Raw genomic sequence first — 239,478 nt, 5'->3', positions numbered from 1 at the left:
GTTGAGATTACAGTTTGTCTCTTTCTTCCAGAGTCAGAGAGAATTCTTCCCATCCTTCTGGCCTCAAAAACAAACTACAGTTAGGTTCATCTTCTTCCCTAACGGTGCTCCCCACCCCAAGGAGACATCAGCATGCAGTGGAAAGAACTTGAGGCAAAGGTCTGAGATGGCTCTTGGCTCTGCCACATAATAGTTTGAGTGTCTAGAGGGAAAGGGGGAAACCACTTCCCCTCTTCGTCCCTCAGTTTCTTTATCTGCAAAATGGATGATAATTCCTACTGCTTAGGATGCTTGGGACATAGTAATGTAAGTGCTTGCTGTGGGTATTATTATCATCTGTAAAATGTGTTGTTTTATCTTCGTTTTACAGCTGTGGGTCTTGTGAAGAGCAGATAAAAGTTTCAGGGAGTATCCCTGGCTTCCTAGCTAGTCCCTCTGGTTAAGTTGTCCTGGCTGGTGGGAGGCCCAGAAGGCACTGGAAAGCTAACTTCTCTTCCTGAGACAGCTATGGAGAGAGGTGATGGAGACCAGCACACCAGGGTGAGAGGCGGCAGGCAGCCTTGCCACCTGTCACCCAATCTCTTCATTCACCCCAGGGAAGGAGAAGAAATTCTTCCACTTAAGGAGCTGCTGACACCAGCTCTTAAGTGTCCAAACTGTCCTCAGTCTGAGGGAGGGAAGAAGTTCCAGTATGGACACAGGCCTGCCTCTGGATGATCTTGAGCAAGTCACAGCCTCTCTCTGGGCCCCAGCCTTGGTCTCTGTTAAGTAAGGCGTTTGGGGACTCCTAACTTGCCACAGCCTTCAGGGTCAAATGGGTGCTATAGAAGGGCTCTGTTGTATGATATAATTATTTTACATTTTATTTGAAAGCCATAAGTCAATACACACCCTCTCCAGCTCATTGCAGTCTCTTTCCAGCTGGCTTCACAAATATATGTCACCTGCCTCATGCTCTCTGGTCATTTGAGTTTGAGATCTCTAGTTCCTTCTGACTCTCCCATTATGAGGCTTTTAAAGGCACAGTCTTTCAACCTACTGAGCAATTATTATTTATATTGCTTGCTTTATGTGATTTGAAAAAGGGAGCTTGAAATTTAAGGCAGAAATTTTCTGTTTCATGGCTAAAGAACAATGAAATCTTAGAGAAGGGTGACTTTCCCAGGGCTTTCAAGATGCAGATCTCTTCTGGCCCATAGAATTCATGACTATTCCTGAGCATGACGGTAAGTTATCTCTGGGCTCATGTGTAAGTCCCCAGTCCTCCTTTCCTCTAAGGCAGGAAACAGGCTCATTTATTAAGCACATCTCTGTGCCTGAGGTGTTGTGTATGTTATTTTGTTTAACTCTTACTCAACCCTGGTTCAGTGTGGGTGCTATTCCGCCTGTCTTATTGATGAGGACGTTGGGCTTGGCGAAGCTGGACCACGTGCCTGAGAGTCCAGCAGCAGAGCCTGGATTTAAACTGGGGCCATGGGGTCAGGCTTCTGATCCTCATGCTGCTTCCAAAGCGCCGCTGCTGCTTGTTGTGCGAGGCAAACACACTCTCCCTGGCAACGCTAAGGAGAGGGGCAGATGAAGATCCATGGAAAGAAGAGGGAAGCTCCTTAAGGAAACTCCAGGGACACCAAACTCCCTCACCCAGCTTCCAGCTTAGAAGGGCTCCCCACCCATGTAACAGCAGCCCCAAAGGCTAGGATGGAGGAGTTAGCAGGGAGGCCAAGACACCTTGCCTCAGCAAGAGGCTGAGGTTTGGCAGAAAGGGAGCAATCTCTATTCTGGTCCTGGCCTGCAGGGAGCTGTCCAGGGTGCTGGCGCTGGCTTTCCAATTCGCCAACCAGCCTCCCACAATGGCCCCAGCCCTCCAATTTCCTGCACCTGTGACTGCTTCTTCACTAGAACTCTTAGTAAATTCCTTCCCAGAGACTCCTCTATCTGAGCATGATTTGCAGTCGAAAGGGAACTTCCCATCCAGTTCTGTAGGAGAAAATGGAAGCGTTTTTTCCCCCTCTTTTTTTCTCAACCAGATATAGTAACTGTTGCTACAGAGTACATATCTGGTACTTGATATATAAATGGAATGAATAAAGGAAGAAACTTACTTATAAGATACATAAATGTGTTTATATAGTGCTAGGCACTGTTTCAAGCACTTTACAAACATTAATTCATTTAATCTTTTTTAGTCAACCTTCATAATAACTTTTTACAGGTAGGGACACCAAGGTATAGAAATTCATTCACAGCCAGAAAGCTCAGAAGTTGTGAAGATAGAATTCAAATGCAGGCTGGTGCCAGCATCCAGCTCTCAGCAACCATGCTGTCCTGCTCCAGGATGAATGAAGATTATGAGATGGCCTAGCTCAATGCGTGACACTTAGTGAGAGCTTAATTATTGTTGCTTTGTATGGATTGGTGCCTTCTTACTGACGATCTTTCTTCTCATTTTATCCATTGTTTATAGTTGTGACCTCATTCTGCTAGGAAAAAGAGTCCTTTCCACTCTGTACTAGAGCCATAGTGGAGCTTGTTAGGGACTTGGGGGGTCCTGGAATATGGCAGCTTGGGGAGGAAGTGAAAGGAAAGCCATAATGCACCTGTGCCCCAGGTGATGTCTGGGGTGTGTGTGTGTGTGTGTGTGTGTGTGTGTGTGTGTGTTTGGGGCAGGGGAGTCCTGAGGGAATGATGTGTGGAGGGTGTTGCTTTGGAGGCAGGCATCAGTCCATCCTGGACTCTTTTCTGAGAAGGTCATGGACCAAGTCACTTCCAGGGCCTTGCCATTTGTTGCTTCATGGAGACATCTGTTCCCAGAGATGTGAAACGGCCATGTTTCTGTGGAGAAGCAGGTTGATGGTGGTGGCAGCGTGTGGGCGGGGCACCTGCTCCTGATTTATTATTTCTTTGTCTCCCAGAAAGCACTTAAGGCTTAGTTCCAGTGATGCTCATGAGCTCTCTGGATTCCAGTACTGGGAGTGGGGGTGTAGTTTACCCTGCCCTCACTATCCGCTCCCTTGTGTGCTTCCTCAGGAGGGCCTCAGGGCCTCAGCATCACTTAATTAATTTAGGCTTCCCTAGCCACATATTTTCAGATTCAAAGGAACAGAGCGGCCCTGTCAGCCTTTCCCGGAAGCCTGTGAGTCTGGTGGCTGGAAGCCAGAAGGACTACGTGCCCGCCTGCCCTTGGCCAGCCCGTCCTTAGGGGCCAGACCTGCCTGTGCACAGCATAGCTAGGCTCCAATGGGAAAAGAAAGGGCTTGTAGCTCCTGCGCTGCATGTGGGACTCGTAACTCCTCTGTTCAGCTCCCAGAGAGGGGGCTGCCCCGGCCTGCTTTCCTGTAAATCACTGAGTGGAAGCAGAGCCTCAAAATCCCCTTTGTCTCTGCCCCTTCCACTCACTTCTCACCCCAATCTGATGAGTTTCTCAGGTTCATCTCCCTCCTCCATCAAGACCACCCCTTCTCCTGGCCCAGACACCATATCTTCTCCTGCACTGGGGAAGGAGTGCAGGGGCAGCCAGCTATCCTCTAACCTGTCCCTTCCCTCCTAACCCGGCCTACTCACTCCTGCTTGGATGCCAACTTCTTTTCTCTGTAAAGTTTCTGGCATATTCTCAGGGACCAACAGACCTTGCAGGGGCCCCTGCTGCCCAGGACTACAGTCCAGCTTCTTCTCCCAGCCTCGTGACTTTCCACCACGTTCCCCCAAGCCCCTATTCTTCCTGTCTTTCCTGATGGCCACAGGAGCTCCCACCTCTGCACTTCGAACTGGACGTTCTCTTGGTCCATGCCCAGCTTTGCCTCTCGTTCGTTTTTATACTTCCTTGATTCCTGAATTAATGTGAATAACCTCTTTTTCCTCTCACCTTGAATTCTGTTGTGTCTTCTACTCCTCTTCATGAATTTATCACACATAGTGTTGGACTTCTTCCCCAACACCCAGCTGGGAGCTTCTTGAAGGCAAGATCTGAGTCTGGGTATCTAATAACACGATTTTGCTTTGTACACATTCAGCAGAGTGCTGGTCATAGGACTTTGCATAGGAACTGACGTGTCAGTGGTTTATTAATCCATCTCTACATTTATTAAAATGAAAATTAATCACATAAATAGTACATAAATAGAAATTGCTTGTAGAGATGGCTCATAGAAATTAGGGCATTATAAATGTTTCTTTCTGGCCCCCAACCCTGGTTTGTTCTATTACCTCACAGATACTACCACTGTTACTGTTTTTAATATGTATTTTCCAAGCCCTTTCTAAACCCTTTCTATACATATCCATGAACTCATATAAAATGTAATATAAACAGCCTCTATATTTAAATAAACATATTTTTACATAAATGCTGTTATATATGTATCATTCTGCAGTTCTCTCCTTTTCCACTCAACAATGTATCCACTTTAGTCTACACAGAAATAGCATGAGTTTCTTAGCTGCTGCACAGTATACACCAGTGTTTATAGCTCTTTCCTTAGGTGGACATTTGGGTTATGTTTAATTTTTACATGTGACAATGTTGTACTGAACCTCCTTGGGTTTCTATTGGAGGTGCTTTTCCCAGAGGTAAACCAACTTGGTAGATATGAGCAATCTGTGTGCTTTTTAGATTTGAAAAGAAATTTCCAAATTGCCCCTCAAAATGACTGTAGAAGTGTAGACCCTCACGAAGCAGAGGACACAGCCCTCGACACCCTCGCTAACAGTCGCTCTTTTCTTTCTCCATTCTGTCAGTCTCATGGGAGATAAAAATGGTGTTCGTTATTGTTTTAATTATATAGTTGTTTTAATCGACATGTTTTCATGTGCTTATTGAGCATTTGTATTTTCTTTTTTGTGGTAAATTTCCTGTTAGTTTTCTTCCCCATCTATTAGAGTCCTCGTCTTTTTTTCTTCCTGAGCTGTACTAGTTCTGATTAAATAGAACATCATCATTCAATAGAATAGCCTCATTAAGTAATATCTCTTTATTCTGGACAGGTCCATTGTGGCTGTAACTGATACTACTTCTTCACTACTAGAAATGATCAGTTGTAGTTATTGGGCAGGATAAATCAGAGTGGGTGTGGCAAAGTGCCACACCAATTAAAACCCTTCATAGCATCTTCATCTTAATGAGAAAGAGTCCAAATTGTTTAGCTTGACATAAAAGGTCCTCTATAATTCATCTGCCTCTGTGGTCTCAATATGATGCCTAGGTTTGATCCCTTATTCCATCACCTATCCAACCTTAAGTAAATTTACTTAAATGCTCTGGATCTAGTTTCCATCATTTAAAAAACTGTACAGAGTTGTCTGTCCTCTGCAAGTTCCTGACTCTTTAACCTTGTGCAAATTGTGTAACCTCTCCAAACCTTACTTACACCATCTGTAAAATGGGTGCATTGACAATGCCTCACAGGGTTTTGTATTCTTGGAATGAGATTCCGTGTGAAGTGAGTTGATGCTGTTGTTGTTTATACCTCTCCCTAGCTTCCTAGATGACTTCTACTCATCTTTTATGATCAAAATCAAGCCACTTTGTCCCACCTTCCAAATAAAGCTGATTTCTTCTTCCCTTGGGCCAGTATTAGGTTTCTATCACTGTATCTGTCATATTGTGTCATGAGGATGTGCTCACGCATCTGTTTCCTCTACCAGGGTGTGGGTCCCTGTCGGATGGGTCTGAGGTGTCTGGGCTGTGCTCAGCACCTGGAACACAACACCCTCTGTAGATGACTATGCAGTGGAAGAATAAAACTGTTTATCGCTTTTGAAAAAGGATAGACTTTCTCATTGTGCCAAAATTCTGTTGAGCCTGGAATGCATAGAGGGACACTTAGAGAAAAGCTTAAGTGTTCCTGAAAAATACTCCAGACATACCCTGGGGAAAGCCAGGAAACGGATTTGCTTTAAGGCATATGGACAATGCAGCCTCACTGAAAATCTCCCCTGATTGAACAGTCAGGTAGGCAAAAGATATTTAAGGGAAACTCTGTATTTTATATTCTGAGTTGGCTCTGTTGAGAAAACCAAGAAGATCAATGAAGACTGCCAGCCATCTCTCTTGGTTTTGGAGGCTTGTCTTGATCCAAAAAGGGAGCATTGATCAGTTCATTGTCAGACGTGAGACGTGTAGGTTTAAGGCAGAGAAATCTTGGCAATCAGCATGGAGGGAAGGTGGAGGATTGCCCTGGAAGGATGTTCCTTGCAGGTGTGTGCTGCACAGGGGCACAGCCTGCTTGAGTGCACCCAGCACCCAGCACACTTTCTGCCCACAGAAAATCTCAGTGAAAACCCAAAGGCGATGCCTGCTTTGGAGCAAATTGTTCTGAATGGGTATGCAGTGACCACCTTTACAGAGAACCAGAGAAATCCCCTGGGCTCAGGTAATGTGGCCACACTTTCAAGATCATCTGTCTTAAAGCCTTTGAAAATGGATTCCCCTCTTGGAGACCTCTGGTGTGGATGGTGGGGCCCTCCTCAGGTGAGAGAGCCAGCCACACAAGGCTTGCATACTACATACCCTGAGTCTCCAAGTCACTGGGGAGGGATGGGCCTGAGTTGTGAACGGGGGGCTGGAGAGGGCAGCAGTATTGTAAAATCAGCCCGGTTTTCCTGACTTGTGAGTGGCGAGAAGTTGGTCCTTTCTCAGGCTGCCTGCCAGCACCTTCTCCGGGCGTATCTGTGATGTAAGAGAGGTCAGCAAGGAGTCCTAGTGTGATCCCTGGCCCTGTGCCAGACACAGTAGAAGGCTTTTACCGTTATTAGCTTTCAATATCATAACACCCTTGTGAGCTAAGTGTTCTTCTAGGCCAGCCCCATTTTATAAATTGGCAATGCAGGGGCTTGAGTAATGTGCCAAGGTCACAAGGCCGTCTGACTCATGCCCGTGGGTTTATCCATCTGACCATGTGACTTCCGTGCTTTTTGGGGGGTGCGGAAATTTTTCTGTGACCTCCAAAGCCCTGCTCATTGCCCTTGACATATGTGCAGAGTCATGGCCACCATCCTTCCCTGGGCGCCGGGGACCAGCCAGCCAGATACAGAGGCTGCACCTGTCTCCTCCTTCTCCGGACATTCTGACCTCTGGCCTTATTATCTCGTGCTAGGGCTGGTGCAGTAGCCTCATAGCAGAGCCCTCTCTCTCCAGTATTGCCAGCGGCTCCCGAGCCCCCAGACTGCTCTCACAGTCAACTTTTTACAACATGAATCTTCCCTATAGTAGGCACTCAACAGATATTTGTTAAATGGGTCATCCTGCTTTAAATGCCTATTTCCTAAGGCCAAGTTCAAAAGGTAACCTTGACTTTCAAGGCCCTCAGTATATGACTTCATCTCCTCTTCTTGCTGTTTCTCTTGGCACTGTTTGCCACACATGCACAGCTGCCTGTCCAGGACACCGGGGTCCTGACATGCCACGATACCTGCCACCCATGTTTTCTTTCCCAACAGAAAACTGAGAAATAGGCTGAGAAATAGGGTACTCACCACAGGGAATATCTTGGTCCATGTACACATACCTTGAACCTAGCACTTGCGAGATGGGTTCCAGGCTTTGGTTGCATGTCTTCCCTCAGCTTGGCCTGTATTTAATCCATCTAACGTCTCCCAAGCCCACAATGTTGCCTCATAGGCAGAAAAACATCTGGGGATGGTCGGTGCCACATACACATGCTGTGTGTACCAATGCCTCCAAAGCGAGGCATACTCTTGTTTCCACCCTATGTTAAATTCTGGTCATAATCCACTAACCTGGTTTTATAACTGGAAAAATAATGGTCAGTGACTTGCAGCTTGAAAACTTGACACTGGCTCACTTATTCAGCCAATGTATCTCATGCATGGGTGTGACTCTCTCAGATCTGTCCCCACCGGGTCCCCAGCACCTGGCACCATGACTGTGGAACAGAGAGTGGCTTTCTGGGGGAGACATTTGTGGGAGGAAAGTGAGAGTAGTTCAGCCCTTTCTTGTTGAAGCACAAAGACCTTAAAATATAACTGAAGAGCTTAGGGAGCCTGTACTGCAGACTGGTGATAAGATGGGTCCCTGAAGGGGAGAAAGCCTAGGCCACTAAGTTGGGGATTCCAAACCCCAAACTCCTGGTGATGTCTTGGGAGGTTTTCCAGAAAAAGCTTCTATCTTGGTGGAAAGAGCTGCCCCCTTGGGGCACAGACGGGTGGCCCAAAACACCTCTGACTGACAGTAACTCCAGCCATACTGATCACTCGGGTCAAGTCCCATAGCGAGTCCTGACTCAGGGTGGTCTGAGTAGGGGAGGGGAATCCCCTGCATAGCCCTGTAACTGTGGATGGTCACACTGGCAGGGACAAAGAGACTTCATAGCCAGAGACATAAATGCAGTTGTGTGGGGACCTCTCCCTATGTGGATGTGGGTACCCGGAGGCTGTGGGGAATATCATCTGACTCAGTTAAAAGCATGATCAGCTTTGAGCATCAAGAAACTAACCAGAGCATTGTTTTCCCAGGTAATGAAGATGCTATTAATTAAACTCCCATTTTAAAGCCAGTTTCAAACTAATTCTTTATGACACATGTGCACACCCCTCATAAGGATTGTCCTTATCTCCTCTGGGCTGTAATGGCTCAGCTGGGGGCCAAGCCATTGGCTGGCACAGAGTGGACTGTCCATGGGTTTGTAAATGAATAAATGACAGGTGGACCAATGCCATTTCCTCACTTGAACATCTCAGATGCCATCTGGTAGCAGACGGTGTGACCTGGAACGTTCTTCTTGTCTGATCCCAGAGATTGAGCAAATTCCAGCCTCCCTTGTGGAGGTTTAGTCTGCATAGTTGAAGGGCTCACAAAGCCTCTGTCCTTCTAGTGATGGAAAAAGGGGGTGGGGCAGGCACGCCCCAACCCGTGCAGTGGGGGGAGGAGACCAAGGTGATACTCTAAGGCAGATGTTCCAGATGGGAGTCCAGGCAAGGGGACTGGCGGAGGGAGTGGGGTGCTGGAGTGCCGAGGCCTGGGTCTTCAGCAGAGGGCAGTGTCCCAGGGCTCCAGGGAGCCAATTGGCTTTTCATGGCTAATTGAAGGGAGCAATATAAGGATCCCTGTGTTTGGGATTTCTCTTAAGGATACCGTCGCAGATGTGAAATGACTGGTTCAAATGGTAAGATCATTTTTATGTGCCTTAATTTGTATAACCAAATGACTTTCTAAAAGCAAGATGTGGATTCCATTCCCACTGTGAGGGTGCTTCTTTCCACACTGACAGCACCCAGGGTTATTACCTTAAAAAACGAGCAAGCTACCTGGGAACTATGCCATCTTGTTTAATTAATGTCCTTGATGATTAGATGTGAGCATCCTGCCCTCTGGTCTAGACCCCATCCTCGCCAAAGCTGGCCTGTCCTCTGAGTGCCTGCTTCACCTGCCTCAGGTCCTTTGCACCTGCTCTCCTCTCTGCCTGGAAAGTAGTCCATCTGCATGTTTATTCCCTCATCTTCTTCCCATCTGCACTTAATGATGAAGCCTTCCCAGACCACCTTGCTTAAAATCGCACCCGAGTGCTTCTCATCCCTCCCTGGTTACTTTATTTTTTTCAATGTGCCTGTCACCATAGGCACACTTTATAGGTTATGTTGGCTGTCTGTCTCCCTTCCCTAGGATGGGTGTTCCAGGAAGACACATGGAAGGGAAAGAAGGAGAGGGTGCAGAGCTGAATGTAAGCTAGAAAGAGAGATGTCTCCCTTCCCTAGGATGGATGTTCCAGGAAGACACATGGAAAGGGAAAGAAGGAGAGGGTGCAGAGCTGAATGTAAGCTAGAAAGAGAGATGTCTCCCTTCCCTAGGATGGATGTTCCAGGAAGACACATGGAAAGGGAAAGAAGGAGAGGGTGCAGAGCTGAATGTAAGCTAGAAAGAGAGATGTCTCCCTTCCATAGGACGGATGTTCCAGGAAGACACATGGAAAGGGAAAGAAGGAGAGGGTGCAGAGCTAAATGTAAGCTAGAAAGAGAGATGTCTCCCTTCCCTAGGACGGATGTTCCAGGAAGACACATGGAAAGGGAAAGAAGGAGAGGGTGCGGAGCTGAATGTAAGCTAGAAAGAGAGATGTCTCCCTTCCCTAGGATGGATGTTCCAGGAAGAAACATGGAAAGGGAAAGAAGGAGAGGGTGCAGAGCTGAATGTAAGCTAGAAAGAGAGATGTCTCCCTTCCCTAGGATGGATGTTCCAGGAAGACACATGGAAAGGGAAAGAAGGAGAGGGTGCAGAGCTGAATGTAAGCTAGAAAGAGAGAAGTCATGCCCTCCCCCACCAGAACCTACCCCTGGCCCCCCAGACCCTGGGACCCAGCAACGACTGTTCAGCTGGAGTGGAGGGAGGAGCTGAGGGTGGTGAAGAATGGGGTGCCTCTTGGGGCCTGACCTCTCTTCTGCTCTTCGGGGGGTCTGGGAGCATCTCACTCACCCCGTCCCCCAGCAGAGTGTTAATGCAAGGGAGACCTCCGGGACATTCTCTGCCTCAGCTGCAGTTTGAGTGACAATGCTTGGGGCTGAGTACACAGCCCTGACAGGGATGTGTCAGCGGTGAAGTGGCCTGGGTGGGGCACTGGAGGTGACAGGCACTGGTGCCTTGAGGGGCTATTGAATTAATCCAAGGGAAGGGTGGGAAGGAGATTGTCCCAGGAGAAAGCCAGGCTTCAGGAAAGCCCAGAGGTGGAGGGGGTATTTAAGGGAAGCATAATGGAGGATTCATCCACAGAACCAGGTAGTGAAGGAAGGGCTATGCTGAGCCAATTACTTGTGACTTTGAGAAGCGAAGCAGGAGGGGAGAGGGTTAATGACATCCACCTGCTCCTGGGATTATGAACGTGCCAAGACACAGCCCAAGCGTCCTGAGCTGTGACCTTAACTAACTTCTGTCCCCACACTTGCTGGTGGTCCAGACTGCCCTTCAGCCTATCCAGGGACAAGCCATCACTGAGATTGTCACCTGGCCCTTCTGCCTGGGGGATATGCATCCTTCTGTCTCAGAGCCTCTGGCTTTCAGGCCTTGATTCCTGAGTTCCTCCTCCCCTGCTCAAGACAACTGGGCTGGAAGGCTGCATCAGCAGAGAGCTGGCCACAGCTCTTTAGAAGAGAGTAGGTCAAAACCAGGCCTGAGCAGAAATGAAAGCTGCCAGGGTGAAGCCTGGGTAGGCTCTGTCTTAGTGAAAATCAGAGCTCACACCTCGTGAGTGGAGACACTCCCTTAGCAGTTGGCCCCAGGCTGGGAGACGTGCATCCCAGTTTCACTCACTGGGAAGGCAAGGCCGTGTCCTCCAGCAGCCAGACCTGAGTGAAGGAGCCCAGACAGTCTCTGAATGGCTCATTCCAGAGGCCTGGAAACCCCAGGAGACCCGAGGAGCTGCCGAGAAGCCTCTAGCCTCCCAGTGTTCTGAGTAACCCAGGCATCAAGCTCCATGGAACTGGACAAGCAGATTCTGCTCTTGACTGATGGAAAGACAGGTGACACCGTGAATTCTTTGGGAGGTCCTCCCTTTTAATTGGTTCTTCAGCATCAGAGGTGGGATGTGGCAATCTTTGGGAGGCAAAAGCAGGGAGAAAGCTGCCTAGCAGAGCTGGTTTGGCCTTGCTCTGAATTTGGAAGGCCTGACTGAGGGCTTGAGGTGAATGAAGGATGGGCTCTGGGGGCATATTTATGGACAGGAGGGCCATAACTGGTCTATCCTGGGATGGGGGCTCACCCTGTGAATAGCTGCAGAACTGGCAAGGCCAGAGGGGACATTGAGGCTGGGGAGAGGACAAGGAGCCAAAGGTGCCCTAAGAAAGTAGGTGAAACCAGGGGAAGGGGAGTGGAGGGTGGTGCAGGAGGAGGAGGGTGCCACCAACATGCAGCCACAATCCTGATGGCTCCCTCACCCAGCACTTGCCACATGCTCTACCCAGAGCAACTTCCCATAGCTGCAACATTTACTCCCCAGCCACTCTGTGATCCACAAATCCTTGTCTGAACCCTGAGGCCTTAGGGGTTTTGGAATTGAAAATCTTTATTATTTTAGCAAAAAAAGATAATGCATATACTGCATGTTTTCTAAGTTTCCAGGCCCTCCACCCCGGAAAAGCCCCCTATAATCTAATGCATCAGTATTTTCTGCAGGGAAATGTGTGAACAGCCAACATTTTGGAGCATCAATAGAGACCATAAGAAACAGAAAAAAGGCTCATGTCAGTTCAGACAGCTTTTGCCACCCAATGAGTTAGCAATGGCACCCCACTCCAGTACTCTTGCATGGGAAATCCCATGGACGGAGGAGCCTGGTAGGCTACAGTCCATGGGGTCGTGAAGAGTCAGACATGACTGAGCGACTTCACTTTCACTTTTCACTTTCATGCACTGGAGAAGGAAATGGCAACCCACTCCAGTGTTCTTGCCTGGAGAATCCCAGGGACGGGGGAGCCTGGTGGGCTGCCGTCTATGGGGTCACATAGAATCGGACATGACTGACGTGACTTAGCAGCAGAGTTAGGTCAAGACAGATTTTGCAGCCACGTGAGTTTCAAGCCATCTCTTGGCATTTAGTTCTTCTTAGATTTTGAAATGGCAGATTAGAGATTGTGGGTCTACTCATCCCCAAACTGAGGTTCTGAGAGGTACAGTGATGGCAGAACTAGGAAGTGGCAGATCTGGGATTCGGGGGCAGGCTCTCTAATTCCAGTAACAGTCTCTGAACCTGCGCAGCACTGGAGGGGCACCTACTATTGTTCTTAACAGCATGTCTGCGAGGCCACTGAGGAGGTGATGCTAAGAAACTGACTCCTAAAATCCCACATGGCCAGACACTTGGCTGTTTGGAATCCTGAGCAAGAACGGGACATCCTGGTAGACACAGGAGGACCCAGGTCAGAGGGTGGCTATGACTCAGAATCAGTCCCATCTCCAACCCAAGTTGGAGCCCCAAGAGAGGGATTATCAGACACAGCATCCCACAGGATCTTACCTTTATGATTTCTAAGAAAATGGGACCCCAGGTTCCACCTCTCAGAGAGGAGCCCGCTGCACAAGCCTTTCTGTGCCTTGGTTGTGTCAAACACTGCTTTGTCTACATGTGCTGCTATGCTCTTCCTTCCCCTAAACCCCCAGGAGCCCTGCTACTCCCCTGGTAGGATACCCATGGTTCCCTACCCATGGCGGGCAGTCTGCCTCGTTAACCATCCTAATTTTATTGGGCTATGGTTGTGCATCCCTAGTGGTCTTTATCCCATGGGCTTTGTTATCACTGATTAACAGAAAAGTCTCAAAGCCCTTTCCCACATGCAGTTTTACTCAACCCCCATTACAGACTGGTGAATTCGGTGTTATTACCTGCCCCCATTTTACAGATGAAGAAGAGGAGGCTTGTGTTGGGGTACAAGCTTGTGTTGTACCCCAACACCCCAACCTCTTGTACACAAGAGGAGGCTTGTGTTGGGGTACATGGGGGGGTACAAGATCTCATGGTCAGAAAGTGCTGGAGCCAAGATGCAAAGTCGTGTCTGCTGTCTGGGAACCATGCTCTTCCCTCCTCTGTGTTCCAGGGGGAAGGCCTCCGAGGTTGATGGCTTTAGCGTGTCACTCACAGCTGCGAGTGTCTCAGCACGTGGAGCCCTTCTGTACCCTCAGGAGGTAGGTCAAACTGGGTTTTTCTCGAAAAATAAGAAACTGACCACTCAGGGCCCTCTTTTTCTCCCTGCAGCAGCCCACTTAGCCAAGCAGCAGCATCCCCATATAGACAGGCCATGCGGTCCCCAGCCTCTCACAGGCCCCATCTGGCTACTGCACTAACTTCTGTTAGTCCGCTGCATACCGTGAGCACTTGAGCTTGTCATCTCTGCTCCTGACAAATGTCTCTGGCAAAATGGGCAGCGATCTTCGTTTACATACTTCTTGGCACAGAAAGCTCATTGCTTCCTAAGGGAAGGGAAGACATGCAGAGAGCCATGTGGGTACTATACATCATGCTAGAGATTGCTTGATAGTGCAGTAAGCCTGTGAGAAATGCAATTTTAGCTCCTCCATTTCACAGATGTAGAAACTGAGGCTTGGCAAGACTTGGTGATTTGTGCAGATCCTGCAGAATGTGGGGTCACCAAGACTAGACTGTTCCAGCCTGTCTTCTTCTGGAGCCCCTGCTCTTTCAGCTGCTGCGCCCAGAGCTCGTTCCAAGGCTCTGTGGACAGTATCATCTCCATCTCATCACCTCCCTCCACTCACTGCTGGTGTGATATCCCTGTGGGGTGTGACTGTGAGTGCTGCCTGGGCTTTCACAAGAAAACCAGGGCTGACCCTGGGTCAAATCAGGATGTTCCCTCTAATTTACTAACTGGGAGACTATAGAAAGAGAGAGGTGCAAGCTGTATAAGGTCTGACTGCCAGCACCCGGGTGCGGAGGGGCCAGGACCCAGGAATGCAGATCCTCCTTCCTGGGGTTGATCACAGGGTACTTTTCCAAGAGGAGAACCAAGATTCAGGGAAGTTGCTATCTGCGGGTCATCAATGTGAGAAGCATTGAGGTGAGAGAAGGAGGTTAAGCTGCAGACAGGACAGTCACAGTTCCCAGGCTGGGAGGACAAGGGGATGAAGGTGGCCAGCCTGGGAGCTGTTCCTATAGATACAGGGCTGTGACCTGCCCATCCCTGTGTCAAAGCTGGAGACAGCGTTTAAAGTGGCAGGCTTCCAGGTCTGACATAGAGTCAGTCGCTTTTTATTTCGTTTAAAAATAAACAGTTTTAAAAGTCTTAATCTATCTACATAAAAAATTGTAATATATAGTGGAACTATATGTAAGTTTGTTCTCTGTTTTCCAGGTCTCCTGTAAATGTGTTATCATATCTTTGTAATTTAAAAAAATTTAAAAAGAAGTAAAAAAAAAAAATATCCACTAGGAAGGAAGAACCATGAAGGCAGATAATGAAAAACGTATGTAACGTTTCTAAATGATTCTATGTAACTGAATCACTGCTATATACTTGAAACTAACACATTGTAAGTCAACTGTGCTTCAATAAAAAATTTTTTTAAAGGAAAAAAAAGCAGTTTATTGGCTAGGCAGAAGCTGTTTGGTGAAATAAAGAAACATGAAATCAACTCCTATAATAGTACCTGCTAATTTCAGAGAAAACTGAGCTGGGCTTGGATGCAGGGTGTACCAGAATCCCCTGGAAAGCTTGATAAAGTGCAGAGTCCTGGGCCCTTCCACCAGCAGTTTCTGATTCACTGGGTTTGGGATTTGTATTTCTAACAAGGTCTTAGCCGGGCTTTGCTCTGTTCCCTAAACAGGCGTCTGGTCCAGAGACCACACTGGCCTGGATGATTCCATTACTGGCCTTTGGTGCCACTGTCTGGCTGCTCTTGAGAATGACATGTTCTCCCTCTCATGGTATCAACATTCTTGGACAACTGTTTCAACAAAAGCTGGGAATGTGCTGACCTCTATCACCGTCTCCCGGGCAGCACAGTCTACAGCGACAGTAATGAAGCATCGCCTTAGTCCTCTTTGGAGCATAAGCACAGCACGCACAGCGCACGTTTGGGGCAGAAAGAGACAAAGATTTCCCCCAATGTACCTACTAAGGCCTATAGCAAGAGAGTAGGCAAGCAGGATTTCTAAACTGACTTATGCATGCTTTACCATATATAATTCATTCAAAGTAGTCCATAAATAAAACAAGCAGAATTTTTAAAGAAAGATGATTTCATTATATGTGGCATATAAAAAAACATGATACAAACGAAACTTATTTATAAAACAGAAATAGACCTACAGACATAGGAAACAAATTTATGGTGACCAAAGGAGAAAGAGGAGGATATAATTTAGGAGTTTGGGATTAACATATGCACACTACTATACGGGGAAATAGATGGGGAAACAGTAGAAACAGTGTCAGAATTTATTTTTCTGGGCTCCAAAATCACTGCAGATGGTGACTGCAGCCATGAAATTAAAAGATGCTTACTCCTTGGAAGGAAAGTTATGACCAACCTAGATAGCATATTCAAAAGGAGAGACATTACTTTGCCAACAAAGGTCCGTCTAGTCAAGGCTATGGTTTTTCCAGTGGTCATGTATGGATGTGAGAGTTGGACTGTGAAGAAGGCTGAGCGCTGAAGAATTGATGCTTTTGAACTGCGGTGTTGGAGAAGACTCTTGAGAGTCCCTTGGCCTGCAAGGAGATCCAACCAGTCCATTCTGAAGGAGATCAGTCCTGGGTGTTCTTTGGAAGGAATGATGCTAAAGCTGAAACTCCAGTATTTTGGCCACCTCATGCGAAGAGTTGACTCATTGGAAAAGACCCTGATGCTGGGAGGGATTGGAGGCAGGAGGAGGAGGGGACGGCAGAGGATGGGATGGCTGGATGGCATCACCGAGTGAGTGAACTCCGGGGTTGGTGATGGACAGGGAGGCCTGGCATGCTGCAATTCATGGGGTCGCAAAGAGTCGGACACGACTGAGTGACTGAACTAAACTGAACTGATATATAAAATAGATAACCAATAAGGACTTACTATACAGCACAGGGAAAGTGAAAGTGAAAGTGTTAGTCACTCAGTTGTGTCCAGCTGTTTGCAACCCCGTGAACTGTAGCCCACCAGGCTCCTCTCTGTCCATGGGATTTTCCAGGCAGGAATACTGGAGTGGGTTGCCATTCCCTTCTCCAGGGGATCTTCCCAACCCAGGAATAGAACCCGGGTCGCCTACATTTTAGACAGATTCGTTACTGTCTGAGCCACCAGGGATGCCCCAAATCAACTCTAATTTTTTTTTAAAAAAGTGGCTTTCAAACATCTACTTGAGACAGAAAATAGATGTCTACCTTTCTCAAAGCAGATCCCTGGACCACTTTTCTTTTGGAAGGCACATGGAGGTCTGGCATGCGTTGCTGAAGAACAAGTGGACAGTCCATCTGTCCCTAGGAGAGGAAAATTAAGTTCCCAGCTGTGTTCAGCACTATGAGAAATATATAAGGTATTTACATATAAGGCATTTCCCTGGGATCTCTTATAGCAAGGCTTCCCTGGTGGCTCAGACGGTAAAGTGTCTGTCTACAATGTGGGAGACCCGGGTTCGATCCCTGGGTTGGGAAGATCCCCTGGAGAAGGCAATGGCAATCCAATCCAGGACTATTGCCTGGAGAATCCCATGGACAGAGGAGCCTGGTAGGCTACAGTCCATGGGATCGCAAAGAGTTAGACACGACTGAGTGACTTCACTTCACTTCTTATAGCAAGGAGCATCATTATTTTATTTGCATTGGGGAAATGCTGACATCCAATGTCAGGCTATTCAGTAATTGAAATTTGACCTTGTTTTGCCTAATTTCTAATTCCTCCAAGCTTTTTGATTTCTGGTAGTGGCACATCATTTTCTGCAGGTATTTCAGATTGGGGATGAAGGGCAAGGTCCTGAACTACATTAAACAACAGTTTAAAGTAGAACAGTTTTGGTTTGGGGGTTGGTTGTTGTTACTACTGTGTTTTATTTTACTGCAGAACTTTTTGGAAACGTTCATGAGCTTATCCAGTGATTTCCAAACTATATGCATAAGTGTAAAAGACTTATTTCATAGCCTGGAGTATCCTGGTGAATGTTCCATGTGTACTTGAGAAAAATGAGACCTTTTCCATGGAGCCTTCTACAGGTGTCAAACAGGTCAAGTTGGTTGAGAATGTTCATATCTGCCATATTGCTATTTTCTGTGTACTTGTTTTATCAATTATGGAGAGAGGAGTATTGAAATTTCTGAGTATAATGTAGATTTGTCTGTTTTTCATCATAGTTCTATCAGTTTTACTTTGTATATTTTTAAGTTCCCTTATTAAGGGTCATAAACGCTTGAGTGTTATGTCCTCCTGATAGGTTGACCCTTTATCTTTATGAAATGACGTTCTTCATCCCTGATAGTATTTTTGGCTCTGAAATCTTCTTTGTCTGATGTTGATATAGCCACTGCAGCTTTTTTTTTTGACTAGTGTTAGCATAGCGTATGCTTTTTTCCACCCTAATGTTTAGTCTATTTCTGTATTTATATTTAAAGTGCATTTCTTTCAGGCAGCATGTAGTTTTGGTATTGCTTTTTTAATCCAGTCTGGCAATCTCTGACTTTAATTGGGTGTTTAAACCATGTACATTTAATATGATTTTTGATGTGATTCAGTTAAAACCCATCATCCTGTTTGTTTTCTATGTATCCTATCTGTTCTTTGTTCCCTTTTAACTTTTTTCATGCTTTCTTTGGGTTGGATATTTTCTAATATTCAATTTTATCTTCTCTGTTGGCCTATTAACTCTTTGTTTTGTTATTTTAGCAGTTGCTCTAGGGTTTATAGTATATATGTTTAACTTAGTCTACTTTCAAGTCATATTAGACTTTTTCGTATACAGAGGTGGGTTTCTACTGGGGACAATTTTGTCCTTCAGAAGACAGCATGATCTAGAGACTAGGGCCCTCTAATGGACAGAAGACATGGATGCTTCCCAAAATCCTGCAATGCATGGAATAGTCCCTCACAATGAAAAACTATGCATCCAAAATACTAAGCATGCTGGAGAAACGCTAGCATACAGTATAAGAACCTTATAAGAGTGTATTCTCTCCAGTCTGTATTCTGTTGTTGCCACTTTTTACCTTTACATATGTTATAAATTTTATACGTATTGTCTTCATTTTTGTTTAAACTATTATCTTTTAAAATTTTTATTTTTATTTATTTCTATTGGAATATAGTTGTTTCACAAAGTTGTGTTAGTTTCTGCTGTACAACAAAGTGAATCAGCTACATGTATAGGATTGATGCTTTTGAAATGCGGTGTTGGAGAAGACTCTTGAGAGTCCCTTGGACTGCAAGGATATCCAACCAGTCCATCCTAAAGGAGACCAGTCCTGGGTGTTCATTGGAAGGACTGATGCTGAAGCTGAAACTCCAGTACTTTGGCCACCTCATGCGAAGAGTTGACTCATTGGAAAAGACTCTGATGCTGGGAGGGATTGGGGGCAGGAGGAGAAGGGGACGACAGAGGATGAGATGGCTGGATGGCATCACTGACTCGATGAACATGAGTTTGGGTGAATTCTGGGAGTTGGTGATGGACAGGGAGGCCTGGCATGCTGTGATTCATGGGGTCGCAAAGAGTCGGACACGACTGAGCGACTGAACTGAACTGATACATATGTCCCCTCCCTCTTGAGCCTCCTCCCATCCTCCCGTCCCACCCCTCTAGGTCATCACAGAGCACCGAGCGGAGCTCCCTGTGCTGGACAGCAGCTTCCCCAAAGCCATCCATTCTACACATGGTCATGCATATGTGCAATGCAACTCCCTCTGTTTGTCTCCAGCTCCTTAACCCCTGTGTGTGCAAGTCCGTTCTCCTAGTCAGCTTAAATAATTAAGAAATGTCTTACACACTTACCCATATAGTTACCATTTTTGGTATTCTTTGTATAGACTCAGATTTCTATCTGGTGTTATTTTACTTCTGTATGAAGGATTTCCTTTAGCATTTCTTGTATTGCTGACCTGCTCATGATAAATCCTTTCAGCTTTCATGTCAGAAAAAGTCTTTATTTCACTTTTATTTTTGAAAGGTGTTTTTCATGGGGAATAGACATCTAGATAGGTGTTTCCCCTGCCTTTACTTTAAACCTGTGACTCCGCTGTGCTCCTGGCCGCACTGTCTGCAAAGAGAAATCGACAGGCGTCCTCATCTTTGTTTCTCTGGATAAAACTTGTCCCTTTCCTCTGACTGCTTTTAAGATCTGCTCTTAATCACTGGTTTTGAGCAGTTTGATTATGATATGCTGATTTCTTCATGTTTCTTGTGCTTTGGGTTTGCTAAACTTCATAGACATATGGGTTCATAGTTTTCATCAAGGTTAGAAAATTTTCAGCCATTATTTCTCAAATATTTCCTGTTCCTCCTTCAATTATACATGTATTAGACTGCTTCATATTGTCATATAATTCACTGATGCTGTTTTCATTTTCAAAAAATTCATTTTTCTCAGTGTTTAATTTTGTACAATTTATTGCAATGTTTACAAATTCATTCATCTTTTTTTAAAATTAATTAATTTATTTTTTGGAGGCTAATTACTTTACAATATTGTATTGGTTTTGCCATACATTGACATTGATCCACCACAGGTGTACATGTGTTCCCAATCCTGAACCCCCCCTCCCACCTCCCTCCCCACCTCATCCCGCTGGGTCATCCCAGTGCACCAGCCCCGAGCACCCTGTATCATGCATCGAACCTGGACTGGCGATCCATTTCACATATGATAATATACATATTTCAATGCCATTCTCCCAAATCATCCCACCTTCGCCTTCTCCCACAGAGTCCCAAAGACTGTTCTATACATCTGTGTCTCTTTTTCGGTCTCGCATACAGGGTTATTGTTACCATCTTTCTAAATCCCATATATATGCATTAGTATACTGTATTGGTGTTTTTCTTTCTGGCTTACTTCACTCTGTATAATAGGCTCCAGTTTCATCCACCTCATTAGAACTGATTCAAATGTATTCTTTTTAATGGCTGAGTAATACTCCATTGTGTATATGTACCACTGCTTTCTTATCCATTCATCTGCTGATGGACATCTAGGTCGCTTCCATGTCCTGGCTATTATAAACAGTGCTGTGATGAACATTGGGGTACACGTGTCTCTTTCCCTTCTGGTTTCCTCAGTGTGTATGCCCAGCAGTGGGATTGCTGGATCATAAGGCAGTACTATTTCCAGTTTTTTAAGGAACCTCCACACTGTTCTCCATAGTGGCTGTACTAGTTTGCATTCCCACCAACAGTGTAAGAGAGTTCCCTTTTCTCCACACCCTCTCCAGTATTTATTATTTGTAGACTTTTGGATTGCAGCCATTCTGACTGGTGTGAAATGATACCTCATCATGGTTTTGCTTTGCATTTCTCTGATAATGAGTGATGTTGAGCATCTTTTCATGCGTTTGTTGGCCATCTGCACGTCTTCTTTGGAGAAATGTAAAAATATGAAACGCTTCACGAATTTGCGTGTCATCCTTGTGCAGGGGCCATGCTAACCTTTTCTGTATCGTTCCAGTTTTAATATATGTGCTGCCAAAGCAAGCACAGATTCATTAATCTTTTATACCATGTCTATACCATGTCTATTCCTCCATTAATCCCATCCAGGGTATATTTCAATTTATATATTATGGTTTTCACCTCAGGAATTTAACTTGGGTCTTTTTTTAAAATAACTTTCTTTTCTTATTTTTTTAATTAATTAATTGTTGGTTTCACTGGGTCTTTGTTGCTGCGCTTGGGTTTTCTCCAGTTGTGGCTCCTCTCTGGTTGCTGTGCGGCAGCTTCTCATCATGGTGGCTTCTCTTGTTGTGAGCCCAGGCTCCAGAGCGTGTGGGCTTCATGAATTGTGATGCATGGGCTTAGTTGCTCCATAGCTTGTGGAATCCTCTTTGACCAGGGGTTGAACCTGTGTCCCCTGCATGGTAGGCAGATTCTTATCCACTGGACCATCAGGGGAGTCCTAAAAATAACTTTTTATCCTCATCAGGGATCATGTTCTCCTGCCTCTTTGTGTAATGCGTGATCAGCCACGTCTGACTCTTACAGCCGTATGGACTGTAGCCCGCCAAGCTCCTCTGCCCAGAGAAGTTTCCAGGCAAGAATACTGGCGTGGGATGCCATTTCCTACTGCAGGGGATCTTCCCAACCCAGGGATAGAACCCATATCTTTTGTGTCTCCTGCATTCGTGGGCAGACTCTACACTAGCACCACCTGGGAAGCCCCTGCCTCTTTGCTGCTGCTGCTGCTGCTGCTAAGTCGCTTCAGTCGTGTCCAACTCTGTGTGACTCCATAGATGGCAGCCCACCAGGCTCCCCCGTCCCTGGGATTCTCCAGGCAAGAACACTGGAGTGGGTCCTGGCTCTTTGAATGCCTGATAATCTTTGACCGGATGTCACACTTGTTAGGTGCTGAATAATTTTTTTATTATAAATCTTCTTGAGCTTTGTTCTAGGATGAAGTTAATTTACTTGGAGACAGTTTTATCCTTTAAGTTTTGATTTATTATTTGTTTGGTGAGTCTGGAGCAGTGCCCAGTCTTGGGTTAATTATTCTGCTTTATTGAGGCAAGATTTTCCTAAGTATTTCTATTGTGAATTATGAGGTATTCCAGTCAGCCTGGCGGGAGCAGGCATTATTCCAAGCATTGTGTGAGCCCTGGGTATGGTTCCCCCTAATAGTCTTGGATGGCTCCTTTCCCAGACTTGGGCAGTTTCCTTATACAAAGGTGCTGGTCAATACTCTGCTAAATACTCAAGAGGGACTCACTGTAAGTCACTGTAGTTCTCTTTTGTCTGGTACTCTGTCCTTAGAACTCTGTCTTGGTTGCCCCCAGACTCTCAGCTCCATGTTCTCAAATCAGAAAGTCTTCTGGTTCTGTTTGGGTTCTCTGTGTACTGTGGGCTGAAAAACTCCAGGTGGCAAGCCAAGGCAATAATAGGGCTTATCTCAATTTCTCAGGAATCCCTGTATTTCCTTGTCTGCTGTCCAATATGTTGAAATCCATTGTTTCATATATTTTAATTAGATTTTTTATTATTCCATGTGGAAGGGTAAATATGGGTCTTAGTATCCCCTCTCAAAATCTTGTTTTGTTTTATTCTGAGATTCTCATTATTTCTGACCTCTTAGCGCATCAAGCATAGAATCTGGAAAAGAGTGAGTGATCAACAAATGCTTATTGGATGGGCAGGTGGGTGGGGTATTTTATATGGGCTCATGAATAATTAGATGACTAAGAACAGGATCCAGGTGAGCTGCCAGGATCAGTTATCATCAAAGAGAATACAAACAACAACTGCTAGCGACGACGGGAAGAGTGGAGCTCTCGCACATGGTTAGCGCAGCCGCTGTGAAAAACAGTATGGAGATTTCTCAGAAAACTAAAAGTACAATTACTGTATGAGCCAGCAATTCCACTCTTTGGGTATATATTTTTAAAAACTTACTATTTGAAAATGCACATGCATCCCAATGTTCAAAGTAGTGTTATTTACAATGGCCAAGATATGGAAGCAACTTGAGTGCCTATCAACAGGTAGGGAAGCTGTGGTACATATATACAGTGGAATACTGCTCAGTCATAAAAAAAAAGGAGACTTTACCGTTTGCAGTGACATGGATGGACTTAGAGGACATCATGCTGAGTGAAATGTCAGACGGAAAGACAAATACTCTGTGGTATCACTTAAATGTAGAACCTAAAACAGTAGATCAAAATAGTAATATAACAAAAAAGAAGCATATTTGCAGATATAGACTACAAATTAGCAGTTACCAGGGGGGACAGGGATGAGGGGAGGGACAAGATGGGTAAAGGAATAAGAGATTCAGACTATTAGGCAGAACATAAGCTGTAAGTATATCTCAAACAACATGGGAAATACAGCCAATATTTTATAATAACTATAAATGATGTATGACCTTTAAAAACTGCGAATCACTGTATTGCACACCTGTAACTTATACCCATCCCATTGGGGATGGGAGTCTCCTTCACTGGCTTCTTGTGCTTGAGTGTTAAAGATCATAGGGCACAGAGCTCGGTCCATCTTTTCTATTTACTTATTGCCTCACGGTGCTCTCATCCGACCTCCTGACTTCAGGTTCCATCCAGGCACTGAATGAAGACCCCCAAACTTACGTTTCCACCTGGACCTCTCTCTTCAACTCTAGGCCTTATCTCCAACTGCATACTTTGAATTTCCACTCACATATATGATAGGTCTCTCAAACATAACCTGGCCAAAACATTCTCCCTGCTTCCTCCCCTCATGCATATGTCTGCTGCTCTTCCAGACTTCCACATCTCAGCAAGTGGTGCCACAGCCAACCAGTGGCTCCAGCAAAAGCTCCTAGACTCCTCCCAAATGTCCTCAACCCTCGTATCCAATCTGCTGGCAAGATAGGTTGGGTTTTCTCCTGAGGCATATTCCAAATTTGTCCCTGTTATACTCCACTATTTCCATCCCAATCTTTCTTGGGCAATAATAGTCACCCACTTCTATTCCACCCACTCCCAATCCCCGCCCCCCAACACCACCATCTACTCATCACACGCAAACAGACAACAAAGTTCTGAAAACTGAAATCTGTTATCCTTCTCTTGGGGAAAATCAGCCAGTGGGTTTCTGTTACAATAAGAATTAAAGTTAAACAGAGGATCCTGTAGCTCACAAGACCCTACGTGATCCAGCCCCACCCTTGTCTTGGAACTTGTCACCCTGCTTCCCTCCACTCTTTCTGCTCGCTGCCCTTCTGCTCCTTGAATAAGTGGAATTTATTCTGACCTCAGCAACCTTTCCTCCACTGGGTCATCAGACGTCATCTCAGAGCTCATCTCCTCAGAGTGGCCCTCCCTGACCGTACTATCCAAGTCCCCGCTCACCTGTCTAGCCACAGCCCCTCTGTCATGTGGACCTTCTGTGTGGCGTGTACCACTGACTGATGTTACTGCATTTAGTTATTTGGTTACTCATTTATTGTTCTCCTGTCTTTCACTAACATGTCGGCTCCAGGAGAGTAGAGATTGGATCTCTTCTATTTGCTGCTGTATCCTCAGTGCCTGGAACAGTGCAGGCACATAGCAGGCACTGAATGAGTGATAGATGAGGAAACGAAGGCTCCAAGCTGTTAACTCACTGGCCGGGATGCACGTCAGCGACTGAGCCAGGACCCCAGGGAAGTCAGTCATGTTGCCACGTGGCTGCAAAGCATGTGTCCTTTGGGGCACTCAGTGGATGTCATGAGCAAGAGTCCCAGAAACCTCTCCTCCAGTTGCCTGCATAGACAGAAAATGTGCCCATGACTTAGGAAAGAGGGCCAGATCTGATGTCCTTGCTGCAGACTTTTAGAATCAGCCACTTGGAGAAGGTGTGTGGCTGTGTATCCTGGATGCTGGATGCTGCAGCTGAGTCTTGTGTAACAAGCCAGGCAGCAGGGCTGGCGGTGGCTGCCAGGGGCTGGGGTGGGCCAGGTGCCAGCACTGGTGTGCCATGCTGGCTGTCTCTACAGGGAGAAAGCTGCTCCCGCAGAACCTGGCTGTGGGCAGTGGAGGGGCCTGGCCCTCCATTCAGGAAGCTCTAACCACAGAGAAACTCTCTAGGGCCCTTGGGGCATGCTGTCTACCATCTAAATGAAATCAGTCAACAGAAGGAAAATGGGGTTCAGCTTTTGAGGTGCTTAAAGAAATCTCTCAAAGCTAGGGTCAAGAAGTCGTGGTCTGGGTTGCCAGGTGACCATGATTCCATGAGGAAGAGGTCTGGCATTTTGACAGCTAAGTGTATGGGGACATCTGAGACACCGAATAAAACATGCCGCCTTCTAAAAGGGAGTATGACTTGTGAGGACAGCACCATGGTCCTCAGCCTTTCCTTGGATAGAGTCTGGGGATAATCGGGGGTGGAAGGAGATGGACATGAAGAGACTGTCAGGCTCAAAGGAAGTAAAGGCTGTGCATGAGCAAGTGCAGATGCACAGCAAAAAGAGGGGCTGGGTCCAGGTGGGGACTGCCAGCAGGAGCTGGTGACAAGGGGGGTGGACGCTGGACTGCCAGCAGGAGCTGGTGACAAGTGGGGTGGGACGTTGGCAGCAGAGGTGGACACGAGGCCGCTGCAAACCCTCTGCTGCAGGCCTGGAAACTTCTGTAGGTGCTGCCCCAGGGGCGTCTTGTCCCACCCATTCTCTGTGTCCCTCTCTTACCAGTCTCTCAGAAGTGTTTGCTACACTCCAGGAAATCCTGGTGAGTGGTTTGGATGGGAATGCAGCCTCCCTGGGAGCTCCATTTGACCAGAAGGCTGGGGCTTCCTGTGGGGAGAAGGTACATGAGCCCCCAAACCTTCATTTTTCTTCAGCCCAGCACTCCATCCCACATCTCCACAGAAGCAGTCCCATGGTAGGTCAATAAAACTTCAAGGCAGGAGCTTCCCTGGTAGTCCAGAACATGCCTGCCAATGCAGGTGACATGGGATCGATTCCCGGTCTGGGGAGATTCCACACGCCACAGAGCAACGAAGCCCATGTGCCACAAATATTGAGCCTGCAAGCCTCAGCTGTTGAGCCCACGTGCTGCAACTGCCGAAGCCTCAAGGCCCCAGAGCCTGTGTTCTGCAGCAGAGAAGCTACGGCAGTGAGAAGCCCGTGCCCTGCAGCTAAAGCGTAGCGCCCCCCATCCCTGCTGCCCCCAGGTTTCCTACAACTAGAGGAAGCCATGGCACAGCAGCCAAGACCTGACACAGCCAATAAATACGTAACAATTGTAAGAAAAACTTTCTCAAGGCAGTCAGTTTTCTATCACTTCCTCTCTGCCGGGTCCAACATGCTGAAGAGCTGCCCACCCGTGCACCTCACAGCCCTGTCTGGTTTCTTATGAGAAAGTACATATCTGACAGGCCACAGCCTTGTGTTTTCAAGCTTTATGATGTCAAAGATGACTCATTAGGTCGATGCTAGCTTCACTGATTAATCTCACTTATGCACATGTCTTATTTCTCCCTGAAGGCTTGCGGGCAGAATTTATTTCTGCTACACTAGGAACAAAATAGTAGGCAGGTCTCCCGAGCATTGCATAATGCAGACTCCATCTCTTTGGCCTTCCACATTAATTTCCCTCAAATGACACCAAGGGGCCAATATGTTGAGAGCACACATCTTTGCTCTGATGAAATTTTCGCTTTTATTTCTAATTGTTTGTGCAAAAAGCTCTGGTTTGGGTTTGTTTAGGCCTTTCGGGCAGGGAATTGATCTCCAAACCATTTTCAAATTGCTTCCACTTTGGCATCTTGCTGAACCTGACATTTTCCCTCCTAGACCAAAGGCCTCAGTTGTTTTCAGTCAGAAAACAATACACACCACGCTGGCTATGGTACACAGTCCTCATCTCCAATATGGATTTTTAAAACTTTAGAGCTGTGATCCCAAGCCATTGATTGTTTGAAAGGGTTTTGCAGACTGTTCTTGAATGTTGTTTTGTTAAATTAGGATTTTTCCTGGGACCTCTGCTAATTTTTGTTTGTTCCTCCGTCCCTACCTGTATCAGTTTTGTGATACAGGCTCAAGCTAGGACAGCCAACTACAAATAAAGTAACACAATTCTTTTTTAAAAAAATATTTTATTGGAAGCATAGTTGATTTACAATGTAGTGTTAATTTCTGCTGCACATGAATTTCTGACTCAGTTACACATACATATATATTCTTTTTAATATTCTTTTCTGTTACATTTTATCTCAGGATATTGATCGAGTTCCCTGTGCTACACAGTAGGGTCTTGTTGTTTATCCATCCTATATATAATAATTTGCATCTGCTGACTCCAAACTCTCAGTCCGTCCCTCCCCCACCCACCCTCCTCTTTGGCAACCACAAGTCTGCTCCCTGTGTTTGTTTCTGTTTTATAGATAAGTTCATTTGTGTCATAGTTTAGATTCCACATATAAGTGATATCATGCATTTGTCATTCTCTTTCTGACTTATTTTGCTTACCCCGATAATCTCTAGGCCCGTCCATGTGGCTGTAAAAAGGCATTGCTTCACTCTTCCTTATGGCTGAGTGGTATTCCCTTGTATGTATGTGCCATATCTTCTTTGTCTATGCACTTGTCAATGGACATTTAGTTTGTTTCCATGTCCTGGCTGTTGTGCATAGCACTGCTATGAACAGGGGTGCATGAGATACCGCATTTCTTGAGCGGGAAATATAAATCTGTGTAACTTTGCAGAAAACATTACCACCAGACTCCACAATAGTTATACTGGTGTGCAAAATAGGCCAAGCTGACAGAGGGAGACAACAGGAGGTGGAGGGAAATGTAAGGAAAGGAATTGCTGGCTAAATCCCAGGGTGGGGGGAGGTGCCTGAGGATGACGACCAAGGAAGAGAAGAGGTTCCCTGAATCTTGAGGGGAAAGGAGTCAAAAGGGCCTCCCCTGGTCCAGAAGTACCAGGCGCCTCTTCTCATCATGTGTGGGGTCTCATGGAGCTGAAGATAGTCCTGTTCCCAGCCCACTCCTGGGAATTCCAGCTCTGTGGGCCGGGGGAGGCCTGGGAACCTGTTTTTAATAAGCACATGATGCGGAGGTAGGTATGCATCGGTCCCCACTTGGAGAAACATTGTTCCAAGCTAAGAAGAAGGTGTTAGACCCAGGAGCAGAAGGAAACTCTCCTGTAGACCATTCCAGAACCTCACGTGTCAACCTCCCATCCATTTCATAAATACCAAATAGAATCCTGTGTGAGGCATCATTTATGTAATAGATATTTCTTACCACTCCCTGCACATATGCACACAGTTGTTTGAATTCAGCCCCAGCTGCATAAAATAAAAGGGAAGCAATTCATAATAAAGGCAGATTCGTCTGCACATGTTTATGCTTGGGCAGGCCTCCACTCAGGGACGATATGAATCATCAGATGCCTGCATCTGTGCACAGAATCACCTCTAAGGAGACCAGCTACAGTGCAGGCAGATGCAGCTCTCATACCAGAGAGGTGGATATTGGGAGGAGGGCTGTTTCTCCTGTCTGCATGGTCATTGCATACCTGGAAAATGCCTTAGTAAAACCGTGCAAGAAGGACTTTATGATTAAATGGAGTCCAGGTCTAAGCCCAAACAACCACGAGTAGGTTTTTACTTACATGAATGGCTGGGAAAGCATTTGAAAGGCAAGTGGAATGGACTTCCCAGGTGGTTCAGGGGTTGGGACTTCACCTTCCAATGCAGGGGGTGCAGGTTCAACTCTGGTCAGGAAGCTAAGATCCCACATGTCTCTTGGCCAAAAAAAATCAAAACGCAAAACAGAAGCGATATTGCAACAAATTCAATACAGATTTTTTTTAAAAAAGAGAAAAGCAAGCAGGATGTGGGACACTTCTCGCTTTTATTTCCTCCGCGTTGAGAAAGTCAGAATTCCAGACCTCTGCCCACTAACTGCCCACAGTACGGCCCCATCTTTGTGTCTACTGCTCCCTTTCTGGAGGATCAGAACATTAAAGCACGCCACAGTTACACAAAGAACGGACATCTCATGTGCTACTGTTTTCTTTCTGTTTTGGGTGGTGTGGGGCAGGGGGGAAGAGCCAGAAAACTGGAACAGTTCCTATGGAATTAGTTAATAGGTTACACCAAAATGGGGATTCCACCTCCTTGCAAATTACACCCCGGTGGAGGAGCTCTCTATGGCCTCCTTTCTGCTGGCCCTTCACTTCTGCTAAACCATATATCACTTGCCGTGTGACATTTTCATTATTTACTGCTCTGAGGCTCAGAGAGCAAAGCGGCCAGGCCGGTCTCCACTCACTCGTTCATTAGTTTTAATTAAACCCTCTAATTTTATTTATGCTGCCACAAACTGATTAACAATTTACCAGCAAAGAACAGGAAGTCTTAAAAAGCATCTTGAGGAATTCGTGGGTCTCTAAGCACAGCCCTTGCAGAAATGAGGTGGGTTGTGGGTAGAGGCTCATGCCAGGCTGGAGGAGGCAAGTTTTTAAAGCTTCAGCGCTTGGTACAACCTTGGTACAATAACTGACGGCTCTGAGATCAGCGGGTCCCCAAGGGGCTGATGCATTGAGAGGCAGTGGCTGGACCTCCTTATCTGAAGTGCTTGATAGTCCTTGTAGCTCTGGGAATGGGGACAGGGCTGGGAGTGGCATTTGGTGCCCCTGGAGGGGAAGGGTGAGCTGGTGGGGGCAGCAGAAAGCCCAGTTCTTCATCAGTGGGGGAAATGGACACTGGCCCAGCCAGCTACAGAACAGTCTGCTGAAGAGTGTGCTGGACTCAGAGCAAGGAAGCGCAGCCTGAAGGTGATGGGGAAGCTTTATGAAAGGACTGGAATTTGAAGTAAATAATAAGGACTTATAGAATATCACTGTACTGACAGCCCAGAGAGAAGCACATGAACAAAGGCTCAGACATTTACTTCTCCACTTTCCAAGGGTCAGACATATTGCTAGCTCCAAATATGGGGGGGAGAAAAATGAATAAGGATGTAATAGGCTGAAATGGGAGTTTAATCTTGCAACGTGCATATACACCCCATCCCCCTCAAAATCACCACCATTAACATTGCTTTTTAGATCCTTCTTCTGTTCCCGAATGTGGGAGGAAAGAAAACTGGCTTTCTTTCTAGACAATATTAACTCAGACCACATCTGATAACTTTAGCCAATGTTTTTTGAGAAATGTTTATTCAAGTACTTTGCTTGTTTTAACTGGTTTTTCTTTCCTTTTTGTTGTTGATTCAGAAGAGTTCATTATTCTGAAAACTAGGCCCTTATCAAATAAAAGACTTGCAAATAAATATTTCCTCCAATTCTGTGGGTTGTCTTTTCCTTTCTAGAGAGTGTCCTTTGACACACAAAAATCTCTAATTTGGTAAGTACAATTGATTTATTTTTCTTTTATTGCTGTGCTTTTGGTGTCATAGTTAAGAATGCATTGCCAAGGTCATGAAGATTTACCTCTTGAGTCTTCATCTAAGAGCTTTAGTTTTAGCTTCCAACTTTATTCTGTTATATGTGAAAATCCAGTTTCCCAGTACCATTTGTTGAAGACATAACCATTGAATGGTCTTGGCACTAGTGTTGAAAATCAATTGACCATAGATATGTGGGTGTATTTCTGGACTCAGAATTTTATTTCGTTGACCTATGACTGTGCTGTGTGCTAAGTCACTTCAGGCGGGTCCGACTCTTTGCAACCCTATGGACTGTAGTCCATCAGGCTCCTCTGTCCCTGGGATTCTCTAGGCAAGAATACTAGAGTGGTTGCCATGCCCTCCTCCAGGGGATCTTCTCAACCCAGGGATCAAACCTGCATCTCTTACATCTCCTGCATTGGGAGGTGGGTTCTTTACCACTAGCCCCTCACCTGTGACTACCCATATACAAAAATATTTTAAAATAAAATCTTATCATGTAACTTCCTTAAACTTGTAGTGGATTTGATTTGCACTTGGAATAACATCTAACTCTAGGCCTGGCTGACAGAGCCCTAGGCATCCAGCCCCGCCTTCCATGGCTTTAGCCGCGGTGCCCAATTTTCTAGTGTGTAGATTTGCCAAGTTTGTGTTTCCCTGCTGCTGGGCTGCAGCCCACAGGCCTACAAGGATTGTGCTTGACCAGCTTTAAGACCAAAGAAAGAGCTGAGTCAGTGACAAGGACATCAGTGGTTTGATGGATAGGGGGAGTGTACATGTCTGAAGCAGCGTCCTGGAATGGTACCCCACTGTATGGGTCATGGTGGCAGTCTCTGCTCCGGCAAGGGGAAATTGTCAGTTACAGGGGGAACTGACATCTGTGGTGTGACATCATTGGTTACCAGAGAAACTAGCAGGCTCCTCACTGCCCTTTTGATAAGAACAGTCACTGGTTGGGCTTGGGGCAAGTATGTAGGAAGGTCAGGCATGTGAATAGGGTGTAGGTGAAACAGGCGCTGGTCACGCAGCGGATGCACAGAGAAGAGGCGTCTTGAGTGGTCCAGCCGTGCACGTGCCCTTGTCTACTTCTTGTCAAGGATCCTCTCCTGCCTAATCCCATACGGTGACTTTCCTCCTATCATTCAGATTGCAGCTGTAATGTCTCCTATCGAATACTACTCCACACTGGCTAGGAGGGCATCCCAATCACTCTCTTAAGATATTATCCTATTTCATGTTCCTTAATAGCATTTATTATTTCATATTTTTGCTTAAAGCATTTGTGGTTTTCTCCCTCTGATTTTATGTAAGTCTCATGAGAGCAGAGATTCTGCCCTGTTCACCTCTGGGTCCCCCACATTCATTCCTCTCTCCCCTCCCTGCCAGCTGTCTAGATCCAAAATAAAGCAAACTTTCCTTTCCACCAACCTTGCCTATTTTTATTGGCTTTTGAACAGGGAGCACCCTGACTTCCACTTTTGGTTACTATTGTAGCAACTCAAGCAAATGTATCTGTTGAAATCAACCCAGAGTTGATGCTCTGCTCCCTCTAGTGGCCATTGGTGTAATAGCGTTCTCTGAGAGTTGGCTGCTCAGAGGGAGCTATTCTGATAAAGAACAAATACGTGAAATTGCTCCACAATGGCACCCCACTCCAGTACTCTTGCCTGGAAAATCCCATGGATGGAGGAGCCTGGTAGGCTGTAGTCCATGTGGTCGCTAAGAGTCGGACACAACTGAGCGACTTCCCTTTCACTTTTATGCATTGGAGAAGGAAATGGCAACCCACCCCAGTCTTATTGCCTGGAGAATCCCAAGGACGGGGGAGCCTGGTGGGCTTCCGACTACGGGGTCGCACAGAGTCGGACACGACTGAAGCGACTCAGCAGCAGCAGCAGCAGTGCAGCACACGATCTATGTCAGTCTACTCTCTCTCCACGAATTTCAGCTGGAGTCTTATATCCTGTGAACACGTCCATGTCCTCAGGTTATTCTTACAGTTGCTAAATTCATGTTCACACTCTTAATCAGTCACCAGTTTCCATTGATACGAAGACTAGATCAATGATAACTTTTCTTCTCATGTGTTCAGAATCACCACGAGTTCCTTAGACATCTCCTTAATGTACAGCTGCAGAGAACAGTCACAATGCTGGTTACTGACGAGAAAAAAATCACACTGAAATTGTGGAGCCTGCTAAAATCAGGGCACACTGGTACGTCCTTCTGAGGTTTAGGTAAAAGAGCTGCTTACACATACTGGCTCTCTTCTTCCTATATCAGCTTTGGAGAGCAAGGTGTTTGCCGAAGATTACCAAAAGGACCCTAATGTTTCGGAAAAAAGCAAGCAATGCCCAAAACTAATCAGGGAGGGATTTGTGAAAAATCAGGAAAATAACACAGCTGGACAGAATATATGAAACAGTGAGATTAAGAGACACAGAGGCTCTATCAATGAGAGAGACGGTGGTGGAGGTGTGACCAAAAGTAAGGAGACCATCTGTCATGCTCCCCCACTGCACACACTGCACACATACATATAGACATACATACATTTTCAATGGAAGTATATGGTTTTATATGGCCTTTGTTCTTAAATTTATTAGCTCATTTATTCCACATACACTTAACATTATTTTCCAGTGGCTGCCAAGATAATTCTAAACAATACGCTTTTACTTCTGTTTTTGGATTTATCAAATTTGCCCATATTCAATGCACTTCCAGTACATTTTTTTTTTTCTGCCATGGTTATGGGGAATGGAGAACCAAACTGATGCATCGTCACTACCCTGAAATTTTTAACAGAGAGAGTCGACTTAGCTCTTCTGCTTTGTAAGGGCAGGGGGAAAGTTTCTTACACTGATAACTAAATAGAAAGTAAAGGCAGGAGGGGGACTCTGGTCATATTTAAATGAGTTAATATTTGTAAAGCACTCAGGACAAAACCTGGCCCCCAGTCAGGGCTGTACAAGTGCTTGTTAAGTCAAATGCATTAAAATCCAGAACAATAATGCAGAACCAATAGGGACTGAGTGAATATGGAGGAAAGAAGAGGTCTTGATTGACATCTAGATATCTCAGTCTGTAAATGAGTATTATGAATAAGTTACTAAAAATCCCACAATTACATTCTGTGTCCATGTAGGCTGCTAACAAAACATCATAGACTGGGTGGCTTACAAACAACAGAAATTTCTCACAGTTTTAGAAGCTGGGAAGTTCAAGATCACAATATCAACAGGCTGCGCGTGTCTGGTGGGAGCCCACTTCTGGGACCAGCACCTTTCGTGGCGCCCTCGCATGGCGGGAGGGCCGAGGAAGTCCCCTTTACAGTGCGCTAATCTCATTTTCAGGGCCTGGACAGAAAGAAGGGCCCTGTGTGTTCAGGTGGGCACAGGAGTCAACAAAATCTGCTTCTAATAGGACTTTATTACTACTCTCTGTCTAGAGAAGTCAGGGGAAACATGACTGAAAGTATATACAGATCCTTTAGTTAACTAAATACAAATTCATGTAAAAAAGCTTTACTGAATTAAGAGTGACTCTGAATCATCATGTATTTTCTAAATTAAAAGGATATTAAAAGGATAATTATAATTGCATGGGATATGTTGCATATTTGTTTGACGTTCCAGATTCATTGTGCATCTCTCTCTACCCTGCCCTGTGCTCTAAGAGACTGGTCCATACGATGGGCATCAACAGGCTCCCTTGCCCTCTGGCTCTCAGTGTTTTTTGTTTTGCTTGTGGCGGTGCCACTCAGCATGTGGTATCAGTTCCCCACAAGGATCGAACCCATGCCCCCAAGAGTAGAAGCGAGGCATCCTTACCACTGAACTGCCAGGGAATTTCCTCTCAGTGGTTTTGAGAGGGGAGGCTCCAGCAGGTGAAATAATGGAGGAGAGTGAGGCCAGGGTATTTACCTCCCTGGTTCCCCCTTGCTGAGTGACCACAGGTTGTTGTATTTCTCTGGTCAAGCGGTCTTCTCCACTCAGCTACTATCTTCTGAACCCATGTCCTCCCATGATCCCTTCAGAACCAGGGATGATGTATCTATTAGTTCGTTAGGGCTGCCATACAAAGTACCACAAACTAGGTGACTTAAATTAACTTTTGTACAGTTCTGGAGGCCAGAAGTATGAGATCAAGGTGTTGGCAGGGTTGTTTTCTTCAGAGTCCTCTCTCCTTGGCCTGTAGATGGTCATCTTCTCCCCGTGTCTTCACATGGCCTTTGTTCTGTCTCTCTGTCCTAACCTCCTCTTCTTATAAGGACATCAGTTACATTGGACTAGGGCCCACCCTAATGACTTCAGTTTAACTTAACAGTTTTTAGGGTTTTTAAAGACCCTATCTCCAAATACAGTTCTGTATTTGGAGGTCCTGGGGGTTAGAATTTCAAATGAATTGAGGGATGCAATCTAGCCCAAAACAGATGGCAACAGAGGCTCCTGGTCTCTCACTAGCCCCAGGGTTACTATCCCATCCTGAGTTGTTTTCCTAAATCCTGCCCACACCTCTGTAAACACTGTTATTAACTCTCCTCAACTACCTAGTCTACCATTTGCTGCCTGTCCAAATTCTGCATGATTTACAGGGGCTCACCCAAACAGTACACATTAGAAAGGGGACCTCATTCTCAAAGTGGTAACCACTATATACCTGGGAAAAACTGCTCTCCCATTCAAGCATTCAAACTAATATCTTACTAATGCATTACTATTTTCAATATTTTATTCAAGACATGACTAGAATTCTTTATTCCTTTTGAGAAAAGGAAACAAGTTATTTTGGTGTGGGACGGCTCTGGGCATATGTAGATTGGCAACGCCAACAGGACAGATACAGTGCTATTACTGAGTGTTTCAAGTACACTTGCCACTCCCTTTTCCTGCTCAGACCCGGAAGATTCTTCCCACAGTCACTTACTCCCAGAAGGCTCTCTGGCGCTGATCCCTGGAAAATCCACCCTTTCCCAGAGCAGGAATCTCTGGGCAAAGAAGCTGCTGCTGTTGGAGACAGCTGCCACCCAAAGGGGGCAACTCCTTCCTCAGGTGAAGCTCAATTTTCTCCCTTTGTTCTGAACCTGTGTGTGACCGTTTTGTTTCTTCAAACGTTCCCAGCTGAATTGTCACCCGGCTCAAAAATCCTCCTTTTTGATCTGAGGACAAATATTAAGTGACTAACGCAATCAAGACACTGACGTAGGCCCACTATGTACACACACCACTCGGGGTGCGTGTGTGTGTGTGTGTAAGAGGGGGAACAAAGATAAATAAGCCCTCTCCCTATTCCTCAGGTACTAACAGCCGTGCCAGGTACTGAAGCGTGTGGCGCTCAAGACAGCCCCCTTCCCCAGGCTTCCTTTCTCCTTGGGGTTCATGGGTAATTGTCCGCACAGTCGCTCGCACTCTGCGTATCCCTCTCTACCTTTTCTGGAAAAATTCTTATTCCTTCTTTTAATTCTTATAATCGCCTTTACTAAAGATGTATTTTTCACCACGCGTGAAGCGCTAGCCACAATCCAGAGATCAGCAACCAGGACCACTTCCGCACTCGGCTCGCAGGTAGAAAAGCACGGCTGTATCACGAGCTCAAACCACGTGGCCTCACCCGGGTTCAAAATAACGCCTAGAGCCGGCGCATGCGCCCGAGCCCCGCCCCACGCACGGCTGCGGGTCATTGTTGGGGGCGGTGCTTGCGGCGGCAGGAGACGTAGAAGACGCACGCGCCGCGCCCGGTCCTAGTCCAAGTTCTACGGCGGCTGACTGCGGCTGCTGCGTGTACGTTTCCGTACGGGTGGCCGCGCGGCCCTGGGGTGAGTGTTCTGGCGGCCTGGTTGAATGTCAGGCGGGACATGTCCGGGGCCCGCTCCGACTCTCCAGGCGGCCGCAGCCCCGCCTGGACCCCTGGCAGCCGGGATGGAGCCCTTTCGCGCGGGCGGCCAGGAGCGGGCCCTCGGGCTGGGCGCGCGGGGGTCGCGCCAGCCCACCTGCGGCCGGAAGTGCTGCTTGGGAGCGCTCACCTGGGAGGACCGGTGGGGGTGGGGGGCTCCGCCGAGGGCAAGGTGGGCCGGCGACTACGCATCAGCTTTCCGGCTCTGTGTCCTGCCCCCCTCCCCCGCCCCCCGCAATTAGGGTCAGCCTGGCCCTGTTTGATCTCGGTTAAAACTGGAGTTGTTATTTGAACGAGACATTCGGGGTAAAAATAAGTCAGGCAGTTGATATAGTCAAGTGGGAGTATGTGAAGGAGGATTGAGCAGTCCGCATATAAATGCTGTAGCTAAAGATTTCCCACATAGCATCTTATCTTCACTGCTATCACCAGTTCCAAGCTCCTGTCACTTGTCACCCGTACAGGCCCCAGCATGTCCATGTTGCGCTGTTTCCTCCAATCCATTATCCGTGCTGTAGTCCAGCTGGTCTTTACAAACATAAATTGGGTCATGGCATTATCACCCTGATTGAAACTGTTAAGAGTTACTCCATTATACTTGGAGAAAAATCCAAGTTCATGTTTCCCTAGGCTCCCTGTGATCTGGTCCTTGCCTATGGCTCCATCTTCAAGTACACCCCTTCCCCTTCCCAGTTCTGCATATATACGACTAAACCTCCAAACCAGTATCCAGCGCCTCCCACAGACGCCCCAGTGCTGAAAGGAGGACAATGAAGATACTGTTTTTCCAGATGGTTAAGTCTTGCAGAATGTTAGAAGACGTTCTGTAAATGAGTCATTATCAGTTTCTTTAACTCTGTAATTCATGTACAATAAAGATTTGTCAGAATGCTCCAGCCTTCTTCCAGTTTTTCAATAGCACCAACTCTTACCAGCCTTAGAAATCACACATGCTGTTTGTTTGCAAAATATTCACTTTTGGCCTGTTGTTTCATCCTTCAGATGCTGGTTCACATATCAGTTTATCAAAGAGGTCTCCCTGACCTCACATCTACTTCTATAATACCAGTTAGGCTCCTGTGTTATTTTGTTATAAAGAAGTCTGTACTTTTCTATAGCAGTTACCACAGTTATATTTGTGTGTGTTTAATTTATGTATAAATACTTATTTATGTTGGAGAAGGAAATGGGAATCTACTCCAGTATTCTTGCCTGGGAAATTCAATGGACAGAGGGGGCTGGCCGGCTACAGTCCATGGGGGAGCAAAGAGTCAGACATGACTGAACAACTAAGCGCGCATATATTTATGTATGTAAATACGTATGTATAATTCTTAAAATATGTGTCATCCGCAAGAGCTCCTAAGTTCTATGCAGACAGAAACTCTTTGGCAGAGTACATTGTCTGGTGTAATTGACTCAGTAAATATCTATTGAATGTCAGCTGATTTATTTCGCTTCTGAAATTCTGCCTTCTAACTGGAACTTCCTGGTTTTCACCTCTTATTCCCAGGAGACTTGCCCTTTAGTGTATTCTCCAAGTGGCTTCTTGATCCCTTTCTTCCTTCTTTTCTCCTTTTCACCTGCCTTTTCCTTCCTCGCTCTTCAGTGCCTCCTGGCTTGTTTTGTTTTTTTTCCCCTAATCTGCCCAGCTTGGACCCCAAGGTCAGTTACTTGAAATACTCAGCATCTTTTAAAAAAAATTTATTTTTAATTGGAGAGTAATTGTTTTTACCACATTGTATTGACTTCTGGCACATCTTCTCAGCATCTTTACCCCCAAGCGACATCTGCCTTTCTACCCTGAAGACGCCCAACATTGGCATTTCCCCTGGGACTGCTAATTACTGAAGGAGGAAGTTGGGGTTGTTGGCAGTTCCTGGTTGGGGAGCCAGCCTCTGGTAGGCCTTCCGCACCTGTCACCAGTGTTCGTTCCCCGTCACCTTTTCTCTTCTACAGGTTACTTAGTTCCGATTCTTACTCTCCCCCACCTCCCATCCCAGCTGTGTCCCGTGACTCAGGTAATGCCCAAATTTCCTGCCTTATAGAGTATTTTCTCTGTGGTCCACCTAAGCTTCTCTCCGCACCTGTACGTTCAGGTCCATCAGGAGTCATCCTTCTGCCAGAGTCAGAGAAAGGTGTGCTGTGCCCTCTTCACTTCTGTACTTGCTGCTGTCTCATATACTGCTTTCTTTGCAGATTATCTCCCTAGTCCCCACTCGCTGTTCATCCTATAGTTTTTCTTGACCAAATTTTCCTTCCCCATCCTTTAATTCCTTTATTATTCCAGTGATCTCTCTCTGCCATAGCCTATCCTTAGGCCTCTATTTCCTTATCTACTCATTTCTTATCCCACTACGGTCTGATTTTTTTTTTTCCCCTTTGCTTTGCTAAGATTTCTTTTACTAAGATAACCACTGATCAGCTTTCCAAATCCACTGGAACCTTTGGAGTTTCCTTAGAACTTGCCCTGTTATTTCCCACATTGGACCATTCCTTCCTAACTCCTTATTAGACGTTTTCTCCAAACATCGTTATTTTAACCTTGTCTTTGCACTACAGAGTTATTACTTAATATTTTGATTGATTAGTATATGTTTTAAGAACTGAAAAGGAAATCCTTGTATACATACAAATAAGAACAATGAAAAAATTCCAGCTAGTATGAAGGCTCGGAGCCAGAATCTTCTCTGTTGAAAGTAATAGAGTGCCAGTCTGATCCTTTCTTCTGGAAATAATCAGAAGGGCCCCAGGTAGAGGAATTTTCTTTCTCTGCTGTTCACTTTTAACCTTTTCAGCCTTAGCCTCTTTCTTATCCTCTAAAAGAATCTCTGGTCCCTGTCAAGTGCCCTGGGATCCCTCGGGCTGTTTACTCTGCTGATATTTCCAGATTTTCTCTAGAGCCCAGATTCATATTTCTGCCTGCCTTCTGGCCGGACAGCTTTGGCTGCTTACCATCTGCTTCCTTTCTGATTCAAATTTCGTGACTGAATTCACCAGTGACTCAGTTGTCCAGACCAGACTTGTTATTTTAGATTCCTCTCTGAGCCTTCCTTTCCACACGTATGAACACCTTATGTGTGTCAGATCGTGGGTCACATGTGCAGAACTCAGTTTGTCTGTGTTTTTTGAACTCCAGATCCAGTGCACTGTCCCTTCTTTTGTGTCCACCTGGCCTCTTGTCTGTGCCTCGTTTATCGACCTGCCCCACTGGCATGCTTCTCCAGTGGAGAGTGAGCCCCTCGGGGCAGGGTGACACTAAGCTCCTGGCACCTTTGTATCCTCGTGCTTGGCCACTGGCATCACTTTATTTAATGAGGAATGAGTGGAGCTTGTTGGGGAACTTGTGAACATTTCATAGAAATAAAGAGTTTATTCACGGTTAAGTAAAAAGATAAGCTGTCACTTTAAAAAAATCTATTTAAAAGTATTTATTAGATGGAGTTATACAGGCAGTATAGCAAACATATTTTCATTTTCATTCGAGGAGTTCCTCATTTCTTGTTGTAAAATGTGAAAGTTCCCCTTTATTCCTACCTTCTCCTTCTGTCTGCCCGCTTCCAACGCTGAAGGTTTAGTATGTATCTTCACATCATTTTGAATGCATTCCATGCACAGATGTGGGTATACATTTTTTTCCAATACAAATGCCTTCATACGACATGGCTTTTCATTTTATTTGGCTTTTATACTGTTACTGTTGAGAGTATTTAATGCCGGTTTAAGACCATTGAACACGCCACAATAAGTAGCCTACGTCTGTGTGAATATTTCTCTGGAATAAGTGCCTAGTAATGTGCATTTTAAATCTTGGTAGATATGGCTAAACTGCCTTCCAAAAGAAGTTTACTAATTTATATTCTCACCAGCATTATGTGAAGGTGGCTCTTTCTTACCTGTAGTGGATATTATCAGTCATCTTGTTTTTGCCAGCTTGTTGGTGAGAAATATCATGCATTGAAATGGAGTTATTTTTAAGACTTTTAATTAACTGAGGTTCTGATTTGAGTGGTGTTATTTATTATCTCTTTTCAGAGGTTTCTACTTATTGGAATAAGTAGTCAGCCTAAAAGTTTCAAGTGTTAGATTTGTAGAGAATCTCTCTACAAGTCTGTCTTCTTAAGTCGCAGTTGGTCATGCAGCTCTAATGCAGGTCGTTTGTGCCATAATGCGGTGGAGAGGCTCACCTGGAGAGCAGCCGTGAAACGACTCCCATGATTTGGAGAAGACGCTGCGGGTACCACTTGGGATACTGGTTGCCAGCTTTCTCAGCTGGGTACCCCAGGGTTCTTGTTGATGATACTGCATTTCTTTTTCTGTTGTTGGGAATTTTTCTTAATTATTATCAGAACTCAAGAAGATCTATAGTGTTTGCTCTTTTAAGAGAAATAATACTTGGAAACTTGAATTTATGTAATTGGAGGATTATTGCTTGGTCTTTTGAGAAATCAGTCTGCTTTAATTATGAAATATTTACTAAACTTTATAAATACAATTCTATATAACTGATGGGCTTGCTGAAAAATTTTTTCCTTTTAGATAGTCTGAAGAGGATGCCAAATGAAAGAATCCCCTACTCAAGTCAAACTCAGGAGCCAGACTGTTCACGGAGCCAGGATGTCAGTGGCAGTGAAGAGGGGACAATTAAGCAGGAGGAGGATGGCGACATGGATCTGGGGCAGAGCCTCCCCTCTTGTTCCTCTGCTAATGGACCCTCCACTTCCACCGAAGGGTGTCTCTTGGAACTTCCCAGGAGAGGGCCAGCCCTGCTGCACATCGACAGACATCAGATCCAGGCGGTGGAGCCCAGTGCACAGGCCCTGGAGCTGCAGGGGTTGGGTGTAGATGTCTACGACCAGGATGTGTTGGAGCAAGGGGTGCTTCAGCAGGTGGACAGCGCCATCCATGAGGCCAACTGTGTGGCCCAGCTCGCCGAGGCGGAGAAGGAGTATCGGTCAGTCCTGGACGACCTCACGTGAGTGTGGACCACCTTCTCTCTGATTTTACTTACGACTGAAAAATGTAGACAATACCTGTGGTAGTCCAGAAATTGAGGGGATTTATAGAACCTTTAATCAGAAAATGGAGTCAGTAAGTCCTTGACCTGTGTTTAAACCCCAGCCCTCAGGAGCATTGTAAACAGTAGTTACTCAGTTCAGTTCTTGGCAGCTTGTTTACACATGATGTCCTGGAGAGAAGTGCTGTTCTGAGTGGCCCAGATCTCGCAAGCTTGTGCACAGATGGTTCTCAGGAGAGGTGTTTGTGAAGATCTGATGTGTCCACTCCAGATAGCAGGAACGTCCCCTGGCCCTCTCCCCCATCCTATAGTTTCTTTCTAGTTTCCTGTTCCTGAACCGAGGACCAGTCTTTTGGTACCTTTTCAGATTTGCATTTCTGGAAACAGTGAGAAATCCCTCCCTGCTTTTCCTTTCTTCCATTGTACTTTTGACTTTCTAAGGAAAGGTGAAATTCCATGGAGGCTCACTTAGGCTTTAGAGGAGAAACGGACCTGTGCTGAGCAGAATGCGTTGGTTGTGGAGAGGCCTGGACCTGGGCTGAAAGAGGGGGCAGAGGATTGAGGTGAGCTCACGCTCCATTGCCAGTCTGCCCCCCATAGCCAGTGTGCTCAGCAGAGTGTGCTGCAAGCAGGGTGAGAAGGGGAGGCCAGGTGGAGGGGTGGGGCAGCGTCAGGTGGAGCAGTGGGAGGAGGAGGGGAGAGTATGGAGCTGCTGGCCCCCTGTGGAGGACGCTGTGGCACTCTTGGCACCCAAAGGGCCTGTTTTCTGCTCACAGTTTTCTGGTGTGTTCTTTGAGCCTCTTGAGCAGCAGGTGTTCTCCAATAGTTGTAGTCTGACCTTCAGGTGTGAGGACCTTGGGAATGTGTCCACTGCTTGCAGAGGTGACAGAGCAGGGTGCTGCAGAGTCATGAGCCTGCCCAGTGCTAGACAGAGGGTGACACGTGGTGCCAGGACCCCCAGTGAGGTGCGTTGATAACATCTTTTCTGCTGAAATCCACAAAGGATACAGACAGCAAATTACACAAGTGTCAATATTGAATTTGTCTTTTGAAAGTTGGGAGTTGCAATTCTATGTCTTATTTTAGGAGCAGTCTATTATAAATTGGCTTTTTCTGTTTGTACTACAAAGTGTAATAATATAGCAGTAAGTCTTCTAGTCATGCAAAAGAAAAATACTATCACAAATGTCTGATTTATATAAGAAAATGTTTAAATATGTTTAGTACTTTTCCAGACTTTGGGACACTCCCATAATAGGCTTTAAAAACCCATGTTTGGGTTGCTTCTAATGGGGTAGTCTGTGCGTATTTGGGGCAAGGAGTACATGGGAAATCACTGCCTTCTCCTCAATTTTTCTGTGTACCTAAAACTGCTCAAAAAAATCGTCTTAAAGTGTATGCATTTTTTCATATAAAAGGACAACATTGCCCATCATTTTTGCATAGTCTCTTGAATAGACACTTAAAATGCTTATAGGCTGAATGAATCAGTTTGCAAATGGGAATAAGCAGATTAAAATTAGCCAGATTAAAGAAAAGCATGAGCGGTCGTCTTATATTTATAACAATTCTTCAGGTTCTGTTAGTGGCCAGAAAGAGTATGTTAGTCTGGTTTGGTTTCTCTTGTGTCTAGTTAATGAGAAGTAAAAGGGACATGTTGTTAGCATTCCTCTTTTCATATTCTTCTGTAAAAAATGTTACCAGAGTGGAAAATACACATTTTCTCTTACTTTTCAGGTCATGTACGACATCCTTAAGACAGATTGATAAAATTATTGAACAACTTGGCCCTCAAGCTGCCACCAACAAAGATATCAACAGGAAACTAGATTCTGTAAAACGACAGAAGTATAACAAGGTGACTGTAGAAAACACTTAAATCTTGGATTTTTGAAAAAAGTCATTATTTAAGCTCATGTAATATTTAGGAAATAAGTATTTCTGAGAAGTACTTGTAAGGTGTGAAGCAGATTTACAATAGAGAATTAAATTTTATGCATTTAATTTTTTGGCTGTTTCCCTTGAACATCCTCGGTTTAAAGAGTGTTTCTAAAAATACATACACACATGTGCAGGCACCTTGGCAACTGAGAGGAAGTTCCCTGTTGTGACTTTTCGCCTCCACTCACGTGCTTTCACGGGCTCCCTTGCGTCGCCGCTTTCTCTCCCCCAGCTGAGGTCCCTCTCTGGCCGCCAGCCTCTCGCGCCGTCTCGTCTCGTCTCGTCTCGCGTGGACTTGCGCCCTTTCCCTGCCCGGCTCCTGCCTGTGCTGACTGTTTCCCGCCAGCACGGCCCTGCCCGCCCCCAGCCCCACCCCACACTCGCGCGCTCTTCTAAGAGGCTGGCCTTAGGCATTCAGTTGCCACCCAGCCACACTGACTGGGCTGCACTTAGGGTTGTTGGACTTATGGGTAGGGAAATGCCTATTACTTTTGACATTGTTTTTATAAAGTCTGAGCATTTTTTAGAACTTACGTACACTCCATGACAACATGTGGCAGGAGGTAGAAATGACTTGTTTTAATCACCTTACTGCTGCCGTCCAGGGTGGCTAACACATGGCCTTGTGCTTGCAGTCGATCCCCGGCAGCGAGTAGGGTCCTCATGACGCCTTTTCGGGCTTTACCTTTGGGGGTCTCGTTAGCCTTGGCTCCTCCTTCTGCCTTCCACTGACTGGTTCGTGGTCTTCACCACACTGACTCCTCACTTAACTCCATAGCAGCAGCTCATTCATTGCTTACAGTGGAGTGAGGCATCCGGGGTCTCCCCAGAGCAGATGGGACCATCTGGCCTCTGTGGGAGCGTGTGAATACTGGGCTTCTGGTGGGTTGGAGTTTCAAAGAGCAGCGAGGACCACTTAGGTACTAGTTTAACATGGTTGTCTACTCCTGTCTTTCTTTAGCTCTTCTCTGATGTTTAGAGAGAGACTGTTCAGAAATAGGCTGTTTTAAATGAGAATTTGCTGAGAAAAAGCCTGCAAGATAAAACAAATTACAAGTCGTTACAACATGGTGTCCATAATCAGGATGTCCCCTCGCCCCATGCTCCTGTCTGCTGTTTAAACATTCTTGACCTTGGAAAGAAGAACCACCTACCACAGGCCTAGTTAACTGGGGAGTCCCTAGGAATGGCCACATCGTGAGCTCTGGTGATGTAGGAGGAAGACAAAACAAAGGGGGGCCCAGGGAGGACAGAGTAAGAGGGTCTGTCAAAATAGATTTTATTTTAGAATGTTGTGATTGAGTAGTGTACTTTAAAGGACAGTCATAAATGTGGTAGAGGATCAGGGGGGTTGACTGTTTCCACTGTTTAAACACTGATGTGTTTCTTTGCCATAAAGCCTATTGACCTCATAGCCCTTTGGCTGTTACGGTCAGAAACAAATGTAGTGATTTACCCAGTGTGTGATGGGGACACCAAGAAGAGCAGCGCCACCTCCCAAGTCAACAGAGTCAGTGCATGTGGGGCTTAGGTGCTCAGCAAGTAGTGGACTGTGCCACCCAGTCAGGGGGACGGGGACGGGGTGCCGCCTGGGGGAACATGCTACTTCCTGCGAGAAAAGTAGCAGTTACTCAGATAAGTTTCTCTGTAGTACTAGTAACATATGGCCATTGTGTTTTGTTTTTATTTTGGCCTTGATTAAAGTGTTTAACATTTCATGACGCTGCCTTTTGTGTTTAATCATTTCACTGCTGGTTTTTGTATTCAACATTTACCATTTAAGGAACAACAGCTGAAGAAGATCACGGCAAAACAGAAGCGACTCCAGGCCATCCTTGGAGGAGCAGAGGTGAAAGTGGAACTAGGTCACGGCAGTCTGGAGGAGGAGGATGCAGGTGAGGATCCTGGGGATGGTGTCTCTGTTCGCGAGCTTCTGCCTGATGCCTCAGCTCAGTGGAGGGTGTCTCTTCAGTCCCAGCCTGGGTGTTTGGACAAATATATTTATTTGCTTAGTGTCAAAACAAACGCAGGACATTGTATTCTCTACACCTATAGAACCTAGCCTAACCCTAACTCTAACCCTAACCTGGGTCTACCAGTCTGACTTGTTTGTCTTTTCCTATCTTTCTTTAGCAGCTCTTTGATGTTTAGATAGAGACTGTTCAGAGAGAAACTGTGAGATGAAACAAATTATAAGTCTTTGGGGGCTTCAGAGAATGAAAGTAAATTTTTAACTCAGCCTAATAGAGGCTCCTGGTGCCCATTTAGTATTACGTTTAATAAATTAGAAATCTTAACATTTTGTATAATTAACTTCATAAAGACACCTAACATCTTGATTGAATTATGTTTTGTTGACCCAGTATCATCAGTCAGCATTCATAGAATTGCTTTTACAAATCTTTTTGGGACCTATTTGACAGGCTTTCTAACCATCAATTCTGTTGTTAAGGCATCAGGTTATTTAGTTCATGGCCATGATTTTGCTTATATCACTGCCCTGGATGGGTGTCTTTTGGAAAACCTTTTGGGAAGATACATAAGCTCTGAAACGAAATGCCTTGAGTGTCAGTGTGTGTGTGTGTGTGTGTGTGTGTGTGTGTGTGTGTATATAGAAATCGTTGGTAGCTGTTCAGTTATTTACTAGTTGAAATAGAGACTTAAGCCCTTCAAACAAACATTTAGTGCTGCTCCATTCCGTAAGACTCAGCTGAGGTGGCGGGAAAACACTAGCCGTGCTACCAGAGTTGTCTTACGGGGTCCACTGGGCCTGTGGCCAGCGCTTCCTGCTGCTGAAATGCTGTTATTTCTCATTGGTAAAAAACTGTTTCTTGATCTGGCTGCCTAGAACTTGCTGTTATCTTTTGCTTCCTATTGTTTGGTAAAAGTTGGCCCAGGGGTAATTGTTGCTTCCCCCAATCCAAGAGCTCCGCTTGGCCTGTCTATAGCAGCTGCTACTTCCCTGCCTCTCAGGAGCCATGTCTCTCTGCTGGTTTTTCTTTCAGCCTTCTGGCCATTTCTATTTAGTTGTTTTTGACCGGGTTTTCTAGGCTTATCTTAAATGGTAATTACTCTCAGAATTTTGTGCTGAGCCCTCTTTTTATAATACTGCGTCTCCCCAAATAATCTTACCCCTTCCCTACGACTTCTCTAGCCAGCTGTACACTTACAGCCTCTCCGTTTTTCTGAACTCCTGTTTCTTATTATCTCTTTACACTGGGCCTCTAGCCAGCACTTAGGCTCCTGGTCTCTCTTATCACCCTTCCTCGTCCATCCTTTCTGGGCTCCCTCCCTTCTCCCTGGTGCTCTGTGCCCTGTTTGGGGAGGCGGGAGAGCAGAGCGTCCGGGCTTTATGCGCCCCCAGCTCTTTATTGCCCAGGTCCCTTCTCCCTGGCGCTCTGTGCCCTGTCTGGGGAGGCAGGAGAGCAGAGCGTCTGGGCTTTATGCGCCCCAGCTCTTTATCGCCCAGGTGTAGACCTTGGCTACATTCTTTAACCTTCCAAGTCTGTCTTGAGATGGGCATAAGCATAGTAGACCTTCCTTTCTTTGCTCCCATGCTTTCCTGAGATTTCCTTTCCCCTGCTCTCCACATAAAGATCCACTTCTTAATTGTTGTGAGGATTATCTGATTAAAGAATCCTTCCCTGGAATTCGGTGGGATAAACTTCGCAACAGTTGGCTTTGCTCGTCTGATCTGGGATGATATGAGGTGCTTGCTATCACCTTTCCTGTTACATTGCACTGTAGTGTAGTAATGTAAGAAAAGAAAGAAAACCATCACTATTTACGGAATGTGTGATTGGTCATCATATCGAAAGTCTGAAAGAATCAGTGGGCGTTCTATTGGAATTACTATGTGAATTTAGCAGTGTCATTGAACACAAGGTCCGTATAGAAAAATCAGTCATATTTCTGCATATGAGCAGAAGTAAAAAATAAAAATTTAGTAAAGATGGCAATTATAATCAAAATACCTAGCAATAACTCTTAGTTTAAAAAAAGTAGTTTTCTTTGGTGCTCTCTACATTAAAAACAACAAAACGTCATTGAAAAATTAAGAGAAGACAAATGAGGGAGATACACCATGGTTATAGATGGAAGGTACAATATTGTAATGATGTCAGCTCTATCCTTCTGCAGCTTTGTTCCACCCCAGTATAAACCTCAGGGAGTCTTCTGAGGGAGAGGGTGTAGGGTAGGAAGAGTAGGCTGAGGTGAGTGACGCTAGTGAGCTATATGGTAAAATTTATATGCAAAGGCATTGGGTCAGGAGTAGCCACAGCGATTTTGAAGAAGAGTAAACTATGCAGACCCATTATTAAGCTACGGTAAGTGAGACAGCAGCACAGTCATGGCGCAAGGGCAGACCAGCACGGCAGTGGGCAGAGCAGAGGGCCGGCAAGCAGACCCGCCCACACGTGGCCACTTGCGTTCATGATACGTGTCTCAGTGCAGTGCCGTGGAGAAGGATCATCCTTCCAGTAAGTGTGCCGGGTTAATCCACATGAAGATGAAGTGAAGACTGGCCCATCGTATAGCGCACTAAAGTAAATTCCAGATGGATTCTTCCAATGTGAAGGATAAAAAAAGCTTTTATAGTATAACAGAGTAAACATTTCCATGATCTCGGGGCAAAGATTTAACAAGACACAAAAATGCTCACTGTAAAGGAAAAGATTTGACAAATGAACGATATTACAACTAAGGTCTTGTGTTTGCTGAAAGATCGCATTTAAGGGAGTGAAAAGGCAAGCTGCTGCAGAATGGGAAAAAATGTTTGCAGTGTCTGTGTTAATCCAGGGACTTGAGTCTAGAATGTATGAAGAATTCCTAGAGATCTTTTTTTTTTCTTTTTAAAGACCACCTGTGAGAAAAATTGGCGAAAGATTTGGACATTTCCTTACAAGAGGCTCCCCAAAAGATCAGCAAATCTGTGTAGACGTTCACTTAGGGAAATATAAATCACAGCCATGGAATGGCACTACCACACACCTACCAGAGTGGCTAACGTGGAAGGGCAAGAGTATGGATTCGCTGAAACTCTGAAACACTCTTGGTAGAACTTAAAATTGGCAGAACCACTTTGGAAATGTTTGGTGTTGTCTACCAAAGCTTAATATACCCAAAGAATTATACACATAGTGTTACCAAAAGACATGTACTGGAATACTCGTAGCAGCGTTATTCTCAGTTGTCCAAACCTGGAAACTACCCACATGTCCATTAACAGTAGAATGGAGACATTGTGGTGGAGTTATGTAATAGAATACTGCACTAACAGCAATGGGCACCCACGCACTGCAGCCAAATTCAACAGCAGGCATGACTCAGGCACAATTTTGAACATAAGAAGCCAGACACAAGCACAGACATTTCCAAGTTCAGTGCCAGGTCCAGCTTATCTGCAGTGTTAACAGGTCAGTATCTAGTGGACTAGAAGCTGGGAGACACCATCAAAGGCAATTTATGCTTCCTGATCTGGATGCTAGTGTCTAGGTATGTGGTGGGTTAAGTCGCTCAGTTGTGTCCTACTCTTGCACCCTGCAGACTGTAGCCCACCAGGCTCTTCTGTCCATGGGATTCTCCAGGTAAGAATACTGGAGTGGGTTGCTATTTCCTTCTTCAGGTGTGTATGGGTATATTTTTCTGAAAATTTACTGGGCTGTACACTTAGGATTTCTGCACTTTCTGAGGTATGTTTTTCTTTAGTGTACATTTAAGGAAAAACTGCGCTGGCGTTATTGGCCTGCAAGAGATAATAGGTTTTAGAATATGGTTTCCTTCCCATTAAGCCTTACTTCCTTTGATATTTTGGCTATGGATAAAGTAATTTGGCTGCGGGTTCATCTCAGCCGGTGAAAGGCGAGTGGTTTCTGGGTGGCTCCCTGTTATCACAGCACAGCTTCCAACCTCAGTTCGTCCCTTCCGTCAGTTTGCGTACCTGACGTGGCGCCGCCCAGAGGACATGGCTGCCATAGTGGAAATGCTGTCTGTGTTGGCCGTCATGGTAGCCTTCAGCCACGTGTGGCTATTGAGCTCTTGAAATGTGGCAAGTACAGCTGAAAGAATGAATTCTCAGTGTAAATTTAAATGGCCACGTGGCGGCGTCCTGCTGCATGGAGCGGAGCCGCCAGTTATGTCTAGCCTATTTAGGTGCGTGCTGATTCTTCAGAGTTCTGTTTTCAGTCCTGCTGCCTCTTGAATTTGAGTCCCTCTCAGAGCTGGTGTTAGCAGTGATGTGCAAACTTGGGAGATTGCTTCTTCAAGGACTACTCTTTACTTGATAAGGAAACATGGCAAAATTTCCCTCTCTGTATGTTATGTATGACTGGGTCTGTCTTTGGATGCCCAGAGAGCATATTTATAATGCAGTATTTTGGAAAAAGTTACTGAGAAGTTACCTTTTTGAATAGGAGTATGTCAATTTCACTCTGTTCTTCATACATAGTATAGTACATCAGTGATTTTTTTTTTTTTTTTTTTGTATCTACGTGTTGAGTAGCACACATGTCTGTTGTTCTCCTGCAGTTTTATGTTGGCACCCAATGCATTGTCATCCCTTTTTCAGAAGCAGCGCCGTCCTGCCTTGGCAGCATGCTCATGCCCGCTCAGGAGACCGCTTGGGAAGAGCTCGTCCGCACTGGTCAGATGACACCTTTTGGTACCAAGATCCCTCAGAAGCAGGAGAAAAAGCCCAGAAAACTAATGCTCAATGAAGCATCAGGCTTTGAAAAGTATTTGGCAGATCAAGCGAAACTGTCCTTTGAAAGAAAGAAGCAAGCTTGTAATAAAAGAACAGCTAAAAAAGCTTCGGCCTCGGCCACTTCTGAACTGAGCTCAGCACTCAATGAAAACAAACCAGGCGAGAGAGGCAAAGTTGTATCGAAAACAGATAAACGCCTGAAAAAACAAATCAAGAAACTCCAGAAGAGGGCTCTTCAGCTCCAGGGGCAGGTCGGATTGCTAAAGGGAAAGAAACCCTGGGATTGTGATGTGAGACCAAAGGCACAGGGGGACTCTGAGGGTGAAGAGTCTGAGTACTTGCCCACGGAGGACGAGCTGGAAGAGACGGTGGGTGCTGACCTGCCCGGGGAAGGTGCTGACTGCGAGCAGAGGCTGGCGCTCAATTGCCGGAAACGGCAGAAGAAAGTCACTGTGCAGGAGGTCGATGATGACTTTTTTCCAAGTTCTGGGGAAGAAGCTGAAGCCACGGGAGGAGGCCGGAAAGTAGTGAGATGCCGAGACGATGGAGATGAAGATTATTATAAGCAGCGATTAAGGTCAGTCCACAGGGGCCGTGTTTTATTATGCTGCTATTGCTGCTAAGTGGCTTCAGTCGTGTCCGACTCTGTGCGACCCCATAGACGGCAGCCCACCAGGTTCCGCCGTCCTTGGGATTCTCCAGGCAAGAACACTGGAGTGGGTTGCCATTTCCTTCTCCAATGCATGTATTGTAGGTGGCAGGTTTATTAATAAATAAGAGTTCTGGCCTAGCTTAGTGTGTTAGACCCCTATTCATCCAAAGATTGGACTTCCTGCAGTCTTAGCCCAATAGAACATCAGTTCAATTCAGTCACTTAGTCGTGTCTGACTGTTTGCAACCCCATGGACCGCAGCGCTCCAGGCTTCCCTGTCCATCACCGACTCCCAGAGTTGACCCAAACTCATGTCCATTGAGTCGGTGATAGAACCATCAGAGCCCCTGAATCCTCAGTGGAGCTGACCCAAGATGTCTCTACTTCTGGGTCATCATTCAGATTTGGGGGCAAGTCTAAGAAGAAAAGCTTAAGGGGAAGGCTGGGTCAAGAGGCATGCAAAGGACTAAAACATGAGCTGTGCGCCTGCCTTTGGAGAGTGGGTACCTTGCCATGAGGCTGGGGAGGAGGAGGAGGTTGGCTTGTGTGGTGTATGCTGGGTGGAAGTAATTTCAGTCACTTCAGTCGTGTCTGACTCTGTGCAACCCTGTGGACTGTAGCCCACCAGGCTCCTCTGTGCATGGGATTTTCCAGGCAAGAATACTGGAGTGGGTTGCCATGCCCTCCTCCAGGGGATCTTCCCAACCCAGGGATCGAATCTGTGTTTCTTATGTCTCCTGGACTTGCAGGTGGGTTCTTTATCACTAGTGCCCCCAGGAAGCCCAGAGAGCTGAAGTTTAAGTTTTAGTGTATGAAAGAATAAGATTGCTTTCCTCAATCCCTCCTTCCTTGTCTTAAAAAAGTAGTTGTTTAAGAATTTAAACCTTCCAGTGCCTGAAATGGGCTTTGAATATCCAGATACTCTTCCCACTGCCTTTTTTGTGTGTGTGCTAGAGACGAACTTTGGCTTCTTATTTCCCTGATTTTGTCAGTATCTGGTGTAAGTAAGATAAAAGGAAGGTGGACACGTTCGTCTGTGGAGTTGGTGTTGCCTGTTGCCACACATTTTTTGTGAACCAAGAAGACCAGTGTGCACGCTGCAGTGTCCACTGTGTCTCAGGGAGCACTGCGCTGTGTGACTCAGGGCTCAGCACTTAGCTTGCCAAGAGCACTGAGAAACTCAAGGGGGTGTGAGAATCTGCTTAACAGATAACTTTTTTTTTTTTTTTTCAGATTACTTTTTAAATATTTGCTCCCAGGATATTTTTTTCCCAATCCTCAACAGTTTTTTCTTTTTCCTCAGTGTAGGGAGACCTAGTTTATTGTAATTTTGTAGCTTCCCACTAACTAAAGGAGATCAGTCCTGGGTGTTCATTGGAAGGACTGATGCTGAAGCTGAAACTCCAATACTTTGGCCACCTCATGCGAAGAGTTGACTCATTGGAAAAGACCCTGATGCTGGGAGGGATTGAGGGCAGGAGGAGAAGGGGATGACAGAGGATGAAATGGCTGGATGGCATCACCAACTCCATGGACGTGAGTGTGGGTGGACTCCGGGAGTTGGTGGTGGACAGGGAGGCCTGGTGTGCTGCAATTCATGGGGTCGCAAAGAGTTGGGCACGACTGAGTGACTGAACTGAACTGAACTGAACCTTGGAGAATGAAGATTAACCTGATATTCTTTTCTTCTTGTTTAGAACTGCTGACGTTCTCCATTCATATTGCCACATATGGATATGCCACGTATCCATATTCCCTACCTAACCTTTTAGAAGTAGATGGAGCATAGTTCTTTTCATAAATGATTTGAGTACCTGCAACCTAGATCCAGGTCTTTAAGAGAGCCCTTACACTCAACACTGCAGTAATACCTTACGTGGCAAGACAGGGTTGAGGAGTGGCTTAATATTTTGTCATTTCTTATTGCAACTTTAAAGTTACTTTGCATGTTCCATATTTGTAAAGTTGTTTGAGGTGTATTGCTCAATACTTTTGAACAGTGTGTGGCATAGTTTTTCCTTGACTACTGTAGAGAACTAATAAAAGTGTTAATCTCACCATATTGATTGTAAGTGGAATGAATATTCTTGCCATTAAATTGAGTCAATATTAAATGTATTTTAAGTATATCAGTATTTTGATCAAGAGCAGTTTGTTTTGATTGAATTTTAAATATGAGTTTAAATTCATGGCAATAAGTTTTTCTTAATACTGTTAAGATTGTAAAACTGTTATATCCAAAGCCATATCAGAAAGTCAGTTTTTGCTCAAGTTACAGTAGAATCTCAAATGAGTTTCAGAAATATCAATAACTCTAATTACCACCAAAATACTATAGCTCTTAAAATTTTATAGCTATAGTTATTAAGGCAGATAATTGTTAAACTGTAGATATCTACATTAAAATGTTTATATTGCATCTCCCTTGGTATTCTTGGGCCTGGGGGATGTTAAAAGAAACTAAAATGCTCAGGATTGAGAAGCATATTAAGGATATTTTAAAACTGCCAGTCAATCTACATTTTGTTATTTCTTGTTGTTGATCTTTGTAGACATATTGAAATTGTAATGGTAACCCCTTGAGTGAAGAAAAAGATTAGGATTTCTTATCTTATTAACAGCATGGTTTGATGATTGATGATCAGAATAAAGCCCCGTATAGTTTACAAGGGGCTTCCCTGGTGTCTCAATGGTAAAGGAACCGCAGGAAATGCAGGTTCCATCCTTGGGTTGGGAAGATCCCTGGAGAGGAAAATGGCAACCCACTCCAGAATTCTTGCCAGAAGAACCCCATGGACAGAGAATCCTACAGTCTGTGGGGACTGCAAAGAGTAGGACTTAGCAACTGAGCAACAACAACACCCAGTTTACAACATAGAAAGTGAGTTTTTCCTGATGGTTAGAATTTAGAAGTATATGTCCAGGGCAGGTACCTTTTGAACTTAAGTATGTGTTGAATTATATATATTTATGTAACAGGGCTTAAATTATAACCATGCTAATTGTTTTGAACTCTTGGAAGTAAAAGTGGATGATTCCTAGACATCTCACCTGCTTAGTTCTCTAGCTTGAGAGTCTTATGTCTTCATTAGCCCTAGGTTAGCTCTAACTAGGTATCTTTGGTTTTAGTTGATGTTCAGCAGGAATACCCTGTCAGACCTCTTAACATTTTCTGGATCTGGGTAATAGCACTTACAATCCTACTTCTCTGACTTAGCCCAAGATTTCAGGTTAGGTTAGGAAGTTTTAACCATCTTTTGTACTGTCTGAACTTCACCTTTTCCACATTTTTATCCTGTTTTCTTCTCTCCTGTTGCATTTGCAGGCTGTCCCCTCAGTGGTGTTCCCTGATTTTCATAGGTCTGGTTATGTACCGGGATGAATAGGCCACTTCTTAGAAGCAGTTATTCTGTTGGTTCTTACTCATGTCAGTGCTAACAGATCTTACAAAGCATCCATAATTTTTTATTTTAATTTTGTGGTACTCAAGTTTCCATTAGGGTATGGCTCTCAGTTGTCAAGTCTTCCATAAAATCCATTGCTTTAGGATCTAGGATCTCCTGGGGCCAAGCACGTAATAGAAATAAGAAGCGTTCGGTGTTGGGTGATGTGTGTCCCAGGTTGAGTCCAGAGTGGCCTGGAAGACCACGTTTCATACACGCACCTTTCCCTGCTGGATGATCGGTCCTGGTTCCCCCAGTGTAGACGGTTCATTTCCCAGTCGAGATATGAGGTCAGCTCCATTGCTTCATCTTTATTCTCACTGCATGAGTGCCTGACGCCATTCCTGCAAGGAATCTGCAGTCTTTTAGGGAACAAGGGCACAGATGGGACCTAGAGGGTGAAAAGTGTAATGACATCAGCCGGAGGGGCTTTAGGGGAGATTTTGTGGAGGAGGTTGGTCCCAGCACTGGGCCTGGTCTGTGGCATGGTGCAGATATGTTGATATGGACTGAGGATGCAGGTTAAAACACTTGCCACATTTACCCTCAAACTTGAGTGCATCATTATTTCTGCAGGGGAAGTCCCTCATTCCAGTCTTTGATGCTATGCGTATATATCTGTCACGTTTTATAATTATAGCAGGGTGTACACTTTATCTTGGCCTTTTCAAGTTTATCAACTTGCCCATGATCTCACTGGTTAAGAGCTGGGGTTTGAAGCCAGGACTTGGAGTTGGGTGAAATGGGCAATGTCTGTATACGGCCACACGGTGGTGCCAAGAAGCAGGACATGGCCACCCCTGCCTCCCTGGACTGAAACCAAACCCCAAACCCAGGTCAGTCGGATGAAGGTTTGGGGAGGTTGCTGGGGTATCTAGAAAGCTTGACAGGTCTGATGTGGATGGGGAAAGAATTTTCCTCATGGTGTGGTGTAACCCGAATCTGTAGTCATGGTGCCCATTGATAAAACTGGTTTCTGATACATTTTTAATCTTAAAGGTTTTTCTTTTATCACATTTTAAACTTTATTTTAGTGTGAACAGCTTGGAGTTAAAAAGTCAGATGACTCCATTCATCGTGTAAATCTTACAGAATATCTGAAGTCTCCCCACGGCTAAATTGTCTGGGAAAATGGTGTCTTCATCACCCCTCCCGTGAGCACTGTGGCTTCTGTGGCAGGGGTCAGTTGGACCCTGGTTTGCAGGGTTTGGCTGTATACATGCCTAGTTCTAGAAGGGGAGGGCTGTTGTTATTTTCAGATGCCAAGAGGAGTCAAGTCCAGGAGGATAAATGCTGAAAAAAGTCTCTTGGATTTGAAATTTGGAGGCCTGAGCAAGGGGTCATCCAGGAGGAAGGGGAGGAGGTTGTATGAGAACTAAGGTAACTGACATTAGTGAATGCTTACCGCTCGGCTGTGCTGCGGTCTCTGTGGGTCCAGTGCTTTAGTCCTCACGGCCCCAGGAGATAGGATCCTGAGCCGAGAAAGCTGAGGTCTTTTGCTGGGGTAGCAGCAAGTGAGAAGTCTGGGTTTGGGCTGGAGCTGCGGGTGTTTTGGGTCAGGAGGGAGTGGCCTGTCAGCGTGGACTGGTGCCGTGGCCTCAGTGATCAGTTTCTCCCATGGCTTGATGAGGACACTTCACCCTCCTGCAGGTCCCAGCCCTGGCTTGAAATGGTGCTAAAGGCTGTGGCTCCCACATCCCCAGCTGCTCTGTCTCCATTTTATTGTCTTCACAGAGCCTCTCCCTCTTTTCTGGAGCCAGTCCCTTTGCATTGTGATTGTCCCCTGTTTATCCTTCAGTTAGATTTTTGTTCGCACCGCACTTAGATTCAGGTCACAGCCAGGCAAAGGCCAGATTACATTGTAGACCTGATTTGCTTGTGCCTTAAAAACAAAGCAAGCAAGCAAACAAAAAAACCCCAAATCATTTGATCTCTAAAAATCTGAATTTGGTTAAAATTTAATCTAGATTTGACCCAGAGACTATAAGTATTTATTGATAGTTCTTGTCATCAGTTTCTGGGAGTTAATTGCTTTCTTAAGAAATAAACTTTTATTCTTTTTTTTTTTTCTTTTTCTTTTCTTGTAGTAATCTATATTTTAAAGAGAAGAAAAAGTTAACTCCCTTAAGGAGGTTTCATAGAGAGCATCTTGGCTTCTTTTAAATGACGAAGCTAAGACACAAATGAAGACTAATTCTGCTTCATGCTCCGCACACACCTCTCATCCTCAGCTCCAGTGCATAATTGTCTGCATCAGTCTTAATTTACTCTGTGAGATCTGGACTCCTAACTGAGGGTATTTCATCTGCTCAGATGTGCCAATTAAGTCCACCCAGATAGACCATAAAAAGGCAGATAAGAAAAGTAAAACACCGCGTGTCTCAATTTAGCAAATTAGACTAATCTGTGAGGGATTCTCAGCTGTCTGAAATAGAAAACCTATTGCACCACAGAAATGCAAACTATATTAAACACCCAGCTTGGTGCCTTGAATATATTTTTAAAAATCAAATTGTACTCACTGTGCTTCTGTTGTAGAATTTCTTCCATGGATATTGCAGTAAGTGGAGAATGATCCTGATATTGAAATTTCACCCTATATTAGGAATGATTTAACTGCATGGTGTGTGACTTTCCCCTCACAGTCACTACAGATCTTAGTGGCCCTTGCACCTTAAAACTGAAAACAGAGCAATAAGGTCAGTTGTAAATTTCAAGCAGCAAAATATGTGACTTGCTTGGAAATTTTGGAGCGGGCATATTCATTTTATTAATTTATGATCTCAGCCTCCTAGTGTTTGACAGTTCCCATAAGAGGTATAGTTTGCTTTTTCTGTAGGTTAGTATAGGCATTTCAGTATGGGCAATACAGATTGAAGATAGACTTGCCTTAAGACAAGGCAAGTCTGCCATTGCCATTTTTCCAGTAGCATTTGCTCACTTCATATCTTTGTGTCACATTTATAATTCTCACAGTATATCAGACTTTCATTATTGTGTTTGTTATGGTGATCTATGATGAGTGATCTTTGCTGTTACTGTTGGAAACAGGTTGACTCTCTAAAGGCTCAGATGATGGGTAACAGTTTTTTAACTAACCATTTTTTAATTAGGGTATGTACATTACTTTTTTAGACATAATGCTATTGCACGCTTACTGGACTACAGTATAATGTAAACGTAACTTTTATATGTACTGGGAAACCACAGAATTCATGTGTCTTGCTTTATTGCAGTATTTGCTTTGTTGTGGCGGTCTGGAACCGAACCTGTGATATCTCCAAGGTGTGCCTGTGTATTGGTGTGTCTGGTATTACGTTATGTGTTTTTTCTTGAAGAGATCTCTAGTCTTTCCCATTCTGTTGTTTTCCTCTATTTCTTTGCATTGATCACTGAGGAAGGCTTTCTTATCTCTCCTTGCCATTCTTTTAAACTCTGCATTCAAATATGTATATCTTTCCTTATCCCCTTTGCCTTTAGCGTCTCTTTTTTTCTCAGCTATTTGTAAGACCTCAGACAACCATTTTGCCTTTCTTTTTCTTGGGGATAGTCTTGTTCACTGCCTCCTGTACAGTGTCACGAACCTCCATCCATAGTTCTTCAGGCATGGACTAGAGATCTATTCAAGAAAATTAGAGATACCAAGGGAACATTTCATGCAAAGTTGGGCACAGTGAAGGACAGAAATGGTATGGACGTAGCAGAAGCAGAAGATATTAAGAAGAGGTGACAAGAATACACAGAAGAACTATACAAAAAAAGACCTTCATGACCCAGATAACCACAATGGTGTGATCACTCACCTAGAGCCAGACATCCTGGAATGCGAAGTCAAGTGGGCCTTAGGAAGCAACACTATGAACAAAGCTAGTGGACGTGATGGAATTCCAGTTGAGCTATTTCAGATCCTAAAAGATGATGTTGTAAAAGTGCTGCATTCAATATGCCAGCAAATTTGGAAAACTCAGCAGTGGCCACAGGACTGGAAAAAGTCAGTTTTCATTCTGATCCCAAGGAAAGGCAATGCCAAAGAATGTTCAAACTGTATGCAGGTCAAGAAGCAACAGTTAGAACTGGACATGGAACAACAGACTGGTTCCAAATTGGGAAAGGAATATGTCAAGGCTGTATATTATCACCCTGCTTATTTAACTTATATTCAGAGTACATCATGCAAAATGCCAGGCTGGATGAAGCACAAGCTGGAATCAAGATTGCCAGGAGAAACATCACTAACCTCAGATACGCAGATGACACCACCCTTATGACAGAAAGTGAAGAAGAACTGAAGAGCCTCTTGATGAAAGAGGAGAGTGAAGATGGCTTAAAACTTAACATTCAGAAAACTAAGATCATGGCATCCAGCCCCATCACTTCATGGCAAATAGATGGGGAAATAATGGAAACAGGGAGAGACTTTATTTTTTTGGGCTCCAAAATCACTGCAAATGGTGACTGCAGCCATGAAATTAAAAGATGCTTGCTCTTTGGAAGAAAAGCTATGACCAACCTAGGCAGCGTATTAGAAAGCAGAGACATTACTTTGCCAACAAAGGTCCATCTAGTCAAGGCTAGTAGTCATGTATGGATGTGAGAGTTGGATGATAAAGAAAGCTGAGCACCGAGGAACTGATGCATTTGAACTGTGGTGTTGGAGAAGACTCTTGAGAGTCCCTTGGACTGCAAGGAGATCCAACCAGTCCATCCTAAAGGAAATCAGTCCTGAATATTCATTGGAAGGACTGATGCTAAAGCAGAAACTCCAGTACTTTGGCCACCTGATGTGAAGAACTGACTCATTTGAAAAGATCCTGATGCTGGGAAAAATTGAAGGGAGGAGGAGAAGGGGAGGACAGAGGATGAGATGGTTGGATGGCATCACCAATTCGATGGACATGAATTTGAGTAGGCTCCGGGAGTTGATGATGGACAGGGGATCCTGGCATGCTGCGGTCCAGGGGATCACAAAGAGTTGGACACGACTGAGTGACTTAACTGAACTGATGTGTTTTTTCAGCCCAGATTATCTGTAATCAGAACTGTTAATTGATTTCACTGTTACTTGGGTAAGTTAGCAGGTGTCCCGTGAAGAGTGGGTTTTGACCCACCCTGCACAGCAGCAAGGTGTGGACGGAATCATGTTATTGTGCACAAACAATGGCCATCTTTCCTCGCTCTAGACTTTCACACCGATGTTTCTTGAGACAAATTTGAATTGACGTTTTAGAATTTAGTTTGCTCTTGTAGAAGTGTTTTCATTGTATAGCATTTAGAGAGGTGATTATTGACCTTTTTGGCTGGTGCTGTGAGAAAAAGGGTGATTTTTTTTGCAAGTTTGAAAATGTTTTTGAAACTCAAGATTATGTAACAGGAGCACAGACTCCAGGTTGAGACCTTCACATTGGTGATCTTGAGCAGGCTGCTTTACCTGTCCCTGCCTACCTTTCTTTAATTAAGAAAAAGAGATTAAGAATAGTATTTGTCTCATAGAGTTGTAAGGATTAAATTGTTTAATACATGTAAACACTTAGAGCAGCACCCCGCACGCTTAATCAGTTACTCTTAGTTGTTGTTATTAGGGTGTTTTCTGCCTCTAAATTTAGAAAATATATTATGTATTAAAACATAGTATGTATGTATATATAATTTCAAAACATAGCTTGTCCACAGCTGAGGGGGCATTTTGGTGGTTGTTCAGTCGCTAAGTTGTGTCCAACTCTCTGTGACCCAGTGGACTGCAGCACACCAGGCTTCCCTGTCCTTCACTGTCTCCCAGAGTTTGCTCAAACTCATGTCCTTTGAATTGGTGATGTCATCCAACCATCTAATCCTCTGTCGCCCCCTTCTCCTCCTGCCCTCAATCTTTTCCAGCATCAGAGTCTTTTCCAGGGTTGTCTCTTCACATTATGTGGCCAAAGTATTGGGGCTTCAGCTTCGGCCCTTCCAGTGAATGTTCAAGGTTGGATTTCTTTTAGGATATATGGCATAGTGGGTGCAAATCACAGGCCATGGAGTCAGAATGCCCAAGTCTTACCGAGTAGCTATGAGGTCCTGTGTATCTCCACATCTATAAATGACAGTACCTTCTTCAAGGGTGACGATAGGATTACAAAAGGTAATATATCTGAGACATTGGCAGCTATCAGACACTCAACAAAAATTAGCTAGTCCTGTTATGTGTATGTCCATTAGATAAAACATTTTCTAGTAAGATTTCATCAAGCCAGTAAGAGGGTCTATGAGAATCATGAGGAAGAGCTTATATAAATATCGATATGTATGAAAAGAAAACGTTTTCCAGGGTAAAAAGTGCTATTAACAATTATATTTAATATGCATTGCCAACTCATATGGCATATGCTGTTATAAACTTAGTTTTGTTTAATGTTAGGCTTTTCTTAACTTTCATATATTTCTTATTAATATGATTATGTCCACTTAGTGATAAAATATCTATATAAGTACATTATTAACAGTTGGGGAGAAATAAAAAATTATTTCTCCTTTGAACACACTAGGGGGCACTGGACATCTGCCCAGGGGGCATTCTTCTAACCAATAGCCTACTCGTTGGCTCTGAGTGTGGGTGGGTCAAGATTACACTGGTTCTTTGTAGTTTTCTCTGTTTAGAGGTCAGTGTTCCAGATCCTTCTCTTGTGCCTTGTAAGGCTTGGTTTTCTACATCTTCGCTTCACTCAGCGAGTAGGACATTGTGCTCAGAGTGACCATGATAATCTTCATCTTGGCTGATAGTACAGGCACGGTAGCGTGATGGTCTTCTAGACTTGGTACGCTTAACTCCTGCCCACCCTAGATTGCAGTTCCACAGTGTCCTGACATTTGTTACTATCCACATTTAACCTACAATTAATTCAGATTTCTCAGTTTTGCTTTTTTGTGTAATCTGCCAATAATTGTGATACAGTGTCTGACATGTATGCAGTATTAAAAATAGTTTCCAAAGCATATAGTAAACATTGCTTCACTTAGTCCTATAAGAACCTGTTATTTGGCTCCTTTGGTGGTCGAGGAGACAGATGCAGCGTTGTCAGATGATGTTTCTGAAGTTCAAGGCCTCCCCTTGCTAATGACAGACCTGTAGCGTCGCTGTCTGCCTACATCCAGTTTCCCCTTCTCAGTGGGTAGCTTGCATCTGTGTTTTTGCTGGTTCTGCTCTGGTAGCTACCACTGGAGTCTGAGGGACTAGAGGAATTAGAAAACCTGCCAGTCAGTAACACACTCACCTCATTTTGTTGGGCTGCAGCTGTGACTGTTATATGTATGGATTAAAGAAAAGATGAAAGTGGCAACACTAGAAACATTATTTCCTTTCCGTTAATGTAAATATAGATTAGGGCTATGTAAACTTCTTTTTTCCTCTGCCAAGAGATGAATCCTCTCATAAAAAGTTGAATCTGTTGCCCAGCCTTTCCCACCTGGTCCTTGGGAGCCTTGGACCCAAACTCAGGACTCCTTATTTCTTCCCATCAGCTGGTGTGCAAAGACCAGTCCTGTTGCAAGGTGAATCCCCTGGGAAGCCCAGAAAAACAGAAACGGGGAATTGGAAACACCTTACAAAATTTTTGTCGTTCAATGTAATGAGCTTCCTCTCTCTTTTTTTTTTTTCCTCCTTGTAAAATTCTAAATTAAACATCTCTGACTTTGCAGTCGCTCTTGGCCAAGCCTCATTCTTTGCAGTGGACCCAGCCATGTTTATGCAGGGGCTACAGCCCAGAGTTATGCATATAGAAGGGGCAGGAAGTGCTGCAGGAGGCAGGCCCAAGGGAGCTAGAACAGGACGTTTCTGGAACCATTGCTGAGGGACCTATTTTATGACCATTTTCAAGCCATGGTTCTCTGCCCCTGGGTCTTCCTCACCCAATTCTGAACCCTGTTGATTCATTTCTTTAGCATTTATCGAGCCTCTGGTGAGGTGGGCATTATGCTAGTCTTTAAAGATATGAAAATGACTGAGACCGTCTCTGACCTCAGGTGGCTCCCAGTCTAACAGGGGAGACAGGTACAGGTGTCAAAAGATGCTCACGCTCTGGTAGTGGAGACATCAGGTGTGCCCAAGGCGCGTGGTATTAGGAAGGCCCCTGGGGGACTGGACACCTCACTGACAGGTTGCGCAAGACTTCTTCCAGGGGTGCTGCTCGGGCTGAGGTCTGAAGGGTCCCCAGGCACGTGAATGAATGTGTGTGTTGCGGGAGGGAGCTTGGGGACAGTGCAGGGCATGCAGATGCTCAGCGATGAGTGGGCTCAAGGTTTGGCATGGTGGCAGCTGGCTGTGTTCTGCTCTGGCATTTTGAACATCCTTGAAATGCTGGAAATTCTCCTTTGAAAAGAAGTTAACTTCTCAGGTGTATCCTCCGGGTTCCATCGACAGGGCATGCCAGTAGGTTACAACTGAAGGACATACTGTTCTGTGCAGTTCAGCTGGTTGTGCAGCCTTGCTGTCTGTCGGGCCTGGGTCCGAGCCGCTGCTGACAGATGGTTGCTGCAGCGTCAGCCCCAGGGCCCACAGCCTGGGCCAGGCTCTCACTCGTGCGCGGATGTGGCGAAGCCAAGCAGCGTTTGCCCTGCCTGCATCTGATTAGAATTATAAGTTTATGTTTATTACTGGGTTCTCTTCTAAGTAGCTGCCAGCAGCCTCAGCAGCGGGCTGACTACGGCAGCCGTGTGGGGACTTGGAAGCCCTGCCAGAGAACACCAGGCCCGCTTGGTTTTATGTGGCTGCAGCTGTGACTCTTACGTGTGTGACTCTTAAAACGAGGGAATAGAAAACGTGACAACGATTACTTTTTCAAAAATGTAAATATTGGACTATTTACTGCCCTGTTCTACTTTTAAAATCCGTCATCTAGCTTATTTATTGAGATAATTGAATTTAGACATTTCTGAGGCCACTTTTAAGATTTCACACCTCTGGGTCCAGATCTTAATTTTGACTCACTCCCAACCATTTTTAGGTTATTCTGTAGTTGTTAACTATCATATAAAAAGGTGGCCACGCTTCATGACAATTAACTATTTACAAATCTGTTATGGCACTTTTAAATCGACATTTTCCTGCAGATACCTTCTGATGGCTAAGAGTCTTTACTCATGGTGCTCATGCTCCTCACAGTCATTTACTGAGCACCCATTTGACAGACTGTCATGGTTTTTGAGCAGAGGTGCCTGCTGCAGAGTCCTCTCGCATGTTCTTGCAGATTGTGTTGAACTGTACATGCCTCTGTTTATTCCTCTGTAAGTGAACACTGGCAGTTCACTCAGGGTTGTATGAGGTTTCGGTAAGTACATATGGTTATATATAATACATTAATTCATTGAGCACCTATTATGCCCTTGTCTTATGATACGTGCTTTATATGTGGCACCTCATTTAATCCCCCCCAAATCCAGTGACTCAGATGCCCCTCTTCCCGCATCTCAGAGATGAGGAAATGTAGATGCTAGAGAGGTTAAGTTGCTTGCTGAGGGCTGAGGTGGTAAGGCATGGGAGTGGGATTGGGTTCTGGACCGTCTGAGCCTGAGGGTTTGAGCCTGTGCTCATTGGGCACATGTCAGACCCGCTTTATTCACAGCACAGAAGTCCCTTTTATACCTGCAGACTGTGCAGGCCGCTCAGCCTGCCAGACTGTAGGACCACGAGTTAAGCACCCTGAAGAGAGCAGTTTTAGACCCTGTTGGCACCTGGGATGGGGAGACATGTGTTTCTCCTGGAGCTGAGGTGGGTCTGGCTCCTCTCCACCCACTAGCACGCCGCGTGGTGGTGCTTGCTGCCCAGCGCTCGGTGCTGCCCCGGTTGGTGGCGCGGGTGGGGCGGTTGGGCGGTCAGGCCTCCTGGTGGTTTGCCGCGTGAGGAATGGCCGCTCTGTGTACCGGGAGAGTCTCTTAGCTGGACCACACGTGCGTGTGGTTTTATAACGCTGGGAGTTTCTGTCTTTAATATGTGCGTACGATTCTACTGGGGCAATTTGTCTTCACAATGATACAAATACTTGTAGGCAATAATGATTTTCTTCCTCACCACCTTTAGTCATCTGTTAGCCAAACTGGATGAATGTTTGTCTCTTTTCATCTTTCTTTATGAAGCGGAAGGCACTGGAATGCAATCATTCTGTGGTGGCTTATGTGGTTTCCTAGGTGCTGTGTGTTCTGTGGCAACATGATGCCCATATATTTCAGAGAAGAAAGAGTGAGAGGGAGGAAGCTGAAACTGTTGAAGCAGCGTGATGTGGTGGGAAATTTAATAGCCACAAAGATTAACTGGCTAAGTCTGAGGAAATAGCTATCATTTGTGAAGTTTAAGGTGTGAAACTCTTGTATGCAAAATATTCAATGACCTTGCTGTGCCTGACTTATAAAGCTGGCATCATCTGGTGCTTACTTTTTCTTCCTGTAACATTATTTTTGAGTAGATGCAAAATGAAGTATTTTTAAGTGGCTGTGATTTTTTAAGTTTTTGTGATTTTTTTTTCCCTCAAAATTTATATTATCCACAAATTTGCTAAAAAGAAATATCTTTTATTATGCAGATGTTTGGTTCTGAGCTCTGATAGTAAGAATTTGGCTACTGAGGGCTATCTCATTATCTGAAATCGCTTGATTGCTAAATTTCAGATACGTATGAAAGTGAAAGTGAAGTCGCTCAGTCGTGCCCGACTCTTTGCGACCCCATGGACGGTAGCCTACCAGGCTCCGCGATCCATGGGATTTTCCAGGCAAGAATACTGGAGTGGGCTGCCATTTAACCCAGGGATCGAACCCGGGTCTCCTGCATTGCAGACAGACGCTTTACCGTCTGAGCCACATATATATCAGGAAAATGGATAGACATCATTTTAGTTTCTAAGTTCTAATTGTAAGGGATACTTTTATATCAGACTTTGTCAGCCTGGCACTGTTGACATTTGAGACCGGATAATATTTTGTTGTAGAGGACTGTCTTGGACATTGTAGGATGTTTAGCAGCATCCTGGCCTCTACCCGCTGAATACTACTAGTATGTCTCCCCTCCCTCCAGCACTGTAGCAACCAGATTGTCCCCAGGCATTGTCGAGTTACTCTGGGGTGGGGTGGGGGTCGCCCTCAGAGGTGCCCAGGTGCCCCCGTGTTGAGAACCAGTGCTGTGTGCCACTGCGCTTACCTAAATTTGTAGATAATGTGCAACTCAGAAGAGGAGCTAAGACTGTTAGAGCCACTTAGAGGTACTTCCTGAATTGCATGGTGATGACTTTTAAGAAAGAAAAATACTAATTGAAGAGAGGAAGAGATTGCCTGCAGAGGTTAAGCACAAAAAGGCCATTAAAAATCTCCCATAAAAGCACTGTCCCGTATTAACTTGATGGCTATGTGGGCTGTTTTCTTAGGCTTGGCCATGCGCTGCCTCTTCCGCTGTCTGCTCTCTGAAAATCAGCAGCGGTGCTTGCTTATAGGCGCTGTGAAGTAGTTTCAGGTCACCAACTGGTTCTTCCTTGCTGATCACAGGTGAGCCTCAGCTAGCCCCTTTCCCTTACTCTGAAGCGCTGAAATTGTCACCAGGCTGGAATCAGTCAGAGGCCATGCTTTAAGGTCTTCCAGCATCTACGCTCAGGGTTGCCTGTCGCCCCCGTGTTTGGCCTCCGTGCTGGTTTGGTGATTGGTATCGGGAAGCACGTTCTTCCACCTGGGCCGCGTGTGCAGTGTTATCCTCTCGTGTTTTCCTCTACCTTCCCTCACACTTTGTTAGTCCTGCATAGTCAGAGCAGGTTAATGACTTCCTAAATGCGTTGCTGTTCTCATCCCCTTCCTGTGAGCTTTCTACTTGGAAGGCATTTATCTCTGTTACTGCTCTATTTCATTTCCACCATTTTGTGAGATTCAAAGTGTCAGTTGCATGCATACTAAAAAAGCTATCCTGTTATTTTGGAAGCAACTAGAATGTGAGGCTGTTGAGTTTTTTTCCTCCCCTATGACACCAGTGTCCATTTTAGTTATACGGGTGCAAAATCCGTCTGACTAAACGGCTGCACCTCTCCAGTAGCCTTGCTGTATCACTGATACCCTCAGATCTTCAGACGTTTCTTCTGTTATACATACATGGAGTCACCCTTCTGAAATATAAATGTTCATCCTATTTCGTATCTGAAAAGCATCATATAACTAAATTTATAACTTAGATTTTACTTAGCGAACACTTTTTCTTCCTCAGTCGTATCATTATCCATACTTTTATATTGTTGATGCCTCTCCCTAATTAAGTAATCAACATGTGAATCTGATACACAGTAATTTTGACCAAAAACTTGCTTTATGTTCCAAGATGTTGTGCTGTTTTATCCTATGACCATCATATCTTTAGCACAGAAATAGTAATTATAAATAAAATTTATTTTTTCTTACATTGTCATTTTGGAGCTATGACATTTAGTATCTATAAATTTAGTTATATTGAAATTTCCACTGAATCTTTTCTAGAATTAAGTTCATATATCTTAGGAACTAGCAGAGAAATTTTCCCTTAGGGTATGCCGGGAGAGGAGCAAGTAGTTTTGATAATGAAATGAGACCTTACAGGAATATTTCTAGAGCAGCTATAATAATTCAAATGAGAATTGAATTGAAGAGGAGGGAAAGGATAATCTTTTTTTTCCCTTGAACATCAGTGTTTTGGGTAACGATGGCAGCAGAAAGCTAAAGGACTGCTCTATTTTGTCTGTTTTTTTTTTTTTTTTTTCTTTGTATTACTTTGAACTGTCTATTTTAATCTGATTTGGAACCAAAGTAATGAAAATATGATTTTTGTTTTCATGGTAGGAGATGGAATAAACGGAGACTGAAGGACAAAGAGAAGAGTTTGAGACTTGAAGATGATTCTGAGGAAAGCGATGCTGAATTTGACGAAGGTTTTAAAATGCCGGGTTTTCTGTTCAAAAAGCTTTTTAAGTATGTGCTACGTGTTCCTCTCTTTACGTCTGTCGTCGCGCCATTGTTACAAATTAATATTTTAGGAACTGCATATAGTTACATGTGGGCCCTCAAGGTACTAGCAGCAATTTATTTTGAATATGGTTACTGTCAAATGAAATTTTAGCCACATGCTGTTCATTAAAATTAGATGATAATAAATTGACTAAAGTGTGCATTCAGTGTGTTTATAAACTTATAAGTCTATGTGGACCTGTATCAGCAGACTAAAAACAACGCTTTAAAAGCTATTTATATCAAGTTATTTTGTTGTTTTTAGCATTTTTAAGGGACCAAATCTCTAATTTCTTAAATCAGATTAATTAAGAAGAATTGCTTATTAAAATCAATATTGCAGAGGTCTTACACTTCTGTGTTGAAATAAAAACTTTGTAGAGATTTTTTTTTTGAGTGTCTTGTACTGTACCTAAGGGTATAATACTTTTGAGCTGACCAAATGTGTATCTAAGTATTTCCTGTAGATGTTATTCTTATATCAAAAGGCAAGATGTAGGCAAACAGCTTCAGGACTGAGTTTCTACCTGAAACTGTGTCTTACATGTGAAGTGGCCCAGGGTTGCAGATACATGGATGCCCTGTGGTAGGTGCGTGTCCGTAGCCCACGAGGTCCGGTACGGTCTCCGTGTCCGGTACGATCTCCGTGATGAACGTAAATCCTGAGCCAGGTGTGCAGTCTCATCCCTCCTGGGATTTACTTAACAAGGTACTTTAGGAAAGCTTCCTTGACGCACACAGGAAGTTAAAGCGTTAAGTAGCTGCTTTCTGTCTCTTGTATCATCACTTGGTGGTCAGGTGCAGGATGTAAACGTCTTTCTTTGAGACACTTGGGTTTAATCTCCTTCATAGATTGAGCTGATAGCCATGCCTGAAACTTGTGCAAGAGGTCTACTTAAAAAGAGCCTGCTTTTTATATTTCCTCTCAAAGAGCTTTTATTATAATTTTAACTTTTCTCTTGAGGGTGGAGGGGACAGAGGGAGTAGTTATTTTATCCCAATAAACATATAAGAAAGCTGAATCCTAAAGATGTGAAGTATCTTGGTGGGGTTGCTATACTGGACAGAACTATAAAGAACTGTAGGGAATCTCTAGTAATTTTTGGAGATGTTTTATAGCCTGTAGAAGTGGCTACTTTGGCTGTTGCTTTTCCCAAATGAAAATTAACTATGGAAAGATAAATAGAGATAATATTTATTGGCAACTCTTTTCATCTTCTCTAAAGTGATTTCTTACTAAGAAACAGGCCAAATAGTATCTGTGTTGTACTAGCGGAAGGAATACCCAGGTTACAGATTAATTTAATGAAGACAGGATACTTCTACATGAGTATTAAGTGATTTGGCAAATACCCTCAAGAATGAAGTCGAATGTGCATTTTTGTCTAAATGTGGGAGCTGTAGATATATTTTTACCATATTTACCACACTATGTGGAATGAAATTAATAGGATATATTTGTACACAAAGGAGTCAGCAGATACTGTTATCTATTTAAGTGCTATTTTCTGCACCATCCTGGTTAACTTTTAAAACTCTATTTTGAAAATTTGCGCAGAAAATACATTTGACTCTGTGATTTAGCAATCAAGTGACAAAAGTCAATCTTTAGCATGCAGTCTTAGCTTAGTGTGGCAGTGATCTGTGGGTCTCCTGTGGTGCTTCAGTCTTGTGGGGGAAGCAGAGTATAGTAATTCTGTTCCTCTTTTACAGCAGTTTGTAAAAATCTTTAACTTTTCCTGAAGAGTAACTTTTTACGTTTTCAAAACAGTTCTGAAAACGGAATTCCATAGCCTGCTTTCCTTTAAAGTATGTACTTGTTTTACAGCGTTTTATTATTAAGGAAATTAAGGCAGCACAGCCTGAGTCAGTCAGTGACGCTGCTGGCATCGGAACCCAGGCCCGGAAGTGCTCGTCCAGTGGCGCGTGCCTGCCGTCCAGCGCGCTGGGGCAGCCCAGGGCCTTCATAGGAAGGGGTCTGTTCTCTGCCACCTTTGCACAGTGTCCCCAGGTGTGGTTGGGGATTCCCATGTGGTGACGTGACTTACAAGGCTGCCTAGTCGCTGTTTTTCCTTAAGTCATTCTTTAGATGCTGTTTGAACGCCCCTGGAAATTACATCTGTAGATGAGGAGACGTCGTGCACACTGTCCCTGCCTCTCGTGGGTCACCTAGAATCCGGACGACCTGACTCCCTCTGGATACCGCGCTGGTCACCCTTACTCCTTTCCTTGTTTCTCGGTTGCCCTCTCTAGGTTCTTTCAGTTGATTGGAGCCGTGTGGGGTGGAGACGGTTTCGTGTAGTGGGAAAGCACTGGAACGACCACCGGGACGTTTTGGCCCCTGTTCTTCCCGGAGGAGTCGGCCCCCTAGTTTTGTGCCTCCGTAAGAGGAGGCTGGTTGACTGGAATTCAGTGGATTGTGAACGTACATCAGTTTTTTGGGGAACTTTTTGGACTAGATTTTTTTCCACAGCTGATTTTCAAAATACTGGGGAAAGTTAATGATGACATACTTACTGAGAGAAGAGTAAATAAAACTAGTTTCACAGGGACTGAAATCCGTGAGATCTTAGGGAGAGATACCATGCAGCAGAGACTAAACATTTGGGCAGTAAAACAGCAAAACTGCCTTCTTTTAGGGTAGCCGTCTCACTAGCCTTGGTATTTTCTTTGTGGGGGGGGGATCTTTAGCTGTCATTGTCTTTTAAGTGCTTTTTCCTTTAGATTTTTAAACTTGGCAGATAATCTTCATGCGTGTTAAATCTTTCTTTCATTCTCAGAAATGTGTTTTGCTTTGTTCCTTTTTAAACTTCACTTTTAGATGATTGAATTAAACATACCATTGATGGGAAAGGGCAAATACCAACTCTCTTTTCTTTTTAGAGGGGAGTGTATTATTTCTATTTGAAATTTTATTTAAAATTTAAATTTAAAATATTATTTAAAATCAAGCTTAAAATTTATTTATTTAAAATTTTAATAGCGCTGACCTTTGTATCTATGATAAAGTCACTGAATCAAGTTCTACTTTAGAATATTAAAAGACCTTTTGTGTTTTTGAGCCTTTAAACTGTTTTTGTTTTTTTCTTGCTTCTGCTAGTAATATGACAGACTCATCTGTTATGTACTAATTTTGTGATTAGCCCTATTCTTCAGACTAGTTTATGGCCTTAAAATTTAATTTTTCCTATAAAAAGATAATATGATTACCAAGTGACTTTTCAACAGTATATACTGTAAATTGTAGTCTTCTCTGTCTTGCTTTTTTATGCTGTTCAGATTGGAAAAGTAAATGTTAATGCATCTTTTCATAGAAAAATTATTAGAACTTTATATAACTAAAAACATTTGAGTTTTTTTTCAGGAGGATATTGAATAAAAGATAATAAGTTTATGCTTGTTTACCAGGCTATTTCTAATGTTGAAAAAGAAATGAAATAGTCCCTAATTACCCTATCTATCAGTTTAATTAGAAATGTGTTAATGTTCTGTAAAGAAAAATGTGTGATTTTATGCTTTAGGTAATCAAAAATGTATGACCTTATGAATATAATACTCATGTAGAACACACATCCGGCGTGTTTCTCTGACTGGTGCTAGAACCTCGCTGAATGATTAATTCATGAGTACTTTCTGTTACGGTCTGTGTCGCCCACCATGCTCATTCTCTTTCCTTGTGGTGTGTGTTGCTGTAGGTACCAGCAGACAGGTGTTAGGTGGCTGTGGGAATTGCACTGCCAGCAGGCAGGAGGAATTCTGGGAGACGAAATGGGATTGGGCAAGACCATCCAGATAATTGCCTTCTTGGCAGGTCTGAGCTACAGCAAGATCAGGACTCGTGGTTCAAATTACAGGCAAGTGCTCCTCTGCAGACTGTCAGTCTGTGGAGCTCAATTAATATTTCATCAGATGTATTGCTGTGGAGGAGGGTCTTGTGAATTATTGATGACATTTCAATTACAATATTCCTTTAATTCTTTTAGTGGGGGACATCAAAGGAAAATTTTTACGAGACAATGGAGCTGTAGGGCAGGAGAAATTAAACATGTAACACTTCTAATGAATTCCAGGCATTGATGCTTCATTTTGCAGATGAGCCCCACTAGATATTTTGGGTCAATACAGTGTCTAAGGTTAGCTTCTGCAAATGGATTGTTTACAAACTCAATTATGTTAATATCAATAGTTTACACAATATGGAATTTTAAATTAGACATAATACCTTTAGTTCCATTTATTAAATTTTACATTAAAATATTTGTTCTGGCAGGAGACCAGGTGAGCATTACAGTAAGTACAAAGTCTATTCATGGGGAAAGTTGAATCTTTGGAGGATTTCTTTTATAATCATTATGCGTGATAGCATTTGTAGATGGTGCTTTTTTTTTTTCAAATGACATTACATACTTGTCTGCTCACTATGCTTTTTCCCTACTCTCCCAGTCTTTAAGAATTTTATATAAATTTGAAAGTCAAAGTCTAAATAATAGAAATATAAAATGATAGAAAACTATTTTTTGGTTGTAATCTTTATTTTCTTTAGGAATTCAAATAAACTATTAACCTTTAATCTTCTGACAGAATAAACATTTAAACTATGCTTGTTCTTTGTGGTAGGAGTGAAGTAGTTTATCTTGAAATCCAGTGAGCATTTCCATATTTAAGCTGTAAGTTGACTTTTTCTGTAAATCAGTAATGGTAGATGAATTATGTAAATCAATTAATGCTAGATGAATTATGTAGAGTATTTAATTTTAAACCCAGATAATCCAACAGCTCCTTGGATTCTAATAGGCTTTACCTAATGAGTAACAGCAAGATATTTACCAGACACTTAGGTCATAGAAACCCCAGGCAGTCACAGGATGTGATTTGACGACCCCTTTACAAGAGTGTTAGTGTGCCTGAAGGCGGCCACGGCAGAAAGTGACTGTCTGCACTCTGGTTCATCACCAGAGAAGTGTTTTCTGAAATGTCCTGTGTGCTGTGGATTAAGTTGCTTCGGTCGTGTCTGATTCTTTGCGATCCTATGGACTGTAGCCCGCCAGGCTCCTCTGTCCACGGGATTCTCCAGGCAAGAATATTGGAGTGGGTCAAATACAAACCATAAACTGTTAAGTAAAGAACTTTTTATTTTAATCTTCAGAGTTTTTTGCTTTGTTTTTATTCCTTACTCTTCTCATTAATTTAGCAGATCAACACATCCCATGAGCAGTACTTAAAGTTTTAGGATATTTTAGAAATACTTACACAGTTGTAGGAAGGGGAAAATATATTGGGGGATTTTTAAATATTAAATGTTCTGTTGTTACTACAATAAAGTGTTGAAGCAGAGTTTGTTTCTTCCGATACTGAAATTCTGCTACATTTCATGTGAAAACATTCCGTCCGAATAGAAAAGTCAAAGTTGAAAATGGGCATTTAGTGTTTTCTTGCCTAGGCATATCATTAATTCACCGTTTGTAAAATGCTTTCTCTAAACAAGCCGTTTGCTCGGCTCGCCTCTGCATTTCTCGTTAGCTTTGGTTGGGTTTTGACGAGAATGCCCTAAGCTGCTCCAGATAGTTTCTAAGACTATCTTCCTTTCCTTAAATGGTTTCTGGGATTTTCTTATTTCCCATCTCTTTTCTTCCCTTCCTTTCCTGTTACCATGAAACTTGCGTGGGGTCTAATACGCCGGGCCTGGGAAACCTAAAATCATCCCTGCCGTGTAGTTTTGATTGAAAAATTAAAACATGTTCTCTGGAGTGGTGACAGTCCAGCTAGGAGTGAGCTGTGGGCTAATAATGAGCAGCAGCTGTAATCACTTAACTGTCAATGTGCGTCTCCTTTCTCCATAATGGAATAGTGTGGCACGTTGGGTTATAGCCCAGATCATCTTTATTAAGATAGTATTGGTAGACGTGGCTTCCCAGAATGCAGTTATATATCAGCCAAACAACTGGTCTCTGTGAGTAGAGGTGTTCAGAGGAGCTTGGTCCCTTCTCTGTGCATGTGCCAGGGCAAATTGTATAACGTTTTTTCTCACAGTTGTATAGTCTGTCCTCCTTTGAAATTAGATGAACTTGGAGTCTTCTCTAGGTTTATGTCCTAAAGAGAAGTGGTCGGATGTGTAGTCCAAGTTCTGCATGAGCCAGCCTTGCTTCATGGGCTGTGTAAATTTCCTCTGAACTCGTGCAAGCTGTAGATTTTGGGGCTTTTATTTGAATGGTCTTAGTATTGTAATTTTAAGGTCAGTGATCCTGGAACCATGGATGTCTCTGGGATACCAAGAAGGAACTTAATGGTAAAAAGAAGTTTTTAATTTTTGTTTCTTTAATGTGTTTTATATGTAATGTCCTTTAAAAAGAGGGAAAAGCATACTTACTGGGGTTAATAAAAATCTATACTGCTTGTTTTCCCGGTTCATAATGTATACGCTATATACTTTTCTCTTTGCCATTCATATTATAGTGATAGGCCCCTGAACTTGATGATGGAGAAGAAATAAATGGTTAACCTTGCAAACTTCAGTTAATACTCTGAAGTCTTGGATATCATTTAGGAAATTCCTAATTACAAATAAATGTGAAAGGACTGAAAAAGTTAATAAACTTTCAAAGGTAAATATTTTTACTTTGTAATTCCTGATAAGTTCAAGGCTATTGAGGGGCAGATTTCTATCCTGCAGGTAGAAATATTTGACCACGGAGGTATTGACTTGTAAACCTACTAGGTAATCAGTGATAATCAAAGATGAAAGAAACTGTAGCCAGTTTGGTAATTGGTACTAATCGCTCTAGTACATTTAGCCCTTTCTTTTTTTTTTTTTTTATTTTTTTAAAATTTTATTTTATTTTTAAACTTTACATAATTGTATTAGTTTTGCCAAATATCAAAATGAATCTGCCACAGGTATACATGTGCTCCCCATCCTGAACCCTCCTCCCTCCTCCCTCCCCGTTCCATCCCTCTGGGTCGTCCCAGTGCACCAGCCCCAAGCATCCAGTATCGTGCATCGAACCTGGACTGGCGACTCGTTTCATACATGATATTTTACATGTTTCAATGCCATTCTCCCAAATCTTCCCACCCTCTCCCTCTCTCACAGAGTCCATAAGACTGTTCTATACATCAGTGTCTCTTTTGCTGTCTCGTACACAGGGTTATTGTTACCAATCAATCAATCAAAAAATGGGCCAAAGAACTAAATAGACATTTCTCCAAAGAAGACATACAGATGGCTAACAAACACATGAAAAGATGCTCAACATCACTCATTATCAGAGAAAAGCAAATCAAAACCACTATGAGGTACCATTTCACACCAGTCAGAATGGCTGCGATCCAAAAGTCTACAAGTAATAAATGCTGGAGAGGGTGTGGAGAAAAGGGAACTCTCTTACACTGTTGGTGGGAATGCAAACTAGTACAGCCACTATGGAGAACAGTGTGGAGCTTCCTTAAAAAACTGGAAATAGAACTGCCTTATCATCCAGCAATCCCACTGCTGGGCATACACACTGAGGAAACCAGAAGGGAAAGAGACACGTGTACCCCAATGTTCATCGCAGCACTGTTTATAATAGCCAGGACATGGAAGCAAGCTAGATGTCCATCAGCAGAGGAATGGATAAGAAAGCAGTGGTACATATACACAATGGAGTATTACTCAGCCATTAAAAAGAATACATTTGAATCAGTTCTAATGAGGTGGATGAAACTGGAGCCTATTATACAGAGTGAAGTAAGCCAGAAAGAAAAACACCAATACAGTATACTAACGCATATATATGGAATTTAGCCCTTTCTTAAGATCATCTCAGTGGTATTGAGGACTGGAGAAGGGTGGGACAGTTGATGTGATTGTTAATGGATGTGGTTGCCCCTTTTGAGGTTCTGGAGCAGTCTAGGTCTGCTCCTGGATTCCCACTCTGTGTGAAAACCTCCATAGTTTCCTAGGAGAATGGCAGAGATCAAAGGGCATAATAATGCCAGATAGATGTTCAGTTCAGTTCAGTTCAGTTGCTCAGTCGCGTCCGACTCTTTGCGACCCATAAGCCAGAATAAAATGTTGGCCTTACATAATATTGTAGCATCGGCAGCGACCATGTTATAAAAGGCGTGTGATGCTGTGGGACCTGCAAAGGCATGTGTGCGTACTTCTGCTTATTTGAAAGTGAGTTTGTTTTTAAATATTTTAGATAGTAAGTGAATAGTGATAGCTCTCTAGTTGCTCTTGGAGGATATAAGAAGTTGCTGCATTTAATCCTTTTAGGGAATATTGTCACAGAAGGGGCCAGGGCAGAGCTGTACTCTCCCCGAGGAGTTTGAGGGGACCTGCCCTGGGGGAGGCTGAGACACTGCTGGGAATGCCTGAGCAGCTGTCAGCTCCTGCTGCTTGTGATCTGAGCCCATTCTCGGGGGCAGAGGGGCAGGGGCAGGAACTAGCTGAAGGTTGAGAGGATTTAGAAATGGGTGGAGGTATTTTGTTACATTGGAGTAAAAGGTCAGCCTTATTTAGGTTGTGGCTTGTTTTTCTACAGAATTACAGAGTATTTTTCAGTTGTGCAGATGAATATTTCCAGTGCTGTGTGGTTTAGTTTACAAAAAAAATGTAAAGTTTGAGAATCATTTATTGAACTGTAGCAAAAAAAAGTCAACCATGATCTCCAACTCAAAAATAATCTCTTTTAATGTTTCAATATAATTTTCTTTCAACCTTTTAAAAGAAGTTTTCATTAAAAAAGCCAATATTCTTTCATTGCCTTCTGTGATTTAGACATTGAGATCATTTAAAGAAGAAGCTATCCCTGTACTGTGAAGGAGCTTAGAAAGGATGTCCTGCACATAAATGCACGTGCGTGCACACACACACACACACACAGGGTGATATATATTATGACAGGGTTAATGTGGAGTCCTAACTAGTGTGGCTTCACCAAGGAAGGGTCCTTAACCTGCCTGGAGAGAAAGGGACGGGAAGGGAGGAAGTTGAGGGCTGAAGGACAGGTGGAGTGTGGCTGGAATAAAAGGGAAGGAAGGGACAAGGTGAAGGCTGAGAGGTCAGAGGAGTGTACGCTTTGTAAGAACTGAAAGAGTGCTAGTAGGGGAGTGCTGACCTGTGAGGGGCCGGTCAGGATGAGGGCTCTGGAGAGAGGTGATGCTGAAGAGGCAGCCCGAGGTCCAGTCCTACTGGTCTCAGACAGCAGGGTGAGGTGTTTGGACTGTCTCAAGAGTGAGGGACAAACACGAAAAGGGTCTTAAGCAAAGGGATGAGGCATTCTGATTGTGCTTTCTTGAAAAGATGGTGCTAGAAAGTGCAATATCCTGGGTAAGAGATGATAGTGGCCAGAAGGGAGTGTTAGCAGTGGAGAGACAGAGTGACTCAGAGAGGAAGTATGTGTGACATGAACTCTGTGTCGGTTGGGTGTGGTGAAGAACAGGAGTGGGCACAGGCCTGGATTTCCACTGAGGGTGCCTGGAGCATGGGTGACAGCTCTTTCCATTGGATTAGGAAGTCTGGGAGGAGGGACAGTTCAGGGGAGGGTGACGTGTGGTGCTGTGGGGACATCTGCGTGGAGGGACCAGCCGGCAGTTGGACGTCTAGGCAAGTGGTACTTTGGAGTTCAGAAGAGAGACTGGGGCTGGAGACCTAGATTCACGTTACCAGTGTAAAGAGAGCGAGTGAAACTGTGAGGGTTAGTGAGATGGCAGCGTGGGGAAGGTGTGTGCAGTGGGTAGCTTCAGATACTCCACACCCTTGTGGGCGGAAATAGGCAGGGGACAGAGAATGAGAGCTTCAAGTCGCCGGTGACTCTGCTGCAGAGTGAGAGGCAGGCCGTGAAGGCTCCAGTGTCTGTCAGTCTCAGCTCCTGGTTGCCGCTGGTGGCTGAGTGTGAGTCTCGTATTGAAGATTCCCATCGCTAGTTTGACTTTGGCTTGGGTTTCATGTTCTGCACCGACTGACACCCGTCTCTCAGCAGGACTGAAGATGAAGCTGGACTGAAGGTGAAGTGGTAGAAGCACTGATGGAGTGGGGGTCTGGGCTCAGACAAGCATGTAGTGGGGGTCTGGGCTCAGACAAGAAAAGGGCATTGGTTCCATGTTGACTGGTAGGAAGCAGGGCGGAAGGGGAGATCAGGATATTTTGACTGCCAGTAAAAAGAATCCTGGCTTCAGTGTGGGTTAAATGTTTACATAACGTGTGCTACATCCAGGAACCTACCAAGCAGGCAGATTCTAGACACAGCGTCATCAGAAGCAGCCCAGGTTCTCCTGAGGCCAGTTCTTCTTGTGGTCATAAGATCTCTTTGCACAGGAACTCAACTGCCAGTGGCTGCTGGGCTCTTGTTTCCTCGTTCACATGCAGCAGGAGAGACCAAGAGATGACGCGACCCCTGACCTAGCACCTAAGTGCTTCCTCACCATGAGCCAGCCAGTCTTCCCAGGCCCCTCAGTGGACTGGCGAGCCTCTCTAGGGGAATGCTGTGTGCTAACAGGCCGCAGATGAACTGTGTTTCCAGCTTCTTCCCTCTTTGCCATAACCAGACAGTGGTCAGAATCCCATCAAGTACATGTCTGGGAAGGAAGAGGGGGCACCTGCACAAAGTTTTTCTGTTCAGAAGGAAAAGGGGGAGAGATGAATGTTGACATGGTGGCGATGACCAGTTTTCTGACTCCCTATGTGTAAATGAATTGGGATGATTCCATAAATTATGTGGTCTTTAGAAAGACCTTGAAACATTTTCCAAGTTTTAAATATTCTTCAAAGATGATTTTAATGGTTATACGGTATATTCTATCTTAACAAATTCTAATAGTATTTAGTATATACTATTCTAAGCACTTTATAGTTACTGATTTAAACTTTGTGTAACTGGCTGCTGTTCCTATTTTAAGATGAGAAACTGAAGTTCCAGAGCTGTGCAGAGCTGGGGTTCAGACCTAGGCAGTGCATCTAGCTACTTGCCCGTGCAGTAGTAAAGAAAGAGGATGGTTTATTTAGCCTGTCTCTTATTTACAGGTGTTCAGGTAGCGCCCACTTTTTCTGCAGTGCAAAGAATGCTACAGTGTGTATCTTGGTACACAAATGTTTGTCTTGGGATTGTTTGGTCAACATGCGACCCTTGTTAAGGCTCTTGCTCTGTAGCGCTCAGCTGCTTTCCACAAAAACTGTGACGCTTGAACTCAGTTGACTGGGGCTTTCTGGGAGAAGTGGTCACTGCCGCTCACCCACTGGTTCTGTATCACACGGAGAAGCGAACAGCGTGCTGTGCTGCAAAAGCGGGCTGCGGCCGTCAGAAGACTGACTTGAGGCATCGCTCCGTGTCCTGGTAACCGTGGCGCCTTGGGCACACCAGTCTTCAGCCTGAACACTGCAGGGTTCTCATCCTGCTGGCTTCCTGGGGCTGTGAGACTGAGTGAAATCCTGTGGGTGAAAACTCTTGATAAACTGTAAAGCTTCAAACTGATAGAACATATTCTGTGTTCACTTAGGTTGATATATACTGTTTATGCCTTCGCTAATCTGGAATAGAAGAAGAGAGAAAAGTTTCCTTGTTAGGTAGTTTTTGTTTGATTTATTTTACTGTAGATGATATTTTTAACACATTAGCTGGTGGTTCCTCTTGATACATGCGTCCATTCATTGATGAATGGGGCCGTAGGGATTTCACTAGGTGGGCTTATCCTCAGTAGGATTTTCCTTTTTGAGCTGTAGAGTTTTGTTTGTTTCTTTTTTCGTGTTTTGGCAGTTAATCATCCGTATATGTCATTCACGGCTGTCTTTTCCTCTTGGACATTCTGGGTGCAGGTTCGAGGGGTTGGGTCCGACCATAATTGTCTGTCCGACGACGGTGATGCATCAGTGGGTGAAGGAATTTCACACGTGGTGGCCTCCATTCAGAGTGGCAGTTCTGCACGAAACCGGGTCCTTTACCCACAAAAAGGTAACATTACAATACTTCAGTACCTTTTTGCTTGTTTTTGTTTTAAAACCTTCCATTTTACCTGATTGTCTTTGCTTTGATCCATTTATTTCTCAGATGTATGTTCTGATATTTCTTTCATGCATTGATTGTTCTTGATTCATTTTAGAACTCTGTATTTTCAGAACAGTTGTGAATGTAGGCTTTATCAATCCAACAGCCCATGGTGATGACAAGACATGCTCTTGTCCCGTGAAACACAAGCCTGATGCCCTGAGTGGGACCAGAAATCAAGGGCCTTATGCAGTAGTTAACTGGCTGGATTTGAGGCATTACTGGCTTTAACAGTTTTAGGAAAGTAGGTACAAAATGCAATTAGTATTTTAATCAGTAAAGGCATTTGTTAACATGCTTTTAAAATGTGTTTTTAATGAGCAAAAGAACAGCCTGCCATTTTGACATTTTCGTTATTTGTATTATTGCCTTTTAGTTAATTAAGTTGCTGTTTGTTTTCTGAATCCTCGATTGCCACTTAAGTATAATCACTGTTCTTTGAAGGTGGCATTTCTTCACTTAGTTGTTGTTTTAGCCACATCATCCAAAAGGAAGTTTATCATCTGTTCTTCTGTGGGTAGCATAGATAGCTTGTATTATGCTTTTTTAATTCTCATTTCTGTCTGTCATCTAGACTGTAAACTCTACAGAGTGGAGACTATGTCTTCATCATTTTTGTACCCCAAGTGCCCCTATAGCTGAAGAGATGATAATTGCACATTTTCACTGGGGTTTGCAGGTTTCTCTGTAGATGAGCAGTGCCAGTTTGCTATGAGTTCTTCTCTGCTGATTGTCATAGCTCGTGAGTGAGGTCTTCATGCCCCCCGTGAGAGCAGTGCCAGCTGACAGGGCTAGTGAATGTTTGCCCTGCTGAGTTAAGTACATGTGAGCCACTAAGCTCCAATGTCTTTGTAATTCTGCCAAGACCCCCTTTCCTCCAAATTCCTATTTGTTCATGATCATGAGTAAGCAGAGCTTTTGATAGAAGTGAAAACAGGAGTATCTATAATTTGGTAGCTCAAGTTTGGTGAGGTGGAATCTTGCTTTTACTAGCTGTTGTTGAAACCAGCTGACTTTGCCCTGAATTTTAAACGATAAATGGAAAACAAGTGAGTTGAAATAATTAATGAAGTGAGGTAAACGCTGCAGTTTTTAAAAAGTGTTTTTTTTAGTAGCATGAGAATAAGTTTCAATCATTTTTCTAGTCAAGCTAAATTGTTGTAACTATCTTGTTATCACCCCTGTAAAATACTTTTGATTGCTTTTTTCACTTCTTTGTCTTTTGACATTTCTTAATGTTTTGTATTGCAGAATCCTGTACTAGAATTCTTTAGTTGATGGCGTATCTTTAAAAAGCACATTTTTCACATGTTCCTCTTTATCCTTTTATTTTCTTCTGTGCTTTTTCTGTTACACCTTCACCATATCATGGCCCACTTGTATTTCCTCTGTTAGCCTGAAAAGCAGTGTTCATGCAAACGAAATTCATTGACTAATGAATGGAAATAGAATTCACATTGGTCAGTGCCTCTGTTGATGAGTCTTGCTTCCTTAACTTGCTTGGAGGGCAAACAAAACCTTAAAGAACAGATTATTCACTTTTTTTTTTTTACAGTGATCTGTACCTTCTGAGATGTCTGGTTATGCACAGATACGTGCATACATATAATTGTTCATAGTTTTTCAAGTACTTAATGGTTTACCGAGGACTTTAATTTGAAAGTTTCTTACTTAAGTTTTGAGGAAAAGTAAGGAGGCTTGTGTTTTTACTCTGACCCTTAACTCTTTGTATAGTTCCTTTTCCATTATAAAGTGTCTCATATCCCTAAAGATGTAAGCTGTTATGCAAAAGATTGAAAAGATGTTCTTCTGTATCTTTCAAACCATACTATCCACTTAGAAGCACAGTTTATTATTAATATTAGCATCAGTTTATTGTTTGTGATGAAAGCATATTGAAAATGTGTCAATTCCTCCACACAGGCCTTGTTTCCATTTCTGGAAACAAAATTCCTTGTTTCTGAACATCTCTGAGATCAGAGCTCTGGCTTCTGGGTGCAGCACTGAGCAGCGTCTGGCCCCGCTGCGTCTTCCGTTTGCATTTGTTCTGTTGTGTGCAGATCGTAGTCACCACCATGCACGCTTGTTGGCTTACAGGGGTGTGTTAATTGCAACAGAGTTTACATTTCTTAATCACACTTCAAATCCTGCAAGTGCTGTTCTGTCCTCTAAGCCAGCATTTGATGTCTACCTTTCCATCCTGTAGGCTGAAATTCCTCTTTTCCATGGGGAAACACTTGTGCCGCTGGCTGTCCTGTCTAAATAAAATGGCAGCGCTCTGGTATAGGGACATTCAGTGCTGGAGAAAATACGGAAGGGAAGAGAATTTCTCTTTGGGAAGCTTAACAGTGTAATAATGCCAGAATTATTATTCTTATTCAGTAGATTATTATTATTTTTCTAAAGTTTTGTTGTAACTTGCAGATGTTAAACTTTGAAATTTTTTAAAGTTTTTCATTTGGAGAATAGATATCAAATGATCAAGCAATTTCTGATGGAGCTTATCTATCATTTTTCTTCCCTAAATTGCCTTTTAGCTTCCCACCTCTCTCACCATGTGATTCTGTATTATCTTTGTTAATATTCATTTTGGTTGACAGCATAATTTTGAATTATCAAATGAATACTCAGCAACCATGCAAAAAAAATGGCCAGTATTTTCAATCAAATGATCAAATCAGATAAGAACATTTTTAGGCTCTGAATCTCCGTAATGGTCAGTTGAAATCTCATTTACTAGGAATCTAGGATTTTCCTTTTCTCATTATCTTTTATGATCCCTTTTTCTAATGGAGAGAAACTTGATACATAAGTTGATTAATCTTTATTTGTTGAATAACTAAATACAATATTGTAGGTATGTGATGCTATTTGAGTTGCAAAAAATGGATATGATGTTTCTAACTGGCTTGGAAAACTAACCATTTTCTTGGGGAAAGAAAATACATGAAAAGATAAAAGAAGACAGTTTTATAATACTTATCTAACTCACGGCAGGTGGTGGCATCTTTAGCACGGTGCTGTAAAGTTTGTTTAATTATTAAGTACCCTTTTTTCAAGTTGCTGGAAGATGTCTCGTGAGAGATGTTCGCTTATGTTCTGAAACAGTTGCCACTTTAAAGCTCTCACCTTTCCCTGCTTTGTAGGACATGGTAATACTGTGGAATAGTTTTGATATTAATAATTCAAGGAGATTTATCATTTTGATTCATTCATGATATTTAGAGCCATAGGATTAGGAAAAGCAGCAGTGGCATAAAGATCTAAAGGCATAGATTTTATAATTACCAGGCCAGGGCTTGAATCTTGGATCTGCCATTTTATAGCTTTGTGACCTGGCAAGCTTCTCTGAGCCTTGTTTGAACTCCTGAAAATGGGTATTTTTTTTTTAGTAATCTTTTGAGAATTTGTTGGGTTCGTACGGGTGCACAATAAACTTAGTGTGCTCCCCAGCATGCAGTGTTCACCCAGGTGATTCCTGGTATTGAAAAAGAGTATGGCAGGCCTCTTCATCTCAGTGCTTGAGAAAAGACATCCTGATGCTTCTGACTGATTCAGGATGATTATGCTTGAGATAGTTCACACTGGCTTTATCAAAGGTATTCACAATCCTTTACCTTTTTCACCCTGTGTCTAGGTACATTGGCTCCAAGTGGATACAGTGAAAGAGAACGTTAAAATTCTGTTTTGGGAAAGGCAGGGTGTGACCAGGGAAGAGTCCACGCAAGGACGGGCCATCGGCCACCACTGCCGTCGCATGTTCCTTAAAAAGGCCCGTTTCCTGAAACGCTAGCATGAAAAGACTTGGCTTTTTAAAAAGCTGGGAGTCGAGAGAAAACATAACAAAGGTAGAAAAGGACCACGTGGTCCCTCAAGCATCCTAAATATTTCAGATCCGCTCCAAGTACACAAATTATAACACAAAGTGATGTTAGTTCCTGTTAACTTTCGAGACGGCGTGTACACCTGATACGAGAGATGATCGATGCTGCGCTTGTTCTGTAAGGGATATTGTAAAATTATCTTGCCGGGGCCCTTTTTTCTTCATTGTCAGCACAAATCCTTGTTTATTAAAGATTTGGCTTGAAGGAAATTTTAATTAATTACAGGTGCAGTAAACTCTTCCTGGGCAGCGCCGGGCCGTTTGCTGTGAATGGCCTTCACGTGCCTGTGCTCTTCCCGGCTCCCCTGCTGCCTGACAGTGTGATTTATGGCTGCTGCTTCCCCCCAGCCCACTGTTTGCCCTCTAGGAGGGATTGGTCTCCTGAGCCTGCATAATAACAGCAGCACTTTCACAGACATCTTTTCATGACAGCAGCGCTGCATTCAGTAAGCCAGGCTAATTGCAGATGTACCCTATTAACTGCAAAAACTAGGAGAGGTTACATATTTTACAAGCTTTTAATTTGGAAACCGCCCGAGATGATTTGTCTTAAGTGTTTGGATAGAGACCTCCATAATATTCAACAATTCACCATTATTGAAACTCGGGTCTAGGCAGTTACAGAATTCTGAGATTGAATCAGGTGAAAACAAATAGTCTTAGATGTGTTTTTACCCAGTGGCTGTTAAGTGGAGATTATATTTTCAGTGCAGACGTTCAGCAAATTTCTTACTCTTTTTTATAAAAGCATCTTTGATTCTTACTCATCATCATACATCTTTCTGAATGTGGTAGAAAATTTGTATTTCTATAGCTATAGCTTAAATCACAGAATTTTCCAAATAAATTTCAACTCTTAGACATGCCCATGAAGCTAAGCATCGCCCTGGTGGTGCGTAGCTGGGAGGCGTGGCGTCCCATTTGTTTAACTGTGGTACAGGGACGTCCAGAATCCAGTTCAGGGTGGTGTTCCTTGGAGTGTAGTGGAATGACAGTGCTGAGTTGGTGAATTCAGCAGCGAGGGGTTCCAAAGTCATGAACAAGTGGACCCACATGGGCAGGCTTTGGCTGTGATGCAGCGGACACTTTATAAACATGAGTGGTAATTTCACTCCTGCCGTATTTCAGGCCCCAACAGTCGTCGCTCTCCTCTCCCGTTTCTCTGCACACAGCTCCGTGCCTGGGGCTTGGCACGGGACGTGGCTGTGCGCCCATTCGCTGCTGTCCCTCGCCCTGCCTGCTTCGTGGTTTCTAGCAGCCACTGCTCTCCCAGGAGGGGGGATGGGGTAGGGTTGCGATGGCTGCCTGCTCAGAATTCGAGTGGAAAAGGAAGATGCAGAGGAGCTGTTGCGGTCACCTCTGGCTTCTGACTCAGCCAGAGGTGGGGCCTCAGCGCTGGTGGGATGAGTGCAAGGTGCAGCAGTGTATCTCTGGACACCTTGCATGTCTTCGCTGGACACTCGCTGCCATGGTGGGGCCCGAGGCCATGGATAGCACTGTGGTCAGGGAGAAGTGGGTGGAGGTGGGGCAGTGTGTTCATCATCAGGTACCAAAAAGATAGTCAGGAAATGGTTAACTCGGTGTGGCCTCTGTGCAGTTTTGTGCAGGGACTGCAAGCCATGAATGGGGAGCAGGTACAGCCGAGTCATGTCAGTGATGCAGCTCTCACTTGCCGAACCTGCACTAGCGCCAGGTGTTACGGCTCTTACCTCTGAAGTTCTAGGTGAGCCCTGAGGTGTGTCTGATAGAAGACAGTGTCTCTCTTCCTCTTTCAAAATTGTCTTGGTTAGTGTTACACCCTTTATATTCTATTGAATTAAAAAATATTCTAATTCTTTGTTTATTAAGGTAATATTTTTGAAGATGTTGAGTTTATAAAATTTATATGATTATGATTATATGAATAATTGTATTGGTTTTCCTAATATTTAGCAATTCTACTCCTGTGATGCCTTATTCACTTAATATAGTGCTAAATTTTTATTTATAAAGCAATGAATCTCTATTGAGGGGTACATGTGAGTATGTTGCTTCTGTCAGTTTTGAAAACAGCATTTTGCTAGTCTTCTTGTTCTGTATTTTGGGGCCATTTAAATCACAGAGTTGATACCTACTTCACTTATAAAACCCCTGGGTCTAGTAGACTTCTGGTGGGAAAAGTTTAGCATTGTTTTCAAGTCTAAGTATGGTCTGATTGGTCTGTCTCGTTTCTCTTGGGTCCATTTCGGTAACTTATTTATTTTTAGTGGCATCCTCTCAGGTTTCGGGTGGCGTCAGATCGCACACTGCATGGCTGCTGTTCTGTGTGCTGCCTCTGTGTTCAGGTTTCGGGCGGCGTCGGATCGCACACTGCATGGCTGCTGTTCTCTGTGCTGCCTCTGTGTGACTGACGTTCCCCACGTTGCCAGGTCAGTCTGTTCTGCAGGCTGACTTTACAGAGGTCTCTCTCTTTTGGGGTCTTTTCAAAGAGCTGTTTACATGTGTTCTCTATCAGTTCTGCGAGTTTTGTCTTTAAGCGTCCCTGATTTTTGTTTTTATCTCACTGCCTCACTCTCCCTTTTTCACCTCGTGCTGTGGCTGCTTGGTTTGATTTCCGCCCCAGTGGGGTGTGAGGAATGAGGGCCTGTATGTGGGCGGAGGCTCTGCTAAGAGTCGTCAAAAGGAGCTGACTGACGGTGAGCCCCGGCTCCTTCGTACCCAACTTTTGCACTTTCAGTTGCCTTTAGTCTTCCTCTCTCTCCTGAGGTGGAATTCTGAGAAGCAGTGGCGTGTCCCGCAGGTTTCTGTTTGCATTTCCTTGGTATGTCTTTCATCGTCGCGTGTACTCGATTCTCAGCGCCAGTCTGGGCTTTGGCCATGCTCTCCTAGTGGAAGATGTCGCTGCTGCCAGCCCGCTGTCACATGGCAACCCCAAAATAAATGTCAGGTCTGAAGTTTAGTTTTTTAAGTTTAGTCGCTCAGTCGTGTCTGACTCTTCGCGACCCCATGGACTGTAGGCCACCAGGGTCCTCCGTCGACGGGATTTCTCCAGGCAAGAGCCCTGGAGTTGGGTGCCATCGCCTTCTCCAGTTAGGTCTGAAACCACCTGTCTGTTGCCTGTTCCTTTCTTTGCCTGACAGTGGTTTGATAGTCCTACAGTTTGTTTCTTTTCTGATATTTATGCCGAAGACACATGACTAAACCACCATTATTAGGGCTTCCCAGTGTTAAAGCATCTGTGTGCCAAGTAGGAGACCCGAGTTCTATCCCTGGGTTGGGAAGATTTCCTGGAAAAGGAAACGGCAAGCCACTCCAATACTCTTGCTTGGGAAATCCCATGGACAGAGGAGCCCGATGGGCTGCAGCCCATGGGGTCACAAAGAGTTGGACATGACTTAGTGACTGAACGGCAGCAGCAGCTATTAATCAGCAAATGGGCTTGCGTTTTTTGCAAATGTACTTTAGCCTGTTTTCTGTCACGGTAAAGAATTGAACAGTATTCATTACCTGTGTACACCCCATTCTACCCTTGGAGAAGGGATTTTTTTTTTTTTTAGTACACTCTTATTTTTCTCCTGTTCTCACTCTTGGTTGTTATACTGGACTTGCAGTAATGCAAAAATACATCCTTTATATATATATTTTATACATATATATATATAGGATCTGTATTTTAGATCCTTAGCTGTTTCATTAGTATTTAAAATAATATTTTAACATTTAATTATTTAACTATTTTAATGTTTAATTATTGCTGTAATAATTTAAGATTGGTAAGTATATTACATGTAATCGTCCCTTAAAAATATTTTCTTTCATAGTTAGGAGGCAGTGTTGCCTGCTGCTGCTAAGTCGCTTCAGTTGTGTCCGACTCTGTGTGACCCCATAGACGGCAGCCCACCAGGCTTCCCCGTCCCTGGGATTCTCCAGGCAAGAACACTAGAGTGGGTTGCCATCTCCTTCTCCAATGCATGAAAGTGAAAAGTGAAAGTGAAGCTGCTCAGTCGTGCCGACTCTTCGCGACCCCATGGACTGCAGCCCACCTGGCTCCTCCGTCCATGGGCTTTTCCAGGCAAGAGCACTGGAGTGGGGTGCCATTGCCTTCTCTGCAGTGTTGCCTAATGCTTAGTGAATACTAGCTCTGGAGTTGGCTTCTTTTTTTTACTCTCAAATCCCGCTCCACTTCTTCCCAGCTCTGTGGCCTGATAATATTTACTCTCTCTAAGCCACAGTTCTGTCATCGGTAAGTTGGGGTAAGGACCTCCTTCCTTTCTCAGAGGTGCTATGAGCTCCCCGTGTGTGCTGAGCCTCGGGTGGGGAGCTCTGCTGTCCACTGTGGTGCAGAGTGTGGAGTCCTCAGCCCCTCCTCCCACCAGGCAAAGGGACCACGTTCTCACAGAGGTGGCGCCCGCACCAGCTGGATGCAGCATGCCACTGCAAGGCCATCTCCTGCTCGTTTATTTTTTGTCCTTGACTGTCTGAAGGTGGAATTTACTTTTTTTCTGGCATGCATGACTGCTAGTTTGGATCAGTGCAGAATTCCAGAATCTTTGCTTTCTCCTTAGAATTATGGAAAGATTTTCCCTTTGCTCTCTGACATTTTTAGTGTTGCAGAAAAGATATTCAACACAGGTAGAGTCCTTTTCTTCTGAAGGGAATCTTTTAAAAAAATCTGTTTTGTTCTAATTAGAAGCTGCAGCATTTCTCTTGTTTGGTTTCATTTTTGGAATTCAGACATCTAGTCGGGATATATGTAGGTGTATGGCTTTTTCAGTGTGTCTGCCTGGCACTCAGGAGTGTTTTGCTCCGTGGACTCTAGTCTCTTCTCAGAATTTTTTGGTATCATTTTAAACAATCACTTCTTTTCACCCCTTGTACTCTGTCCTCCTTGAATTCATGTTACACATCATTAGAGCTGGATTTGTCCTTCTTGTTGCCTTGACTTTTCCTTCATTTTCTTGCTTTCATTTTAAAATCATAAATCATTTTTCATCTACCTTGTTGTTTTAAGTTTAATATGAAAGTGAAAAGTGAAAGTGAAGTAGCTCAGTCGTGTCCGACTCTTTGTGACCCCATGGATGGAGGAGCCTTCCAGCCTCCTCCATCCATGGGATTTTCCAAGCAAGAATACTGGAGTGGTTTGCCATTTCCTTTTCCAGGGGATCTTCCCAACCCAGGGATTGAACCCAGGTCTCCTGTACTATGGGCAGACTCTTTACTGTCTGAGACACCAGGGAAGCCCAGTTTAATATGGAAGGAAGTTTAATATGGAGTAACACAAAGGATGTTTTGGAAAAATGAAATTTGGGCAAGTGTTTACATGTTACATCTTTTTCTGGTTTTCTTTGACTCTCTTCCCCCATAATAGTGAATATATTATCAGCATTTACAACTTACAGATTAATGAAACATAAAGTAGATTTCTGGTATGATAATACGTAACTAGGTTGTATGTATTATGTTTATGTACATGTTTATAAAGTGCCTTAGACTGTATCATGGTTGAAAGGTAGATTTTAAGAGTCATGCTTGGGATAGGAAGGGGAGGGAGGCTTAAGAAGGAGGGGATGTGTGTGTGTGTGTGTATGTGTATACATATATATATATATAATTATGGCTGATTCACATTGTATGGCACAAACCAACACAATGCCAGTCCAGGTTCGATGCACGATACTGGATGCTTGGGGCTGGTGCACTGGGACGACCCAGAGGGATGGAATGGGGAGGGAGGAGGGAGGAGGGTTCAGGATGGGGAACACATGTGTACCTGTGGCGGATTCATTTTGATATTTGGCAAATCTAATACAGTTATGTTAAGTTTAAAAATAAAATAAAATTAAAAAAAAAAAAATAGAATTGAAAAAAACAGTCACGTTCATTTAACTTGTTTAAAACTGGCTTTGCCGTTTTGTCATCGTTTTAGGAGAAACTAGTTCGAGACATTGCTCATTGTCACGGGATTTTGATCACTTCTTACTCCTACATTCGACTGATGCAAGATGACATTAGCAGGCATGACTGGCACTATGTGATCTTGGACGAGGGACACAAAATTCGAAATCCAAATGCTGCCATCACCCTTGCTTGCAAACAGGTGTGACCTCTTATAACAAGGGGGGTATCCAGGTGGATAATATTTCATTGAGAATAAACTCTCTGCTTTTAATAACACCCTTAGGGAATCTTTCCTTGTGCTTTTGCATAAGGAGTTTGAAATACACGTTTTGCCTTAATGCTGAACACTTTTTGTTCTTACCCTTAATCATGTTTCCTCAGATTCTAATTGTTGATATTACTGAATGTCTCTTGTATAGATCAGTTGTTAGAGTGTAACCACATCCAACTCTAGTCCATAGTCTTCAACTTGAACAGTAAGAAAAATTCTTCCATATATATACATTATCTATGTATATATATATTTTATCTATGGGTAATTGAAGAATTGAAGTTGCGTAAAATGTCTACATTTTAGAGGAGACCAAAATGATATGTAGTTGTGTTAAATGACAGGATTGCATGGGAGTGTTTTGGGGTAGGGTTGGTGATCATGTGTTAAAAGATGAATTTAATAGAAAAGTCCTTTCTTTCCTGTAATAGTTCCGCACGCCTCATCGCATCATCCTGTCTGGCTCACCGATGCAGAATAACCTCCGAGAGCTGTGGTCTCTCTTTGACTTCATCTTCCCGGGAAAGCTGGGTACATTGCCTGTATTTATGGAGCAGTTCTCAGTCCCCATCACCATGGGGGGGTATTCAAACGCTTCCCCGGTACAGGTAATGTATTGGGCAGGTAACATTTCTGTCATTTTAATACTTAAAACAGTCCTACTAAATACTATACTTTGTAGCCAAGTCTTTCAGAATGTAAGGCGAATGGCCCAGCTTATAAAAATCACAAAGTTATTTTTGCTCAAAAGCACATAATTTTCCAGATGAGCTTTTAAAAAATCATGTAAAATATTCAAGAGCAGTCAGATTTATGAGACGAGTGAATTCGTTCTGGACAGCATATAATTGTGCAAACTGGGATAGTGCATCTTATAAAGTAGTGTAAATGCTTAGAAAAGGGGAAACCAGGAAAGATTTAAGAAGACATATATCCTTTAACCTGATGCTGGGAAAGCAGGCTGGAAAGAGTGGGGCATTCTAGGTTAGAGCCGCTGTCTGCATGCAGCTACTCTGTGTGGCCCCAGGCAGTGGAGAGGCGTGCTCGCCGCAACTGGAAGTGCTTGGGGAGTTGCAGGAAGGCTGTGGACGCTGGCAGTGGGGTCGTGAAGGGAGGCAGAAATGCTTAGGCAGGGAAAAGCCACTGAAGGCATCTGAGCAGGGGGCTGGGAACAGCTGTGCACGGAGGGTTGCTCAGGCTGCCCGTAGTGGTGGGAGAGAGGCTGGCTTTGAGGGACCTGCTAGAGTTGTTGGGAGTGAGGGTGAAGAGAGCCTGGACCTGGCTGTGGGTGGCGGTCCTGAGAAAAGAAGGTGGAGAGCAACAGTCCCAGGTGGCCTTTTCTAGACAGAATAGACAAGACATGGAGGCGGATAAGGAACCTGGTAAAGGAGATTGGGTGGGGGAGACCCGACGAGCTCTGCTGCAGCTGACCCCTGAGCTTTCAGGCCGGGCTGACTGATAGAGTGGAAATGCCACTCACAGACACATCGGCCAACTGGAGGGCAGTTCGTGGCATTTGGGGGCAGAGTCTCTGCACAGCCTTAGGCAGGGCCTGTGCCTGCCAGGTTATGACAGAAATAAAGCCTGCCACCAAAAGAGGTGGTCACAGATTTTGAAATATTAAAACTAGAAAAAGGATATTAGATCTTTAAAATTGGAGGACTATCGAAAACCATTTTAATACCTTTAAAATTTTGAGATTAAATGAGTTTTGATCTTCAGTTAACTTTTATAAGAGTTCTCTTCCTCCATTGAGCCCCCATTATCCTTTAGGTATCCTGATTTTTGTTTTTTTTCCTAACTTTTTATTTTGGGATAATTTCAAACTTAAGAGAAAGTTGCAAGAATTGTAAAAAGAACACCTATACACTCTTCACCCAGATTCCCTGGTTTTTAGCATTTTGCTGACATTTTGCCATATTTGCTTTATTTCTCCTTCCCACCCTCTCCCCTACCTCTCACACATGCACACAGAGTTTATCTTTCTTATTCTGAATCATGTGAGTAAGTTGCAGACACTGTACCCCTTTCCTCTATATCCTTCAGTTGTATTTACTAAGAACAGAGATGTGATAACCATCTTGTAAACAGGAGTGTAAATCAGGAGACGGTTTGTAGTAGTGGTGTGATTCTGTTATTTAATCTGTATGTCATTCACATTGTGTCAGTTGTTCCAGTAATTCCCGTGTCTCTTCAGTTTCCTTTCATCTGACATAGTTCCTCTAATCTTTCTTTTGCCTGCATGACTTGACATTTTTGAAGACTACAGGCTTGTTATTTTGTGGAATGTCCCTTACCTTGGGTTTGTCTTTCCGTTCTTCATGATTGGAATCAGGTTACACATTATTGGCAAGAATATCCCGGAAATGACGTTTCTTAGTGTTCCATTCCTATCTGGAGGCACGTGCTGTGGGTTTATCCCTTCGTTGGTGGTGGTCTGATTACTTGGGTAGGGTGATGAGCGTGCCACATTTCTAAACACTTTGCAGTTACCTCCTCTTCTGTATAGTTGATAAGTCATGGGGGGACACCTGGGGATGATGTAAATAGTCTCGTTTCTTTCTTGAAGTCTTTGTTTCAGAAGTCTGTGCACTTGTCTTTTTTCCTTTTTTAGATTGTAAAGTCCTTGGGAGCAAGGGTGTTGCTATTATTTGCTCCTTTTTGTTTAAGATCATCAGTTCAGTTCAGTCACTCAGTCATGTCCGACTCTTTGTGACCCCACGGACTGCAACACGCCAGGCTTCCCTGTCCATCACCAACTCCTGGAGCTTGCTCAAACTCAGGTCCATCGAGTCGGTAATGCCATAGTTGCCATTCTTGGGTAGCTCAGACGGTAAGCAACTCACCTACCAGTGCAGGAGACATAAGAGAAACGGGTTCGGTCCCTGGGTCGGGAAGATCCTCTGGAGGAGGGTATGGTAACCCACTCCAGTATTCTTGCCTGGAGAATCCCATGGACAGAGGAGCCTGCGGGCTACAATCCGTAGCGATTCTAAGAATTGGACATGACTGAATTGATTTAGCACACATACAGACTTGAGTGAGGTGTTCTTAGGATGTTTTGAAGTGTTTTCTACCATGTTAATTTTTTAATATGAATTTTTCTGTATTAATATATTATGGTCAAGCTCTTTTTATTATTCATTTTGCCAGTAACTTGTTTAAGCTTTGGTTGGAGATTTTCTTGTTCCATTAACTAGTATATAGTAGATTGTTAAGCCTATGTAGATTTTTTTAAGTATCAATAATTTATTGAAGTCTTTGTTTGCCTTTAAGTAAATGGCAGGGGTGTGGTTTCCTGTGCTGTGGGTCTTTGTTTTTCTCTGGGTGGTTAATGCCCATCTCCTGTGGCCAAGCTCCATTACAGAGCCATCTGCTGCATTTTAGGCTGCAGTGACCTTTCATTTCTGGGATCATAGGGCTTTCCTTGAATTTACGCTCTGAATCTCCTGTGGGCAGTAATCTCTGCTTATTATCTGCTGTTTCCTTTGCTGCGGCGTTTCCCTAGAGTTAGCGTTTGATCTTCAGTTTTGTGAAGTAGCAGCCCCTTTGTGGCCATTGGAGAATATAAGATTATAAACTGAGATTTGTTTGAAAGCAGTTTTTTCCCTGCAGGGGGGTGGGGTCAAGCACTGAATAAATCTCTACTTTAGGGTTTAAGTATATAACAGTAATTAAATAGAGGTGGAAGAGGGCACAAAATTACCTGGTTGCTCTTTTGTACATATTTGGTTAATGAAAAGTTTTTTTTGTTTATTTGTTTTTGCTGATCATCTTATGAAAGCTATTGCATCCTGGAGTGTATGGAACTTAAATTTTTCCAAACCATTTTCCAATAGTTTTGTACAACCATTGATCATTCTTTTTTTAAAAAGAATTTAAACTTTGGAATCAGTTGTGAGGTGAGAGCAAATACATTCCTTAGACAGAGTAATTGTTTTCCCTTTTCTCTTACTAAAGGTTAAAACTGCTTATAAGTGTGCGTGTGTCTTACGAGATACCATAAATCCATACCTACTGCGGAGAATGAAGTCGGATGTCAAAATGAGCCTTTCTTTGCCAGATAAAAACGAACAGGTCTGTAAAACCAGGCATTATCAAAACATTGCTAAAGCACGAGGTGCCTGTCATTCTTTCTGCTTTTCGCAGTAGAATTGGTGAGGCTAACGGGTGTGGTTGCTGGTGCTGCAGAGCAGGTGGGCCTGCTGTAGCCCCTGCCTGTGACGTGCGAACCTTCTGGGCTCAGGAGGGACTGGAAGGCGAGAAGAGGTGGCCACTGTGCACATTCTTTCAGGGAGTTTTTCCCCTTGGACTTTGGAGCATCTAAGGCATGGAGCACTGACCTGATGAGGATGAGTAGGTTTTTGGATCTAGTGCAAAGATAGAAGGGTTCTTGCCTGGAGAATCCCAGGGACGGGGGAGCCGGGTGGGCTGCCGTCTATGGGGTCTCACAGAGTCGGACACGACTGAAGCGACTTAGCAGCAGCAGCAGCAGCAGCAAAGATGGAAGGATTGTCCTGGACCTCACGTAGGGACCTGTTGGTCTGAAAATAAAGGAAAATAACCACATGTGGCAGATGAAGAAGTACTGATAGATTATTTTTGAGACTGATGATTAGGAAATCAGGCATGATAGCTTCAGTTTCTATTTTTATTGTTTTTGTTGGATTAAAAAAAATTCTTTTATTTATTTTAATTGGAGGATGATTACTTTACAATATTATGATGGTTTTTGCCATACATCAACATGAATCAGACGTTGAGACAGGCAGTGGCGTGGAGTAGTAGGGGCAGTTGGCTGGAAGGGTAGGTGGTGGTGTCAAGAGAGCAGTCTGGTAATCTTGTGTGTGGCTTAGAACTAAGGAAAAAGGGTGCCAAGCAACGTTTTGGAGCCTGGTCGGGCTTGCTGAAGTGGAGTCTGGGTGAGGGGCTTGCGAGCTGAGAGGGTGTGAGCCCTTGGAGGCTGGCATGGAGGAAGGGCTGTGGACCTGGTCCTAAGCTTCCTTGGGAGCAGGAAGCCAGGCTTCAGAGACTCAGAGACAGTGGGGTGGGGACCATGGGGCCTGGGGATCACAGGTGGAAAGATGACGGAAATGGAGGGGCTGTGAAGGAGGGACCTGTTCATTGTTCAGCTCTAAGATGTATTTTTGTTTTGTTTTGTTCTTATTAAGAGCACATTGTAAAAATTATATACATCATGCTTGTTTTGATTAGTTGATTTTGTTATTTTAGTTATTTTGTACCGTTAAATTTTTTTAAGTCTTTTTTTAAATTCTCCCCCTAGGTCTTATTTTGCCGTCTTACAGATGAACAACATAAAGTCTACCAAAATTTCATTGATTCCAAAGAAGTTTACAGGATTCTCAATGGAGAGATGCAGGTCAGCCAAATAGTATTAATAGAAGCTGGAGAGAAAGAACTGTGGACCAAGGGACATGGGGGAGGAAAGGAGACTAGTACTACTCAGAGATTCACTGTTGTTGCTGTCTTGAAAGCGTTCGAGTGTGAACCTTTACTTCTTTGAAGCCCTTCCAGAAGTCAGATACACACAGTGTGAGAAGCTGCCTTTTTATCTGTACTGCAGCACTGTTACATTTGAACCCAGCACCGTGTGGTCTAGTGGGAAAATGCGCTAGACCACAGGGTCTGTAACGGGGGGTCCTACAGCAACTGCTGGTCCTATGAAGACTGTCGGGAGCAGCCCGGGGCTGCTGGGCGCACGGAGGAAGAATTATCATTATGCATTTTTGTATAAGTAACAGCGCTTTAGTTATTGGCCATACTCAGCAATATATGTGGGTGAATGTCTCTTTATTAAACCTACATAGTAATTTTATCATCAGCTTTAGTCAGAAGCTCCATGTAAACTCTTCAGCTTCTTTGTGCTTCAGTATCTTAAAGTGTGAACTGTATTTTATGTATTTATTTATTTGACATGTAAAATTCCTTAGTCTTTGGTTCGTCCTCGTTGGAGGCACAGCTGAGGAGCAGAGGACGCTCTGAAATTCACTGTCCTGCCCCTACTTGGAGGCAAATGGAGATGAATATGGGTGACAAGACTGCCTGTGTCCCATAATATCTACATTTTTTTTTTTTTCTTTCCAGATCAAGTCATTTTTTTCTTTTAACCATCTCTTAACAGTTTATTTCATCTATCATTGGCATCTGTAGGGGTTTTTAAGCCATTCACATTTATTCCTCTCTCCTGTATCTCCCCTGACTTACCTTCACGTGCCTCCGAGTTGTGAAGCCTTAGGTGGGTAGGATCAGCACTGTCCAGTGGAGAGAGAATGCAAGCCATGTGTGTGATTTTAAATTTTCTAATGGTCACATTAAAAAAGGTGAGAAGCAAACAGGTGCAATCAGCTTTAGTAATATATTTTATTTAACCTGACCTATCTAAAATGTCATTTTAGTATGTAATCAAATTTTAAATTACTGAGATATTTTACTCTTCTTTTTTTGTACTGAGTCTTCAGAATTGGGTATTTTACATTGGTAGCATATCTTAGTTTGAACTTGCCACACTTCATGTGCTCAGTGGCCACATGTGGCTCGTGCCTGCTGTGTTGGACAGCAGAGATCTCAAGGAAGAAAGATCAGTGCTGACGGTGTTTCTGCTTTGTTCAGATCATGTGTTATTTATTGAACTGTTTACTAGTTAGAATAACCATACTCTTTGATTATTGCTCAATTTGTGGTTTATCGTTTTCATTTGAACTTTTATACTGTGAGTGTGACCTGAGTCGTGGGCTGAAAGCTGTAGAAGGTGCCTGCTTGCTTGCGGGTGGCCAGGTGGGCGCTCTCACTCTGGGGCTCCGAAGCCCTCTTGTGAGCCACACATTGTTTCCATCTGTGTATTTTCCATGTGGCATGTTTTCTGATGGACTTCAACCTCTGACTCACATAGTAAACTAATGAACTTCTAGTGAGGTTCTTAGGAGTATAATACTTAAATGCATTTGCTAAATTACATGGCAGATTTCCCTAAATTTTAGTCACTCAGTTCAGTTCAGTCGCGCAGTCATGTCTGACTCTCTCTGACCCCATGGACTGCAGCACACCAGGCCTCCCTGTCCATCACCAACTTCTGGAGTCTACCCAAACTCACGTCCATCGAGTAGGTGATGCCATCCAACCACCTCATCCTCTGTCGTCCCCTTCTCCTCCTGCCTTCAATCTTTCCCAGCATCAGGGACTTTTCATATGAGTCAGCTCTTTGCATCAGATGGCCAAAGTATTGGAGTTTCAGCTTCAACATCAGTCCTTCCAATGAACACCCAGGACTGATCTCCTTTAGGATGGACTGGTTGGATCTCCTTGCAGTCCAAGGACTCTCAAGAGTCTTCTCCAACAACCATAGTTCAAAAGTGTCAATTCTTCAGTGCTTATCTTTCTTTATAGTCCAACTCTCACATCCATACATGACCATTAGAAAAATCATAGCCTTGACTAGACGGACCTTTGCTGGCAAAGTAATGTCTCTACTTTTGAATATGCTGTCTAGGTTGGTCATACCTTTCCTTCCAAGGAGTAGGCGTCTTTTAACTTCATGGCTACAGTCACCATCTGCAGTGATTTTGGAGCCCAAAAAAATAAGAGTCTGACACTGTGTCCGCTGTTTCCCCATCAATTTCCCATGAAGTGATGGGACCAGATGCCATGGTCTTCGTTTTCTGAATGTTGAGCTTATTTAAGCCAACTTTTTCACTCTCCTCTTTCACTTTTCATCGAGAGGCTCTTTAGTTCTTCACTTTCTGCCATAAGGGTGGTGTCATCTGCATATCTGAGGTTATTGACATTTCTCCCAACAGTCTTGATTCCAGCTTGTGCTTCAACCAGCCCAGTGTTTCTCATGATGTACTCTGCATATAAGTTAAATAAGCAAGGTGACAATATACAGCCTTGATGTACTCCTTTTCCTATTTGGAACCTCTCAGTCATATCCAGCTCCTTGAGACCCCATGGACTGTAATCTGCCAGGCTCCTCTGTCCATGAAATTCTCCAGGCAAGAATACTGGAGTGAGTTACTATTCCCTTCTCCAGGGGATCTTGCTATAGCCCAGGGATTGAACCCAGGTCTCCTGCATTGCAGGCAGATTCTTTACTATCTGAGCCACTAGGGAAGCCCAGATTTCTGTTGAGAATGGGTATGATATTTCTTATTTATGTTTAAAATATGAACCAATTTTTTATATACTGTGAATATATACGCATACCTTTTTTTTTTTTTTTTAGAGGGAGAATCATCAGCAATTGAATATGGCCCCAGTAGATATGTTTGGTCCAACAGGACTTTTTGTTTTTAGAGAACTTTGTCAGGAAAAGATGTGTAAAAGTTCTTCCCATTTCTAATATGCTGTGATTGGGGAGAAAACAAAAAAGCTGATGAAAGATTACTTCTTAATCTGTGTTATGTATTGAACAGCCTCCTTCCTTTCCTTCTCAAGTGAATATTATTTTCCATGGGGTGATCTGAGTGGACATAATTCTTTTGTACCATAGATTTTCTCTGGACTTGTAGCCCTAAGAAAAATCTGCAACCATCCTGATCTCTTTTCCGGAGGCCCCAAGAATCTTAAAGGCATTCCAGATGAGGAACTAGAAGAAGATCAGTTTGGATACTGGAAACGTTCTGGGAAAATGATAGTCGTTGAGTCCTTGCTGAAAATATGGCACAAGCAGGGCCAACGAGTGTTGCTGTTTTCTCAGTCCAGACAGGTGCGTGTACAAGCCTCATACAAGAAGCGAGTCGGTTCTTTATGACTTATGATCAATAATTAAAAAAAATGGGATATGGTTTAAAATGATTCCAAAGGCACATCCACCCACTGATACTGAAGTGGCAAGCTGCAAAGCTCTTCAGGAGATGGATCTTTCTCTAGAGTTGGTGCCCAGACGTTGGCTTTTTTAAAAAGAGACTTATTACCATGTGATTTTGGGGTGTGGTTGAGTTTTGTCTGAACTCAGATGTCCTGCTTTTTACAAAATTTGTAAGAAAAGGATGGAAATACCAAAAATACCATTGTAGTAGTTTTCTTTATCCACCCCTTGTAATTTAAGCCTGTTGGGGAAGCTGTGGTGCTGTTTGCATGAGTGTCGCATACTCATGGAGGCGTACCTTTGATTTTTAAACTCTTACATCCTCCACCACTTCTCCCAAACAGATGCTGGACATCCTTGAAGTATTCCTCAGAGCCCAAAAGTATTCTTATCTCAAGATGGATGGCACCACGGCGATAGCTTCCAGACAACCACTGATTACAAGATACAATGAGGTAACAAGTGAGCAGAACCATGAAGTCCCTGGTGCCGCTGTGCGGAGGGGACGGAAGCAGAGGTCTGCACCCGTGGTGCCTATGTCTGGGATTGGGCAGCTGTTAACTAGATGCGTTTCTGGGTTACTGGGATGTGTGTATGTGCTTAAACAAAGAATGTGTATTCCTTTTTAAAAATGTTTTCAGACATTGCTAATGTAATTGCTATGAAAAGCAGAGGCTGTGAGTTGCCATCTTGACTGACCAAAGGTCTCTACGGCATAGCCCCTTGCTTGCACTGCAGCCAGGCTTCCGTGTGTAGAACGTGTGAGGGCTGAGGTGAACAGCTGTAGCTGACTGTGTGTGCCTACTGAGTGTCATATGTCTCACCTCCAGGACACATCCATATTTGTGTTTCTTCTGACCACTCGGGTGGGTGGCCTAGGAGTCAACCTGACGGGGGCAAACCGCGTCATCATCTATGACCCCGACTGGAACCCAAGCACAGACACGCAGGTCTGTTTATTTTCGTAAAGGAATGTGTTGCTGACATGCTGTCTGATGGCTTACCCTCAGGAGCAGCCCTCCATGCCACGTTAGCCTCAGCGTAGAGCTCACGTCCTGGCTATGTCTTGTCTTCCGCTTGGAGGGAGGGTCTTCTCAGTGTATCCGCAGCATCCACACGAGACCTGTGTGAAGAAAGGACGTGGGAGGGAACTGACACCACTGTTTCTCAGGCAGAGCTGGCTTGGTCTGTTTTGTCGCCTGCCTGTTTGTGTTCCTTAGCAGGCCTTGGGTGTATTTAGCCTCATTAGCCAAAGTTCTAATTTGGGGAGTGGAAGGAAGTGACGGGCTCTGAGTCAACGCTTGTTGCTGAGAAGGGCCCTTGTTGAGTCGCATTTCTCTGCTGTGTCCCGGAGAAGGGAATGGCAGCCCACTCCAGTATTCTTGCCTGAAAAATCCCATGGGCAGAGGAGCCTGTTAAGCTACAGTCCATGGGGTTGCGAAGAGTCGGACACGACTGAGCGACTTCCCTTTCTTTGGTGGTTTTCTCTGCTGTAGGCCCGGGAGCGAGCGTGGAGGATTGGCCAGAAGAAGCAGGTGACGGTGTACAGGCTTCTGACCGCAGGCACCATTGAAGAAAAGATCTACCACCGGTCAGTGCACACAGCTGCGCCCCTCGACCAAAGCTGCTGTCCCGGCTGTGGGTGTCTGAGCGGGAGAGACATGCTGCCAGGGTTTGGAGCAGGGGATTTTTAAGAAGTATTACTTCAAGAAATCTTGTAGTAGTTGCTGTAACTTTAGAGATGTATGTTTTTTTTTTAATAATTTCTTGTTTTTTTTTTCTTTCTCATTAAAATAAGCTTAGATGGCTTATTGTGTGTGCTTTTTTTTTTTAATGTCTTTGAGTCTGTTTTTAACCTTATTAATAAACAGTTGCTGTAAGTTTAGAATCCTGAGGTGCAGCCAAACATTGTTTCATACCAGCTTAATTTTTATCTTTTTAGACAAATCTTCAAGCAGTTTTTGACAAATAGAGTGCTAAAAGATCCAAAGCAAAGACGATTTTTCAAGTCCAATGATCTTTATGAGCTGTTTACTCTGAGTAGTCCTGATACATCCCAGAGCACTGAAACAAGTGCTATTTTTGCAGGTATTCCATGAAATTATTTAACTTAAAGTAATGAAATAGTAAGGATTATGCAGTATGACATTAGCTTGTTTTTCTCTTTCATAGGAACTGGTTCAGATGTGCAGACACCCAAACGCCATTTAAAAAGAAGACTTCAACAGGCCTGTGGAACAGACCAGAATGTCCCAGTGGACAAACAGTTCCCTGATTGTAAGACGTCCGCAAATGCTGCCATGTCATCTGAAGAGGTATCTGCAGCATTGGTCAATGACGTGAATGCAGTAACTTCTGACCAAGGCATTCCTCTGAATGATGCCATTCAGACACCTCATAGTCTAACCAGCAGTGAGAGGCTTGGAGAAGAGGCAGACACAGTCTCCAGACCACGGGAGTCCTCAGTGATTCATGAAAATGGGGACAGTTCAGATTCCCCAAGAATCAGCAGAATGTGCGGGATGTCTGGTGAGGAAAGCATCAATGAAAAGGAGAGTCTTTCTGATAAAAGAGAAAGCTGCCAGGTTCAGAGAGAAGCTCTTTGGGAGAATGAGCAAATGGAAAATAATTTTTATAAGCACAAGTCGAAAATGAAACATCACGTGGCAGAAGAGCCCATGGAGAAACACCTGAGGCCGAATCAGAAGCCGAAGAGCTCTAAGCACCGCAGAGACGCCAAGTTTGAGGGAACTCGAATTCCACACCTGGTGAAGAAGAGGCAGTACCGGAGGCGAGACCCTGAAACTGAGAGCGAGGCCAAGGAGCGCAGCCACGACGACTACGTCCTGGAGAAGCTTTTCAGAAAGTCAGGTACTTCCTTTTGCCGAACTTGCCATGGGTATGCTAGGAATAGAACTGAGGGGCTGCTTCTGTGGGAGCAGGCATCCATGACAGAGCGGAATGCGCACTCAACTGGAAGGATTTTTCCTTCTAGAAGTCAGATCTGAAGTGTTCTGACACTTCAGAAATAATTGTGTTTGTTCATTCGTGTTTGGCTGTGCTGGGCCTTCCTTGCTGTGCGGGCTTCTCTCTAGTTGTGGCGTGCAGGCTGCTCACTGCAGCGGCCTCTCTTGTTGAGGAACACCGGCTCTAGGGCACACGGGCTTCCGTAGCTGCGGCACGTGGGCACAGTAGCTGCTGCTCGAGGGCTGTAGAGCACAGGTTCAGAAGTTACGGCGTATGGGCTTTGTTACTCCAAGGCATGTGGGATATTCCCGGATCAGGGATCGAACCTGTGTCTCTTGGTTAGCAGGCAGACTCTGTACCACTGAGCCACCAGGGGAGCCCTGTGCTGACATTTAAAAAAATCATTTTCACCTCTCTTTCCTAGGAGAATTTGAACCTTGGGTGAACAGTGGGACCTGACTTCTAACCACATGCAGGAGGGGTGCAGTGCTTGAGATAGCTTTGTACCACCTGAACATTCATAGAGTATTTCTCTGCATGCTCTATATATCTGATTTTCCAGCCACAGGAGAGTCAAGTGACAGATCATGGGGAGAGGAAGGGGCATGGCCAGAGGCAGGCACTCTGGAAGGAGGAAAGCTGATAGCTCATATCAAGGGAGAAAAATTAGGAAAGCAGATTTAACAATTGCTCAGGACCCTGTAGGACAGGCCAGCCTGCACAGCTGAATCATCCCTGGGACTGTCTTGCTCAGATCTCACAGGTCATTGTGTTCCCAGGGTGATGGTCTTGAGTTACCAAAGGTCTCCGAATGGGTCTCTATTCAGGAAAGCAGGCTTACGTACAATGTCTCAGAAGGAAAGCCTCTGGGCTTGGTGCTTTCTTGTAAGGTAGTTCATTGGTAACTTTCTCTGTTTTTTCCTACAGTTCCTGACCTGCTTTCTTAAGAAATTATCTATGTCATTTAATTTTCAAGTTTATTTGCATGGAGGCATAGAAAATACTCTTGTAATAATTTTTTTAAATTGACTATTTCAAGATAATTTCCCTCTTGTCATTTCCAATTTTTATCTGTTTCTCTCCTTGTTCCTTGATCAGGTTAAACCAGTAGATTGTTTCTTGATTTTTTTTCAATAAACCAGTTTAATTAATTAATTAGATCCATGGTTGTTCTCTGCCTCCGTAATTTTTGGTTTTATCTTCAGTACTTTCTTCCTTTTTGTTTTTGTTGTTGTTTTAATGTTTTTGGTCCTAATTTCTATAAAACTGGCTTGGAATTCAGTTCACTTATTTTTGTTCTTTCATTTTTATTAATATAAATATTTAGGTCTATGAATTTTCCACCTATGAGTATTGAATTCTTCTGGTGTGTACTGTTTCTGTGATCATTACTGTTTAGAAATTGTGTAATTTTTGTTTATACTTTTATATTTTCCCCCTTCAATAAAGGATAGATTAGTAGAAGGTTTTAAAATTTTCCAGATAGCAGGGAAGAACTTGTGGAAGTGTGGTAATTAAAGCATTATGCTTTGGTGATACAATGCAGTGATAGTTGACAGTCCATCCCTCATTGGGTAGAGGTGCAGGTGAAGATCCGCAACGTTTGTAAAAGTTTGTGGGTCCTGGTGGTCGTGGGTGAGTAGCAGCCAAAAATGTTCCTGTTTTTTTCTCCACACACAACACACGAGCCTGGACAGGGGAAAGCGTGTGATCGTGTGTGCGCTGAGATAGCTTGCTCACGGTGTGCTTTGCTCCTGCCAGTGGGTGTGCACAGCGTCATGAAGCACGACGCCATCATGGACGGAGCCAGTCCAGACCACGTCCTGGTGGAGGCGGAGGCCAACCGCGTGGCTCAGGACGCCCTCAGAGCTCTGAGACTGTCTCGGCAGCAGTGTCTGGGAGCAGCGTCTGGTGTCCCCACGTGGACTGGCCACAGAGGGCTTGCTGGTGCACCAGCAGGAAAAAAGTAAGAGGTCGCCACCCTGACATGCTTGTGAGGAGACCAGACTGGTTGGGCTGGGAATAAAATTGGGACAGGTGGAGACACTCCTGCCGTTTATCTGGAGGAGGAGAAAATCCCTCAGGGAGGGATCGGCCCAGCCAGACGTGCATAACTTAAGAGAAATACACCTGCCGTCTTACCTTCTTGGCGTTCATTCCTTCCTTTCCAGAGCTAGTTTTCTGGGGAAAGGAGAAACCTCTTTTGAGGTGATTTAAGAGGTGATGTTATAAAATAGAGTTGTAGAATAACAATTAAACTTTAATAAGATGATTAGCTGTGTTTCAGCAATCAGTAATTACTCTGCTCTTTTAGAGGAGTTTTCCTACCTAGAATTCGAGGGTGGTTTCCACTGTGACTTGAGCAAGGGTATTGAGTGGTTCTTACCTTGGGATGCAGTAGTAATTTCCCAGAAGAGTAAAGTATAGGAATCTAGGTGGGTAGAGCAGACGCATCACAGCTCTGAGAGAATAACCACGCAGAAGAAAATTCCTCCAAGAAGAGTTCAAGTGTCAGAAGGGCATTCTCATCTCTAACTCACAAAGTAACATTTTATCAACTATGACTCTCTTTCCTTAGGAGCAGATTCGGTCAGAAGAGGAACTCCAGTTTCTCTGTTCAGCGTCCCTCTTCAACATCTCCAAAGGAGAAATGCCAGGTAATCTGATAGCCTTTCTGCTTTCACTCACAAGATTTACTGGATTGAACTGCCATGGAAATCTTACTCAATTCCACATGTAAGGTGCATAATGACATCTACTATTTGTATTTCATTCACTTTCATGCATTTATGAAGCACTTTTGTGTGAATTTAAAAGGGCCAGCTAACTTCCTAGAAAAGACAAAGCCTTTGACCCAAGATCCGTAGCAGAATCTCTGTTTTGTCCTCCAGAAGTTCACACAGGGTAGGTGACAGGTGTTGCTGCCCATACTGCCTGCCCCTCTCAGAGGTGAAGTGCAAGCTCAAGGGACCACTGCTGTCTAGAATAAAGGTCTAGAAAATCGCCTGAGTGTTGTTTGTAATTTACAAGCTGAGCATCACATCCGTCTGTCCCTGCCCTGCAACCCCTAAATGCCTGGAGTGCTTCTCTCAGAGTAAATAATAGGCCATGTTCTTATCGTTTAATACTTTCTTTTTTTTTTTTTTTCTCTGTTTAAGGGTTGTGTTATTTATGAAATTTGAAAACTCCGAGGTTCAGATTCCTACTTTTAGATTAATTTGAACACATCTAGAAGTAGAGAAACTTTTTTTGACTTCCCATGTTACGTTCTTTTAGCAGTAGGAATATGAAGAAAAGCTAGATTTCTGTTGCTGTTCTGAGGAAACTCACATGAGGCGTACAGGTGTAAAAGATCTAAAAGTGAAGGAAAAGAAGTACAGCTCTGATACTGTTTCTTATCCCATGGTGCCCAGATCAGGGAAACTTTAGGAGGAAGAACAGGAAAAGCCCGCAGAGCCCGTACCTCCCAGAGACAGTTTTCCTAGACATCTTCTCTGGAATCCTGGCCCTCCCTCTGTGCTCATCACTCAAGATAGTGATGAAATAAATAGTGTAGTTTGGGGTTTTTTTAGGAAATGTTCTCTAAGAGCAGGTGAATTTAGACACTTAATTCTCCTCCTTTCCCTTTACGTCAGACAGTGTCTCGTTCTTCCCCCATCAGCCGCAGCACCCTGGGCACATGTGTTATCTTATGGCCCCTCAGAGCCTTTGGAGAAATAAGTGGGAGCATAAACAGGAGATTAAATATATCCATGCACTGGTCTTCTTTCTCCAGGACAGCACTGTGAAGAAGGAGGGAAAAGATCATGTTTCGGAGCATTTTAGTGGAAAAGCTGAAGACACAGAGTCTTCATCCGGGGCTCTCACTTCGTCCTCACTGTTGGCGAAAATGAGAGCTAGAAACCACCTGATTTTGCCAGAGCGCTTAGAAAGTGAAAGTGGGCGCCTCCCAGAAGCCACTGCTCCGCTGCCCTGCAGCACAGAACACGATGACCTGCTGGTGGAAATGAGAAACTTCATTGCCTTTCAGGCCCAAGCCGATGGCCAGGCCAGCACCCGGGAGATTCTGCAGGAGTTTGAGTCCAAGTTATCAGCATCACAGTCTTGTGTCTTTAGAGAACTCTTGAGAAGTCTGTGCACTTTTCATAGAACTTCTGCTGGCGAAGGCATTTGGAAACTCAAGCCAGAATACTGCTGAGCAGCATTACTTTCTGGACTTCTAATTGACTTTTTCCGGTGAAAACGTTAATTATTTAATCATCATGTTTGTCAGTGGAAGCTGGCTGTATTTGACGTTTACTTTGAATGATAGCTACCTCATAAACAAAACTTTAGAGAAGAAATTCTTCTCTAAAACTTGTTTTAAAAATACCTGGGTTGACTTTTTTTTTCCTCCCAAAATAAATTATGTTATAAAATCAGGGACCTAACCATTAATCCTTGGAACACATTTGTTCCTTTACCCAGAAGATGCTATCAGGGAACACATTACTTACTACTCATTGGAAGTTTATAGACCAGAACTTGCAAGCATTCTTGTTATTGGTGCTAAAAACATGTCTTACATTCAGTTAGACCTGTTCAGATAATCAGTTCATCAGTAGCTATTAACAGTATCATTTGGGTACCTCGATACCGATGCTTAAACCGATCATTGGCCACTCAAAAAAGAGATCAAATTTGTTACCTTTTGAATCCTATCGATTGCCTTTAAACAATCTTCCATTAAGGTACTGTTAAATTGGCAAGTTTTTTATTGGTAAAACATGGAATAGTTTGATAATAAATGATGAGGTGTGTATTTGCAGAAGGTTATAGTTTTCTCAGTTTAAAGTTGCTTTATTTTAAGCAAAGGACACCTTTTTCCTCCTACACTGACTCTTGGTTTTAGGAAAATGAAATGTGTTATCTTTAAAAAAAAACAAACAGAAAGCCCAAGGTTAACCAAAAGTTAGTACAGATAAAACCACCAAGACGTGCCCATGTGCAGGAATGTGACTCCGGACACACGCAGAGAGACCCCCGTCACCACATGGCGACCGCCACTCCAGCCCTTTCTCCGCTGACGTGCTGGGAGGGAACCTTGAACACTGTTTCCGTGACTCGTGGTCTTCCTTTCTGAGGATGCTGGTAGCGTTCTATCAGGCTTCGCTGTTCTCCTTCTTCTGTCTAGGCCTTTTCGTCTCTGTGACTCATGGTCTTCCTTTCCGAGGATGCTGGTAGCGTTCTATCAGGCTTTGCTGTTGTCCTTCTGTCTAGGCCTTTTCGTCTCTGTTCTCCTTCTTCTGTCTAGGCCTTTTCGTCTCTCTTTCCCCTTTGCATTCACCATGACTCTACTGTTGTAGAGGTCTGCTTTTCATCTGCAGCTGTTTCTGGCTGTTGCTTACGTGTTTGGAGTTCTGTTACGCTGTCGTTTCGATCCTTGGTTTGTTTTCTTACCCTTGTTTTTCTTTCCTTCTCACTGTTCCTTTTATCATCTCAGCTCTGAAGTCTTGTTTTCTAAACTGACCAGATTTCCTGTGTCCTCTAGAGCTGTTGTGGTCCAGTTTGTTTGTTCCTTAGAGTCGTTTTCTCCGGCTTGCTGTTTGCACACTTTCTGATTTCTCTGCATTGCGTCTGCCTTCCCCCCGTCTAGCTCATACTGAAGGTGAGCAGCGGGGCCCGGCTCTCTCTTGTGCTCTTCTCTGCCACTCAGGGAGGAGGGCTGTGGGTTTCAGAGTCAGGTGAGGCTCTACTGGGCAGCGTGAAGCTTTTGACTGAAGACTTGGGTTTTAGTTCTGTTCTCTGAGATTTTGTTAACTTTGCTCCATGGACTCCCTCCCTTTAGACAGGAAATGCCATAGTCAGAGTCCTAATTCCCAGCAGGATTTTCTGCTGCTTTTTCTGGATTCTGGCTTGTTCATTTCATTCAATTTTTAGAGTGGTTTATTATTAGAGGAAGAGGATCCTATCATCTTCATTCTGCCATCATTGTCTGAAAATAATAGACTTTTAAACGGGTCGGTACATCCTAGACTTGACTTCTTGGCTCAGAAGGGAGTCAAAACTCATGAATTTTGTTTCTGGAAAGTTCTTTTTTTGTTGTTGTTGTTATCTTTAACCTATAAGAAAATTGCATCCCTCTTGTTCTTAGATTAAAGTACTGATGCTGTTCACTAGTATGAAGTGCTTGGGCATCATGCCTCTGTTGACTGAAATCTAAAGCCTACTGAGCAAGGGAACTTGTAGCCTTCTCTTCAAGTAGAACATGCTGGCAAAAGTTATGATGCAGTCACAGGGCGATGGTCTTCACTCGCAGCCTGTCTCAGCCCTACCAGCAGCGGAGACCCTGGCTGGTCACTGCCTTGCCTGTGTCTCAGTGTGGACACTGGTAAGCTTTGTCATCATGCCTCTGGGTGGAGATACGTAGGTGAAAATGCTCCAAGTATCATAATTTTAACAACTATGGTTGTATTGGTATTAAGCTACAATAAAGGATTGTAAAATCTTTGTGAAATGTGGAAAATTCCTTAGTTAAAACATGAGCACTGTTTAAAACATTTCAGGCAATACTCTGCCTCCGCTCCTCTTGCTCCTGCTCCGGAGATAAGTACTGTATTTGGTGTGTATTCTCGCAAGCTGTTTTCCATGCCTTTGCAGATACATGTGGCAGCAGCTGCTGCTACAATGTCCGTTTTCCTTCTCCTTTCCTACTAAGACGCCTGCTTTTAACCTGGACACCAAGGCTGCTCACTTAACACTCTGCTGAATGGGTAAATGTGGCCACGTGACAGGCAGTGGGATGTGAAGAGAATGTCCAGACTGCGCCCTGAAATAAGGAATTGGGTATCCACTTCACTCAACATTCCCCTCTCGTGCTGGCCAACATGCCTGTGGGAGCTTAAGCAGTGACACAAGAGGGTCAGCGTTGTGTGCTGAGGATGGGGAGTCGGGCCTGCCAGTCTCAAACTGCTTCCTTTTCACCTGTTACTTAAGAGCAAAATAAACTCCTGACTTGTTTAAACCACTGTCTTTTGGAGTCTCTTTGTTACAGCAGCTTGTTTTGTTTTACATGTGATTTATAAAAATGCAGTTATTATCAGCCTCATTATTTAAGAACTAACTTTTCATTTAACACATGCTAGAGACCTTTTCATTTCTCTAAGTGTAATTCTACCTTCATGGAATCGCTGGACTTCAAATTAGGTGGATTTTTAAATGTAATGGATGTTGTGGAACTACCTCCTTCAGTTCACACCCCATCAAAGGACTGCTCCTCCACACTCTGCACACAGTAGCCCATGTCAGTCTCCGGAGTTTGTTTTCCTAGCCAGTGTTGTGGTTGAAAACACCTTGTTTTAACTTCAGTTTTTCTGATTCCTTATAAAACAAACATTTCCATTTGTAGATCCTCCTTTATGAGTCACCCGTTCGTGTTACGTTTACCTAGTTTTACTATAGCTTCTTTTCTGTCTTAGACGTCCTCTAAGGCAGAAAGGCCATTGTTCCTACTATTATTGAATAGTCCAGTCGTTTCTCCGAGCATTTGAAAAGTGCCAGATTTATCATACGTTCCCCTGTCTGTTTCTGGACAGTGGGTCTAGACTCTGCTCCCTCGGCCGCAGGCTTCACTGTCTGACTGGCACAGCGCTGCGCTGTCTGTAGGCCGGCTTCCTTTCCTTCTCACCGCCGTTGTCTTATTCTTACGCATTTTCTGTTTCAGGTGAAGCTTAGAATCAGTTTGTTAAGTTCCACTAAAATTGTGTTGCTCTTTTGATTGAGATTGTATTAGTTTATACATTAATTTGAGGATAATAGACTTAATATAGTTTTTGCCGTTAGTGTGGCTCAGACGGTAAAACGTCTGCCTACAATGTGGGAGACCTAGGTTCGATCCCTGGGTCGGGAAGATCTGGAGAAGGAAATGGCAACCCACTCAAGTATTCTTGCTTGGAAAATCCCATGGACGGAGGAGCCTGGTAGGCTACAGTGCATGGGGTCACAGAGTTGGACATGACTGAGCGACTTCATCTTCATCTTCTTCATCTTCTTGCCGTTAGTATCATGATAGGCTTCATTTTTTTAGAGTAATTTTAATAACTTCCTTCACGAAGGTCTTGCACAGTTCATATAATGTTGATTCCTATTCCTATTCCTAAAATAGCTATTTCTATAGCTATTTTATAGATGTTCCTAGCTAATTGGAGAAGGAAATGGCAACCCACTCCAGTGTTCTGGACGGGGGAGCCTGGTGGGCTGCCGTCTCTGGGGTCGCACAGAGTCGGACATGACTGAAGCGACTTAGCAGCAGTAGCAGCAGCTATTTAATAGGTGTTTTGTTAGGGATTTTTTTACTTCTACATAAAGATAATGGAGAATTAGAACAGAATTTTTGATATTATACAGAAGCTTTTAAATATAGTCAAACTCAGTTTAATTTTGTTTCCTTGCGAACCCTTCTCCTAACTAAAGCCGTGATGACATTCTCATAAATTCTCACGCAAACTCCATGTGGATAGTTACTTTTTCTAGCACCTTTAAAAACATATTTCATCCTTTCCCTCCTGATTCATAAGCCTTCATCTATCATTATATCTTATTTTCATGTAATTATGGGAGTATTTCTGGTCTCTGTACTCATGTTAAATTGGTCTACTAACTTAATTTTGCCAATAACCCACTGTTCTAATCATTGTAGCTTTATAATTGGCAATCATAATATAATAGAATGATTCTCTTCATCTTCTAAGAAATTTCTTATTTCTTGGACCTTTGTTCCTAAGTTTTGGAATCAGCTTGTTACATTTGGATCTTGTTTTTGAAATTGTAATAACTGTACAGGTTGCTTGTGGAGGATTGTTTAGGATACTGAGTTTCTCGACTATGAATAGAACACGTCACTCTATTTATGATACATATTGTAAAGACATAATTCCATTGTGTCTTTCACTTACATCTTATAAGGTCATGCACATCTTACATTTATTCCTAATTCTACAGTTTTGGTTGCTATCGTGACATTTTAAATATTCCATTTTTTAGTTTATAAACTGGAGTATTGTTGGATTTTACATATTGGTCTTGTATTTAGCAACCTTGCTGAACTCTTTTTATTAAATCCAGTAACTATAAATTGTCCTGTATGTGACAATCTTGTCAGCTACAAGTAATGACAATTGTATTTCTTTCATTTCAATACTTAGATTACGTATTTCCAATATTATAATGAATATATTTGATAATGATCGGCATCCTTGCCTTATTCCTGACACTGAAGATTAAATTTCCAAAGTTTTACCATTAAACGTGGTTGCTTTTATTTCCTGGCAAATTATTATTATCAGTTAAAGAAACGCTCTTTCCAGTTCTGAATCCAGTGCTGAATTTTATTAAATGCTTTTTCTGCGTCTATTGATTTAGTTGTGTTGTTTTTCCCCTTTAAATCTCTTAGTGTTGTGAAGTTCACAGTAATTTTCCAACATTAAAACATCTTTTAGACTCCTAGAATGGCAGTGTGAAGGGCTGTGCAGAAGTGCAATCCAGAAAAGAACTGTAACCGGATGAAATTCCAGAAGACAAACACCTCTCCCCTCCCTGGAAAATGTAATGTTTCTGGAAATAATCCTGAGGGTATATTGTAAATAAGAGACAGTCAAGAAATCTGCTAAATATTGGTAAGAACAGCTAAAGTCTGTGAGTTCTGACACAGACTATTTCCTTCCCTGCTTCTTCCCCGTCTCAGTGTGATGAAAGATTCTATAATCCAGGTAATCTGTAATCCTAGAAAATGGGGTTCCCTCTTTCAGCTTCCAGTCAAGGAATATAGTATCTCATGGGAGAAGGGCATGCATTAAAAGCATGCACTGGCTTGGGTCTGCTCAGGCAGAAAACCATGACTTGCTCATTTGGTTTGTCTTATGGGGAACTGGTCCGTATTAAATTTACTTATCTCGACACAGCTTACTTCTAAGTCTCTGATTCTTTATATGTAAGATAGGAATAAATACAGCACCTACTTTATGGGGTTACTCTGAAGACTGGTTTCAGATAATGCAAAATATCAAGTGTCTGGCATGTAGAATGTTCCCAATAAATGCTAACCACTGGGGGAAAAAGCACTCAGCTAATAAGACCCAGAGTTTGGACCCAGGCTGTAAGGCTGCGGGGCCATCCTGTTTGATTGCTGTTCGGATCCTGGCATCTCCAGGTGTCTGTCTGGATCTGGAAGAAGGCCTCGGCCAGCAGCTTTCTGTTCTTTGTGGTCCTGACCGCAAACAAAGTGGACATGCTGCAGAAGGACAGCTACGGCAAAGCCCGCTTGGAGTGGACAGGAAAGACAACAGGGGCCCCTTGCGTGTCATCTACACCAACGGGGGCAAGCAGCCCCCAGGGGACCACCCAGCCCTGCCCGACGATGAGGATGGCTTCACACTCTGAGAGAGCGAGCGCTCTGTTGACAGTGCCCTGAGTGTCACGGCCCCTCTGACAGGCAGGGGGAACATTAGAGATGAAAGCTGTCAGGAACTAGCCCTTTGCACACTGAGAATTTAGTCAAAACCCTGAATGAGCAGGACCAAAGCATGGGTATGCTGGCCACTGGCCCAGATGGAGTAGAAGCTGCATTCAGAGTCTTTACCCAGCTCTCGCTGGACTCTGACCCTCCCCTCTCTCCTGATCACTTTCCCTGCAGGGTCCTGCCTGGCTGGCCAGCATGAAGCTGCTCAGGCTCCACTCCTGCCACAATGACCTGAGCCCAGTGACCCAGGTTCCAGTCCTGGCTGTTTTTCCATCAGTCCATCGTGATGGAGTTGAGGTTGGGGTGGGGTGGGGGGGGGGACTGTCACCGCCTCGTGCCCCAGCTCAGTCCCTCCACGGCTCTGAGGTTTTATCCTCCTCTCTCACCTTTTGTGGGGCTGGAACCTGCAGAGCCACTTGGCAGTCAGAGACCCTGGTTCATGAGCCCCCCAGCTCCCAAACATCAATATCCCCATCACAGACAGAAGCTTATCATTGTGCAGTAAAACCCAACTGCATAGGCACATGTCTTTGGGAACACTGGCTGTCTGGAGATCCAAATGGGAAAGAATTCTTTAAGTCTGCAGAGCCTTCTGCTGTTTTGCTATGGATGTGCCCTGACATCCCTGGGCGTGCAGGACACCTCTGGGTATGTCTGAGCCCTTCTAGCCTGGCAACAGCTTGTGGACTGAATAGATGAAAGCCCACCCATGCCCACTTTCTTCAAATAATCCCCTGTCTGTAGTTGGTGGTGGGCAGACAAGCCTCTCTCATGCCTCTGTTCCCCTCCATGCTTTTGTGTGACCAGGACCAGGGTCAGGCTGAGCCAGGAAACCCCACGCAAGGGGGAGGAGGGGGGTACCTGCGCCTTCCTCCCAGGGCTGCAGCTCTTGAAATGGTCGGGGCAGTTTGTGAGTGAGCAGTTGTGGCTCTGCAGAGCAGAGTGTCACCTGAGGGAGGCCTCAGCTGTTTCCAAGGCCCATCCGCTTTCTCTGCAGCTGACACTGCCTCCCCGAATCCTCCATCAGATGCTCCTTTGAGGGGGCAGCAGATGCTGAAAGCAGTCCCCACTCATCCCGCTCCTGGACGGACCCTGACTTTAGAAGATGAACACGACAAGTAAGGCAAGCTGTCACGCAGGGAGCCTTCAGGCTCCTCTGTGTGGTTTTTCTGGAGAGTTCCTTTCCCCTGAATTCTCTCAGTGCTGCTCCAGGGCTGTCTTTTCCTTCTCCTGTTCCCTCCTAAGCAGAAACAAACATATGATGGATCCAGGAGCCTAAATGTAACACTAGAATAGAGGGAGTGTCTAGGAAACAGGGAAGCGGGTGTGCAGGGCGGAGGGAAAGTGATGTAGGTGATGGTGAGAATGGGGTCCTCCTGGGGTAGGGAGGAGGGGTGTCCCTTCCTGGGTAGCCAGAGAAGCAATGCCTTGAGGAGGAACGAGGGTTCTGCGTCCCCTGGCTCATCGCAAGGGCAGTGAGGGGACAGCCTTGCTTCACTGAGGTGAAAGCCCAGAGCAGGTGGGATTGTCCTGTGTAGACAGACAGCCACTGCCATACAATAAGCTAAGAATATATACAACAAGATGACAGGCAGAAGGGGAGAATCTTACTGCATTTACAGCTCTTACAAATCATCAGTCCTCCAGTAGGAATCATGAGCCTTCCAATAGGAAAGTAAGCATGGAATACTCAGAGCCCCCCTAAAAAACCCCAAAGAAACACATTACAGTAGAAGCAGTATAGGCTTTCCTGGGGGCTCAGCAGTGGAATAAGCTTGCAATGCAGGAGATGCTGGTTCAGTCCCTGGAGAGGGAAATGACAACCCACTCTAGTATTCTTGCCTGGAGAATCCCAGGGACAGCAGAGCCCTGAGGACTGCAGTCCATAGGATCGCAAAAAGTGGGGCATAACTTAGCCACCAAGCAACAAATAGAATATATGTACAAGAGACTGTTTAACCACCCAAGAATGGAAAAAAAAAAAAGAAAATGATGCCATTTTTGTTTGAGGCTTATCTGAGAATATCTGAGACTGTCAGAAATTATTTAAAAAGTTGTCTGCTGCCTCTATGAGTATGGGGAGCAAGCCAGGCACCTGGCCTGTGGGAGCTTCCCTTGTCCCCGTGGTCCCTGGGTTGCGACTGCTCTCCATCAGGCAGAGAGGCAGCCATGCGACAGCAGATGAAACTTCAGGTAAGGCTCTCACCCACCAACACCTCCGCACTGGCCTCTCCTAAATGATCTCCTTTTGTGCACCCTCGCCGTAGTCTCACTATGGCTCATTAAACAGCGATAATTAAAACAAAATAGATTTGTGCATCCTGGACTTTGTGAGGGAATGAAGTCTGCAATGGTGCTGGTGCAGAGCTAGGACTGCAGGACCTAAAATCAGTTCAGTTCAGTTCAATTGCTCAGTCGTGTCCGACTCTTCGCGACCCCATGAATCGCAGCACGCCAGGCCTCTCTGTCCATCACCAACTCCCGGAGTTCACTCAGACTCACGTCCATCGAGTCAGTGATGCCATCCAGCCATCTCATCCTCTGTTATTCCCTTCTCCTCCTGCCGCCAATCCCTCCCAACATCAGAGTCTTTTCCAATGAGTCAACTCTTCGCATGAGGTGGCCAAAGTACTGGAGTTTCAGCTTTAGCGTCATTCCTTATTTCTCCACTGATCTCCAGTAGCATACTGGGCACCTACTGACCTGAGGAGTTTCTCTTTCAGTATCCTATCATTTTGCATTTTCATACTGTTCATGGGGTTCTCAAGGCAAGAATACTGAAGTGGTTTGCCATTCCCTTCTCCAGTGGACCGCATTCTGTCAGATCTCTCCACCATGACCCACCCGTCTTGGGTGGCCCCACAGGCATGGCTTAGTTTCATTGAGTTAGACAAGGCTGTGGTCCTAGTGTGATTAGATTGACTAGTTTTCTGTGAGTATGGTTTCAGTGTGTCTGCCCTCTGATGCACTCTCGCAACACCTACCGTCTTACAAGTAAGTAAGACTTAAAATCGGCAGAGTAGTTAAGGGGAAGTTGCTTATTGTTGTGCAAAAGTGCACTTCTTAGGGGTAATGAGCTCTCCCTGGGGGTGGGAGTCCTGGCTGGGGTGGGGGAGGGGATCAGGGGCTGCTGGCAGCTGGTCCAGCCAGGGTAAGAGCTGGAGTCTGCTCGGTTAGCAGAATGCTGTCTGCTACGTGCAGTTCCAGACACTGAGATGCTCCACTGAGCTTGCATGCTAGCAGGGAAGTGGGCCCAAAAACACAGCAGAGTGTTGATGGCTAAGAAGGCAATTAAAGCAGGAGAAGAGCTGAGAGTTGGGGATGTGGGGAGAGTTGGGTGGTGGCCCTGGGAGTCTTCTCTTGAAGAGATGACTTTGAGCTGGGAATGAATAATGGGAAGGCCGGAGCTTTGAAGGTGGGAAGACGGCTGGCCAGGCTGGGGTGGGGACTGGGTACAGGAGGGGTTTCTCTGATTGCCCTGGGTGAGATCATTAGGACACTCCCAGTGATCTCTTTCTCTTCAACCTCCCACCCCCTTCACCCTCCTCCCCATAAGCAGGTAAACCACCAATTTGTATAATAAAGACCCTTTGCCCAGTCTGTGGGCCCAGAAGGAGCCAGAGGCAGAAGCATCCGGAAAGGCCCGTTCTTGAGCTAGAGCTACCTGTGAGGCCCAGGGTGGATCCCAGCTTCATCTGTAGTGCCCACCTGGAGGAGAAGACATGCCCAGCTTTTGCAGGGGTATCAGCTCTATCCACGCATCCATCCGTCCATCTGTCCGTCTGTCCTGCAACCAGAAGACATTCACACATTCTGAGCCCCTACTCTGTGCCAGGGCTTTGATGGGAGCAGGCAGCACCCGGATGAATCAGCGGGGGCTCCAGTCTTCCTTGGAAAGCTGTCTGTACAGGACTTCCTGCTGGAGAGGAAGGGGCGAGTGTCTTTGCAGTTTGGTGCCACCTAGTGGCAAGCTGTTGGCTCTGGCTCAATAGGGGCGACTCTGGGTTGGGGCAGCGCCACAGGACGTCAGGGTAACGGCAGCATTCTCAGAAGCTCAGCCAGTGGGTAACACTTCCTCGCCAGCCCAATCTGAGGAAACTGGGCTGAGCCACCTGGGGACAGAGAGAGCCCTCCCCCTTCCCCTTTTCTGGTCCCCAAGATGGGGTTGCTCAAGGTTCTCCTTCCTGCCTTCCTCCCACTTCCCCTCTTCTCCTTTTAAGCTGAGCTCACATTTTCATCAACTCACTAGTGCTGACCTGTGACCCAGGATGTACGGCCATTCTGTCGGTGTGTGAACAGAGGCCCCATCTGCTGGTGGCAGCCCTGGTGGTGGAGGAGCCGAGGAGATTTGGGGAGTCCTGAGGACCACTGTTTATGCCCCTGCTCTAGGGAGAAATTAGCCAGCAGGCTAGAGTGCTAGAGTCCTGAGCCCCCTGGCACTTGACCTGTGACTATCTTCCTCCTTAGCCTGGGAAAGAAAGCCCTGACCTCATGCCTCTCCCAGAACCTGCCTACACCACCTTCCAGCTCCCACCCCAGAGTCCCCTGGCTTTGGGTTTCCTGACTGAGTCCGCAACCAGCTTCCCAGGGGTCTGTTTAGGGGATCAGGGTCTTCATCCAGATTGTCCCCTGGCCTGAGTGTCTTTACATCTGACTCTCTGGGCTGTGATGAGACCCTGTCTGGTTTGCGTGTTGCCACCCAAGACTAGAGAGGGCTGATGCAGGCTTGTGGGATTTGTGTTACAGTTCTCAGTTTGGGGTGGTGGTCACTGATGTCTACCACTCATGTGGGCTGGTCTCCTTGGTAAAGGATGAGGGTTGAAGAGGGCTCGAGGTAGTGAAAGTGAAAGGCGCTCAGTTCAGTTCAGTTCAGTCGCTCAGTCGTGCCCGACTCTTTGCGACCCCATGGACTATATAGTTCATGGAATCCTCCAGGCCAGAATACTGGAGTGGGTAGCCTTTCCCTTCCCCAGGGGATCTTCCCAACCCAGGGATCGAAGCCAGTTTTCCTGCATTGCAGGTGGATTCTTTACCAGCTGAGCCACAAGGGAAGCCTGCTCAAGGTAGAAGGGAAGACAAAAAGAAAAATATTTAAGCGGGCATAGGCTTTCACAGAATTGGGAGCAAGTACAAAAGACTTGGGCTTTCCAGGTGGCTCAGTGGTAAAAGAATCCTCCTGCCACTGCAGGAGATGTGGGTTTGATCCCTGAGTCGGGGAGATGCCCTGGAGAAGGAAATGGCAGCCCACTCCAGCATCCTTGCCTGGCAAATCCTATGGGCAGAGGGATCTGGTGGGCTACAGACCATGGGATCACAAAGAGTTGGACAGAGCTTAGTGACTGAATACGCACGAGTGACTCTCAGGAATCTTCAGTATGTTTATTGCTTGTTCAAGCAGTTTGTCTACTGGAAAATTTATCTTAGGAGAAAAACAGTGGCTGTACGAATGTTCCACAACAGTCCCTCACTGAAACAGCACTGTGGCGGATACTGACAGCGGTCCCCCAGTGCTCACTCTCCTTTCTCCCAGGATAACAGACCCTGTGATGCTCATCTGGGCACATGGACGTCTCCCTGCCAGCTGGGTGGAGACATGCTCCTGACCATGGGGATACAAGCAGAAGTAGCATGTGTACCTTCCAGACGCTGGAAGGGCCGTGCCCTCCCGTGAAGGGTGTGCCACCAACCCTCCTTCTCTACCCTCTCTGCTGGCTGTGAGGCACATGTGGAGGGGCTCCTCCTGGGCCACGTGGACAAGGGCCACACCTGAGGGATGGTGGAGAAAGCAGATTAAAGGGAGCCTTGCCACTTCAGAGAGGAGAGCCATCAAAGCAGAGTGGACATCCACACAAGAGGGAAATGCACTGTCTTGTTTAAGCCACTGTTAAAGGTCTCTAGCCCAACAACTGAACACATATCCTGACTGTTTGTAGAACCACTAAGAATATTGTGGAAGAACATTTAATGACACAGAAAGACATTCACAATATATTGTGAAGTGAGTAAGAACCGGGTAATGTTATGGTCCCACTTTTGTTCTTTAAAAAGTATACATAAAACAAATTCATATAAAACATGTGTAAGGTCGACAATAAAATGTTAATAATGGTTCTCTTAGGTTGTAAGATTGTGGATGTTTTAAATTGCGTTGTCTTATGTGCTTTTTAAAAATTATCTTCACATTCAATTCATTGATTTTTTCCTTTAAACACTTTTTCTGAGGAGCAGAATAAAAGGAACCTATCACTTCAAAAAAATCTATTCACTTAAAAAAACTTATAATCTATTATAAGTTCAGATGCCCTCAGATGTCAGGTAGAAATGATCTTTGTGTAAAGGGACCAGTGTTACAAAGAGGCAGGGTGTGGACCTTGGTCAGTGGTGTTCCATACGATCGTTTTCACATTTCAAACATAATAAAGCCAATATCGATTCTGGTTGAACAACAACAAAACTTTCTCCACAATAGCCAAGTGGACACCCCTTCAGAAATTAAAAATTGAGGATCCTTTCCCCTTCCCCCATTTCTTCACTGGTACCTCCCCCATCCAAACTCTATTTCTTGGTTAAAGGGGCAAAGGTGGTGAGAGGTCAGAGCCCACACAGACAATCTTGGGATAGCAAAGGCAGACAGGGCATCCCTTAGATAGGACAGAATTTAGCACAGGCTTTGCCAGTTAGGGGCTGGACCAGACAGGACATTGAGGGAGAGGGAGGGAGGGAGGGAACAGGGAGAGAGACAGGGAAGATGCAAAAGCAGAGAGGCTATTACCCATTCCCCAAGCCCGCGCCTCTGTAGTGCCGGGGCCTCACACATGCTAAGCTCCACCACCACATCTATGGAGCCTTTTACCACATCATAAGGCACTTCTTCTGAGATGGGAATCATTTATCTGCTGCAGATGAGGAGATGATGTTCAGGAGCTGGAAAGCAGCACAGGGGATTTCAGATGCGAGGCACCATGTACATTCTAGTACTGCGGTTGTGAAGTGGGGAGAGCAAAAGCCCTCAAATGATTTGAGTCAAGTTGGGCAAAACAGCCTAGAAGAGCTTTCCTCCTGTAAGACCGCACGGTGTGGCCACATTGCTTGTGATTGTCTCAGAAGCGACTGCCTGTGACTATTCAAAAGCCCTCTGCAGCAATTAGTAAGAGATACAGGAGTGAGGAGACAATTGGTTGGCCCTTGATTCAGGTACTTCTCTGTGCCCCGGCTTATCCTAGGGAACACCGAAGGACACAGCCCAGCACTGGAGGGAGAGGCACTGGTCGCCAAATGCTCTGCTGATGTCCTTGTCCTCCTGAACCTGAGCCCGTAGAGCTTGTCTCATTCCTATGTGTTCTGCATTGCGTGTCTAGGAGAAGGTGCTAGGCACTGGGCTAAGGGCAGAGAATGTCATGATGGACCCACGCGGACCTGTTCTCTACCTTCAAGGCTTTTAGTCTACTTGGGGAGATAATATTAGAAAAAAAAAATCACACAAATAAACAAAATTAAGCAATTTTAAGCATAGTGAAAGAATAGCCATCTCTTGCACACATGGCTCTCCGTGAGCAACTGTTGGAGGAGTGAGAGGGAAGAAGAGGAAAGCTGGAGCTTCAGCATGGCATCAGGGAAGCTTCGCAGGAGCCCCCCACTTCCCTGGCAAAGCTGAGCCTGTCCATCACTGCTTCAGCTGCCCTCCTGCAGCAGCTGGGCTCAGCCTCTCTGGCCGGGACTCTGGACCATGCGGCTGGGGGTCTGGGAGGGGGCAGCCTTAGGGAGCAGGGGTCTGTCCTTCCAGGGTACAGCCTCTCACTGGAACCTGGACTTTGGTGAGCTCTGCTACAGTGGTTATGAGAGGCTTTCCTGACACAGCAACCTCCTCAGTCCCTGGGGGTTTTGTGTACAAATGCATCCCCTGAAGGCACCTGGCACAGACTGGGACTCCACAGCTATGTTGTGGAATGAATGAAGAAACGGATGGATGGACAGGTAAATACATGAGGATGTCCCCAGTGTGTATCAGTATGCCAAGCTGAGGCTTGCCACTCGCCAGGCTGGCCTGTGGGGCACTGTGGGCTGATCGGTGATAGGGCAGAGTGGTGGGAACTGCCTGCACCAGCCTTGCTCAGACATCAGTCAGTTTCATTCAGTGAATATTTATGCTGAAATCTGAATGGGCTCTTAGAGGCTCCCTCCGAGTGAGGCAGGCAGGAGGGAAGGAAGGCAAAGTGGGCCCTCCTCTTGGAGTGTGCTGAGAAGCTCTGCTCCATACACCCAGGGCATGTCCATGCTGGGCAGGATCGTGGTGAGCTGAGTCACAAAGGCAGAACCAGAGAGTGTGAGGGGAGCTGTGAATTGGCTGTGGGGGCAGGGCCAGTAGCTTGGAAGAGGCGGGGTCTGACCACAGACAGCAGTGGGCTGGTCAGAAAAGAAGGGGGGCTACCTCTAAATCCAGGTTTGCAAGGATGTCACAGAGAAGTCACAGTTCCGAAGCACCTACTGGGTGTGTGTGTGTGTGTGTGTGTGTGAGTGTGTGTGTGTGTGAGAGAGAGACAGAAACAGCGAGAGAGAATAAGGTACTGATGTTCTGATGTACTGATGGCCAGCCAGATACTGAAAGGCAGGCATTGTCAATCTTGCTTTATAGACAAGAAAGGGGTTTAAGAAGCCAAAGTTAACCCCAAGTCTGTGTGATTACAAACCTACTCCCTTTGCACCGTAGATGTTTACATAATTCGAGTCTATTAGAAATTAGAAAGCTTTTATTGTGCTTACTAATATTCATGTTGCAAACATTTCATTTCTTTAATAGTCATTTCAATTAAATTCTACACATTTATTGAACACTTAGCATGGACAATTGACTGTATTTTGTTTCAGGAGAAACATGTCTTGTTAAAGAGGGCCAGTCAAGAGCGCAAGGCTTGTGGCTGGGAGACGGACTCCAGTCCTGCTTCTGTTGTCAACCAGTCCATCCAGGTGCCACCTCCCCACTTCCCCTTAACGTTCAGCAACTCTGTTATTTTATTCTTATGGGGAGAACTGTTTTACACTGAAGGGTTGACCTTGAAAGCTATTTGTCCTAGAGGTTTATTGGTGAGATCATTTAGATTTGGAGACAGATCTTTCTTCTATTTTAGGCTGGATCCTATTTAAGATTTCCTTGGATTGATTTCATTTTATTTTCAGCAACTTATTATGATGTCTTTAATAATAGCCAGCTACAATTAACAACTAAATGTTGCTAAAATGATGTTGCTCCAAGTCAGTGACTTCAGTAGATCCACAGAGTAGTCCTGGATGTCGGGATCTTAGAAATTGATTCCTGTAGGTTCAGCTTTAGGACATATCCCAGACTATGGTCCAGCTCCCTAAGACTTTCCCTGCAGCAGGAATTGGGAAGCAAGAGGCTGAGGGCTGATACTGAGCCTTGTCAAGACCCTTGGGCTCTGGTGTGATGGCCAGGATACTGAGGAGCAAGGGGAGACTCGGTTGTACGCTCTGGGCAGAGAGGGTGCTTCTCCATCTGAATCTGCAAAAGGATGCAGGAGCATCCTGGGAGCCCCTCCCCCAGCAGGAGGTGGGCTATATCATGAAAGCTGCCCTTCTAGAGAGCTCTCTAGGGCAGAGGAGAGAAGACCAGTGAATCCAGTGCCTTTCAGAGCAGTACCAGATGGTGCCAGTTTCCCTTCTCCCTGCTCCCTCCCATTTCCTTTCCTATCCAAAACCTCTAGAGTTTGGCTCCTGTGGCCAGAGATCAGGTCTGTGTCTCCTGTGCCTAGCACGAGGGGTTGCTAGATAAATGTTTACAGAAGTGGACTGAACTAGACTCTGAAACTCCAGGGACTGTGGACTCTGTCTTCCTCAATATACCCCTTTCCTATCCTAATATTTGATAAGAATGCATTAACAGTCTGGAAATTATGCTAGACTCACAGAATTTATGTCAGAGGTAGGAAAGTCAAATGTCTGCAGGAACCTGGTGGGTCACACAAATATGAGCGGCGACCTGGAGGAAAGTAGGGTGGAACAGTGAGGGCTGTAGGCAGGTAGAGTCCACACGCCCAGGCTAAAGGCACTCAATTTGAATTTCTAAAAGATTTCTCGTGGCCAGGTAAAACGCCTCTGATACAGCTTAAAGGGCCTTGGTTTAGGTTTTCTAGCCCAATAGGTGTGTGCTGAGTAATACTCAGCAAACCAAGCAAAGAAGCATGAAGGGAAAACTGTAAGGAAACAAGCTTGGTCGACTGGCAGACGGGGCAGGAGAAGGTGCCAGAGAGGGACTCTCCCCGTGGTGCTGCTTCAGCCCAAGGTGGACTCATCTTGGAGACAGCCAGAAGAGGCATGTGCCATCTCTAAGGATCCAGAGCAGCTCAGAGGAGCATCTCTCCAGGCATGTGGCCCCCTAGTGGATCACAGTAGTGGCAAGACAACAATAACAATCATGATTGTGTAACAGTTGTAGCAAATGTGTGGTTGTTACCTGCTGGGCATTGTTTTCAGTATTTCTCCCCTCCCCTTAATTGAACAAGATAGCCTTTGTTTTTTTAGAGCAATTTTCTATGCATAGCCTCCCCATTATCAGCACCCGCATCAGATGTTACAGTCAGTGAACCAACCCTGACTTATCATAATCACCCAGAGCTCGGAGTTCATATTAGGGTTCATTCTTGGTGTTGTAGTCTTTGGGTTGTAACAAAAGTATAGTGACCTGTATCCATCACTGTGATATACAGAATATTTTCACTGCCCTAAGCCCTTTAGCACTGTTTTTAATCTTCCCACCAGAACTTGATGTAGGCGTTTTTATCCCCTCTTTGTGTAGAAAGTCATGGGGGTCTTGAAAGGGCGTGTGACCGGCTCAAGCTCACCTTGCTCCTGAGGACTGGAGCCACACAGACTCTTCAGGCAGCGGGCCTGCCTCGGGCACAATGCTTTCTCACCTTGTGAGGATCAGGCAGACTGGAGCCAGGTAGGAGAGCCCCCAAGAACCATATGGGACACGCTCTGTCCTGCGGCCACTGCAGGTGGGGTTACTGGACGCCGGCTTGTGTTTAAGTAGCTGCTCTTACTTTCACATGACAGTGAAACTAACGAATGATGGGAAATTTCCAAGATGATAAAATGCCTATCTTTTCCTTGTTGTGTGTGTGTGTGTGTGTGTATGTGTATATGGGGGTGTGTGTGTGTGTATGGGGGTGTGTGTGTGTATATGGGTGTGTGTGTGTATATATGTGTGTGTGTGTGTATGTGTGTGTGTGTAAGTATGGGTGTGTGTATATGGGTGTGTGTGTGTATGGGTGTGTGTGTGTGTATGGGTGTGTGTGTATGGGTGTGTGTGTGTGTGTGTATGGGTGTGTGTGTGTATATGGGTGTGTGTGTATGTGTGTGTGTGTATATGGGTGTGTGTGTGTATGGGTGTGTGTGTGTATGTGTGTGTATGGGTGTGTGTGTGTATATGGGTGTGTGTGTGTATGGGTGTGTGTGTGTATATGGGTGTGTGTGTGTATGGGTGTGTGTGTATGGGTACGTGTGTGTGTGTATGGGTGTGTGTGTGTGTATGGGTGTGTGTGTATATATGGGTGTGTGTGTGTATGGGTGTGTGTGTGTATATGTGTGTGTGTGTATGGGTGTGTGTGTGTATGGGTGTGTGTATATGGGTGTGTATGTGTATGTGTGTGTGTGTATGTATGGGTGTGTGTGTATGGGTGTGTGTGTGTATGGGTGTGTGTGTATAGGGGTGTGTGTGTATATATGGGTGTGTGTGTATGGGTGTGTGTGTGTATATGTGTGTGTATGGGTGTGTGTGTGTATGGGTGTGTGTATATGGGTGTGTGTGTGTATGGGTGTGTGTGTGTATATGGGTGTGTGTGTGTATATGGGTGTGTGTGTGTATGGGTGTGTGTGTGTATATGGGTGTGTGTGTGTATATGGGTGTGTGTGTGTATATGGGTGTGTGTGTGTATGGGTGTGTGTGTGTGTGTATGGGTGTGTGTGTATGGGGGTGTGTGTGTGTATATGGGTGTGTGTGTATATGGGTGTGTGTGTGTATGGGTGTGTGTGTGTATGTATGGGTGTGTGTGTATGGGTGTGTGTGTGTGTGTGTATGGGTGTGTGTGTATATGGGTGTGTGTGTATGGGTGTGTGTGTGTATATGGGTGTGTGTGTGTATATGGGTGTGTGTGTGTATGGGTGTGTGTGTGTGTATATGGGTGTGTGTGTATGGGGGGGTGTGTGTGTGTATATGGGTGTGTGTGTATGGGGGTGTGTGTGTGTGTATGGGTATGTGTGTGTGTATATGGGTGTGTGTGGGTATGGGTGTGTGTATGGGTGTGTGTGTGTGTGTATGGGTGTGTGTGTATATGGGTGTGTGTGTATATATGGGTGTGTGTGTGTGTGTATGGGTGTGTGTGTGTATGTGTGTGTGTATGGGTGTGTGTGTATATGGGTGTGTGTGTGTATGGGTGTGTGTATATGGGTGTGTGTGTGTGTATGGGTGTGTGTGTGTATGGGTGTGTGTGTGTGTATATGTGTGTGTGTGTATGGGTGTGTGTGTATATGGGTGTGTGTGGGTATGGGTGTGTGTGTGTGTGTATGGGTGTGTGTGTGTGTATGGGTGTGTGTGTATATGGGTGTGTGTGTATATATGGGTGTGTGTGTGTATGGGTGTGTGTGTGTGTATGTGTGTGTGTGTATGGGTGTGTGTGTGTATATGGGTGTGTGTGTGTATGGGTGTGGGTGTGTGTGTATGGGTGTGTGTGTGTATATGGGTGTGTGTGTGTGTGTTTATCCTATTCATAGTACCCCATTCATCTGGAATTTCAATTAGCTGCTATTTCCCCTACATATTCCATCATGTTTGGTAAACCAAACTTCCTTGGCTGGCCATTTCCAAAACTGCAAATGACAATAGATTTGCAGAGGATGTATGGGGTCCCTACTGAGCATGCATGTCCTGCACTTTCTGTCTTGGGAAAGCTGTGTGGCCACAGGGAACTACACCTGAGAGGCTTTAAAAGATTTAAACAGTGAAACAATATTACAGATCATCTGGACACTTTGGAAACTCGTAAACAGGAATTCAGTGTGTTCTTTTTTCCTCCCTGAAAATTGAAGTATTTTTATCTGCTTGACCCCATTGTTATGGTTTTAAACTGCGTTGACTGAAATTTTTTCTGCTAAAGAAAGTTTTGAAAGGGAGGTTGGAAAAAATCTCTTCTGAGTACAGCTGAAGCGTCAAATCCAACACAATGCATCCGGACTCAGACGATGTTGACAGTGGTGTCTCCAAATGTTTTTCCATTTTCCTAAAACAGAGCAAATGGTAAGAAATAAATACCATGTGTGATGTTGGAGACACTGACCTGGAGTTTCAACCCCCTACATTTTTTAAGGATTTGGAATTTTTTTCAGGAATCAATTAAAAATAACTCATAATTCAACAGAAGGACAATTTAGGGCTTCCAGGTATAGATGTTCCAATTTCCAGCATTTTATTGCTGCTCTTGGTATTTTTGTGATGGCAGTTCTCTCTTCATAAAGAACAAGCTTAAAATTAGAAAAATCAAACACCCATTAGAGAAAGCAGATTTACTCTCCTATTAATTGATACGGAGATGGAAAGCTACCATCACCCAGCCGGGAGCCCAGCGCGTCCCCTGCAGACATTCTCAGGGGCCAGAGCCTGGGTCAGCAACTGCCCACTTGGCCCAAGCCGAAGTTGTCTGTCTTTTAAGAGTGGAGGCTTGAATTTTCAGTGGTAGGCATGCGCTGTGCTGGGGGCACCGTTCTGTAACAGGTGCACACAAATCTTGGGGTGTGTGGTACTGTTTTCCCACTTTATTTTATTTTTTTTAAGTGAACAACCTTGAAAGTTGAACTCACTACTCTGTTCCAGCTTCTCTTTGCTCTGCTGGACAGGAGGTAAGGTAGCATGCCTGTTTAGTAACTAGAAAATGATTCTTAGAATGAAGACTGCGGCTGCTATGTATTAAATACAGAGAAGGAGCCTTTGAGGACCAACCACACAATTGCATCCTTCTAGAGACGGAAGCAACCCAGGTGGGAGTGGGGAAGGCCCGTGCTGATATAGAATCTGTTGAAATATGACCCGTGGTTTTAACTTTAAATAAGCATTCCCGTCCTAATAGAAGCCCCCTCTAATGTCTCCTGCAGCTTTGATTTTGGAACACGTCACATTCCTCATTAAAGCAATCACTGTTAAAACATAAAGCAACACAGGATTTATTTCTTCATTAAACTGATGATCCGTATATGAAGCCAATTAACATTATGAGTCTGGTGAACATCAAGTGTAAAGAGGTTAGAGAAAATTAAAAGCAGTCACCTTGGTCTTTAGATAAAGAAAGTACACTTTTAGGTTGTAAATTATCAGAGTGTCCAAGCGGGACAGATCGGTGAATTTGGTTAATTGGAAAATACATTTTACCGCACAAGAATTAAGAAAAATAACCTTTTCGTTACCGAAGATCTTTTTTAGAGGGGAGGGAAATGGTAGCAATACGTGTTAGTCACCTCTTTCCGGTCCCGGCCCGGAGGGTCGGAAACAATCCGAGGAAAAAAAGAGCCGTCATCAAAGTTTGCTGTAGCCTTTACTTTCCGTGATTGCTTGGTTGGTTGTTTATTCGCTGTTTTGCCAACAGGAACAAGCCCGGCCTCGAGTCTGGGGGAGAGGAACTTTGGGGAAACGAGACCGAGGGTCCCGCTGGCTCTGAGCCCCGCTCTGGGTGAGTGTTTTGCGGGAGCCCGGCTAAGCGTCCCAGCGGGGAGACAGCCAGGCTCGGGTGCGGGACGCTGGGAAGGCCGGGACTAGACGGAGAGCGGCAGTGGGACGCTTCCCAGCTGGCGGCGCGGGGCAGAAGCTGGGCGTTGGGCTGCGGAACGGAGAGCTCGGCCCCTGCTGCGAGCACTGAGCGAGCGTCCCAAGTAACTTTCTCGTTTGGGACAAGAAGAGGATGGGGATCGGCTCCCAACACCCAGAATCTGGCGGGGTGCGTCCCGCCGCCGCGGAGCACAGGGCCGCAGAGGGGACCCTGTGACTGGTCGCTTCCCTTAGCCTCCCGGTGGAAACAGGTGCCGCTGTCCAGGGTTCTGACCGACAGGGAGGCTCGGGGAGCGCCCTGCCTGCAGACCCAGGACAAGCCTGTCCAGTGCCTAGGACATCTCTGGGCCTTGACAGGAAACTGCTTCGGCCGATGTCAGGAATGGGGACCTGAGATGGGCTTGGACCTAGTTGGTTTTGGGGGCCAACGCGGCGCTGGGCGCCTGGTTCCTAGGGTTCCTACACAGATACTCAGGTGCTCCTTGGAGCATCTTGTGGAGCCAGCCCAGATGTTTTCCTCACCTCGCTTCACAGGCACTCGGCTCCGAAGCGCGCAGGGTGCTTGCAGGAGGCCGCCTAGGGTAAGTAGGTGTTTGAGGGAGCTTTTGGCAGACCCTGGCACTCAAGGGGGAGACTCCGACTCTTGAAAAGAACTCCAGAGAGCACGGGTGCTCTGAGGGAGACAGAGAGCACGCGCTGAGCTTCCTGGCCTGGGCTGAAATAGGGTCGGTTCTCAGGGCTCTAGCCCTTTCCGGATGGAGTGGAAATGGCTCTCTCACTACCCCGCCAGCCCAGCTTGCAATTGCGCCCGCCGCCCAGACCTGCAGGCATGCTCCCCGCTGGCGGGTCGACTGGACTCCTGGAGTCGGTGGCCCTGGCGAAGCTGGCGCCGCGGGCTCTCTCCACTCAGAATCCAGCCAGCGTTTCCAGTGGTTTCTTCCTTGAGATGAGGTCGGCTTTCTGCGCCTGGGTGGGCTGAGCTCAGGAGGGGCCTCTGAAGTGTAGCGGCCCTGATTTGTCTCTGAGGAAGCGGTCCTGGTTCTTCTTCCTGGCGGTTTTCAGAGGCCATCCACGGGTGGTCCAGGGCCCTGGCAGTCAATCTGCCCTCCAGTTCGATGCACCTTCTTTGGGGGTGGGTGTCCACGTGTGGGCCCCCAGGCCTTTTGTTTCCCACTCACTGTGTCTTTAAGATCAAGGCTGGATCCCAGGCGATGCAGGGACCCGACCTACTGCCTCGCCAGGGATCCTGAACACAGCATTAGAATGTTTATAAAATATTCAATTTATTCAGTCTGTCCAAGAAGCCATCGTCCCAAAATAAAATCAGCAGTCTAGACGGAACACAGACACCAGAACTTATCAACAGTTGTCTGACTTGCATCTTCTGATGCATCTTGAGTGGGTCATAATACCAACTTTATTTTCAGTGGTGCATAAATTAATTACACGCATTTAATAACCAAAATATCATTATATTCCCCCTTTAATATCATAAAGGCTTTCCGCCAGGGAAGCACTTAATAGTGCAGGGGGCCGTAACGGGCTATTATCCTAGTGTAATGCTATTACAGAACCAATTATGCGCCATTAGACTTGCTTTTTTTGCAGTTTATGTGATTTGATCCAATCCCGCGCCCCTGACTTGAAAATTTCAGCCCGGTACTTTAGAGTTTAATTTTCACCCAGGCAGAGGGAAGGGCGGTCTCTCTCCGCTGAGTGTCTGCCTCGGATGCATTTTAAAAGTAATTGCGAAGGGTCCCACCGCATATCATTTGCATGGAGAAGCGAACATAAATTCAGGGACCCCTTGCTGAGAACAAAATCAAACTTTCCTTTTGTACCGTCGCTTGGAAAGGGAAGCCGTGTGCAAAGAGTCCCCCCAAAACCCATCCGGTGGCGACAATTAGCAGCTCTTTGTCAATTCGCAGCCCGGGAGTCACCAGGCCTCTGACAAGGGGAGCCTAAAGTCAAGCTCCTGCGGAGAAAAAAGGTTTGAGGCAGAGGGAACTCGGGGTGGGGGTGGGGTGGAGTGGTCGAGAATAATGCCTTTTGGGGGTGGTGGTAGTGGTGATTGTTTCAACCTTCTAAAAGAAAAGAGGAAAGACATTCCTGATGTTTGCTAAGAAATGACGGATTTTTTTTTTTTTTTTACACCACGTGGGCCATTTGTAAGGCCCAGTAGACCTATCCAAGTTACTCGCTGTAGACAGCGCTGGAAATAATCAGATTAAGGCCAATTATGCGTGAGATTATAAAGGCGAGTGCTGAGCGGCGGCGCGCGCTGTAGACAGACAGCAAGACATCTGGCCACTTCCCGAGTCACTTTTCTGGTCCTGCGGGCGCCAGCCGCGCGGAGCCCCGCCCGCTGCCAGTCGAGCCGGCGAACGGACCAGAGGCGGTCGCGCTCCGGCCTTCCTCTCCCGCCGCCCGCCGAGGTACGCGCGGCTCCCCACCCACACACCGAGCCCGGTGCGGCCGGCCTGGGGCTGCCTTTGGCGCTGATGCCCTGGCGCGCTCGCCGACTCGGCTGAGGTGGCTTTGGGAGCAGGGATTGCGGTGGGGACCCCTGAGAACCGGGAACCAGACTGCGTAGGCTTGGTATTGGGGCCGAGGCTGGGGGACGTCTGTCCGGGTGGTGGACTCGAACGGAAGGGCTGCCCACAGGGTCCCCGGCTTGCGACGGCACTCCACCTCCCCTCCAGTCCCCATAGTGGGCTGAAGGCGTTGGGAGGGGGTTTTCCAGGAAGAGAGCGCCCAGTGCGCTCCTGGGCCGGGTGGAGGCTAAGGCAGAGGGAGACTTAGACTCTATCGCTGTTTGCTCTGCAGCCGGGCCAGATCGACGCGTACGCGTGCCTTGGCGGTCCTGCGGTCACCCTCCCGAGTCCTGGCCGTGCAGTCGATCGGGCCGTCGGCGATGTTTTATTTCCACTGTCCACCACAGCTAGAGGGTGAGTAAGCGCCAAGCTGAAGCTGCTCCAAAAGGCCGGTGCCCGCCAGAAAGGGCCCAAGCGGCAGCTGGGGCTGGTTAGGTTAGGTCCCCGCTTGGAGAGAGGCGCAGCCACCCGCAGTTGGGTAGAGGCCCCCTAGACCCCTCCCCACATCCCGCTCCAGCCTTCCGCCCCCGTGGCCACCTGCCTCCTACCTCCCCCATCCCTGCCTGGGCTGGTCGGCCCCAGGCAATGTGCCCTGCCAGGACGGGCAGATCCTCCTAGCACAGATGCTGGTGTTACGCCTCTAATTGAGACTCCCCTGCCCAGGGGGCTGCATCAATCTTTCACGGTGGACTAGGTGGCCTGCATGGCCCAACCACCCTCTGCCAGGCTGCTCTCATTCCCTGCCCAAGGCAGTCTTGCTCAGGGTCCTCAAGGTCTGCTCCAGGACAACATGGCCCTCAGGAGTCCGGTGGCCTTGCCCACCAAGTGCCCTGGCATGGCTCCTCCTCTGTGACTCACTGGTTTTCTGACACCCAATGCTAACCAGTTCCCACTCCCATGGGCATCCCATGGCCAGGGTTTGGGTCTTTGAGGGTCTCCAGTTCTTAGAATCAATTTCCCTTCAGGAACCTTGGTATGGCCCCTGCCGTAGGTTGTTAGGTGGGGATAAGTTGGTGAGAAGGGGAGAGCTTGGATGGCTGGTCTTGAGGACTCCTCAGGGGTGGACCCTCCACAAACTGAGGAGATTACTAATGCCTCAGGCAAATGCAGAGCCACACACTCTGGCCCTTTAACAGTGCCTTCCTCAGACCAGTAGTCTCAGGACATATAACTGGGAGCAATACCAAGACTTGGTTTTGGCAACCTACTCCTCTGATTTATTTGGGGGTGGGGGAGGTGAGTGAGTTTTGGAGGTAAAGAAATCAAAGGCATGGGGCAGGGCGAAAGGTAGCGAGACGGTGGAGGACCTGAAATATCAGAGCATGCTCCTTCACCTTGCGCTGGTTACCTGCAGCAGTAGCCGGCTTCAGCTGGGCCATACGCAAGGGATTTCAGAAAGTTTGTTTTGTTTTTTCCATAGAAGCTTTTAAGAGTTCAGTAAGATTTTCTAAAGCAGGCTAAGGAAGACCAGTGTTCAAGCCCTGCCAGCTTGATCAGCATTCCTAAGAAGGGAAGGACAGACACGTGACTGCATTTTACCTCCTTTTACTCCCAAGGACCCATGCTGATGGGCTTTATAAAGGTCTGAGAGATTCATCCCCTGACCTAGGACTGCAGGGAGAGCCTCTACTTTTGCAGTAGACACACCTTTTCTGCATATCTGAATCTCGGGTTTGGACTGATTGGTATTCGGCAGCTCACCTCTCCAGTTAAAGTGGGATGGTTGAGATTTGGGCATTTAGCGCATGGTGGGCTGCCAGGGTGACTGAAGGGGAAAGTCCAGCCTGCAGAGTGGGTTGCAGAAGTCACTTGGGGAGAGCCTTGGCCAGCCTGTCGTGGCCCCAGAGCACTGAGCTGCTGCTAACCTCGGCTCAGCCCAACTTTCTTTTCTGCATCTGGGCACATCCCACCTCAATGGTGATTCTGATTTCTGTGACCAGAAGAAAAGGAAATGGGATTTTAATAACTTTTTTATTCCTTGGCTGATGTGTTTCAAAGCCAGCTTTACAGAAAGGGGTGTTTTATTTTAGTTTAGTCTTGCTGGGGAGGAGATGACTGCTGCAGATGGAAAGGCTGAGGACAGATCTTTGAAATCTGACATCTTGTTATTGCCTATTGGCTTTTTAATTTTTATTAATCTAGAAAGTCATACAGGTGAGAGCAAACATGGCTCATAGTCTCACTTCTTGGTTAATTTTGCTGAAGTTAAATTAAAAAGGACTACATCTACCTGTTCAGAAAATTCGAATAGAACAGAAACTTGGACACAGAAAAGTGAGATCCTCCTTCTCTATCTCTGTTTCTAAAGATACTCCCTATTGTTGGTTTCTTGTGATTTATTCAAGAAAAATATGTTTTTACCTGCATTTACCCTCATGTATGTATTTTTGCCTGTATAGGTTGTGCCTTCTTTGTACTGAGATCATACTGCCACATCACTCAGTGCTTGGTTTTTCCTCTTCTTAATACAGGTTTTGGTGATTTTTCTGTGTTAACATATGCAGATCTACCGGCTTATTTTAAACGGCTATGTAGTATTCCGTTATATGTCGCACAGAAAATGTCTACGGTTGGGCACTTTGGTTGTTTCCATTTTTTCCTGTTATCATGTTACCAGGAACAATATTCTCTCTCTATTTTGGCACACTTTTTAAGTATATTTATAGACTAAATACCCGTATATACACTTAAAATTTTGGGCAGATATTGTCAAATTATCCTCTAATAAGTCTTCACCTATTTGTGCCCCTACGAATGGTGAAGAGTGTGTAAAATGCATTAGGCTTTTATCTGTACTGGTTATAATTGTGCAGCTTATTTTTTTTTTGCAAAAATGTTTTGTTTAATTATTTAAAGCTCTAAATTTTCATAATATTATCAACCATTCTATTTATTTTCAAGTAAAAAACATGTTCTCATATTTTCCTCTTTTCTATTAGGTTGTCAATCTTTGCTCTTATTAATCTGATCAATTGTCACCCTTTTTTAGGATCCAGTATGGCATAAAGGGTTTCATTTAAAGATATTATATGTACACTTTGTGATACAATTTGGGACAAGCAAGCAGAAATTTGTGAGGCTGATTGTGACTGGAGAGTCTTAAAGGTTACCCTTCATCCTCACCAGTCAGGTGCTTTGTTTTAAAAGGAGACAATTTGGTTTCCCACAAAATAATGGGAATAAGACTGTTTAGAGTCTGTCTCTTTGAAGTTTCCAATGAGCTAGAGAAAAATATTTTGAGCATTTCAAAGAAGAAAGCAATTTGGATGAGACAATGGAGGGAGAAGTCTGCACCAGAGAGTGGAGGTCTTGTGGCATAGGATGAGGGGAGTAGCGTAATGAGTAGGAGGGACTCCTTTTAGTACACAGAATTTTAAAAAGCCCAAAGGACTTTGCTACTTTGGGCCTGAGGTCCTTCAGAGGGATAATGCCTGGGCAGTGTGACTTGTCAGCTCCTAATGCCGAGCATGCAGTGGTTCTGAGACCGGAGCCCATGGCAGGTACAGCATTCATTGGCTAATGGGAACTTGCTCATTTGTTTTATTAAGAAGTCTTTGTGGACTGTCAAGTAAATGATGCACATTTGGAAAATGATCTGAATGCACATTTGGGGCCAAACTCTGTTCCGGCTTAATACGGGCTTTGGAGGCTGCCAGGGAGGACTGTGGAAAGAATGCCTTTCTTTTCAGAGAATCAGGAGCAGTGGGTCTTTTATGAGCCTGGCCAGAGGCTGGGATGCCCTTTGAGAATGGTTCTGTTGAAGTCTGATTGGAATTCAGGACAGTCACTATTAGAGAAGATTTCTTATTAATTGACATCTATATAACAGATCCACTATGGCGCCGATGAGCTGTGACCAATGGTATTAATATTCATTTATAAACTTCTTTCTTGCTCATGCCTTGAAGTTCTAGGAGAGGAGCGCTGGGGAAATCTCTTGGAGATTTCTGTCTTCTCCCTTTCCCAGCCTTTAATCCTTATTGTTTATAGAAACAAGGAAAAGTAAAGTAACAGGTGAGCAAAAGGGAAACTTCGAGGTTTCTATTAAAGGATCAGAAGTAGAAGGGATGAGCTGAAGGTGCAGAGATGCAGCTGGAGCCAGAAAGCTGATGAAGGCTCCATCTCAAGTCAGTGACCCTTCCTGACTCAGAGGGTCCCGAATTTCACAAGTGGACTTGGCTGTCTAGGGGAGTAAGGTTGCCATCACCCTATGAAATAGGCGTAGTTGAGCTTAAAGTCAGAGATTACTGGGACAGAGAGAGACAGCGCATGAGAGAGTGGAAAAGAGGAGCAGAGAAAAACACTTTTAGCCAGACGAGGTTCCGTCTGGAGGGGACAGGCCACGGTCTCCCAGTGAGGGTGCATAGCAGGGGCTCTGCGTGAGGACCGTGGGGTGGAGCTGTGTTCAGACTGACCCAGTTTGCTCACCTCAGGCACTGCACCCTTTGGCAACCATTCCACGGGAGATTTCGACGATGGATTTCTGCGGAGAAAACAGCGCCGTAACCGGACCACGTTCACTCTTCAGCAGGTGACGATGTCCCCCTTCTGAGAGCCAGCCACTTCCTGCCTCCAAAACACTCAGAGTTTGAGCAGCTCTTCTTTGTCTTTTAAAATAAGGCCGCCGACTAATCATGTTAAACCGGATCTTTCTGCTTTCTTGAACAATTTGTGTGTCGAGGAATCTGTTTGGAGAGAGGGCAGAGGACGGCGACCTTGTTGTCATCCCAGATAGTAAATGAAGAGGCAGTGATGCTCGTGCCCATTTGTGTCAGGCCGATAATCTCGGGGACATGTTCACATCAGCCATGTAGCGATATCATTTCAACCTCGAAATAACCTTCTGAGGGAGGCAGGTCAGGTATTCTCACCCCCAGCAGATAGATGAGAAAGCCCAAGAGGTTGAGGGAATTGTAGACGGTATCGTTGTCCATCAGCGGAAGGGCTACAACTGGAGCCTTGACTTAGTGTTTCCAGGGCCCTTAAACCTATCCTTCTCCCAGAGCACCCTGGAGCAGAAAGCCTGGGCGGCTTCCGTGGAGCTGACGCAGTGAGGGCTTGTGCAAGTTGCTTCTGCTCTTCCAAGCCCTATAGTGAAAGCCCCGTGGGCTGCACTTTAAATGTAGAGGCATATACATTTTAGCTCCTCTCTCCTACCTCTTGGCGTAGCCCTGATGTTGTTAGTGAGTCTTTGCTCCTAAGTCATCGCGGTTGAAATTTTAATTCTGTGGGATCTTTTCAAAGAGCTCTTTTCTTCCTCTTCCTCCCCTATTTGATCTGTGAAATGACTTCCTCACCACTCATAGAAAATTTGAAATATGCATCTATTTCCTCTCACCTAGCCGCAACCTCTCACCGGTAAATATTTTTTCCTTTTACCAGCTAGAAGCTCTGGAGGCAGTTTTTGCCCAAACACACTATCCTGATGTCTTTACCAGAGAAGAGCTAGCCATGAAAATCAACCTCACAGAAGCCAGAGTGCAGGTAAACCTTCTTTTTAATTATTTAACTCTCTAATATTAAAACTGGCAAACTTTTTTTTTTGACATCATGACTGCAGAGTGCACATTTGGCCAAAGAAAGCAAATGAAGACTATCTGTCATTTTCATGATGCACTTTAATAACATCAACATAATGTGGAATATTAGATTAGGTTGATTAATCGGTCATTCATAATTAACTAGTGATAATGTTCTACACTAATTTGTCCGCGTCTCTAAGGTACTAAATTACATCAATGCACATCCATTTCCTTGCTTTGGAAAAAAAAAAAAAGAGCTGAGATGCTATTCTCAAAGCAGTTCTGACCGCTCTGGGGTAAGGCCGGTCAATTGCAGAGAACTCTGTTTTCATATGGGAACAGGGTAGGATCTGCTTTCCAGAAATTGCATCATGTCCAACTTTTCTCCAGTGTGTGGACTCTTTCAGCGAAGTGGATGTGAAGAACATGGGCAATTTAAAAATCTTTAAACGGCAGCATCGAAGGGCTGCCTCTGAGCCTAGTGCGGCCCGCGGTGACTGTCTCTAAGCAGGATTTCTTTTTAGAGGCTCCATGGTGATTACATTTAAGTGCACAAGCCCGTCGAGCCCAGCAGATGTGCCCGAATGCAGGAGGAATAGATTCGCAGCGCCGCCTCTCCGGGAGAGCTATTCTTTGAGCACAATTATATATTCATTTTATTTATGGGATTTCCTCCATGCTGTTTCTGTTCTTTTTTATGTAGGGGCTTGGGGTTAAGACTATGCAAAGATCTAATTGTAGGAAATATAATAGTTTGCTTTCGGTTCCCCTGGGTCATGTTAGTATCTCTTAAAAACCAATGGCTGAAGAGAGATAATGGAATTCTGAGCAGTAAATTGGGGGTTGTAAACAAATTATTTCCCCTATAATCAGATTATGTGATCCTGATTATTAAATCTGAACATGAATCATTGGTCATATGCGGGCAAATTAAACTGATTATTATTTGGAAATGAAAATCTCCTTTGGCCAGGATGCTGTTTATCCTTTCTTTTTTTAATGCCAGCTTGCCAATAGCTGCCTAAAGACTGAACTGCAAATTGAGATAAATGACACAATTATTGAGCATTCAGAAGTGCAGGATCATAACTTCTCCCTGAAAGGTGCAAGGGTGAGATAGGGGCGGTGACAGTTAGAGCTGGGGATTGCTGTTCGGGCTATTGTTGGCTGTTATGCAAACAGACAATGGTTGTGAAGCATTTGTTTAGTGAGCCTCCGTGTGGGGACATGGCTTTGCTGGCGGGAAGGGAGATGTGTTTACATTTATACCCCTTGCTCATTCAAATATGATTAATGTTCTATAAAGCAGGGTCTTAATCGAAGCTGATGTTGTCAAACAATAACTAAATAGGGAAATAAACGACTCCATCATGCTCCTTCCTCAGAAGCAGGCGAACTGTCAGTGCGAAGTCATTAAAATATGATAATGAAAAATAGCTCAATTAAATGCTGTTATAGCTGTGACCTCCATTCAATTAAGACGCCAGAAAGCGTCTGCATTTCGCTTTGCATTTAACTGCCCTAAATTTAGAATATAGATAAAATCATTATTCAATGGTTGCTGATATGTGCAATTAAAAACCAACTAGATTAAAAAAGAAAGAAACGCAGTTAAAGGAGAATGAAAATTTGGAGGTAGGGTGAGCCTCAACTCCCAGGCTCTCTCCTGGGCCAGTCTGTCCACAGGAGGAGAGGATGCCCAGGGGAATAGCAGGAGGTCTACCAAGCTTTTTTTTTTTTTTTTTTAAACCAGGACTAATCTCCCAGGAAAGATGGGAAAGAGGTTTAGCTGCATGGAGTTAAGAACAGCAGGATTTCCCTGACCTCTGGGGACACCTTGGGCCCGGTCTGCCTGGCCGCCCTGAGGCTTTCCTACAAACACAGTCTTAGTTCCCAGGGCTTAAAGAACTCCACACCCGCCTCTGAGAAGGCGCTCAGAGGAGCTGAGTCGTAAGCTGCCCCCTAACCTGGAGAGGGCGCAGGTAGCAACACCAGCCCACGGTCACTGCGTGGTTGACTGCTCTGTGCCAGGCTCCGCGCTCCGTGTTCTTCATGCGTCTCTGTTCATTTTCCCAACAGTGCTTGAGGTGGGCGGGTGGGTGGGGCACTATTATTACTCCCAAACAGTTTGGATCATGGTCCCCAGCTAAGCCACTGCCTTCAAATTGTGGATCTGCCACATAGCACTTGAATCATCTTGGACAAGTTAATCACTTTGTGTTTAGTTTTCTTATCTGTAAAATAGGGGTAGAAGAGCTGCCTGCCTGAAAAGATTGCAGTGGATTCCGAATCAGATTCACTGGGATCCAGGATTCTGAGCCGGAGCCAGCTCCAGAGTCAGTGTTTCTGTTCGGTGCACAAGTGATGTGATGATATGTCAGGATTAAATCACATGCACGAGTCCAGACACACTCAGGCCACACCTGCTGGAAGAGAGAATGACTATTTTGCACGAGGAAACCGCAGGGCAGTGTTTTACAAACTTCTTTGATGATGAATCCCCCCTACTCCCCGTAGGAAACACATTCCACATCAAATAAATGAACTTGCATACACTGAGAATTTCCACAAGAGGGTACATTTACCCTTACTCTGGGCAGTGCATTTGGATACTTGCTGTGATGTGATACTCATTTAAGAATGCCTTCCCTGGTGGTCCAGTGGTTAAGACTTTGCCTTCCAATGCAAGGGGATGTGGATTCAATCCCTGGTCAGGAAGCTAAGATCCCACATGCCTCATGGCCAAAAAACCAAAACATAAAACAGAAGCAATATTATAACAAATTCAATGCTGCTGCTAAGTCGCTTCAGTCGTGTCCGACTCTGTGCGACCCCAGAGACAGCCTCCTACCAGGCTTCTCTGTCCCTGGGATTCTCCAGGCAAGAACACTGGAGTGGGTTGCCATTTCCTTCTCCAATGCATGAAAGTGAAAAGTGAAAGTGAAGTCGCTCAGTCGTGTCCGACTCTTTGCGACCTCATGGACTGCAGCCTACCAGGCTCCTCTGTCCATGGGATTTTCCAGGCAAGAGTACTGGAGTGGGGTGCCATTGCCTTCTCCAAACAAATTCAACAGAGACTTTAAAAATGGTCCACATTAAAAATAAAATCTTAAAAATGCCTGTCACATTTTCTACAGTGATTTTCTGACCCACCTGTGGGTCTGAAGCTGCAATTCAGGGAGCATCGCTTTGCTAAATCTCTGGAGAGAGGAGGCTGTGCTCCCACACACCTGTCGTTAGGTGCCTATGGGCTCAGGCATGGGGACCAGGCATTTGGGTTTAGGTTCTGCTTCCTTCTGTCTGATTTTCTGCCTTCTCCGGGTGTGTGTGTTTCCTTCACGGACTCAGGTTTGGTTCCAGAACCGAAGAGCCAAATGGAGGAAAACGGAGAGAGGGGCCTCTGACCAGGAGCCAGGAGCCAAGGAACCCATGGCAGAGGTGACGCCTCCACCCGTGAGAAACCTCAGCTCTCCGCCCCCAGGGGACCAGGCCCGGAGCAAGAAGGAGGCCCTGGAGGCCCAGCAGAGGTGAGGCTGGCTGAGCCCGGGCCTGGGGCGGGGGCTGGTGGGAATGCCGGGTGGAGAACTCACCCTGTGGTTTTCTTTCTCTGCCAGCCTGGGACGCACTGTGGGTCCCACAGGGCCGTTCTTCCCCTCTTGCTTGCCGGGAACCCTCCTGAATACAGCCACCTATGCCCAGGCCCTGTCACACGTCGCCTCCCTGAAAGGTGAGTGTGGACTCGGCTGGCCTGCGCCTCCTCCCCGGGGATCGTGGATCTTGTTCTTGGTCTGGCCCATCCTTGCGCCTGGGGCGGGTGCAGCTCTGTTTCTCCTTCTCTCAGGCTCCGCCAGGGTTGCAAACAGCATCCCCTTGCACACGTGCTGTCTTGCCTGATTTCTATATGTCCTGAGAATACAGGTGAATGTCATTAAGTTTCAGTGCGCTGGCCAAAGGACTGGCCGAGAGGTGGCTGTTTCCGGAGGGGCCACTGCACTGGTACTGATTTTATGTTTTTTTAATTGAAAAAAATTTTTTTTAATTGGAGGAAAATCGCTTTACACCGTTGTGTTGGGTTTTGCCATACAACAATGCAAATCAGTCATAATTGTATATATACATGTTTCCCCTCCCTCTTGAGCCTCGTGCCCTCCTCACACCCCACCCCTCTAGGCCATCACCAAGCGCCGGGCTGGGCTGCCCGTGATGCACACCAGCTTCCCGCCGCGTGCCTATTTGACACGTGGCAGTGTGTATGTACCAGTGCTACCGTCTCAACTCACCCCACCCTCTCTTTCCCCGCTTCAAGTTGATCGGTGTTAGGTGCTAGCCTGCAGCTCATGGCTGAGGCCTGCGATGGACAATTGTCCCACCTTGCGAGGACCCTCTCCATGCACGCAGCTCGCCCACCAGCCTTCCCCGGGGCCTCCTGATGTCAGAGATCGGCATGCGTGCTCAGTCATATCTGACTTCTTGCGACCCCATGGACTGTAAGCCCACCAGACTCCTCCGTCCTTGGGATTTTCCAGGCAAGAATACTGGAGTGGATTGCTATTTCCTACTCCAGGTCAGAGGTCTGAACTGTTAGAGCTTGTGGTTTTCTTAGATTTGCTCTCTTTTCAAAGGCTGCTATGGTTTGAAGGGTGGAAACCATCTGGGGCATTTTTGTCAGGCCGACAGAGAGGGACTCTGATGGGAATGTCCGTTGGGGGTTTCTCGGGCAACCCACTGGATGAATGGGTCCATCCAGTGTCTTTTAGTTCTTGGCCCCAAAGCCACTCTGTGAGGAAGCCAGGCAGCTGTGCTGGCCGGGAGCAGGGCTGGGCCCCAGAGAGGGTGTGGGCAGCGAGTGGTGGTGTTGGGGTTTGTCTATCACAGTGGGTCTCGGAGGTGGAGGTGCAGGTGTGGGCTCTAGCCTTTTAGTAGTGGGAGAGGCCCCCCTAGGGTGTTTCCTGTGAGTTCTCTTTTAGGATCTGGGGTTTCCTGGCCTCAAGGGGGTCTCCCTCCAGCAGGTTCTTCACACACACACACACACACACACACACACACACACACACGCATCGTGGCAATCTGCATTGCAAATGTAGTTTCTGGACTCTGAAGGAGGGCATGATGGAGCCTCCCTGGGGAATCTCCTAAAGGGCAAGAAGGGGAGAAGGGTGTTCTAGGCACAGGGAACAGGCATGCAGAGCAGCAGGGAGGAGATCCAGGCTTGTCTGGAGAATGGCCCGTATGTTGGGTGCTCATGGAACGGTGCCAAGAGATAAGGTGCAGGGCCAGAGCTTGCAGGCCTTGGATACCGCACTCCCACAGTGGGATTTTTCACTGTAGGAGGTGGGGGCTTGAGGTCTGCAGCCACTTCTGAGTGGTCCAGGCAGCTGGGCAAATCCTGGTGTGGGAGGATGAGGCTCAGCTCCATCCATCTCTGGACCCGTGCCCTCCTACTGCTTCCTTCAGCTCCAGGGGCCACGTAGAGGCCTTTACAGAGTGGCCTTGGGACAAGTCACAGACTGATAGACTGACAGGGCTCCGCGAGTGAAGGTAGGGGTCTCAATTACGAGGAGGTTCCGGAAAGAGATTACCAGTGGGATGTAGGTATCATTCAGGGAGCTTATCCAGACAGAGAAGCAATCCTGTGTCTGTTGAATCATCTCTACTTTGGTGAGGGCCAGCTCAGCTCCTGGGAGTGACGGACTATTTTATAAACATTCTCTGCTTGCCCCACTCCAGCCTCATGAGTTGAAGGTGAATCCCACATTTCTTTGCTGGGACAGCCTTTGAGGGAGGCCCTGGTGGAGGCCTGTGGTGGCTGAAGGAGGGGAGAAAGGCCCAGGTTGCTGGCAGGGAGCAGGAGAGAGTGCCTGCCTGTCCCTGAGAGGCTGAAGGCAGTGGCGAGAGGGGGACGCAGGACAGCTCAGGAGGAAGCAGGGCGGGGGGGAGGGGCAGGCGAATCTGTCATCCTCCTCTTCTTCCTCTGCTTGTGGGTACTCCCCCCACCCCCAGTACGCCCTGGGGCCTGCCCTGAACTTGCCTGGCTGGAAGCAGACTCTCCTTTGACAGAGGGGAATGCTTGGGTGTGCCGGCTCTGCAGAGGTGATGGGAACCATGGTGTGCACACAGCGCCAGGGCACATCCTGGGCTTTGTGGTGGCACCTGCTTGGGGAACCTGGACATCCTCACTGGAAGGCCTTCCTGGCTGCAGCCAGGGACACGAGGTGTGCTGGGGCAGCGGCACACTCCACGTTCACAGAGCGAGGCAGGCAGTGAGCGAAGCGAGCACGTGAGGCTTTGCCTTCGCTCCCCCAGATACTAATGAGCTCGTGATCATTCGAAACACGCAAGCTTCTCAGTCTGTGAGTCTTCCTCCCACTTTTGAGCAAGGGGTGGGGAAAAGGCACGCTTCCCTACCATCAGCAGTTATGCAAGGATCACGCTAAGGGGCGCCTGCAGATTCAGCAGAACTGGGTGGGGCTGGGGGGTGGGCTGGGGAGCATTTGCCACTCAAGTGTCAACTGCCATTCAAGACAGCCCCTGGTAGGCAAATGGATATACGGAACCAACGTTGCCAGAGCTACTGAAACTTCAGGAGAAGCTGGAAATCCAGATTTTTGTTTAGAATAATCGCATGTTTTAAACGTGGCTTCCAAGTCTTTGGGCCAAATGGGCACATCCTTGGTCAGACCAGCCTGTGGCCTGCCTTCCTGTGGGGGCACTTTTACTCCATCCCGCCCGTCTCTGCTTTCTGTGTTCTTCTCCTTGTAGTCATAGCTTCTCCTCAGTTCTGCCCTTCCCAGCAAAGTTCCCCTCTTGCTGCTCATCCTTACTCCTTACCCACCATGGCCCTTACTATCTGGTCTCTCTGAGCAGCTGGCTTGTTAGTCTCTGCAAGCTAAGTTGTGTTGGGAAGGCAGGGAAGTGAGTGATTATTGAAACCTTTTCTGTGCTCTGCCTGGTGGTGGTTGTTAAGCTGCCAAGTCATGTTCACCTCTTCGTAGCCCCGTGGACTGCAGCATGCCAGGCTTCTCTGTCTCTCACTGTCTCCCAGAGTTTGCCCAAGTTCATATCAAATGAACTGGTGATGCCATCCAACCACCTCATTCTCTGTCACCCTTTTCTCCTGCTCTCAGTCTTTCCCACCATCAGGGTCTTTCCAGTCAGTCAGCTGTTCACGTCAGGTGGCCAGAGTACTGGAGCTTCAGCTTCAGCATCAGTCTTTCCAAAGAGTCTTCAGGATTGATTTCCTTTAAGATTGACTGGTTTGATCTTACTGTCCAAGGGACTCGCAAGAGTCTTCTCCAGCACCACGGTTCGAAAGCATCGATTCTGCGTGCTCTGCCTCTCTTCTTCTTTCTTTCTTCTTTCTGGAGGAGGGAATAGCAAACCACGCCAGTAATCTAGCTGTTTAAAACCGTCTCATGTTTGGTCCCATTTAGTTCTCACATAGGGTTGTGGAGTCCGTGATGTATCAGGGAGGCTCTAGAGCTGCACAATAGGTCCGTGGGGCTGGGATGGCTCTGAGGTAACAGCTGGCATTAGCTGGGGCACCTTTGCATTCTAAAAGTGCCTGACCCTGTGAGGTGGCACTGCCCGCACTGGGGTTTTTTGAGCTAGAAGTCTCCACCACGCCAGCTGGTCAGCACAGCCTTGCTCCAGTCCAGGCGGGCTTGGCCGTCCCTGGAGATGTGCTTGGTAGACTCACTTCTGCCTCAGGACCTGGGGTAACAAGTGTGTATCTGAAAGTCGGGCTCCGGATGCCCTGGGGTTCAACCCTTGATTGTTTTGTGGAACGCTTGTTCAGTGGTTTGAGGCCTATGACCTGTAGACTCTTACAGCCAACGTCTCCTTCTATCAGGATTCCTCGAGCTACAGAAGTCAAGTGCATGGCCCAGTCTGGACCCAAGAGAGAAGCAATCCCAATTTTCTAGGCCTGGCTCAGGGCTAGGACCTCTGGGCTATCCCCCAGCCTCCCTCTCCTGAGTTCACCCACACAGGTGGCTGGGCAGCCAGGTGTGGGCAAAGCTGGTGCCCTGAACTCTGCTTTTCAGGGGCTTCTGGCAAAAAGGGGGTGCCCTCATGTTGGGAACTTGATGCATGTGGGTGCTAGAAGGTATATATCTGGGCTTCCATGCCCATCCTTCTTTTCATAAACAAGAAATTGAGGTTCCAGGAAGGAAAACCACTTGCTCACATGTCATTTATATCAGCAAGGTCTCCCCTTTCAGATCAGGGCTGATTGCCATGGGTCCTGATGTGCTCTTTCCTCCAGACATGATGTATTCAGTCATTCCTTTGGGTGGGTACCTGCTTGTAGGGGCTTTGGACCACCCCCCCGCCCACCCACCACCACCTCTTCTCCCTGGCAAGTGAGAGCAGCTAGGAATCCACTGGGTATGAGCCCTGGTGGCGGAGTCTGGACTCACCCAGAGACCAGGACCACTGTCAGCTAAGCACCACAGCCCTTCCAGCCCAGAGATCCTAACCCACTCCTCCAGGCCAGAGGCAACTTGCAAATGACCCCAGGAAAGGAATCAAAGGGAATTTCAGCTTCTGGACTCAGACCAGTGCTCGTGTCTCCTTCCCCAGACTTTGTGGTCCTGGTAGGATCATATAGCCGTGGACTAAAGACAGCCCTGTGCTGACCCTCCTCTGGACGGCACTCTTGGTGTCACTCCCAAGACTCCAGACCAGGGCCTGAGGATCCAAGCCAAGGATGCACCAGAGCTCAGCCTAAGTGTGAGGGGGATTCGGGCCTCCGGTGCCCAGGCAGGATCAATTCCCTGGAGGCGCATGGAGTGCCCCTGGCCAGTGCTTCTAGAGCTGACTGCCTGCAGAGCATTCTCTATAAAGTTGAGGGACTCTGAGTAGGGAGTCTTGGTCCTCTGGTTCTAGGTGCTGTTGTGACAGGTGTGAAGTCTTTTCCTGGGGAACGTTGAGAGAGCCTCCAGGAGTGTTTGTGGGGGAGCTTGGAGGCTGGCAAGGTACAGCGTGCTGAGTTGCTGTAGGTGTTGGTCCTTCAAGTCCTTAGGTCCTTAAAGTAACTATTGAACTCACTTTCCTGGAAACACTGGCTTTGAATGTGCTCTGAGAGCAAGAGCATTCTTGGAATATTGACTATCTCCTCCTGGAGCAGGTGGCACTGGAGGAGAAAGAGGCAAGCAAGAGTGGATGCAGAGAGCTAGTTACAGAGGGACTGTGCTAGGTGGGGGTGCCAGAGCACAGAGCTGTGGGGTGTCGCCAAGCCCTGCCTCCAGCGTGAATGGGTGGGCTGGCTGAGTACTGGCAGCCCTTTCACTGTGGCTTAGCACGTGCCGGTGTGTGTAGATTCTGCTTTTAATTTTTTTTATTAAGGGGGAATGTGGTCCAGAAAAGATGAAGAGGAACAGGTCTCCCAGCTGCTTAGCAGAGCTTTAGTACCCAGACTGAGAAGTCAGTAGCAGAAAACTCTGGATTATAGTTTTCTTAGGAAATTAGAGGCCCTCATTTTCATTGCACGGAGAGACGTGTTGAGGGTAGGGTCCTGGGGTTCAGAAGCAGCTGGAGAGCTGGGAAAACAAAGATGAAGCTGGAAAGGACCCCTGGCTTTGGAAAATATGCACAGCTCAGAACTGGCACAGCACATCCTGGGCTGGCTTGGTGGACTTGCCTCAGGCCAGGGGCTGAGGGCAGAGGCCTCCTGGAGTCCTGCCCCTGCCACATCCTGGGCTGGGCGGCTCTGCTGCCAGGCCCCAGGAGGCTGGGGGGCCGCTCTGGGGCTGGAGCAATGGGGACAGCCATTCGGCAGGTTCAGTGCTGGGGTGCGTGGAGGGGTTTTCACGGGGAGATGTATCACGGGGAGATGGGTCAGCAAGGCTGCTCAAGCAATCAGGAGCCCAGGAAGCATGAGAGGTGGGGTTGGCTCCCTTGAAGGACATGAGATTATGAACGCTCTGGGTGGGCTGGTTAAACAGAGAGCCTATATGTGTGGGTGTGGCAGACTAGCCTGTAGTGTCTGCTGGGCAGGCCCCTGGGTGGGCACTGGGCTGAGTCCAACAGAGGGGCCAGGAGGCTGTCCAGTGGTGAGACAGCCATGTGGTTGAAAACCACACACTTGTGAAAGTTTCCTCCTTTAATTACCAAGCAGCCGACTAGCCCAGTAGCTTTAAGCAAAGGCTCTGGGTGGCCTTGAGGATTCTCACGCTTCCATTCTTTAGCCATGCTAATCTTTTAATTTTTATTGAGGTTTACTTATGTATTTTAATTAATCGATTAATTTGTCTGGATTGGCTCTTAGTTTTGGCATGCAGGCTCTCTAGTTGTGACTTGTGGGCTTTGTCACCCTGTGACATGTGAGATCTTAAGTTTCCCAACCAGGGACCGAACCTGTGTCCCCTGCATTGGAAGGCAGGTTCTTACTACTGGACCACCAGGGAAGTCCCTAGCCATGTGTATCTTGAGTAAAATACCGGGAATCTCTACCTCTGCTTCCTCATCTGTAAATTTGGGGATCTTGACATTATAGGACTGAATTTATAGGAATAAATGGGGGGAGTATGAGTTAGAATACCTGAGGCTTCTAGACCAGTGGGAGGTGTGACTTAACACTATCATTATTAACTAGATTCCTCCATTCTCATTTCCAAGTCACTGGGTCCCACTCATTTCTAAGACTCAATAAAATGTCTTTTCTTCCAAGCTTCTCCTATTTCTGTGAACTTTATCACTTTCATGCAGATGTGCTAAGTCGCTTCAGTCCTGTCCGACTCTTTGCGACCCTATGGACTGTAGCCTGCCAGGCTCCTCTGTCCATGGGATTCTCCAGGCAAGAACACTGGAGTGGGTTGCTATGCCCTCCTCCAGGGGATCTTCCCGACCCAGGGTTCAAACCCGCTTATCTCTTGTGTCTTCTGCATTGGCAAGTGGGTTCTTTACCGCTAGTGCCACGTGGGAAGTCCTTATCGCTGCCGACATCCACCTATTTCCTGTAACCCCCATTGTTCTGATTTTTGGCGGTGATAGAGGCTCCTTCCCATCCCTGGTAAGATTTGCTGGTCAGGGCACTCATTCCCTCCCTGGGGTTTCACGCAGCCAGTGATGTGCTTTGTACTCTGGGGTGGTCAGAGACGGCCCATCCTGACCGGGCAGGCAGTCAGGGTATTTCTGTATTGGATGTCCTACGGAAACCAGAAAAGAAAAAGGCAGCAGGACCCTACCCCCATGAAGCCAGGGTTTGTGTAACAGTAATGAATGTCCAGAGAAAAAGCCTTTGCAACACAAAGAGTTTTCCTGCACTGTCTTAATGGCCAGCCTCGTGTTCACAATTCATTAATGCAGAGGAGGTTATTAATGGCCGAGGGAAGTGCTTGGGTTTGTTCCGGGGAAGTGCTGGCCGCAGGACGGGCCACAGTCAGCGGAGGCCCTGTCCCTGGTGTACTTAGCCTGGCTGTGTCTAACCTGTGATTTGGAGAGCTGGGTGTGAGGTGGAAACTCCTTACAGCTGCCAGGGGAGAGCTTTCATAACTTAGCCATGGAGCCGCTGTCCCTGGCTAGGCGGGGCATCACAGCTGACCGTCCTCAACAAGATGGGGACAGGAGGGAAGATGGGCCGCCTGCGTGGCAAGGCAGTCCTGTGGGGACGCTCCGTGTCGTCTGTGGAGCCCTGGAGTCAGGCCTCAGCTGAGAGAAGCGCAGCAGAGCTGAGGAAGGAGGTCTGACCTCCTCTTACGCTCCTCTCTCCACCCACTCCAGGTGAGGCCTTGGTCCCATGGGCGGCCCAGGTGGGGAGGAGCCCGGGGGCAGCCAGACCTGGTCCCAACTCTAGCCTAGCTCCATCCCTCTGGGTCCCTCCAGATGAGGGTGTTCTGACATGCAGTACGTGCTCAATCGATGCTGCAGAGTAGCCTTCTGAGCCTGCATCACATGTATGAGGATGAGGCGAGAGGCCAGGGGCAGGGCATCCAGTGCTGGGAAAGGGTCTGGCCATGTCCTTCCTGGGAACAAAGCCCCGTAGTTACCCCAGAATGTGCCCTCCCGACTTGGCCCTTGGGCTTCCAAACCAAGGTAAAGCGTCCAGAGTCTGAGACTGGGAGGGCTTTACTGGCCAATAAGTGTTTCCCCATCAGGGTTAAACTCACAACTGGAGGCAGCCTCTTCCTCTTTCAAGCCCCTGGAAATGTTTTCCCCTTAATTCTCTTAATCACTTTTTCCTCTGTGTTGTGATTATTTTGTTATGAACTATGATAATCAGGAAAATTCAGAAAATATGCATGTAGAACTTGCTGAATAATTTTAGGCACTCATGTGCCAGCCTTCTTCTGGAGCTCTGCCTGTACCCTAGAAGCCCCCTTCTTCTCATGTCACTTTTCTTCCCCCTAAAAGAAACTGTTATGCTGACCGCAATGGTAATGCAGTTTTGCCAGCCACCTGAGTAGGCGTTCTGAAACGCTATTGTCCAGTCTGAACTTTTTTGAATGATACATGTGTATACATATAAATAGAATCGCATGGGATGTCTTTTTCCTGCCTGGTTCCTTTGACTCAGCATATGTGGGAGATTTATCTGTGTAATTAGGTTTAGTTGTCGATTTTTTTGTGGTGTTCTCTGTTCATGATCAGATCATCTGTAGATAACGACAATAATACGTCTTTCCCTTTCCAGTCCTTATACTGTCGGCCCTGGGTATCCACGGGGATTGGTTCCAGGGTGCCCTTCCCCACCTGCCATACTGAAACCTGCCCATCCTCAAGTCCCTTATAGAAGATGTGGTAATATCGTGAGCACAGTTGGTCCTTTATATCTGAGGGTTTCACATCTCTGTATTCAACCAATTGGCAGATTGATTTCAGTTGGTTGGTTGAATCTGAGGATGTAAAACCTGGGGATACGAAAGGGCAGACTGCACTTATTTCTCTCTCTTGTCCAGCTGTGCTGGCCAGAACCTCTAGCACAGTATTGAACAGAAGTGGTGAGAATAGGCATCCTTGCCTTGTTCTTTTCTTCAGTAACAGCTTTATCGAAATACAATTCACATACCATGCAATGCATCTGTTAAAACAAACAACTCAGTGATTTTTTGGTATAGACAAGAGTTGTGAAACCATCACACAATCGACTTTAGAAAATTTTCATCACCCCAGACCTGTTAGCAGTCAGTCACCCCCAACCCTCCCTGCCCCATGTTACCACTAATATTTCTGTCTCTACAGATTGTGGACATTCTGTTACTGGCACATATTTAACTGAGTGGAATCATATCATACAATAGCTGGTCTTTGTGACTGCTCCTGGCTTTATGCCCTCATGCTTGATCTCAGGGGAAAGCTCTCACAGCCTCACCAAGGTTTCACCATCGTGTTTGCTGTCTGCCTTTTTATTTTTAACATGTGCTTTATCAAGTGAAGATGTTTTCCTCTTGCACTAGTTTTCTAAGAGTTTTATTTTAATTATTACTTTAAAAAATCATGAATATGAAGGGATGTTGAATTTCATGGAATACTTTTTCCTGCTGCTGTTGAGAAAACCACAGGATTTTTCTTTCTCAAATATTAATACAGTAAATTGCATTGGTTGATTGTTTAATGTTAAACCAACTGTGCATTCCTGGAATTAACCCAAATTAGAGGTGACATATTATTCTTTTTATATATAGATGGACTGGCTGATATTCTGTCTAGGGCTTTTTTGTCTATGATCCTGAAGAAATTTGCTCGTAAATTTTTTTCCCTGATAACCTCTATTCTGAGTTTCAGTACTGTTTTACTTTACCCCCCAACTTAGTTAATAAAAGCGGCAGCAGGGAGCTGTTTTATTGTCTCTCCCAATTCCAAGGACGGGCTGGGCTCAGCTGGATGGTTCTGTTGCTGCTTTTGCCTAGAGTGTCTCATGAGGTTGCATTCAGATGGTGGCTGGGGCTGATACATACAGGATGGCAAGGCCTCTGTGCCTGGTGCCCTGGCAGGGATGCTGAGAGTGCCCTGTCTTTCTCTTTCTCTCTCTCTTTGGTGGGAGTTGAATGGTGGTTGGATTCTGAGATTATAAAAGCAGAAGATGCCAGGTCTTATTAAGACTTACATTCAGAACAGGCACAGTGTTATTTTTGCTGAATTCTATTGATGGAAGCTGCTCACAGAGCCAGCTCAGATGCAAGTGAGGGAATTGCACATAGGTATGAACACTGGGAGTGTGGTTCATCGAAGGCCCTCTGGGGAGACTGACTGCACAGGTATTGAGGATACTCTGGCCTTGTGACGTGAGTTGGGATTTAAACAAATATTTATTTATTTATTTGGCCTTGCCAGGCTTTAGTTGCAGCATGTGGGAATTTAGTTGTGGTGTGTGGGATCTTGTTCTCTGACCAGGGATCAAACCTGTGCCCCCTGCATTGGGAGTGGGAAGTCTTAGCCAGTGGACCACCAGGGAAGTCCTGAGAGGTTTGTTTTTGAACTCACCTAACTTCCCAGTCCTGACTATAAGTGCTTTAAGGGCACAGTCCTTATCTGACTCACCTCTAGATCCTTCCAAGGCATTCACCTCTGCCCTTAACACAGAGGCTGGTGCAGAGTAGAAGGTAGTGAAGTCTGACTAGGCAGAGGATCCCACTTCCTGCAGAGTTGACTACTCAGTGGGAGAGGCTCCCGGCCTAAGGTCCACTGTGTGTGCAGCTTCAGGAAAGCAGTGCGACCTTGCAGGACCCCTGGCTTATTTCCGAAGGTGCAGGTGCCGGAGAAGCAGGGCACCCGAGGGCTAGACCTGATCTGTCCTCATGGGGGATGTGGCTGGGTCAGCCCTAGCTCCTCTGTGCCTAGGCGATGTCAGGAAGACAGGGGTGGAGAACGCCAGCACTTAACATTTGGAAGGAATCTCCTTGATGAGTATGTTACCCCCGCTTCTCCAGGATACAGTGGGAGAAACTGAGGCTCAGAGGTGGCTAGGACTGCCCAAGGTCACACAGTGTGCATGCCGGAGGTAAGACAGACCAGGGACCCAAGTGCCCCAGTGTCCAGGTCCCCACACCCCATATTGATTCTGTTCCTTTTACAGGCCCCTGCTGTCATTCTCTGGCTTTAAAAACTGCAACTCACTTTCCAGAAGCCATTTCCTATGGGTGCTGATGGGTTTGCCCTTCCTGCTAATCAATGGGGCCCTGGAGTGCAGAGCTGAGCAGAGGTCCTGGCTTATGCCCAGAGCCAGCAGGGGGGCAGGTTGCCCATTCTGGGGGCTGCTGGAAGGAGGGAGGGTGGCACTCACTGGCATCAGACCACCCAGAGTGTGTGTCCCTGTTGCTCCCCTGCTGAGCAGGGCTCTTGGCTCTGGGTGCTGGCGTCATTTGCTTGCCCCCTCAACGGCATCCAAGCAGAAACGGGACATCGATCCTGGCCCCAGACTGGGCCACAGCACAAGGAGTGGTTGGCTGAGCTGACTCCCATCAGGGAGCATTTGCTGGGTGAATAAACAAATGTCGGGACAGTGCGTGCACACGTGGGGTTGACGGGGAGGGATTTAGCATCTACTTCCCCAGGGTAGGGGCTTCCCTTGTAGCTCAGTTGGTAAAGAATCTGCCTGCACTGCAGGAGACCTGGGTTCGATTCCTGGGTCAGGAAGATCCCCTGGAGAAGGAAATGGCTACCCACTCCAGTATTCTTACCTGGAGAACACCATGGACAGAGGAGCCTGGCAGGCTACAGTCCATGGGCTCGCAAGAATCAGACACGACTTAGCAACTAAACCACCCCAGAGTAACCTGCCAAATGAACCTGGGGATTTTGGCATTAATCAGGTTGGGTAGCTTTGTGGTGACCATAGTTTTTCTTTTCATGGGGTATTGAGGCAGATTAGGACCTGGGAGATGGCAACTTTGAGGAATCAAAATGTGCTTCCTAGATCCAGAAAGACAGACTTCCCCTTCCTCCCTCCCTCCCCCAAATGTAATCGAGTGTTTGCTTTGTATCCAGAGTGGACGTTTTAGCTCTAGAATCAGGGCTGTGGGGTGAGGATAGGTGAAGGCTTTTACCCTGCAAGTTTGGGAGGTGAGGTGGGTACAAAAATAAACATAACTCCTGTTAAAGAGGCAATAAGAACCGTAACACAGAGATGGGAGAAAGCGCTTTGGGAGTTCTGTGAAAGAAGTCACCTGAGTGAATTGGACCCTACTGTATATTTGATTATTGGTGAACAAACTTAGCCACGGCACTGAAAAATCTCTGCTTAAATATCATAGGCATCTGCCAACACTGTTACCCCACACTCTTTACAAACTGTAAGGATCTGGTATTAGGAATCACAGAACATGCTTATTCTACTTTGCAATGAAGCAAAAAAGAAATGAACTATATGTATATGAAAAGTTTCATAAATCTACTTGTGCACTTACTTGCTCAATAGTCTTACCCTTAACGTGAACATTTAGCAAAAAATCGGTGTGCAACAGCTCTGCTTGTAACTGAAATTGTCGTTCTTGTGCCTTCATATGATGAAAATGTGCTATTGGCAGAGACGAGACAGAACTAACTTAATCTTTCCTGTCAGACTCTGTAGTAGATCAATTAAACTGCCGAGGAGATCAAATGCTTCAGACTGTATTTATTACATTAAGTATTTATGTTCAGGCCAAGCCTTTAAAGCATGATGTCATATAGCAATGTAGGCCGATTAAATCAATTCAGCAGAATTTGCTGTAACTTAATGGAAATCTAATTGTGCGTTTTAATTTAGTGTCCAGGAGGTAGTAAGTTCTCCAAACAAAACAATTTTCAGTCTGCATTTGGGGAGCAGGAGGCTCTTGCACAGGCTTGGGTGATGGCACCTGTGGTGGGTGAGAGGGAAGAAGTCCTGGCCTTGTAGGGGCTTTGCTGGCTGGCAGGTTGGGTTGCATCCCATGCAAGGGAGCACTGACTTCGATCCCCACCAAACAGGAAATCGATGAAATGTTCCTGGTGGGTCTTCCATGGCCAGTCCTCAGCTCCATGTTTGCCAGTCAATAGCTCCAGTGCAGACTGAGGCCATTAGCAGCCATGGAGTCTCGGCTGGGTGCTGAGGACACAGTTCTTACTCCTTAGAAACCTCAGTGGAACGCCCTTCTAAAGGAGAGCATCTCTCCCATCATCTTAATGAAAGGAGATGGGAAATCAGGAGTCACAAGAAAGACACTTATTGTGAGAATAATGCTCGGTCAATTTAGAAAAAGCGGAAAATACAACAAAACACAAAGAAAAATATAAAGCTTATTCATAATCTTAGCACCCAGCATCAGCCACGATGAATGTTTGTTACTGGTACATTTGTTTTCTTCCCATTTACAAATATGTATCTCCAATAAATTTATGTATCTTAAAGCTTATTTAGAATTAAAAAATCAAATGTTTAAGTTTATAAATATTTTCTATTTCTAAATAGTATTATTTACTATACATGCCTGTGACCTTATATTGATATGGTATATGGCTGCACATGTGCATATACACATATGTACTATGTATATATGTATGTGTTGTGTATATACAGATATGTATATATATATATATACACACACACACAAAATGGGATAATTTTGACCTACTGTTTTTTTTAACCTACTTTTTAAAATTTAATATTCTACTATTACTATATTTTTGCACCAAATATCCTCTTATAATATAATTTTGTCATAGTTTAGTGCTTTCAATAAGGTGATTATAACTTATTCAGTCAATTCTCTAGAATTGGGTGGTTAGTTTCTTCATAATTTTTTGTTGCTATCTGCCACATGGGAATGACTTTGTTTGTATTAATTTAATTTTTAGACCACTCATGATTTTAGCTTTTTGACAGATAAAAAGCAAAAGAAAACTAGAGCCCCAAGTATGGAAATCCAGACATTAAAAGATGAGACTTTTAAAGTTTGTCAGCTCACTCCTCAAGATTCTGTTGGCAGAATAAATTATTCTTAATAAATTATTATTATTATTAATTATTTATTATTAATAAATTATTATTACCTGGAGAAGGAAATGGTAACCCACTATAAATTATTCTACTTTTCTCTCTGATGGGAATGGGCTCATCAGGGAAGCCCCCAGCTGTGAGACCAGTGTCGGGATTGTGTGTAAGGCAGGGTGGAGGATGCTCGCAGCACAGCCGCGCATCTCGAGGAGGATCTGTGTGTCCTCCCGGGGATGCTCACAGCAAGTCTAGTTCCTTGCTGGTCACTGAATTGAACTGCTAACTAGAACAAGCTGTGCACTGTAACTTACTCTTGCCCTTTATTTTGCATGTGGTCATGGAAATACTAATTGTTGGAGGACTTAGTACTAGGTGCTTTATAGAGGTGGATATATTACCTCTTATAAATGAGGAAGCTGGAGCTTGGAAAGACGGTGTGAAGTCCCATGGCCAGTTAACAGTGGAACCAGGAGTCAAACTTCAGAGCCCATTTCCTCCTCGTCTGCAGGCTGCCACTGGCTGTCAGACCACAGGTGGCCTGTCACCGTTCTCATTTGATAGCATGTTGATAATTCTGACTCGGTTTTGGCGCAGACATTTGCTAAAGTATCTGCTACCACCCTGACGTTACAAGAGGAGGACAGTCTCTTTCGTGGCTGACTCCACGTCACCCCATCACTAGGAGACACAGACTTGGTGTGGTTTTCGGAGCCCTTTCAATCATGGTCCCTTGCGGTGGCTCCTGTGGCCAGGGACCGACAGCTTCAGGCCATTCTAAAGCCTGCCACTTTGCTTGCCTTGTACTAAACGGCTCCAGGTTACCACGCATGTTGAATGTTTTGGCTGTTTTATAAATTTTTTGTCTTTTATCTCAGTATTGTCCATCAATGTTTCTGCTATTAACAATCTCATTGCTTTCTAGCTTGTGGCAGCCTTGTAAGACAGAAAAGTGATGTTAGCCGTGCATTTGGAAGTCTTCACGTATGTGGTGAGGGCCTTGAGCCTGTTTTTTGAGGGCAAAATGCATGTTTTGGAGTCTGGATTTTCACCTGGTGACCATGGGGTCATCTGCTGCCTTGAGCATTGCAAAGGATGCATTCATACTTTGCTATTTCTGTTGTCAACAGTGCTCCAGGCTGATGAAGTTGTTCGGGCAGGAGAACACTTGGAGAAATCTCATTGCTGTTGGTTCTGTGAAATCATGGAGAAATCAAGAGTTAGGTCTAAAAGGATCCTATTTGTAGACATCATTTTTTCCCCTATGTTAAAAAATGGTTATGGAAATTAAGGGAGATGCTGGTGTTTGGACAATTTAAGTTCAATTGAAATCAGTTGAAATTCTGCAAGCATGTTTAAGTTGGAAGGACGACATAGCTTTATAATTCACATCCCATTCTAAAACCACTCATTTTTTGTTGAAGGGGATTTAAAAATGTGTCTGTTAGCCCGTAGTGTGCATGAAGATTCTCTACAACATCCTGTCAAGGGGGCTTCAGTGTCCATGACCAGAAATGTGTCACCCTCAGAAAGAGACCACCATCCACACTGATGGTAAAGGAAAGAAACCCCTCCTTCTCTCCCTCCATCTGCTGCTTCTACTCTGCCCTAAACCAGGGAGAGGCAGTTTCCTCATGTCCACTGTGCCTAAAAGGCCCTGTTCTTTCACTTTTTACTCCTCCCTACAGCTTCCTCCCTCTGGCCTGACGGTCTGACTGTGACTTTACCCTCCTTTTTTCTGCAGGTTCTGCCTCTGTTAGGGCAACCCACAACCACAGTGAACAGAGTAAGTTCACCGTGAACTTACTCTGAAGCCATACTGACCACATGCTCTACTGCTGAGATACATCCCCCTCTGGACAGCTGGGTCTTTGGGCACAGATCGTAGACTTTACCCATTTCCCTGATAAATATCATTGAATTCGATTTGTTTCCGTGTTTGCCTTTGAGCTTGTCTGTTGGTTCAGATGGCCTTTCTTGGTCTTGTCTGTATCTGCCTTCTGTATCGGCATGTCTTCTGTGTTCTCATCCAGGGAGGGCAGGGCAGAGCAGAGAGGAGGTGAGTCGCAGTGGTTCATTTTTTTCAGCACTCCTCCATGTGGCTTTCAGACATTTATGTCTCCACCAAAGAGCATCCCTTGTGGCTCAGCTGGTAAAGACTCAGCCTGCAATGCGGGAGACCTGGGTTCGATCCCTGGGTTGGAAAGATCCCTGGAGAAGGGAAAGGCTATCCACTCTGGTATTATGGCCTGGAGAATTTCATGGACTATATAGTCCATTGGGTTGCAAAGAGTCAGAGAAGACTGAGTGACTTTCACTTCACAAAGAGCATTGCCTGCCCCCCCCCTTTGATAGACAGTCAGCTGCTCTCCAGACTTGGGGTGTTGATGAGGAAAGAGGGAGACGTCTGTGACGGCTTCATGCCAAAGACTTTTGTTGGCCTGGGCACATCTCTCAGGGTCTGATGTCCTGCTTTGGGAATCCCCGCCTGACCGGTGCTCTACAGTCAAGGGACAGAGAAAGGACTCGAGGGAGGTGTGCGTACCATGATGCTTCCTCGGCCAGAGGTGTGGGGGGTTGGGTGGGTTGAGGGTGCTGGTCCTGGACATGTGTGTGTGTGTGGCCTGAGACACTTTGGGGGTCCTCACCCACTGGAGGACCAATAAGGAGTCCCAATCTTGAGTGGTCTTCATCTTCTCGAGGACCTTGACCTCACTTTCCCTTGGCTCTTACAGTTTTGTTTTGAAGAATTTATTTTTAATTGTGGTGAAATACACATATGGTAAAATTTCTATCTTAACCACGGCTAAGTGTGTAGTTCAGAAGTGTTAAATATGTCCTTATTATTGTACAACCATCGTCACCATCCATCTACAGAACCCTGTCATCTTTCCAAATTGAACTGTGTACCTGTTACACCCCACCCCTCACTCACATCCCCTCAGCCTCTGGCAGCCACCATTCTACTTCCTGTCTCTACGAATGTGACTCTACTGGGTACCTCATACAAGTGGAATCAAACAGAATTTGTGTTTCTTCTGACTGTCCTAGTTCACTGAATATAATGTCCTTGAGGTTCATCCATGTTGTTGCCTATGTTGGAATTTCCTTTTTTTTTTTTTTAAAGGCTGCATGCATAGCCCTTAGAGTTTATAAGCAGAGTCTCCCAGAGTCATTGGGTTCATCTGGTCCTCAGTTTCCCCATGTCTAGTGTGGGGGGTGAAGTGGGCAAGCCGCATAGACTCTGTCCCTCCCTCCATTCTGTGAATTAACTTATATCTTCCACCTCTGAATCTGGGTTTTGTGGGCCAGGAATGTAGTTATCAGTGACTTTCGTGGGGACTTGCCTGTTGCAGACGTGAACCAGCAGGCGTAGGCTGCGGATCCAGGAGGCTGTGTCTTGTCCAAGTGGCACTTCTTCATCTCGCAGGTGACAAGCTCATCGCCGAGTCATAGCCTGATCAACACCCTCTCTGGTGTCATATCAAAGTACGGCCTTGCTGGGGATGAGAACCAGCCCAAGACACATATGCTGAGCCTGCCCCTCTGGGGCTTGTCTGACATGGGGTTGGCTGCCCAGGCCTGGCTCTGGGGACTGTGGCCTCTTGAGGGTCCCCCGCAGCCTACAGCCCCAGTCAAGCTGCCCTCAGACCCCCAGCCCCTTGTGGCCCCTCCCCAAATGTGCTGAGGGTGGGGGTCTAGTATCAGTCTTCTTTCTTTTGAACATTAATTTAAAATCAAACTTATGTGTTTGAAAGAAATGCACAGGTATTGTAGAAAACTCAGAAAAGTTCTAAGCAGGCACAGAAAGGAAAATCATCAATATTTCCACTGCTGAGAGGGTTCACTGTGCTCCGTCTTCTGTCCTCTTCCCGCTTGGCTCCCCCCAGGAGGGATTTGGAGGGGAGGAAGACCTCCCCTGCTGGGTGAGTCCTGGCCCTTGGCGTGGCCCCTGGGCTCAGGGCACAGGCACTGTTCCAGCCCAAGATCGCGATCCCCGGTCTCAGTGAGGCCAAGACTGCTGTCAGTGTGTGGCTGCCTGTGAGCACGCTGGGAGAAGCAGAACCAGCAGGATGTGGAATTTGAACCCTTTAACTTTTTGTTTGCTTCCTGCTGTCACTGGAAATGCGACCAGGCGAAAGCCAGCTAGGGGTGCAGGTTGTGGAACGGGCTCTCAGAGTTCTGTGTATAAACTGGGCGCTTGTGATTCTTCTCACACTCATCTTGCCATCTGCTGCCTGCTGCATCCGCCCCTCCATTAGAATTGAGGCAGAAAGTGACGGCTGCATTTTAACCTCCTATTACACTTGAGAAGGAAATGGCCTCCTGCTCCAGTGCTCTTGCCTGGAGAATCCCAGGAACGGCGGAGCCTGGTGGGCTGGCGTCTATGGGGTTGCACAGAGTCGGACACGACTGAAGCGACTTAGCAGCAGCAGCAGCAGCATAGTCGAGGAGAAGGGGACGACCTGCAGGAGAAGGCCCCCTTCTGTAATAAACTGTGTGGACCTGGGCAATTCCTGGAGCCTTGTTTCCTAACTTGGAATGTGGGGCTGAATGATGCCCTCCCCTCAGGGCGGCCAGAATGATGACAAGGGACCACAGTGGGTGCTATAAGGGTGAGTTTCCTTTTGCTTCTGAGTGGGCTTGGAGAGGAAGAGAAAGATGCCCAAATGTGCTTCCGGGGAGAGAAAGAAGCCTGACTCCAGTACAGGGAAGCCTGTCCCTGGGAAAGGAGGTTGGGCATGCCCCAGCTGCGGGCATGGTTGATGCTGCTGAGGCTGCCTCCTGAGGGCTGATCCCGCGAGTGGGTGCCAGGCCTGGCGGCCCTCCCTGTCTCCCTTCTGCCCGCCACAGCTATTTCTCAAGGCCTGGCCCGTTCCGGTGCTGTGCTAAGGGCTGGGGACAGAGGAGTGATTTAGGCCCCCTTGGGGGTGTGTGGGGCAGACAGACCACAAGCCAGGCCCAAACCATTAGTGACCCACCTGCTGTTTGTGGCCGGTGTGAAGACAGAGCACGAGGCTCTGACGGAGAGTATAACCCGGGAACCTGCTTTGGACAGAAGGTCCCGAGGGGCTCCCTGAGGCCACGACGGTCAAATGGAGCCCTAAAAAGAGACAAGAACCCTGAGTCAGAGGAAAGGTCTCTTCACTCCCAGGCAGAACCCGATGAAGGGTCCAAAATAGGGGAGGGACTGTGCCCTCTCTCCAGACAGAGGGACATAGTTGTTAAGGCGCCAGTCCTCTGCCTAGTGGAGAAGGCGATGGCTCCCCACTCCAGTGCTCTCGCCTGGAGAGTCCCAGGGACAGGGGAAACTGGTGGGCTGTGGTCCATGGGGTCACTGGGAGTCGGACATGACTGAGTGACTTCACTTTCACTTTTCACTTTCATGCATTGGAGAAGGAAATGGCAACCCACTCCAGTGCTCTTGCCTGGAGAATCCCAGGGACAGGGGAGCCTGGTGGGCTGCCGTCTCTGGGGTCGCACAGGGTCGGACACGACTGAGCGACTTAGCAGCAGCAGCAGCAGCCTCTGCCTAGTGTGAGGTCCAGCTCTGCCGCTTGTTATTCCACCTCAGTTTCCTCATCTGCAAAAGGGGATAGAGCCCACTGCCTAGGAGTGCTCCAAAGCCGAGGTGCGCAAAGTCAAATGTGCTGAGAACTGCGGTGCTGGTACGTACAGGGCCTGCTCCAGTGAGCACAGCTGCTGTGCAGGGCTTCAGTGTGATGGTGGTTTGAACATCCGAAAGGAAGCATGGGTAGCGCATGACAAGAACGAGGAGGGGGCAGTGGGGGCCCCAGCACTCAGGGTCTTGAAGACCACAGGGGGGAATTTTGATTCATTCAACAGATATGGATTTTGGTCCAAAACTACTCCCTATTTGCAATGCTACTTCTTCCAAAGCTGGTGAGCACTTTTAGAAGAGCCAAGGGGTGGGTGGAACCTAGACGGGCTGGCTTTGCTGCCCGCTCCTGGGCTCAGGCCTCAGGGACAGGCACTGGCTCCCATGTCCTTGGCAGGGCCTCATCGCACCATCCCCTGCTCCCCTGGTGGGATAGTCTCTGGAGCCGGCCCAGACTGGCTGGGGCAGAGGCTGTGGTGGGTGGGGGGCGCCATTTGACCTGTCCAGAGGCTCAGGAAATCTCTCAAATCACGTCAGGCCAGCAGCTGAGCCCACCCACCCAGTCTGGATGCAGGCCTGTGTGTCTCCTGCCCCCATGCCTGCCCTTGTGGGGGTGCCAGCATGGTTCAGCTCTGTTTGCAGAGCTTGGATGGTCATTAGGACCTCAGGATTCCATGGCTAGCCTCTCCATGTCCTTCTCCACACACACACACACACACACACACACACGTACACCCCTTTCTCTCTGTTGGTCCCCATCTTGGAAATGGCACCTCCATTCATTCATTCAAACCCAGGTGTCATCTGTGAATTCTCTTTTCCATCACCCTCCACCTACAGTCTGTGAGCAATGTGTATAGGCGCTCACCGTGAGCATAAATCCAGAATCTGGCCATCTCTCACCACCTCCCCTCTGGCCACCTTGAGCTAAGAGTGCCATCAGCTGGGACCTCATCATCACAGCAGCCTCCCCATCCTCTCCTCAAGGAAGTTACGCTCCAGACACTTGACTCAAGTCTGCCGAAGCTTCCTCTCCCTGCATCCTGCCTGGCCCTGGTGGCTCCTTGACTCCTTGGCGGTCCTCCTCCCCTGCAGCCCTGGCTTTGGTCACTCTGAATGCCTGCTGCAGGTGACTTCTGCCCCCGCTTCAGTGCCACTGCTCTGGTCTTCTCCCTAGCTGTCATGTTCTCTCCTGGGTGTTCCTGTCCCTGTTTCTTTGACATTGCACTCAGCTGTCTACCAAGCATCACACTCCATTCACTTTTTAAATAGCACTCGCCACTGCCTGCCTTCACATGAAGCATGCCTGGACTACACTGTGCCTCTCCCCTGGAACTGTGCTCCATGATGCTGGTGCTCTTGCTGCCTTATTCCTGCTGAGCGGTCACTAGGGCTCAGAACAGTGCCAGGCGCCCATGAGACAGCCACTGGTTAAGTGCACAGTCGAGGGTGACCCGTGGAAGGAAAGGTCTCCTCCCAGCCCTGGCCCTGGAGAGCTTCATGCAGCCCTGGCCCTGGAGAGCTTCATGCAGCCCTGGCCCTGGAGAGCCTCATGCAGTGCTGGCCGGCAGCCTTGGGGACAGACCATTGTTCCAAAGCCCCATTCCACACACTGAACCTGTACTGAGTCCTTTCCCAACCAAGACCTTCAGAACTTCCCAAACTTTAGTTCATGGTGCCCTGAGTGTCCCTTGAACCTCAGGTTAATGTTTCATGTCTCTCTTGGGCTATAAAAAATACTTGCAGTTCTGTTCATTAGATGGTTAGGTCCAAACAACTCAGTAAGTGTTTCTGTCCCAAAAGCTTAGTAGTCATTTGAAAATAGCACATGTAAATTGAACGAAAAATAATAGTTTTCTTTTATTCTTAAAGAGCTACCATTACTTTCTAATGGGAAGCACATCAGTGAGCTCTGCATGACTTCTCTAAAGTTGGAATCACATTGGATGGCATCGCTCCTCATTTTCTGTTCCGTGTGGATTATTTGTGTGGTGTTTGCAAAATCTGGCTTCACGGAAATATGACATCCTTGAAAGGAGCACAGCAAGATCTCCTGCTGAAGCCGTGGGCTGCCTTGTGTGGCAGCTGGCGTGGCATCTGATAGATGTGGCTGGCTTCCGCCTGCCCTTTAAAATTGAAAACATCCTTGCAGGGCCCTTAAGAGTTCTTGGGGATGCTTTGGCACTTAGTTTGGAGCGTGTGGCATTACTTCATTGGATCTTTATAATGATCCTGTGAGGTGGGGATCGTTTCATTTCATAGAAGGACAAGCCCAGGCTCAGAGAAGTCAAGATACTAGTCTAAGGCCACACAGCCTGTTGGTAAGGGAACCAAGGCTGGTCGGTTCTCCCTGATGCTCTGGTGGTAATCCCTTGTCCTATCAATCCTGAGCTCTTGTCAGCTCTCCCTAAAGTGTTTGGAAATAAACAGCATCAATCAACCCCTTGCCCCCAACCCTAAGTCTGAGAGACTGGAATGTGGACAGTGATGGCAGCCTGTTGTTTTTCCTTTTTCCAGGGGGCCCCCTGTGCTCGTGCTGTGTCCCCGACCCCATGGGACTTTCCTTCCTCCCCACCTACGGCTGCCAGACGAACCGCACGGCCAGCGTGGCCGCCCTGCGCATGAAGGCTCGTGAGCACTCAGAGGCTGTCCTGCAGTCGGCCAACCTGCTGCCGTCCACCAGCAGCAGCCCCAGCCCAGTGGCCAAGCCGGTGCCCCCCGATGGCAGCCAGGACAAGACCCCTCCCAGCAAGGAACAGAGTGAGCGCGAGAAGAGCGTATGAGGGGCCTGAGTGGCCAAGCCCGCCGTGCCCTCCCCCCATGCTTCTCCCAGCCTCGGCCCCCATGGAAAACTCTCCAAAGAGCGAGGAAGAAGCCTGCTACCCTGGGCCTCCTCACAGACTCAGGAAAGGAAGCGAGAACCACAGCTCCCCCAGTGAATGGAGAGTGCCTCTGGAGTCCCCCCCAAGTGGGGCTGTTCTGTCTCAGCTTCTTTGGTGTCAGGTCCCGATGGTACTCGTGGGTACCAGAGTCTGCTCTGTGGTGATACCCCTGGGGTTTCCATCTTGGCCCAGAGGTCTGGAGAGAAGGCAAGTTTTTCACCCCTTCACTTACCTGTCCCTCTCCTGGGCCGCCTTTGGAGGTCTTATCAACCCAGAGAACTGTGGCGTGGGTCATCTTTGAGAGATGCCCAGGGCTCAGTCTTATGTTATGAAATGGGACTCTCCGCCTGACATTAAGAACCAGGCAATCGCCGAGATCCCAGCCAGCTCTGTCCCTTCCAGCAAGACGAGCAGCAGTGCCCTCTTCTCTCATGCTGGCTGTGGACTTGGTTGCGTTGGAAGGAGAGAAGCTGTGGGAGTAGGGAGGTGCCAGCAAGACAGAGCCTGTCCCCAGGGGGATGTGGTAGCTCTGCCACTGGGCACTGTTGGCCAACCACATGGGCCGTCAGCTCCAAGAACTGGCGCTGCCACCTTGACACTGAAGCCCCAGAGCAAGTGTGGGCCCTTAACAGCAGCACCCGCCTGCAGCCCCTGCCTCTCTGGACTGGATCTCTAGGTTGGTGGGACGCTGACCATCTGGAAAGCAGTGCTCTGGTCCAGGAGACACTAAGAGTCCTCAGAGGAGGACGAACCCCCAGGAATGCCTCTGAAAAGTGCGCGTCTGGATGAACTTCCTGTCTGCAGGTCTCTGGCACGTGGAAGGGGCTCCCTAGCTGTTTCTTCTTCTTTTTTTTTTTTTTCCAATGGAAGGGAAAAGAAGTAGGAAACAAGAATGGCGTATGTGCAGAAGTGGAGCAAGGGGAAGAGGGCTCCCTTTTGGTGTGCAGAGAATTAATTCCAAAGGGCCAGATCTCCTAGAAGTTTCCATTTTGGTTGGGTGTGTCTGTTTTTTCTTGTGTGGACAGTGAACTTGAAGAGATCAAAGGGGAAATGTGCAATAGCGTGGGTTCTGTCGCTCCCTGGCAGGGATATCTGTTCCCAGAAAGGTTGCAGTCTCTGATGGCTTGCTCATGGTGTTTCCATGCAAACCGTTATTGCTTTTATGATTGTTTTCCTTTCACTTATTATAATCAAAGGTTCTAGCTTCAGATCACTTTGCCCCTCTTTTTACCTTCCCTTCCAGAAGCCCCCCAAATAACACTCTTAATGTATTGTGCCTCGTTCTCTGATTACCGCAAAGCGTTTGATAAAATACACTGTCTCCTTACAAAAAAAAATCAAGTCCTTCCTGCTGTATTTTGCTTGTTGAGTACAAAGATGAAACGATTTGCCAAAAAGCAGCAAAGTCGCTTCCGTTTCTCTGTAATTACGAATGTTCTGTTGAACGATGTAAGCTCAAGCCCTTATGTACACTAACTCTTCAATCTAATTGTTTGATTAAACTCGTATTTCCTCCAGAAAGGTACATAAATAAGTGAACTGTTGAGCAAATTAAGAATACTTAACAGCATTGCATCTGAAAAGTAGTTACGCTGATTAAATTTTGTGTCCTTGAGGACTTTCAGGAAATTACTTTTGATCGTCAATAACACAATTAAGTAAACTACACACACATTAGCATGAATAATTGATAAGAAATTATGTATTACCACGAAGCACTGATTTAATAATTCATGATGCGACACTCTAGTGACTGTGCAAAACTGGATAACATCGAAAAGTCTGCCTGATATTACTGAAAGAAAGGAAAAAAAAAAGCAGCAAGCCTCTGCAGAGATATGGAGTACTTAGTTCTGTTGTACAAAGGGGAAAATCACCTTGCATGCTGTAGTTTCTGTTTGTTTAAATACCTGAATAAATTTAGAAGAGTTAAAAAGAAAGATACAAAGAGCTCAGGTTCTCTCTTTGTTTCCCCTAGCCTCCCTGGCTGCAGGCCCGGGCAGGCGAGCTTCTCCACTTGGGCCAGCTTGCAAATGGAGTCCTTCTGGAGCTTCCAGGGGAGGGCTTAGAGGCCTCGGCTCTGGAAACTTTTAGCAGATTCTGGGACAAGACAGGCCTCTGTATAGGCCAGAACCTCCCTGGTTCAGGCGCATGTAGGAGTCAGCTCTTGTGTCCTGGGACAGACGGATGGGTGGTTGGACGGACATGGCCTCACTGGATGCCCTCGCTGGCCATCCCTGGTGAGAACTGTCCTCTGAAGCAATGAGAGCAGCCATTGATGGAGCCCCTGCTGCTGTTTAGTTACTAAGTTGTGTCCGACTCTTGTGACCCCATGTTCTGTACCCCGCCAGACTCCTCGGTCCATGGAATTTTCCAGGCAAGAGTACCCCGCTGGAGCGGTTCTGCATTGCAAATGGGTTCTTCACCACTAAGCCACCCAGGAACACTGGAACCCCTGTAGGTTGTCCCATCTGCAGGGTTTCATAATGTCACTCTAAAAAGGAAGCTGGGCTCATGCTGGGAAGGAGGTGCAGCCGCTGGGGTTGAGTGACTAATTATTAGTATCCATCTGTTGGTTGACGCCCTTGGAAGCGTTTTCCTCAATGCTCTCTGGGTTATGGGGAAGGAATCTGGAGGCATGATGGGGTCAGTGGCCCAGTCTTGTTGGGGATGATGACCTGTGGGCACCTGAGCACCAGTGAGAGCGACAGGGAATCGGAGGGAGGTGGGCTGGTCATACGGCATTGGCTCCTACGGGACTCAGGGCTCCCTTCTCTCTCTCTCAGATTTAGTGCTTGATTAGGAATACCCAGTGTTTGGTCTCTCAATTGGGTAGAAGGATCTCCCTTAATAAATAATTCCCTTTATTAAGACTCTGCCACCCTTTCATTGTCTGGGAATGTTACAGAGGTTAGTTCATTTAATCTCACAACTCACAAGGTAAACATTACTACTCCATTTCATAGATAGGGAAACTGAGGCAGAGCAAGTTTGGGCAACTTCTCCAAAGCTGCATGGATGGTAGCCTTCAGTGGGAAAAGGGAGAGCTTGGCCTCATTGCCTGTCACCCAGAGAGGGCTGAATACATGAGTTCATGAGAATAACTGGGTTCAGTCTTTGGACCCCAAGAGGACAATGGAGGTGTAATGAGGGCCAGTTGGACATGTGGAGTGAGTGAGTGAAGTGAAAGTTGCTCATTCGTGTCCAACTCTTTGCAACCCCATGACCTATAGAGTTCATGGAATTCTCCAGGCCAGAATACTAGAGTGGGTAGCTGTTCTCTTCTCCAGGGGATCTTCCCAACCCAGGGATTGAACCCACGTCTCCTGCATTGCAGGTGGATTCTTTACCTTCTGAGTCATCAGGGAAGCAGGTGACAGGTGGAGAGTTGGGGTAACTACTTTGCGTTTTTCACCATCTATGGACTGTGTCCAGGTGGGGCTGGCCTGTGGAGGGGAGGAGATGCCACCCCAGCTTCTCCCTCTCCTGGGTCCAGTCTGGCAGGGCAGAGGTCAGCCTGAACCCATTTTATCTGCCCCTTGGCTAGCACACTTGGCCTTTGCATCGTGTCTACCTGTCCAAGGGCCCGCCCGCCCAGCAGGGATTGGGGCTGTTGATGGTGCCTGGATTCACTGGGAGAGGAACACCTAGAAGGGGCCCCCCACTCCTCATCACAGAGCCGCACTCTCTCTTCTTGTTTCCTGGCTTCACCAGGAAGAGTGGAGCTCTGGTGAGTTCAGAACCTGACTGAAGTGGTTAAGAGCTTGTTTTATCTGTTCAGAATCCCAGCTCTTACTGACTGTGTGACTCTAAACAAGTCCCTTAGCCTCTCTGTGCTTTGGTTCTCTCCTGTAAAGTGGGAAAAATTATGGCACCAGCTTCACAGGGTTCTTTGAAGTTTACATGAATCGACTGCTAAATGCTGTCTGGCGCAGAGGAAGTGCAGTGTAAACGCTAGTTCTTCTTCGACCGAGCCTCACGCATATCAAGGGTTTGAAGACCTTTTGGGGGTAAAAACCTCATATTCTCAAGAAGGAAACAGGGTTGGTTGGCTCTCAGAGCCTGAGGATGTGCCTTCTCCTAGAGATCATACTCTCCCACAGCTCACGTGATTTTCCTAGGAAGCGGGGGTGGCAAACCCCAACTCCTCTGCAGACTCACATCCATAGCTGAGAGCCTGGTATCTTGCCGTCTGGGTCTTGGGATCCCAGAGCTTGAATGGGAGCCTGGAGTAAAAGCTGGGGTGCTGAGAGTCAGGTGTGGGTTGTTTAGGTGAGAGGAAAAGAGAATGGCTTGGGTGTCCACCTCTGGTCCTATCAGATATCAATTGTCATGGTCCTGGCCTTGCCCTGGGACATGCCATCTGGGTGGACACTGGAAATATGCCCACTCCTTGGAGAGCACACCAGCAGTAGAGCAGGGCTAAGATGTGAAAAAACCAACTCATTTAGACACTTTAAACTCAAGGAGGATATTTATGCTCTTTAGAGACAGGTGTTATAAAGGACTTATAATATTCTTAAAAAAAAAAAGATAGCTCCATTTCTGGGCTCCACTCCTGGGCATAGCCAGACTTCAGAGAGTCCAACATTTGATGAATTTTCTCCAGGACTTGGCTAAACACCTTGGTGGTGAACTTGTGTACAAACATAAAGATGGAGGTGTGCCCAGCCCTGCGCCCAAGAAGGTCTTGGATCCTGGGGCTGTGACATGCTAGGCGTCCCCTTGAGCCATCCTCACTGCCTGTCCTTGTCTAGAACCCCCTCCTAATGATAATAAAGCTCAGAATTGATTCAGCATTTAGACCCCCTGGTAGTATAGATGGTAAAGAATCTGCCTGCAATGCAGGAGACCCAGGTTCCATCCCTGAGTTGGGAATATCCCCATGAGAAGGGCATGGCAATGCACTCCAGTATTCTTGCCTGGAGAATTCCATGGACAGAGGAACTGACGGGCCTCAGTCCATGGGGTCACAAAGAGTTGGACACGACTGAGTGACTTCCACTTCATGGTCCCAGCACCACTTACTGCTGTCTAAGATGGGTAGAGAGCTCAGTGCTTGTGGGGCATCAGGCCCCAGGGGTCTTCTGTCTGTGTGAAGAGCAGCATCTTTTCCCTAGCAGGAGCTGTTCTGAACAAGCCAGGCCCACATGCTCCCTTAGTCCTGTGGCAGGAGGCAGGGTGACAGGTTTGGATAAACCAGGATCTATCCTCTTACCCACCAGGAAGGATATTTTAGAGAAAAGTTCTATACCCTACCTGGACAGATACTTATAAGCCACCTTTTTCTGAGTCACTTCAGGGCAAAGCAAGGCATCTTAGTGGAGGGCAGCATCATCCAAGAGCATGCATACCCAGCACCCCAGGGTGTTCTCTTTGCACTTTGTCAGAGAGGTCGCTGGAGGCTGGGCCTCAGGACTGAGCCTTCTCTTGCTGCCGCTGTCTGCCATCTGCTCTCAGGCCTCTGGGCCGGGAGGACGGCCTCTGCAGAGCAAAGCTCCTTGTTTTCTGAGCCTGCTCTGTGCAGGAGATGGGCCATTGCTCTTTAGAGCTCTTCCTCTGGACGTGGGCACTGACGCCTCCCACGGTCACTGGCTGCTTGACTCTGCTGGGTGCATCCTGGCTGTTGTGCAGGGTCAGGGACCCAGATGCGCTACCAGTGCTGAGGCTGCGGCTCTGGCCGGGGAGCCTGGTCTGGATCGGCTGGGCCCAGATGGCACAGCAACCTCTGTGCAGAGAAGCTTGTGCTGCTGGAGGGAAGAGGAGGTTTGCCAGCTGTCAAATGGCTGTACCACGCGGGTGGTGGGGGCACTCATCCAGCTTGAACAAAAGGTCCAGAGAACGTGGGAGGTATAGGATGAAATGACCCAAGCCAGGAGACCTCCAGGGCAAGGGCTGCCCGGGTTCTGCCAATGCAGAAGTTGCTGCTAGGGGGCAAAGCTGCGACTCTGGCCTGATGCCTCTGCTCGGCAGACAGAACCCTTGTCCTACCCCCTGGTGCTGGAGACCCTGCTTTGAGGCTGTTTGAGCTCCCCATCCATGGAAACACCCCCGCAGGATCACGGCAGTGTGTGGTGGATGAAGCACCACAGATCTGAGAATCAGAGGCCTGAGGTCAAGGCCTTCTATTAGCTTGGTGACCTTGGGCAAGCTGTTTAACTTTCCTGTGCCTCATTTCTTAACTGCACAGAGGAAGTAATTATCCTAATTTTGACTTCATAGGGTTCTGGTGAGGATCAAGGGAGACGATGCACGTGAAGGCGGTTTGTGAACAACTCTCAGGATAACAAGGTCCTTTGCGGCACATTGAAACCGCGCTGTCTGAAGCCACCACCTGCTGCAGCAGCGTGGGCTGGGCAGATACAGCCTAAGAGCAGCAAAGGAGGTGGGTGGCCAGGAAGTGAATCCTGCAGACCCTCCCCTGGGCCTTGCCTGCTTCAAGGCCCCCTCCCCCTGCAAAGGTCTGGATGGGGCAGGGAGAGGGGCTAAGTGGTTGTGTAATGGCCACATCTGTCAGTGCTGGCCAAATGGTTTTTCCAGGAGTCAGCGAGCTAATGGCCCCATAGCCGGGAGAGAGCTTCTTCTAAGTGGAGCACTTTATCTACCGGGGAGCATAAGAGCTGCGTGGCCCCAGGCCACCAGGACTCAGAGAACAGCTGCTCTGCCCTCATCCTTGAATTAGCACCCTGTCGCCATCGGCTTGCCTGGCACCTGCTGCCAGAGGCCAGTCTGCAGGTGGCAGCTGAGGTGGCCTGTAAGGGGGAACAGGAGACCAGCTAGTGGGTAGCTTTGAACCCACCCACTGTCTGTGGGACCTCGGCAAGTCCCTTGTTGTCTCCAAGCCTCAGTGTCCTCATCTGTCAATGGAGACAATGGGGCTTGGCTGTGGGGGCACTGTGCCTGGCACACAGGGGTTACTGCTGCCCAGGAGGGCTGTGAGCTCTCCCAGAAAATGATGACCAAGAGGGCGGAACAGCCCTCTGGGCTGAGGGAGAAGGCCCTCTAGGTGGAAGGGACAAGGGACACGAGAGCACAATGAACCAGGACACCCAATGTGTGGTGTAGACGGGCTTTGTTTCTACCTGAGTCACATGGAGGTCCTGTGGACAGAGGTCTAGCTGCACCTTACCTCTTATAAAGTAGGTTCTCTTTCTGGAGAGCTACAAAATATCACCCATTCTCAAAATACTGGATACATAATTTTTAAAAAACCCTTTTCTTTTCCTAGGATGGAACCTGTTTGCAAAGTAGAAACAGAGACACAGATATAGAGAACAAACTTATGGACACCAAGGGGGGTCAGAGGGAGTGGGATGAATTGGGAGACTGGGACTGAAATATATATATTTATATACTGCTTTGTATAAAATAGATAGCTAATGAGAACCTACTGCATAGCATAGGGAACTCTACCTAATGCTCTGTGGCGACCTAAATGGGAAGGAAATCCAAGAGGAGGGGATATTAGGATGTGTAAGGCTGATTCACTTTGCTGCACAGCAGGAAATCACACAACACTGTAAAGCAACAATACTCCAAAAAAATTGTTTTAAAATCATGAGAAAAAATAAAACATCTTTATATTATTAAATAATTTTAGACTCACACGCATGTTGCAAACACAGCACAGAGCTTTCTCGTTCCTGTCACCGCTTCTGCCAGAGAAAATGTTGACATAACCCTGATACAAAGGTCAAAGCCAGGACACTGACACTGGGATAGTACTCGGAAATACAGACCTGATTTGGGTTTTACCTGTTTCTACATATGCTGACTTTTTATGGGGAAAGATATGGGCATTTTATCACATGTATATTTTCATGTAAACATCTCCTACAATCAGGATACAGAACTCACCATCGCCCCTAAGAGACTCTCCTTCAACGCTAATCTGGCAACCGCTGGTCTGTCCCCCACCCTTATACCTCTGTTCCCTGTCATTTCGCGCTGCTCTATATCTGGGGTCATAGAGTGGCTATATGCTTTTCAAAAATTGAGAGTTCAACATGATGTGCTAGTCATCATGATTTAAAACACTAACTAGAGGGAGTAAGTAAATATTAACTGGGTTTCCCTGATGGCTCAGCGGTAAAGACTCTTCCTGGCAAAGCAGGAGACTTGGGTTCTATTATTGGGTTGGGAAAATCCTCTGAAGAAGGAAATGGCAACCCCCTCCAATTTTCTTGCCTGTGAAATCCCATGGACAGAGGAGCCTGGCAGACTACAGTCCACGGGGTCACAAAAGTGTCGGACACGACTTAGCTACTAAACAACAAACATTAACTATATGTAATGTAACTTGAGAAACCTGTACGCAGGTCAGGAAGCAACAGACTGGTTCCAAATAGGAAAAGGAGTACATCAAGGATGTATATTGTCACCCTGCTTATTTAACTTATATGCAGAGTACATCATGAGAAATGCTGGACTGGAAGAAGCACAAGCTGGAATCAAGGTTGCTGGGAGAAAAATCAATAACCTCAGATATGCAGATGACACCACCCTTATGGCAGAAAGTGAAGAGGAACTCAAAAGCCTCTTGATGAAAGTGAAAGTGGAGAGTGAAACAGTTGGCTTAAAGCTCAACATTCAGAAAACGAAGATCATGGCATCTGGTCCCATCACTTCATGGGAAATAGATGGGGAAATAGTGGAAACAGTGTCAGACTTTATTTTTCTGGGCTCCAAAATCACTGCAGATGCTGACTGCAGACATGAAATTAAAAGATGTTTATTCCTTGGAAGGAAAGTTATGACCAACCTAGATAGCATATTCAAAAGCAGAGACATTACTTTGCCAACAAAGGTCTGTCCAGTCAAGGCTATGGTTTTTCCAGTAGTCATGTATGGATGTGAGAGTTGGACTGTGAAGAAAGCTGAGCGCCGAAGAATTGATGCTTTTGAACTGCGGTGTTAGAGAAGACTCTTGAGAGTCCCTTAGACTGCAAGGAGATCCAACCAGTCCATTCTGAAGGAGATCAGCCCTGGGATTTCTTTGGAAGGAAGGATGCTAAAGCTGAAACTCCAGTACTTTGGCCACCTCATGCGAAGAGTTGACTCATTGGAAAAGACTCTGATGCTGGGAGGGATTGGGGCAGGAGGAGAAGGGAATGACAGAGGATGAGATGGCTGGATGGCATCACTGACTCGATGGACGTAAGTCTGAGTGAACTCTGGGAGTTGGTGATGGACAGGGAGGCCTGGCGTGCTGCGATTCATGGGGGCGCGAAGAGTTGGACACGACTGAGCGACTGAACTGAACTGAACTGAACGTAACTTCTAAGGGGCTCTGTCAGATAACTACATTGACATTTATAAGACAGAGGAAATTTATTTTATTTTCGATTGTAGTCAAGTACACACAACATGAAATTTATCATCTTAATCTTTTTAAGTGTACAGTTCAGTAATGTTAAGTAAATTCACATATTCTTAACATAATACTTGTGCAAACTGTCTGCAGAAGTTTTTCGTTTTGCATGACTGAGACTCTGCCCATTCAACAACCCCCAATTTCTCTCTCCCCCTAGTCCCGGGAAACCATCCTTCTATCTTTTGTTTCTGTGAGTTTGACTACTCAAAGTATCTCATGTAAGTGGAATCATGCAGTATTTATCCTTTTGTAACTGGCTTATTTCACCTAGCATAATGTCTTCAAAGTTCATCTATGCTGTAGTGTCAGAGTTTATTTCCTTTTTAAGGCTGAACATGGTTCCATTGTATGTATAGACCATGTCTTGCTTATCCGTTCATGCATCAGTGGATACTTGGGTTGCTTCCACTTTTTGGCTACTGTGAATATGGCTGCTATGAATATGGGTGTGAAAATGTCTCTATTAGACCCTTCTCTCAATTCTTTTGAGTACATACTCATGATTTACATTTCCCTAATGGTAGTGGTGTTGAACATTTTTTTTATAAGTCTGTTGAACATCTTTTAATGTGCAAAAGCCTTGCTGATAGGGATTCTGGAAAGGAATGAGTAGGAGAAGTGAAGTTGACTTTGGTGATGTCTTATTCACTTTTTGGAATAATTTGTCAAGAAGAGATGGAATGCCAGCCTGTTTGCTTTGGCTAAGAAATCTATGGCAAGCTATAAGCAGAACATTACGGATGCATGAATTTTCTATGCATATAAATCATTATAACCTACAATCACATGGTAAGAAAAAAAGTGGGGTAAATTATATCTTCTTCCCCCCTCTGGTTTCTCTATGTAGAGATGCCCTCTGCGATCTGGTTCTTTTTATCTGTCCAGAGGTATTAATATGTATGTATCCTTTCATCATTTAAGTAGCAGCATATCATACATACTGTTTGATATTTGCTTTTTTCTCTCAAGTATTTATTTTGGGGAACATTCCATATTAGCATATATGGTTCTGCTTCTAGAATGTTCTTCTGAAGCGAATTCTCAATCCACATGCCTGCATTTCCTCCACTGATGCCCTTAGCCTCTAGAAGTTTCTCTCCATGTTTCCTCCCAGCATTTAGCAAATGCACTTCAACTGGTTTATTCCTTACACAGATGAGCACCCAGTGTCCAGACTGGCCCAGTCAGCACCAGTGTGAAAGCACAGCATTGTTGGTGGCAGCGTGCTTAAGGATTTTGATCATTTCCTGCTTTAATTCCACTTAGCAACTTGATCTCCATTACACTTTTATTTTTAAGATAATAAAAGCCAATAGTCTGTATAACACAAACACTGCTGTATGGATAAACATGTAGATACTAAACCCTTGACTAACTTAAATTGTCCGCTCATCAGCTCATGTTCCAAAGTCTTACCATGAGAAATTTGATTTAGGGGCTTCAGTATAATGGATGGAAATTCTGCCTGTGGGAAAGTTGATGTCTTCATGTCAAGAGTCAGTGCACACCCAAGTGAGAAGAGCAAAGCCATGGAGGACTGGGGTGGAGGGAGAGGAGTGGGGAGCATAGGTTGAGGACAGGCAGGAGGGCCCATGTGAGCCAGGGTCACCTCCACCCTATAGGAGATGCAGGGAGGTATCAGAATATGAAGGGCTGTTGGGTTGACTTTATCTTTTATCATAAAAATGATGATAATTAATGGATACTGTCCATGTGCCAGGCACTCTATCAGATGCTTCTCACTTATTATTTCTGATGCTCACGTAAATTTACTATTGTTTTTCTAATTTTCCATCTGAAAAAAGTGAGGCTCAGAGGTTTAAGTAACAACCAGAGTGAAGCAGCTAGTGATTGGTGGGGCTGGAACTTTTACGTGGGGTCCTCTGATGGCAAAGCCCCAGCTCTGACTTTTGCTACACTTCCTTCCCTACTACTATGGTCTCCAGGCAGAGGTATGTTCTCTGGTGAACTCCAGGGTGTTGTGAGCCCTCCTGCCTTGTTGGAGGGGAAGAGCATCCTGCTGAAGCAATGTGGGTCAGCAGATTGGACGGTGCACCTTCCCTAGGCTTCCTCAGCCCTGCCCACTCCAAGGCAGGCAGCTTGATTCCCTGGGTGCTGACATGGGGAGCCAGGCACCCCACTTCCCATTTCTCCAAGGCTGCTGCAGGCATCATGCCCTCCCTGTGAACAGACTGGTATTCCAAGCATGGAGCTACAGAGAGTTCCCTGGAATTTTCACTGCCCACCGAAGCAGCTAGAGAGTTCCCTGGAATTTTCGCTGCCCACCGGAGCAGCTAGAGAGTTCCCTGGAATTTTCACTGCCCACCAAAGCAGCTAGACACTCCTGCACAGCCATCAAATACCCCATGTGGCTCAGCCCATGGCCCCCACTCCCAAGGCCTTCCTCCTTTTCTGTCTGGCTATCACTCCACCTGGTCTCCGTCAGCTCCCATATTTTGACGGATTCCAGCTCACCTCCATCAGTCAGGGCCCAGCTGGCCCACTCCCATGGGTGATGGAGGAGACCTTATGAGAGGGACTGTTTTCAAGCACGTAGGTGTGATAAAAGAGGGCCAACAAGAGGCGGTGGAAGACCTGAGGGGCTGGTAACCGTGGAGAGCCATTCCCACCCCTGGGCCTGACGAGAGGGCGCTGCAACCAGTGGGCTCTGCTTTCCCCTAGAGGGGACTGACGAGCAGGAGCACTGGTGCCCAGAAAAGGGATCCAGCCACTGCCACCCCACAGTCTCCTGGCAAGAGAGCTGGGGTGCTAATCATTCCTCCCCCACTTCCTCCTGCTTCCCGTTGCCTGCCTGTTCCCCATCGCCCGGGCGGAAGGCAGAGGGCGGGGGAGATCGTCGGTAGAGCAGAGTGGGCTGGAGGCTGACTGGGGACCAGGCAGCACGCCACCCCTCTGGTGCCTCTGGCACTTGGGTCTAATTCAGTCTTGCAGCCTGCCTGAGCTAGTTCTGCTGATCCAGCATGGTGAGGAAAACTACCTTGGAGGTGTGTGGGTAGGTGGTGAAAAGAGGATAAGATGTGGAAGAAAGTGTGCGCAGTTACAAGGGCTTTTGGGATCCTTGCATCCCATCTTTGGGGCCCACTGAGGCAGTGTGCCTCCCTGGCTCTGCTAGTTTCTGGAGCCCTGGCTCCGCCCTTCCTTCAGTTTAAGTGGTCATCAGTTACTCATGGAAATGGGGGGCACATCCACTCTCTTGCTTTCGATAATGTCCATATCTCCTTCTCTAGAGGTCTATTCTGAGCTGGCTCCCCGGCGCTGGTCCTTCTGACCTCCTTCCTCCCAGGAGCCAGGCAGAACAGTGTGATGGAGCCCTGAGGGCAGAGGGGCCCACTGCCATCCACACTGGGCTGGCTTGTTCCTGTCCTGAACAGATGCTCTCTTGCTGGGCTCTTGTTTCTCCATGGGCCACCCCTTCTCATGGGGGCAGGGGTGATGGGCATGGGTGGAGGAATGCTGAGAGACAAGACAGTGGGTGCTGGACAGCTGGAACAGGACTTCTGACCACACGTCACTGCCCCACTTTCTGTAAGGATCCTCTTCACCTTCCCTATTTTTTGTATCTGCATCACTATGTTTAATTGGGGAATTCAGGAGCCAGTGTGGGGTTGACATGTATCCCCAAATTCCTCGTCACTTTCTCAGCATGTTGTTCTGCTGGAGGAGATGCAAACACAGCTTGGGAGAAAACATTTCCCCTCCTTTCCCTCCTTCCTTCCCTCCCTCCTTCCTTTCACCTTCTTTGGCTCTGTACTTCCTCTGAGCCTGCAGGCCCCTCTGCCTCTCAGTCCCATCTTGTCACCATCCCCCCACATCCACTCTCCCACATGGATGGGTATGGCAAGCACTTTATGAATGACCCCCAGTGATCTCTGAAAGTGAAAGTTTTAGTCACTCAGTTGTGTCTGACTGTTGGTGACCCTATGGACCGCAGCCCAACAGGCTCCTCCATCCATGGGATTCTCTAGGCAAGAATACTGGAGTCAGTTGCCGTTCCCTTTTCCAGAGGAATTTCCCAACCCAGGTATCAAACCTGGGCCTCCTGCATTGCAGGCAGATTCTTTACCATCTGAGCCACCAGGGAAGCCCAATGATCCCTGCCTCCTGTGTAATCCCCTTCCCTGGAGTGTGGACTGCATACACTAACTCGTTTCAAAAGAATAGGAGAAATTGTGGGGTGTGGCTTCCCAGGTTAGGCTATGAAAAGATGGCAGCTCCCATCTCGGGGACTGCTGACTGTGGGGCTTGGGAATGCCAGTGAGGGAATGGAGAGGCCACCCTGTGAAGAAGGCCATGTGGTGAGAGACCAAGAGAGGCCAACAGCTGGGAGGACCAGAGGCCCCCCGCCCCCGGAAAGCTTGGAGAGACCCTTCCCCAGCAGCTGTCAGATGAGACTGCACCCCTGGCTGAAGCTCGATGGCAACATTGAGCCAGGCCAATTCTTAACTCACGGAATGGTGAGATAGTAAATGTTTTAAGTTGCTTAATTTGGGGATAATTTGTTATGTAACAATTGGAGTGAAAGTTTTGAAAGTGTTAGTTGCTCACTCGTGTCTGACTTTTTGCGACCCCGTGAACCTGTCAGGCTCCTCTGTCTGTGGGATTTCCCAGGCGAGATTACCGGACTGGGTTGCCATTTCCTTCTCCAAGGGATCTTCACAACCCAGGGATCGAACCCAGTTTTCCTGCATTGTAGGTGGATTCTTTACCGTTGAGCCACCAGGGAAGCCCATATAAGAGGGGAGATATTGAAATCTGGAATGGAGGAGCTGGGCCCAGGCATGAGTCAGCAGTAGAGACTGAGGGAGCTGTGCCTGTCCCCAGGATGGAAAGAAACAGAGGGTATGCCTTCCCCAGGCCGGGGCACCATCTGGCAGCCTCACCAGTCTCAGGGAGCTCACGATAGGGCTCATTGCCAAGGTTGAGGGGTGGTGGGAGACTTTATTGGGGTGGGGGAGGCTGGGGTCTCCTTTCCTTTCATTATCTACTGAGCTCAATGTCTATTTTATTAATAATACATGCCTAGTGATGATGTCTATGAATGAATGCTTGTCTCCCAAGCATAATTGTTCTGTTGGGCAGCCCTCCTGTAGATTTATCATTGTCTTTCATCTTTATTTAGCAGTTTTATTGCCAGTGATTAGTAATGGCAGCAGTTGGAATCCCTCTTTATGGGGAAGATTCCTCTCTGTTTACTGGTGGGATGAATTAGGAATGAGGAGGTTTGTGGGTGCAGGAGCCTATCCCCTTCTTGGCCCGCCTCACCCAGCAGCCCAGGTCCCCTGGTGCCTCCAACATCTTGGGTTGCCTCCCTTCCTAGCTCAGACACACCTGCAGGCTCAGCTCAGCCTCATCGTTACCAGGGACTCTGGGAGAAGGGAGTCTGGGGATCTCTTCATGCTTTCCTCTCCCCAATCTCACCTAGGGAAACTTGGCATCCTGTCACCCTCTGAGCCTCTGAGCATCCCTCTCTGCCTAATCCCAGCACCATCTTCTAACCCCACATTCTTAGGAGACTTTGGAAGCTGGGGAGAGGCCCAGTAGCAGACCTGGGGGTAAGCGTCATTTGCTGCATAGACAGCCCCGCAGTCTAAGGCTCCTCATTGCCTGTCTCGCTATTGCTGCCCGCCCAACCTGGGTCCCAGGAGCGGAGCTTCCTGACTCTGGGTGAGCCTGGCCTTCTGCTGCAGTGTCCCCACATGGCACCTCTGCCTCTGGGCCTCGCCCGAAGCCTGCAGACCCCAGGACTAAGCCCCAGGCTGTGGGACTCTCATCTGCAGTATGGCCTGCTGAGGCATGGTGCATCTCTGTGCCTGTTCTCTGTCTGACTGCTGAGAGCTAAACAGACCATAAAGTGAGCCCCTCTTGTTCCTCTGAAGGTCTGTGTAGGGCTTCAGTGACGAGGCTGGTTGGCAGGGATGGGTTTGTGGGGAGGAGCATGTTTCTGTGGATGGATGGAGTTACTTCTGCTTGGGGGAGGGAGTGGAGGAGCCAGGTTGGGGTGCTCTGCTTTCAGGACCCTTCCCCACCCTTCCCGTACACTTGCAGGCTGGACAGTGTGGCTGGGCTCTCCCTTGGGGATCCATGGTGTTGGAAAAGCAGCTCTTTGCAGTGGGCTTTGTGGGAGCACAGACCTGGGGTTTGGATCTCAGCTCTGCTCTGCGTGTGTGTGTGTCCTGACCTGTCTGGCTTCGGGGTTTTCTTCAGTACAATGGCGATCATAATAGCCTACCTGAAAGGCACTCACCAGGCTCCTAAAAAGTGAGCCCAGCCCTTTGAAGTAAGGCGGGTTGGCTGCCAGAGCTTGTACCTGGCAAGGTTTCCTTTCTGCTCTCTTCCTGGCCAGCCACCTCCTCCTGAGGGGTCTGTCTCCTTTAACCCAAGCACAGCACTCCATCTTCCTCTGTCCTCTCTAGCACAGTGGAGCACAGAGGATCCAGCTGGGAGGTTCCATTGTTTTGCTGATCTCTTGCTGAGTGACAAATCAGCTTAAAATCAGTGGCTTAAGGTGCTGATGCTTTATTACGTCTCATGGGTTCAGTGGGTCAGGAAGTTGAGAACAGCTTGCCTGGTGGCTCTGGCTCTGGATTTTTCATGTGGTTGCCCTGGGACAGGGGCTGTGGCTGGAAGGACCCACATTTTCCCCCATGACTGACATCAGGAAAGCTCCTCGACTTAGAAATAGCTGTGGTCATCATAGGCATTTGGACTGACTCTGTGGCCTCCCCCACTGGCCAGCCAGGGGGTGGTGGTCCAGCAGGGATGCAGCTTCATCCCGGGGTCCCACAGAGGGTGCTGAGCCTCCTGTCTGAGCAGTCCATGGGCACAAGCAGGGACAGGAAGCTCTCATTCCTCTGTCCTTCTGACAGTTCTCCCACGGACCCTGCAGAGGTCCAGCCTTTGTTTTTCCACCCGGCTGTGACTGTGGCCTTCCCATCCTGCCCGGGCTTGGCTGCCCGCAGGCCCTGCTGGCCTGTTAAGGTGTCCCGACCTCTTTTTTGGACTGCAAGGCGCCTTGGACTTTGCTTCGTGGTTGGAGGTCTACCTCCTGATGCTCATATCCAGACTCCTGGCTGTTACTTCCTGTATGCATTTGGGAGCTTTGTCACTTCCCTCAGCCCTGTCCCTCTTGGTGCAGGGGCTTCGGACAGGCTCTGACAGGCCTCTGTTCTCAGGGAGAGGGTCGTCCTGACTGTGCCCGTGGGCCCGTGCCAGGGCTCCAAGCAGACAAGCCTTCCCTTCCCTCCTTCACTCCCAGAGGCCATGACGATTCCTGCCAGGCTTGCTTCTAGGATTCTGGTCTTGGACTTGGCACAAGGAGGGAGGAGCAACTTTTTTCCAATTAAGCTGCATTTGCTTTGTCAACTGAATCCAATTCCCCTTTAGTCCCTCAGTCTAGGAATTATCCTCTATTAAACTTGGCCTGAACTGCAGCTGCAGCAAAATCAGGAGCCGTCCCCCAGGTACCAGGAGGCCCTGTGTTCCTGGAGGTTTTCCTCTTGCAGCGTTTTCAGGCCTGCTTGGTGAGAGGAAACCCACAAACAATGACATCCTCAGCATTCGGGAATGGGAGATGTGGGTGCGGTGAGCAAGACCCCTCACCCAGCCTGGAGCTGGCTACTGCCAAGCCCTGAGTCTGTAAGGCCACCCACAGACCTCTACTAAGCAGTGAGGGGCTGTGGTCCCAGGAACCAGGCTGATGAGCACGTAGTGGGTGCTGGGCAACGGGTAGGTGCTTTCTGCATACTAAAGCACCAATCTTCATTACCGTCATAGGAGCCTGGAATTAGAATGGTCTCCACTTTACAGATAAAGATACTGAGGGTCAGAGTGGACTGCTCAGTCACCAAATGTGAAACAAGGGAAAAATGAAGTAGCACCTCCATGGCCACAACATAAAAGAGAGATGATTAACCATGATCTCTTGTTTTACAGCATACCTAAGAAACCTCAGATGAGGAAGCAGCCTGCTAATGACTTTCTTCCAGTCCACCTGCGCAGATGCTCTGAGGGACCAGAATAACCCATCAGTGAACTTTGGATGTCACAGGCTAAAAATCTACCACATGTAACACACAGAACCCTCCTGAATGTGTACTGTGTCCCATGAAGAGATAGGAAAAACAGTCATGCCTGCACAGAGGACTCTTGAAACTTCCCTTTACCCCTCCAAGAGGCATTGCTTAGCTCCGACTCCCTCCTATTCCCTACTCTCACGATAAATGCCCTACTCAAAAAGCTGATGGGAGAGACAGAGCTGAGCTTTGCCTCCTGTCTCCTTGCTTGGCCTCCCTGTAATAAAGGCTTTCGTCTCTACAAAAGACTGTTGTTTTGGTGTTTGGTCTTTCTGTTACGAGCCCACTTGCTCGACTACAAGTGGGCCAGTGGGCGTGTGAACCCTGATTCCAGGCCTGACCCTTAGCTCCGGACAGATGGGGGCCTCTTGTCAGCAGTGCCTGGGAGGTACCTCTGTGGGGTGGGCACAGGTGGTGGTTTGCCCCTCTGCTTGTGTGCCTGGCAAGTCTGCAGGGCCCCCTTTCCTGGGGAGGGGGTGGGAGCGGGCACCTTCCATCTTCCCTCAGACTGCTTGACTGAGGAAGGCCAGATATATACAGCTCACAGGACATCTTGACTCACTGTCAAGGGGGACATCGAGCCACTCCCACATTCCTGACCCACAATATCACAAGAAAATAAAGGTTTGTTGTTTTAAACTATGAATTTTCTAAAAAGTTTTTGTTTTGTGTTATTTCATTATACAGTAATAGATAACTCACACAGTGTTTGTACCAAGTTCTAGTCTCGCAAGCAGTGTGTGAGGATTCTCATGGCACTGTATCCTTGGTAACACTTGGGATTGTCAGAATGTTTAATTTTGTCCATCTGTTGGATAATGCTACCCATTTCACTGTGGCTCTGTTATTAGACTCATATAGTTAGGATCGTTATGTCTTCTTGATTAATTGGCCTTTTTACCGTTATGAAGTGTCTCTGTTTACTCCTTATTCTAATTTGATTGATAATAACTAATTCAGTTTCATTTAAATTTTTTTCTTCTGTGGCTTGATCTTATTGCTGTGAATATTTAGCCAGTAAGAGTCATCTGTGTTTCTGTGTGTGGTTTAAGTTTATTCATACTTCTTTCTATATGATATTCAGTTATAGGAATATTTCATATTTTATATGAAATTGAACTATAATTGATTGAACTATAATTTAGTTCAATTGATTTATTGAACTCTATTATAACTCTATTGATTTATAATTTATTTTATTTTACCCTAATTTTTGTCTCTATGAAAACCTTGTTTTGTACTAAGAGAAGACAGAGGTGTCCAATGTCTTTGGAGGGACACATATTTTCTGATTTGCTGGATTCCCTGCTCAAGCAGCAAAGAGAAGGGAGTTGTACTGAGAGTTACTTTAGACCAAGGCCACCAATATGAGCTCATCTTTACTTACAAAAACCCTTTCTCTTAGCATCTTCTGCCAATAGCCTGGGGGTTCAGATTAGATTCAAGTATGCTGTAGACATTTTTGGAGAGGATCGAATATGGCTTCTCTTTCCCTCCTGGCTTCTGGTGGCTTCTGCCTTGTCCCTCTGCCCATCTGCCATGCCAAGGATAAGACCTAAAGGTCTCCCCAGGGGTGGATTCCCCGTCAGCAAAGATAATGTGGTCAGGGTTCCTTTAGCAAATGTGCTTAGCTGAGATCAGCTAGTATTAAATTTTTGAAGCCCCAAGAACATGCTCAAAAGGAAGTTGTTGGAACTTTTGGGAATATGAAAAATCTCTTCGTGGCTGGTTTGACTTCCTATCAACCTTCAGAGTTACCTTGTTTCAAAAACTCGTAGAGAAATTCACCAAGAGGTGAGGATGTCAAACAATGTTTCCTCTAGAATTTTCTAAAGCTCTTCCATGCTTGATAATTTTCAAATTCTACTTAACAGAGTTAAAATGGATGTGTGGACACCTTAGGTGGTGATGCTGTTTACCTTTTAGAGCCACTTAATTTTCTTGTAATAAATTAGTTTCTCTGTCTATGGAACTACAGTTAGTTTCATTGGATTGAGGGGAAATGAGAAGAAAGAAAACCAGCGGAAACTATCCTTCTTGTCTTGAAGGAGAGCACCTTTGATTTTTTTTTAGGTGACTTACAGGTTAAACCCACATGTGTACTAACCTGGCCTTAACCACTTGGCAGCCAGACATGATGAAATACTTCAGAAGACTGTGGTCTGATGCCGAGTCCTCCCTGTATCAATAAATAGAATTCAGAAACACTCACCACTTTCACTTAATGCGGTTTGTCTAATGTCCTCATCACTTTAGCGCCACGAGACCAGAGAATAACTTGGTTCTGACTTGGGTTTTGGATGTTGTCGTCAGTCCTGGACAAGCCTTTTGGCCCCCTTTTGTTGGCAGGCCTGGAATTTCTCATCAAAGAACATTAGCTAAATGTGAATGCCGACTTATGTGTTACATTGTGGAGCATCTGTTCCTGGGCCTTGGGGTCCTGAGACCCCATTTGTGGGGCCACAGTCTCCTTCCTTGGCTGCCCATATCACAGGAGAGGGGCAGAAGAATGCCTGCTCTGGCGTGGCAGTGGCTTAACTCTTCTAGTTGGTATTAACAATCTGGAAAGTGAGGAAAGAAGATCAAAATGGCATTGATTGCATCTCCCAAAATATTTTTTATAGAATTTTGAAGAAGAATTCCATGGAGTTTCAGTGATGTTTACCTGTGGCCTACCTTGGACCTGGCACCATGCTAGCTGCTGGGGATGCAGTGAGAATGTGGACAGGCAAGATCCCTCCCTCCAAACCTGATGGTTGGGTGGGCAAGAAAGACAGACAGGCAATTATAATATGGGCTGTGGTGGGGAAGTACAACATGCTCATGCTTGGAAAATGAGGTGCACGGTGAGGAGCTGGGGCATCAGGGGTGTCCTTCTAGAGAAGAAGGGGTCTAGGGGAGGACCCCAGGGCAGGAATGGACAAGCGCAGGTGGGTGGGGAGGGGCTGAGGGTCCAGAGGGTGCAGGGAGAGGGTGAGCGTGGAGAGGGAAGGGAGGCTGGGAGAGAGGGCTCCAGTTGTCTCTTGTTGTGTAATAAGCTACTCTGAAACTTGGCGGCTCCAAACGACAGCACTCACTATTTTAGCGTCTCTCCCAGTTTTGTGCCTCGGGAATCTGGGAATGGCTTGGTAAGGTGGTTCTGGCTTGGACAGCCAGAGGCTGGAGCTGAAACAGGAGGGCGGGGCTCTCTCTCTCTTCCTGTTATCATCTCAGGGTTTTTCTAAGCCATCTTGATGTGGGCCAGGGTGGGCTTTTCAATAGCAGAGTGACCCAGTACGTAGACTGCTCTGTGGGAGCTGGGGACTCACAGAGCGCTCGTTCCAGGGAACCTGTGGAAGTGGCATGGTGCCCTCTGGCTTGGCCTTGAACTCACACACCAACTCCACTCTGCTGGGCACAGGTCGGTGGGCAGGGCCAAAGAGTGTGCAGAGGGGCTGGGAATGGCCCATATGACCAACTCACAGAAGCTCAAGGTGGTGGGAGTCCAAGGGAGCTGTGGGAACAGGCAGGAGATGAAGCTGGAAAGACTGGGGTCCCGCAGCATGGGGTAGCCTTGCACACCCTGCTCTGGAGCCCGACTGTTTATTGGGGTGAGCAGGGAGCCCTGGGGTATTAGGTGGGACCTTGGGCTACCTGAGGGGAGTGGTGGTTTGGAAGGGAGTCGTGTTGGGAGTGGTGGCAGTGAGGGGACTCTGAGAGGGGGTGAGGGGTGGTGGGGTGCAGATGGCTGATGCGTTGATAGATATCTGGAGGTAGAAGCGACAGATTTGGGGTCTGACTGAATTGGGGGCAGGAGACTGAGAGCAGTGGGGACAGCGACCAGAACTGTGGCTTAGCCACCAGGGGAAGCATGGGCTGCTGAGCGTGGGAGCCAGGAAGATGAGGACCTGTTTGGGAGGCAGGACCCGGGAGCTTCCTCTTCCTTCATCTTCTTCTGTGGAGTCATGTGTAGTGGATCTGCCAACTCCAACCCAGCGCTGGGGCCTCAGGGTTAGTGGGATGTTTGTGCTGGTCAGTAGCTTTTTTTTGGTTTTGTTTTCCAAAATTTAAATACCATAAGATTTACCATTTTAACCACTTTTAAGTGTACATTAAGTACACTCACCACCATTCAACTCTAGCCATTTTTTGACCTTTTCCAACCGGAACTCTGTACCCATTAAACATCAGCTCCCCACCCATCCCACCCCCTCCCCAGTCCCTGGCAATCGGCATTCTACTTTCTGTCTCTAGGAGTCTGACTACTCGGGTGCCTCATTAACGTGGGAGCATGAAGTGCTGGTCCTCCTGGCTCATTGTACTCAGCTTAACGTCCTCAACGTTTACCCATGTAGTAGCACGTGTCAGGATTCCCTCCTTTAAAGGCGGAATAATACTCAGTTGTATGTCTATAGCACATTTTGTTTGTGTATCTGTTGACTAGCATTTGGATTGGTTCCACCTTTTGGATAATGTGAATAATGCTGCTCTGAATCCGGGTATACAAATATCTTTTGGAGATCTGTATACTTTCGATTCTTTCGTACAGGGGAATGAAATGTTCAGGCGACATAGTGGTTCTGTTTAACTTTTTGAGGACCTGCCTTCACTGCCTTCACAGCAGCTGCACAATTTTACATTGCCACCAGTAATACATAAAGTCTTGAATTTTTCCCACATCCTCATCAACACTTGTTTTCTGTTTTTTTAATGTTATAGTCACTCTCCTAATGGGTCTGAAGTGACACCACATTATGGCTTTGATTTGACTGTGCCCAGTGATTAGTGATATTGAACATTGGTCAAAAGGTTTCCAACAGAAAGGATCCATCCTCTGGGAAGTTGGCAAAGTTGGCAATGGAAGTGTAGTTAACATGTGTGGATCAGGACAGATGCGGAGGCCGTTTGAAATCAGACTTCCCTGTGCAGTGGGTCACCTGGCTGGATGGAGGGCTCTCGGATATATTCCTAACACAGATACATGATGGGGTATCAGTGCAAGGAAGACCAGAGACGGGGCTTCACTGACGCCAGTGATGTGGAAGGACCATATAAGACAATTGTGTCCACCGAGAGCGTGTTTGTTATCTGGGCCGAAAGGCTTTCCACGTGCATAGAGCTCAGATTTTGCCCTGACCTCCCCTCATTTATATGCAATTATTTCACTCATTTGAAAGCATTCATGTGAGTGAAAGCATTCTCTGATGTGGCCAACCTCTGCGTAGACTTTGATTCATGACACTGGCATGCTGCAGCCCCACATGTAATCCGGGGTCTCAAAAGCTGGCATTAGGTCCCTTTTGGCTTCCGCATCCATCCCAGTCTCGGGAGAGGGGCCATCAGCTTCTACTGAGCATCTCTAGCGACACTGAGCTGAGTTCTCCCCAGGCTACTCGTGCCAAATGCGGAGTCAGCTGTCGCCATTAGAGACGCCTTTCTCAGTCAGTGTGAGTCAGCACCCCCTCAGCTCCCACCCAGACATGTAGCTTTCTCTTCCTTCACCCACAGTTATATTGAAAGACAAGAAGCTTTCAACTTGTTTCCCCTAAATCTTCTCCTTTCCAGCCCAAACAGGGGCTGCTAGCACTCCTCAAAGTCTGACGTGCAAACGAATCACTGGGGAATCTTTTGGAGATGCAGATGGAGACTGGATTTCTAACAAGTGCCCTGCTCTTGTGGAGGTTCCTGGTCCGTGGACCACACTTAGAGACACATGACTGAGGGTTTGAGTGCCTACCCCAAAGTGAGAGAGCTGGGCGTGTGAGTGGGCTCCTCACTCCGTGGCTATTGACGGTGGGAAATTGCTCCACATCTCCGTGCTCTGCTTCCCTTTCGCCAGTGAAGCTAATGACGGTCCCTCTCGTAGGTTGGTGGTGAGGTCTGAGGCCAAGCTCAAGGCTCCTCTGTCAGGGGCTGGCACAGCCTGTGTGACGGACATTGTGAGCTCTTGTCATTCTCCACTGAAGAGCCCCGGGACCTTTGCTCATTCCCTCAACGTGCTCCGCATTCTTGTTCCTCCCTGGGAGACGCCTGGAAGGGCCGCCGTCACAGTAAAGGGGCAGCACACTGGACGGAAGACGCAGGCCTGGCCGTTACCTACAGCTTCCGTAAACAACATGTTCCCCATTCTCACCACTATTCTATTAAACAGATTGGGAGAAATAGTGCTTTTTCTGGGCAACTCAGGCGAGTGAAGCATCAGTTCAGAAGCTGATGAATGTATCAGTTCAGTTCAGTTGCTCAGTCGTGTCCTACTCTTTGTGACCCCACGGACTGCACCACACCAGGCTTCCCTGTCCATCACCAACTCCTGGCGTTTACTCAAACTCATGTCCATCAAGTCGGAGATGCCATCCAACTATATCAGCAAAGGTCTATTCTACCAGGCTACACTCGGCTCTGTGCTCACGCCGATTAGAAATGCTAGTGAACAACTAGTTAAAGTGAAGTGAAGTCGCTCAGTCGTGTCCGACTCTTTGCGACCCCATGGACTGTAGCCTATCAGGCTCCTCCGTCCATGGGATTTTCCAGGCAAGAGTGCTGGAGTGGATTGCCATTTCCTTCTCCACGGGATCTTCCTGACCCAGGAATCAAACCTGGGTCTCCCACATTGTAGGCAGATGCTTTACCGTCTGAGCCACCAGGGAAGCTCTGAACAACTAGCTAAGCCAGTACACTTTGATATGGCAAGACACATGGATTAGTATTTAATACTTGTCTATCTTTGTTTGATAGATCAAAGATGGGGAAATTCTTGTTTCCTCATAAGCTGATGCACCGCTTTGTACTTCCTGGCTCCGATCAGGTGTCATTCCCACAGAAGTCCCCTTTTCCCTCCAGGCTGAGCCAGATGCCCTTCAGACCACCATGCTAAATCCCTTACCATGTGGGCTTGTCTTTCTTCTCTGTCAGATTTGAATTCCCTGGCACAGAGATCGGATCTCATTGTCATGGTATCTTTGGTGCCCAGTGAAACACCTGGCACAGAGCAGAATCTCTGGAAATGTAATGAGAGGGAGGAAAGAAAAGAATAAAAAAGGATAAGAGTGAGGGATGAGGGGAGGAAGGAAGGAGGCAGGAGTAACTGCCCCCAACCCCACGCAGAAACAGAAAGGAATCTACCTGCAAATGAGCTGGTCCTTACTGTCTCTGGAGGCATTATCTGCTTCTAAGCAACTTAGGTACTTTGCTGTGAGTGCTGGAGGCCTTCCATCCAGCTGACTTGCTGGGGGGCCAGATGCCCAAGGAAGGAATCCTTACTCTAGATTTGTGAGTGGATGCTGCATTCGGGCAGACACCCTTTCCTCTTCTACATCCACAGGGGCAGAGAGGACTGGGAGCTGCTCTTGGTCTCTGGGAGCTACTCTTGATCTCTAAGCATCTATCTTTATGGTTTCAGCTCTATCAATGGCCCTGCTCACATTGCTCCTCAGACAGAAAGTGACTGGAGTCCAAACGTGTGTCTGCATTCAGTTGCTTCAGTGGTGTCCAACCCTTTTGACCCTACGGACTGTCGTCTGCCAGCCTCCTCTGTGCATGGGGATCTCCAGGCAAGAATACTGGAGTGGCCTTCTGGTATTCCAGTATTCTAGAAGTGCCCTCCGCTAGAGGACCTTCTCAACGCAGGGATCAAACCGGCATCTCGCACATCTCCCGCATTGCAGGAGGATTCTTTACCACTGAGCCACTGGGGAAGCCCGGTGCCCAAATTTGAATGCTCCTTATATAAAGTACATTTTTCTTTGTGGGGACACGGTTACTGTAACTATGGTTATTTTTTAAGTGGGGGACTCTTGTTAGGTAATTCTTTTCCTGAGTCCTAAGAATTTTGAAATGAGATACTATCTTTCCTGTTTGAGTAAGATGGAAAACAGGTGAGAGCATGCTTGTGATTTGTTGGCAGAGCCAAGACACAACTTTGTTCTCTTCACTGGCATCCCAGTGAGTGACTCGTGGGAACTGGATTTCTCAGACAACGGCCTGCCTGAGTTCCGGGCTAACCAACCAGCTGACTCACAGGTGTAGACAAGGCTCCTGGCATTGGGCTGCGGCCGGGGGGCTTGTGGAGCATTTTTACAATGAAATTCAGGTGCGATTGCACTTTTGTGGAAAACAAGCAGGTATATAAAACTCTGAGTCCAAATCACAACCCAGAATATGTTTAAAGACCCAGTATCTGTGTGAGTCTGGGACACGGTGAGCTGGGGGCCTCCCCATCTTCCCAGCCTAGAAATGGCATGTTTGCTAAAAGGTCCAGGGCAATGCAGTCTGTGTGGTCCCCTGGGACGTGAGCAGTGCTGTCCCGACAGCTGCCCCTTCCAAACGAGAACGAAGGCACTCTAGCCCCCATCTTTCCCACAGCGCAAAAATTAAGAAGCTTCCTCGGAAGCCCCGGGTAGAGGCCCACAAGGCTGGCCTGCTTCTTTCCCAACACCTTGTCCACAGTGGGCATCGGCTTACAGACCCTCACTGCTCTCAGCGGTGCAGAGGCGGCCGCTGCACCCTGTCACCCTGAATTGATTCAGTCTTTCCTCCAAATCCCAGAGGGACTCGGGAGGACTGTGATCTCCTTTTGAGCGCAGGGCACAGGTACCCGTGATTACATCGGGACTGTCAGGGCCTGACTTGGGTCCTAGTCATCCTTGGTGGTGGGTAGGATCTCCCTCATCTTTGCTGCCCAGTGCTAGGGGAGAGCCTGGCCCGAGAAGGCGGGGACACCGGGACTGTGGTGGGTGAGTGCTGAGGCCACTCTGCTCCGAGTGGAGACCCTGGGTAGCTGCCCAATCGTGTTGGCAAGCCTGGAGGGCACGACTGTTTACTCACCAGCACAGACCTGTCACTGCCACAGAGGAAAGATAAGAGTCCAGGGACAACGCCTCATCTGAAGACTTGTTTCACTTTTTACAAGATGATCAGAAAATAGCCTTCAGAGGAAAGTTTCTTCAGTAAAGAAAACCCATTCTATTCAAATAAATATTTCTGCAAGATTGCCTTGGGTTGCTCCTCAGCCGTTTCCCCCCTAAGGTGAGCCGGAAGAGCTGCTGGGTCTGAGCGAGGGTGGGGTGGGCCCTGTATGACCTGACCTAGAAGGGGATGTGCTGGGCGGTGTGTTGCCAGCCGGGGCTCAGCGGGGTACAGCGTTTCTGGGGGCCTTAGCTGTGCTCAGGCTGTGAGCCGGCCCTTGAGGAGGCGTGGGTGGGATGCTGAAGGGAAGGCTTGTTAGGAATCAGGCTGGATACACATGGGTGCCAGGGTCAGGGGAGAAGGACAGGGAGGCAGGGAGGGAGGGAGAAAGGAAGAGGAGTGGGTCCGGGATCCAGGAGCTCTGAAGGGACTCTGCTTATGTGAGCAAAGCAGCACCCTCCCAGGGAGGCGAGCCCCTCAGGTTGGGTTTGCTCAGGATCCCGGCTTCCTCACAAGTTTTAGGGATCTCAAACGGCTGAGTATGAGTTGATGTGTGTATGTGTGTGTGTGATTGTTCGGGGGGGGAGAGGGAAGTAGCTTTTCTGGTTTTGTTGTGGGGCCGGGGGCTGGTTTGTCCACTACGATTCTCAAGAAATGCCTTCTGTGGCAAAGTCCTCTAGGTCGTTGGTGGGGATGATGCCCAGGCTTGGAGCATCTCCCCCCTCCTGCCCTGCACTCTGTGGGGGCCCCTCGGGGCGCTGGCCTGCAGAGGGCTGGGTGGGGTTGCTGGGAGCCTCAGAGGGCAGCTGCAGGCCCGCCTCGTGGACGCTCTGGGGCCTGAGGCCGGCTGCCTCGGCGGTGTGAGGGCGCTGCCTTAGGAAGGTGGGGGCAGAGAGCTGAGAGGAGCAGCGCAGGGGCATCAGAGCCGTCACGGGCAGGGGCCGGAAGCCGGGGTACAGCACGTAGGGGGCAGCAAGGGCGTCCGGCGGGGTTGGCTCAGGGGACGCCCCCTCAGAGGATGGGATGGAGACCTTGACGTATTTGCCTGTCTCTGGGTCATAGAAGGTCTTGATTTTCACCTGGAGCGGCAGATCGAAGACAAAGTACTCTCCAGACTGGGGGTCCTGGAGGACCTTCTGGGTGGCAGGGTAAGGGGGCTGGGGTGTAAGGGACTGGGGCCCCCCAGGCCTCCTCTGGACGGGCTCTGAAAGGGCTGACACGGAGTGGCGGTGCGCGGGAGGGGGCAGGGCGCGGACCACGGGGAGCCTGGGCCGGGGCCTCTCTCCGGGGGACAGCGGCCTACGCTCTGAGTCCTCAGGGTTCAGCTTTTCTTCCCCGCGTTCTCCATGCTTCTCCTGTGGCTGGTCGATCTTTCTCCTCTTGCTTGCCAGCTTCTTTGCCCGCCGCAGGGCCTTCTCTGTTTTGGGCGGGACTGCAGGTGGCTTGCCAGCCGCCCTCTCCAGCTGAGCAGGAGGCTCTGGCTTCTCAAGGAGGCTAGCCGAGCTGGTGGCCACGTCCAGCAGTGAGCCTCTTGGAGAAAGCGTCCTGAGGTCTTCGGCTGATGGCTCCAGCTGGGGTTCGGAGCCAGGCTCCCACACAAGGGCATGCGTCAGGTCTTCCCTCCGGGCCACCCTGCCAGGGCTGGGGCTGGCCCAGGGGCTGCTGTGTGGAGGCTCCCCTGGCAGCAGGCCAGGCTCAGTAGGGGCCTGGGAAGCATCGTCCCAAATGCTGCTGGCAGCAGGGGAGCATGCACTATTCTCCTCCAGGGAGCTGGCATTGGCGGAAGCCGCCAGCTCACCAGTGACCCATCGTCTCCCTGGGGGCCCTGCTCTGGGGGTAGACAAAAAGTGACTATTGAAGCCTTGCACCTGCTCTTCCCAAAAAGTCCCCAGCTGCTGTTGGGGTAGCTGGTCTTCTGGGTCATCTTCCGGCAAAGTTATGGTAGGGATGCACCTTGGAGCGTCCAGCTTCACCGGGTCTGTTGAACCGCTCTTGCCATTGTTCACCATAACTTTCTGTGTGGCCTTTTGGGGTGGCTTCAGCCCCTGGCCCTCTCCTGTGAGTGGAGAAGATGGAACATACCACTTTGGGGCTGCCTGGGAGGTCTCCGACCTGGTGGCGCTGGGCACCCACTCTTGGTCCTCCAGCCCCTCACAGGCCACCCCCTTCACGTGTGTGCCCCGGGCACTGGTGGGTGTCAGCGTGCTGGGCATTTCCTGGCTCTCAGGGGCACAGAGACCAGCATCCCCGCCCCAGCCTGGCCTTGGCAGTTCTTCTTCTTTGTGGCCACTGCCCAGTGGGGACTCCGAGGACACGGACCTCAGGAGGGGCAGCATGATGGGTTTGATCACGGGGGTGGCCCTCAGGGTGTTGTCTTTAATTGCGAAGAGTATGTGCTTGTTTGAAGTGGAACCTGGTGAAGGGGCGAGGCCTCTGGCATGTGACAGAGCTGTATCTGACTTACTTCCCCCAGTCCCAGTGCGTCTGAAATCAGCTTCCTCCCTCGGCGCCTTCCTGGGGCTACCTCCTGGCAAACTTTCTTCTTCTGGCAAGGATTCCCGCTTGCTGTGCTCCCCCACGCACGCATTCCCATTACTCACGGCACCATACTCTAGCTCATCTTCCTGCATCACTTTCTCCTGCTCATCCTTCCGACCGTCACCTGCACTCATGTCGTTCCTGCCGTCTTCCTGCTGGGTCTCCATGAACCACGTCTTCTGCTGATCCTCAAATGAGGCGAAGGACTGATCCGAAGAGCTGGTGCTGAATTTGGCCTTACTTTTGAGGCCTGGCATAAAATCAGACTGGCTGTCACTATAAAACACATCTTCCTCCTCGGGAGAAAGGGGCCCTGGGGAGAATTTCCGGTTGAAGTTTGGATTCTGAAGTCCTGCCTGTCTCTCAGGTTCTGTCTCTTGAGAGATGGATCTCAAGAATCCATTCTCTAGGCCCGAGGTCTTTGGGGTCTCTGCAGCCTTCCCTGCCTCAGGGTCTTCACTGCAAAGCTTCAGGGACAGATGTTTCCTGCGGAGGCGTTGCCTGGAGTCTGAACGCCAGCCGGGCCTGGCATCATGCATCTCTGATTCTCCATTGGTATCGTCCTTCTCATAGTTGTTCCTGTTGGCAGCCTCGCCGTTGACACAGAAGGGGGCTTTGGTGATAGTTGATGGTGAGGTGGGAGTTAGGTAGTTGTCTGCAGAGGCTGCATCAGGGTCAGCTTTGGGGTCCTTCTGGGTACTGGTGAGTGGCACAGAAGGGCCGTCATCTAGTGTCTCCTTAGAGAACTCATCTGGAGGGTTTTCCTCGAGCCCATTGGGAAGGAGTCCACCGTTGCTCAGGGATTCTTGGTTGTCTCTGGTTTTCTCATCCAGGCCTTTCATGAGAGGCGAGGGACTGTATGTGCTTTTCACACGCTTCCGCACATCTTTGAGGTTGAACATCAGGCTGGGGGCTTTAGATTTGTAGCTGTCCCGGGACTGACATTCACTGGGATCCTTCTCTTGGTATCCATTTAGCTGTCCTGGGGGTGAAGGGGTTATCTCCGCTGGCTGGCTGTCAGACGATTCCAGGACCTGTTTGGTGGGTATGACAGGGGTCAGAAGCTTACTGATGTTGAAAGGAGGATCGTAATGCTCGTTGGGCTCCACAGGCATATCAAGGGCATCCTTTTCTGGAAACTGCGCCTGGGGATTGTGCTTTGTATACAAGGCTGGGCCTCTCCAGTTCGTCTGTTTCTTCTCTTCCAAAGCATCTTGCAGATTGTCTTTCCCTCCCTTGCCAGGCTTTGGTTTCCTCCAGGGGGCATGGGTCGGTTTCAACGGAGGAGGGTCAGCCTGTGAGCTGGAAGGTTTTTCTTCCATAGCAAATATCTGGGCTCCCAAATCCCTCGACACCCAGGTTCCAGATGTGGAGAGAGTCCCTGCAGCCATCTTGTTCTCTTCCTGACTGCAGTTGGCCCGGACATGGCAGGGGGAGGTTTTTTGCTCAGAGGCTGGGGGCTCTCTTAACAAGGGCGTGTCCTCATAACGCTTGAGAGCCTTGCTTTCTGGGACAGCGTCAGCAGCATCCTTTCTCTCGGGTAGCCTCGGCTGGTGGGCATTCCATGACTCAAAAGCACTGTTCTCGCTATGGAGAAAGGTCCCTTTGCGAGCCCACTCCTGGCCCCTTCCAGGCTCACTGGTGGCCGCCTTGTGGGCAGGAGAGGGGAACTTTGGCTCAAATGAATTGGCTGCATGTTCAGGTGTTGGCAGGAAGCTGTTGGGGCCATGACTGGCCATTTCGGGATTCCTGGGGGCTTCCTGCTCCCCGTGCTTCCGGCCAGGCTGGTGGCTGGCCTGATGGGTGCTGGAGACTTCAGCAGGCACCCTCCTGACAGTCAAAAAGGCAGAATCGAAGCAGAAGTTGACGCCGCTTTCTGGAAGAGGGGCAAATTTGGGGGGATTTTTGAGAGCTGGGGGCTTGCTGGTAGGAGGCCCGCTGTCACAGCGCTGGCTCTCCGTCCTGTCGAAAGATTTGATCAGAGATGACACTTTGGAAATAGGCTTGTTGCTGCTCCTCAGGCCAGAAACTGGCACTTCCAGTCGCCTCTGGGCTGGTGTCAGTGGGGAGCTGCTTTTGGGGTACTTCTCCTCCCCTTGAACGTACTTGGGCAGCTGTTGGAATGTGGCCGCCCAGCCTGCATGCTCAGTGCCTTGGGATGGTAACTGACTCCAGATGCCGCTTTTCCTGTGTGTGTGGCTCACCGTCCCCTGGTGAAAATTCCCAAACACCTGGCGGGTGATGTCCGGGGACAGGGCCAGGTCGGAGTCATGGAAGGACGCGTCCTCTGAGATGCACAAGCTCCGGAACGCGCGGTCCGTGAGGCTGCTCACCTCCTTGTCTGCGTCGTCCAGCACGCTGCCGATGCTTGAGGAGTCGCTGAAGCCGTCCATGCACTTCTTGCCCCCCTGCATCGTCCGCCAGCCAGGAAGCCTGTCCCCGTCAGCCAGTGGGTGCCTCTGGGTGTGATTTCAGAAGGGTTGGATGCAGCTCTCTTCCCACAAAACTAGAGCTTCCTGATGATCAAATGCAATTGCAAAGTGGGAATTTCTTTTTCTCTGCAAAGGGAAGAAGTGCAGGGTATGAATATGATACCCAACTTAGTGGCATCATATAAGATGACATGCTGCTGTGGGTGGGCAAGGGTGCCTGTGATGGTTGATTTTACGTGTCAGCCTGGCTGGACCATGATGCCCAGGTTTTGGCCAAATGCCAGTAAAGCAGTTTCTACTGCTTTAAAGGCCCACAATGTGAGTGGGCCTTGTCCACAAGGCTGAGAAACCCTGAGCAGTAGGCAATCCTACTTCTAGGCTTTGGACTGGACTTGCAACATCAACTCCCCCTCAGGTGTCCAGCATGTTGGCCTGCCTGCAGATATTAGACTTGCCAGCCCCATCATGACATGAGCCAGTTCCTTACAATAAGCTCCTTCTCCCTCCATGTACATATACATATGTATATACATATGTGTGTGTGTGTGTATGTGTGCATTTATGTATGTGTATATGTGTGTATGTACTGGTTCTGTTCCTCTGGAGAGCCCTGGCTAATACAGTGCCTCAAGTCCAGATGTGTCATTTTTGCAGAGAACTTCCCTGGCATCCCATGTTTCCTCCTCGCCGTCTGTCACAGTGCCTGGTTTATTTCCTCTGTGGTCCTGAGCACAGTCTAAAATAAAACGTACTTCTTTCTTGACCAGCCTCTGCTTAGCCTATAAGAACCAGGTGCTCAGGAGCCCCTAGACTGTCTGCTTGCTGACTGCCCTGGTCCCAGAGCCACCCCAAGCGGGCACAGACCCTACAGCCTGCCTCACCTGGGATTCTTCGCTCTCCAATGTGCCCTTGGGTGTGGCCAGCGGGAGGTGCTGGTAGGAGACTGGACTGAGGGGGACCCAGCAGGCCAGGCATTTCCGTCCCTCTGCTTGCTTCCTGCTCTGACTGTGGGTGGGGTCCAGGCAGTACTGCAGTCTTCTCTAACTACGGCCCCTCCCCGGGCTCTGATTCTCCCTGCTGCCCTTACCCGGCTGTCACTTCCCGAATGACTCCACCTCCTGGGGTCTCCCCCTTTCTGCCCACACCTCTGTTATAGCCCCTTCATTACATTCTCCTTCCTTTTAAAATTGTGGTGACGTACACAGGACACAATTTACTCTTCACCATTTTAAGTGTACGTTTCAATAGTATTAAGTGCTTCTATACTGTTGCGCAGTCATTACCACCATCCATCTGCAGAACTTTTTCATCTTGCAAAACTGAACTCCGTACCCATTGAATAATAACCCCCATTCTCTTCTCCCCAAACCCCTAGAAACTACCATTCTTTTATCTGTATCCACGAATTTGACTACTCTAAGGTACCTAATTTGAGTGGACTCGGACAGCATTTATCCTTTTGTGAGCAATTTATCACTTAGCATCATAGCCTTAAGGGTCATCCATGCTGTGACATGTGTCAGAATTTCCTTCCTTTTTCAGATAACGTTGCATTGTATGTATATGTCACATTTTGTTTATCCATTCATCTGTCAGTCGACACCGAGGTCGCTTCCACTTTTTGGCTGTTGTGAATAATGCTGCTATGAACATGGGTGTCTGAATGTCTGTTCAAGATCCTGCTTTCAATTTTGGGGGGCACATACTCAGGGATGGAATCGATGGGTCACATGGTCATTCTAGTTTTAATTTTTTGAGGAATCATTATACTATTTTCCGCATGAGCTGTGTCATTTTATACACCTGCCAACACTGCACAGGAGTTCCAATTTCTGTTTTTGTTTTTCCTGATAGTTGTGGTTGCGGTTGTTCAGTCACTCAGTTAGGTCCTGCTCTTTGCGACTCCATGGACTACAGCACGTCAGGCTTCCCTGCCCTTCACTCTCTTCTGGAGTTTGCTCAAACTCACATCCACTGAGTCGATGATGTCGTTGTTTTTTTTTACAGTAGCCATCCTAACATGCGTGAGGTGGTTCATTGCATTCCCTCCTGGATTCTTCGCGAGGATGCTGCTTCCTGACGGGGAGCCTGATCACTACCAGGGGTACATACCTCCGATGCCTAGAGCAGGCCTGGCCAGGGCCGGGGCGAGTATGTGAAACGTTAGATAAAATAGCAGGTATAGACCCTAGACTGGGCTCCAGTGGGGGACATTTGGACAGTGAACTTCTAGCAGGGTGCTGTGAGCCTCAACTGCCAGATGATACACTCACACAGCCTCCCCACTCATGTTAGCAGAGGAGGCTGGAGAGGCGGCACGCCCCTGCTAGCCTGGCCGGCCTGAACAGTAAGCACAGGGGCCTGAATAGGTCTGCTAGGGATGGAGGATGAAGATGCTCCATGAGAGTGGTAGGGCCGCAGGTCGGGAGTCCCAAATCCCATCCTGGCTCCTCACAGAAGGTCACCTACAAGGTGTCCCACAACGGCCGATGCCACCATGCTGGCAGCACAGATCTAATCCCAGAGGCCGGCCTTCCTCAGAGGTTTCTCCTCCTGTCTCTTGACCACAGCACTCTGGTAGGCTTCTAATGCTGATTTGTTGGCAGGCTGACTTCTTTTTATGAATGAAAGGGCTGAGTTGGGGCTGCCAGAGAAAGCAAAGGACCTCAAGTTCTAGTAAACTGGATGAGCTGATGAGGCGCCACTGACTGGACCTGGAAAAGACTGTCCTTATGTGCCTTGAAAATCGGCGCTCTTGCTCTCCAGAAAGAATAGTAAGTGCCATTTAGGAGGCACTTGAAAGGGGAGAGCTGCAGCCTAGCCCCCTCACCCGGCCTACCTCACCCCATCCCCACCCCCTGTTCCCTTGTCTACTTTGGCTCAAAAACCTGCAGAAGCTAATGCTCATGATTTCAGACCCCCACACAGCTACTTCTGACCACAGGGGTTGGAAGCATTCTGATGTCTGGGGAAATGATTGCCTTTCTGATCAAAGGAACGATCCCCATTGTCTCCACTCTCTTGGTGCCCTTTCTTCTTGCTTTATTGCACACAAGAAGCCTGAAACTGTATTCGTTTGATCCCCTGGACTAGGAAAGAGCAACCCACTCCAGTATTCTTGACTGCAGAATTTCATGGACAGACGAGCCTGATAGGCTACAGTCCATGGGATCGCCGAGTGTTGGACAGCACTGAGCGACTGAGTGCGTGCTCACACACACACACACACGCACACACACACAGTTCAACTTGTAACACTGAGGTGTTCACTTTGCAACCCTGAGGGAGTAACAACGCTGACTCAAGGTCAATTTGCTGAGGACCGCCTGGTGGGCAAAAGGGCATCCCTGAGTCCTTGATGACCCCGCAGGGCTGTGCGCCTGGTGGGCAAACGGGCATTCCTGAGGCCTTGATGACCCCGCAGGGCTGTGCGCCTGGTGGGCAAAAGGGCATCCCTGAGGCCTTGATGACCCCGCAGGGCTGTGCGCCTGGTGGGCAAACGGGCATCCCTGAGTCCTTGATGACCCCGCAGGGCTGTGCGCCTGGTGGGCAAAAGGGCATTCCTGAGTCCTTGATGACCCTGCAGGGCTGTGCGCCTGGTGGGCAAACGGGCATCCCTGAGTCCTTGATGACCCCTCAGGGCTGTGCGCCTGGTGGGCAAAAGAGCATCCCTGAGTCCTTGATGACCCTGCAGGGCTGTGCGCCTGGTGGGCAAAAGGGCATCCCTGAGTCCTTGATGACCCCGCAGGGCTGTGCGCCTGGTGGGCAAACGGGCATCCCTGAGTCCTTGATGACCCCTCAGGGCTGTGCGCCTGGTGGGCAAAAGGGCATCCCTGAGTCCTTGATGACCCCTCAGGGCTGTGCGCCTGGTGGGCAAAAGGGCATCCCTGAGTCCTTGATGACCCCGCAGGGCTGTGAGCCTAGGCCAGAACCACCCCCTCCTCTGGAATCTGTGTTATTGGGGTGAGTTGGGGGCCCTCTGTGGCTTCAGCCACTGTAAGTCAAGTTTTCTGTATCTTGAGGTCTTAACAATAGAGTCAGGGAGTCTTCTGGTATCCTGAATGCTGGGGTTTTGACCTCAATAAGACTGAACTCAGTAACACTGGGCTTTCTCTACTTCCACAATAGCATGGAAATAGGATACTTGGGGATCCAAATTAGAATCTTAGAGTTAAATAAACACCCCCAGTCAATTAAATACCACCTACTACTAGCAGATACTTATAATTTTTTAAACATTCATCTTCCATCCCCTCCTTTGAGCAAGAACACTTGATACCTTTTGGGAAGTTTCCTCCACTCTTGGCCTTCAGTCTTCATGGGGCTGAAAGTCAAGGAGCCTGCAGAGACCTCTCAGAGCCAAGGGCACATGTAAGACCCAAGGCAGCCTATGGCATTCTTTCTTCTGGAGTGATGTAAGGATGAAGGCTCCCTGCCCATCTTTGTCAGCGGCGGCACCTTCTTTTTGTCCTTTCCCAGCTTGGAACTTCAGCCTTCACCTTGAGTCTATGAGGGTTCCTATTTCTTTTTAATACTTATCTGTTTCTGATTTATTTGTCTAGTTTCTGTTTCTATTGCATGTGACCAAAAAACCCAAAATGATCTAGGGTTTGTGTCAGAATTCCAAACTGTTAACAAAAGCTGATCACTGGTATTTAGAGTATTCAGAAAATAACCACATTCCTTCTGCCTCAGGAAGAAGAGAGACCTCCCTCTTGCTGGCTTCATTCAGATACTTTCTTCCACTCTTACTTGACTGACCTGGGTTCAATGGGATGATCATAAAGTTGGCTTCAGCTTCCCCACTCCCACCTGCTAATCTCCCAGATACCCGGTGGAACCTTCAGCAGAGTAACTCAAACTGAAGGGGTCTCCAGGGCCCGGCTCTTGGATTAGTTCCGTACCTGCTACAGGAGTGGGAGCTGCAGGTGCCTGCCTTGTTGCGTTTTAGGATCTGTAGTTTTAAAACTTCTTTTCACGCTGACATTTGCTGACATTGCTACCCATCTAGAGAGAAGAAGAAAAGTGATCTTGTTGGAACCCCTCAGGCCAAAAAACCAAGCAGGTATTCAGTGCAAAAGATACCTTTAAATGTCAGTAATACAATTGGCTTTCAATTTTAGTTTTAATTTCACATTTGAACTCAACAAAATTCCAAATATAGGCAAGGTGGTTTTATATCCCTTCCAGTGATCATGAATTTGTGTCTGGCCCAAGAAACCTTAAGGAACCTGCTTCAAGCCTTTGGGATTTTTAATATGATTGGCTTAGTTGTGAATCACTTTTTGCTAGTTACATTGGCCCAAAGGCCCTTTTCCCCTGTGAATTAATAACTCAGGTTTTGCAGTAAAGAGAACTAGAGTTGTTGAACTTGAATCCACTCACAAGGAAGAAGTGTTCAATTTATTGTTGGCAGAAGGCTTGGATATCTGTTTCAACAGCTAAAAGAACCCAAAAGCTGCCCAGGAGAATTTTAAGAGTATTCAGAATGAAGTGTGAACTAGTTAAAATAAATTCACTCTGCACACTATAAATGCAGACCACTGGGGCTTCCAGGAGCCTGTCTTCATCTTGTAGCTCCTGGATATCGATCCAGTCCGCAGTAGTTTATTAATAATATTAATAATCATAATAGCTCAAATTTGCGGAGTGCATTTCTTTGGAGATGCCCAGAGGCACTTTGTGCTGCTCACTATCTGGCTAGTCCCCTCCATGACACCCGAGGCCATCCTTTGTGTCCTGACCACACTCTGGGTTCACCTTTTCCATAGCTCATGCCATATTGTCACCCATTATAACCCATGTGTCATAGGAACTGATGGTTGCTTCATTCGCTCCTCAATTAGAAAATTCCATGAGTCCAGGAAGGGAGTCTTATTTGACCTCATGTACCAAACATACCAACACAGAAGCCGGATAAGTGTTTGTGGCAATGCTCTGAATTGGGTGTCTTCAATTTGAATTTTAATGGAGGGCTAACAGACACAGAAAAGAAACGAGAGAGAGAAGTTCTATTGAGCAGGACCTGTGGCCTTGGGTCTTAAGGTGATTTGGAAAGCTCAGATTTGTGTCACTAACTAGAGAGCACACTCCTCTGTCTGCAGCTTTCCCTGGGTGCAACTTCGGGATGAGGGTAAAATCAGTGCATGTCACGTATGGACAAGACAGAGGTGCAGAAGGCCATGCTGCCCTTTATTCTGTGGACATTTAGGGAGCCATCACTCTGTGCTGGGGGTCACAGACTCACTGTCATTGCTGCTGAAACACATTTTTCAGAGGCCAGCACAAAACCATCCTCCTCCCTGCTTTCGACTGTTTGAAGGAAGCCAACCTCAGTGGCTGAAAAGTCTGGCTCATAAGAGCATTTTCCAGGTGAAAGAGTGCAGTTTCCCTCAGGCAACACGAATGAGGCAAAACAGCATAGTCTCAAATAATGCTGTAAACAAGGCCTTGGAATCTGCCTTGATGAATATATAGAAACAAGAATGAATATTTATTCATGGTGTGGTAAGTTCCTATTTATGTCTATGCCTTCAAAATCAATTTCTTCTTTTAAATGCTTCCTGACTCCTCACCCCCTATTATTCCCTTGACTCGTTTACTCTGCCTTTAGTCTCCCCTTCCCCAGGGGATTGCCCAAGGGGGAACTTGGCTCCTCCTCTGACTTAACTTCTAAGGTGCAATCAAGACCGTTGGCCACTATCTTCCTGGGAAGCTCTTCCGTCTTGATTTGGGAGATGTACATACTTTACATCTCAGCCTAATGGTTCATCCCTTATCTTCCTCTCCTGGACGGTTGGATTTCCCCTGCACCTGGTCCCAGGACCTCTTCTCCTCTCCCTTGATGGGCTCACCAGGAGATTTTAGCCACACTCGTGGTTGCCAGGAGCTTCCATGCATTGATTGCATGTCCAGGCCAGGTCACCTGTCTGGGCCCAGCCTCTGTCTCCATCTGTCCCCTGAACAGCTCCACAGGCTCGCACACTTAATATGGAACCCACGACCTTTCCACAGGCCAGTTCTTCCTTTAAGGGTCCCGGAAATCTGACTCCCTGTGACTGCTCCCTCTCCCTCTTCCATGCCTTCCCTAAACCGAGCCATTTCCAGGTCCCACAAGTCTCATCTTTGAAAGGCCTCTTACCCGCTGCACATGATTCCCATTTCCATGGTCCCTGTGTGGCCCCAGCTGCTGTCACGTCTCTCTTTGGTGATGGCAGGAGCCCATTGTCATTCTCTGCACCACTCCCAGAAGAAGCTTTTAAAGAACAAACCTGTTCATGTCAACCTCTAGTTTAGAACTGCCTAATGACTTCCCAGTTTGAAAGAAGGAAAATCAATCTCCTTAAACAAGTCTCCCTTTCCATCCTTATCTTGGACTATTTTTCTCTTCATGCTTGGCTTTCCAGCCACCCTGGACTTTTACCAGCTTCTTTGATATGCCATGCTACCTTCGGCCTCAGGGTCTTTGCACAGGTTGTTCCCTCTGCTTAGAGTTCTTTGACTCCACCTTTCTCCTGTTAACTGCTTAACTCCTATGCATACTTCAGAACCCACCTCACAAGCCCCTTCAATAAGGCAGATTCCTCAGGCTGAGTCTCTCTGCTGTCTGCTTTCACACCACGCTATACCCCTCTCCTTTGAAGTACTTATTATAATTGTAATTAAGTATTTAACTGGATGACTGTGGAACGCTTGTCTTTCCTGCCAGGCTGGACGCCTCACTGTGGCAGGGGCCCCTGTCTATCTGGCTCTCAGGCTATCTCCCCTTGTGGCACAGTGCATAGCACAGAAATATCTGTTTACAAATTAGCAAATCCCTCGGCTTCTGTCATGATATTATTCGCACTATTGACTGGCTTAGTGGGACTTTACTGAAAGTGACTTATAGTCCAGTAGTTCTAGAATTATCACAAATTTCAAATTAGTGAATTTGAATTCAGGTGACTTTAATTTTTCCTTTTGATTCCAAGCCCTAAAGGATATAAAATCTGCCTGTGGTGGGAGCTGGAAGCAGGCTGAGCAGATCATCCTTATGCTGGCCCACAGGCTGGCAGAAGGTGTTCACTCACACCATGGCATATGCCAGTTAAGCTAGGGCTGCGTTTCAGGCTGAATGTATGCTAGCATTTACATCAGGGAGAAATAAGTGACTTCACGACTTTGCCATTTTCCTATTTGTCTCTCTAACGGCACTCAATGCTCCACGTTGGGGAATGGTTTTGAATCTCTCTGGAGGGTTAGCGTCCAGAAAATGATTGTTGCATATGTTAACTGTGGTGTTGATTACAGACACATTGCAAATGGTCATTAGCTGAGATGATGCCTAAATTTTGGGTGTCAGCAGGTGAAGCGTTGGCATCTGCCCTTATACAGGCAACCCTGGAGCCTAGACAGACTTCTGAGAACTGCTCTCCTAACACTCCATCTGCAGATGCGGGACGCTGGGCAGGGGTCCTGCAAAGCACCAGAGCGCAAAAGGGGAAACGGGGTCCCCAGCAGGAACGCATCAACGGGGTTTTCCAGTTCAGCCTTCAGGGACGGGCCAAAGGCTCAGGTGACACAACCAGAGAAGACATGCGTGGGGCAAACTGGGGCATGCACGCACTGGGGCTGCAGCCGAGGCGGGAGAACTGTACTTGAAGAAGTGTTTTGTCTTCTTTTCATTGCAAGGATCATCTTTTTGAACTAAAATATGTCAAAGAAGCCAGATCTGTGGGAGCATCCCCATGAATCAGCTTTTTCTCACTGTGAGCAATGAAATAGCCTTTGCATGATTGTTACTAAATTCTGACTCTTCCAAAATGTTTTCTCAAGTGATGCTTTTCCCCACATCATCCTGAATGATGCTGCAGAACTACTGTTGACTGGAATAAGTCATTTTGCACAGATACCCTTTTTTCTCTCTCTTGTTCTTTCTCGAGTGTCTCACATTCAAGGCCCTCTAGGCGGGCGAGGCAGCAGTTCCCTCACACCCGTTCCCGCCAGGCCTGCGGTGCCCTGGGCTTACTTCCCTGGGGTTGGTCCTGGCTTACTTCCTTGGGGCGGTAGTCCCTCTGCCTGGAATGTGTCTCTCTGTTCCCCATTCACCAGTTCCTGACCACTTCCTGCTTTCTTCCCCTATTCTTTATAGAATTAAAAAAAAAAAAAGTCACTGCATTATTCCACTGTATCTGCTATGAATCCATCTTCCCAACCAAGCTGTGAGCTCCTCGGGGGTGAGGTCCCCGGCTGCTTCATCTCGGACTGACAGGGTGCCTGTGTCGCGGGGGCCATTCGTCAAGGCTCTCAGCTGCTGCTGCTGAGTACGCTTCTTGGGCTACAAGGACGTGAGGACAGAGGTTTGTGGCGAGTGTGCGGCCTGGGAACACAGAGTCGAAAGCTCTGGTGCCTCACGTTCTCCTGGTCTCTCACGGGACTCGTGGCCGGCAGCCAGCCCGGGCCTGACAGGTCAGGCAGCCCCACCTTACACCCCACCAGGCTCTGAGGACAGGAGGTGGCCAGGGAAAGGGAACCTGCTGGCGCCCCTACAGGCCGTGGTCCAGACTGCCGCAGGTAGCTGCTCAGGGCTAGCGGGCGTGGCCGGTCCGTAGAACCCCAGCAGACTGCCCCGGAGGCCCCAGCCCCTTACTCCTCCACGTGGCTGCACACTGTCAGTTCTGAGATAACAGAGCCTCGGAATACTCCGTGTCGCACCGTTGCTGAGTGACAGAGGTGGGCCTGGGACCCCAGCCTGGCTGGTCTTGGAGTCGAGACGCAGCAAGGGAGGTTTCAGTTGGTGGTCTTTCATGGCTGGGTTGCCAGGTTGAGCAAATTAAAAATGCAGGACACTCAGAGAAATCTGAATTTCAGATAGAACAATGAACATATTTTAGTATAAGTATGTCCTATATTTGGGCCATACTTTATATTAGTCAAATTTCTCTATAAAATTAATCATCCCATGTTTGTGTTAAAAATAGGTACCCAGTATTTATTGAAATTCAAATTGCACTGGACATCTTGTTTTTCCATCTGGCAACCTGAGGTCCTCACCAGCTTTTAGTACCCAAAGTGGATCACAGTCAGAGGAAGCCAGTCCGGTGAGTGAATCCTGGGATGACTCATCACTTCGTGTTACTCTGCAGTTCAGGACACAGTCTGGGATCCATTATCACGTTTGACTCTTGTGACCCTGATGGAATGGGTTCAACAGGTCTTCATTAGCACCATTTTCTAGGCAGAGAAAGAAAGGCACAGAGAGGCACAGATACTGCTCAGTGCCATAGCATGTAAAAAAGAGAACTGGGACTGGGATTCCGTTCGGGTTCACCGCTTGACCACCCCACACTTTCTCCAGCATGAAGCCCTGGCCCCTCTGATCACTGGGCTCAGGCACAGAAGGGCGTGGCCTGGCTCCTGGAGTGGAGCTCAAGGGAGAATTGAGGATCCATGGAGAAAAGGATGGTTTATCATTCTGTTCACGTCCTAAGAACTTCACAGCCCAGTTTTTCATGACAACAACAGGAGCAGAAGTGACGATTCGGCGGGTTGGCACAGGCTCCCTCCTGTCCGGGGAGGCTCTGGTTGGCTGGTCTTTGAGAGCTGGGAGGGTTGCTCTCCGGCTGTAGGCAGGCCCTTCCCTTCTCCTTGTGTGCCTCCCAAGTTTGCACAGGAAGCCGCTGGGGTTTGCTTGGCTGCTGGGTTTGACCACTTGCCTGTAGTGTGGTTTTTGAGCTTGAGCTCTTTGGGTGGATTTAATTACCTTAATTGAATGGTGTTTTCAGTTTTCAGTAAAGGGGGAAGCAGGAAGCCAGTGGAAATGACAGGGGTTGGCTTTATCACACCCAGAGGCCCTAACAGGTTGGAATTGATTCTTCTCGATCTTTCTGGGTGGTTTTCTGAGACATGGACTCGGGGTTGCCTTGAGGAGCAGTTCAGTATAGTGAACCATGACAGCTGGCTTCCTCCAGCTTGTGGATCACAGATGTTGTGCACACAGCCTCCACCGCTTCACACTGGGCACTGCCCTGCTGGCCATTCTCGGGCCAAGCCCTGACCTCTCTGTGTATTTTCCAACAGTCTTCCTGTTTCAGAGGAATGTCCTTGTCTATGTCCTACGTTTTACATGGCAAAATCAACTTCCTGGTTGGAAAGGGGTGTGGATCTGTGTCAAGTGTCTACAGGGTGGCAGGCCCACTACTTCCATCCCCCTGTCTTCTTTTATTCCTTATGGCTGGAACTGAGGCTCCCTGGGTAGCTTGTCCCATACAGATTGCTGGAGCTGTATCACACCCGCCTTTGGCTCCAGGGCCCTGCAGTCTGGCCTTTGATGATTCCTCCCTAGCTAGTTCCCAATGCAACGATCGCTCTCTCCTTATAACTCCTCTGGACTTTTGGACATCAGAAACTTCAAGATCATTTATATTCTAATAGAGGTCGACATGGACTCTCAGAAGTCACATTTGAAGCTTGTTCCCACATCCATCCACTCAGTATGGATTGTTCAGTCCTCTGGGTTCTAGAGCTGGAGATCCAGCCCAGGCAGGGCTAACCTGTGCCCTCTCCTTGCAGAGCTGGGACGAACTGAGGGATGGCGCTAGGCTCACTTTGACGGCCTTGGACTGGTTTCCATTGGGCAGTGCCTCTTAACCATGAAAAATGCACCTTTGATTTGCACACAGGTCATAGCACACTTGGTTTGACCATTTGGCTCCACTGGTGTGGCTCTTGGCACTCCAGGGTAGGGGATTCTGCTTGCATCCTGGCCCAGCCTGGCTTAAATAACCCCAACCTAGGGGCTAGACTGGGAAAACCAAGGGTTCTCACACAAACCCTGAGGCTTCTAAGTACTGGGAGAGGACAGGGCCCGCTTTATCCAACCCCAGGAACATGGTTGGTTGGCACTGGGGGCCCCAGCAGCAGTGCCACGTTGGCATGCATCGAAATCCTTCCTGAATCACATCACACGTACAGGGGCCTCAGAGCCCTGCAGCATGTAGGAGTCCAGGGGATCCTAGGGATGTGACTGAAGAAACCAGCCCGCCTGGGCTTGCCAGGTGCAAGGAGCTGGCTGTGATCTGTAGTCACAGCCACTGTGGGTGTTCTCCTGCCCTTGAGAGAGAGCTGGGGAGCAGAGATGCTTTCTCTCTGGGACTCAGTGCAGCCTGACTCCCGCTTCCAGCCTTGGTCCCTGGTCCACTGTGTCTGGATGGGATGCTTCCTCAGGAACCTCCGAGCATTGCCCAGACCTGGGGCCATGTCTGGAGTTGGAGGCATAAGGAAGATTGGGTCTGACCCAACCAGTGCTCCCCATGACAGGAGGGTGCCAGTACCTGGTGTCACACACCCGGGGCCATCCAGTTGCAGGAGGTAAGTAGAGAAGCAAGGCACAGAGGCAGGGAGAGGAGGAGAACGACGAAGTGATGGGCTGGCTTCCAGCAACCTGCTTTTCAGTTCCATTTCTGTTTCCTGATTGCGTGGCCAGGGCGGGCAGAGCAATGTTTTGCTCTCTGGGGCAAAAGCCCTGCTTTGTAGCACGGACTGATTTGCCATGGCTGATTTCTGCTATGACCTGGAATCTGAGGCAAAGTTGGGATGAGGCATGAACATGGGCTTGTGGAGCCTCTGAATCCTGCAGACTCCCATCAGATTTGCAGTTGCTCTTATATCCTCAGGCAGGGCTCTCACCCCACAAAGGCTAACAGAAGCACTGTTTCTGATCATTCCTGATGGCTGGCATTGCTGAGAATCACTCCTTAAACCTCCTGGTGGCCAGATGGGTTGACTCAGTCAGTGCAGTCCTTGGCCCCTCCCCTCCATCGGAAGGACCTCAGGTCCAGCACTGGCCGGCTTTTTGGCACGGCTCCACTAAGAGCTCTCTGCAGACACTGGGGGACCAGCCTCGGTGGCCAGATGCTCCTTGGACGAGGGGTACTGGGCTCTCTTGTGAGCTCAGAGGTGCCCCAGTTTACCTTTATAGAAGTGATTATGCTGCCATCAAAGGTAAACGTAGGAGCAGAAGAGACCTGAGCCTAAACAACTCTGCCCTTGCCTCCTTCGTGCCTTCCCAGAGAGGGGGGTCAGTGCCAGCCACTGCCAGAGGGGGCCTTAGTGGAGTTGATGGAGCCATGAGAGGCTAAGAAACGAGAAGCGCGAAACTGGTAGAAATGGTTTTGATGCTCAGCCCAGTGACCTCTGGCCTCCTTGCTAGATGCAACCCAAAGTCCAGGGGCCACACCACTGCCAGGCCAGGGCAGGGGAGCTGCCATAAGCGGGCATAAAGCTCTTTCAGAAATACAGGGGCCCCTGAAATGCTGAGCCCTTCTGGCGTCTGGGCCAGATCCCAGTGCTACCCTGCATTTGCTGACTACAACCTTGGCTAACTTATAGGGAGTCTGTGAGCCTCAGGCTTCTTGTCTGTAAAATGGAGCTAATGATCTGTGTATTAATAACAGGGCTTCTCAGCCTCTGTACCACTGACTTTGCCAAGGCCCCTGGGGCAAGATCACTGCCGGCTGAGAACTGCTTTACAGAAGAAAGGAGAAGAACATTAGTAAGGCCTTTGGAGCATCCTTTGTTAGTTCATTCGTTCATCCCTCCCTTCCTTCCACCTTTCCCAGGAACATCCTGTCCTGTATTCTGGAAACGGTAGGAAGTGACATAAGATAGGAGTAGACTAGGCTCTTCTGGGCAGCAGGAGCTGGAGACCAGGGCGAGGTCCTGCTCCAAAGCAGCATCACTTTGGGCAAGTCACTTCACCTCTATATGCACGTGTGAAACTGGGACAATAAAAAACAACTTCAGTTCTGCCCCTGGCCCTGCTCAGGGGGTGTGTGCAGCTTCCTGCGCTGGAGTGGGTTGAGGAAAGGAATGGTCATGGAATTAGCCCCTGAGGCAGCCACTGCTCGAGATGCTCAGAGCCACCAGACTACCCAGGCCCGGGTCCTCCCCCAGCCCGGGGGCTGCCTGCACAGGAGAAGGCCCCCTGAGCCCTGTGAGCCCCAGCCGCCCTCCCGTGCACTTCACCCACACGCAGGCTACTGGGCGACGGGGAACGTGTGCAGTCTTTCTCTGCGTATGTTCCAGGAGCAGAGGTTTCCCTTGTTTTCCCCTCAAGACACAGCAAGAAATACATCTACATTACAGCCTACAGTCAGCGCAGAGACATATAATACAAAACAAGGAAAATTCACGAAGCAAACTTACTTTGCTTACATGGACCACTCTGATATTTTCATCCATTCCATAGTAGTCGTTAATAAAAAAAAAAAAATCTATGTGCAACGTTGTAAGTGATTTGAGGGCTCAATAATGAGTTATAGTCTGTAGTGTTTTTTTTTTTTTTTTTTTTTAAACTGTCCTGCAAAGAGTTGGACAGGACTGAGTGACTGAACTGAACTGAACTGAGACCAGAATCTGATCATTCCTGATCAGGCTCTGTTTGGGGCTGCCCTGTTTATAGTGATGCTAGGTTCTCATTTGGATGGAGAAATAGAGATCCAAGGCCCAAACACAGGGACTGTTAGGGTCTGACCGGATTCACACTGTTAGGGAGAGGAGAAGACCACCAGGTGCTGGGTCCACGAGCCAGGCCTTGCCTTTCTGCTTCACTGCTGCCTCCCTCATTCGCACAGCTCCTGGGTCTAACAGAGGGCCATTCATTTGTTAAGCAAGTGGATGAATGAGTAAAAGAAACCCCCATTTACAGAGGGCCTGGCATGAGACAGGCACTTTATATACTATATTATTGCTTCCTGTTTATTACGTAATTAGGAAGCAAGTCTGCAAAGTAGAAATTACGCTTCTCTTTTTACAGAGGAAGACCTTGAATCCAGAGACGTTTAATACTTGGTGGTGCAGAGCTTGAACCTGGGGCTGCTGGAGAGGGACAGGGGCTCTGCATCCTACATTTAAAGAGGCACTGCCAGGAGATTCTGCTTCAGGCCGAGAAACTGTGCTCGGCACCACCCCACCCCACCCCTGGGCACCCTGTAGTCCCCCACTCCTGGCTCTCACCCGCAGGGCTCCCTGGAGCTCATCTTAAGACCCACAGTCACCCTATCCCCTGTCTTCTGTCCTGGGCATCCCTTTCCACCTGGGAGTCCAGCTTTGGCAGGCCACCCAGCAAGGCTTTCAGTAGATGGACACCTGACTGTTCACTTAAGAGCTGCGGAATCAGTTAGACTTTGGACAAATCACTCAATCTGAGCCTCAGCCTTGGGGCTGATGGGAAGGTACAGCCTGGTCCTTGAGGAAGCTTCTATGGACTATGAAGTGGGTGTTACAGGGGCAATTGTAACTCCACTCTGGAGAGCCTTGTCCAGAGAGGAGGCTGCTTCAGAGACGCCCAGAGGAAGAGGCATGTGGGTTTGCTGGGATTGGGATGTCCCTCAGGTAACCATCCTCTCTCCAGCCCCTGGGAAGAGAGCCAGGCCATATGGGAGGACACCCCTGGAAAGCAGCCCTGAGGGGAGTCCCAGGCTTGGGCAGAGAGAAGAAGTTCCAGGAAGAGCTCCTGGAACCACAAAGAGGGCAGAGAGGCACAGGGCTCTCCTCACCATCTGCAGACTTCATTTCCGCATCTGTGAGCTGGTGCCACAGGGCTGGGTGGCAAAGGCAGAGAAGCAGAGCAGCAAGAGCCGCCACAGCTTGCCCCGCTCCTGCTAACTGCCGTGAAGTTCACATCCACCTTCTTTCTCAGGGGTCACAACCACTGGCCAAGTCAGATAGGACCTGTGTCAAAGGCATCTGAGGTGTAGAAGCCAAGAAACAGAGAGGTTGAGCAACTTGCCCAAGATCACACAGCCAGGGAGTGGCAGAGCTGGGATTCAGACCCAAATCTCTGTGCCAAGCAGTTTTGCCCTCCTTGAGCAGCCAAAGTAGAGAAGGTTACGGGGTGGGTGTCTCCCTCTGCCATGGTGTCCCCACAGGGTAGGAAGGGGTGGAGGTCTTTCTTGTAGCACCTCCTGTCCCCACCAGAGAGCATATGCTTTAGTAAAGCTAGAGAAGGCACTTGCTGGACACAGCCATGCCGTAGGAGCATCCAGCATCCAGCATCCAGCATCCTGCCCCAAAGTGTCAGGAATATGTATCCGGGCTGGGGGAGGCGTGTCCCACGGAGCCCTTGGGAATCTCTAACCCCTTCCCAACCCCACAAACACATCAGAGCCCCACTGTCCCTGGCCTTCTCCTCATTTCCTGCTGGAGGCTAGGACGTAGAACGGAAACGGCTGGTTGGTAAGTGACAGCTGTCTTTTCTCCAACCCATGTGGCAGCTGCGAGACCAGCTCTTCCAGGGAAGGAAAGAGAACTCCTCTGCTTTGGGGACACAGTCACAGAACTGACAAGCATCTCTTTTTCACAGAATTCCTTATGAAGTGCTTAGAGTGGTGAGATAAAGAATTTGCCATCCAGGCAATCCTTCTAAAAAATTGAACAGTGCCCTTTAGACAAACAGGATTATTTAAAACAATGACTTGAGTTGAAGTGGAAAAAGTCAGTTTCTTGGAATTCTCCTTGCTGAGATAAACAAGGAATCTCTTCTCCTCTTTCATAAGACAGTGGTCCTTGCTTCTCAGAATGCCCTGGAGGGCTTGTTAAACAGAGTTCTGGGCCCACCCCAGAGATGCTCTCTCAGGATGTTGGGGCAGGGCTAGAGCATCCAGGGACGCTTGGGACCACACTTGGAATACCGCTGCCCTAGGCCTCGAGTGATTGGAGGTTGGACCTCTTTCTGGGACGTTGTGCTGATGAGTCATATGCTCTTGGGCCACTTGGGGTGCATGCAGGTCAATGACTGGTTTGGGCTGTGTCTGCCTGGCTCTAGACCTGGCTCTGGGCAGGCTGTGCATATGCAGGGTACAGAGATGAATCAGAAATGCTTCCCTCTCCAAGGGACTGTTGCCTGTTGGGGGAGAACAGGCAGAGACGAGCGCCATCTGCAGGGTTCAGGATGTGGGAAGAGGGTGGTCTCTCCAGGCAGTGCTTGCTTGAAGGCAGCTGGGAAGGAGCTTTGCTGCCAGCCTGTGTGTGGGCACCCAGCTGGCTTCAGCCTCAGCACCCAGCAGGGGAGTGGAAAGATTAGAGTCAGACTATGTCCCATTTCCCAGTGCTGTGCAACCTGGGCAAGTTCCCTCCACGTGTCTGAGCCTCCTTTCATTCTCTGCAGCTGTTCTCACCTCTGTGGGTGATGGTGAAGGGTGGAGATGAAAAGTGTCAAGGGCCCAGAAGAGACCTACACAGAGTGACGATTCAGTAAATGGAAGCTTACGCCACTAGAGACCTTGGGCTTTTTGAAACAGACCTCCCTTAGAAGGAATTCCATATCTATCATTGTGGTGCTAACACCCGCCAACAGGCTTTCAGGGTGAGCTCCAGCATGTAAAGACTCTAGTTGCTGCTAAGTCGCTTCAGTCGTGTCCGACTCTGTGTGACCCCATAGATGGCAGCCCACCAGGCTCCCCCGTCCCTGGGATTCTCCAGGCAAGAACACTGGAGTGGGTTGCCATTGCCTTCTCCAATGCATGAAAGTGAAAAGTGAAAGTGAAGTCGCTCAGTCGTGTCCAACCCTCAGTGACCCCATGGACTGCAGCCTTCCAGGCTCCTCCATCCATGGGATTTTCCAGGCAAGAGCACTGGAGTGGGGTGCCATTGCCTTGTCGGAAAGACTCTAGTAGGTGCTCGCTAAATGCCGCTTGCCACATTTCTAACCTCCAGACGGGGGCGCTATAACATAGTGAGAAGGGCATGGACTGAGGCCAGACCTCCTGGGCATGGTTCTTGGCTGTACTGGTTGTGAGTGGCCCTAGGGAAATTACAAAACCTCTTTCTGCTTCAGTTTCCTCATCTGCAAAAGGAGCCTAACGTAATACCCGCCTCCCAGGGTCCTCGTGAGGCCCCAGCGAATCCGTGTCTGTGAGGCGGCTGACACCTGGTAACTGTCAGTCTCATCACCGTCCTCACCGTACAATCTACGCCAAGCCCGGGCTAGGGGCACGAGGTCACGAGGACAGTGCCTTTCCCCGACATGAGAGTGAGAGAGAAGCAAGCCAGCGAGTACCCAGAGCCCCCAACGCTTGCCTGTCCTTGGAACCAGCTCGCACCTTTGCCCTCTGACTGGTTCCTCTGCCTGAGCAAACCGCTCAGTTCCCTCATCTGAATGCTTATTGGCTGAACGTTAAGAGCATCAGTGTTTGTATGGCGGTTGTTTCCCCTGAAAACCATGCCTGCGTCTCCTAAGCTGTCACTGGAACCAGTCTCAGGAAACCTTGCATGCAAGATGAGTCAGAAAACAAACACAAAAACAAAAACCAGGCCATCTGTGTAAGCATTTTGCATACAGAGTAAGGAAGCTAGATTCCTATGGTGAACTTGGTGGGACACTGTAGGCAAGGAGCAGGTCTGAGCCCGTGGGTTTAGCAAGTGGGTCTGAGTTCCTGCCCCTTAATTGCTGGTGGTGCTGCATGTGACCAGGCCGCCCCAGGCCAGGGCAAGCCCAGCGGCAGCTCTAACACGACCTGGCCATTGCAGGCAGGGCTCAGAGACACGAAACTGACCTCCAGACTGGGCAGAGAGTAGAGAAAGCACTGGTTGCCCAAGCGAATCTCAGGTTCCCCACCCCCCGCTCTTCCCTCATCAAGCTTCAGGTAAAGGCTTTAAGATGGGACGTGGCTAAGATGAAACCCTTCTTTTAACTCAGCCTTGAAGTCCTCAGCAGCTCAAGCCCACCTGGGAAGGGGCCACTCAGGGACAGAAGGGACTCACTGAGGCCAGGGAGCAGTGTCCAGGTGCAGGGGCCCAAAGGAACCGAGGGTTCCTACTGATGCCAGGCGTGGGCACCTCCGTGGGCTCAGAGGCCCCTCACTGTGCAGTGTCTTCTCTGGGCTAGAGTTCAGAGCCAAGCTGAGAATGGAGGCTACGGGGAAGGTTCTCTCCCTACTTTAATGGGCTGTGGTCCAGAAGGGTTGCTTTCTCCTTCGATGAGAAAGAGTAGTCTGTCAAGTCCTGGGGAGAAAGCCATTTGTGGTCCATTGGCTCCTCTTGGAATCACCCTTGTAGACACTCTCACAGCCGCACCTTGGAAGGGAATGCGCTTCGCACCAAGCCTTCTTCAGCCCTGGGAACCGAGGGCAGCCAAGAACCCACTCCATCTCAGCCTTGACATTGTTGGCACGTAGTACTCACTCGTGCAGCCCCCTCCAGGAAATGTTCCAGAATGATGGGGATGACCTACATTGGAGGTGCACAGCTCAGCAGTGCTCCACACATTCCATTTTCGGGCCTCGACCTGTGCATTTATAATGAGTCTTGTCCTCTCCTTCCCCATACCCCCAGCTCATGCTCTGCAACCCCTGGGATCAAGTTGAAACTACGAGGTGTTTTGGGTTTTCCCAACTGATGAAATGAGACATGAGATTGCATTATAGGGCTACAGATTGGCTGGGTCTGGCGAAATGTGATTTAAACTCTCAGAGATAAAACCAAGACCACTGTAGCTTGTTGGGAAAACGTCCGCACTTGTGTCTCCATAAGGCTGTCTTCTCTGAAAGCCCTTTTCATCTCTCCAGTAACCCCGGGCGGATGGAGTGAAGGCCTGAAAGCCAAGGAGGAAGATGGCCCAGGCCTGGCTCTGTTGGCTGGCTGGTTTCAATTACTGAGATTTCTGGCATAGGCTGGAGGAATAGGGCTATTTCCAGACATGGGGCTTCCCCTTTTTGTAAGGGTCTCCTGCGCTTCCTTAGGGTCAGGAGCAAAAGGCAAAAAACACCAAATCACTTGCTGGAGTCCCAGGGAAAAGACATCAGGGTGGACATACTCTTCCTCAGGGGCCTCGGGGCCACCGGGCCTTCCCTCGCCTCATCTGCACACCTTTGTCTCCTGGGCTCCCAGGGGATCCAGGTTCCTATACTGTTAGGACCCAGCATTCCATCAGCCCCTGTCCTCCCAACAGGCTACGGTCACTCCCACCCCAATGAGCTTCTGGTCACCAGAGAGCAGGCACAACTGTTCCCCTCTCAAAGACCAGGGGGCAGATGCAGGCTGGACCTGGGTCACCCGGAGGTGTCTATTTATAAACCATCCCGATAAGCACAATCTGCCCTGCTCAACCTAGGCCTTATTCCACACCAAAGCTAATTCTCCCAGGGGCAAGCTGAGCATTTCCTGCACCAGCTAGACTGGAAAGATGAGCCCAGTGGAGGGGCAAGGAACTCCAGAGCGAGTCATTGCTTCTGCAGGGTCCAGCTCACAGGCTGGACAAGCTGGAATGCTTACTGCTGTTTGTGTGTGAACGAAAACAACCCATCTTAAGGAGTGGTACAACAGGGGTCAGCAAACATTTTCTGTAAAGGGCTGCATAGTAAAGGTTTAGTTTTTTCCGGCCACACAGCCTGGGGCAGTTGTGAGCATCAGCCAGACATTATGTAAATGAACGAGTATGGCTGCGTGCCAATAAAACTTTATTTATAAAACCAGGTGCCCAGCCCACAGCCTTGGTTTACCAACCACTGTAGTAAAGGGAGCACAAATACTGGAAAATTAGACCTCGTTTAACACAAACATTTGTTAATCTACTCTCCAGGACTCTTATATTTTGGGTTTTAAAAAATATTACTGCAAATATTGTTTGTTATAATTGGACTAGATACGTTGAAAGAAATGATTCATAATTCAGTCTTTTTAAAAATGGCTTTTATTTTCTAGGGCAGTTTTAGGTTCTCAGCAAAATTGAGCAACTAAGTGAAAACTACACAGATTTCTCATATAGTCCCTCCCTCACCCCCCATGCATAGCCCTCTGCATTATCAATATATCCATGGGGGGTGTTAAAAATCCTTCTTAATTTCTTAAGGTTAATAACTTCTTAAGGTCTATTTAACTTTACACATGTATTCAATGTTGTTTTCCTTAAGGATCAATTCTCCATGAGGGAGAAAAAGATACGATGGTAGATTCAGGCAAGCCCACCTGTCTGGTTGGGGACCCCTGGGTGTGGAAGAACACGCAGCCTGGGGGGCTTTCCCTGCTGAAGCCACACATGCTCTCAGAGTCCATGGGCCATGAGGTCCTGATGACCAAGTGTCCTCTTTGTTACTAGTAGGCTCCCGCCTGACCCAGCAGTGGGGGACACAAGAGAGCCAGGCTCCCACCCTAGAACCTGTAAGGTCGCACCCGTTTGACAACATAGCACCCTGGACACACCCAAGACTTGTGCCCACTCAGCCATGTGGGAGCAGCATGTCCTGACAGACGCACGGAAGGACCAAGTCACACCCGTCTATACCATATCCTCTGTTTCCTCATGGTCCAGACGGCAGTCCGTTGCCACGGCACATGCAGCACATGGAGAAACTCAGCCCCGACATGGCCCTGGCCACTCACAGCGCCCTGCACAGCACCCTGACACAGGGCGGGCAGCCTCCCAGCCCCTCCGGCCCAGAGCGCACACCCCTGCGGCCCGTGGGAGCTCGTGCCTCCCAGCCTCTGCGAGGGAACCAGACCGGCATCTGACCCTACCTTCCGCTCTCCGCAAGTCGTGCTGCTTGTTCTCCGGGCCTCCCAGGAACTGGACAGGACCCTGACTCTTCCAGCAGCCTGGCTTTGCCCAGCAGCCAAAATTTCTTCCCTTGTCAGCCAGTCTGCCCAGAGATAGAGGGGAATGGATGCAAGACCCAGACCTCTTAATGTTCACAAACCTGCCCACCTGAGGAAAATCAGTGACCAGAAGCTGGCCAGACACTGGAAGTTGGGGAAGCGTACCTAAATAGAGACCCAGCCGGGGGAAACCAAATGGTGTTCTTGGTGGGGAAGAGGCAAACAGTCCCCACTGCAACACCCGCGTGGTGTCATGTAACAGTCAGATTAAACAAACAGCCTCAGCAGCTATTTTTACATCCAGATCGGCCACGGGTAATAGATAACTTGGGGAGTGAGAAATTGCTTGCCTCGTAGCCGGATCCTAACCCAGGATTCCAACTTCTATTCAGATTGATTTTTAATACTATTCTAGTGCTGAGATTTGAATAAAAATCTCCCAAGATGCAAAGGAAAGCATTTGTTTAGGGAAACATTATAAACTCTGTGGTGTGTGCCTTGGAACCAGCGCCCAGAGGCCTGCTGATGCCCCGGGGCAGAAATAGCCCGTTTCATCATCGGCTTGGAGGACCGCAGCCTGCATTCCTCGAGTAAGGAACCGTCCTGGGCTGTGCTTTTGGAGCAAAATAACATGCCTGGCTGCAGGCTGGGGGAAGGCTAGCCTGGGGTTTCAGGATGAGAGTTGCTGAAGGATGTGAAATAGTCAGAGAAGAGGTGAGGTAAGTGCCCACTGGGTGAGCCTGGCCATGGCAGATGTGGTTGTGGGCAAGGCCCAGGTGCCAGGTTAGAGCTCCCTCCTCATCTCTGGACGGCAGGCCTCTCACAGCCCTGAGGTGGGCTTATGTCTGCCTTCCCATGGCCACTTCCTATCTTGGCCTGGGGTCACCTGTTCCCCAAATTGCCCACAGACCCCCCAGACCTTTTCCAACCCCCCTGCCTTTGCTCACACCATGCCAGTTCCTGGGTGTTCTATTTACCTTCCCCCAAGCTGACCCTGGGAGAGCACAAGAGTTTTAATGCAGGAATTTCTTTCTTTTTTTTAAGATCCTTTCTCACACTCCCCTTCCCTGGGGCCTGGGAAGGCAGAAGTGCCTGGTCCCAGACAGGTGTCCTGCTCTGTGGACGCCCAAAGCCTTTGGAAGTCTGTGTTGCACTGTACCTCTGAATCTATTTGTGGACTGCCCTGCCTGCCCCCGTGGATTACTCACAGCCAGCAACCTCAGTCTCAGCCCTAACTCAAGGCCTGGCACCACCTCCAGCCTCGAACCCACCAGTAGCAGGATCCCAGGGAGACAGGTCTATGCACTTCAGTTCAAACGAGTCACAAAGAACAGCTCCTTGTGGCCCTGCAGGTGGAGTGGTCAAGACCTAGACCTCCAACGAAAGGACGATCCAGCCCTTCCTCCTCCAGGGAGCCTCTAAACTTATCTTTTGAGGACCTGTCTGTGGGGACTCCTGCTCACTGATCAGCACTCAGAGATGGTTTGAGGGACACCCAAAGTGAACCCCTTGATTCTACCCACCCCACTTACCTCCCCTGAGAGTCAAAATCAATGCTAGCCAACCTGGCAGATAAAAAGAATCGATTTGAGAGATCAACCAGGATTAAACAAAACAAAACAAACCAAACAATAAATAGGATTTAGAGCCCCAGCCCCTTGTATTTCCACCAAATCACTTAGCCTCTCTGTGCCTCAATTTACTCATCTCTAAGATGGACAGATTGCCTGTGCTCTGTGGGGTTGAAGATCAGATAAGCTCATGCAGACATGCTTCTATATTACAAAGCTTCTCAAATGATAGGCATTCACATGTTATTTTTTTCCTTGATTTTTGCCACATCTCCAACCATCTGTACCATCGTTTACTTATCTTTCAGTAAAGAGCATTCAAATTGACTTATGTTTTAAAAAACAGAGCTTTGGGGTCAACAGCAATACCTGAGAAATCCTGGATTTGATGCTCTAGGTTTTTAAATCCACCCCCCACCCCCTACAATTATACATTGGAACAAATATACAGCCAGTTTGTATGCGATCTGCTTTTGCCCCAAATCATTTTGTTCTGGAGTTTAGGAAAAGTTGTATTTCTAAATCCCATTTTAAGGAGGAGTTTGTTTTGAGGAACGGGTAACCTGAGCTGAAGCCATTCAACAGGGCCCCTTACTTTCCTCCCGCTCCTCAGAACGTTTCTTTCCCAGCTTACTTTTAATTCTTCACAGGTGGAGAACATGACCTCATGTCTGGTTTAGGATCCTAGAAGTGGTGAGCTTTGCCGTGTGGCAGGTGCTGATGGTGTTTGCTTGAAGTGGCTGATTGGGAAAAGAGGACCGTAAGGATGGCTCAGGGAACATTTGGGGGCAGGGCAGTGGCTGGCAGCTCTGTGAATGACGTCAGCAGGAGGGGTCGAGAGAGAACAATAAAACGCAGCTGACGTGGCAAAAGCCTGTCCTGGGAGCAGGAGCCCTCAGAGTTTGGCCTGGGACCCCATCCAGCTAGGCTGACCATAGCTGACCACTGTAGAATCTGATTTCCCCCAAAATGTGCCTCCAGCTGTCTTGTCCCAGAGACCCCATGTCTGGCTCACTCCTGGTGGGGCAGCGGCGTGGACCACCTCAGGCACAAAACACAGCCAGACGACTCAGCCCAAGCTCCACCAAGAGCTCAGGGTCTGCATGAGCCGGAGCTGGCATCTTTTCAGGGGACGGGCCCAGGCAAAGTGGCCACTCTCTCCCAGTCCAGGAGCTGTGAGCTGCGTGGAAAGAATGTGAATGAAGACACAATTCTAAATGTAGAGTCACGAACGCTATGTGAGCCGGCTCCCTGATCGTCCAGAAAAACAAGACCTGCTTGTACATTCTGCAAGAGCATAAATAAAGCTGTCCTCAGGCGGCGTGCTCTGGTGTCCACTCCTGCGGTGATTTCACTGGCTCCGACTCTCCACAGAACCTCTGGAGCATCGTGGGAGCTGCCTGGTTGCCTGACAGCATGGGTGGAAATGGCCTCACTGCCGTCTGGACGTGCGTGATGCTGCTAACTTGATCGTGGGACAGATCTGCTCTGTTCTTCATCTGTACTAATTAGAAACATTGAGAAGCTGGTAAAGGAGGGCAGTGTGGAATGGGTCCTTCAGGCCAGTTTCCACTTCTGGGTGTTTGAGGTTCACGTCTCCGCACATAATGTGAGGCAGCTCCCCTGACCCTCTGCTCTCGACATGTGGTTGTGCTGAACAGCTTGTCTGAACTCTCCTTACCAGTGCTCAGTCTTCTTTATGAGTTGTTTCCATAAGTGTCTCCAGGAGGCTGGTGCTTTCGCAAGGCTTAATAATCGTACGTACACCACCACCACAATAGTAATGTTGCTGCACACGGAAAACCTCTGCCCCGTGGCTGCACCATTCTGAGCCCTTAGGCAAATGAGCCTCCCGATGTACTCTGTCTTGGGGCCCAGCACCATTTTGTTCCTTCACTGCGAATTGCTCCCTGCTGGAGAGTTGGGGAAAGATAAGACGGGGGAACCTCTATTTGCTGAGCACCCGTTGTGTGGCAGGCACTGTCTGGTATCTTTTCTCCCTGTATGTGATGACTGTTCATGCGCCCTCTTTCCAGATGAGAAAACTGAGGCTTGCAGAGGTCCTGGATGCCACATGACTAAGGTTGGCTCTGAGGATACAGAAGAGGGTTTGTCCTCTGACCTGTCTAGACAGTAGGTCCCTTGCAGCCATCCTAGCCGCTCTAGCGAATCACTCTTTAAGCCTAAGCACAGGGAACACGGCTTCCTTCCATCCACCTGTTCTGCTTGTTTCCCTCTGGGGGAGAGAGTAAAGTCTGGCCAGGGCATCTCCTTGGCTACTGATTTGTTTTGTTAACTGTGGGATTCTGTACCTGAGTGTCAGCACAGTGAAAGGGTGTCCTCAGGGCTGATGGCAGAATGGGGTGTCACGGCAGCAGGACGCTTCTCACCTTCAGACCCTTTCATCAGATGGATCTCCTTACCAGGAACTCAGAGTTAGTGGCTTTGTGAAGGGATGGGCATGATAATGGTGCCCAGCTCAGAAGGGCTGGATTTATTTCGGGGGCCATGTTTGCAACTCGTGGCTGGAAAACAGGCCACTGGCCCAGGTCACTGAAGACCCTTCCTTAGAGGTGCTCCCCCTGTCTGACAAACTGGAGGCCAGATTGGTGGCTGTCAAAGTCAGCTGAGGGCTACAAGGTCTGGGAGCTCTCTTTGAGGCCTTTGCTTTGGGACTCGTGACTTAGGACTTTGCAATGAAAGATTTAAACGAATAAAACAGAACCTGTCCTGTGAAATGAAGTAAATCCACTTTATTAAAATACCAAACACCAACAAAATCACGGTGACCAGCTGAGAGGTTAGCCACTAGGAGGGATCTGAAAATGGGTCAGGAGGAGTGTGGGGGGCCAGGAGCTGTGCTCCAGCTGTGCTCCTGGAGCACATGCTGGCAAACTTTTTCTGTAAAAGGCTGGAGAGTATATGTTTTTAGCCTTGTGCATCAGACCACCTTTGTTAGCTCTCTGCTGCTGCTGCTAAGTCGCTTCAGTCGTGTCCGACTCTGTGCGACCCCAGAGACGGCAGCCCACCAGGCTCCCCTGTCCCTGGGATTCTCCAGGCAAGAACACTGGAGTGGGTTGCCATTTCCTTCTCCAGTGCATGAAAGTGAAAAGTGAAAGTGAAGTCGCTCAGTCGTGTCCGACTCCTAGCGACCCGGTGGACTTCAGCCCACCAGGCCCCTCTGTCCATGGGATTTTCCAGGCAAGAGTACTGGAGTGGGGTGCCATTGCCTTATCCGCGTTAGTGCTCTACTCAGCCATGAAAACCAGTTAGAGACGCTTTGTAGATGAAGAGGTGGGGTTGCGTTCCAATCAAACATTATTTATGGACATGGAGATTTGAATTTCATGTCATTTTCACGTATCACAGAATATTCTGGTTTTGATTCTCTCTCCTCTTTAGATATATAAAATCCACTCTCAGTTCACTACCGCTACTAGACCCTGTGAACTGTAGCCCACCAGGCTCCTTTGTCGTGGTGGGTTCTTTACCACTGGCACCACCTGGGAAGCTCACTCTTAGCTCACAGGGCTGTGCAAAAACAGGGGCAGATGGATTTGGGCCATGGTGTGCCAAACCTGAGCCACTCCATCCACTTTAGTCACCACCAACCACATGTGGCTAATGAACGCTGGAAACCTAGCTGGTCTGAACTGAGAAATGCTGTCAGTGTGAAATATACACTGAATTTCAAAGACTTAGTACAAAAAAACCCACAAAATATCTTCTTAGTAGTATTCTGTATTGAATATTGTATTGAACCAGTGCTGAAATGGTGATACTTTGAATATTTTGGCTTTAATAGAATATACTGTTAGGATTGTTAGCTGTCTTGTATAGTGTGTGTATTTTGATCCTCACAACCTCCCTGGGAGGAAACCATGCCTATCTCTTTCCAGATGGAGAACAAGGTCAAAGAGGAGAAATCCCTTGCCCCAAATTACACACATGTATAGAACAGTCTTTTGGACTCTGTGGGAGAAGGCGAGGGTGGGATGATTAGAGAGAATAGCACTGAAATATGTATATTATCATATGTGAAACAAATTGCCAGTCTAGGTTTGAGGCATGAGACAGGGCGCTCAGGGTTGGTGCACTGGGATGACTCTGAGGGATGGGATGGGGAGGGAGGTGGGAGTGGGGTTCAGGATGGGGAACACATGTACATCCATGGCTGATTCATGTCAATGTATGCCAAAAACCACTACAATATTGTAATTAGCCTCCAATTAAAATAAATAAATTTTAAAAAGTCTGCTACCATTTACCCAAACAGGAGAGAATATGTATGTGCATTTGTATGTATTTGGTTATATTAAAGGAAAACAATATAAGAATAAACCCTAAACTGAAATGGTTACCTTGGGCGACAGGAGGGCACAGGTGTGCAAATGAGAGGAGGAGCTAGGTGTCTGAGTCTGCCTTGCTCGGTAGATTCCATGTGCAGCCACGTGCGTACCTTACCTAAAGACCAAAGTAAACTAAACCAAAAAGTTAAAACAGGCAGTCTTGAGAAATTAAGAGCAAAATGAATCTAATGTGTAGGGGGCATAATTTCACTAAGGGGAATTATTTCAAATGGTTTTAAACTACATTAGTTTGTTTTAACATTCATAAGGAGGGTATACCTGAACATAAAGTCAACTGTAAAGTAAAATCTTAAATTGTTCTCAGAAATACAGATAGATATAGATAAAGCAAATTAGGAAGTATGTTAGTGTCATGAGAAAACAAGGTCATTTTTTAGTGTTAGAGAAAAGAGTTGCAAATATAAAAGCAAAATGGTAAGTAAAACTTGGTAATGTTTATTTGATATCAATATAAATTCTATAAAATCAAACATGCAAAAGTGTGAAATCAAGATATAGTTTCTCTTAAAAAATGAAAAGCATTTCTTAAAAGGCCTAAAAATAATAATGAACATCAGAGCAATGACTCTCCTCTTTACCAACATTTCTGTCTCTGAAGATAGCTCATTAAAAAGGACACACATTCTCTTAACAGAAAATGTGTAAGAAGAGTCTGAAACCTCTGGTCACACCAAAGCAGGCAGACTCAGAAAGATGGCTGGGATGATATCAAAATAACTGCGGAGTCTACTGAAGAGGTTCCCACAGCAACAGATGGAGCAGGTTACATTAGTACAAATAGAAGCCGGGGTAGATCGAAACACTGAGCATGTTTGAACTCATGAGCTCATAATGATACTAAAAAAAACCCCAAATCAAAACCCGAATAACTCAAACAACCCTCCATGGTCCTCTTGGAGGATGGAGAGAGCAGGTTCATCCTTCTGAAAAGGTGAACAGAGCCGAGTGCCTCACCTGACTTTCCTGTGTGAACGATACCCAATAGTCCAAAGAGCCAAGTGACGAGTGAAGAAGAGGGGGTTGCCATTTCCTGCTCCAGGGGATCTTCCCGACCCGGGGATTGAGCCCTTGTCTCTTGCATCTCCTGCCCTGGCAGGCAGATTCTTTACCGCTGGTGCCACCTGGGAAGCCCCAATAAGGAAGGAAGGGTAGAACTAGAAGATTATCATTTTTCAAACCCCTGACAAATAATGATCACGACAATGATCCCTGAGGGACTCCTATATAAACACACAACACCCATGATGTGCTCTTGCCAAACAAAAAACAAGCCTAAATCAGAACAAGTCTCTACCTCTGGATTTAACTACCAGATTATAGGAATAACAGGGACAGCGGAAACTGTTAAATGATGCCATGAGGAAGTAATCAGCAAGATCCAGGGTATGGAAAACTCCATAGGGCAAGCGACCAATTTCTTTAACAAATAAGCCATTGAAATCAAAGTAGGTGGAAGCCATGATTATAAGCCACCTGAGAGACACAGGGATTAAGTGCCATACACAGACGCTCTTCGGATCTTGGTTCTCACACACCCTCCATAGAAAACATTTATAAGACACTTGGGTAATCTGAATGCTTCCTGGGTATTTGATGTTATTCAGGAATTACTGCTAATGTTTCAGACATGAAGATGGTATTTGAAAAAAGCAGCTTTATTATTTGGCAAGGTCCACACTAATACTTCCCAGGTAGCACCAGTGGTAAAAAGTACTCGCCTTCCGATGCAGAAGACATAAGAGATGCGGGCTCGATCCCTGCTCATGAGGACCCCCTGGAGGAGGGTGTGGCAACCCACTCCAGTATTCTTGCCTGGAGAATCCCACAGACAGAGGAGCCTGGCAGGCGACAGTTCATAGGGTTGCAAAGAGTTGGATATGACGGAAGTGACTTAGCATGCATGCACGCTAATACTTAAGAATGAAACGATGTGACATCTGGGACTTATTTCTGAGTAATGCAGTGTATGGAGAAATGAGTTGGAGTATATGAAGCAAGATTTTTGAGGTTGGGTATGTGTTACACTGTCTTCTGAACTTGTGTATACATTTGAAATGTTCCATAATTTTAAGAAAATAGGAAATTCCCTGGGGCAGGAAGGAGAGAATGAGAAGGTCAGAGTGAACTGAGGGGGAGGTGGGAGCTCCTGCGAAGAGGAGAGACACAGCAGGGAGCCAGAGGACGCTGGCAGGCTCCACGGGAGCCAGGGCGAGACCTGAGACTGTCCTAGAACCACGTGGCCGAGGAGGTGGCACCTGGGCCTGCCTGGCTCGTCCCTCAGACTCCAGTCTGTCTGGTAACCTCACTTAGGGTTATCTGATATAAAGTGGCTTTAGCGAGGCCAACAGCTCTACAAATATTGGCAGGTACACAAAGCATCAGAAACAGCCAAATGCCCACTTTTAGAGTTTAATTGGCTAAGGCTAGACTTAAAAATTAACACACTAAAATAGAAGAAAATATTTATGGAAGAGTATTAAGTAATCAATCGCTTCCCTGGTGGCTCAGATGGTAAAGTGTCTGCCTGCAATTCCAGAGACTCAGGTTTGATCCCTGGGTTGGGAAGATCCCCTGGAGAAGAAAATGGCAACCCTCTCCAGTACTCTTGCCTGTAAAATCTCATGGACAGAGGATCCTGGTAGGTTACTGTCCTTGGAGTTGCACAGAGTTGGACACAACTGAGCAACTTCAGATGGTTCCATGTTTCCATTAAGTAATCAATAAAGATGGAGTTTATATAATTGATGTAAAAATGTGTATATATTCATGGGAAAAAACTTTAAAACTGTAAAAATGTAGTTACATGGAAAAAAGCTCTCAAATAATATATAGCCAACCGATAGGTAAAATGATACCTAAAACCAACAAATATTGCTTTGTCAGCAGAATACGTGCATGTGTTGATTTTTCCTTTTATTTTCTTTTAAAGGATGGTGTATTTTTCATTGAGATGATTTGCCACAGGGTGAAGAAAACCTGTTACTACTTTTGACAAGAGATTATGGTTGGACCAACTTGCAGGGAAACCTGAGTCCAGAGTTTTAGTGAGACATTTTCCGTTCCCCCTCCCCACACCCCCGGCTGGAGCCACCTTTGCTTGGCCAAGGTGGATGGTTAATTTCACTGGTGACGTTAACACCCCTGGATGTATGGGATGGTGGAGCTAAAAATATCCCAGTGCAGGGGTAGTTTCTCTAGAAAGCCCAGAGCTGTCTACTTTCTCCCAAGGGCTGGGGAGGTCACTCTCCAGTGGCTAGTGCTGTGAGGTGATGACCGTTTCTGGGGTAAAAGCTGCTTCTGGACCCTTGCACATGTTAAGGACCCCTTCTAGGCATTGCTGCAGAGGGTCATCTCGGGCCCTCAGAGTGAGGAGGGCATGCTCACAACCACGGGGGCTGCCCAGCTCTTGTACCTGTAATCCCATCAGAGCTCTGGCTTCCTTTTGGGGAATGCAAGGTGTCAAGACCCCTGCCCATCCTCAGCTCCTCCACAGGTGGTCCTCTCACATCCTCCTGTCCAGTTTTAGAGAAGAGTGGGGGAAGCAGATACCCATGGTGGGACCAGAGCTGGCTCAGGTGCCGTGGGAGGCTAGGACTGAGCCAGACTGTATGCTCTGAGATGAGCAGTTCTGCAAGTCACCATGTCCGCTCCAGGTTCACTACCTGATATTTGGGTCTCAATCCTCCAAGACTATTACTGCTTCCAGAAGCTTCTAGCAGCCCAAATTCCGAGAGCTGTGAGGTTTTTGCACAACTTCATGGGTATTCTTGCCTGGAGCATCTCCATGGACAGAGGTGCCTGGCAGCCCATGGGGTTGCAAAGAGTTGGACATGACTGAGCGACTCAGTGCACGCGCACACACACACACACACACACACACACGGGCGTCTACTAGTTGGAGTTCTGTTGGTGCGAATGGCATGCAGAGGGCTATCCTACTGTTTACGGGGCATTGGCTCTCCGTGCGGCCCTTAGAGGAGGGCTCCGGATGCAGCCTCATCATGTCCCACTTTCCTGCAGAGGGAGCGGGGTCTTGGGGACTTGTGAAAGGCAAATGGTGAGTCCAGCAGATAACAGAGCTGGGGTCAGATCTAGGGCACCCAACAAGCCTGTCAGGGGCTTTCTGGCTCTCTTCTGGCCTTCTTGGAGGAACCAGCACACACCCTTCCTTGCACACCCTCACTCTCAGCTCCAGACCTCAGGGTCACCTAGGGCAGTCCATGGGCAGAGGGGCCCCAAAGGCTGCAGGAGGCTTTTGCTCTAAAGTAATTTGGATTGGGTAGCAGCCTTTAAAGCCTGGGAGATTTGGGAGGTGGGGTGTGCAGTGGCATCTCTGACTCCTTTTCAAACGGAAGGTCGGGCGCCACTGGGTGGCGGGATGTGCAGGGCTGCCCCTGCAGATGAGGCATGTGCCCTCCTGCTGGTCACTAGCTAACTTCATCATTTTCATACCTGCCAGGACTGTTTGCAACTCCATTCTGAGCAGGGGATGGCTTAGGGTGTGCTGGAGAGGGATGGCTAGCACATCTCAATGTTTCCCCAAAAGCCAGCTGGGGGGCCGGACCCTGAACACCCTGCCCATCAACCTCCTTGCCACTGGGCACCCTCAAACACTCAGAGAACTGGGTATCACGTTGAGCTGAATTAAACCTTGAAGAGCATGTAAACTAGGAAGTGTTCTGCCAGCATTAATACTAAATAAGGCTTATCTTCAGGAACATTTACCTGCTGTGAGCAGATATGTCTTCATGAAATATGAAATCCACCCAAATTTATTAAAACCGCCTGCGTCTAAGTGGGAACTCAAACCGAGCAGCCCTCCTTTAGAGCCTCATTATTATTATGGCATTATTTATTTATATCATACCCTAAGACAGACATGATGTAATCCAGTAATTAAGATTGTTATGATTGAATATTTATTAAGCACCTACAATAAGCCAGTCACTGATCCACATAAAATGAGTCTCTCTCCTCCAGAGCTGCCATCTTGCTGCCATGGGGAGCGCAGCGCTTCTCATAGGGGAGCAGGCAGGAGTTTAATGGATTTTGTCTTCCCTGAGCAAGCCTGAGAGAAATGATGCTGATCAGAAATTGGGCCCAGTTTAGTCTCGCAGTTCAATTGGAATGAAATGAAAACAATCCATCGCTGGCTTAGAGAAGAGATGGGTGTGCATGCAGAGGAGCTGTCCACCCCAAATGAGGCATCTCAGAACCCAGGGGTAGGCAGGGCTGTGGCCTCCTCTGGGTGCCCCTGGGGCAATAGGTGTGGGCAACTTCCTCTGCATTTGTAACTCACCCCCAGGCCCAGACTGTGTTGTTATTTTGTTCTTGCTGTAAAATTAGCCCCTGCTCTGACAGGTCAGGGCTTCCCAGGTGGCTCACTGGGTAAAGAATCTGACTGCAATGCAGGAGATGCTGGTTCAATCCCTGGGTCAGGAAGATCCCCTGGAGGAGAGCATGGGAACCCACTCCAGTATTCTTGACTGGAGAATTCATGGACAGAGGAGCCTGGCAGGCTGTAGTCCATGGGGTCGCAAAGGGTCGGACACGATTGAAGCGACTGAGCGCTTACACACACGCACTGCCAGGTCACAAGCCAACTGAGGCTGGGTCTCTGTGCTGGCATGGGGGCCGCCGAGGGGAGCGAACACAGCCTCAGGCCTCCTGGAGGTCAGTCCCCAGACAAGGTCCCACAGGGGGCTTCCTCCGTCTGTTCAGTCCCACTGCTCCAGAACAGCCTGCAAAGTCCGGGCTTCTTGTCTCCCTTACTCCCCTTTCCATCTTCTTCTGTCTTTCCCCACGCTGGGCCGCTTCTCCCTAAAAGGACTTGCTGGGTTGTGAGCTGGCCAAGAGAGAGCCTGTAGGCTGGGCTCTCTGGATTCTACCTGGACTCTGTGCCTGAGCATTGTTTGTAGAGTGAAAGAGTAAATAAATGAGTAAAAGCACTAAGGGGTCCACGAATGAAACAGCTCTGTAAATGTATACCTGGCATTGATACATGAACTTCTATGACCAAGGGCTTCCCTGGTGGCCCAGGTGGGGAAGAATCTGCCTGCAATACAGGAGACCCAGGTTTGATCCCTGAGTCAGGAAGATCCTCTGGAGAAGGGAATGGATGTCCACTCCATTGTTCTTGCCTGGATAATTCCATGGACAGAGAAACCTGGCGGGTTACTGTCCATGGGGTTGCAAAGAGTTGAACACGACTGAGTGACTAACACTTAAACTCCACCATCACTGCCTGGAAAAATCTAGTCTCAATTTAAAGTTCAAAGAGTGCCAGAAAATGGGCTTACAGAGGCATCCGCTCACTCCTTCAATGCCTGTGCTTGTATAGTTCTGTACTGGAGACCCTGAGATGCACACCTGGGCCTAACCCCCACCCAGACTCAGCATTTCGCTCCTTGCTGGCAGGAGGCGGGAATTGCAGGTCATATTTTCGCCATCACCAGGGAGATGTGTGTGTGTGTGTATGTGGTAAAGCCAGAGAATCTCTGCCCAGGCTCCCAGGCTGCTGATCGCGGGGAGCTCAGCTTCTATAGGAAAAGTTGCCTAAGGCGCGAGGAGGCAGAGAATGAGCTGAGGAGGCATCCATCAGAGACTGGCTTGAATTTGGTGTTTGAGGGATGGTTTCGGGGATGAGAAAGCATTAAAATGGTCTGTGAGCAGTATGTGGAAAGGGGAAATGATGCCACAACCTTAAAATGGTGAGGAATTCCAACAGCTGGTGCAATTAAAAGGTGTTTTGGAAATCGAAAGGGCTGAGAAGCCGTCTGCACTCTCCCTTTGGGGTGAGGGCTCCTTCTCGCCTTTCCTCCTGCCCTCACTTCCTCTTGTATTTCCTTCCTTCCTAATAGAATTTATTTTTCTCGTTACAGACAATCTGACAATTTAGGAGTGGGGGGAAGAAAGTAGGGGAAAAAACCCACCCAGGGAGGTTGACATGGGGGAGCTGTGCCTGTTGGGAGGGGTATATGGGACATTCCTAGACTTTTTTCTGAATCTTGGTATGAACTGAAAGAAAACTGCTCTTAAAACCAAAGTCTGTTAAAAACAAAAGCAAAAACCACCCTCTACCCATAAGTCCCATGTACTATTTATTCATTCACTTTTTTTTTGGACATAGCTGTGATCATACCATCTGGACAATTTCTTAACTTTCTTTTGCCATTAACCTTTGTAACAAAAGCATTTATTTCCATATTATGAATTCTTCTGAAACATTTTTTGCTGAAGTATAGTTGATTCACAATATAGTGCTAGATTCTGGTGTACAGCAAAGTGATTATGTTATACACAGATTATAGTCCTTTCTCAGATTATATTTGATTTATGTTATTGCAAGATACTGAATATAGTTACCTGTGTTGCAAGGTAGGACCTTGTTGCTTGTATATTATATTTTATAAATAGTAGCTTGTATCAGCTGATCCCAAACTCCTGGTTTACCCGCCCTCCCCTTCTCCCTTTGGTAACCACAGTTTGTTTTCTATGTCTGTGAGTCTGTTTTGAAAACAAGACCATTTGCATCACATTTCAGATTCCAACTATAAGTGGTATCATTTGATGCATGTCTTTGTTTGACTTACTTAACATGATAATCTCTAGGTCTGTCCATGTTGCTGGAATGGCATTATTTCATTCTCTTTTTACGGCTGAGTAGGATTCCATTGAATATATGGACCACATCTTCTTTATCCATTCATCTGTTGATGGACATTTAGGTTGCTTCCGTTTCTTGGCTATTATAAATCGCGCTGCCCATACAATTGGGGTGCATGTATCTTTTCAAATTAGAGTTTTTTTCCCAGATGTATGCCCAGAAGTGGGACTGCTGGATCATACGGTAACTCCAGTTTTTAAGGAACTTCCATACTGTTTCTGTAGTGGCCGCACCAGTTTACCTTCCCACCAGCGGTGCAGGAGGGCTCCCTCGCCAGCACCTCCCGCCCAGCATTCACCGCCTGCGGACTTTTCAGTGAGGGCCGCTCTGACTGTTGCGTGAGGTGGCACCTCACTGTGGTTTTGATTTGCATTTCTCTAATAATCAGCGATGTTGAGCATCTTTTCATGCACGTGTTTGCCATCTGTACATCTTCTTTGGAAAAATGTCTAAGTCTTCTGCCCTTTTTTTCAATTTGAGTTTTTATTTGTTGGTTTTTTTTTTATTTGAGTTGTATGAGCTGTTTGTATATTTGTTCAGTCACATTATTTGTGAATATTTTCTCTCAGTCCATAGATTGTTTTTTCGCCTTCTTTATGGTTTCCTTTACTGTACAAAAGTTTATGTTTGATTAGGTCCCACTTGTTTGTTTTTGCTTTTTGTTTGTAATGCTTTGGGAGACTGACCTAAGAAAGCATTGCTATTATTTATGTCAGAGAACGTTTGCCTGTGTTCTCTTCTAGGAGTTTTATAGCGTCCTGTCTTATATTGAGTTGAGCCATTTGGAGTTTATTTCTGTGGGTGGTGGGTATGGTGTTCCAGCTCCGCTGATTCACACGTAGCTCTCCAGCCTGCCCTGCACCACTTGGTGAAGAGACTGTCTTTTCTCTGTTTTTCATTCTGGCCTCCTCTGTTGAAGGTTAGTTGGCCGTAGGTGTGTGGGTTTCTTTTGGGCTCTCTATTCTGTTCTCTTGATCCATACGCCTGTTCCTGTGTCAACAGAATGTAGTTCTGATCACTACAGATTTGCAGTATTTTCTGAAGTCTCGGAAGATTATGTCTCCGGCTTTGTTCATTTTCCTCAGGATTGCTTTGGCAATTCGGGATCTTTTGTGACTCTGTATAATTTTTAGAATTATTTATTCCAGTTCTGTGAAAAATGTCATGAGTAATTTGATAGAGATTACATAAAACCTATAGATTGTTTTGGGTTGCATGGCCATTTTGACAATGTAGTCCTTACAATTCAAATATTATTTTAAAATAATATTTGCAATTAATATATTATTTTAAATGGCTTAATATTCCAAATCATGGAATTTCAATGTATTTTGCTCCTTAGGAAATGCTACAATGAAGATGTTTATAGGTAAGATTTTTTATTTGGATTTACTGTCTCAAGATGTATTTGCAGGTGTGTGATTATTGGATTGAAGAGATTCCCATTATCAAGCCCTGTACGCATACATCTTGCCAAATGGCTGTCCACTGCTGCCAGTGATGAGTGAGCCTGCCTGTTTGACCACATCTCTGGCGGCAAAGGGCATTGCTTTTTATGGCTCCTTGCTACTATGGGTGTAAGAGACAACCTTGGTTATAACTTAGACCAGGGGTACAGTGCCCTTGGGGTGACACGATTACAGGACAAATGGGGCAGGAGTTTTCAGCCACGCACAGGGTGAGGCACCCTTCCTGTTACCCACACTGGGACCAGAGGGTGAAAGCCTAGGTGAGTGCAGGGCCCAAGCTACTCTTTAAGGCAGCCCAGGGATGCTACGAGACAGCACAGTATAATGCAAGGGGCTGTTTAGAGCTCTGCATGGGTTTGAATCCATTTTTTCTCTAAACTATTGGCTGTGTGCTTTTGGGCACGAAGTCACCTCCTACGTCTCTGCTTTCTATAATAAATATCTCGAGACTAGAAGGCTCCCAGGAACAGCTGTTTGGGGATATAAAAGGGATAACCTTCCCACAGGAGAACTTCAAGAAAAGCTAGTTCCTTTCTTCTTTCTGCTTCATTCCCAGATCCCCCAGGATTCAGATCACAGCCGGACGCAGGCCACTGCAGTGTCTCCATTGGAGCTGGAAAGGACAGAGCCCACCCCTGTGGCAAGCCCTGCTTGCTGCCCTGCAGCTCTGGACGTTGCTGCCTATGCTGTGCCTGGCATACCTGACATATGGGTGAGGCCAGGCCATTTAGTGTTCTGTGGGGTGAGTATCTCAAGGCCAGCCTTCCACGATTTTTCTTCCTTCTCTTTGGGATGAGATCAAGAGAGCCGAGCCTGGTAATTGTTCAGGAAAATAAGGCTCCTTTTTAATCAGGTGCTAAAAGCGCTTTCAGCAGCCTCGTGCAGTGCTGCTGACGGGAGCAGCTTCCAGCCAATTTTGTGACACTTCAAAGAGCAGAGGTAAGACTGCTTCTGGGAAATTAGCACCATCACACCTGCCCCCAACCTTGATTTCCTTGGACCATTGAACACACAGGTCAAATTCAGAGATGGGAAATATCGAAGTGTCTGCAACACATCTATCTCTGAGTCCCCCGTTGAGCATTTAGGCAAATCACCTTCTCTGAGTGTTGCGTTCAGTTTCTTCGTCTGTAGAATGGGGATACATCGGCTAAATCTCAGCTTGTTGGGTTGTGAGGATCAAGGGAAGAGGAGAGGGAGGCACGGTGCTTGCTGTGCTGTGTGCTTTTCACGTTATGCTTCATTCGCTCTTTTCAGAAGCTCCACGAGGTGGGGAGCATGACTATCTGGGATGAAGATTCGCCTGCTGACGGTTCAGTCCCCCTTTCCGGTGCCCAGGCACTGTCTGCATGGACTCCCTCCTATCATCGCAGGCACCCAGGGATGCAGGAGGAAAGCTTGGCTTTGTAACCCACAACCAACATGCTTCTTAACTACCTGGCGCAGAAATCCCTCCTGCTACAAATGGAGCTGATTGCTTTTGGCCTCTACCTCCAGGCCCAAAGCACTGGGCAAGTCACAGATCTCCCCAACATTGAGGAAAACATGTGTTCAGAAAGAGGAAACTTTGCTGAGCAGATCGTTAAGGCTGCGCGGCTGGGGTGGTACGGGGTGGAGGCGCCCTCTGCTACCTCCCTCCCCAACCTTTTGGTTCTGCTCCCGATAACATGGTAGGTCAAGCATGTGGCTAAATATAGCCGCCCTCCCAGCTGGGCTGTCATCCGGACTGTCAGCAGTGTGTCCAAAGTTTTCAGACTGGAACTTCTCAGTTAAACTCAGTTATGGGGGGCAGGGATTTTGTTTTCAGAAGTCCTCCCCTCCTCCCCTTAAATTGTAGACCCAGGGGCAGACCCCATAGGGCCGACTAGAAGGCAGGGGAAGTCGGATGGGGGCAGAGCGCCTGGACCTGCAGACCTGAGCGTGGCAGCAAACTGAGTCCTCAAGACCAGACTCTTGGTTCCTGTGCCCAACAGCCTTGGGAACACGGCGGCCTCACAGGAGCTGTCGGGCCCATCTTTAGGGCCAGGGTAAGTCACTGGCTCATCACCAGCAGTGTGCGCACTTGGGCAACCATTGAGCCTCTGAGCCACAGTGGCCTCATGTGTAGGAAAGAGTCATGGTAACCTTATGCTCGTTGCTATAGCGAATAAAGGAAAACAAGAAAGTGCTTTCTGTTGAAGCTCCTCACACTGGTGGAACTAGACTCTGCCACACGATACAGGCTTTGCCATCTCTCCATCAGCCCTGCCATGCAGGTATCTGGTTTGGCCCAGACAAATTGTTCTAAGCATCTCTGTGTGCTGGGAGCTTGAAGCTCCAAAAAATAATGAGCTCAAGGACACACAGACAGGATGCAGCAGAGACAGGAAGGTGCACACCTGACATTCCAGCCTCCCTTTTCACCCAGGGACACCACTTGTATTGCCCTCTGGTTTACTGGTCTGTGAATTCTTAAGGAGGAAACCAATTGAGAATAGAGGTGCAGGGCTGAGGGAGGGACTCAATGGGGGCTCAGTCCTGATGGGGCAGGTTAGGGGGCCCAGGACTGGCGTGCGGGTCCAGCTGAGAACCCTGGGAGCGTCATTCTGTGTCAGTGCCATCCCTGGATTTGGGCCACCCTCAGCCTGTGCGGCTGAGTACAGTGGTCCCTGTAGGGTCACTTTCTCCCAAGGCTGTCTTGGCCCCTTGAAGATGCAGGCTGGGTGTGTTCAAACTTTTTCTCCAGCCTTCTGGGCTCCACAGGCTCCCAGTTTAGGAAGAGGGATTGAGATTTGCTTAACTGAAGGGGTTCATTTTTATTAGTGTCGATTTCCCCCATCCAGTGGTACAACGCACGATAGGTAGTTTGAATCCTGGCTTTGAATCCTTCATTTATTCTAGAAGCATTGCTTTGTAAATACCAAGGGCCCAGCAATGGGATACAGCTGTGAATAAGACAGGATCTCTGCTTTCATGGAACTTACACTTGGGGCTTGAGGGTGGGGATGTCTAGATGAGAGTAGAGAGCAGACAGGACCAGGCCATGTGGAGCCTTGCTGGCCAGAGACATGGAGTTTGCATTTTATTCAGTATTATAGGAAGCCAATGGTGGGTTTAGCCACAGGGTCAATAGGGTCTGATAAACATTTGAAGAAGCTTTCATAGCAGCATTATGTACAATTGCTAAGATATGGAAGCAAGGTAAGTGTCCATCAACAGATGAATGGATAAAGAAGAAGTGGCATATATATATACACACACATACATACATACAGTGGAATACTACTCAGCAATAAAAAATGAAATTTTGCAATTTGCAGCAACATGAATGGACTTGGAGGGTATTACGCTGAGTGAGCTAAGTCAGACAGAAAAAGACAAACGCTGTATGGTACCACTTACATGTAGAATATAAAAAATACAATAAACTGGTGAATATAACAAAAAAAGGAGACTCACAGGCATAGAGAAGAGACTAGCGGTTACAGTGGGGAGAGGGAAGGGAGGAGGGGCGATGTAGGGGCAGAGGATTAAGAGGTACAAACTGAGGCATAAAATAAGCTACAAGGGTGTACTGTACGACACGGGCAATGCAGCCAGTATTTTATAGTAGCTATAGATAGAGTGCAACCTTTCAAATTGTGAGTTACTTTATTGTGCACCTTTAACTTGTATAATATTATACATCAACTATCCTTCGATGAGAAAATAAATTTAGAAAAGATTTCTCTGACTGCAGCATGGAAAATGGAATGTTGTGGAATGAGATGGGGGCAGGCCATTCGAAGGACATTGTAGATGTTCAGAGGGGAGTAGGTGGCCTGGAAGGTCAGAGAGGAGAGGAGAGTGGGGAGGTTATTTGGGGTAGAATTTGGCTCTGGGCATTTGAATATGAGTGATGAGGAAGAGGAGACCCCAGCAGGGCTCCTGGCGTCAAGTGCTCACTCCCACTGTCTGCCACAAATGGAGCAGCTTAAGTTTTAGGAAGCCACTATGCAGTGGGCTGGTTTCCATCGCTAACAGGAGCACGTCTGTGTGACTGATCGCATTATTGATTCATTTTCATAATCACAGCAATCTTACAAGACAGAGGTGCTGTGCTGTGTCATTATTAGTCATTCAGTTGTATCCGACTCTGCGACCCCATGGACTGTAGCCTCCCAGGCTCCTCTGTCCATGGGGATTCTCCAGGCGAGAATACTGGAGTAGGTTGCCATGGCCTCCTCCAGGGGATCTTCCCAACCCAAGGATTGAACCCAGGTCTCCCTCATTGCAGGTGGATTCTTTACTGTCTGAGCCACCAGGGAAGCCCAAGAGAGGCGCTCCTGTTGTCTAAATAATTTGCTCAGCTCACTTGTCTGGTTGCCCTAGCATCCTGATTCCTCCAGAAAATTAGTCTCAGCCATAGCTGTCCTCTCTCCCTCAGGCCCTGCTCTGGGTATCAGAGGGAGCTTGGTTTTTGCCCACTGCCGAGGGATCTGGTCCACACTGGAGAATTTCATGTATATCTTCACCTCTAGACATAGGATTACGATTATTTCCCTTGTGAGTTTGCTAAAAGCTAAATGAACTGTCCCAACTCTCTGTCTCTGAAACAGATGAGATTTACCCTGGAGAGGATGTGGGGCTGCATTGAACCTCCCAGGGGACCCGGTGCTCCTGCTGAGGGCCCCACTGAAAGACCTGAAGTCCCTGACCCCAGAGACCCCAGCAGTGTCTTTTGAGCCCATTTGGGAGTTTCTGCGGAACAAGAGCGCTCTCATTCAAGCGGTCCATCCAGATGCTCATGTGCACTGGCTGCGCCATGTGCCGGGGGGAGGGCTTGTGAGGGCAGCTGACATCAGCACGCGGTCTCCGGTCAGCATCACACACTCACAGGAGAGGAGACAGGCGCACAAGGTGAAGAGCATGGCCTGCAGCCCCCAGGCCCCCGCCCTTTATCTTACATTGAAGCTTCCCCCCAGTATATCTTTGCATGGATCATTGGGCAGTTCCCTGGTCATAAAGGCCTGTTCTTCTAAGTGCAGTGGGATGTGCCTGCTCAGAGTCTTGGGATGAAGTGCCCCACGTGTGAGCTTGTGCACACATGCTAAGCATTGGTGTGCGTGTGGAAGCACCACAGCACTCCTGTGGACCACGAGAGAATCAGAATAAAGAGAGTGGCATTGGGGGCACTGGGGACCCAGGCACAGATCTGTACCTGGCACCTTGCACCTGTGAATGAGGCATCATAATCTCCACCTCCAAGAGGAAGAAAATGGGGCTCTGGCTCACAGTAGCCCTCTACAGCAGGGTCAGCCATGCACCCCACCCACATGGCCTCCCTCTCGATATGACCCCTTTGGCTCCCGCCTGGCCATCCATTGTGTTAATTGAACGCTTGAATAGCATTTGAAGGCCAGGTTTGGTGCTTGAATATATTGCCACATTAATAACTTCAGAACATTTCAGGCAGCATTGAAATAGTAAATTAGGACACGACGGGCCATATATTCAAGGCAGAGAGCTGAAGTATCATTTTATTACATGTGCCATGGAATTAAAGGCTTAATTTTCTTTTAAAAGATGGTGATGCATCATTTCCTGCAGCCAGGTAAAAACAGTTAGCAGAAATGATTTATCTCTCCTTCCATTTAAAAATACAAAACCGGAATCCCGGGATCTAGCTCTCTGTTATTTATCTCTGCCTGGAGGGCACTTGAGACTCTGATCAGTCATCCTGACTTGAAGGACAGGCCAGATCCTGGCTGTGGCCATGAGAGGGAGGTAAGGGCAGAGCAGTGGCTGTCTCGATGGGGTAGGGGAGTGTGGCTTCTCACACAAGGCTCAGAAGACAGGGCGACTGTGTTCCTTTCCCAACTCTGGCCATAGGCTGCCTCTGCACTCTCTACTTACCTCTTGAAGCATAGTTTTCTCACCTACAGAATGGAATCACAGGTGACTTTATGGTGGGGCTGTTGTAAGGTTCTCATGAGATTATAGGTGGAAAGAAAGTGGGCCTTCGGGGGCTCTTGCACAGCTAAGTCACAGGTGACTTTATGGAGGGGCTGTTGTAAGGTTCTCATGAGATTATAGGTGGAAAGAAAGTGGGCCTTCGGGGGCTCTTGCACAGCTAAGTCACATTTGCGGAAGAAAATTTTAGAATGGCTCTTTATTTTCTGACAGTAAAAGTTATATTCATTGAGGGGCTTCCCGGGTGGCTTCCTGGGTGGCCTCTTTAATGGTAAAGAAGCTGCTTTTCAAGGCAGGAGACTTAAGGGATGTGGGTTCCAACCCTGGGTTGGGAAGATCCCCTGGAGAAGGGAATGGCAACCCACTCCAGTATTCTTGCCTGGAGAATCCCATGGACAGAGGAGCCTGGTGCGCTACAGTTCACAGGGTGGCAAAGAGTCAGATATGACTGAAGTGACTCAACACAGCATCCTGCATGCACTCACTGAGAAGAAATTTGGAAAATATAGAAAATAGCAAAGAAGAAAATAAAGGAAATGGTATAACATGGCCTGGAGATGATCAACGTTATTTTTCCTGTTTTGGCATACTTTTAAAAACAAAATTCGATTCCTAAACATTTACAAATTAGTATTCTGGTACTCTGTTTTTCTGGCTTGATATTCCCAACACCAGCTTCATCCTTAATGACTGTCCACAACTTCTTTGCATGACTGCATACAATTCTATTGTATGTAAAAATGCACATGATCTATATTGATCCTCTCTTGTCAGATCTTTACCTTCTTTCTTTGAAGAATACTTCCTGTGGTCACTGTAACAAGCTGGTGGTGAGGGAGGGTTAATAGATATTTATTCGCTCACAGTTCTGGAGGACAGAAATCTGGGCTCAAGGTGTTGGCAGGGCTGAGCTGCCTTCAAGTGCCTGACCAGCCTCTGGCGGCTCCAGGTGTTTCTGGGCTTGTGGCCGCATCCCTCCAATCTCTGCTTCTGTCTTCACATGACCTTCTCTTTTCTGTATGTCTGTCTGTCTCCTCTGAGTGCTTCTAAAAGGAGACTTGTCAGAGACTTTGTCACTGGATTTAGGGCTCCCCTGGGTAATTAAGATGATCTCCTAATCTCTAGATTCTTAACTTCATTATATCTACAGAGATTCCTCCTAAATAAGGTCACATTCACAAGTTGTGGTGTTGGGATGTTGACATATCTTTTGAGGGCCACCATTCAGTCCACAGAAGCCAGGAAACCAGGGCTTAAAGGCCAGCTCTTGGCCCCGGGTCACAGGGCTTCCAGGTGGTGGAGCTGGGATTCTGTCCCAGGCATTTGGCCTAATGCATTTAATTTGCCTGAATATCTTTTTATATGCATGGAGTCATATTCTAAACGTTTGGTTTTAATGGCCTCTTTGTCTGATGACAGTGGCTCTCTCCTGTCTGTACTCTCCGGGCCCAGTCGCCGTTGGAGACAGCCCCACAGGACCCACCTGCCGATCCATCCCTACCAGAGGCGCGGGAGAGAAGGGAGCTGACACCCAGTGCGGCAGGTGCCGGCCGTCTGCCCTGAGGGTCTCCTGCTGTCTGAGCCCAGCATCTGCTCCATCAGATGCTACAGGTTTCAACCGCACTGGTGGATCCAGCGACCACCCTCAGCATCGGGCCTTTCCCGAGGAGACCCTCAGGCAGGTCTTCCCTACCCTCTCACTGCAGTCTGGGGGACACAATTCCTGCAGCACCCTTGACCTCCCCTGGTGGCCAGAGCAGCTAAGAGGCTCAAGTGAGTTTCCTAAGGGTGATGTGGCCATGTTGTCCACGGCTTTGCAAATCTGATTAACACAAAAGAATGGTTTGCGGGTTTCCTGGGAATGGATATGAAGTCCGAGAAGGCTCCTCTCAGGGGTCCTGAGTTGACTCATCCCCATTTCCTGCTGTGGGCCTGAGTATTCGCCCTAGTAATCCCCCTCCTGGGGGCAAGATCCCTCTGGTGAGCCTCTGCGAGGACTGTCAGCTCCCAGGAAGGGGAGATCATGCCCCTTATTATTCCTTGGGTCTCCTGAGTCCTGGGCCCTCCCTGAGCCAGCCTGCTTCTGTATCTGGGGACTGAGCCAACTGCTGTACTCATGCAAATTGGGGCTCAGGACAAGAGGAGGGGGAGCATCTCATACATGACAGGGGCAAGGCCAGATGGTTGACGATCAACCTACAGTCATTCTGAGACTTAGATAAAATTATACCCATTTTAGGGCTTCCCTGGTGGCTCAGACAGTAAAGAATCCTCCTGCAATGCAGGAGACCTGGGTTTGATCCCTGGGTTGGGAAGATCCCCTGGAGGAGGGCATGGCAACCCACTCCAGTATTCTTGCCTGGAGAATCCCCATGGTAGAGGAGCCTGGCAGGCTAGAGTCCACGGCTTTGCAGAGTCGGACACAACTGAGGGACTAAGCACAGCACATACCCGTTTTAAAGATGAGGAAACTGAAAGGAAAAAACAACTTGTCCAAGGTCACATCAGCAGCGGGGACCAGCATCCCTTGCCTCCTTAGTGGAGGCAGTAAGTCCTTTTCCACAGACAATCCCTACCACATGCTGGTTCTGTTTCTACTTTAGTATAAGCTTAACCCTGAGAAGGTCATAGGCAGGCTTCTGCAGGAAAGACAGGGCTTGACAAGTGAATGAAAAGGATACAGGTTTGGTTTCAGGCTTGGAATCTGAATGTTCTGACCATGAGCAGCTGGGCCAGAGTCCAGAGTCAGGGGAGGAGGGTAGAGGAGGAGTCTGTAGGCTGCAGGTACCTGAGCCCTATAAGTCCCTCGTGGGTTGCATGAATGTCCCCATGACAGCATGGGGCTGTGCTGATCACCCCATGTGACCAGATGCCTAGCTGGAGTGGATGGGACTCTGAAGCTCCAACAAACTTTCTCAACGGGAAAGGTTAAACAGAAAAGATGTCCAAAGTCCTGGGACATGAGCCCAGGCTCTGTGGATGGAGATGGGAGCGTCACACATACTGTCTCGTCTAACCTCCCCAGCAGTTCAGCAAAATAGGCTGGGCTATCTCCACATTACGGACTAGAAGATGAGGCTCAGAGAGGTTAAGTGACTTGTCCAGGATAACACAGCAAGAAGAAGATGCAGCTGAGATTCAATGCTTCCTGAAGCTTGTGGCTCAGAACACAAGCAGGTGAAAAATCTTGCCCCATTCTTCTTCCTGCGATAGCTACTCAGAAATTTACTCTTATAGGGAGAACTGCTTAAAGACATACAAGACTCAAGAGACATGATATGGTCACAGATGTGACTGAGGTAGGCATCCTAGCTGGATCAGAAGCTGTTCCTGCTGTAAAGGAAAGACTTCTGCTGGCTTTTAAGACTTCTGGTGCTGTGGAGCTGAGCATCCCCCAGGCCCAGGCCTGTGGGAGGGGCCGGGTACGGCAGCCTGTGTGCTCTGACTTCCTCTGGACAACTCTGCCCGGCACCAATCACGCTGGGAGTAGACCCCGGTCCCACTCAGCCACTAATCAGCAGAGTCCCTATCCACCCACATCCTTGGCACTACTGCCCAGCTTTCTGCCCTCCATGAGACAGCCTGGGGCTGAAATATCACCCGGTTAAGTCCCTCCAACCTGGCCCTGCTGAGAGAGTGCTCTTTACAGTGAGAAGCAAGGGGAGCACGGAGGCTTACTCACCATAGCAGCATCCTCCTTGAGCCGCAGGAGCGTGGAGGACACAACCGCCCACAGTCATGGGCTGCGTGCAGGGTGCCTGCCCCAGGCGCTCACACTTCCTTTCTCGGAGCGGCAATGAGGCAGTGGGAAAGAATCCACTCCCACCCAGCTGGGCCTGCCCTTCGCCCAAGACACCAAATCTGACTTGGAAGCCAGCTGGACATTCCTGTTAGGCTGTTCAGAAATGGACCACGGCCCCACCGCTCAGAGAGGCCTCAGCGCTCCCGCCCCCTGCTTCCTCTGGAGCCTGGCCCTTCCCTGCAATGCCCCCATCCCAAGGGACTGGGTCTGTGACCTTGGTGAAGCCCTCGGCTGACCCGGCTCCCGCCCTCTGGATCTGTTCGTTTATAAATAGGCCCATTTCTCATCCTGCTCCAGCCCAGAGCTCCACACCCAAGAGGCAGATGCAACCTCGGGATTCCCTTTCCAGCCAAGGGCAGAGCAGGACCCGGCGGGCTCATGGGCCTGAAGGATGAGATCACAGATTTTCCAGCAAATAGCAACGCACACTGGATAGTCAGAGGCTACTTTCCTGCGGCTGCCCAAACAAATGACCACATACAGGGTGGCTTAAACAACAGACATTCATTGTCTCACAGTTCTGGAGGCCAGAAGTCTGAAATCAAGGGGTCGGCAGGGTAGCTCTCTCTGAAGGCTCTAGGGGAGGTTCTTCCTTGTCTCTTCTAGCTTCTAGTGCCCCATTCATTCCTTGGTTTGTGGACACAGCTCTTCAAACCATGTGGTTGCATTGCCCCCCTCTCTCTGGCTCAGATGTCTATTTCTCTTATAAAGGACATTTGTCATTGAATTTAGGGGCTACCGAACTTGCTACTTAGCACATAATCCTTAATTCCACCTGTAGGAACCATTTTTCTAAAGAAGGCCACATTCATAGATTTCAGGATTAAGACACCAAAGTATCTTTCAGGGGCCAACATTCAGCCACTACAGCTCATTGTCACGAATGAAATTTACTGAGATGGCCATCGACAGGTGGGTCAAACGAGGAACCCTGAGAAAAGGGGCTTTTTACAGAGAGATGCAGACTTTTGGGGTGTCTTTGGCTCTGCTGTCCAGGGCTCCCCTGTGGCCAGGC

The 239,478-nt window shown here is 47.2% G+C and overlaps 3 protein-coding genes and 1 non-coding gene across 17 annotated transcripts; 2 read left to right on the top strand and 2 right to left on the bottom strand.

Annotated features, from left to right (window-relative positions):
* Window positions 1-20,995: 20,995 nt before the first annotated feature.
* On the bottom strand, window positions 20,996-21,102 carry LOC112584749. Its single transcript, XR_003109157.2, has one exon. It is a non-coding gene; the product is annotated as a U6 spliceosomal RNA (small nuclear RNA).
* A 15,030-nt stretch (window positions 21,103-36,132) lies between these two features.
* Window positions 36,133-107,941, top strand: ERCC6 (ERCC excision repair 6, chromatin remodeling factor). 2 transcript variants are annotated; one of them, XM_006061860.4, is made up of 21 exons: window positions 36,133-36,291; window positions 40,908-41,343; window positions 43,123-43,243; window positions 45,110-45,221; window positions 49,895-50,606; window positions 66,929-67,057; window positions 70,789-70,947; window positions 78,888-79,023; window positions 88,905-89,075; window positions 89,579-89,755; window positions 93,108-93,224; window positions 94,432-94,527; window positions 97,654-97,869; window positions 98,316-98,426; window positions 98,802-98,921; window positions 99,468-99,562; window positions 99,914-100,059; window positions 100,144-100,842; window positions 102,700-102,904; window positions 103,517-103,595; window positions 104,714-107,941. In XM_006061860.4, the coding sequence occupies exons 2-21, from the start codon at window positions 40,922-40,924 to the stop codon at window positions 105,134-105,136; spliced, it is 4,446 nt and encodes a 1,481-aa protein (XP_006061922.3). In that variant the 5' UTR covers window positions 36,133-36,291; window positions 40,908-40,921; the 3' UTR covers window positions 105,137-107,941. The 2 variants fall into 2 exon arrangements, with proteins under 2 accessions (XP_006061922.3, XP_006061923.3); XM_006061861.4 differs by having other exon boundaries at window positions 36,149-36,291; window positions 40,912-41,343.
* A 21,117-nt stretch (window positions 107,942-129,058) lies between these two features.
* DRGX (dorsal root ganglia homeobox) lies at window positions 129,059-162,709 on the top strand. The gene is made up of 6 exons (XM_025284919.3): window positions 129,059-129,208; window positions 133,288-133,385; window positions 134,237-134,338; window positions 137,725-137,903; window positions 137,991-138,103; window positions 160,401-162,709. Exons 1-6 carry the CDS (start codon window positions 129,175-129,177, stop codon window positions 160,664-160,666), a joined length of 792 nt encoding a protein of 263 aa, XP_025140704.1. The 5' UTR covers window positions 129,059-129,174; the 3' UTR covers window positions 160,667-162,709.
* A 24,369-nt stretch (window positions 162,710-187,078) lies between these two features.
* On the bottom strand, window positions 187,079-238,480 carry C4H10orf71 (chromosome 4 C10orf71 homolog). 13 transcript variants are annotated; one of them, XM_006058538.4, is made up of 5 exons: window positions 215,860-218,248; window positions 215,187-215,219; window positions 213,577-213,698; window positions 196,989-197,091; window positions 187,079-192,210 (listed from the first exon to the last, which is right to left on the bottom strand). In XM_006058538.4, exon 5 carries the CDS (start codon window positions 192,064-192,066, stop codon window positions 187,762-187,764), a length of 4,305 nt encoding a protein of 1,434 aa, XP_006058600.3. In that variant the 5' UTR covers window positions 192,067-192,210; window positions 196,989-197,091; window positions 213,577-213,698; window positions 215,187-215,219; window positions 215,860-218,248; the 3' UTR covers window positions 187,079-187,761. The 13 variants fall into 13 exon arrangements, with proteins under 13 accessions (XP_006058600.3, XP_044798353.2, XP_006058599.3 ...); XM_044942418.2 differs by lacking the exons at window positions 215,187-215,219; window positions 215,860-218,248 and adding an exon at window positions 238,344-238,479; XM_006058537.4 differs by lacking the exon at window positions 215,187-215,219.
* Window positions 238,481-239,478: the final 998 nt, after the last annotated feature.

Source organism: Bubalus bubalis, chromosome 4 (genome assembly GCF_019923935.1).
Source record: "Bubalus bubalis isolate 160015118507 breed Murrah chromosome 4, NDDB_SH_1, whole genome shotgun sequence".
NCBI lineage: Eukaryota > Metazoa > Chordata > Mammalia > Artiodactyla > Bovidae > Bubalus > Bubalus bubalis.
The sequence above is the reverse complement of the archived record's forward strand: the minus strand, read 5'-3'. Positions and strand labels throughout refer to the sequence as shown.

Excerpts from the sequence above, each read along its gene's own strand:
- DRGX (XM_025284919.3), top strand. The coding sequence starts at position 129,175 with ATGTTTTATTTCCACTGTCCACCACAGCTAGAGG. Across the intron at positions 133,386-134,236 it reads CCACGTTCACTCTTCAGCAG|CTAGAAGCTCTGGAGGCAGT; the intron begins GTGACGATGTCC and ends TCCTTTTACCAG. Across the intron at positions 134,339-137,724 it reads TCACAGAAGCCAGAGTGCAG|GTTTGGTTCCAGAACCGAAG; the intron begins GTAAACCTTCTT and ends TCACGGACTCAG.
- C4H10orf71 (XM_044942419.2), bottom strand. The coding sequence starts at position 192,066 with ATGCAGGGGGGCAAGAAGTGCATGGACGGCTTCAGCGACTCCTCAAGC.
- ERCC6 (XM_006061860.4), top strand. The coding sequence starts at position 40,922 with ATGCCAAATGAAAGAATCCCCTACTCAAGTCAAACTCAGGAGCCAGAC. Across the intron at positions 79,024-88,904 it reads GGTCCTTTACCCACAAAAAG|GAGAAACTAGTTCGAGACAT; the intron begins GTAACATTACAA and ends TCATCGTTTTAG. Across the intron at positions 98,427-98,801 it reads TGATTACAAGATACAATGAG|GACACATCCATATTTGTGTT; the intron begins GTAACAAGTGAG and ends TCTCACCTCCAG.